At 37.9% G+C, this 288,358-nt stretch overlaps 2 protein-coding genes and 1 non-coding gene across 7 annotated transcripts; 2 read left to right on the top strand and 1 right to left on the bottom strand.

Annotated features, from left to right (window-relative positions):
* The first annotated feature begins 46,281 nt into the window (after positions 1 to 46,281).
* Positions 46,282 to 60,737, top strand: NUDT12 (nudix hydrolase 12). Of its 2 annotated transcripts, none has more exons than XM_019450538.2 (7): positions 46,282 to 46,395; positions 49,043 to 49,254; positions 49,817 to 50,403; positions 53,734 to 53,901; positions 54,953 to 55,066; positions 57,464 to 57,663; positions 58,643 to 60,737. In XM_019450538.2, the coding sequence occupies exons 2-7, from the start codon at positions 49,049 to 49,051 to the stop codon at positions 58,751 to 58,753; spliced, it is 1,386 nt and encodes a 461-aa protein (XP_019306083.1). In that variant the 5' UTR covers positions 46,282 to 46,395; positions 49,043 to 49,048; the 3' UTR covers positions 58,754 to 60,737. The 2 variants fall into 2 exon arrangements, with proteins under 2 accessions (XP_019306083.1, XP_019306084.1); XM_019450539.2 differs by having other exon boundaries at positions 49,047 to 49,254.
* A 5,194-nt stretch (positions 60,738 to 65,931) lies between these two features.
* On the top strand, positions 65,932 to 188,643 carry LOC109267632 (uncharacterized). Of its 4 annotated transcripts, none has more exons than XM_019450540.2 (13): positions 65,932 to 66,057; positions 79,135 to 79,226; positions 81,697 to 84,036; positions 91,091 to 91,282; positions 100,951 to 101,118; positions 107,107 to 107,208; positions 119,931 to 120,041; positions 128,844 to 129,022; positions 173,519 to 173,676; positions 175,502 to 175,544; positions 177,241 to 177,427; positions 186,131 to 186,266; positions 188,222 to 188,643. In XM_019450540.2, exons 1-13 carry the CDS (start codon positions 66,041 to 66,043, stop codon positions 188,319 to 188,321), a joined length of 3,825 nt encoding a protein of 1,274 aa, XP_019306085.1. In that variant the 5' UTR covers positions 65,932 to 66,040; the 3' UTR covers positions 188,322 to 188,643. The 4 variants fall into 4 exon arrangements, with proteins under 4 accessions (XP_019306085.1, XP_019306087.1, XP_053763135.1 ...); XM_019450542.2 differs by having other exon boundaries at positions 186,131 to 186,276; positions 188,222 to 188,334; XM_019450541.2 differs by having other exon boundaries at positions 65,946 to 66,057; positions 79,135 to 79,222.
* Positions 143,463 to 143,535, bottom strand: TRNAA-UGC (transfer RNA alanine (anticodon UGC)). The gene has a single exon. It is a non-coding gene; the product is annotated as a tRNA-Ala (tRNA).
* Positions 188,644 to 288,358: the final 99,715 nt, after the last annotated feature.

Here is a 288,358-nt window from a genome sequence, read left to right on the forward strand (position 1 = left end):
GACACTAAACTGGCTGATCCATCCAGGTGTCCCTATTTATTTTTCAGTTATTATTAATTAAATGGCTTTAATTACAAATAATACACTTTGAACTATAGAAAGCTTATGAAAGAAATTGAAGGAGACACAAAAAAATGGAGAAATATTCCATTCTCCTGGATAGGAAGAACAAATATTGTTAAAATGTCAATACTACCTGAAGCAATCTACATAGTCAATGAAATACCTATCAAAATAACAACAGGATTCTTCACAGAGCTAGAAAAACAATCCTAAAATTTGTATGGAACCAGAAAAGACCCTGAATAGCCAAAACAATCTTGAAGAAGAAAACCAAAGCAGGAGGCATCACAGTCCTGGACTTCAAGCTGTAGTACGAAGTTTTAATCATCAAGACAGTATGGTACCGGCACAAAAACAGACACTCAGATCAATGGAACAGAATAGAGAACTCAGAAACTGACCCACAAACATATAGCCAACTAATCTTTGATAAAGCAGGAAAGAATATCCAATGGAATAAAGACAAGTGGTGCTTCAGCAAGTGGTGCTGGGAAAGCTGGACAGCGACATGCAGAAGAATGAACCTGGACCACTTTCTTACACCATACACAAAAATAAACTCAAAATGGATGAAAGACTAAATATAAGACAGGAAGTGATCAAAATCCTTGAGAAGAAACCAGGAAAAAACCTCTTTGATCTTGGCTGCAGCAACATCTCATTCAACATGTCTCCAGAGGCAAGGGAATCAAAAGCAAAATGAGCTTTTGGGAACTCATCAAAATAAAAAGCTTCTGCACAGTGAAGGAAACAATCAGCAAAACTAAAAGGCAACCGACAGAATGGGAGAAGATATTTGCAAACAACATATCAGATAAAGGGTTAGTATCCAAAACCTATAAAGAATTTCTCAAACTCAACACCCAAAAAACAAATAATCCAGTGAAGAAATGGGCAAAAGACATGAATAGACACTTCTCCAAAGAAGACATCCAGATGGCCAGCCAACACATGAAAAAATGCTCAACATCACTCATCATCAGGGAAATACAAATCAAAACCACAATGAGATACCACCTTACACTTGTCAGAATAGCTAACATTAATAACTCAGGCAACAACAGATGTTGGCGAGGATGCGGAGAAAGAGATCTCTTTTGCACTGCTGGTGGCAATGCAAACTGGTGTGGCCACTCTGGAAAAGAGTATGAAGGTTCCTCAAAAAACTAAAAATAGAACTACCCTATGACCCAGCAATTGCACTACTAGGTATTTATCCAAAGGATACAAGTGTGCTGCTTCAAAGGGGCACGTGAACCCCAATGTTTATAGCCACACTATCAACAATAGCCAAATTACAGAAAGAACCCAAATGTCCATCAATGGATGAATGGATAAAGAAGATGTGGTATATTGTATATATAATATATATTATATATATATATAATATATATATAATATATATATATATATTATATATATATATATTATATATATAGATGCATGCAACGGAGTATTACTTGGCAATCAAAAAGAATGAAATCTTGCCATTTGCAACTACGTGGATGGAACTGGAGGGTATTATGCTAAGTGAAATTAGAGAGACAAAAATCATGACTTCACTCATATGAGGACTTTAAGAGACAAAACAGATGAACATAAGGGAAGGAAAACAAAAATAATATAAACACAGGGAGGGGGACAAAACAGAAGAGACTCATAAATATGTAGAACAAACTGAGGGTTACTGGAGGGGTTGTGGGAGGGGGGATGGGCTAAATGGGTAAGGGGCATTAAGGAATCTACTCCAGAAATCATTGTTGCACTATATGCTAACTTGGATATAAATTATAAATAAATAAATAAATACATACATACATACATACATACATACATAAATACATACATAAATACATAAATAAAATTTCCTTAAAAAAATAATACACATTGATCCTTGAATAACATGGATTTGAAGTGCACAGATCCACTTACATGAGGATTTTTTTATATTTTTTTAATGCTTTTATTTAATTTTGAGAGAGAGAGAGCACAAGTTGGGGAGGAGCAGAGAGAGAGGTAGCACAGAACCTGAAGCAGGCTCCAGGCTCTCAGCTGTCAGCGCAGAGCCCAACGCGGGGCTCGAACCCACAAACCAGGAGATCATGACCTGAGCCAAAGTAGGACGCTTAACTGACTGAGCCATCCAGGCACCCCTATTGGAAGGTTTTTAACCATGAAAGAACTCAGAGACAAACCGTGTAGCCTAGAAATATTTTTAAAATTAAGAAAAAGTTAGGTATATCATATATGCATAAGATACAATGTAGATACTATGCTATCATTTACTACCATAAAATATACACAAATTTATTACAAAAAGTTAAAATTTATCAAATTATGCACACAAACATTTACAGACCATATATGGTGCCATTCACAGTTGAGAGAAATGTAAACAAATATAAAGATGAATAATTAAATCAAGATGCATAAGATTAACTATAGTACATATAGTACATACTGTACTACTTAATAATTTCATAGTCACTTCCTGTTGCTATTGTAGGGAGCTCAAGTGTTGCCAGTATCTGCCTGAAATGCTGTGTGACACTAATCATCTCTGCATGAGGAGCTCATCTCTCCAGTAAACTGCACATGGCAGTAAAAAGTGCTCTCTCCTGGTTCTTGCTATTAACAGTTAAGTTTTGGGGTAGTCAAAGTTACACATGGATTTTCAACTGCACTGGAAATGGGGGGGGGGTTGGGATGGAAGCGAGGGTGTAGCACTCCTACACCCTGCATTGTTCAAGGATCAACTCTACATACTTTGTATCACAAGATGTCTTATACATATAGTTCACATCCAAAAACTTGCCCACATAAACTTAAGAGCAAGTTGACATTATGAAAATAAAATTCATGTTCAGGTTATTCCCAAGATATAACCAAATATATTTTAACACACTGAGCAACTTAAGATTGTTTTTAGTTAACCATCTTTTAAATATTTAAATTAAACCTTTCTGCCCATTCATTCCTTTGTTTTATTAAAGGCATTGTGAGGATATTTATTGGGTAGCAATGATGAAAATATCTCCTCTCTCTCCTTGCCTGTCATCACTCATACTTTCAGTATTTGGAACATTAAGTTTTCAATTATAAGTTCAGCTTTCTATCAGACGCAGGAACCAATTTTGTACCATAAACTCATAGCCCCAAGTTTATCATCAAGTCAGCCTATATATGGCTCTTCATAGTAGAACCTAGACTCTTCTCACCTGAACATCTACTTGGTTTCTTGAATTCCAAATATAATAACTGGTTCCTTACCTTTGGTTCAGATATATAAGGTACGGTCTTAATTCCCTTCCAGAAACCTTTTGCCCTGATCTGTCAACCTTACTAGTTAAGATTTTTGCTTTGTCTAAAACTCAGTTTCATGCCTTTATTTGTCTACTACTTCGTATGTTCAGAACTGTAGAGACTTCTCTTCTCCTGCCCCTACTTATCCTACGTGACATATCTGTTCCTAACTAAGCCTCTGTTATGATAAGTTGCAGGATACAGTTCAGATGTTAGCATAAGTCATGGATATGCAAAGTGCCATGGCTAAGGAAACAACACATGTATTAATATGGGGTTTGTTCAAACTTAGGCTGTCAGAAATAAATGCTAAAGTAAAATGCTTGCTTATGAACATCCATAATATTAAAATAATGAAAATGGCTTTGAATTTCCTCAAATTTTCAAGATACCAACTTTCACATAAACTAGCCCAAATTATAGTTAATATTTAATGATCCTGAATGCATGTGATCTTTATTTAATTCATCTAAGGAAACCAATGAAATTGGTGATGACACCAATAGAATATTATTTGTTGATATTCCCCTCCACTAATAGCTATTACCTATCCCACTCAGCTTCAAGTCCCATTTATGTTCCCAGAGTGATATTCAAAATGTTCTAAAATAGCATGGCCACTAAGCAACTAAAATGAAAGCTGACCATAACTTTGGGATACAATAAAATTTTTTCCCTCCTCATACCATTCTCCAATTGGGTGTTCTATGGATATCCTTCCTGTGATTCACAAAGTCACACTTCTCCTTGTAGTGGTTTCTCTTCTTCAACTGCTCTTAACACCCTGGCCTGGAGGTAATGCACATCACTCCACACATATTCCATAAGCAAAGATGAGTAATAGGCCCTACCAAAATGCGAGAGGCCTAAGAGGTACAGCCTAGAAGCATATTCAGTGAGTACAAACCAGTCTCCACCACACATATAATATATTAGAAAGTAAAAAGTGCCATGGGGAAAAAGTGAGTAAAAGTAAGAAATGTTTTGAGCATTGGGAACACGGTCACAAATTTAAACAACTTGCTCAGAGCAAGCTTCATTGAACCAGTTACAATAGAGCAAAGGCTTGAAGGAAAATATGGGCAGATCCACACATGTATCTGTGGAAAGGGCATTTGAAGAAAAGCAGTCTGTTCAAAGGCCATGATGTGGGATAGTACTGGGAGGTTCAAGGAAAAGTGAGAAGGCTGTAATGGTCACAGCAGAATATTGCAGGGGAGGCCTGAGAACTGGCAGGGTGGGGCGGTGGGGGCGGGCAACAAATTTTTATAAGCTGGTATAGGCTGAATGTTTAGTGTCCCTCCCCCCCCCCCCAAAAAAAAAATACTGAAGCCCAACTCCCAATGTGATGGTATTTAAAGATGGGGTCTTTGGGAGGTGACTAGGTTTAGATGAGATCATGAAGGTGGAGCTGCCATGATGGAATTAGTGCTCTTCTAGGAAAAGGAAGACACGTTTCTTCTCTCTGCCATGTGAGGATAACAAGAAGGTAGGATCTGTAAGCCAGGAAGAGCGCCCTCATTAAGATTTGAATCTGTTGGTACCTTAATCTTATACTTTCCAGATTCCAGAACTGTGAGAAATCAATGTCTCTTATTTAAGTTACTCAGTCTACAGTAGTTTGTTGTAATCAACCAAGCTGACTAATACATAATATACTGTAGGGCCTTTTGCTTTGACTCTGAAGAAAACAGAGGGACCTTGGTGGAATGTGAGTTGAAGAGTGATGTGATGTAGGTTACATTTAGCAAGACAGTTCAGAATGTCATTTGAGAATACACTGGAACGGGGCAAGTATGGAACATGGAGACAAGTTAGGAAACTATTACAACAATCCCAATGAGGGATGTTGGTAGGCGGACCCAGTTAGTAAAAAGGAGATTGTAAGCAGAGGCAAAATTCTGGATTTATTTTGAAGGTGGAGTCAATGTATATTCTAACAGATTGATATAAGCTGTCAGAACGGAACAATTAAAAAGTGGAGGTCATCATTAACTGATATGGGGGAGACTGTGAATGAAGCAAATTTTGGGGAGGACAAGAGTAGAAATCCTATTGTGGACATATTAATTTTGAAATATGTATTAGACGTCTAAATGGGACTATAAAATAGTCAGCTGGATATATGATTCTGGAATGAGAGTCTAGGTCAAAAGATATAAATCTGGCAATTGTAAACACATAGATGAAATTTAAGCCATGAGCCAGATGACATCACCAACATAGTAAGGAGAGACAGAGAAAAGGTCCAAGGTCTGAGGCCTGAGCCAAAGTAGCATAAAAGGTCAGAACAGATAAGACAAATCAGAAAAGAAGAGAGAAGATGCAGTAGTAATGTGGAAAGAAATCAGAGGAGTGTGGTATCCTGGGAACTAAGTGAAGGAAGAGTTTTCAGAAAAAAGGAATTCTTGACTGTGTAAAAATGCTGCTAATAGGTCAAATAAGATGAGGACTGAGAATTGGATTTAGCAGCCCGAGGCTCTCTGTTGACCTTGATCAGAGAAATTTTGGTGAGATGTGGTATAGCAACAGCCTGAGATGAGTATGTGTAGAGACATATAAAGGGAGGAATCAGGGACTGGACATGCAGATAACCATTTTGAGGACTTTTACTGCAAAGAAATCTGGCTAGAGAGGAAGTTTGGCTAAGAGAGATTTTTATCCTAACATGAACTAATACCACATTGTTCCCAATATGTATCAACAGTAAGCTGCTTGAGACTCAAATATAATCACAGACACACTCCAATTTACACATTTCTTTAGACAACAGTAATAGTGGCATGATTCTCAGTACTATTCTTGGTCAAAATATAATTATTTTGGTTTCCCTTCAGTGATTAATGTAAAAAACATGCTTATTCAATCCTGATAACAATTTATTACTTTTTGAAAAGATTCTATCAACTAATGCCTTCTCCCAGTTCAACTTAAAGTTAGCACAATTATCACCCTGGTAAGGTACGAAAGGTGTATTTATCCTTCAGTCCCTCCTGCCAAAATATGAAACACACTAGTGCCTTTTGCTTCAAAGCAAGAAAAGATAAATCTTCCAAAATTAGAAGAAATACACACAGCTTCAGGAGATGAATCTGAATCTGAAACCCCTGGCCACCCTTCACACATGACATCTCTCTCAAGATCAGCATCTCTACCTGCAGACTTAAGGCAACAGAGAACTAGTTGCTTTTTAGAAAATGCTCATAAATAAATAAACAAACAAACAAACAAATGAAACAAAACAAAGAGCTGCTCTACAGTCTTCCTTAAGAAGAGTTCATGTGGCAACACTGTGACACACTGTTGACAAGTTTCCATCAAATAGCACAGGGCTAAAGCTTTCTGAGACATCTGTTGGATCTAGTATAACAAAGAACTTTAGAGACTAGAAATATATGATACAATTTTAAAACAGCCCTCTAGGGGTGGCTGGGTGGCTCAGTCTCCTGAGCATCCAACTCTTAATTTTGGCTCAGGTCATGACCTCACGGCTGTGAGATGGAGCCCCATGTCAGGCTCCTCACTGGGCATAGAGCCTGCTTAAGATTCTCTCTCCCTCTGCCCCTCTCCCCTGCCCTCTCTCTCTCAAATAAAATAAAATATCCCTTTAAATAAACATTAAACACATAAACTGTTTTGGTAAGAATGGCACTTAGGTGCTACTTCATAATATTTTTTATTATTTCAGTAAGTGGTTGCAATTAAAGTTAACTAAAACAGAACAGAAGGTAATTCAATGCCTTTAATTGATCAAACATTTCATCAGAGCCTATAATATGCCATATTCTGTGCTAGGGATACCAGGATGAAAAAGGACATTTTTCATACTTTTGAAGAGCTCACATTCTAACAGAAGAGACAAAAACTTAAAACAATGCAAATATAAGGTAGAAAGTATTCTAATAAAATATTAGAGACAGGTACAAAAACATATAGAAGCCAAGAGTGATTAATTCTGCTAATGACAGTGGGGAAAACTAAAGAGAAGAGTTAATATGTGAAAGATAAAAATGTCTTTCTAGAGTTTGGAGAGGGTTGGGGGAGGCCAGAAACACAGGTCAAACAATCGAAGGCAGGGATGTCGTAGTTCATTCGAGCTGTTATAAAAAAAATAGAATAGACTGAGTGGCTCAAACAACAAACATTTATTTCTCACAGTTCTGGAGGCTGCGAAGTCCAAGACCAAGGTCCCTGCAGATTTGGCATCTGCTGAGAGCCTGCTCCCTGCTTCATTAGAGGGCTGTCTTCTTCTTGTGTCCTCAAATGGCAGAAGGGTCCAGGAAGTTGAGATCTCTTTTATAAGGGTACTAATTCCATTCATGATAGCTCCACCCTCATGACTCAATCACCCATAAAAGGCCTCATCTCCAAATACCATCACACTGCATGTTAGGATTTAACATTTAAATTTTGTGGGGACACAAATATTCAAGGGATAACAGCAAAAACAAAGGAAGTAAATACAATATGGTCTTTTCAAGATGGAAACATAGAGTCATCAAAATTCTAGTAGGCCTATTTCTCACAACAAGGCAGTCAGAGGAAAAGATAGGCTTTTCTTTCCAGAAAGTATCTCTCACAAGAGCACCTGGAAGGCGGTTTATTACTCAAGATGAGAGGGAGCAGACATGGATGTGGCAAAGAAGACCATCACCTTATGAGGAAACTGCTTGAAGAAAGAAAGAAGGAAATTTATCATCCTTGATTTTTCTCTTTTCCTTACTATCTTCCCTAGCGTTATCTCAATTATCAGCAAGTCTTACACCTTCAAAGTACATCTTAATTCTATCACTTCTCTCCATCTTCTTGGATAGCCTACCACTTCAAGCCACCATCATCTCTCTCTTGGATTACTACAATAGCTAACCAGTCTCCCTGACTCTTCTCTTGCCCCCTGACAATCTTATGTCCCCAAAATCCAGCATTACCATTTTAAGTCATTAATTAGATTATATTGTTCGCTGACTTATAATTCTCCATCGGAATACAACTGCAATTAGAATGAAAATCAGGGGCGCCTGGGTGGCTCAGTCAGTTAAGCGTCCGACTTTAGCTCAGGTCACGATCTCACGGTCCGTGAGTTCCTGCCCCGCGTCGGGCTCTGGGCTGACGGCTCAGAGCCTGGAGCCTGCTTCCAATTCTGTGTCTCCTTCTCTCTCTGTCCCTCCCCCATTCATGCTCTCTGTCTGTCTCAAAAATAAATAAACGTTAAAAAAAATGAATGAAAATCAAAGGGTTTTATCCACCATCATCACTTATTTAAATATTTTCTTTGCCTGGAATCCTTGTTCCTATGACTTTAGACCTTAATATAGCCAGCTCTGTCACTATTCAGTTTTCAGCTCTAATGCCTCCCATGCAGGCCTTTTCTGATCACACTATTTAAAATGGCTCCTACTTTCCAAGAGAGAGACAGAGCACACATAGGGGAGGGGACAGAAAGAGAATAAGACACAGAATCTGAAGTAGGCTCCAGGTTCTGAGCTGTCAGCATAGAACCCAATGCTGGCCTCGAACTCACAAACCGTGAGATCATGACCTGAGCCGAAATCAGAGCGTAACCGACTGAGCCAACCAGGCACCTCAGATTTAGCATAATTCTTAAGGGCCGGAGGATTTTCAAAATGGTAAAGGCACACTGGTTTCAACAGAGTTATCAGCTAAGAAGAGTCAGTCTATCCTTTGAAGCTTTGAAGCAGTTATGACTTTTCCTTACTAGTAATGAAAGTCCTAAATGGCATCTTCTTCCAACAGAAGGCTGTTTTCATCTGCATTGAAAACCTGTTGTTGAGAATAGCCATCTTCATTAATGATCTTAGCTAGATCTGGATAACTTGCTGCACTTCAACATCAGCACTTAACTGCTTCACCTTGCACTTTTATTTTATGGAGATGGCTTCTTTTCTTAAGCCTCATGAGTCAACCTCTGCTACTTTCAAACTTTTCTTTTGCAGCTTCCTCACCTCTCAGCCTTGATAGAAGTGAAGTGAGCTAGGGCCTTGCTCTGGATTAGGCTTTGTCTTATGGGAATGTTATGGCTGGTTTCATCTAGCCAGACCACTCAAAGAACTTTTCCTTTGCATTCACTGTTTGGCTAACTGTTTGGCACAGATGCCTAGCTTTCAGCCTGCCTCAGCTCTTGACATGTCGTCTTCACTAAGCTTAATAATTTCTGGCTTTTGATTTAAAGTGGCAGATGTGCAGCCCTTTCTTTCACTTGAACACTTAGAGGCCATTGCAGGGCTACTAACTGGCCTAACTTCAATATTGTTGTGTCTCAGGGAATAGGGAGGCCTGAGGAGAAGGAGAGATGCAAGGGAAGGGCCCTGGAGTAGTCAGAACACACACAACACTTACCAATTAACTTCATCTTCTTATATGGGCACCATTTGTGGTGCTCCAAAACAATTACAATAGTAACATCAAAGATCACTAATCACAGATCGCCATAATAAACATAATAATGAAAAGTCTGAGACATTCTAAGAACCAAAAATGCAACACAGAGACACAAAGTGAGCAAATGCTATTGAAAAAAATGGCACCATGTGGCCATCATCCAGATGGTCAACTGACACATGAAAAAATGCTCAACATCATTCATCATCAGGGAAATACAAATCAAAACCACAATGAGACACCACCTCACACCTGTCAGAATGGCTAACATTAACAACTCAGGCAACAACAGATGTTGGCGAGGATGCAGAGAAAGAGGATCTCTTTTGCACTGATAGTGGGAATGCAAGCTGGTGCAGACACTCTGGACAGCATGGAAATTCCTCAAAAAATTAAAAATAGAACTACCTTATGACCCAGAAATTGCACTACTAGGTATTTATCCAACGGTTACAGGTGTGCTGTTTTGAAGGGGCACATGCACCCCCATGTTTATAGCAGCACTATCAGCAATAGCCCAAGTATGGAAAGAGCCCATATATCCATCAACGGATGAATGGATAAAGAAGATGTGGTATGTGTATCTATATCTATATCTATATCTATATCTATATCTATATATCTATACATATCTATATCTATCTAGTGGAGTATTACTAGGCAATCAAAAAGAATGAAACCTTGCCATTTGCAACTATGTGGATGGAACTAGAGGGTATTATATGAAGCAAAATTAGTCAGAGAAAGACAAACATCATATGACTTCACTCATATGAGGACTTTAAGATACAAAACAGATGAACATAAGGGAAGGAAAGGGAAGCAAAAATAATATAAAAACAGGGAGGGGGACAAAACATAAGAGACTCTTAAATATGGAGGACAAACAGAGGGTTCCTAGAGGGGTTGTGGGAGAGGGGATGGGCTAAATGGGTATGGGGCATTAAGGAATCTACTCCTGAAATCAATTGTTGCACTATATGCTAACTAACTTGGATGTAAATTTAAAAAATAAATTAAAATTAAAAAAAAAGAAAAAAGAAAAAATGGTACCAATAGTCTTGCTCAACACAGGGTCATCACAAATTTTCCATATGTAAAAACACAGTATCTGTGAAACAGGATAAAACAAAGTACAATAAAAAGAGGTATGCTTATATGCTTTAAGACTTTTAGAGGTGGCTCAGTTGGTTGAACATCCAACTCTTGATTTCAGCTCAGGTCATGATCCCGGGGTTCTGCGATCGAGCTCCATGTCAGGCTCCCATGCTGAGCATGGAGCCTACTTAAGACTCTCTCTGTCTCTATCTCTGCTCCCCTCCCAATCCCACTCTCTCTATAATATGTATATGTATATTTTTAATTTTTTTAAAAGAATATAGGACCCATTTAAACTGGATACAAGCACAAACCCTGTTTGGAGATTTCCCCTCCCACAAATAGCTAATTCCAATGCTGAAAACATTTATATGTTCATCAGTCTTCACACATAAGTTTAGTTGAAACAAAGGCAATAAGAGTTACACGGACACTATTATTCACGGAAGTTCTAGTAAGAACCTTCTAAAAGAACTGGAAAGAAAGGGAAATTAAATTTTTGTTATGAAAAAGTTAAGATGTATAGTGATGCTGGAAATAGGGGGGTTTCAGAGGTAGAAGTGGCACTGTGATTCTGTCCAGCACATTCCATGGGAGAAGGTACCACTTCTAAGAGACACGAACAGTCACGAGAGAGGAATCCTCCACTGTGCAAGATTATGTAAGGCTTCACTGTGTGCTGAGTAAATTTTCTACTTCCCCTTATTTTCCCTCTAGGTTTCTCATGCAACCTTCTGTTTAAATTCCCTTTCCCTGGTACCCTGATGCTAGGAAAAGAGTGGAGCTAAATCAAGGCATTCTGGTCCCCCAAAAGAGTGGGCTTGTCCAAGGCCCTTGTTGACACATCATCACAGCCCAACTTCTGTCTCTGCCCAATTAGCCTCCTTCACTTCTCCTCCACAGGTGTTGATCCTAACACATTCCTATATACTAATGTCTAGTTCACAGTTTGCATGCCTGAGAACCCAATCTCCAACCTCTATCATTTTGGTTTTTATTTTATTTTTTTTTTAATCTTTATTTTTGAGAGAGAGAGAGAGAGAGAAAGAGAGAGAGTGAGGGAGAGGGATTGGGAGAGGGGCACAGAGAGAGGGAGACACAGAATCTGAAGAAGGCTCCAGGCTCTGAGCTGTCAGCACAGAGCTCGACGCAGGGCTCAAACTCACGAACCATGAGATCATGTCCTGAGCTGAAGTCGGATGCCCAACCGACTGTGCCACCCAGGAGCCCCTCTGCAACCTCTACCTTAATGCACACTAGGATCCAGGTGTTCAAAAGATGTCAGCAATCTGTCTGCTCTGCATTAAATTCATTTTTACCAAATCTCTCCTCTATGGTAGAGTTGATTTTAGGTCATTTTACAAAGTCTTTTTTCCCAAAATTAGTTCTGTTAAAATAAATTTGCTGAATGACTTTGTTGATGCTGCTTTCTTTGTTGAAATTTTGTAAACAGTTGCTAAAAATAAAAGTTAAGCTCATATGTCATCTGAAGAATTGATACAAGAAAGCTAAAAATGCCTAAAAGGAGGGGGAATAGGACATAAAAAAAATCATCCAAAAGAAATGAAGTTACTCTGGTTTCTCACAATACACATGTGGACATAGGAACTTGGAAATAATTTGTTAAGAGATTTGACTTTAAATGATAAAATTATTTAAAGCAGTGTTAGGAAAATTAGGATGAACAGAGGCAGGTGATTGCTATTATTACTGTAATGTACTATGTGATAACTATGTCATTATTTGGCATATAGGAAACAAACAAAAAAACCCAAAGATTTGGAGAATCAAAATAGAAATTGGCTAAAAATCCTAAAAATGATATGTTTAAAGTATAAAATTAACTGCAAAGCAATTAGAAAAAAAACATACCAAATATTAAATTTTATACCACTTCTTGGAAATAAGCTAAGATTTAAATGTCAAACGAAGACTGGCAGAAAAATCTTAACAATAACAAAAATTGACATTAAAAGGATATGAAGGGAGTACCTGGGTGGCTCAGTCAGTTAAGCATCTGACTCTTGATCTCAGCTCAGGTCATGATCTCACAGTTCATGAGTTCAAGTCCCACATTGGACTCCGCAATGACAGTGCAGAGCCTGCTTGGGATTCTCTCTCTCTCTCTCTCTGCCTCTCTATTTCTCTCAAAAATAAATAAACATTTTTTTAAAAAGGATATGAAGTAAACAGAAACTGAAAAAAATTCACATTAAGTGCCCTTGGTTATTGATGATGAAACACTGTTTTCTAAATATCAAATAATATATTTAGAAGAATAAACTACCCTATGGTCCTTAGAATTTACCAACTGTAAATTCCTTAAGATGCTTATATAAAAATAAAAACTAGTAATAAAAAATAAAAACTTAGTTTTTAAAAATCACTTACATCTTTTAAAAGCATTTCACTAGGCATAAATTATAGAAGTCTTTATAAGTAGTTAAAAGAAATAAGATTTGGGTAAATTGGTAGATTTGTCATATAAGTGAATTTTCATTTGGGAAATTTAATTTCAGAAAATTAGTTTTTGTAGAATTGATTTTCAGTGAGTTGGCTTGCTTCCAGCAAGTCAGCCCTAGCAGAGTCACGGTTTTATATTCTACCAAGCCAATCAACCCCAGCTAAAATGCACTTTGTTCCAAGAGTTCCAACTGAAGTCTTGGCATTAACATTGACCAAGACTGCTTGGGTCATGAGCTCATCTCTGTACCAGTGACTGTGGTCAGGGATATGGAATACGGTGACCATTCAAGCCTGATCCTCGTGACACCCTCTGGAAGTAGGAGAGCAGTCAGGCCCATCTGAATGACGTGGGCTGCAAATGGAAAAGGGAAGACTTGCAAAAGGAAAACCTAGGTCTACTATCAGAAAAGAGGAACAGTAGATATATGGTATATCTTTCACTCTGAGACTTCAAATAAACTTTTTTCTTGTTTAGCAGCATTGCTCTGACCATTCCTAATGGGGCCAAATTTCATCACAGCTCTCAAAAGAAGCTATCTTATCACGCTTTCACATTCTAACCCACTTGAACTCAGAAAGGGTACAAAAGGCATTTTTTTCCAACCAAAATTTGTTTGTTCCCCTATAACATGCTGTGAAGAAGAAATGGTATCTTTTTCCTCTACTGAATGATTTCTTTAACCACTCTGCTTTTTTGCTTCAATTCCAACATTCAAATTACTATTCTATACTTCAGAATGACAAAAGGAAAGATGTTCCCAAGTTGAAGTACATACAATTTGATATACGTTTGATATATTTTATTAGATGTTAGCTATTGCATACTTCTATTGAAAATAGATGCTAGTATATAAAACTTTTTTTGCTGTATATCAAAATTTTTCATATTTTAATTTTTAATATATAAACTAGTATTACTTTTTACTATGTTTAATCTCTAAATGAATTAACTCCACCATGGATAATTGAGGATTGGCACATTTTTAATAAAGCAAAATAAAACTACAAGTGTCTAAAGTGAATCTTCAAGAGCACCTGGGTGGCTCAGTTGGTTAAGCATCCAACTTCAGCTGGAGACATGATCTCATGGTTCGTGATCTGGAGCCCCACGTCGGGCTCTGTGCTGACAGCTGAGAGCCTGGATCCTGCTGAGGATTCTGTGTCTCCCTCTCTCTCTACCCCTCCCCCATTCACACTCTCTCTCTTAAAAATAAACATTAAAACAATTAAAAATTAAAGTGAATCTTCAGATGATACTGAATATGTTCTCATACTCTTTCTTTCAACAGTCATTCAACAAATACACATTGTGAGCCAATCACTGTTCCAGGCACTATGAATATAGCTAAAAGAAATGTCTTACCCTGTGGAACTTACATTTAGCAGAAAACAGAGCACATAAACAAACATATCCTATCAAGTACTGGTAATTATTATAAAGAAAAAGCAGGGCAAAGGATCAGAGAGTGAAAGGGATATTTTAGGTAGAACAGTCAGAGTTTACAGACATTCAATAAATAATACACTCAGGTTGCATGGGTGGCTCAGGCGGTTAAGTGTTTGACTTCAGCTCAGGTCATGATCTCGCAGTTTGTGAGTTTGAGCCCCGCGTCAGGCTCTGTGCTGACAGCTCAGAGCCTGGAGCCTGCTTCAGATTCTGTGTCTCCCCATCTCTCGGCCCCTCCCATCCTCATGCTCTGTCTCTCTCTGTCTCTCAATAATAAACATTAAAAAAAAATTTTAATAAATAAATAAATAATAAACTCAAGTTGTGTTTCAAATGAGAAAAAAGCAAATAGGAAATTAACATCTCCCTTTTATTTTGTAACACTAATCGTGGAAAATGTGTCTGATAGCTGTGGGCAAGCGGATGTTCTAATATTGAAGTTCACAATTAGATAGACCTGCCAACCCAGTAATCATCGGTGTTGGAAAAGTACAGTCCACATCACAGAGTTAGATCTCCCTCACAGCAACACTGCACAGAAGGGGAACTCTTGCAGGCAGACAGATGCCAAGGAGGATGAGGCAGATGTTCCCAATTCCACCTCTCAGTCTCTCAGGTAAATAAATTTACATCTCCTTCACTGCAGTGTAAGTAAGAAGCTAGAGACAGGATAGCTATGTTATTAAAGCCCCTCTACATGGAAGGCAAGAAGAGGAGAGGGATAAGAAAGATCTTCATGAAAAGATGTTTTTCTGCAGCCACCTTCTGCTGCTCAGGTCTAGGTCCAAAGTACGTAGACAGAGAGTTGGCTGTGTTTAACCAGGGATACACTATATCTGATGAGTGCTACAGAAGGCAGAGATGCAGAGGAGAATGGGAAAAGTGGTGTTGAGAGTGTCTAAAAGGGAATAAAAGACCATAAAATATAAATTGCACAAAGAGAAAAGTGAGTCCATTAAAACAGTAATAGTGAGTAAGCAGTATAGTAAATGAATTAGATCCAAATGTAATCAAATAATGTTGAAGACAGAGAATCAGTAAATGACCTGGAAATACAAGATAGTTGATTTGACAGAAGGAAATAAAGATCCACTGAAGATGTCCACATCCTTATCCCCTGAACCTGTAAATATGTTACCTTACATAGCAAAAGGGACTTTGTAGATGTGATTAAATTAAGTACTTTGAAATGGGGAGATTTCCTGGGGTCATTGAAATGGGCTAAACATAATTACAAGGGTCCTTATAAGACAAAGGCAGAAGAAAGAGACAGATAAAGGAGATGTGATGATAGAAATAGAGAGTCAAAGTCAGAGATTTGAAGATGCCATGGTTCTGGTTTTGAACAGGAAGGAAGAGGTCACAAACCAGGAAAGTAGGTGGCCTCTAGAAGCCAGAAGAGGCAAGGAAAAGGCAAGGAAACATTTTCTCCCCTTGAGTCTCAAGAAGGAATGCTGCTCTGTTGATATTTTGATTTTAGCTTTTAAGACCCATTTTGGACTTCTTATTTCCAGAAGTATAAGATAAAATAATTGTGTTGTTTAAGCCACTAAGATCATTATAGCATCAGTAGGAAACTAATACAGTTGGTTAAAGAGTGGGTGCTTGAATTCTGTATTTGAAGGTGGGGGTACCTATTGGTAATGACAAAGTCTAGGGTATGTCATGGACTATATTATAGTCAGAAAAAGTGAGGTCAAGAAGCACAGAGGGGTTGAGTGTGATCATCCGCAAGGCTACTGAAGCCATCAATAATGAAAACAATGATCCAGAGTTTTCAATCTTCGATGAATGAGTGGAGAGGGTTGGACATTACCAAGAAGGTATCTACTTCAGAGAATCTTATCTTTTGGAGAAAGGAGGATAATACAGTGGTCAGAAGGAACAATGAAACAGAAGGAGAACACCTATCTCATCTTCAGTCTCCATTATATGTGGAATGTGAGATTTAAAAACTGCCACCAGTAAAGAGAACTAGATAAGAAACATCTTCAAGAATGACAAGGTATCAGTCAAAGAAAAAGGGTAAAGGTAACAGGACAGAATAGTGGATATCAAGGATTTCAGATTTTCATGATAAACTGTAAAAGCACAGGGAAAGAATTTGAAGTATGGGGGAGAGGCAAATGATGTGGTCCTATCAGGATATTTGAGGCTTATGGAGCATAAGCCCAGGTGATGATCTATGAATTGAAATTTGGGGGCTTCTGAAGGTGACTTAGACAAACATGAGTGTAAAGTGTAATAGGGTTTGTCCTCATACTTTTTTTTAGAAGGGCAAGCAGTTCAAAATACAGCATTTTTTGACAATTATTATCTTGGGTACTTGTAGTGATAAGATGAATGAAGAGGGATTATATTACTGGCAAGAAGTGAGGCCTCTGGGCTTCCTTCCCTTAAGCTTGTCTTAGGGAGATAGACTCATCAAACACACAAAACTGGGAGGTCTTGCTGAAATCCTGTCTCAAGCCTCCTTTTCAAATTCCAGAGAGTGGACCATGGCTATGGGAGAGGCAACGAAGCTGTGGACCTCTCACCAATCTGCTGTGGAACCTGGTGGGGTCATGGTGCAGAGAGGAACAAGCCAAGGAAATTAATGTTATCATGTAAGGGTTTTCCTAGATCTAGAGTCCTATCATTTCTATGAATTCAAGTATCTTCAATAAATATTCTATCGAAAAACATAATACCATATTTGGAGAAGGAATAATTTAAAAGAAAAACTGAATCGGTTAAAACAGAGCAGTGAAAATGAAAAAGAGAAAACAGTGCAAATAAGAAACAGCACAGATCAAAATGGCTTTCACAAACACAGAATGAGAATGACTTTTTTACAACCTATGAGTATATACACAATCTTAAAAGTTCAAACCTCTGTAGAAAAAAATTCCCATTCGCAAGAGAAAAAAATACATTCATCAAATTTGTTCTAAAAGTGAATTCTGTGTCTATGGGGTTGTTTTTGTTTTTGTTTTTAGAAAGAAAAAGAGTGTGAGCGGGGGAGGGCCAGACATACAGGAGGAATGAGAGAATCCCAAGCAGGCTCTATGCTGTCAGTGCAGATCCTGATGCAGGGCTTGAGCTCACGAGATCATGACCTAAGCTGAAATCAAGAGTCAGACACTTGACCAGCTGAGCCACCCAGGTGCTCAGAAAACTGAATTCTGTTTCTTTACAATGAATAGAGCTATGCCAGGAGAACGGCATAAAATTTTAGTTTGCACATTAAATTTATATACTTAATTTTTCCAAAATGTTTATTTTTGAGAGAGAGAGAGAGCCGGAGTGGGGGAGAGGCAGAGAGAGAGAGGGAGACACAGAATACAAAGCAGGCTCTAGGCTCTGAGCTGTCAGCACAGGGCTGGAACTCATGAACGGGGGGGGGGGGGGGGGGGGGGGGGGGAATCATGACCTAAGCCAAAGTCAACGCTTAACCAACTGAGCCACCCAGGCGCCCTATATATTTTAGTTAATACTGAAAGAAATTGTGCGTACTTTATTCCATAGGGTAAAAAGAGCTGTACACAAATTGTTCCCTTTAGGACAAGGGTTCTTAAACATGGATTCAGAGTGCCCATGAAGCAAGTGACATTTTATGTGAAACTACATAATAGAGTGAATGTCAGTGAATATAGGACGAGGGTCCTTAGCTTCCTTTAAATCCTTAAAATGGATTGCTCTTAAAAAAAAAACAACATAAAAAACACAGTGCTCTAGGAGTGTGTAATGTGAAACAAAATAAATCTGATAATGTTAAAAGCATAAATGGATAAATTGTAAAACAATGTGTTAAAATATGAGATTTTCATTCTCAGATTAGTGAATGGAGAGGGGGGCGAGATCAGTGGTTACCAGAAGGTGGAAGAGGGCGGGATGAATCAGCATAGCACAGAGGATTTTTAAGACAGTGAAACTATTTCTGAATGATACTCTGGTGGTGGACACATACCTTTATGCATTCCTCAAAACCCATAGAATGTCTACTACAAACAGCAAACCCTAACACTACAAATCTTAGTTAATAATAATGTATCAATTATTGCTCACCAACTGTAACAACTGTAGCACAAAAATGCAAGATGTTAATAATAGGGGAAACTGTTGGGGTCAGGGAGATATATGGAAACTCTGTACATATCACTTAATTTTTCCGTAAACCTTCAAAAAATAAATCCATTAAAACAAAACCAAACAAGATGCTGACCACTCTGAATAAAGTGGATTGGAGGAGAGATGGAATGGAAGTAGGTCTCCAATCAGGAGACTTCTGCAATCATCAAGTCAAGAGATGATAATTTAGAATAGAGTAGATAAGAATAAAAAGATGAGAATCAAAAAATTGGGGGGACTGTTACAAAAACTGGTGTTAATTTGAATATGGATAAAGAGGAAGGGGGGATGTGCTGACAAATGACTTACACATTTTTGGCTGTGTAATGGAAAACAAGTAAAATTCCAAAGTACAGATTTTGAGAGATGGATACCTTCAGACACCACCAGGATGCGTCCGTGGCAGCGTGGGATTTATGAAAGGTAGCTAGAAAGTTCAACAGAACATTCATAAAAGAAGGTAATGGGGTAAATATTTTACATCTTAGAATCATGTTGATATTCCTACCCTGTCCTAGCCAGCTCAGGCTGCTATAACAAAATACTATAAACTGGGGGCTTAAACAAGATATCAATTTCTCAAAATTCTAGAGGCTGACAAATCCAAGATCAAGGTGCTAGCAGATGTTCTTCCTGGTGAGAGCCCACTTTTTGGCTTGCAGCAGGCAGCCTTCTCACTGAGTTTTCACAGGGCAGAGGTAGAGAAAGCAACTTACTCTTAGAGGGTATTAATCCCATCATGCCCCCCCATTACTTCCTCTAAATCTAATTACTTCCCAAAGGGCTTATCTCCAAATACTGTCTGTTAGAAGGTGGGGGAGGAACAGAAAGCTATCCCCCAAATTGAGGAGACTTTGAGACTGAAAAACACAGCCAGCAAAACTCCATGTAATTTACACAGGGTATCTTACTGATAGGGCGGATTGAGCAGATGATGACCCAGATGCAGCACAGCTATTTGCTGCAGAGTCTGGACCTCAGTCTACACAGTTTATACAGCAAGCGGACAGGTGGTGGGGCAAGGGGAGGAGCACTATAGTGAGATCAAAGAGTTCTCATGCATTTCAAAGGGTTGGCACACCTAATTGACAGCTAACCTTTAATTAGATTTTGTGGGCCATCTATGAGCCAGGAAGGGGCAAGACTATGTTATCTCTAATAGATTCATGGGAGGCTGAAGCAAGCCTCCCTCCATCCCAGCCTTAATATGTATTTCTAACATATGTACATTAATCTCCAAGAGGCCTGGAACATGTAACCCAACATGGTCAGCATGCCTACACCAACATATTCAGGGCTATGGCTTCAACACAGGAATTCTGAAGAGACACAAACATTCAGTCTATAACACACCTCTAGCCCTAAGCCGGAATTGCATTATTTTATAACATAAATTTAAATCCATACAATGTAACTATAAGATTATATATGCAAAACAATACTTGAGATTTTGAAAGCAGCCAGTTATTTAAACTAATTTAAATATTTAACATTTGAAATAAAACCTCCTCTCTCAAAGGAAGCCCAATGTTAACAGATGCTGTTTACAACATTTTTAGGTCCACCCTGTCTCTATCCCTCTCCACCCCCAAAAAAAGAGTTGATTGCCTAAGCAAGGACTCATGCATCCAAAACAAGGTTCATTCTCCAATATCCATCAATGTAATCTGAAGGCTAGCAGCAAAACTGCCCAGCACTCTAAATTTACAAGGTATCACATTAGGGGAGAATAAAGTAACCAAGACCCAGATAACTCGACAGTCTGTAGTCGACACCTCAAATCTCCTCTGGAATCAGAGCAGACCACAGAGCAGTGATGTACTAGCCAATGGAGACACTGTCACAGCCTGATTATGTAGTAATATGATGCATCCCTCACGCTGCTTTCATTAAAATACCATCACATCCACAAAACTTCTGAATAGACCATCTCTGAAGAGAGTAGTTCAAAATTATCATCTTATTAAAATACAACTCCTGCTTTCGTTGCATTTACTTGTTTCCTTTAAAGTTGCAAACTATGGTATATATGGCCAGGAGAACATAGATTATCCCTGAGACCTAACAGAGCAGGGCCTTAATGTACACAGAGGCCCAAGAGTCTATTTACTATGCTGCTTCCTCAAAATGTATTTCTTTCACCCACCAGCTGCCCATCCTATCCCCAGGGCATCAGCTTCTGAGTTAGAGGTGAGATGAACAGTCCACATTTTATGCCTGGCCCAGCCCCATTCACTTTAAGTCAGCTTTAATCGCCTCCTTTCTGTCACAGAGCCTGAGAGAGTTCTACACCTGAATGTCATGACTTGTCATGACCTAAGCTTGTGTTCACTGACAGGAAATTGGGAGAAAATGAACTGGGAGAAACGGATGGAACCTGTGGAAAGTCAGGAAAAAAAAAAAAAAAGTGGAGAAAAGGAGGATATTCAGGAGTTTTCCTCAACCTCTCATCTGCCCAAAATTACATACACTGTCTGAAAGCTGTTCTTGATGTCCTTTCATTAACATTCACAGATCGCAATGATTTTAGGCAGAACGCAGGGGAAAGTTACGGCTGTCAAAGGTCATTCATATTCTCCACACAGGAAGAGAAGGAAATGTGTAGTCGTCCCCTCATTCCCAGTGACCTGTTATAAATGATGATTTTTATGTCAAACTGAAATTTTCTTCATTCTTTCTTATATAAATGTATAAGGGCTATTCTACACTAAGATGGGTCACCAAGGTAGCTTATAGATTTTCCTTCCCTTGAGACCTTTAAAGAAGATAAATATCAAGCTGCCTTTGAAGGATGACATGGAATCCTTACCACAGGCTGAAGAATGAATTAAAAACCCTTGGTTGTCCCTAGTCCCTATGAGTAAGGAAAAACAAAATGAAACAAAACATTAGCTATCTTCACAATATAAAACAACACCTTTAAATACTTATTTCCAATGTAGCAATTTTTCTTTTTTAAATGTAACTCTCTGCCACCCTGACATTAAATGTCAAAGTAGCACCAACTCTGTCCAGTTGAGCTACAAAATTAATTGACTGCTATGAAAAATACCAATGGAGCATAATGAGCCACAGAAGACCCATATCAACACTAAATTAGAAGATATAACTGCCTTTTGGAACTCAGTGATACCAAGTCTGCAGTGTCCAGTAATTAATGCAGGGTGATTTGAATGTTTATTAAAAGTACTAGATATCTGACATTTTCTGAGTAGACATAGAATCTAAGGGAAAGGTAAGTTCATCTCTTTAGAATTCCAAGTACTAAGACCAGATGAGTCTTAAAATAGCAACAGGTTGATCAACATCTGGCATATAGTAACTAAATGTTGAATAAATGAACTATATTTGTTTCTTCTCTCCTCCGGTCTTTTTGAGATTACTGGTTACTGCCCCTCACAATATTCTCAGACCTCTCTCTCCTTCACGTATTAATATGTCTTTGCTTTCTCTTTTATTCAAAGTATAATTGCCTGGACAGCTACATGTTAAAGAATGAAACTGAACCACTATCTTATACCATATACAAAAATAAACTCAAAATGAATTAAAGACGTGAATGTATGGCCTGAAACCATAAAACTCTTAAAAGAAAATAAAGGTAATAAGCTCTTTAACATTGGTCTTAGGAATATTTTTTTTTGGACCAGTCACTTAGGCAAAGGCAACAAATGCTAAAATAAACCAATGGGATGACATCTAACTAAAAAGCTTTTGCACCGCAAAGGAAACAATCAACAAAACACAAATGCAACCTATTGAATGAGAAAAATATATTTGCAAACCATACATCTGGTAAGTGATTAATATCCAAAATCTATAAAAGTGTACATAATCTAATATCAAAAAAACAAACATTATTTAAAAATGGACAAAGGGCTTGAATAGACATTAAAAAAAAAAAAAAAAGACATACAGATGGCCAAAAGGCACATGAAGAAAATGCTCAATCAAAAAGACAAAAATAACAAGTGTTGGTGAGGATGTGGAGAAAAGGTAGCTCTCATACACTGTTGATGGGAATGTAAACTGATGCCGCAACTACGGAAAACAGTACAGAAGCTTCTTAAAAAATTAAAAATAGAACTATTATACAATCCAACGATGCCACTTATGGCTATTTATCTGAAGAAAATAAAAACACCAATTCAAAGAGATATATTCACCCCTATGTTCACTGCAGCTTTATTTTCAAGAGCCAAGACATGGAGCGCCTGGATGGCTCACTGTCCCAATCTTGGTTTCAGCTCGGGTCATGATCTCACAGTTCATGGGTTCAAGCCACACATTGGGCTCTGAGCAGGAAACACAGGGCCTGCTTGAGATTCTCTCTCTCCCCCCTCTCTCTGCCCCTCCCCTGCCCATGCTTTCTGTCTCTCTCTCCCCCTCTCTAAATAAATACACATTTTTTAAAAATTCAGCTCTTGTGAAGTATGGTCACTTAAAAGATAGGAAGATGGTGATTTTTTTTAGGGGCTTCCTGTGTTTCTAAGATCCTGATGGTGAAAAAATGAGGAATGTTGTGAGCTTTGGGGCTTCTCTTAGTAGATGACTTACTATTACGAAGAAACATCTCCACTGACTTAACATCTCTAAAATTTCACTTCAAACGTTGACTTTATTTTGAAAAGCTAACATGAAATCACCAAAGAGATTATTTCTAAAGTAGTTCCTACAGATATAATCTCAATACTGAATGCCCAACAATCATTTATTTTTATTTCCTCTCACTCATAACACAGAATATAATTCTCAATTTTTCCTAAGGTTATCACAAAACAAACAAAAGGTGTTATATTGGGAAAAAAAATTTGATCTCACCTAAATGTCTAATACCATGCAAACAGTCTCTGAAAGAGACACCTCATTTGTTCCTTTTGTCAATTAATCTATTGATATTTAAAGTTCACCTTAGGTTAGCTATTTTAAGTTGGATTTATTTCTTAAAAATTGCAAAGGATGAGGGGCATCTGGGTGGCTCAGTCTATTAAGCATCCAACTCTTGATTTTGGCTCAGGTCGTGATTCCAGGCCCATGGAATCAAGCCCCATCTCTGGCTCCTCCATGCTGAGCATGAAGCCTGCTTGAGAGTCTGTCTGTCTGTCTGTCTCTCTCTCTCTCTCTCTCTCCCTTCCTCCTACCCTCCCTCCCTCTCTCTCCTCTGCACCACCCCTCCTCTACTCACTCACGCACACTCTCTCTTTCTCTCTCTAAAATAAAATTTAAAAGCCCTAAAAAATTGCAAAGGATGAAATAGCCCATTAAAGTCAGCCTACAGATATGTTCCATAAAATTACATAATCTAAAACAGAAAATAATTTTAAGGCCCAAATTAACAAATAGAAACTTTGTATTTTGTCTTTAGAAGACATTTGATAGCATTTTTGTCTTTGATTCTCAAATGTTCCCAAGGCCTCCTATTCTAAGAATTCATTTCCTATCCCCCAAAGTTAAAAGTCCATCTTTACACATAAAGTATATAAAACAAGATCGAGATTATTTTAATATAGTATTTATGACTTTAAAAACCCTAGAATCAGTTTTTTCAATAGCAGCAACTATAATTACATCCCCTTTTAACACTGCTTTCCTGATTTGATCCTATTTAAGCTTTTTAAAAACCAACATAGTGACAACTTGTTCATTCAGAAGAAATCAAGAAAAGTAGGATTATACTCAGATGAGCATAAACTCATGTCATGTTCAACGAAATGCTCTGGAAGCTTTGAATGTTTTCTAAAATGTTAAATATTTCATGGTCACAAAGGTATATTTCTGTGTCATTCTAGGAATTGGGCTTGTTCATTTCTACAATGCCTTTGCACCCTCTTATGGTCATTTTAGGATTTGCTTTATTGGGAGATTCAATTTATTCAAGGCTATTCAAAGGTTTCATCTTGTAAATTTGAATTTTATTAGAATAATGACATTTACACACTTCACACCTTTAAATCTGTGATTTCATAATCCCAAATATTAATTGAAGCTCACATTTCTTCACAGTGTTGAGAAAACCAAAGTAGATAGAGTTGAGGTTACTAGGATAATAATTAGGAAACACTCCATACTTTCCAATTATGTCTGACATATTAACAAGCTAATAAGAATTTTAGATTCTGCCTCCTAGGCATAAAACAATTCAACAGTAAGGCCATCATTAGGTATCACAGTTCTTACTTCCCAATACTGATATGACAAAATCAACTTAGAATTTGTTTGGGCCTGTTTATAAAAAGCATGAAAATGACTTCTAACTCAGGACAATATCCTAAAAAACAACAACAGCAACAACAACAACAAAAAGCAGAAATGTGGCTGTTTTTCATTAAAAAGTAGCAACAGCAAGATTAAACACACACACACACACACACACACACACACACACACACACAAACACACTATATTTTAATTGACTCATATGTTGTCTCAGAAACATTAAATTCCTTTAAAGCTAAGATCTTAGGGCACCTGGGTGGCTCTGTCGGTTAAACATCTGAGTTTGGCTTAGGTCATGATCTGGAGGTTTGTGAGTTCAAGCCCCGCGTCGGGCTCTGTGTTGAAAGTTTGGAGCCTGGAACCTGCTTCAGATTCTGTGTCTCCCTTTTTCTCTGCCCCTCCTCTGCTCATGCTCTCTCTCTCCCAAAAATAAATAAACACTAAAAAAAAAAAAGCTACAAATCTTAAAAAAAAAAAGGTCAATTGTTACCTTTCTATTATTTTTAATTTGACCCCCATAAAAAAAAAAGAAAGACTGCTTCCTGACTAAAAATCTCCTTCTTTCTATTACTTAATGGTTTCATGTTCACAAAGCATTTGGAAAAATGTGAAAAGTTTTAATGGTAAGTTTTATTTCTGAGTTCATGCTGTTGCTAGTGATAAGGATATCTGCTTTGTGGTGAAGAGAAGTAATGTTGAAACTCTACAGACAAAGGGAGAACTACTGGTTAAAGTGTTTATGGGGACAACTGTTGTGTTTCCAGATACTTTCTTCTTAGCAGGGTGACTGTCTCACATTGTAAGATATTTTTAACTTGAAGAGAAGTGTAACTTGAACACTATATTATTTTAAATTACTAACTTATATTACACTCATATTTTTGCCAGAAAAGTAGTACCTCAGAACCAATACATATATCTATAAATTCATAACTTTGGTTTCAGAATGCAACTGCTATTACTAAGGGCACAAAAATACACTAACCAAGAGTGCAAGAGATCCCATAACTGAACAACATTTAAGGAGCTAGAAAACACAGTTTCACCACGCTAGTCAAGTATTGTATAGGATGATGTTCCAAATACATAAGCTTTTGTTAATTCTCAAAGTACAAATGAAATTTAAAGATAAAATTTTGGGTGGTTCAAATGAAAAATGGAATTATTTTTCACAGTAGATAACAGCACTTACAAAGATCGCCAATACCAGTAAGGTATCAATTCATAGGTTTCCTATATGTTATTCAGTCTGTCAGATGTGCTCACTTCAGAATATCAGTTCATTGCCAGTTCCAGAAATGTTCTTTACATTTCAAAAACTCCAAAATCCTACAAGTCATTTCTCCTACATGACAGCCACGTACATGGTCTAAAATATTTTGTTCATTGTTCATAAACACTGAAAAATCGGATACGAAGTTGCTGAGTGAGCACTACCAGTACCTCCTTGTGTATGCATTTTTTCACAGTTATAATCATTGACAACTGGAAACTACTCTGTAAATATGTGTATCTTTTTTAAAAAGTGACTATGTCTTGCTAATGAGCATTGCAAATACTGGTGTTCAAATGTATCCTGTTCTACAAAAGTCTGATGTGTCCTGGGGTGCCTGGGTGGCTCAGTCAGTTGAGCGTCTGACTTTGGCTCAGGTCATGATCTCACAGTTCGTGAGTTCAAGCCCCACGTCGAGCTCTGTGCTGACAGCTCAGAGTCTGGAGCCTGCTTCGGATTCTGTGTCTCCTCCTCTCTCTGCCCCTTCCCCACTCATGCTCTGTCTCTCTCTGTGTCTCAAAAATGAATAAATGTTAAAAAAAAATTTTTTTAAAGAAAAGAAAAAGTCTGATATGTCCTACAAAAGTCTGATAATTCAATTGTGCATACAAAGATACAAAACAGTTAAATCTACTGGCCCAAACAACCATTTAGGAAGACAGTAATGAGGGTTGTTTGAAAGCAGAGTATCCTAGGGGTCCTAAACTACATAGCATAAAATTCCAGGCCCTTAAAATCAGCCACAGGACACTACTTTTCATTTCTTCAGCACTATACCTTTTCACATCCCAATGATTACACATTTAACTCCCTCTATCTGAAATAATTCCCTCCCTTATTGTAGTATACCATTATATATTGGGACTTATCACATGGTAATGCAATTATTTGTTTGAATGTCTATCTCTCCCAGTAGACCACCATATATAATATCTTGAAGACAAGAACTGAACTGATTTATTTTTATATTTCCCAGTATCTGAAAACTACTAGTCCAAAACATCATTATGAAGACCCATGTTTTAATCCTAGGTGCACTTAATTTTCCATTTTCCTTGTATGTAAATGATTAGGTATTTTATTCCTTGCAGGATAGCTGGGAAACAGAAAGGTACCCATAAAGTGACTAACCCAGTGCCTGGCACATAGAAGGCAGTTACATGCACTCAATAAATGTTAGTTGAACTGATCCTTCCCTACAGCTCTTTGCATTTATATATTAACTCAAAATCTCTTCAGATTTTCCAAAATCTAAAGCACTATCTTGTTCCTTCTTATATTTTGTCATATACCATAATTTAAACATAATCATAGCTATAAAAATAAAGCATTTTACTGTGTATTAAGGCAATTTAGGCATTTGAAAGCAGTAAGTTCAATTTTTTCCACACATAAAATATCCCAAGAAATGGGACTAAAGTTCAGGGCATTCAGCTTTATTTTCTCTTCTATTTCTCAACAAAAGAGGGGAAAAAAATGCTTCAATATTTATAAGACTAAGAATAATGGATGTGCATAATTTTGCTTTAACATACATTTCTGCCTTTTAAACCCAGTTTAAACTCAGTGAAAGGCCAAGAACATGGACTTAATTATGCAGGAAAAAAAGATGCTTTAACTGCAGTGCACATTCAATAGACAAAATCCAAAGAAAGCAATCCTGCCTGAAACGTTTACAAATCAATTCATTATATTGATTTGGAATGAGTTGTGCTGTAATTTAAAGCATAGATTACTGCAGGCCAAACTTGATAAAGTTCTTTTTTTAAGGTACTTCACTTGACTATGGACTTGACCTGAGAATTTTCAAGAAACAGTGATTTGCCTAACTTAAAAAAAAAAAAAAGCTACCATGTACAAAAACTAGGTTTTAAAGGGTAATGATTAAGAATTGAATCATAACTAAATTTCAGAAGTACAAAAAATTGTGTCTAACAAATAAGTTCAATAAGACATGATATTTTGAGAAGAGGCAAAGTGTTTCTATTTCAAAACAATTTATTCCACATACGATGTATAGAATGTTTCCATCTCATTTCCTAGTTCCAGTGTAGTTCTGGAAGAAAAATTTAAGATTTGTTTCTGTTTTGTTTCTTCTTTATGGAAAAAGCTGTTCTTTGGCAAACAGTGATTAAGCCTAAGAGTCCTTTTGTCCCACTCAAATCTCCTGATGAGTCAGTGTTTTATCTTAATACAACTTAAATATTTTGCCATTTCTTTCCATATCATTCTTAAAAAGTGAGGATAATAATAGCTATCACTACACAGGGTAGTCCTCAAAAAGCACTGAAACTGGGGTTCAGAAAAGCTCATCTTATTTTAATTACACATCAAGCATGAAGTCAATGAGTTAATTAAGCGGCTAACTATGTGCTTCCTGGAGGAAAAAGAGTATTTGTTAAAATCATTTTTTTTCATAATAAAAAACAGGACCTAGAGAATGATACTGTACCCCCATTCCCCTGTCCCTGGGGTAGGGGGAAGTACACAGCAGGAAGTAAGTAAAATAATAATTTGCAGCTGAGTCACTCCAGAGACACAAGAATGAATGTGTAACTAGGTCTTTTCATAACATTAAATCTCCTTCAGTGATATTTCTCTTGGGCCTCAGTTTCTTCATCTAAGCAATGACCTTGATTTCCCAGTTCTCTTGTAGTTTTAAGTGTTGTGAGTTCTTCATAAATTAAATTAAGCTATACTAGTCTGCTGTGAGCTAATGTCTAGATGACACATGGATATACAAACATATGAATGTGTAAATATGCAATGTGTAAGTTATTCAAACACATGTATAGATCTATTAAAATCTAAGAAAAAATAAACAGTTTTTGATGCATCATCTTCAAAAGTCTAGGGGCACCTGGGTGGCTCAGTCGGTTAAGTGTCCGACTTCAGCTCAGGTCTTGAGCTGAAGACCATGGGTTCGAGCTCCATGTAGGGCTCTGTGCTGACATCTCAGAGCCTGGAACTTGCTTCAGATTCTGTGTCTCCCTCTCTCTCTGTCCCTCCCCTGCGCTCTCTCTCTCTTTCTCTCTCAAAAATTAAAAAAAAAAAAATTAAGACAATTTTTTAAAAAGTCTTCATCATTTGTAGTAAAATGACACAAAAATTGTGAAAAACCAAATAAAATACCTCTATGGAAACAAATTATTTTACTTTCCAGGTTTCTCTTCTTTAAAATGAAAGCAGACAAACACAGCAAAATTATAGTCTATGAAACAAATTAGAACTAAAGAAGAAATTTTCAATTATTTCCACAAATGCCCAGAGCAGTTTAAGCTTTCTAAAATTTGCTACCCTGTTGAATTAGAGTATTTTAGCTTTATAAAAGCTTTCCTGAAGCTTGCCACAAATTTTCAAAATAACTACCTTTTCATCCATAGAAATTAATGATTTTGCCATGACATTTTTCCTGCAAATTTTAACAGGATTTAAACTACCTAATCTTTCTAACTGTAAGTATTTAGTGTTTTGTTTTTTTGTTATAGAATAAGGAAAAAAATAAGCTGGTTTTTCTCAGTTATTTGATCCCAGAATTTAAACAAAATTCAGTCTCTAAAACAGTATTTTTTAATATGTTTATAATATTCAGTTGATTGGGAAAATAATTCTTGAAATAAAACTAATTACTGATAAATGTATGTATCTATTTAAAGATTCCTTACTAATTGTATTACTTCTGTAGAGTTGAAAGGTAACATTCCTTTCCAAGCTGATTATATACCAAAAGTCACAACCTTTGGTAGCACTGCCACCTGCTGTTGATTCTAGATCATTTTCCAGCATATATCAAAAATAAAACTAGAATAGCATGGGCAAATTGGTCTGGAAAACAAGCATCGACATAGATTTTAGGGACAATTTGTGTGAAAACCACTAATAAAGTTGTTTTTCTGACGACAGATAACGTTGTATCTATATTGTAATAAGCCTCTTACTATACAAAGGAACAAAATAGGTAACTGTAAAGGGCCCTAAGCCTTCTTGGTTATTAACATTTGTTTGAGATATAGTTTTACAAAAGCATTTTTTATTTGACAAAGAAAGAGAGGGATGTAGCACCCAGAAAAATGAAAGTAATAAAGCTCTTTCAGGAGGAATTATATGATTTCCTTTTAATTGAGTAAACCATGCCTAATAAATAAAGGAAGATACAAGCATACATGTAGGGAGATACAGGCAAATGTGGCAAAACTGGTGAATCCACCCAAAGGATATATGGGAAAACATTTTTTATCCTTTCAACTTTTCCTAAGTTTACTAACTTTCTAAATAAAAAGTTGGAGAAAAAATTATCACGCACTGATTTTTTAATTTGCTTTACCAATGCAGCTAAACATCACAGAATTTAAGGGAACGCTGATATTATAATTGACAAGTTTATATGTATTTTAAAGTCTGAGAAAGGTTGAAATACCATTTTTAAAACACTATCAAGGTTTTCTTTTCTTTCCCCCCAATTCTAGAGAAACATGATTTACAGCAGCAGCAGGCCTTATGGGAGATGGCTGGTCATGTAGCTGGAGCAGTGACCTAACACTGCCTCTTGGGGAAGGCAGGAACAAAGTGTATAAAAGAACATGAGTATACCCAATACTTTTTTCTCTTACAATTTAACAGCTTCAAGACTGAACTGTTAGTTGCCTTGAAAGCTTTACCAGTATGCTGCCTTCTCCCTGTCTATCAAACAGTAAAAAAACATAACTGAGAAGTTTCTTCAAAACACATTCATGAAGATTTTATTACTATTAAAAAGAAAAAAACTATATTTTAAAGCTGCTTTTTTTTTAACCAAGAAACCTAACATTTGCATAAAAGACAGCCTCTAGGTTGTCTGTACAACTCCCTTTCTGTGGATGTTTCCTCCCAACTCCCCTATCATAGATATTTAAATTCCATGACTCTAGCCAGTCATAACCTACCAGCCAGTGCTTCTCTCTTGTGGGAGTTCAGAATTGGAAATCAGAAAGGATATTTCAGTCTCTGATGTTTTTTGAAGTGGTGACAGGTAAACTCAAGAGTTATGGAATTGTCATCGAGTACAAAATACATGGGAAAGCAGAGAGAAATGTCCATTTGCACAGAAAAATAAGGAAAGACATGTAAAGAAAAAAAGAAAAGACACAGAGAGAAGGAGTAATGTCTTACAGCTTTCCAGTCCCACCTGAGCCCAGCCATACTTCCTGCCCATAGGCTCCATGACATTCCCTTGTATTCATATAAAGCCCTTCACCTCCTTTGTACTCACACAGGCTTGCAGTGGGATTCTGTTCCTTAAAGACAAAAGCCTTGATTCCAACAATTTATTGACACAAGAGACACGGGGAAATTTTTGATACACTAACAACAAAAAAAAAGTTAGAACCCCATCCAATAATAAAAACAACAACAACAAAAGATGTAGATATTGTCTGTGAAATACAATTTTAGAGATAAGCAACCTCCATAGAAAACTGTAATATTTATCCTAACAGAGTCCCTATCCAGGAATAACAGTGGTGACTGGCAGATTGCATTGTTTCTTCAAAATATTCATTCCTCCACCTTATAAAGTCCCTCTCTGGTAATTCTCCCTGTGAAAGAAATATATTTCCTACTGCCACAATCTCAGGTTTGGCTACATGATTTGCTTTGGCCAATCCAAAGTAAGCCCAAGTGACTGTACCAGTGCCAGGCAGGAATCTGAATGGCATCTTGCAGTTCCACAGAGGCATTCCTTTCTCTCTGACAACACAAGAAAAAACAACGGTGAGGCTGTGTTACAATAATGTGAGGATGTGTTACATGTCAACCTTCAATAGGCAATTAGCATGAACAAGAAATAAACCTCTATTGTTAGAAGTCATGGAAATTTTAGAGTTGATTGGTACCGTGGTATACCTGGCATAAGCAGACTGGCACAAGTCTCAAAGAGATGCTCATGACTAATAAAGCCAATGGGTAAGAAAGTAAATACTTCATATGGAAGTTCATTTAAATATTGCCAATAAGCTTATATTTTAAATAGCCCTTGTAGTTTTCAAGCTATCAGACTGTTGATGATTTTAAGGATCTTTAAAGATAATGCTTACCAAAGGATAAATTTACTACTTCTGCCATGTTTCTAAGAACTGTCCACAGATTTATGAAAAAGACATACTTCTTCTTAAAGGATATTTCAAAGATATTCTAATTTTAGTGTTTGTACTTTTCCAAAACCTGTGGGTATAATAAGGCTTTTCAAAACAATATATCAATTGAGAAAAAGTTCTGAATAAATTTTATATTTTCCTTCTACCTTATGAAAACAACCTGATGCCAAAGGTTCTGATTCTTCCAAATAGTAAAAACCAAAAAAATTGTTAATGCCATTCCAATTTTCTTGGTCATTTTATAACACCAATGGCCTTAAGTCCTCTATAATCCAGATAATAATTTTACTTTTAAGTATGTCTTTCCGAGGGGGAGCCTGGGTGGCTCAGTCAATTAAGTGTCTGACTCCTGATTTGAGCTCAGGTCATGATATCACAGTTCATGAGTTCGAGCCCTGCATCTAGGTCTGTGCTGCCAGCATGGAGCCTGCTTGAGATTCTCTCTCTCTCTGCTCCTCCCTGTGCCCGCCCTCTCCCTCTCTATCTCTCTCTCTTTAATAAAAAAAGAAAAGAAAAGAAAAGGAAAGAAAAGAAAAGAAAAGAAAAGAAAACGGGAGGGGGGAGTATCTCTTTCTGAAAACAATGTCATATTTAATAGAGTTTTGATAACTGGAAATAATTATCAAATAAACTAAGATAAAATATGAGGCTTATTCTATACATTGTGCCACTAAGATTAGCTGTGTGACTTTAGGGAAGTCATTCAACCTCTGTGAGCCAGTAGAGAAGCTTAGAAAAATGAGGATAATAATCTATACCTACTACATATTATAGGAACCAAATGCTATAACACCTTCACTAACCTAAAAAATAAAAAGCCACATTTTCACTATAGAAGCAGAATATATGCTTACATATAGTTTCCATAAACCTTAATACAAAACTAAATTGTTGAAGAATCAAGTAATGTTGGAAATTGCTTCTACTTTACACTAACCTCACTATTAAAACCACAATAAATTATATTAATAAGAGAATTGTCTCATGCAATTCTATTTTTCATTCTAGGTGGTCATTTGATAAACATCTCCATTTAAATACCAAAAACAACAACAACAACAACAACAACAACAACAACGTTAATGTCTTTAAGAAAAGAGATTAGGAAATAATCCCAACAGGTTTTAAATTGCATATGTTAATATTTTTCTAAGCTTTTTACTTATATTTACTGATTTAATCCTTCTAACAAGCCTATAAGGAAGTTACTACTAATTAGTCCATTATTCATATAAGAAAACTGAGGCACAGATTAAGTAACTGTCCAAAAGTCACAGCTCATAAGTAGCACAGTCAGATTTTGAAACCAGACAGGCAGTATTAAAATTCCATTTCAAACTAATATTATCATACCAGTACGAGCGAAGGAAAAAGATTTTGGGGAAAGATGCAATATAGTTGGGCCAATAATAAACTATTTCACAAGTACATATCAAGTCTGTCTTTTAAATAATCCCTTTCACTTAAATTATTGAAATTTTATATTGGTAGAAATCATGTAGATGCATCGACTAACATAAATGTTGTTCATCTAAATCCATTACTTCCCTTGCTACAATTCCTTTCTTTCATTGTTATTGATGAATCAGCTTTGAAAAATCCATTTTGCTTCACCAGTGGGGCTGAGAAATTTTAATCTCTGAGTTAGACTGTGTTCTTGGTAATGAAAAAGTTGAAAGATCATGAGCAAATAAATGTATAGTAACTGTAATACAACAAATAACAGCTAGAGCATCTAGAACAGATCTTTGATACAGCACAGTACTCCACAAGAATACACTCCAAATGGTGTATATAGCATGTATCTACCATATCTTTTAAAGAATGAATGAATACATACAGATGACAATGTAAAAAAAAAAAAATCCCATGGAATGACCTGTGTAAATATGTAACAACTCTCTACATATAGTGAAACACATTTTAGATTGAGATTTGAATACTAATGACAATTTCTTGTAAGCTATTACTTTTATAAAGAAGATCTGCCATTTAAACACTGAAATTTCAACTCTGAAATTTCAACTGTGATTTGAGAAATCATTAACTAGCCAAAAAAAATTTTTTCCAAGTTGGAATTATATTCAAAACCTTCAAGAAAGACTCACAAGACTCAGTTTAATTTAAATAACTTAAATTTGACATATTCAAATAACTCAGAGCTTTTAAATTTAAAGAAATGAAAAAGAAAATATCCAAGTCCCAATATGAGAGAAAGGTGACAAAAATCCATTACTTTTAGGAGAAAAGAGTCAAACATTTCCAAGGAGACTATTTGACTCCTTAGAAAAACTAATTTGCCTAAAATGAGCCAGGATTTTATTATTGGTCCATTATGAAAAAGTAGATCTTATGCATTTTATTCCAATTTTTCAAATGAGAAACTTCAGACAGATTAAATATAAAAGAAGGGTCCCTATATTTTACATCTAAATTTGCTCAAAGGCAAGTTATCAACAGAATAGAAATGTGGTTACATCAGTGTGTCACAGAATAATGATTACTATAGTGAGTCAAATGGATAAATATTGTTTCTGTAAATTCTCAAAACAACTTTCTTTAGTACTGTAAACTGCAAGGAACTAAAACAACAATTGTGAAATTACTATATTTCAGCTTTTAAGAAACTTGGTGAGGGATCTTTTTTTCCCCTAGAATGTATCTGTTGCTTTTCTAACAATATCAATAAGCCCAGGAGGGCATCTACACACATTTCCAAGTTTTAGTAATAGTCAACGTATTAAATAACTAATCCAGTATAATGCACCATTCCAAAGTAGAGTGTTTGGCCAATATACCTCTTCAGAGAGATACTGTAATTGCTTCACTCCACTTTCAATAAACGATCTATAATGAAAGTTGCTTTTTTAGGCTTAACCTAGAGCTGTACCCTGTGGGAAATGATGGGTCTTTGTAAAATGTGTTACAGTTTACTAATAAGGATGCAGAAGAAGCACAACTGATGAACCAGCAAATCTGCTCTGACTTATTTGGTCTTTGCTGCATGAATTTGAATATCATCAAAATACATTATCCTTATCCTTAACCTGCTTCCTATGATTCACTCTATCCTCACACTTATTTCAAAAGGAACTTTAAGCACTTGAATATTTTACATACCTGTGCTGGTCCTACGGCATTACATAAAACAGAATATTTTTTTTTCTAAAGGACAAAAATGAAGCTTTGAATAGAAAGCAGTAACCAGGTGAATATTCAGGACCTGGACAAAAGCAGAGAGCATTTACATAGCAATATCTATATTTGATACTGATATATAATCAGAATTTCTCACGTAAAAATAACACAAATTACCTTCCCTGAATATTTACCAACTGACTATCAGGGAACCATGAAGATGTGGATTATGAGTCTCTTTTCACCAATAACAGATTGTTTTATCTTGAACACACCTGTTAATTCTTCTCTCCCTGCCTCTGACTCCCTTCCTACCTTCTGTCCATCTTGCCTTCCTTTCTGATTCATTCATGAATTCATTTAACTTCTGTTGAGGGTATAACATGTGCTGGGCATTATGGCTGCCTCTACAGATACAAAGATAAACAAAACAGTTGTGCCCCAATGGAGTTCCTAATCCTTTGAGTGAGAGAAAAAAATAAATACCTATACTATAAAATACTATAAGAAAGGTTTATTCAGAGTGTTCTGAAAGCAGAGAAAGGGATATAATTCAGTTTCCCAGAGATGGTGACACAGGAACTGAGTTGTGAAAATCAAGTAGGCTGTATGGATGAGGAAGTGGGGTGGGACAGGTATTTCTAGCAGAAGAAATAGGAGAGGTGACATACCACAACCTCTGTAATTACTTAGCTATGGGTCTAGGGTCGGTCGCAAATAAGGAACGGATGGATTCTCCAAAGTTGGGTGCATACCCTAAGGGTGCCTAAGACAAAGAGAAGAGTACAGGAATAAAATATTAAAATTTCTTTTACAATTATTCTTACCACCTTTTTAAAAAAATTCTATTTTTGAACATACTATTTAATTAAAATAACTTTTTAGTATTCTAAACCTTGTACATGTGTATCATTTGTAAATAAATAAATATACACTGGGTATACACCCTCCAAAAATTTTAATTAGTGGTATTGCAATAAAAGAAAAAGAAAGAACCTCATAACCTATATTATCCTGAAAGTGATGCATAAGAACAATGGATTTTAAGCAAATGAGTAATGACAGGATTTTAAAAGATCATTCTGACTGTATTCTAGAGGGTAAATTCGAAGACGAGTCCTCAGACAAACAGTTATAAAGCCACTGTAGTAATCCTCATGAGAATATCTGAAACAATGATGGTGGCACAAGAGGAACACCAAGGAGGCTGCTTATAAGAAAAAAAGAGTATAAAACTATAAATCACACTAACTTACATCATTCGTTACACTTTGGCCCTACACAATTCCACAAAGATAATTCCTATACCCTTCCAAAAGCTGGCTTACAAATCAAGTCATAATGTACTATTATCCGATTTGAGATCATTAAAACTTAAAGATGAAATTATATTCTTATTTCATGATGAGGACCAATATTTGAAAATCAATATAATCACTGTTCCTACTAGATCACTCTAGTTTCTTTTCATGTAAGCTAATGTAAATCTTAATCAGAGAAGACGGGAAAGAGGGAAGGAAGGAGGGGGAGGCAAAAGTGAGGGGAACTGGAGGAGAGAAAGTGAAGATGCCGAGATCACTCCCTAATTAACCAATGCCATCATATTGGTGATAGAACAAAGATAGTATTGTTTCCAGTTTCCTTTTCTGTTTTACCAGGAAAGTTTCATAGGCCAGGGACTTTTAAATAAATCTGCTTCCAAATATATCACAGATTTCCTTTGCTAAGAGCCAGAAACCAAACAAAAGAGAACAAATAATAAGATATAACTTGGGTAAGTTATGCTTTATCCACAGAGTTTAAACAGTTGGATTTAACAAAATTAGATATACTTTCTGAATGAATAACTTATCTCCATTAAGTTTAAACTGTGGGAAAGGAAAAGATATGATAATAGAATTTGAATAAGTTGTACCTTCGAGTACTATTCTCCATCAACATTTAAGAATTCCTTACCTATTTCTGAATGAATAAATCAATTACTGTTCAAATTTTATTTCAGATCAAAGCACTTGGTCCTACATAAGAAGTATCATATTGGTGGCCCTGTTGCCAGAAAAGCCACATGTGATTAAACTGGAAATGTTACCACCATAGCAGATAACTTTTCAACTAGGACAAAATGGAATATTATATGAGATATCCCTAGTGGCATTTTGTAATGGTTCCTTATCCTGGCTTTCTAAAGGGTAAAGTGTTTTCTAAGAATTTCACATGGCCTTCAATGGCATAGCTCCTCTCTTAAATTACTCTGGTTTTCCCACAATTCTGCCAGTCAGACTTATATTGAAACTGGCTGAATGGTGTAGTGACAATAAATGGATTCTCAAGGATTATTCACAAGAACTCAAAATATATAAAGCATTTTGGGGCTGCCTAGCTGGCTCAGTTGGTAGAGCATGAGACACTTGATCTCAGGATTGTTAAATTCAAGCCCCTCAGCGGGCATACAGATTACTTGAAAAAAATAAAATACATAAAGCATTTTAACATTACTGTTAAAAATCATCATATAATGTTAAAAACGAGTTATCTTATGTATAGGGCGCCTGGGTGGCTCACTCAGTTGAGCATCTCACTCTTGATTTTGGCTCAGGTCATGACCTTCCTGGGATCAGCCCCGGCACGCCTGCATCAGGCTCCCAGCTGACAGTGCGGAGCCTGCTTGGGATTCTCCCTCTCCCTCTCTCTCTGCCTCTTCCTTTCCCTCTCATTCTCAGTAAATAAATAAACATTTTTTTTAAATGTATAGTTACTTTTTGTAATGAAAAGAGGGAGAGATGGTATATTCCTGTAATTTCTCACAGCTCTAGAAATTCACTGGATGCAGACTGACAGCTCAGAGAACAAAATGCCATCCTACAGATTCAAAAAGTGTTTATTAATCATTCTAAATTTCATTCCTCTTTTTAATGTATTCTGAGAATATCGTGGCAATCAGCATTACATTATTGTTGTAATGATAGCTTAGGAGGCAACAAAAATCCTCTCTGGGATACTGAAATCAGATAAGTTAGAGACAGCTGACAGAGCACTGTAGGGGCACTTTGTTTAGAAATAGCAGGTAAGGTGCCTTCTACAATAGTAAAGTCATCCCAGTTTTTCATTCCAAAACTCCACAGATTTACTTCTGAACTAACCCTACATGGGGCTCAAAAACAAAATATATTCACCACCAACAATAAATTAGCTGACATGTGAGCACATAACATGTGGCTTTAAATATAGCACTAAATTATTCGTCCTCCATAGAGATAGAATGGACTCTGATTCATAGAGCAGGTAACAAACCTAAGGCTCTCAATCACGGCTGAAGGAATTTACGTGCACTGCAGACATTCACTCTCTGTAGAAGGTCATCGCTTCACAGCCTGGGAAATAATCCCTGCCAGCGGACTTGCAAAGTGCCTGAGGCATAGCTCCTGAGAGGCATAACTCCTCTTCTTTCAAGGCTAGAGGTCGGAGCCATGATCACAGCTCAGTCAAATTTAAAGGAAAAATGTATCTAGGGTCAAAAATATCCTAAGGAAAAATAGAAGACTAAAACTAAAAAAATATACTGTGCTCCTCTGGGCTTTGGCATGGTGATAGAAAAACCTGTTGCAGAATATTAAATGTAGATGTTTTTTCATCTGATAGCTTCAAAATAACTAAACTAAAACTGAATACAGAATCGAATGCATGTCATGCTGCAATCCGGTTTGCGGACATTTTTAAACGCTACAAATCCTTTTAAATCCTCATCAGCCTAAACATTCTAGAAAAGAAAAAAAAATCAAGTTTAAGTGACTTAAACATGAAATGTGAGCAATGGCTCAATGATTAAATGACTGCATCAATTAACTTGAGTACACAGAAAGAATGTTGCTCTTTCAAAGCAGTGTTAATTCTGCCTCTGATCGGACAGACTCCTGCTCATATCAAGGTTGTTGCTTCATAAAACACAACTCATACAGCAAAAGAGGAGAAATGATTTATAAATAAGAATAAACTGTTGTTTGGGAATTCTTCATAAAATACATAAACTAAATTGATGTTTATGTGAAAAATACAGTCATTTCCATACACTTCCAAGAGTGAAAAACTCTGAAAATTGTTTTTGAAAATCATGAGACAGATGAAATTACCATAAACTCAACAAAAGTGGCTTGGTACCCATAAAAATCATAAATGAGTGTATTTAAAGATTAAATGCATTTCTGGATGTACGCATTGCAAAGGGGAAAGTGTTTTATTTTGGTCATCTCTGCCAACTGCTATTACATGCTGTCATTTTCAGTAAGGGGAAATGTATTTGCAAAAGCAGAGTGAGCACAACAGGCCTTAAATCAGACAAGTTGGGGACTGCTGACAAAGCGCTGTCTGCACTCTGCCTACCAGGGCCCTTGAATATCAGGATTTTACGGCGTGTTTTCCTGACATATCTGATACTTAGTAAACCCTACTGCCTGCTTAGAATCTGGAGTACTAACCTACTTGCTATTTCTAAGTTCGCTCTCACTCTTTCAAAGGACCAGGCTCTACCCTGGCAAGAAGGAAAGGAGTAATCCCTGATGAACTAACTGATTTTGCCCTTTCATTCTTCCTGGCTTTTCCAATCTCAGTTCACAGGTTACTTCCTCACGGTTTTCTGTGTTACTCAGAATGTTATGGTGAGGTAGTGAGTTAACTCTGAAATCTCTTCAGCTTACACCAAAGTTTTCTTTCTCACTCATACAAAGTCTGTTTCAAGTCTGGCAGCTCTCCACAGCAGCTTCCAACTGGTGAGTGCCAGTTCTATCTCTGTGACAGGGTTATCTTAACATGCCATACTCATATTGCCATGAAAAGTTAATAAATATCTGGAGAGCAAGGTACTATCTCATAACTGCTTTGGCCCAGAAGGGCACCACTTCTGTCCACAGGGCATTGGCTAAAATTAGTCACAAAGCCATGCCTAGCGGTAAAGAGCCTGGGCCATATACCCTTCCCAGTAGACCTGGAAAAAGAGAAGAATAACACATGGGTAAGTACTTTAAGTCTCCACTATACATTTTTCTAACCCTGTCCTATAAGTGTAGATTGAGTACCCACAATGCACTCTCCACTTTGTCTTCACTCCACCATAGAATATAAATTGTTTATTATCTATTTTACTTCATTAGTCAATAGCTCTTTGAAAGGAACAACCAGATGCTGTCTTCCTGACTAAATTCCATAAACACAGAAACAAACATAATCACAGAAAGTCTGATGCATGCATGTCTAACGTTATTTGAGAAGTTCTAATTACTAAGATATGGTAGCAACATCAAAAATATATTTAACTTTGGGGTGCCTGGGTGGCTCAATTTGTTGAGTGTCCGACTCTTGATTTCAGCTCAGGTCATGATCCAAGGGTCATGGGATTGAGCCCCGTGTCAGGCTCCATGCTTAGCATGGAGCCTGCTAAGATTCTCTCTTTCTCTCGCTCTGCCACTCTCCCCAATTTGCACTCTCTCTCTCTAAAATAAAAAAGCAAAATAAAAATAATTTTTTAACTTAATATGAAAACAACCGTTTATTCAACATCAACAAGTATTCACAGAATGTTTCCTGTATGCCAATCAAAATCTAGGTTCAGAGAGAACGGTTGTAATTGACATAAACAAAGACCTTTACATGTAGAAATTCACATTCTAATAAAGACATGCAATAAATAAACATCAGAAACAAATATCCAAAACAAGAATGCCAGAAATGAGAAAATACCAGTAGGAGAGCTACCTAAGCAGGCTGATCAGAGAAGCACTCTATATAGGTAACATCTGAGAGACACATGATAAGAAGCGAACAATTAAAAAATCTAAAGCAAGGGTATTTTAAAAGGAGAATACAGCTAGTCCAAAGTGTAAAGCAAACGTAGTATATTCAAGAATGTAGAATATATATACGATGCATATAAATTAGAAACACCCCTAACTATAGTTACATGTGAAATTATCTTGCAATAAGGACCTTATGTAAAGTTCAAGGTACTCTCACTTTTATGGAATTAACCTCTAAATTGTAGAGTTAAAGCACGCTTCCCAGCATATCTCATCACCATCAACCACCAATGTTATTAAGTGCCTTACATGTGAAAGAAAAGCAGCTATTATCATATTTAATTTTTTTTAAATCAGACTCTTCACTTAAAAAAATACAATCTTTTAGAAAATAAGGCAAAAATATATGAAGTGTGAGTTAATACCAAAATTTTAAAGCAATGTGTGACAAGAATAAGACATATCTTCAGAAAGTCTAAGGCTAATTACCAAATAAAATTATCTACATAAACTTTTATTTCTATATTATCCATAAACTCAAGTTTCAAGAATGGATGGACTAGATGGATTTTCACTAAATTTGCAGGATACAGTGGGCATATTTCTGCCTTAAGAAACAGTCTGTGTGTTACATACAATATTCATTTGCAGGGCACCCAAACAAGGTAGAGACTAACTTTCCAGAGCCGCTAAAACTAAAAAGTACAACAAAAGGACCATGAAATCTTAAAGGGGTGGTGATAATGAGAGATAGGCCATTTTAGCATTTAAAACAATGCTATGGATGGGCAGGGAGAAATTCGTGGTTTCAAACTTGAACTCCAAATTATTCAACTCAAAGGCAATCAATCCAAATTCCATGCACTGGTTTGCAATAACAGCAATTCTCATATATACAATAGGATATAGTGTGTACCAGAATGAGTGGTAATAGGGATTTATATATTTAATGATAGTTGGTGATTCTCCCAAACTATGCAGAGGAGGCTAACTACTATATAATAGAGATTATGAACTAAAAAGAGGAAAAAAAGTTTGTTGACATTTTTTGTTTATTTTATTTTTGAATGATAGAGAGAGACAGAGACAGAGCATGAGTAGGGGAGAGAGATGCAGAATTTGAAGCAGGCTCCAGGCTGAGCTGTCAGCACAGAGCCCAATGTGGGGCTCGAACCCATAAACTGTGAGATCATAACCTGAGAGCTGAAGTCAGACACTTAACCAACTGAGCCACCCAGGTAGCGCAAAAAAATGTTTGTTTTAGTTAACGTTTGCCCAGAAGCAAATCCTGAGACAAAGATTCATATGCAATTGGTTATATAGGAAAAAGCAATGGTAAGGTAAGACAGAAGTGAAACTTGGAAGGAAAGTCAAGCATAAAGGGTTGGTTATTAATCAAGTATCCACTGTGGATTAAAAAGAAATAAAAATAATAATAATAATTCCTCTGGGGACATCTGGCAACCAGTTTACAGCAGTGTAGCCAGTATGTGAAAGGGTGAAAAGGGTTTTATATAGTTTTATATAGTCATTCATGTCAGTCATTAACTGAGGGATAGTCCCAGGCAGTATTAATTATCTGGCATTGCTGGTCTACTGAGCAGGAAGGCAAAGTGGGCTCTGGTGACAAGAAAGAGTCCTCAGGCAAAGGAATACGATTGCTGTATATAACAGCCAGCATACACTGACATGGCAAGAGCAAGGGTATATTGGTGGTAAACTGATCAACATGTGGATGGAAATAATCTAGAAGACCCATCAGAAGTGTGATTTGAGCTGGACTCTGAGAAATGGGTTGGATTTGGTTAAGGGAAAGCATTTAAGTTAGGAAATGTGGCATGAGCAAAAGCATTGAGGTAAGAAAGCATCAGAGGCATCCTAGATCTGTTATAAGCCAGTTTGGCTAGATCATGGAAACAGTTTATATAGGATATTCTTGGGAAAATATGGCAAAAAAAAATATGTGTTGGGTCCATATTACAGAAGGCAGAAATGCTAGGCTAAAGAGTTTTAACTTTTTCCCCAAATATTGAGGAACATTAAGTGTCCAAGCAGGACAATTAATAAAATAAAAACATTATGGCATTAATATCCATGTTGGCACCATTCTTGTCCTTGGAATGTAAAATCCTATAGGATAGGAACTGAATCTGTTCAGTTTCGTTGGGGGAGGATTACATGCAGAAAGGATTCAGTAACCTATTAGCGATGAGCCCCTGAAATTCAAAGAACCATGGTATCTAAATACCAATGGTATCTAAATACCATTTTCTACTAAAAGGAACCAATATTCCTTGGAAAAAGGACTGATTCCAGATCTGTGCAGAATATTTACAGTAAGAGCTTAAAACATTTTGTCATGCCAGAAAGGAAGTAAACTGTCAAACACTACAGTAGCCTGGTCAAAAGAACCCAGGGACCCACTTAGGGTTCCCACTGACCAAACAAGTAATTTGAACATCAAAATAATAAATATTATAGAAATATTTTTAGATAATAATATCTTCAATAACTTGAAAAATATTAAAATTTTTAACATCCATGAGTTCCTAAGTATATTTAAAAACTTGAACGGGGCGCCTGGGTGGCTAAGTTGGTTAAGTGTCTGACTTTGGCTCAGGTTATGATCTTGTGGTTCGTGAGTTTGAGCCTCACATCTGACTCTGTATTGACAACTCAAAGCCTGGAGCCTGCTTCGGATTCTGTCTCTCTCTCTTTGTCTCTCTCTTTCAAGAATAAATAAACATTAAAAAAATTAAAAAACAAACTTGAAGGATATTAGGGAACTAACTCATTATTCTAAAAACTAGGAAATAAATGAGAAAATTTCACATTTATGCCATTTTTTTCTGTGTAAACTGTACTAAATGAGGTAAAGTTCTTCACTATAAAAGAGAATTTCTGTTAATAAATGTAGCATGATCAAATCAGAATATCATCATTTTGCGACTTGTAATGAAATAATGGACGTAAGCAATAATAATCGATGGCTGCTAAAACTATTAGCTGGCAAGTTGATGGGATAATTTATGTTTATCATAAACTTTATCAGCCTAACAATACCTAAACCCAATAACCAACTGTAACATGAAATAGACAATCAGTGTATGCCACTTAATGTAAAATAATAGGTAATAAATAACACCTATAAAGTCTCCTCATGGAAAAAAAATTTTTTTTAATCTGAAAAATCCTGTAGATTTAACTGCCGGTTTACAAGAAATATAGGCAATAAGATAATGTGAGAATACAATTTACAAAATTCAGAATATGGGAAACTCTACAGAGCAGATAATCATTATTCTCAAATAAATTGCAAGAAAAACTACAGGAGAATCTATAGATCAAAAAACATCAAATGTAATGTGGAGACTTTTTAATGTCCTGATTTGAGCAAATCAACTGTAAAATATATTAAAGAAAATGTGAGACAATAACATTTGATACTGAACATCTCTGCTATATTATGGAATTACTGTTAAAATTTTAGTTGTACTAATGACATAGTTATGTTCTTTTTAAGAGCCATTTTACATCTTACATATATATTCATAATTCCAAAAAGCTTCCCCTTAAATATTTATTAATAAAATAATATAGTGTCTGGTGTTTACTTCACAAGAATACTAAAGACTGGAATGACTATATATTTATAATTGTTTACACTATATGATTAATATGTGAGTGCTCCTTATACTAATCTATTTAATATAAGTTTGAATACAAGATTGGGTATTCCAAGTGAGTTAACTAAAACTTAGTATTTCTGAGGTCCTATGTGATCCTGGAAATCATTAAAGACTAAAGACAACTACTCACAAAAAAAAGCACAGTACACAGGTTTAAAAAGCAGTAAAGATGCGGTGCCTGATGGCTCAGTCAGAAGAGCACACAATTCTCGATCTTGGCATACTGATTTCAAGCTCCACAATGGGTGTAGAGGTTACTAAATTCATTCATTCATTCATTCATTCATTCACTTTAGAAAAAAAAAAAATACAAAAGCAAAAAAAAATAAAAAGAATAAAAACAGCAGTAATGAAAGCAAATGTCGACCGGTATACATAACTTCACTGTCATGAGAGAAAGCTTCCAATATCTCAAATTCAGGCAGGAAGCAGTGGTCAACCTTAACATAACAGACTCCTTAATATGCTGAATGCCAAGGATGCATTTCAGTAAAGAAAAAACCTCTGGTCCAGGAGACTACCAAAACCTAGCTTTGTAATCTCGAACTCACGCAACTTCTTTAGGCTTTAGGAAATGAAATAATTAACAGCACAAATAATGGTGTTGTGAGTACTAGCTAAACCCTCAACTTCCTAAGAGCTTTGAATGCATTATCCTCTTTTAACCTCATAACCCAAAGAGGTGTTATGGGAGCTTGATATACACCCTTCAAAGGACGATTAAATGAATGAAGAATCAATATATAGTACCATTTTGCACATGAGGAGTTGAGTTTCAGAGGCCCAGAACTTATTTAAGGTCATATACTGGAGTAAGTTGGTCCCGCCAATATACCAGGTTTATTCAACGCGCAAGTCGACTTTGAACACGCCACTGCATTAAAGCATACAGGAGAGGTTAGGTGACTGGTGTGAAATACTGACAAACTTAAAACCGTTTCCACACACCTACGGTTTTCCATCGTCCGCACCACACTTAACATGTCTCCGTATGACGGAAAAGGAAAACCAGCCCCTGACTCACCACCAAGAAGCTGGACCTTAACAGCAGTGACCTCCCCGCCCAGGCTCCCGAACGCGTTCACCCCCAAGCCCCTCCCCTTCACGGATCACGCACAACTTGTGATCCTCAAACTACATTTCCCATAAAACCTTGCGAGGACAGCGACCCTCCGCCGGAAGTCAGGAAGGCTCTTTCTGACGCCGGGAAGAGTGAGCGTGGGGTTTTCCCGGTCTTGCGGCAGTATCCTGCTTTCCTCTATTCTGGTTACCTTTGGTTAGTAACAGCAACGGCAAGTTAGTCGTCCCCGGTGCCCGCTCTGGGTTGGGTGGCCAGTTCTCAGTGCTTTTTGATCTCAGCGCTGTCGGCCTGCCCATGCTGGGTGGTTTGGCGCAGTTTCGGGGTGCGGTGCGGGTGCAGGCGCGGGAGCTTCCCGATGGGGGCCGGGGGCGCAGCCTCTCGGCTGCTGCTGGCTTTCCAGTCCAGTCTTTGAGGTGGGGAAAACAAAATGCTGCTTCAACTGTAGATTCACGTTAAAAGAAGGAATCTCACAGTAATAACAAGAAAAGAAACTATCTCAAGGCATTTAAGCGTTTGGAGAGAGATTGCGTACGTGTTGCTTGACTGGTTAAATGGCCACCTCGAATGCCCAAGGACGTGGAAATCGTTAAATAATGGGCAGTGACTTCACTGACAGAGCCGTATTTGAACTCTGCCCTGTTTCTTGAACCATGTGACATTGAGCGAGGCATGGGCCTCGGGTACACATCGGTAAAAATGGATGTGGTTTCGTTAAAATCTAAGGCCCTTTTAACCTTCGTTAAACGACCTCTCAGAATGGTCTGTTCTTTTTGGAAAGCAAGGGCGGCATTTAGCTAAATCACCTTATCCTACCTTCAAATCCTTACCTTGTGGAAAACCCGTCAATGAGAAACGAAAAAATAAATCCAGCAGCCGAGCTGGATTTCAGATTTTGTGTAATTTTCTGGAATGAGAAACGGTTCTGTTTCTAGATGGCTTTTCTGCCAAAAAAAAGCTTCCTTTCTCCTGAGAATATTGAATCCTTAAGAACTGTACTGGGGATAGTGAATAGTACTATATTTTTGGAGGGCAGTTTTGCACTCTGTCCTGTGGAGTGGCCTCTTGGGAAGGTGAAGAAATGAATGACCTCAGAACGTAAGACAGTAAAATATTGCTTAAAGAAAACCTAACTGAAGAACCTGTGTGATATTTTGTGGAAAATCAATTTACGGGAAAGGCAACTTGGAAGGGAGACCATACATGAGTCAGTATACAGCAATAATTCAAAATAAAGTCCTGGAAAGTTGTAGTTTTTCTTATTGATAATATTCGTAAAGCATTTAGAAATCTCAATATGAAGAGAACAGTGAGATAAATTCTATGGTAAATCAAAAGAAATAAAAAGTTGTTTTCTAATATAGAAATCACTCCTTCTAATTTAAGTTGTAAACATATTTTCACCATTCCTGTGAGTAGTTTTTTCTTAAGCTTTTTGTTTTAATTCCAGTATAGTTAACATACAGTGTTATGTTAGTTTCAAACGTACAATATTGTGATTCAGCAATTCTGTACACTATTAAGTGTTCGTCATAAGAGTGCTCTTTAATCCCCATCACCTGTTTACACACACACACACACACACACACACACACACCCCTCCCCTTTTGTGAGTAGTCAGATTTGACCTTTTTTATAAGTAGCAGAAAAATACAAACAGGAAAGGTGAACAGTTAATCTTTTTGGCCCATGTTTCCCCTAAATTTTGTTCATACTCCTATAAAATTGATCAGCCAAATTGCATTGTGAGAACACTAGACACAAAAGAAGTCAAAATGTATGGATTATAACCTTTCCTTTTTAGGCTAAATATCTTCTTGCTTAAAATGATAGAAGTGTAGTCAGAATCACAAATCAATTCTTAGTAGCATTTCACTAAACGAAAATTCATACCTTAAAAAGTACTTTGTTCTCAGAACATAACTCCTAGAGAATTTAAGCATGAACTGTTTCCACAAAGAATTGCTCAGTCTGTGCCCTACCACATTCAATCCACAATAAGACAATTTTTATAAAGAGGTAGGAAACATTTTCTATATATTTTGTTCTTACTGAAAAAATGGAGTAACAAAGCAGACAAAGTTAATGGTTTAAATAGTTTCTGTCATTCAAGTTTTGACAAAGTGACCACCAGCACAGTGTTCAATGAGAGATCCAAAATACATGGTCATTTGATTTATGACAAGGATGACAACTGCAGCACAATGGGACAAAGATGGTAATTTCAAGAATGGTGCCAAGTCAAATGGATTATCCATTGGATAAAAATGAATCTTGCTGCTACTTTACACCATGAACAAAAATAGTCCCACATGGATTGTAGAATTAATTGTACAAGGGAATGCAAAAAAGTATTTTCAAGTGAAACGTAACACAGGTTTCGAATAATTAGCTGTAGGATCATAATTTTCCTAAAGGCAGGCACCTATTTCTGACAACATTGCCTCTAAGAGAATACTAGTTATCATCTGCTAAAAACCCTCTGACTTGACTTCTGTCTGCTTTAACCCCTCTCATTCCCTTGATCTATATTGAAATCTCTCTGATCTGCCTCAGGTACCTTGACACCCCCTCTCAAGGATATGCCCCCCCCATTCTCTTTTATTGCCAAGGTTCTTTATACATTGTGTTATACATCCCCCATGGTGAATTATATTTAAAATTCTCAACTGATAACAATTTTGAAATGTATACTATGATGACAGTTGGCTATAAATGACCTCTTGAGTATATAGCTTTACAAACCATGCCTATTCTAATTATATCAGCATTCACATAATATTCTAGCATTGAACAAAAAGCAAATGAAAATGAAAGGTTTTTTTCTATTTTCCTTTTTTTTAAGGAAGAAATGTCTTCTATAAAAAGAAGCCCAAAGCAAGAAATAATTTCCCAGTTTCACTATTCAGCTGCAGAAGGAGATATTGCCAGGTTAACCGTAATCCTCAGTCATTCTCCATCTCTTCTCAACGAAACTTCTGAAAATGGCTGGACTGCTTTAATGTATGCCGCAAGGAATGGACACCCAGATGTTGTCCAATTTCTACTTGACAAAGGGTAAACATTTTAGGCACTACTACTTGAAGGGCTCTGTGGTTTCATTTCTGGGTTACATATTTCCTTTTAAATTTTTCATGTAGCCATATTTATACCAATAGACTTCTAAATAACTTGTTGACCAGTTTTATTATATAAAAACATAGAAAAATACCTAACTAAAAACTTTTCTTCTATTGAGAGAGGAACCCTTCATACTTAATAACGAAGCAAATTTATGAGTTAGTCTAATCTTTTTCTCCCAGGTAGAAAATGTAGATCTACCCACTATGGCTATCAAGAACCCCTTGTAAAATTGTAATTTCTTCCTATAGCACATCAAACTTACTGTTTTTTATTTTACAGTTCTCCAAAAATTTTAAATATCTTGCTATCTCTAACTTTGCATCATCTATGATTATGTCTTTTAACCTTCCCATTAGTACATCATGTACAAAAAAAAAAAAAAAAAAACTTACGTAATAATGATTAGAGGGCTATTATGTGCATCTGGAAATATTTTACTTTAATAAATATTAAAGAAAATTTTTATTTCCTATTTTATTTTTCTTTCCATTTGTAGGTGTGACAGATCCATTGTCAATAAATCAAGGCAGACTGCACTGGACATTGCTAAATTTTGGGGTTATAAGCATGTAGCTAACTTACTAGCTAATGCTAAAGGTGGGATGAAGCCTTGGTTCCTAACTAAGGAAGTGGAAGAATGTGAAAATTATTTTAGCAGAACACTATTAGACCGAAAAAGTGAAAAAAGAAATAATTCTGACTGGCTAGTAGCTAAAGAAAGCCATCCAGCCACAGTTTATATCCTTTTCTCAGATTTAAATCCCTTGGTTACTCTAGGTGGCAATAAAGAAAGTTTCCAACAGCCGGAAGTCAGGCTTTGTCAGCTGAGCTACACAGATATAAAAGATTATTTGGCTCAGCCTGAAAAGATCACCTTGATTTTCCTTGGAGTAGAACTTGAAGTGAAGAAAGAGTCATTTAATTATGCTGGAGAAGTCCCAAGAGAAGAAGATGGGTTGGTTGCCTGGTTTGCTCTAGGTATAGATCCTGTTGCTGCTGAAGAATTTAAGCAAAGGCATGAAAATTGTTATTTTCTTCATCCTCCAATGCCAGCTCTTCTGCAGTTGAAAGAAAAAGAAGCTGGTAAGAAGTGAATACGGTTTACTTGTATTGGTAATAATCTGGTTTTGGGAACTGGGTTGGAATTATATATATCTGCATTTTCTAGGAGGCACACTTTTTTCATCAAGCCATGAAGTTAGGCTGTCTTCATTAGAAATTTCCTGAAGTTCTCACTCTAGGGGACTACTCTCCTGAGCAGTTACAGCAGTTCTAATCAGCCAAGATTAGTTTCCCTAGAATTAATCCTACTGCATGCTGGTTTTATTTGATTCTTCACTGAATAATATTAAGCACCTGCTATACACTGAGCCTGATGGCAAAGACCTTGACTATTTTGTTTGCTGTTGCTGGGTATGCTAGTTCAGGTGGGATCTTATATGCCATGGTAAGAAATTAGGAGTTTTATTCTAAAGTTCATTTAAATGTTGTAATCTGACCTATGTTTTAAAAAGAAACAAAAAACAAAACCCCTCACTCTGCCTGCTTTGTAGATCATGAATTGTAGGTCATGAATTGTGAAGTCAGAAGTCTTATTAGAGGGGATTGAAGGTTACAGTAGCCTAGCTAAGAGATTACAGTGCATTGGGTTGATGGAGAGAAAGGGAGAGTTTAAGATGTTCTGGAGGTAAAATTGATAGGGCTTAATCAGTAGGTTGAGACTACTGAGAGAGAGGATAGTAACCTGGACTACAGCCTGAATGAAGGTGACAGAGATGGAGAAAAGGGGGCATGTTCAAGATATATTTTAGAGAGAAAATCTTCAGCACTTGTTGATGGATTGGGTTTGGGATATATAACGATGAAGAAAAAAGATCATGAATAATTGCTAGGTTTGAGACTTTAGTAATTTGGTAGATAGTGATATTTCTTGATAAAATAGCATAGGGTGACAAGTTGAGCAAAGGAAGCAAGACAGACTTGAAAGAAATAAGATTTTAGTTTTGGGCATATTTAGATTTAGAGAAGGATATTAGAATTTGGAACACAGAGGAGAGGTCTAAACTAGAAATACCCATATGGGAGTCATCAACATGAAGGTGATATTTAAATCTCAGGGAACTACTGAGATTACTTAGAGAATTGAGAGCAAGCAAGAAAAAGCCTTAGAATCACATGTAAATCCCCCTAAATTTTGAAGTCAGGTAGAAACAGAGGAGCCACCTAAGGTATTGTTGACAGTGTGGCTATAACCTAAGAGGAAAACAGGAGAATGCTCATGGAAACCAAGATGGCAGAGTATTTCAAGGGAGTGGTCAAATATACCGAATGCTGTTGAGAATTTGAATAAGATAGAAAAAGATTTTTTTAAAGGATCTTTGGTTTTAGAATATGAAGCTATTGATGAATTTAACAAGTGGAATATCAGTGGAGTGGAAGGAATATAAGCTAAATTGTGGTTGATTGAAAAGTTAATGGGAGGTAACGAAGAGGTCACTCTCAATGTCCACCTTTCCTTAGATGTGTGGTAGGCCCTTCCAGAGGCTGCTTAGATGCCTCCTCCCAATGTCTGAATTGATATGTTTTATTCTTCACATCTGTGGAGAACACGTAATTTTTTATAATAGCACATGCGCACACTCAGGGGAAGCAGAGTAGGAGGGAGAATCTTAAACAGGCTCCAAGCCCAGCATGAAGAGCAATGCAGGGCTTGATCTCACAACCGTGAGATCATGACCTGATCTGAAATCAAGAGTTGGACACTTAACCGACTGAGTCAACCAGGTGCCCCAAAGTTGCACTTTTTTTTAAGTTTACTTATTTGGGGGGGCGGGGGATGGGCAGAGAGACGGGGAGAGAGAGAGAATCCCCAGCTGTGCTCTGTCCTGTAAACACAGAACCCAATGCAGGGCTTGAACTCACCATGAGATATGACCTGAGCTGAAACCAAGAGGCAGACACCTAACCAACTGACCTACCCAACCCTGCACTTTTTAAAGAAAATTTCTTTGTAGCAATATAAGTTTAATATCAAAACAATCTCTCTCTCTTTTTTTAATAGTTAGGAAACTGAGGACCTTTCATTCATTTAGTGTGTAAACTTACATAGTTAATGTAACTTCTTCATGCTTCATTTTCCTCCTTCAGGAAAAGATAATAATAGTACCTATATCATTGCTCTAACCATTAAATAAGATGATGTAACCCATTGAGCTGCTTTTTATTTCACATAAAATATATTTGTATTATTTGTCATTCATACTATCCATCCATACCACACTATCCTCTGTTTCAGGTAGTCCAATAAAAATATACCTGTTTTCTTCATTCATTCATTCATAAATACATACATACATACATACATACATACATACATAAAATCATGTATACAAACATCTTTGCATGATGTTGGCATATAGCATGTACTCAATAAATATTAGCTTGTCTTATTGAAACAATATTGAAATAATGTAGATATTTAGCATAAATTACATACTACAAGGTAATGTAGTAGACAAATATTTAATGTTGCCTGTGGTTCATTGAATTTCAGTATTACATTTGTTTTTATGTATGGTTTATTAGTTTTTGTTTCCCAGTTTAAAATATTGTTATTTATGGTTATTTTGCTTATTTCAAAAATCCTTAGACCAAATAATGTATTTTAGGGAGAGCAAGTTTGTCAGGCAAATGCAAATGTAGCATTTCCAGTTTTATTGCTTCAGTTGTAATATTTCTGGTCGGGCCATATTCTTTTTTGAAATATCAGGGTATCTAGCCAAAGTATATATATACTAAGATTTTTTTCTTGTAGGCATTTTTTTTTCATGAACAAAGTTAACCATGAATGTTATAAATACAGTATTTTTTTAACATTCCATTAAGTTTCCAGTTGTAAACAGGATATGTTTCACAGTGACAAGGAACAGTAGTTTAATCACCCAGGAAAAGAGAAGTTCCTACAGTTTCCTACTAATATTTTTTTTTATATAGTCTAAGTCTAAATTAGGAACTGGCTTTGTAATGTATTTTTGTAAAAGTCTCTATTATAAAGTCAATTTTTATAAAATCACTATACACTAGAATCTTGTATATCCAAAATTTAAAAATCATCTATAGTAAAAGCCTGAGGTAATATAGTATATAAGATAGATGTTAGTACATCTGTGTTATATGAGAATTGTATTTATTAGTTCATATTAAAGTTAAATCTAATTTTCATATGTCATCTGTTGGATTAAATCTTTTACTTTAAAAGAAATATACACATCATAAAAATAGGAATACTAACATCCTTGATCACAGAGCTACTCAGAAAATATAGAGTATGCCTTTACTGACTTAACATTTTACTTGATATTAATTTGTTTACAGTCTATCACAGAATTAAAACTTTTTATGCTTCTCTTAAAGGGGTTGTAGCTCAAGCAAGATCTGTTCTTGCCTGGCACAGTCGATATAAGTTCTGCCCAACGTGTGGAAGTACAACTAAAATCGAAGAAGGTGGCTACAAAAGAGTATGCTTAAAAGAAGGCTGTCCTAGCCTCCATGGTGTTCACAATACATCCTATCCAAGAGTTGGTAAGCCTTTTCATCTACAGTGAAATCTCAGCCATCTGGAATCTTAGGGAATAAGACATTCTCTGAAGACAAGATTTTGAGTTGTTCAGGGGTTTACCTTTTTATTAAAAGTATGTTTAACTCTTAAGACTACAAGTATGTATACTTTCATGACTTTTAAGTAAGGGACATTGTATATAATTAACTCATAGTTTAGAAATGGCTAATCAATATGAATTTGATGTATTAAAATAGGTGGTTTCAAAAGTCCACCAATCTGGATCCATGTAGTGCAGAAACAAACAAACAAAAAAAGCCCCAACATTTCAGTGCCTGTTTGAGGCATCACCAAAGCAGTAAAACTAGCTTTTCATCACTGCTGGTGTCTGCCTCCTGCTCTCTTCCTTCTAATTGCTGCTTTGGAGTCTCCTGTAGGTTTGGAAATCTGAGAACCTAGTCCTTTAAAACTTGTGAAAAAAAAAATAGATAGTCTGAGCAATATCTGAGCAGGTGTCCTGGTAGTAAAGTGCATGACTTGGTGAACCCTGTTTTCACTGCTCAGGAGCATTTTACATTTGATTCCTGTTCTCAGTCATGACCTAGTGGATTAGTGACTTCTGGGAAATAAACTGTTACTTAATTTAAATTTTATTTTTTTAATGGCTTAAAATTTAATCATAGAGCCACATTAGCTTTTAAAAACATTTTGTTCAGGATTAGGATGGAAGGGAGAGGGAAATTCACATTTACATAGTAAAATTTGTATTTTCTTTATGCCATGTAATATCTTCTGTAACTTTTTTATAATTGAAAAATAACAATATGCCTAGCATACCATAAGTATATAATAATTGTTGCTATTTAGAAGACAGAAATGGTCTTCCTTTAGTTTATAATATTCTGTGCAATTTCCCTGAAATACTTTGTCATCAGGCAGAAAGAAATCATCACATAACTAGACAAGAGTCTTGTTCTAGGAGATACAACTTATTATAGTACTCGACAGTGATTTTACACAATGAGTCTAAATTATTTTTTTCTATCATTCATTCATCTTATTTTTAAAAAACAGATCCCGTGGTAATCATGCAAGTTATTCATCCAGATGGGACCAAATGCCTTTTAGGCAGGCAGAAAAGATTTCCCCCAGGCATGTTTACTTGCCTTGCTGGATTTATTGAACCTGGTAAGCCTTTTTCTTCATAACTTTAATTTTCCTTTAACTTATAATTCACAAATAAAAATTCTAGATAGCATTTGACAAATTCTCATGCTATGAAATTGGGATCTTTTTAAATTATTTTTCTGTGTATTTTAAGTGGTATAATTTTGTTTTTACTAGAATAATTTGGTTTTGATAATTCAACATTTCTTCTTTAATATATTGCTATTACACAAGGTATCTGTATCACTTACACCTCACTGGACTCAACTGTCCAGTCACCTTTTCAAAGAGGCCTTCTCAGGTAGCCCCAAATACATTAGTTAGCCTCGTACCCTACACTCACAATTCTGTCATCCTGCCTGACTTTTCCCTACAGCACTCATCACCACCTGACATGGTATGTATGTATGTATTATCTTATGTATGTTTGTATCTGTTTATCTATCTACTTATTTATTATCTACTCACACCAGAAAGTAAGTTCCATAAGGGCTAGGACCTTACTTCATTCATAGTTGTAGCCCAAACCCTTAGAACAGTGCCTTATATACAGTAAGAGTTCAATAAATAATTTGTGGAGTAAATGATAATTAATATACATGTTTAATCTTAACTTCCAGTATTAATCTGCACTAGTAATAATAGTAAACATACATTGTGCCACTCTGTTTCGAAGGCTTTCCATATATTGAATCATATGATCCTCATACAGCTTTATAAAATAGGTACTATTACAGCAGTTTTATAGATGGGGCACTAAGGTACAGGAGCTGGATAACTTGCCCAAGATCAAATAGCTAGTGAGTGGGTAGGGCAGAGATACAAACCTGGACATTTTGGCTGAGTCCATGCTGTTAACCACTCTGCTGTCTCTAATAACTCTAGACTATATTTTTAACTGCTGTGTACCATTTTATTTATAAATATTATTCAACTTACCCATTCTGCTCTTGGATGTTTAATTTATATCAGAGTTTCTGCTATTGTAAACACCCCCAAGAATATTCTTATGTTACTACTTGTGCACATTTGCAAGAGTCATGAAGGGTTTATACTTGAGAATAGAATTGCTAACTCATAGTATATGAGAATCCTAACCTTTTGTAGATGTTGCCAAGTTGTTTTCTGAAGTATCCCTACCAATTTACACTCTTTCTAACAGCATATGAAATGTTCTGTTATTCCACATCTTCACTAAATTAGGATTTTCATACTTTATAATTTGCCATTCTGATGGGTATGAAATAATGTCACTGTAGTTTTCATTACTGTGCTGATGGAGCATCTTTTTCAAATGTGTTTTAGCCATCCAATTTTCATTTTCTCTGAATTTTGCATGTTTATATTCTTTGTCTAATTTTGTTTTGGTTGTTTACCTTTTTTTTCTATTTTACGAGTTTTACAGTATGCTAATCTATAGCTATGGTCTTGCAAATATCTTAATGCTAGTCTATGACTTACCTTTCCACTATATTTTTTGGTGAACATAAGTTGTTAATTTTAATATAGGAAATATATATTCATCTATTTCAATTTTTTTAATGTTTTTTATTTTTATTTTTGAGAGACAGAGTGAGACAGAGCACACGCAGGGCAGGGGCAGAGAGACAGGGAGACACAGAATCTCAGGCAGGCTCCAGGCTCTGAGCTGTCAGCACAGAGCCCAATGTGGGGCTCCAGCACACAAACCATGAGAACATGGCCTGAGCCAAAGTCTGACACTTAACCAACTGCACCACCCAGATGCCCTTATATAAATCTATTTCAAATAAAAAGCTACATTTAAATAGCAAAATATTATTAAGCTTTCAGATAAACTTAACTTAGAAACCTTTATTCTACTTCTCAATTCCAACAAATCAGAAATATAAACTATATTTATAGGCATTATTTATCATAGCTGAGTCAACAGTCCTCTAGAAGAACAAAAACATTTAGAAAGAAAAAATACTTTCATTTTCTGTGGCTTTTAGAATTGTAGTTTTATGTGGTCTTCAGCTCTTTTTTGACAACATAAGAAAAAAAATTTCTTACATAAGAAATTTTAGCCTTTTATAAAAATCTTGTAATAATAATTTGTAACTATTTAGTGATAATAAATAAATGAGATAATATATAAAATGCTTGCATAATGTTTAGCCAGTATCAGCGCTGGATAATTGTAGATGTTACAATTGTTACAATGTAACTAAAAATTTGGACCCTTTAGAAAAGTATTATGGAATCTTGATTATTCATGTGGTCATATACTAAAAGAAATCATGTTTTCTTGAATTCCAGTCTAGTTTTAGGCTCTGCATTCTGATTCTTTGAATTGGGTTTCTGTCCAAAGTGATTTCCAAATGTTTGAACTATTCAGAGCACAAAATGTCTAGGAGATGTTCATCAGCTACTTGTTCTTTTGCCCTATTTGATTAGGGGAGACAATAGAAGATGCTGTTCGGAGAGAAGTAGAAGAGGAAAGTGGAGTCAAAGTTGGCCATGTTCAGTATGTCTCTTGTCAGCCATGGCCAATGCCCTCCTCCTTAATGATTGGTTGCTTAGCTGTGGCAGTGTCTACAGAAATTAAAGTTGACAAGAATGAAATAGAGGATGCCCGCTGGTTCACTAGAGAACAGGTAAAGTTCAATTTAATTTCCTTCTTCTATTGATTGTTCTCTGACTGTATCAGTTTGGGCATACAGCAAGGATATATGTTTTCAACAAGTTGAATGAATGGCTATGGCCCACTCATCATGCATGGATTACAATGTAATTGATGTGTCCTATGTTAACTCATTCTGTGGGAGTCTTCTAGTTGATGATTCTGTGCCTTTTTCTAATTTCAAATGCCAATCCTTCAGATTAATGATACCTTTCAATGGACTTAAAATAGATAAACATTATTTCAAAGATGAAAAATAGGAATATTATTCTTAACCTTTTTATATTTTAGTTTACAGCATTAAAACAAGTAGCTCTCAAAAAATATCAATACAAATGCTTAAAATTGTTGAAAAGTTCTTGTTCATTTTAAAATATGCTTAAGGACAAGAATAAAAAAACTATATAACAAAGATACACTCACAAGAACTTTTTAAAACATTATCCTCCAGTACTAGAAGGCAAGATAAACTACTTATCTGTGTTTTGCATGACCTAAAGTATTTGTGTAGAAAAAAAATGGATACACTATTAGTAGTGAAGACCTGAAATCTTTTCTGATTTTGCCTAAACAAAATTAATTTTATTTTATGCTCAACCTCAAAAAGTAGAAATCAGATTTTTTTTTTCAAAATTTTATAAAAGGGAACCCATTCCAAAAGTTGACTTCACTTTGAAAATAAATGTGGAGCATATACTTTTCTTTTTTGTGACCTTACTTTCATAAGAGAATATGTCTTTCTGGAATATTTTGTTAAATAAATTGTCAAATTTCATTGAATCTACTGAAATTACTGTACTAAATTTTGCATGTTGAACTTGGGTGTTGTCACTTTCTCCTGTTGTTATTCACTGTAAAAATCATCATGTTTAATTGGATTGTATAAGCATAAGAATAGTATTTAAGTGTGACAGTGTTGAAATCCTAATACATTTTATTATGGTATATTTTAGGTTGTGGATGTTCTGACCAAAGGGAAGCAGCAGGCATTCTTTGTGCCACCAAGCCGAGCTATTGCACATCAATTAATCAAACACTGGATTGGAATGAACCCCAATCTCTAAATCAAATAACTAGACTGTGAATATTAATTGACTTCTAATACCACTTATTCCTCAAGTGAGAATAGAAATATCTGGTGCTTTTTAGAATGTCACAACACAAAATACCATACTAGGATTCAGAAATATTTCCAACATGTACTTTCCATCTTAACCATAGAATTTGTATTTTTATAAAATACAACACTGCCTCAGATTTTTTTAAATCTGAGTTTGCCTTCTCCAAACATTTTTTTTTGATTGTGCTTCACAGTTCTGTCTCACTAAACCATATTTCTAATAAAAAAAAAAAATCATGTCGTAAAGATGTATGTTCTAAAAATGTAAACAAACCTGAATTCCAGTGCCTCTTTTAAGCATTAGACCAATCACTATATTTCTGTTTTTGAGAAATGAGACAAAATAATTTTAATGAATTTTAAGCTTCATTTTCAGTCTTTTCATTACTACAAAGATTCTTTCAGTTGTCAGTAGCTGATTTTTGCTCACTTCCCATTGTATTCCATTTTTTGTTCTGGCTCCTTTGTTCTAGCAGTGGTGCTATTATAGTGTTGCCACTAGTCTGCTTTGATCAGTGTTAAGAATTTTCTACGTTAACAACTGCAGTGATCAGAATATTGTGCCTTCATGGAAGGAGACCTTAAGTGAGAGCATACCACTGTGTATGCGACTTCCCCCTGAAACCTAAAATCAATTAATCTGTTATACTCAAAGTTGTTCTTAAGACAAATCAGAATTCTCTGCTTTTTCACTGAAATTAAATGTATTTGAAAGGAATTCACCTCAAAAATCAGATGCTAAATATTTCCCAGATAGATTTACGTATTCAATAAAAACACTGGCTTTATGTCATTTTGTGATAAGGGATATATCTGCATTAGCAAAAAATTATGTAATCATTACTAATATTAAACTCAAATGCAACATTTTGATTTTAGCCCTCTTTCAGCATATTCTAAGAAGACTTTATAAAATAAGTGTATTTTAGAACTGAATCAGAGGAAAATAGTAATTCACAATTTTGTAACATAGAGCTGTCATATTTTAAGGCTGTTTTGAAATTAAGTCTATAAATGTATAAACTTATATAATTTGTTTATTATGTTAGAACTGGAAGAGATCTTAAGAATGATATATGTAGTTCAGTGACATTCTTTTATAGATAAGGAAAAAGAAATCCTGAAAGATGAATTTAACTAATTTAATCAATTAAAGGTGAATCAACTAATTAATCAATGAAAGTTACACAATTACAACTTACTATTGTTAATACAATTAATTGTAATTACAGTTAAATAACTTAATTTTAACGGTCTGTACTGGATAGCCCACTGCAAGACTCTCCCTCTAATAGGAAGTAGAAACTACTACTAAAAATATAGGTAGAATAAATTATAATAAGGGATGATAAGAACAAATTTAATTTACCAAATATTGTTAATTACAATTTTAGATACTAAAATCATTTAACTTAAATGTGATTATTTTCTTAGATAAAACTTTCCTGATGAACAATGATTTTCTTAGTAATTGAAGAAAGCTGATTGGTATCAGGACTGTAGACAAAATTGACTTACATTAGACATTTAGATACATAATAAAATTTAAACTTCATAAGTAAGTAGAAAATTATGTGCCTTGATTATTATTAAGTATGATGACTTGGGGTTCAGGTTTACTCCAAATGTACTTAGAGAATCTAAGATTACATCGCAGAGTTCTAGGTTTCCATGTTCAGATAGTAAAATAAAATACAAAATATCAACAAAATGTAGTTATGAATTTAGTTTCAGATAATCCTATACCCAGGGAAAATCATTAAGTATAAATTATTATTAGTAATCATTCTTAACATTGCTTACCTCTAAGAGGTGAATAGTTATATGTAAATAAAAGGAATAGCAAAGAAATGGTAAAGGTTCAAGTACCATGAATGTATTCTAATGGAAATGAAGGTAACAATACATTAAAATATTTATCTATTTTCTGTTTTGTGTTACGTATTTTTTAATGTTTGGATAAATGTCTTCTGAAAACTGAAAAAAGCCCAATTTCAATCATCCTCTCTTGTTTAATGATGTGTAAACAACAAGTATAAAAGCCCTTTTAAAAGTAGCCATATTTGGCAGTGCCTGGTGGCTCAGTTAAGCATCCAGCTTTGGTCAGGTCATGATGTCATAGTCTGTGGTTCGGATCCGTGAGTTCGTGCCCCGTGTCAGGCTCTATGCTAACAGCTCAGAGCCTGAAGCCTGCTTCAGATTCGGTGTCCCCCTCTCTCTGCCCCTCCCCCACTCATGCACATACACGTGCTCGCTCTCTCTCTCAATAAATAAACATTAAAAAAATGTTTTTAAGTAGCCGTATTTGGAAGACAGTTTTTATTTTAGGTCATATGTATATGTATATACACATACATATATATAGTCAATTTTTTATCTTCAGATATGAAATTATTGGTCTAGTCTAATATCTATTATTACTCGTCTCATATTACTAGTCTTTGCATTTTGTATTTTTCACTGTTTACTGTTCTTGGAAGGGCTAGAAGAATTAGAAGCCTACATGTTTCATTTAGTTGGAAAAATGATTTAAGTAACTCTTTCAAAGAACAAGTTGGAGATTTGAATGAAGACAGAAAAGAATGGAACAACAGAGGGTAAGACCACAAGGTGTTTGTTGTTGGTTCTAGAACTGTGTTGCTAATCCGTATACTGCAAAATAGCAGGTGAAAATGTTCTATAAAACAAATCCATCAATTATTTAGAATAAAATCTCCCCAATGCAAATTTTATTAGGGATGAGAACCAACTATTAGATTCTGAACATGAATATATATATATGAACATACATATATGTACATATATATAAATATATATGTATTCATGTTCACATATTGCTGAATAGGTAGGAGTGATAGAAGTTGCACTTTAAAGGCCTATTTCTCTCTAGTAGAAAAATATCTAGGACAAAGTATTCCAAAGTGCAAAATTAGGTTTATCTGTCTACAAATGTAAAAGAGGTAGGTCTTGAGGCAAACCAGAAGTACTTGCAAATGGGTGGAAAAAGAGGGTGAGAGAATTTGACTTCAGTGCAGGTAGAGGCTGCTCCATAAGGGGTTCAAATGCTTGGGAGCTTTGACACCACAGGGGTGGATGAGAGGCAGAGAGGGTGTATTTCCCGGAGACAGGGATAACGTCGCCTAAAGCCTACATCTTCAAAAAGTCTCACCAGTCAAGAGAGAAATGAAAAGGAGTTCTTTTTGTGAAAATACACTCAATGCAGAAAAAAAATTTTTTTTTCCCTACACCACACCTTGTCCTTTTTCTTCCAGGACACTCAGGTAGAATTCAAAACAGTTTCTGTAAAAGCAAGTGCAGTTTGTTATCATCTACAATGGATTTTCAGATGATTCATTTTATTTGCCCGAAGTAGAATGGTCAAAAGGAAAGTTATTCAGGTAATAAAGATGGCATAGGAAAATGGGTAATCAGGAATATGAATTCTTTTATTGTTTGGAAAAATATTTTCTCAACTGTAAAATAAACATTTGAACATGTTAACTGGGCTAGCAGGCAAATTCCTCATTCTATTTTCACTTAAGGGTATCTACATATAATTGTACTTCTTGGTAGAAGTAGCACTTTTAACTTTATTCCTTCAAGAATACTATGTTTCCCTTTTCTGGCTAAGCATACAAGCCATAAATGGACATTTCTCCCTTCACAATTCCCATTATAATGATGTTGTACAGAATAGCGGGGGCAGGTGTGGAATTTTAAAACATTTTAAGTTAAAAAAGCAGACTTTCTGCTAATGGAGACTTTTTTTCATTCTAACTAGTCTGAGAAGAGACAGACAAAATCTAGCATGAGGAACAAAAAAAAGTTCTGGCTTTCCAATCCTTGGCTCGTGGAAACTATACCAGACCAACTCCCTGTCTCACCTCTGATGGATTAAGAACATTCTAAACACTTAACTTGTGAGGTGGTTTCATTTTTACTAAGGTAAATGTTCCACCCAGAAGTAGAAATTGAAAATAGTACTCATATCTATTTTAGAACAGCGTAAGTGGATAAATGATGTAGTCTGGTTTATTTTTTCCATTTTTTTTTTTTAATTTTTTATCCTGTCCACTTTACTCCAGTCTGAAATTGTAGTCTATTGGAGCAGTGTGATGTTTTGAACACCTCAGTAGAGTACTTTATAAATATTTATACAGCTTTCAGATGGCAGTGAGCTGAAGTCCTCTCTATCCGTGGAGCTAAAAACAATTTAAAATGCCATTTATCCAACGGCTTTGCTGCTAAGCGTTATTTTGCGCTTTTTTGCTGGGTTTTGTTGTGTTTATGAAACAAGTTCGAGTACTCTACTGCCAGTTGGGAGGATTTGGAACTCCAAATAAGATGCCCTAATGATGTACACAAGCTCAAACTTCAGGGGCTGCTTTGGTCTGACCATCATCTGTTCTGTTCTGTAGTGAGGTGTTCAATGTGAATGTAGCCATGAGTGGTAAGCAAGTAGGAATTCTGTGTGCTCTGGAAGACACTATTGAGGATGAAGAGAGAAAATGTGTATGTATCAGTGTGGACCTCAAAGTTTTCATGGCTGTAGAGGCAGAGAAGGTGTATTTCCAGGAGACAGGGATAACGTCGCCTAAAGCCTACATCTTCAAAAAGTCTCACCAGTCAAGAGAGAAGTGAAAAAGAGTTCTTTTTGTGAAAATAAACTCAATGCAGAAAAAAAAAAGATACTGATCTTTTTCTTTAGTCCCAGCCATTTTGTACATCCTCATGAATAATAAACCTTTTTTTATTTTAAGTCATAATAGTCTATATGATAAATCATAATATTCTATGATTATCATTATGATGGTTACATAAAATGCTATGTTTTGTTTTACACCATGAAGCCAGTATGTATATTCTCCTTGTTCAGTAAATCTAACATTAGCACTAATAAATTGTGACTTTAATTCAAATCCAGATTTCTGAACTTTGTAAAAATTATGTTGCCCGTTCTCTCCCATGTATTTCTCAGAATTACTTATGGACCTATTTACAACAAACTCCTAAGACAATGTAACTCTTTGTTAGCTTATTCTCATAATACTATTTACATAGGACTTTATAAAATGTTGACAGTTATTATTTCATTTTATCCTTAAAAAACCTTATGAAATGAATGTCACTATCATTATCCCCATTTTACAGATGGCTAAGAAACATTAACTTTCTCAGAGTCCCATTGTTAATAAATAGGAGAGCCAAAATTTGAACCCAAGTATTTCACTCCAAATCCTTTCATCTTTCCACTTAACAGACTATCTTACAGAATTTTCTTAATGCTTCATTGAGAAAAGAACTTCCAGTCTCAAATTTCTCATTCAATCCCTTAAGTTTTGGTAATTTTTCTGGTGGGGCCTTATATTCTTGTTACTCTGGACATTTCTGCAAGACTACTTACTTAATTCTCAGATTTCTATCTCTAAGTGTCTACTAGACATACCTGCTTGGACATCTCAGTGCCTCCCAAATAGTACATGTGTACAATTAAATTATCTTTTATCCCAAGTACATTCCTGCCTCTAGAAAGAGCAGAAGGAGCAGGGAAGGGGTAGAGAGAGAAGGAGAGAGAAAATCCCAAGCAGAGAGACTCCATGCTGTCAGCACAGAGCCCAATATGGGGCTTGACCCCAGGATCATTGACCTGAGCCAGAATCAAGAGTCAGCCACTTAACCAACTGAGCCAGTGAGGCTCCCCTCTATTTCCCTATTTTAATAATCTTGTAATTTCCAATATGGAACTTTGGGGTATTGTGCTTACTTTGTCTACTTTATTCCTACCCCACCCCACAGCCAGGCAATCTCCAAATCCTATCCCTTTTACTTCTTAATACTTCTTGAGTGTATCTTTGCTTCTACTTCTAAGTACTTACTGAATCTTAGTATTTCATGAATCAGTATGTCTGTCTGTCCGTTGCCACCAATCCAAATTCAGGCTACTTACCTGCTTTCTACATCAGGTTCTTAAATTAGTCTTCTTACTTCAGGTTTCACCCCCAATCCATTCTTCACATTGCAGCCGAAGCGATCTTGTTAAATTCCTCAAAAAGACTCCCATTTGGAGCACGTGGGTGGCTCAGTCGGTTAAATGTCCGACTTGGGGTCAGGTCATGATCTCACCACTGGTGAATTCAAGCCCCCTGTCAGGCTCTGTGCTGACAGCTCAGAACCTGGAGCCTGTTTGGGATTCTGTGTCTCCCTCTGTCTCTGCCCCATCCCCCTGCTCATGCTCTGTCTCTGTCTCTCTCAAAAATAAACATTAAAAAAACATTTTTTTTTTAAAGACTCCCATTTGGACAAATTTTCCAGTGCAATTTCTTTGGCATAGTAATTTACCCCTGGAGTTTCAACTCTGATCACTTCCCTTTCTTCCAACCTCTTATATATACCGTAATTTATGTGTTTGCAAAAAGCCAAGAAAAACCTTCTAAATTTTTATTAGGTGTTAATAACATAAGAATCACCTGAATAATTATAAGCAATACCATTTTACAACTATGTTAATAGAAATGTCTCATTTATTTAAAGATTGTAAACTACCTTAAACTATGTTTTCATTTACATATTTCATAGGGTTTCAAAATTCTAAATCAGGGCCTATATTATTTATCCCAGTTTTACAAATGAGCACATTGAATCTAAGACAAGTCAAACGATCCTCAAAGTCAACATAAGATATGGTAATGTGACTCAAATTTAAATCTTCCTAAGCAAAGTCTACAACCTCTGCCATACCATATACCCCACACCATACACCATACTGCTTCTGCCCCTGTATCTACCTCACAAAGGTAAATCAATTACCTTATAATTAACGCCACCAGCATAGAGTCAAACTAGATCAAGTTTTCGTTTGTGATGGGGGTGGGGGTTTTCTTCCACTCCATTTGCACCACATGAACATCATAGTTTTGTTTCATAGTACCCCTATCCAAACTACTAAGCCACAAAAGCACACAGTAGTACTTCATTGTTCACTTGAAGGTATACTTGAAAATAAACAGACTGTTGGGAATGGTTAAGACAGATAATAATAGACTGATTAAAGGATGGTAGATCATTCCTGACACTGCATAAGATTAAGTATGCTAATAAGATTTTGGATTTAGACAACCCAGATGAACCCCAAGTAGAACAAGAGGAAGTACTCAAATCTTTACTTCATTTTCTTGCTTTTCAAAATACGTATTTGCATTTTATCTATGTCTCCTTTAGAGCTGTGGAATTTATGAAGGCTTTACCCAGGTGAGTTGATTATATGTTCTTTTTAGTTTTTACTATTTTTTTTTCTTTTGCTGTTTTGAATGAAGTATCCTCTATTTTAATCCTTGCTGTCCTAGATTAGTTGCTTAGCAAAGGATGAGAGCAAAGGGAAAATTATGTGAATGTTATGTGTGAAGACAATTTAACAACATATTTCTTTCCCGTTACAAAAAAAAAAAAAAAAATCCAACAGCTGTTTGTAACTTGCTGTGTTACCGAATATGATGGATACAGAAAAAGGATGGATGGGAAAAAAAATTCTAAATAGTCAATGTGTTTAAGCCTCTTTTATTTATGCTAAGAAAGACATCATATGCACATTTGAATAGCTACCATCCATATCCTAATTTGGTTATTTGAAATAAATTGTGCATTTGGAAAGCAAGGAAAATGCAACTGACAAGCTAGGCTTCTAAGCATAATTGAAATTCATTCTGAATTCACGGAAGGTCAGTTTCATTTCAAAGCAATAGCCCTTGTTTTGAATTCCTATAATTCTGCTTTGTTTCCATTGCAACATTGAATTTGCTAATCACCAGAATGATTTTCTCATCTGATTTAGTTAGTAGCATTTTCTTCCTTAATTTTATAATTTCACCTATATAAATGTTTCTATTTAATTCTTTGAAATATATTGATCACCCAAAACATCATGATCTGACCTCATGAAAGAAGACATTAAGGAGTAATATTTTTTCTATGAACAACTGCAATTACTCTGAGATTTAGACCATTTCATAGGCAAAGTATAAAATGGCTGATGCCTTTTGTATAAGTAATCCCAAATCAAAGTTTGCAGAATCATGTATTTGCAATTTCACTGTCAGTTGATCTTTAACTACGTTCCAAGATTTTGATGGCAATATATATTTACAAAGAATTCTCTCACCATCAAGAGTTCAGCCAGTCCTTACCTTCTTCAGTCTCACTTAGAATTTAAACACTAAATGGTTTTCAACCTCTTTTTCTTATCCCAGCATTTAAACATTAGTTATTTTCTTCTAATGTCAGATTACCATAATGTTGAGTAAGTATCCTAAAAACCCTTTATTTGGAAAGTAAACTGAAAAATAAATATTGTCTACTTTTTGTTTGCCCACATATTCTTTCTGTGGCTAGAAATTAATTCACTTCTTAAAAAAATTCTGTGTGAAGTCATTTAACTTCTCAAAGAAATCTGTAGTAACCATGTGATGAAATTACAATTACTATGCTTATAAAATAGTACTGGTATCTTCAGGGCAAAAAAAAAAATCCAAAAGGTCTTTAAAATGACACACCAGGAATTTAACTATGATGAGCCAAATTCTCAACTCTCTGAGTTATGATGGCTTTTTCATAGATTGGTTCCTGATCATTTTTGCAAAAAGCAGGATGAAAATTCTGAATGTGCTGACTTGTGAAGATACGCGCTCATTACACAAAATGCACTGATCTGTTATTCTTATCTCATGAGACTGCCCAGAGCTCAGTGAACTTGAGATGGGAGGGAATGTTAGCACTGATTATCTGCCCAATGTAAACCTAATAATAAAGTGATTAAATTAACCTGGCAAATTAATTCTAAGCATAATTTCTTATTCCTTCCTCATTGGCCAGAGTGCAATTTACACACATTTTTAGGACAGTGGGCACACTAGAGCATAGTAGCTCAAGCTATATAAAAGAAAGGTCAACAGAAAATATCAAGCATAGAACATTTAAAATAAAGGCATTTTTGTTGCTTTAAAAAACATGCATTGGATTGGACTAAGCCACAGAAATTTACTTCAGTGAATTAGTGAAACGAGCATAGAAAATGTTTTAAAATCATGATTCTGAAATGACTGAAGATGATGTCTCCTCTAAATTTTTTTACTGAAGCCCCTTTGTAACCCTTATACCTGTTTACATTAATATTATCATAAAATTATTTTTTCAGATGTAACAGTAATTTTAAGGTAATTCAAGTTACCATGAATTATGAAATCTAACCAATAAGGAGGTTTAAAAATGCCCAAAGTACACTAATAAAAATAAAAAGTTGGCTCTTATAAATAGCTGATGATAACATTTCCATTGAAAGATTTGAAAGAATATATTCATTACTTCCTTCTGAATGACTGGAAGTAGAAATTAACCAATGGCCATTTTTTAGGCTACTATTAGCAAAACACAGGTTAGCTTGGGGGACAGGAAGAAGTATTTTCAGAGTTTAAATATTTATTTCAGCATTTTCTCAATCTTTAGAATTTAGCAGTGTGGTTACATACTGGTTTTTCTTGGTTCTGTGCTGAAAAGGAATGAAGATGTTACACATTTTCTGTTTAGAGCGATCAAAACCTCTGTTGTCAGCAGAACTGATGAGATCTGCCCCTGAGGGATAAGATATCTCATTGAAAAAAATCACAGGGATTTCATGTTTGGGGGAAACTACACACAGAGGTTTCTGTATGAAGATCAAGACACGGTATATTCAAACACTACTTCAAACTGAGGTTGAGGGTTGAATGCTTCAAAATTAAGAGGATGTTATTTAAACCCATCAAGAGTTGGATTTCAGCAATTATTAAGCCTTCAGAGAAGCATAGCTCTTCTGTAACATCATGAAGTAGTATGGCTTCACTTAAATAAGTGAAAAGAGGAGACAGCATTCACCCTTAGAAAACTCAAAGGCATTCTTCATTTAATTAATAGGTAGGGAAAGCCTTAAGCAGGAAAAAAGTAGTCTCTGAGATCCATTCAATTATCCTTTTGAGCCTATCCTTTGCTAACTTTTAACAAGGTATCTAATGATATATGTAAGTGTACGTATATGCTTTATTTTTCCTCTTTCTTCATCTAATAGAAATATACCTGTTTGGTAACCTTTTTATTATTTGAAATATGTAAATGTTGCAATAAAGTTGCCACCTCTTGTCTAGTTGCAGACAGTATAATTAGTGGAAGAGGAATAATGTGAACTGTCACTTAGGACTGAGAGAATGGAAATGGGATTCTCAAGAGAGATTCTGAAAGTCCCTGTGCTGGTCAAGGTCAAAGTAGAGGAAAACCATAATTACAGATTTCTCAGACCTAGCGATTAAAAAAATTTCGAGTAGATAGAGTTCTAACTATAGTTGAATAGGGTGATTCCTCTTCATACAGTGATATTTAATTCATGCATCATTCTGCACATGAGATTAGCAAAACTTATACTCTGATAATCATTCAAAAGCCAAAAAGGAAGTGAAGCAAAGCAAAATACAAAACTGATTTCTAATTTAGTAATGTCATGATAATAACACATAGAGTATGACTGTATCTTCTCAAATAAGAGACACATACCACTGCTGGTATACAAAATGGTTTGGGGTGGTACAACATTTTTTTTAGTGTTTTCGTTTTAATGTTTAGCTACAACCCAGAATTTCACATGAATTATTGTCTAACATGAAACTAAAGTAAAATTTTAATGAATCAAGAAACTACTAAGCAAATAGCATGGATATTTCATAGGAATAGTAAGAATCATGAAGGTAGTACACAAGTGACTGAAGTCTGGGAATAATGAGCAAGTTTCATTCACCCAAAAAATGTTATCAACTACTATGTTTTTCCACATATATGGAACAGGAATACATCAAAGTATAAAACAGCTAAGTTGTTTGCCCTTGTGGATCTTATATTTCAGCCCATATCTCTAATGGTTCTTCAGGAGACTAGGATAATCTAAAGCTATACATATTGGGCTGTTCTATCTACCTTTGCTGGTTCCAAAGTTAAATTTCCTCTAAATTTCTGTTGGCTCAAGTCAGGTTAACTGTGGAGCAGCCAGGGGGCTGATTCAGAGGAAGAAGATAGTCCCACTAGAGATGCTTCATAAAAAGCCATGCTCAACAAATACTGGAGTTCTATGGAAATGAGCTGATGTATACACCATAATAAATAGGAAGATCAAGGGCTGGGTACCTCATTCTCCCGGCCAACTACCTTCCTTCTGAAACTTCCATGACACTGTAATGCCCCATGTACTTGCCAACCATTTTAGTTCTAGAAGCAAAGTCAAACCCAAAATACAGAAACACTTCAACTCTTGAGAAGCCAAATGTGAACATGGCAAATAAGCAATCAAAAATACAATGTGACTGGGCGCCTGGGTGGCTCAGTTGGTTGGGTGTCTGACTTCGGGTCAGGTCATGATCTCACGGCTTATGGGTTTGAGCCCCACGTCGGGCTCTGGGCTGACAGCTCAGAGCCTGGAGCCTGCTTTGGATTCTGTGTCTCCCTCCCTCTCTGCTCCTCCCCCATTCATGCTCTGTCTCTCTCAAAAATAAACGTCAAAAAATATATATATATATATATATATATATATATATATATATATATATATATATAATGTGACATCTCCTCACACTAGTGGCCCTGGCCTGCTAATCTGACTTGCTAGATTTTTATCACTAACTATGGTTAGCACAGAGATGAAAGAAGGATATTGAAGAGTTACCCCCCTGAAGTCTGATTTAGGATACAATTTTGGTAGAGCCTCTTTACATGGGGCTGAGCAAAAAATAACAAGCAATCTCTCAAGGAGTTTTCTCCCTAGAAGCTTGCTGATATAGAAAGAAAAACAATCTTATGTGGATCCTAAGAAACTTGACAGAAGACCATGGGGGAAGGGAAGGAAAAAAAAAAAAAGTTAGAGAGGGAGAGAGCCAAACCATAAGAGACTCTTACAAACTGAGAACAAGCTGAGGGTTGATGGGGGGTGGGAGGCAGGGGGAATGGGTGATAGGTACTGAGGAGGGCACCTGTTGGGATGAGAACTAGGTGTTGTGGACAATAAATTGGACAATAAATTTTATATTAAAAAAAATAAAAATAAATTTAAAAAAGGAAGAACAATCTGTACTTAAAGCAAAACAATAAAAAATTTTAACCTTACTATGTACCAACTGGGAGAGGAGGAAAATGAGGTAGAATGAAGTGAAATGAGAATTCATTGCAAGTTTCCTCAGGACTGCTCTACTTTAAAATCTTAAGGCCATTAAAGATTTTCTGAATGAGGTTCCATTCCACCTATCCAGTTTTATCTGTTTCAACAGGGTTTATGCATCAGAATGACTTGTTGCAAGGGGCTGAAGAGTGGCTGCTTACTAAAAATGCATATTCCTGTGCCCTCACTCAGAATGTGAATCTCCAAAGCAAGGCCCCAAATCTACATTTTTAGCAAGTTATACAGTGATATTTTCAGCATTCTCAAGTTTGAGAATCCCTCTGCTACACTGTAAACTCCTTGAAGTTTATATTTGCATTATATTTGCATTTTCACATTAAGTCCAGCTCAGAAGCTTGAGCCAAATTATTTGGCACAGAGTGCCAAATTATTAACGCTACCTCCGTGGGAAGTACACTGGGCTTTCCCAATTATAATGTAACTCCTTTCATTTTATAAGAAAGCGAGCAGGGAAAGGGATAGTTCCTGAAGCATTTCAAAAAGAGCCTCTACATTTAACACAGTAAAGCAATAGGGGCGCCTGGGTGGCTCAGTCAGTTAAGCGGCCGACTTCGGCTCAGGTCATGATCTCACGGTCTGTGAGTTCGAGCCCCGCGTCGGGCTCTGTGCTGACAGCTCAGAGCCTGGAGCCTGTTTCAGATTCTGTGTCTCCCTCTCTCTCTGACCCTCCCCCGTTCATGCTCTGTCTCTCTCTGTCTCAAAAATAAATAAACGTTTAAAAAATTTAAAAAAAAACACAGTAAAGCAATAAACATCTTGCAAAAATCTTAAGTAAAAAAAAAAATTTCACTTTCAGCGTCTTTCCACAGTGGTAAAGGAAGAGAGGCAGCATCTCAGCACTATGTTTCCTTGGGCAATTTGCTACCTCTCTGTTTCCTCTGATGAGATATGAGGGCATTGGATAGATGATCTCCCAGCTATCTGTCTTGAAACAAAGGGCAGACACTTCTGGAACTGTAAGGGATCTTCATCTGTAGTTCATCTTTCCCTTCCTTTACTGGTATTACCTTATCTATCAAACTTTATTAAACACTGAGCTCAATTTCCTTTTGGTTCACTAATATAAATTTTTCCTTACCCATTTCTTAAAACATTAATGATAGTAATATTAACAATAACAAATTCCACACTGCACAATGCTCTTTTCTATCTGAATTTCATTTCTGCAGAGATTGTAATTTAACTTAACATAGCATGTGCTTCCTGCTCTCCAAGCATTACCCTCATCCTCTAAGTTATATTTGATCAATTATGGGCCAAATAAAGTGATGGCATTCCAACAAAGCTTATGTTTAAAGATAATTATTTTAGTAAAGAGGTTCTTTTATGTTTACTGGACTCAAAACCTTAGCAGATTATATCCAGTGATCACCAAGATCATGAATACTACCTGTGAACTTCCACAACTTACTTACTGTGCACTTGGGGAAAGGAAAAGTTATTTTCACTGGACGTGACTGACGTTTGGATGTTTCTATTTTAATATTTTAACCTAATGGATTCCAATATTGTATCTATAGGTATGGATACAAATATACATAAAAACAGATGTACTCTTCAATGTTTTCAACACAGGGGAAGAAGTAAGAGCGTGAACAATTTACAACAGTACTGAGACTACCTTAAATGATCATAACTAAAGTAGTTTAGTTTCAAGACGCTAGCAAACTATTCATTAACAATTACTACCTGGCAACCAGGTTTACAAAGGTTCATCCTTGCAGCTCTATGGAAGTTGAGTGTGAATTTGAAGTGCTATATGCTCAATACTGAAACAGCTGTTTTCCAACATAATTCTTCTTATGCCTTATGTAATTTTTAAAAATTAATGACAAAAGGGTATAGTTTAAAATTCATGCCATTCAAAATCAGGGATGACAGGGACACATGGTGGCTCATTTGGTTGAGCTTCAGACTCTTGATTTCAGCTCAAGTTGTGATCCCAAGGTGATGGGATCAAGCTCCACATTGGACTCTTCACTGAACAATGAGCGCGGAGCCTGCTTAGGATTCTCTCTCTCTGCCCCCTACCCTGCTCACTCTCACATGCGCTCTCTCTCTCTCTCTCTTGCTTAAAAAAAAAAAAGAAACCTTTTCAAAATCAAAATCAGGAATGACAGAAGACAGGTTTGTACACTTCCAAGAATAAATGGACATTTTAGAATTTTATTTTCTCTCAATATTGTCATATATTTTTTAATTTTTTTAATGTTTGTTTATTTAGAGAGAGAGAGAGAGAGAAAGTGAGCATACAAGCAGTGGGGGGGGGGGCAGAGAGATAGGAGAGAAAGGATCTTAAGTAGGCTCCCCACTGAGAGTGAGGAGCCTGACTCAGCTGTGAGATCATGATCTGAGCCAAAATCAAGAGTCCCATGTGCAACCCACTGAGACCACCCAGGTACCCCTCTCTGAATATTTTTAAACTTGAACTTTCCATAGTATGTTTTACATGTATAAATTTTCTTTAAACATTTAGTAAAGAAAACAGAATTTGTGTTAAAATCCAGGACGTAAAGTCATGAGAAATACACTAAGATTTCTTTCAAATTCTACAGAAAACTCAAGCGAATTGGTGTTAAAGACATTAAAGAGAGATAGTATGCTACCCTAGAAGTATTTAAACATCTGAATTTCTGTCTTTTTCCTTTCTTTTTTTTAATTGAAGTATCATTGACATATTTAGTCTCCTTCTAGAATTTTAATAGTGATCATTATCTACACTTTTATGACTCTTTCTCTTTTTCCTAGTGTTAGATGATTGCTTTTGAATGTTCCAAGGAAAACATTTCAGCTTATAGAGAATTTTTAAGTAATTTGTCAGAAAAGTGCCATCAGTAAATTTTCTAGCAATACCTTTAAAAGAAATCTTTACCATCTAATAGTTTCCTCAGAATAATGGTGTCACTATGTAATTTTGCAGTAGAAAGATATTGTTAGCATTTCCTGTTTATATTTTTCCTCCTTATTCTGTGAATTATAGTAATAAGTCAAAGCCCAGTTATAAAAAAGATCTATATAATCCAATATAAAGGTCTCAAATGTGATAGGATTCAGCTGATATATAACAGCAATCACAGTAACTTTTCTGAGCTTTAGTACCAATTTTGCACAGAACAAATAAACATTTATGAAAAATATAAATCCAAGAAGTCTATAGTGGAATGGATACCTAAACATACATCCCAAGGTCTAGGGTGGTATATTTTACTTGTGAATAAAATTGTACTTTGTGCATATGTGTAAAAAAAAAAAAAAAGACTAAAGTGCTTAGAATTTTTCCAAAGTAGAAGGAGAGGCCATTAGAGAATTTTAAACAGGGGATGACATGATTTAATTTATATACTTAAAAAAACTGCATGCTGTATGAATAATCAAAGGATATAAATATGGAAGAAAAGCAGTTATAAAGGTATTGCATTGGTCCAGATTTTAAATATATATATAATATGTACATACTTATGAATATAAACATATATTTTTAAAATATGGACTACATATATATATGTATATATACTCACACGTGTACACTTGCACACGTAGATATACCCATATAGAAAGAGAGAAAGAGGGAGGTCTTGACTTGGGTGGTAGCAAGAAGAAAATAAAATGACATACTAAGGATAAGATACTTAGAAATAGTGTGGGACAAACTGGCTGATGGTTTTGATGAGGAAAGTAAGTTAAAGGGTAGAGTCAAAGTTGATACCTAGGTATGTGATTCGAGCTAGATAGATGGTGAAGCTGTTGGCTGAGATTGGAAAGATTTGGGATTCAGGGGAATAATTGGAGAAGGCGAAGAACATCAAGAGGTCATTCTGAAACATGAAAAATTTGAGATTCCAACTAGGCACCTAAGTAGATATGCCAGTTTGGCAGTTGGATATTTAAGCTTGGACTTTGGGGAATAAGTTAGGGGTAGAACTATGAATTTTAGAATCATCTATATAGATAGTTTTAAAGCCATGAAATGGTTGAGATTTCCTAGGGAGAGAGGTCATGAAAAGGCACAAAGAACACTGAGGATGCCAAAGATTAGAGACTGAGCAAGGGAAGACCCAGCAAAAGTGTCTAAGAGAGAATGGTCAGTGGAACAAGACAAGGACCAGGAGAGTGTGGCACCATGGAATCTAAAGAAAGGAGTAAGAAGAATAGAATGATTGTGTCAAATTCTGCTAAAAGTGTGAATAACCTGACCACAGAGAAGTGACTACTGGCGTTGGCAATATGGATGTCACTGGTGACTGGGACAAGAGTGATCCCAACGGGGTGGGAATTTAAGAGACTGCTTGGAGTGGGTTTGGGAAATGATGTGAGGAGAGAAAGAAGAATCAGAACATATAGGCAACTCCTTCAAGATGTGTTGCTGTAAAGGTGAAGAGAGGCCTGTGACAGTAGATGGAGTGGTGAGGGAATGTCTGTACTCTGACACGAGAATGATGTAACAGAAGACAGAAATGGACACTGCAAGAGAGGAGGGGAATGACTGCAGGAAAATGGTCCTTAGGCCCATTTCATCTTCCACATAAGAGAGATTTGATAGTATCTGATGCAAATCAAAGAAGTTGGCAGTTTTAGTATTGGAAAGCAGAATTTCAGTTGGCTTCTATTTCCTCTGATCATGTGTCCAGATCTTCAAGGAGAGCATGGGAAGAAGAGAAGGGATTGGAGGTTAGAAAAACAAGTGTGATATACTTGTTTTAGAGATAGGAAATATGCAAATATTATTAAATCATTGTAGGAAAGCATTGGAATGATTGTGATGTCTCTATGTGAAATTAAAAATTCTACACCATGTGTAAGGAAATCCAACAATATTCTGATTTTCCCAGTGATAACTGCTCTGAAATTTTTGAAATATCAAATATCAAATTCTTTAATCTTTTAAAACTTTGGTGCCCCTGCTTTCTGGTGTCCTAAGCAAGCACCCTCCCTGTGAATAAATTTATTAGGAACACCTTCTCCCACTCTTCATTTTGTTCAAGGTCAGTTTAGACCATGTTGTTGTAGCTATACCCTGTTGAACCATCAAATGAGGGAACTATTTGCTGCCATTTAAGTAAAGTAGAATTTGTAGACCATCCCCCCCCCCGACTGCTTGTGGGACTTGTATCAATTATGTATCAATTATATCACTACCATTGACTTAGGTACCTCTTACGGAAGTACAGAGCAAGAGATAACTAGTGGGGAAAAAGATGAGCGGTGTATTTATTTTATTTTTTTTTTAGCATTTATTTATTTTTGAGACAGAGAGAGACAGAACATGAACAGGGGGAGGGTCAGAGAGAGAGGGAGACACAGAATCTGAAACAGTCTCCAGGCTGTCAGCACAGAGCCCCACGCGGGGCTCGAACTCACGGACCGCAAGATCAAGACCTGAGCCGAAGTCGGACGCTTAACTGACTGAGCCACCCAGGCGCCCCAGTGTGTTTATTTTAAAGTTGATCTTGGGGCACCTGGGTGGCTCAGTCAGTTAGGTGTCCAACTCTTGATTTCAGCTCAGGTCAGGGATTCAGAGTTTGTGGAATTGAGCCCTGTGTGGGGCTCTGCACTGGCAGTGCATGGAGCCTACTTGGGATTCTCTTACTCCCTCTCTCTGCCCCTCCCCCGCTTGTGTCCATGCAAGCTTGCACGTGCATGCTCTCTCTGTCTCTCAAAATCAATAAATAAACTTTAAAAAAAGGTCTTCTTAAAATAGACTTTTATTAATGATCAACAAATTAATACACAGTAAAAGGAAAGAATACATTCAGAAATATAAGAAGACATCATTAAAACACAATTTGATACAAACTGAGCTATCCATCTAATTCACTTGGTCATACATATTTATTAGGTGCCTATTGTGTCAGGCACTGTGCCTGAATATTCAATATTCAGCAGTACATTTAATTTCCTGGATCAAAGTTGTCATGCTCTGAGGTAAAGTGCAAACTAATTATAAAATTTGCTCTGTATGATCAGAAGCAATCTCAGGGCATCTATATACCTTGTATATCTGCTCAAAGACAGAGTTAGCCTAAGTCCCAACAGCCTGGGTTCTAATCTTCAATTGCCACTATTAGTGTGATACAGGAAACAAGGATTCTCTGAGTATCAGTTTCTCCCCTGCAAAATGAGAATTTTGAATGTGATGATCTTGAACATTTAGATATTCTGGCTCAAAAAGAGTTTATGGTTTGATCAGCTTTATCTAAGCATTCATTTGCAGCTCGGATGTGACAGATATTCTCCCAATGTCAGGTGCTCAATACAAATGGGTGTGTCTAACAGATATGTATATATTCTCCAATATAAAGTTAAGAATGATGAAGTTTGACTGGAACCATTTATCACACATTTCAGCTGTTTCTTCAAGACAATTCTGTAAGGTGAAATTTGCTACCATTTCCATCTCAGAGGCAAAGGAAACAGCCTCACAGAAATTGCATGACCTGCCCTGAGTAAACAGCAGAGCCAGACCACAACCAAGATCTTCTGAGTCAAAGCCCAGAGTACTCTCTACTAAACACAGTGCAGCTGCCTACATTTCGCTGTTCAAACTATATGGGACCAAAGAGAAATAATCAATAACCCAGTCAAGTGCTTTTGAAGCATTTTTTTTTTTTTTTAGATTAGAAAACCCTTTATGTATAAGACAGGGATAAAAAAAAAAAATAAAGATATTAATTACATGTTTGTAATCCTCTCCCCCACCCAACCCCCATGTTGGTCCTCTAAGAATAAAGGATTATTACTTGCTTAGTCAGCCATAGGAACTTAATTGTGCCTATTGGGGGAGAGAATAGAAAGGATAATTGGAACACGCCAAAAAGAGTGTCAATGGCTCTGTATAAAAAAGGTTGCCTCAGGAAAAAGAATTTTCAGAAAATTATGAGATTTTGAGAGTTTCTAGAGGAAAAGTGATTTGAAATCATCACATACAATGATATAGGGGATTTTGAGGAGAGAGATGAGTTAAGAAGAATTTAAATAAATTTTGCCAAAACTGGTCACAAAACAGCCCCCTCCTTTTTTTTTTTTTTTGAGTTACCTGTAAAACAGATAAAGTTGAGCTGTTCTGCTGAGGTGTCCAAAGGCACAGTCTACCTAATACACGCAAAACAAACTGCTTTAGAGTGAAGCTATTTCTCTTCACATCTCTGCAGACAGTTTAATCCTCTAAAAGGAAAGCAACTGAATCAGGCTTAGCTCTAAGCACAGGCAGATAACTACTGAGGTAATAGTGGGGAAGTTATAGGCTGTGTCTCTCCCAAGTATCTTCCCTAATACTTTTTATTAAGACATCAGCAACAGGGAAAATACCACTTGTTCCACAAGAAAGGTACAGAATTAATTTTATCTTCTACAAATAATTCATTCTTCTACAGAGACTATAGAATGTGTATCTAATCTTTTATTTAAATATAGGGTATATGGAGATAATGTAATGGTGGCAAACAATCTCCCTACCCTACTTAATTTAGCAGGGCTACAAATATGATGATAATAAATTTAGGTCAACTTCACAAAAAATAGATATTTCTATTAGGCTAAGAAAAGTTGGAGTATAAAAATAATTAAGCAGAATATAATTTTATAACTTACATCCTAAATATCTACACATATGAAGAAATATATGTTTGGGGCGCGTGGGTGGCTCAGTCGGTTGGAGAGACCGACTTTGGCTCAGGTCACGATCTCGCAGTTCTTGAGTTCGAGCCCCGCGTCAGGCTCTGGGCTGACGGCTCAGAGCCTGGAGCCTGCTTCCGATTCTGTGTCTCCCTCTCTCTCTGCCCCTCCCCCATTCATGCTCTGTCTCTCTCTGTCTCAAAAATAAATAAACATTAAAAAAATATATATGTTTGAATATTCACATGGTATATAATAATGGACTCTAAATAGTTGGCATAGATGAAAATTCGTTAAGTAGAATTAAACAGGATAGAAAATACAATTATAGTAATAAAATATATTTGAAGGAGAACACTATTGGATACCCGAAAATGATATTATGTTTCAAGCTGGCAAATGAGTTGTTAGTCAGGAATTTTACTAAACCTAATTCTGAGTAGAAAATAACTTTGCATTTTATGCTTTTAAAGGACAGTGAAAGCTGAAGATGCTCAGCTCCCCAAAATGAAGAGGAAAAGAAGAAAAGCCTATAAAAAATGGAAAATCCTGAATCCCACAGTATGTAAGTCTAATTCATTGGTTTTATAAGTATATATAAAATGAACCCAGCTACGTATTTTGTGTATCACAAAATGTCTATAAAAGTAGGAAGACAAATGCATAGAAGTGTAATAAAATGATTTAGAAGTTTGATCGGTTGTTATGTATAAACATCTGCATTCATTATTAATGGCATATATTATGAATAAAAATTTAAGTAAAAATATTCAGACAAAGAATATGAAGAATGCTATTCTTAGAATCTGTTATCAGTGGATTATTATATAACTATCTCAGTTCTGTCTTGCTACTCATCGAAATTGAACTACAGTCAGTTGAAAGAGGCTATAAACTGTAAAATTATAAAATTGAAAAGGGCTATAAACTGAACTGTTCTTGGCGTGAGGGTGTTATTTTAAGAATAAATTGTAATCTATAGTTTTGGAAGGCAGTCCACTAGTATATAAATTGCTATAGTATACATGGTGTATTATAAATAGGCTTTAGAGAGACATGTTTCCACGTCTTTTCTTCCATGATTTCTGCATTACAGCTCTCAGATTGTAAGCAGACCACTGGGAACTGTTTCAGTACGTGCCTTGAGAAAAGTCATTCCCTCAGACTAGAAGAGAGGCAAATGGTAACTCAGTGGAACCCCAGCGTGTTTAAGAACCTAAAGTTGGAAAGTTGTGATTCCTAAACCTACGAATCTTTATTTGATTCTGAAACAGCAATTCTATTTCTGCACCCCAAACTTCTATGCCCCCTCTAGCCAAACTTTGGTAGGATGTTACTCTTTTTCTCATTAATGGTAATTTTTTACTCTTTATGTAAATATTTTTATAAATATCTTTACTAAAATATGTAGGTAGATATAAAATCATAGCTTCATAGCCAAATTGAGAAAGCATTTTAAATCATTAGAGGGCCGCCTGGGTGGCTCAGTCAGTTAAATGTCTGACATCAGCTCAGGTCATGATCTCACAGTTAGTGAGTTCGAACCCTGTGTCAGCAAAGAACCTGGAGCCTGCTTCAGATTCTCCATCTCCCTCTCTCTCTCTACCCTTCCCCAGCTCATGTTCTGCCTCTCTCTCTCAAAAATGAATAAACATTAAAAAAATAATAATTATAATCTTTTCCAATTTTTAGCTTAATCACCTTATTAAAATTATCTCTGTGGAGACCTGGTTCATAGATTTCCATGACATCACTATCTATTTGTTGCCCATTCTTTCTTTTCCTTTCCCAATACTCTCTTTCAGATGTAGTTTAAAAGATATGAGATCTTTGCGTTTTGTTCACTGTTTAAGAGTTAAAAAGTATACATTTTTTTTTATTTTTTTAATATGAAATTTATTGTCAAATTGGTTTCCATACAACACCCAGTGCTCATCCCAACAGGTGCCCTCCTCAATACCCATCACCCACCCTCCCCTCCCTCCCACACCCATGTTCACTGTTTTTTACCTAAGATCTGCTACCTCAAGCTCAGGTTCACAAATTTTTTAAGCAAAACATCCTAAAATTATAAAGTAGAGAGTAAAGGTTGCCAGCTGGCAGTTCTAGGGCCAAAGCTGGTACCTAAATATATTAGCCTCCATCTATAGAGGGTTTTTTAAAATGTGAGACCATCCTTAGAAATTAGGAGATTTCACAATATAATAACTCCAGACTCTAGTTCTTCTCCTGGAAAATGATAGTATCTGACAATACTAGGATACCTTCTCTGTCCTATTAAAAAAAACAAAAATCCTACCCTGGGCAAAGGTAACTATCAGACCTGTTTAAAAGGCTGTTTATAACCCATACTTGGATCTCTTTATTTGTTGTACCTTCTCAAATTAGATCAAGCTTGATTTAGCCTGTAGCATTATAATGCCATGTTCAAATACTTGAACATGGTAACTTACTCTTTATCAAGAAGTCTCAAAATTTATTTGCGTAAGTTTGCTCTGAAATTTTCATTTCACCCATTTTGGAAGTCTCTGTTTTAATTTTTTTTTTTAATGTTTGTTTATTTCTGGGAGAAAGACAAAGGATGAGTGGGGGAGGGGCAGAGAGAGAGGGAGACACAGAATCCAAAACAGGCTCCAGGCTCTGAGTTGTCAGCACAGAGCCTAAACCAGAGCTCGAACTCATGAACTGAACCGTGAGATCACGAGCTGAGCTGAAGTCTGTTTTCCAACTGACTGAGCCACCCAGGCACCCCGGAAGTCTCTGTTTTAGAATAAACTTTAATTACATTCTTATTTCCTAGAACTACCTAGCAATATTCTGTATTCTAAGATAATTGATTTAAAAGGAGATATTTATTAGAAATGAATTTTTGTGGAAAATATCTTTGCATACTAGAAATGAATGAAAAATGTTACTCAAATTACAAAGAATATGCATGGAATTGTACCCAAGAATTTGCATCCCATCTGCTCTTCAAAAGGACACAGAAAATATTTTTCTTCTTTCTTTATTCCTTTTTTTTTCTTCTTGTTTAGGTGAACCTCAACCTGCTAATCAGGTATACCAAAAAAATATAAAAGATCTTGAAAAGGAAGTCAAAGGAGACACCCCAGAAGCCATGTTTCATCAGATTAGGGCGTTAGGGAAATCTAAGGAAAATGGAGATGAGCATACATCTGCTTCTGTGAATGGAAAACAGAATTCACTTTTCCTCCCTAAAGATAATAAACAACTTTCATCTGACAGCAAAATAAGTAGGGAGAAGGAGAATGATGATCCTCCATCATCAATTTCTCATCAACGAGACAAAGTGTTGTCAGTGGCCATGTTTAAAGACTGTCAAGAATCATTATCAGAAAAAATCATACTGCAGGATTTCCCAAACACAGTAGAAGACTTTAAACCAGCAAAAGGCAAAATTATTACAGAAGTGAAATGTGGGGCTTTCAGTGTGCAAGTAGAAATAAAGAATAGATTTTTCTGTAAAACAGGAATGCAGTTCCCAACAAAAAGGAGATGTCCAAAATGTCATCAGCATTACTTTTCCAGACACAGTCAGAGATACTATACTTCTAGAAGCTGCTCTTCTATATACAGGAATATGTTAGTAGAAGAACTAAAACCTGAGGTGCCATCTGAATCTGCAGGAGAAGTTGCCAGAAAAGGGAGACCTTCACTAAAAGTAAGCATTGTAGGAAAAGAAGTTAAAGTTAAATACATGAGTAAGAAACAGAATATATTAATTAATATAGCTTATCCTAAAAGAAGGGGAAAAAGAGCTAAATACAGAAACATTTCCTCCGATCACACTACTGAAGAATGTTCCAGGTCTTCTCTACAGTCTGATATCAGGTGCCCTGAAAAGTGGAAGCTTGAGAACAAGCATCAGAGTTCAGACTGTTTTCATGTCTCTCCTCCTATTGTGTGTGCCGTCCAGAAGGAGAAGAATGTTGATAGAGAGGTGGAGTTTCTGTGCTCAACCCCTGAGAGGGAGAAGACTAACCCTGACTCACTATCATCAGTTTTAGATGACTGTGAGGTAGAATCTGTCATGTCTCAGCAGAAGGACTTTAAAATTGGTCAGAACATCCTCAACAAGAAAAATTTCTCTAAGGCTGAGACTCTTCTCAAAAACATTCCTCCTATTTCACAAGGTACCCTAAAGACCACAAGTTTAAGTCATACAGACTTAAGTAGCATGCCTTTTGAGGATCTGAAGGATGTGGATAGAGATAGAAAACTCATCTTCGATATACCAGAAAATATCACATCAGACTCATGTACACGGCAAAGCCCAGAAGGAATAAATTACTTGCCAAGTGCCATTACTGACATCTTCCCAGTTCAAGATGGCAAAGATTCTGACCCCTGTTCTTCATCTTCTCTGAGCAGGCAAGTGGTAAGAGAAAAAGCAGCCAGCACTTACTGCAAAGGCAGCAAAATTCCAACTGCAGATTGTTGTGAGGAATCAAGTTCTTTATCTTTGCCTTCCAGTCAAAATGTTCTGAAGCCTTCCACCTCATTCAGCCCATCCCACTGGGCCACCAGACAATCAGAAGTGAAAGAAGTCCCTGGGGATACATTTTCTTTTAATCGTTGTGCTGAACTTTTGAAAACCTGTGAGGAAGAGCATATTGATATGACTGACAGAGACTTTAACAAGGCCGCTTTACATAGTGACTCTCGTACAAACGCACAGCAACTACTGGAAATGAGGAGTACACGATGTCCAACTCTCAGTCCTGAATCCTCCAGCAGCCTCTCTGCCAGCAGCCCACTCAACAGGAACGGCCATAACACTGTGGAATGGAGTCAAACAAAATCCCAGACAGGTCATCCAGAGATAGCAGTGCCCAGCAAAACAACAGAGCTAGTCATGACCTTAATAACTGATGAATTAGAGCAAAGATTAATTATTCATAATGATAAAGGAGGCACGGTTTATTCTAATTGTCCCATGGGAATAAAAAATCCTAAAGACTCACCCAGCTCTCTGGGAAATGGTGAAAAAGACAAATTCGAAATAATGCCAGTGGTAAAGAATGCATGCCATAGAGATTTTGAAGACCTATCAGATGAGAACCACAATGAAGTCTGTTTCCAAATGGATTTGCCGAACACCACTGAGTTTAACTGCACAGAATGTGCTGCAGATAATCTGTTTATTGAGAAGACACTGACCAATGATGCAGACCAATATGGCAACCAAGATGACAAAGGCCTCGGACTAACCAGTTTTAAAGAGGAGCCAGCAGAGTACCAAAGGATTGCATCAACAAAGCCAGATTCTGAAGGAGATAAAAATGACCCAAAGGAAACTTACTATCACCAAATAGACATATTGCTGTCGCCTCAGAAGCAGAAAGCCTTGACAGGTACAGTGGCTATATAGAATCTTTAACTTTCATTGTTTTTCCATGTTTGAGCTTTGGAAAGTCTTAACATGAGGGCTTTTTTTTATTGCTTGGGATTTTTGCTTTATTGCTAAAGATATATTGAGTATCTTAGAATTAGATGAATATGGGCAAGCATATATCACCCTGCTTCCTTACATTATCACCTACCCCACCCATAAATAGTGCATAACAAAATCACCCAGGCTTCGGTTTAATATAAAGTTTTTAAAAAATCAATTTCTCTTTAAAAGGTTGATGTATTGCCAAATCAATTTTGTAGGAAACGTTAGCCTTTTGCCAGTCTTAAATAATCTACCATTTCTTTCCTTCTTGCAAACTAAGCATATTTATAATAGAAAGAATATGTTTTTGATGAAATGTGTTCTTAAACCTTGCTGTGGCGTTGCAGAAGGATGGTATACATATTTCAGGAGGCCATGTGGAATAGTAATCAAAGCAAAGGACAAAAACCAGAAACGGCCATGGCTAATCCTGATTGAGCTATCTATGGGGTGTCAGATCTCAAGCAGACCTCTGTCCTCCCTTGTGCATTGGTTGACCCTGCTCAAAACATTGATAGAACCCAGCAGTTCTCCAGACCTCAAGAGGGCTAAGATAGAAGCTCTTTTCTAAGTACATAATACTGCCCTGTCTGCTTTCAATCTTGGGTCGACATTCTATCATTTTGGTCACTTCACAGAAGGCCCTTGTTGTTTTTCCTCAATAGGCCAAAAATATTTTATATTCTATGTTAGCATTATTCCACATTATATATTAAAATACATCTTGAACAAGCAAAAACTTCCTTCCAAACTTCCAGTAACATGCCTGATATGTCCAGAAATGAGACTTGGAATGATGAAACTATCTCTTCTTTGTTGTTCCATCCCTAATTTTTAAATAGAATTAATACAATTTAGAAGTAGAAATAAAATACAGAAAGCACAGTTATGTAAGCATTGGTATAAAACATGAATTTACTGTATAGAGGATAAATGTCCTAAAACAACACAAATGCTATACAGTCACCTGCTTAATATGAACACCCTAAAGCAAAGATCCATCAGTCACAGAGACTGCTTCCCAGCGCCGATATACCCCCAGATAACAGGATCAATGGCATTAACCCCAATGTTTTCTTCAGTCCATAATTATTTGAGTCAGCAAGAGGCAGACCTGAAATAAGAGCCCCTGTGTCTCCCAGAACAGATGTGTTGCTCACGTGAATAAATCTCCCTCCCAGGCTGGAGGGTCCTCTCCTTCCCCCATGGTCATTCTCCTCCCTGGACTGCCTCCCCCAACAAGGCCTATTTCCTTGTAAGTTAATAATTCAAGCTGTAATTCCCCCAGAGCTGATGCTGTACTTCAATGAGACTTTGTCTCATTTGGTGAACAATTGCAGCTACCAGTTCCCTGTTACTGTGGTTCATCAAAAGGTGCTCCTACAACTCTCCCTTTTGCCCCTTTACTCCTCTTCCCCTGGATCATTCTGTTGCAGCCACATTGACTTCCTTGAGTTGCTAGAACCTGCCAGGCAAGATCCTACAATACATCCTTTGCTTGGACTGCTCCCACTACCTAGACCACTCTTCCCCCATTTGCCTACATTGTTCATTCTCATCCCTTGAAGTTTTTGACATGGTACCTTCTTAGTTCTCAGTGAGGCCTTCTCACACCACTCAACTTAAGACTGCAATTGGAGGGGCGCCTGAGGGGTCCAGTCGGTTAAGCATCAGACTTTGGCTCAGGTTATGATCTCGCGATTCATCAGTTCAAGCCCCATGTTGGGCTGTGCTGACAGCTCAGAGCCTGGAGCCTGCTTCGGATTCTGTGTCTCCCTCTCTGTCTGTCCCTCCCCTGCTTGGTCTCTCTCTCTCTCTCTCTCTGTCTGTCTCAAAAATAAGTAAAAAAAAATTTTTAATGTGCAAAAACTAAAAAAGAAAGAAAACTGCAATTGGAGCATTGTCCATTCCAGCCCAGGTGTAATCTATCCCTCTTCTGTTTTACTTTATACACACTACTTTCACCTTCTTTTTTTTAATGTTTATTTACTTTGAGAGAGAGCACAGGGAAGGGGCAGAGAGACAGAGAGAGATCTAAAGCAGGCTCTGCACTACCAGCAGAGAGCCAGATGCAGGATTGGAACCCATGAACCCCAAGATCATGACCTGAGCTAAAGTTGATGCTTAACCGACTGAGCCACCTAGGTAACCCCACCTTTTAATATACCATGTATTTTACTAGTTTATTTGTTCTGTCTTCTCCCACAAGAATGTAGTCATGAGGGCATGGATTTTTTTTTTCTGTTCTGATCATTGCTGTATCCACAACACCAGAACAGTGCCTGTCCTGTAGAGTAGGCACTCCATGTATATTTGCTGAACGAAAGAATTCAAGGAACTCACATCACGTTTCCTTGTGCAAAACTCTATTTTCACATACAAAAACAAACAAAAAATAGGGAAATGCTTCAGAAATTTAAATGTTTGTATTAAAGGACAGTTAAATCTATAAATTTTTGCACGGACTTGACTCTCCTAGAGCGTTATTTTTATTCAATATTGTTGTTATTATACTATTGATACTTCAGGCCAGGATTTTATAATGTTTTCAGGGTGTGGATTGCTTTGAGGAACCAGAACATGTTTATACTGTTTCACTAGAAAATTATAAATTTGACATAGGCATAAACTGATGCCTAACTTTTCAGAAGGGTCCTCGAACTCCTCAGATTCTATCCACATACCTCAGATTAAGAATGCCTACCATGAGTGCTGACTATAATACAGACAGTCCCTGACTCACAGTAGTTCAATGTAAAATTTTCAATTTAAGGATGGTACAGAAGGTATATATGTTTAGTAGAAACTGTACTTCAAATTTTGAATTTGATCTTTTCCCAACTAGTACTTTGTGGCACCACACTCTCTCTTGACGCTGGGCAGTGGCAGCCACAGCTCCCAGCAGACACATGGTCACAAGGTTAAAGCCATTCTGAACCCATACAGCCATTCTATTATTTTCAGTATGGTATTCAATAAATTATGTGAGATATTCAAACAAGAAGGCAAGAGGTAATCTTGTTCATTAGTTATAAAAGAGGTTTTGTGTGAGGGGACTTTGCCCAACTGTAGGCTAAGTGAGTATTCTGAGCACACCTACAGTAAATTGGGCTAACCTGTGATATTCAGTAGGTTGGGTGCATTAAATGCAGTTCGGACTTACGACATTTTCAGTTTACAATGAATTTATCAGGGCAGAACCCTATCATAAGTCGAAGAAGATCTGTATTATGTAGTTCCTTCCTCCCATCTGTGTGTGTGCTTGCGAATTACCTAGATTAGCTGTCACAATCTGGACTGCTTACAGGAGCCAGGAAGATCATGTAAATGAGTAAAGCAGGCCATGTGAGAAATAATGGAGTGTTGGTGACCTAGAGGGAGCTCTATCCTGAGGGAATGAGAATACAGGTCCAGTACAGCCAGGTCTTTTGGGTTTTCAAGAGAGCTGGAGATCTGAACTTTTTTATTTATAATAAATATATTTATAATATTTTATAAATATTTAGTTAGTTTTGAATTTATATATATGTATATTCATATATATACATATGTATGTATATATATGAATCTCTATACCATAAGACTTTTTAAGACAAAGTATAGACTAAACAGTCTATTATCTCTGAACTAGACAGAAGAGAGCAGGTGGGGATGGGTAGATGGTGGAAGGTATAAAAAAAAACAAAAACAAAAACAAAAAAAAACAGTGATATAAAGGAAAGCGTACCAGTCTGAAACTCTTAAAACTAAATTCTGGGTTCTTCCTCTGCCAAGTCAAGTCTATACATTCTTGGGTAAAGAAGTTTCTCAGGACCTCATTTCTTCAGTGGTAAATGGACTGAAATGTATCTTTAAGAACTCTGCCAAAGAACCAAAATTCTATATCATAATATATTTTAATGAAGAAACAAAAATTAGGGTACTCTGAGAGAATAACAAGGAGAGAATGAGAAGGATCAAATCACATTTTACATGGCATAGAAATATTTACAATTAAATAGCCCTTTACATATGACATAAAACTTACATGTATGTTTAAGATAGTTTAACTTGCTGTGTTGCAAGGAAAGAGTGATCCTAGAAGCTAACACCAAGGCAAATGGTATAGAGTATGGAGCTCTGAGAAAGTTTGTGGTTCCAAGGTCCATGCCAAGCTCTAGAGATAAAAAGATTAATAAAGAAAATACTCCTTTTCTTGTAGCAGAATGCAACCTTTGGGATAATTTCCAACAAGCTAACTTTTAGTGAAACTGGGAACTTACCACACTGGCACCCATTTCAGCATTTCTCAGTAGATGAGCAAATCCAGGGCCCAAGATCCAGGGTCCAGCCTCAATGCCTGTGCCTTCTTCCAGCAGGGCTTCTCCCAGCTGACCATCTTCCTCTCCTTGGTCTCTATCTCAGTTGGTAGACCACCCTTTGGCTTCCAAAGTAACAGCTTTCTATTTTTAAACTCATGTTTGATAAAACATTAGTGTGTCTTTTAATGGGTTAACATATTGTTCCTACAGAGTGATGGTGTGTATTTTAATAGAGTCCTTCAAGATACTTGAGTGTCTTCGTTCCAGCCCCAAGCACACTGACTTATTCCTAGAAAGGCTCAGTAAACAAGTGATACTCATGGAACGAGGAAGAAGCTTATATGTGAATGAAGGTCACAGAGATATAGATTCAATTCACCAAGTAAAACTTTCTATCTGCTTGAAATATTTAAGGATTATGCTGATTCAGGGAGTAAACAGGTAATAAATTTGAGTATGGGAAGTGTTCAGGCTTAGAATGAATAACTACTTGGTAGAAATCTCATAGAAGTGTTTTAAGCATCTAGAGGATGATTAGACCAAATTACCTTCTAATAGTTTTGCAAACCTGAGATTCTACAGACACCAAGCAGGACAACGGGAGTGATGCTTTGCACTCAGCGGGCATTACAGTGGTTCTCAAATGACACTTCAAAACATACTGTAGGGCACAGACTTTCTTTTCATTTAGGTACCTAAGAAAATGTTAGAGGAAAACTTTCCCCATGATATCACAGGGCCATACTTCTATTACACACAGTTTCCTAGGCTCATAGAACTTCTTTTTTTTTTCTCCAGCAATTTCAGAAAAGAATTGCTTTCAAATATAGAAAATTCCCCTCCTCATCTCATGATGCCTTCAGAGTCGACCTGGACTCTAAATCTCAACAAATGGAACTAGAGCAACCATTGGAGACAATAGCCAGAGCATCTTTAAAAGTCCACCACTGTGTAAAATTCAGAAGGCAAAAAGTAATCTTGTGCATAGCTGTAGCTCCAGTAAGGGTGGAAATTAATATATAGAAAATCAATAGTAAATATAAAATGAATGTAATTTTTCTGTCCCCTCTAACTTCTTAGGGAAGTTCCCCTTCTCGTCTTTAGGGAAGAGATAGGGGTCAACAGCAGAGTTATAGAAAATTAGAGGTATTAGATAATGGCTCTTCCTACTTCCCACTTCTCCCAGACAAGTGAAATTTAAATTGTTATGGATCAAATGGATCATTAATAACTATATATAAAATAAAGAAAATTGGGGCACCTAGGCAGCTCAATCAGTTAAGCATCTGACTTTGGCTCAAGTCATGATCTCATGGTTTGTGAGTTTGAGCCCCACATCAGGCTCTGTGCTAACACCTCAGAGCCTGGAGCCTGCTTGGGATTCTGTGTCTCCCTCTCTCTGCCCCTCCCCTGCTCACTCTCTGTCTGTCTTTCTTTCTCTCTCTCTCTCTCTCTCTCTCTCTCTCTCTCAAAACTAAATAAACATGAATGAATGAATAAAAGAAAATCACTTATTCATGGATATATCCCATTTATTAAATAGTTCTAAGTACAAATTTTGATACTGATAAATCAGATTTTAATTTACAAAGACCGAATTTTAAAACTCATTTGCTCCTTAGAATAGAATAAAAATAGGAGCATCTGGGTGACTCAGCCAGTTAAGCTTCCTACTCTTGATTTTGGCTCAGGTCACCATCTCAAAGTTCATGAGAGTGGGCCCTGTGTTGGGCTCTACACTGACAGCGTGGAGTCTGCTTGGGATTCTCCCTCCCCTTTACTCTCTGCTTCCCTTCCACTCATGCTCACTCTCTCTCTCTGTCTCAAAATAAATATTTTTTTTAAAAAAGGATAGAATAAAAATATAGGTTGATATTTGGCCTCTTTTTAAATTGATGTTGCTTGCCTTTCACATAGTATCAAAAAATAAAAATAAGTAAAATCTTAACCAATTCCAGCCTATGGAATTACTTAGTACGTGTTATATGCTTTGCTATTTTTGGTTTCATTTTATTTTACTTTGTTACTTGTTTACTTACAGTCTGATTTTACTGCAATTAATTTATTTGTAATTTTCTTGCTTCTAATCAATACACAGCTTATGATGACAGAAGGCAGCAGTTTGGAATTATGTAAAGTATTTCAAGTTATTTATTCAAATATAAAATGATCAAAGCCTCATTCATTTTTTTCCCCTGTTCCTTATTTTAAACCAACATATGCAGCAAGAAAAGTATCATGAAATTTGCATTCTTGTGACTAATAGAAGTTAAACCATAAACGATTTGAGTACAATAGTAGACTTATTATCATATTTTGTAATTTAACTAATTCAGGTAATATCTTCTTTTTGAGAATTCTGGGGGCATAATTATCAGTTTATGTGAACTTTGCTCTTCCAGAATAACTAATATAATATCAGGAATATTGCTGGTACCCGAGGATTATCAATTGAATTGAACCCAACTGAGGTAATGCATGGTGATCCTCTGCCTTCAATCTGTATGGTTTTTTGGTTTTGTTTTTAAGTAATACAAGTTTAAAAAGTGAATCATGAAAGAGTTAAATGAATTATTCTAGTTCTAGTCTACAGTGATTCTGTTACACAGACTGGGATATTTGAAAATCTGTCTTGAAATATTGTCTCATACTTCATGTGGTTTAATTTAGATTGGAATCTGGAAATAAATAGCCTCCGCAAGTTATCCCAGGAATTGGCTCCAAGAGGTACAAGGGCCAGTGATGGTTCCCAAGAAGAAGCAATAGACCAGTGGGCCAGAAGGAGGCAGCAATTCAAAGATGGCAAAAGATGCAGCTCAGCAGGGGAAAGTTCATTTACCAGCAACATCACCGAAGGGTCCAGTGAGTAGAAAATCATCTTCTTTTCCAAAGCCAGAGCAAAGCAATAGGTGAAGCCCAGAGTCCCCTCCCTCTTATCGCCAGGATATAAACCCTATTGTTTGAACATGGCAATGTGGTGATTATGTGCCTTTATGTAAAAGATATTTTTAGAATAAATCAACTCTTCATTATGCACTAAAGAATCCCAACTTGGTAATTTATCTCCTCCAAAACACACACAACTGCCTACTAAGGCTACTCTTCTCTTCAGAGACTGAAATAACTAACTATAGGATTCTTTACAGAATTAATTTTGTCCCCTACTTCAAAGAATTTGCGTTGCCTTACAAAAATATGTAAAAAGCTAAGGGTGGTATATTTGATTAAAAGAAACAGTTTTCTTCTTGATTTAACATTTATAAAATGAGGAATTGTCTTTAAATTGATATGTATTTTAGTGAGATGGTGTTTCTCTTGGTATTTAAAGAGTGTTATTAAATCAGCATTATACACCAGTCTCACAATCAATGGTAACTGAGAATGGAAGGTAGGTCATCAATGAGGTAATACAACTGAAGGGAAAATATGAGTTAAGGAAAATAGAGGGAAGCATTAGTTCATTTAGTACATACTACCCCTAATCTGGCTTTAAAATTCTAGCAGCTAGCTGTTAGAAGATAGTTATGTAAGTAATAGACATTTGTCATTTGAAGGTTATTTACAAAACATACCAATTGTTTATGAAAAACACTTATAGGAAAACCTGAGCAAACATCATTAAGAAAGAGAAAGACACAGAAAGAAAGGGAGAGGGACGGAAGGAAGGAAAGACAGGAGGAAGAAAGAAAGGAATGAAGGAAGTGTGGGAGGGAGGGAGGGCAGAGAGAGAGGGAGGAAGGAAGGAACAGGAAGGGGTGGGGGGGGAGAGAGAGAGAGAGAGAGAGAGAAAGAAAGAAAGAAAGAAAGAAAGAAACAAAGAAAGAAAGAAAGAGGAAGAAAGGGAGAAAGAGTTGATGCAATACTGTAATTTATAAGAAATATAAAAATATATATTTGGTCATTCACGTTCATCCTTATATAAAGTTGGTCTTGGTACACGGATTTCCTGGCTCACAGCTCCTAAAATCCTTAGGATTTCCTATAAGAGAGCAATAAAGGTGTCTTTTGTTATGTTAATGAGGTGACTGTTGGAAAGCCCTAGGTAACCTAGATGGGACTGACAACCAGAGGAAGCAACTGCAGTGATTAGAGTGTCGGAATGTTCAGCCAGGTGTCCAGGGAATTCCTTGTTGGTGTGGGGACGTGTGTGTGCATGAACACACACACACATTACAACTGGGTCCAGGAACCCAAAAGAGTTGTGATGCAGAGAATGGTGCCTTTATGATAGAGACAGTAGTGAGTATTCGAGGCTATTCCTATAGATAAGCTGACAGAATGACACAAGCAGAATTCCTGAAGGCAGCAGTGTAATTTATCCAGAGTGAGTTAGATGCTGGCACAGATTAGGAATTGAAAGGAGCTATAAATATGTGGGCAAAATCATGATAATATTTATATAAAACACCACCGTACTGTGTTACCCCACCACAGTGTTCCTACATTCATGTGAACGGTGAATATAATCTAAGTGTTCCATTTTGGTCTGAGAGTGTTTCATTTTTGTCCCTTGGTCAATGTCTACTTCCTCCAGTAAAACAGTAAAATATTCCCACTGCTTCACATTTTGTTGTAATGTTTACTTTCTTCCACTTCTAGTCCCCTTCCCCCTCATCAATTTCTATATTGATATGTTGAATTTGGTTCAAAATTTTTTAAAAATATTTTAATGATCAATACTTAATATTTCATTAGTTTTCCTCATCATTGCCTTATGTACCAATTACTTCCAACAGAGTTTGTTTTCTTTTTCTTCTTACTATAATCCTCTAATAATTTAAGAGAGATTTTGGGGAGATAAACTGAGTCCTGACAAATCTGAAAATGTATTTACTTGCCTTTTAATTCTGAATGACAGTTTGCCATAGTTTGGTACAGAATACTAGGTTCAAACTATTGAAGAAGCTGGTTCATTGTCTTCCTGTAGCCAGTGGTACTGATGAAAAGTCTAACTCCAATCTCATTCTCAAAACTTTTGTCATTAATCGAAATTTCATCTCTATTAGTTCTTAGGGTTTTCTTTTTATCCTTGGTATTCTAAAATTTTTCTAGTGTGTATTTCAGTGTGTGTGTTTTAAATATATTTTAATGTTTGGCATGCTGATGACTCTTAACTTTCTTCAACTCTCATAAATTCTCAGATACAATTTCTTCAAATACTATTTTCCTTCCTCCTCTCATAGTCTCCTGCTTCAGGTTGCAATAAATGACTTATTGCACAGGACATTCCATATCCCATCTGGGTGTCCTCTGCTCTCAGTCCTCAACTTTTTCACACAGTCATTGCTCATGGCTAGAGGCAGGTGCAGTCACTGCCGCTGCTTGACCCCTCGTGGAATTCAGAGTGAGTAATGTGTGGACATCAGAATCCCTGCTGTTTCTGCCATGGTGGTCCAATTGATTACCCTGTTGCTTGCAACTGGGGCCTCTCTAGGTTTCGCTCTTGGTGGTGTTCCCACCGTTCTGCATCAAAACTTTCTGACAGAAATGGTGGTCACCAAGAATTGGGGAATAGGGCAATAGAATAGATGTTGTTTAAAGGTACAAACATGGGGCACCTGGGTGGATCAGTCGGTTAAGCATCGAACTTTGGCTCAGGCAATGATCTCAAGCTTCATGAGTTCGAGCCCCGTATCAGTCTCTCTGCTGTCAGCACAGAGCCTGCTTTGTATCCTCTGTCCCCTTCTCTCTCTTTCTGCCTCTCTCTCTCTCTGTCTCTCTCTCCCACCCTCCCTCCCTCTCTCAAAAATAAATAAGCATTAAAAAAAATAATAAAGGTACAAACTTGCAAGAAGTAATTACAGTACAGTGAATATAGACAACAGTATTTTATTATGATGAAGTTTGCTAAAGACTAGAACTTAATTATTCAATACTACTAAAAAGATTACGCAGTGTGATAGAGGTTCTAATAATAATTAGCATTAGCTAAATAATGTAGCAATAGCTACAATGGCAATCATATTACAGTGTATAAATGTATCAAGTTACCATGGTATACACCTGAAATTTATACAGTATTCTATGTCAGATATATTTCAATAGGAAAATTTTTTCTTAAGTATATTGTCTGCTATGATTTCACTTCATGGCTTATAGGTTGATCCTGGATTTCAGGTATTTCCCAGCTACTGGTGTACTAATACCCTTCCTTCTTTCAAACACTTCCACAAGTCTTAAAACACATACTGTGCTACACCCACACGCCTTCCCTCTATCTCCTTCCTGTTTTTCCTCTGAACTTAGAAATGCTTTTATTATGCAGAAAAATTCAGTTGCAAACCTTGCTTCTACATACGTATAATTGAATTTATCACACTTTTCATAAAATAGCCTGCAAGAATTAGGACCTATCCATGTATGTTTTCTAACATGCTTCTCAGAATGGGAGACTGTGTTTTTTCTTGCTCCTCTATCTTGAGCCCACATCTACAAATAGCTTCCATTTGCCCTTCTAGCTTCCTTTTCTACTGTTCTCCACCTTACACCCTGCCGTAGGTGTCTCACCTCTATATGGACTATATCAAAGGGTTAATTTGCCCTTTGGCTTTTTGTGGGGTTTGACCAATTGGGAAGATCAGCAGGAGCCTGAAGGGAATGAGCAGAGTGAGGTCCTGCCATTATTGCCCCAGATTTCTCCCTGGGGTATGCCAAGGACTGGTTGTTTCCCTAAAGCCATAGGTGGTAACCCTATAAAGTAGCCCTCTCTCCACTGCCTTCTATGGCTCTAGGTTTTGGTAACTGGTACCTGATTCCTCCCTCTTTTATTTTAGTCTTAGATGGACTGGTCTTAATCCCACTCTATCACCCCCAATTTCCTTAAGTCCTGTCCAGTTTGTAAATAGGGTTAAACTCTCCTCAAATTACTCATTTGAGTGTACAATCTCTTTCATACCATAACCTTATGACGCACCAGTGCTCTTCTCATATTAGAGCAATGATAACATATCACCAACACTACATATTGATAACTGTTTATTGCTCATAGATATAAAGAAGGACACCCCCCTAGAAAGAGCTTTGGTGCTAATTTAGAGGGGGGAAAAACAAAGTCTGATTTTACTGACAATTACAAATTTAGTTTACATTAGGTCTTTCAGTTTAAGAGCTTGATTAGGACAGGGTAAGGATCATGAGTTAACAGGTTAGAACTTAAGGAAATGGCAATCTGAGGATTTTGAAAGTTCTGAAGAGAGTGAGGAAGAAAACTATCTGTTGGTGCTTTCTACTCAAGAGTTGATGGTTTGTGGAGAAGTTCCGATGAGGAACAGTGAAAGTATCTGCCTGGTCAAGTGTCTAAGGGGAAAAAAAAACTGTTAGTAAATACTATGGACTAAGGTCATGTTAATTTAGACAATTAGGTGTGCAGGATTCGGTGGCTTTGGTCTTCAGTGTTCAAGCTGTAAAAGAGGAAAGAGGTTTTGTTCTCCATGTCCTAGAGTCATCCCTAGTCTTGAGAGGAATAAATAGCCGGAATTTCACTAAAATTTTACTGGATTTCCTAGATAGCAATATTCTTGGACTGTTATTCTTGTTTTTCTTTGCCTCTTGTTTGATAAATTTGCAGTCTTTGAAAATTTTATTTCTTTTCACCTAAGAATAAAAATCTTGGCTTATGCAGATACAACTGCCCCTAGCTCCACTCATCCAGGTGACCCCAAAGAATATACTCACATTAAGCGAAAGTGAGGAAGAGAACCTTCTGAAGACATCAAAGGGGATGCAGAGGGGAGGTCTTATATTACATACTCCCTAGAAAACAACTTGAAATCTCCTGTAGATACCATTCTACTTCGAAGACCCCTGTGCTACCTCATAGTCATCCACGGAGCCCCTTTTATAGCACAGCTTCCCTCATAGAATACCCGTAGTGACTGTGTTCTGTTTCCATCATTCTGGATTTTCCCTTGGACCTTGGGAACTCCTCTATTTTATACTGCAGAAAATTCAACTGCAGCTTTTACCTCTATAACCATGCAACCAAAATTATCAAGATATTCAACAGTCCACTAACACTATGATAATCTGAATCTATCCATCCTAAAAGCTAAGAAAGAAGAACCTGAGAGAAGAACAGTTTAGTTATAAATGAGGAAAAAAATAAAATGTTACATGTAGTAATAAAAATTTATTACTTATCACAGTAGCTTCCACCATTACCTGGAACAATCTAGATTGATCTCAACTAAAAAAATTAGACTGAATGGAAACTCTGTTTGATTAATCACAGATGATCTTTATGTGCCATAGAGAAAGGGACCATTTTCTCTAGTTTTCAGTTCCTTTTCATATAGAAAGACCAGTTCCTTCTTGTTTCCTGTGTCCTTCAGCTCCCTGGACCCTTTCAGTCCAAGTCTGTTTCATCCTTTGTTTTATGGACAAATTGTCCACTACTAGTGGACTAGTGCTATTAGACATTCATATCTGCTCTGCATTTCTTGGGAAAAAGAAACCACCATAGGTGTGCTGGAATCAGCTCACAGTGGTTCATGATAGCCAACCGTGCACATTTTTTCCTAACATTGCAATTCAGTAACGTCAGGCTAGTAACTTGAAATTGGTCAGAGTGAGTATTTATGCAATGGAAACTGACAAACAGTACAAATCAGGGCATTTTTTTCTTTTGGAGAGCTGCTTGTTAAACATTTACCAGTACCCACATGACACAACACAGGAATCAGCCGTATCATTTATACACAAATGCAGGCCAAAGTAGCACAATCATTTAAATTAAAACAATGATTACGTTTTCTTTGAGGTGAATTCTGTTTTGAATGAAAAAGTACACTAACAATTTGTTTCACATTAGACATGAGGGAATGGAAGTGTCTGCCATTTTATTTCTCAGTTTATCCAAGCCATACCCACTCATGTTGTATTTCTTCAGAAACTTTTCAAAAGAGACTGCAATTCACTCAGAGTTGCTGGAGCTAACATTGTTTAATGTGTGGTTTAAATTCTATCTCATTTATAGAGTCAGGATATGCTACTAATCCATGACTTAAAAACTGACAGCTTTATTGAGCATCATTACAGCTGGTGTTTCTCAGTCTGTTAATCTCACTCATCTCTGACTTCCTACATAATAACTGGAAAAGACATTAGGAATGACATATTTATGTATGTGGACACAGTTGATCAATGCATCTAGGCTGTGGGGAATGCTGACTAAGGCACACCAGGTAAATAACTTGAAGGCCGTAAACTAAAGTCAGAAGGGCCTGCAAAATGGAGCTCTGATTTTTATAATCTCAAATGGCTCCTGTATGACAAACAGATGTGGCAAGTATTTGGGTCTGTGTGAGGATACTTGATAGCATTTCCCTTATTTCATCCAGCTACAAAAATTATCATGAAAATGTATTTTCCAAACATTAGTTTCCATGGAAATAAGAAAGGAAGGAGGGGGTGAACAGTAAGAGAGAAAGAGAGACCTCTGATTTCTGGTAATAAGAGCTAACAATTACATTGTGCTTTCTATGTCAGCCTGTACAAAATATTCATCTATTAATTATTCCAACAACACTATAAGTTAAGAACTATATTTTCATCTTCATTTTACCAAATGAGCAATCTGAGTCATGCAGAGGATAAGTGACTTGTGCAGTGTCACTCAGCTACAATGATCAGTGGGGCTAATGCCTTAAACACAGCCCACTACCTCTAGTTGGACCATGCAGATCTGATCCGGGTTCATCTCTGGGAAAGTCCAAACAGGGTTTCATTCTTGTGATACAGCTTTTCTGTTATCCTCAAATAAAACAGTGGAATGAAAGAGATATGAGAACGTCTAAAGACATCTGGAACTGAGTCGAGTATTTTATCTCTTTGCTTCTCAAGTGAAAAAAGAAGTGTTTTAGTTTTTCAGGAGCAAAGGAGTACAAATCCCATTTCAGTACTATGAAGCATATTTAAGAGCTCATTCTCTTTTAAAGTTTCTTTTATTAAAAGGCTCATCTCCACAAGCCAAATTTTGGAGATAAAGTTTTAGTGACAAAGGTACATTTGGATTTTTTTTCTCCTTGGCTCAAAGTTCCACAGGGGCAATTGTTGAGAAATCTAGAAGCTCGAAGCTGCCGCAGGTGTGGCCTGCTGCTTCATTGGATTTTATCATGAATTTTAGTTCTGAGTTTATGTAAGTGTATGTTGATTAGCTCTGTCTTCGTAGTTGAATGAATAGAAAACTGCTCATTCACATAATCGAGTCTATTTGTAAATAAATGAGCTGTTTTAACAGTCTCTTGCATGCTGATAAAAACAAAAGTCACTATAATTTAAAGACCTACCAAAAAAAAACAAAGACCTACCTACACTTTGGGTAATGATAATAATGATAAAGAGGAACCCATGGTCCCAGGAATCTGTGTATGTTATACTCATAACTATTAAAATATAACTGAATATTTAAGACCAATGATATAAGATACAAATCGAATGAGGAAAGATGCTTTAATACTTTAAAATCCGTTAGGGCTCCTATAACTTTATCAAGTACTATGTAGGAAGCAGCCTTGAATTAGGCTTGAAGTTTGGAAAGATAAATTGTTATAATTTCTTCGGTTTACTTGTCCTACCCTTTTAAGTCAAATGTCATACTCAGACTTATTTTAAAAAATGAAGGCAAAAAAACACAATTTTGAAATATGATGCATGAAAGATGGCATCCCATATACAGAGTAAAAGTATTCTAAAGTTTTCATCATTTTTATTTCAATAAACAAGATGTCTGATAACGTTCTCATAAAATTTACTTTCCTACTTTATCATTTTACAGTACTCTAATTTATCATCCCCTTTATTATTACACACTAAAACTGTATTTTTCAATGTGGTCTCTTTTCATTCCCTACTTCCTCACTGCACTCCACTTGTCCTTATCATCTTTATTTACCAATCCACAATCCCATCTTCTTAGAGAAATTTTGCCCAGTCCTTGAGATCTTCTTCAATCCTACCCTTCTCTGCATCCAAAATTGCTCTCTCCTTCCTCTGAACTCTCTTACTTCACCATGAGTTCCATCTCTTATCTTTCTATCCCCATTGCACCTAAAACTGCACCTTGCTCGTGACAGAACAATTATTTTAATTCAACTTAATAAATGAATAAAAAACAAATCTACGTGAAGACACTTAAACCGCGGATAAGTGTCTAATGATATCTCATTTGCTGTACAAAATAAAAACTACAAGAACAAGCATTAAAGATATTGGGGTTCAACTTATGTGACATTGTACATCAACTATACTTAAATAATAAAAATTTTTAAAGATATTAGAGTTTGTTCTTGACTGTCTGCCAGAGACCATGCTGTTGCATGCTTTGTCAACATACCACCTGTGACCATTTCTACACAATTTAAACAAATGTAGGAGCTATCGGTGACTTGGTCTGTGTACCAGGACAATAACTAACGTTTACAGTCTTCGGTACTGGGAGAGCAGATGGAAAATGTAGGGCCAAGGACAAGAACTATTAGGAATGATTGTTCAGAGTAAGTCAGTGAGAGCAGAAGAGCCCTTCTTCTTGGGAACTTTATATAACTGACCTTCAGCAGAAATCCAGCTGGTCACCGCTAGACAGGGTGAGGAGAGGAAGGAAGTGGTTTTACCTCTAATTTTTGAGAGAAATGAATAGGAACAGCTGTGTGGGGTATATGAGAAGAAATTGGAAGAGAGGTGTTCTGTTGCAATTTAAGAAGCATGCTGTGATCTTTAAATCCCCCATCTTCATGACAGTTGAGAAAATCAAGTAATGGATTTAGGCTGTTCTTGAAATTATATTTCGGTTCTGAAATGGTACTTATTTCTGCACACTTGAAAGACTGAAAGACTTGGGGCATGACTGAATTCGGGTCTGGACTATCTAAATGAGGCCACAAAGAAACACTTGGAAGTTAATACAAAAAAAAAAAAAAAAATCAATGTTATTGTCTTAATTAGCACAGCATTCTACACTAGCCAAAGGACTTCCAAATACATAGAAACCCTAAATTGCTATGAATGAAACTGTCAAATGAAACTTTACCTGCCTCCCCATATGCTTTATTCTACACGTAAGACCATAGTGAGTTTTTTTAGGAATGTTTTTGCAGTGTCTTCTTTGAAGTACAGAAAGACAATATCAATTTTTCCCCCTTGTGCTTGGAATTTTGAAACCGATTCTCATTCTCAGTCTTATGTAGCTTCCTCTTGACCCCCAAATATTAATATGTAAGTCTCAAAACCAGTTATATTCTCTACATTTTTCCTCAACAAAAAGATTCACAGTGCTATCTCTGGTGTGCTGACCTCCATGGTATAGGCCCTCGAGCAATGTCTATTTTATCTGGGATGTTTTAAGTCGATCTAAGTTCCTCCTAAGAGAATAGTCTAATGAAGTTAGCTCCTCGCTTTCAAGGATGATACTCTGCCTTTAATAAAGACTCTGCCCCTACATGTGTTCGACTGCTTTCCCACCTTGGCCATCAACGTGTGCACATCTCCTTTCCTGCCAGAGGGTAATTCACGTTATCGCCCTTTCTGCTCCTCAGTCACCTCGGAAGATGGCTGTTCTGTGGATCTTGGCTTTCGAGTTGACCTTGAAGAGAAAGGATTCTACACAGAGAATTTCCATTCAGCAGCATGGGTTTTCCGAGGGGATGATGGGAATCCTGAGGACAGTCCCAGATGTCTTAGTAAAAAACCCCGACCAGTAGCTGGTAAGGACTCTATAGTTATGGTATAAAATAAACACCTTAGAGAACATGTAATCAAGTTCCAGGCAAGCCTTGGAAGTTGGCAAAATGGAGGGAAGCACACTCTATCTCTTAATATTGTGAAAAAATCTGAAGTTGTTAAAATAAAAACTGTCTTAAGAGCTCATTCAAACTAAAAGTTGTAATTCCAAACTTGGCGTAAAGATGAATGTAGAAGAGTCGAGTATTTTCCGTTCTAGGGGTAAAAATACTATTTTAAAAAAATGTATTCTAGAGTATGAACAAGTAACAAGTAACAAGTAACATCTATTTTTCCACACCAAAATATAAGCAATTTATTGATCCTGCATTTTTAAATTCTTACTTATTTGTTATACATAGGTCTAGTTTTGTTTTTAAACATACATTAAATATACATTTGATATTAGCATGTATATAGTGTGATACATAAAATCTTATAGCCTGCTTTTTATGTTTACTGCAGTTATTTAGTAATTCTATCTTCCTTTAATAATATAAATGTGTTTTTGTGGATTTTACTAATATTCTAATAATTTAATGATTTTTATGGGATTATTTTTAGTTAACTGAAACTATGTATATTTCCCTAATGCAATAATAGCTTAATAATTTAAAAAACCCCTATACCTGAATTACAAGTTTCAGCATGTGATATTACTATTTTTCCCAGTCTTTGCTGTAAAATTTTAGGTGTAGAGCTTTTGTAAACTTGTGTCTTATTGGTATAAATAAATGACTTTGATGAATAGTCAACAACTTAACTCAAGCAAGCAAAGGTTCAAGTTGAAAATAATGTTTTAAATTAATTACGCAATCACGCATTTAACAAATATTGTGCCCACTATGGCCTAGGCACTGGTGGAAGTTTCTAAAGATACACAGAGAGAAGTGACAGATTTTACAAAGATGTACTTGTTTTCAGTACAAGCATCAAAATGTGCTTATTTTTATCTGAATCCCATTTATACAGACAAGATTGTTATATGTAAGATCGTCATTTATTTTATCTGTGGAGAGAAATAGAGACTTTCTTAATTTTTTCTCATAAGCATGAAATTCAACATTGGATGCTATTAATGAGGATAAGTTGTAAATCTAAATGAGTTCCTATGTACATGCATAAAATAATACAAGTTTTATATTTTGTGCATTTAGAATATTTATTTATACTCATATAGTAATAAGCTTAGCCATTCATTGGAAACGAAGTTTGAGACTCTAAATCCCAAAATTAAAAGAATTCAGAATGGAATCTTTGAAAATAAAAGTAGATGATGAGGATCTAGGAATAAACTTTTTAAAAAATTTCTGTATTTAACTTTTATTTGAGTAATAGAATAGTACAGAGAAAGGACACCAGGCTGAAAGTAAAATTTGGGAGGTTAAGATTTCTGTCTCTTTGTCCATCGATGTAGTCCAAGAACTTAGGACAGCGTGTGCCTCATCATAGGAAGCCAATATGTATTTGTTGAATGAATGAATAAAAAGTCCTGGATTTCAGTACTATTCAGAAATTTACCAGCTATGTGTCCTTAGAATAGTTACTTATTTATTGTTAGTATCTCTCTGCCTATCTTACAGTGTTATAAAAAATGAAATGAAGTTATATATGCAGAAATTATAACTGGCTATTTCTACACATCTTGACTATTTCTATCTCTCACCCTTGTTTTTCTTAATTTTTGTGAGAATTTTGGATGAATATTACATATTCACATATAAGTATATATATATACACATATATATTTTATATAAATTCTAAACAAATACTATTAAGATACTTATTAAAATTACAAATATTTATTGTCTATTTATTTATGGCAGGCAGGTATGAAAACTTACAGTGAATAAAATACAACTAGTCCCTCACAATACCTTGGCTAATACCTGATATATGGTATCTGTAAAAAAGTACAATTATCACCATTTCTACAAAATGCTTATGGTCATCAAACAACAAGCATTTGATTGATTCACTATTATTTGCTTTGGTTAAAAAAATTTGTTCAGTTTTGCCAACAACGTTCACAGACACACGTGCATACATAGGCTTATATATATGTGCATATCTATATGCACATACATATTTGTTCAATTTTGTCAAAAACTGTGTATATATGTGTGCATGTGCATTTATATGTATGCCTATATAATATATACATATCACATAAGGAAAACAAAATGTTTAAATGTTGTGAGTTTCATGGTACCATTAGTTGGACTGAATTTCAGTTCACGAATGTGGCAATTGTTCCTTCTTATTGTGACTAAGACTTGATATGTTATCAGATGCTTACATTTTCAACTATATGATATTTAGAGATCTATATAAGACAATGGAGATTCGAAGGAAAAGTGAGCTGAATGCAAATGAATAATTTTTAACTGAAAAATACCTTTATTAACCTAATGGCATTTTAAGATACTGCAATACTAATTTATATCTACCAGCATGTATTTTTGGGAATAAATTTTACACTTAAAAAAAAAATCCATCTTTATCCCCTAAAAAAAGCTCTTCTGTAAGTTGGAGATACAGATAAAGGTTTGCATCACTATCAAGTATATTGAGAGAACAACAAAAAAATTTTAGAGTATTTTTTAATATATGAGGGGTGTTATGTTTATGGAAATATTTACCCTTCATTTGAAGTTTGACATCTAACAAGATGATTCCAAGGAAGTGTGTGATTTGAAGGGATAACATACTTGAAGATGTGCCCACAAAGTCTCTGAAAAGACAATGACATTCATTTGTGGCTTTTCAGCAACTATGTAGCACTCAGATTATCCACCAGACAGTGGCAGGGGAAACCCAGACTGTAAATCTTAAAATGTGAGAAAATTATCTTCAGAATGGGAGGGGAACATACTGCAAAACATTTTGATTGTCTCAAGTCTCCCACAGGAGAATGCAACAGTTGAGTTCACCATTTAAAAACTTCATTGAATTGTTTATACTTTCACATACATTATTGACATTCAATTTGCTTGACTGAAGAAAAAAAAAAGCCCTATCACCACAGCCTTGAAAGCTGTACCCATCTTAACAGTCTCATGTAATACAAAAACAAAACAACAAGTGTGATTTGATTTGAACCAACACAATAAAAATATTCCATTAAGCAAATATCTGTTGGATAATCAATCTGTCAAAAGCAGAAGACAGTATCAAAAGGGTAACCTAGAGGGAGCAAGATGATTCAACAAGAGGGGATGTTAGAAATGATTTCTACAGAGGTCAGAAATAGTATTTCTGATTTTCTTTCTGCCCTGATTGGCTACCAGCCTGTTGCAGATTGTGAAAATATTCATCTCTGTGTCCTTGAATTTCTCATTTCTGTCCCTTAAATTATACTGAGATCCTGTAAATGGCAAATAGAAACAGTGATATGCAATGACTGCCAAAAGGAAATTAACCAAGTGATGGAGAGCCTCCCAGGAGCATAGACTAGAGCAGAGGATAGTTTTAGGGCTGGGATACACTAGTACTTTCCCAGCAATTTTGGCATGCTTTTCCTAATACTGTTCTCAACAGCAGAAGAACAGTGTATTTTCTTCAGACATTTTGGAAAAATAAACATTCCTTCAGGAATTCATACAAAGAGACTTTATCCTTCCTCTCTTTAAATGTTTGCCAATTTTGGCAGCCAGTGTCTAGCATGGAAAGTCTAGGAAAAAAAGTCTCTTGTCTGTCTTTAACATTACATTCCTAACACAAAGGAAAACACCTGGACAAATAATAGATATTCAGTAAATGTTTGTGAATGAATAACTTCTACTACTGGGCTACAATGGATCATTAAAGACAGAGATGTTTGTTTCCTTGTTTTTAGCAGATATTTTTGTTCCCTACCTGACCTAGGAGAAGGTCACATGCAAAAGCATCTGGACAGAATGCTAACTTTTTACTGTATTCGTCAAATTCTCATAGGAAATTTGAAAAAAAAAAACAACCCAATGATTTACCTCATAATATGAGAGAAAATTTAATACAGTAATGGCAGATCTGTTACAGACCCTGTAATCAGAAATCTTTAAACTGTAATGTAAGTTTATAATAATAGTATCTCCAAAGATCAGGGACTCACGTACCCCAATTGTCTGTCAGATGGTGAGGAAGAGATTCCTCACCAAGTGGAAAGCTGGAGTAAGGTCTTTTCCCACTCAAAATATAATTGTTAAATCAGTCATTTGAAATTCTTAAGCATTCCTTTGACCTCTCTATTGCTTATAATTCTATCCATAAATTGCCATTTAGGCATTCTGTAATAGCCTTTGAATATGTATCTAAAAAGGATGCAACTCTGCAGAGAAATGTCCTTGATCTCCAATCCAGACGAAGATCTAAAACTACCTGAGACATGAGAAGTGAAATACAAAAATACCAAATGAAGGATTGGAAAGAAGCAGCAAAATGTATTACCCATAAATTCTAATGTATTCCTATTTTTTTAATAAAAAGGGATTCTATCAAATTATAGCTTTAAGGTATGAATTTGCCTTCCTTATTAATAGATGAGTATTTTTATTTTATAATTAATTACCTGACTTCTTCTCCAGAGACTTAACAATGGGCCTATTATTAATAACTTACTTATGGAGCTCAGAGAGGTTATCATTATACTTTATTAGGATTTGCTCTTTATCATTTTTAGATATTAACATGTATAGAAAAAAATTCATCCAATAAAGTATACCACAAGTATAATTTCTGGGGACATATTAATAATCCCAGTATTATGTTACTAGTTCTTTCTGGTAAACCTGACCATAAATAAAACCACTCAATATTCTGAAGGCTTTTGTTTATCATTCTTCTTTGGTAAATTTGTCAGCACTTAAAAAATGGACCTTCTGAAATCACTTATGTCCTTCAGATGTTTTCAGTTTTGTATTCGAGCATGATTCAGGGGTATTTTTTTTCTAAATAAAAACAAGATGTAAATATACCATAAAAGACAAAATTCTGTGTGTCCACATCTCCCATTATGTAGATTGACCTTCCACAAAAGGGACAGTCCCACAGAGACATTTTCTGCCTGATAATCCTGCCCTTTGTCACCTCTGAAGAGTAACAGCCCGAAGAGTTATGAGCAGAGATATTTTCAACCTGTGAGATTCTCACTTTCAGGAATTTGAACTGGGAAGATGCCCTTACTATACTAAGCACAGAAGTTAAAATGTCTTGAGGTAGAGAGAAGTCAAGAGGGCCCATGAGTGAGCTGAAGATATGAATAAGCCAAACTCATTAGTACACAGAAGCTATGAAACACACACACACACACACACACACACACACGAGCATGTACACACAGATCTCTATACAGAAAAGACACTGTGAAGGTAGCAGGAAGAAAAGAGAGAAGATACATGGAAAAGAAGACTGAGAAGTAACAGGGCCACATTAATAAATGATCATTAGACTCATGTAAAAGTCCATGAACTCTTACTGTGAAGTCTCTGGAACTTTCCACCATCAATACAGCACAACCTTACAGTTACAATATCTGCAAAGCCCACCCAGCTGTTCCCATTTTTTTCTGAGAAACTCAATTGTTCAGGCTTTCCTGGGCTCCTGTAAGACTTAAATGTACATCTAAGGATTCAGTTTTCCTATTTTCATGTATAACCTTGTAACAAATGTCTTATTGTTTATGGATCTGAGTGACTCAGACCTGTAAGGCTCAGCTGCCTTTTGGGAGTCATGCTGCCTTGGGGTGGTGAGCATTGCCCCTCACTCACCATGTGACTCAGATAAGTTGTTTAACTTCTCTGTACCTCAGTTTCCTCCTCTATATAAAAAAACCTGATATAAATATTAAATTAGATAATACTAATAAGTGCTTAGAACATTTTTATTTGGCCTGATATATAATAAACAAGCAATAAATCCTAGCTACTTTCGTAATCATATTTGTGGTATCTAAAGAGTAACTCAAAAGAATGCCTTCTTTGTTTCCTCTTTAGTTCGAGAGCGAACCGTGAGGCTGTTCAAAGGGACTGGTGATTATCCCTGGGGATTCCGAATTCAATTCTCCAAACCAATCGTGGTAACTGAAGTGGATGCTAGTAAGTTGTCTCACTATAGCAGCTTTAATTCAGATCAGAACAACTATCTCAGACCTCACACAATAAATAGCCTTCGATATCATAGTCCCATAAAGCACACACATGCAATAGAAGCAATTTCTAAGTCTCAGTCTATCAAAAACTCATGATTGAAAGTGCTCACATCATGATCAAATACCTTTTAAAAGACCATGCTTTCCTGATGGAACATGCTCCTCTGGTAGACATATGGCATCGGTCTCCCCACAAAGAAAAGCCCTATCCGTACCTGTGGAAATAGGGTTTAGGCTCTGGAGACAAGGATCTTATGAGTAGTCATCCCGTATTTAATAGTTTCTAGGAGGAGTTCCATTCCCCCTACATTATTTCCGTTACAACTTCTCAGCTTTCCTTATTTCCTAACAAGCAAATTAGAAATTTGTAGATGCCTGATGAAAGTTAGATCCTTTGCTCCCTGATCTATGTAACATGAGAATAATCTGAGATCAATGCTTTGAAAAAATTAGAGCCAGAAGACTAAGATTGGCAGGAACAGAAGATAAAGATATCTACACCCAGCTTGTTGTATTAGGGGAGGCATAATAAAGTTCTCACAGAGGGAGGTCCAGGGCCACTAGAGGGTTTCTGAATTACATTACAGTCCCCATCTGGTCTATGAATTCACCAAGGTCAGAAACTATTTTTTCCATCATTTTATTCTCATTACTTTGTGCAGAGTGTCTTAAAGGTAACAGAGTAGATGCTCCAAAAATGTTTATCGATTGACTCCAAGAACCTTAGGGATAAAGGCTGGGGCAGCATGGGGCAGAGAAGAAGGGAGGAGAACCATCCAGCAGGACTATAACCCTTCCTGCTTTGCCCTGGTGCCATAATCCCTTCTGTGATGCCTTTATCACCCAAGGTCACATTTTGTTTTCCTTTTCTTGTCAACATTCAGGTGTTCCTTCATTGTATACTCTGATTCCCCTAGGAATGTGCTCTCCTATCTGCAAAGAAGTGGATGACTACTCAGCTCTGGTAAAGGCCAGAGGAGTGACATCTGAGAGGATGAAATAGTTGCCTCTTAGCCCAGCATTCCACAGTCCTGGGCAACACCAGTGGGTAGGAAACAGTGTGCCCAGACAGCCATATATTTTTCATATGAACAAGATTTTCCAATCAGTTCTCAAGAAATATTGAGTATCTATGTATAATGTGAGATAATTCCTAGTGCAAAAACAAGGAAGTTTTATAGTTTTAAACCCTTACCAAAGAAATTTCTTTGTATGAGTTACCACTTATGCCAGGTGATCAATGGCATAGATTTTGTACAATGCAGAGGATTAGTATGCTTTAAGCAAGAAGGGACCAACTTAGTAGTAAGCAACTTGGATATCTATTACACATTCACTGATGTTTTTAAAGAAGTAAATTTACTTGCTTATTTACAATATCAAGGTAGAAACAAAATTTACTTTAAATATAAAAGCCATCATATTCATTGGATTCCTATTATGAGCAGGGTATTTTATATATGTCCTCCCATGCAATCTATACAACAGAAGTTGAAACTTGATATGATCACTTGCATTTAGCACATGAATATATTAAGGCTCAAACTGGTTAAGCAACTTACCTAAAGGTACACGTCTGTATCATGACAACTCCAGGATTCAGATCTCAGAATTTCTACCCCTGGAAACAAAGTTCTTCCCCTATGACAGATATCTGTTCAGACCCTCTGTTGCAACTAATAAAGAAATCTGACTGCAAATGGTTTAAGCAATGAAGGGGTTGATTGACTCACAAAAGTTGAAAGTTCTGAGATAGCGTGGGTATTTGATTTGTTTCCGTAGCTCAATTTCATCAAAGGTATGAATTCTTTGACCCCAATTTCCTTGGTGTTACAAGCTTCCCATTTGGATTCAAAATGATCTCAGCGGTTCTAACTTTTTCATGGCACATCAGAATCATAAAGATAGAGGGGATGCGCTTCAACCCTAAATGTCCTCAGTTTTCTGTGTACGCTAGGGAATGCTATGAGCTGTTTCACTTAAGCCAAAGGCAAGGCAATTGGCTTTGCCTGACTGAGTTGCTAGGAAACCAGGGCCCACCCTGGACTTGAGAGTGGAATAATGCTTCCTTACCTACCCCAAGCCACCCATAATGGAGAAGATGTTAGAGGACCTCAATGAAGTCTACAACCACTCGGCCTCAAGTCCTACTGACACAGTGACAGTCTGCCCCCAGTGAGTGATAAACAAGTCACACAAACCAAGGAAACCTTAACTACTGCACACAAAGCTGATGTTTTGTCTCTTCTTGATGTATTATTTCTTTCTAATCACATTCTTTAAAAACCCTGTTATTCTTATCAAAGAATATTTCATGACTTGATTTGACCTACTTCATTCCCAACTGTTGAAAAAGGTATTCAATACCTTAAAAATCACATCAACTCTTCTTAGCGACACTGACATTATCTCCAACACCTGTTTATGGCTGAGTAGGATTCATTCAGTGTATTACATAAAATAACTTTTTCTCAATATTCTCCACTAAGCTTACCTTATAGACCCATTCTTCGCTGCTCTGGGTGAGTTCTGGGATTGATCTTAATTTTTTATAGTCTTAGACAATAAAAGCACTGTTGTTTTGTCATTCTAAGTCCATATAATAATCATAGAACTACAGGTTAGTCTAGTAATCAAAATTCTTGCATTTTTTACCAATTTAGAATAAATTGCCTGAGCCTGCCTCAGGCTTACAAGCATAGATGATCTTCTTCACTATTTCTCATCTCTGTTTTCTATTCATCAGAAATATCACCTTTACACTTCCAAATGTACTCAAATCTTTTACCTATTCCTCCTGTCCTTCTTTTCCACCTTAAGGTCAATTTTTCCACCTTTTCATGGCTTTCAAAAACATTAGCAAATTGGGAGTTGATGCAAATTTCTTTAAGGTAATAAAAGGAGTTCCTTTTTCTCAGATCCTATAATCTGAGAAATAGACACCAGTACCAAAATACAGGTGCAAAAGACTGGAGGAAATCACTATGATAGACAAAAGAAAGAGAGCATAAGTAAGCAGAAAAGACTTCTTAAGGCTCCACAATGGTGGTCTGGCACCTGAGAGAGGACACGGAGAAGGAATCAGGATTATGTAGTTAGATCCTCCAATGGCAGTGCAGCTCTGAGAAATTCTGAGGCAGTCTGATAAGAAGACCCAGAGCAAAGAGTGTTCATTGGAGAAGTCAGGAGGTGGCCAGAAGCAGCCTGGCTCTAGTACCCACTCCAAATTCAGTCACTGGCTGTAATCAGGGACTTTCTGCTGAGAATGTAACCTCTGTGCGAGGCGAGGCTATCAGAAAGTGTGGCAAGTGAAGGGTTTCAATTACAATCCTCACCGCAGGTTCTCTTAAAGGTATGTATATGTGGGCAGTGTAGACCTAAGACCTCCATACAGGGTAGGGAGTAAAAAGCCCATAGAAAGAAAAAAAGGCAAATTGATAGGAATAATTCTAATAAAGGTATAATGAGTACTATTTTCAAAAATAATATAGAAAGAAATTAAAGAACACCTAAATTAGTGGCAGGAAAAACATATGTATCATTTGTAAGTCTTGATATTTAAAGAGGTCAATTCTTCCTTAAATTGATCTAGAGACGGAATCCGAAGTAAATTCTAGTAGAGTACCTGCTTTTGTTTTATTGGTAAAAATTTTTTCAATGAGATTCTAAAATATTTATAGAAAAGCAAAGGGCCAAGTTATTAGCTGAACATTCTTTCATCCAGGGAAAAGCCTTTTTATTCTGTAATTAGATATTAAAATGCAAATGCATGGATATATTTTTACTTTTCTACTTTGATGTGAATGAATTTCCATTGGAGTTTACTTATTTTTCAATTAAAGTTCAATCAGTTAATCAAATATATAAATTATTATTTAGCAAATAATTCCCTAATGATTGGGGAGAGAAGGGGTTTTACCCAAATGTTGGTGGAATTTGGGGACAGAAGGGTAGACCCCAAACAAGTGGGGAAAAAGCAGACGAGAATGGAGTCAATAGAACCCAGGTGGCCAAAGATAAAAACTGCAAATGTTGCCAGGTCAACCTCGCTTGGCCCCTTAGAGCCCTTCAAAGTGACAAGAACAAAAAACGATTGTGGGCTTAATAATTTCTGTACAGACACAAAGACACACAACTTTTTACCATCAAGTGGCTTCTGAGTTTTTACTATATTTTTAAAAGACATCTGGCTTAGAGGAAATAAATGTTTATTCATAGGGAATGTATTCAAGAATGTTTCACATTTTCCCTCTCTCCTTCTTTCTCTCCATCTTCTCTTTCCCCTTCCCTCATCTCCTCTTTCTACCTCTGACTTCACAAGGTTAGTGTTACAGAAGTAAAATTCATAAGGAAAATAAAAATGACTACCCTTTAAAAATCAAACAGGTCCAACTTGGTAAGTTTAGTTAGATTTTTGCCAAATACCCAAAACTCTTCATGCCTGTGTTTCTAGATAAAATAACTAAATGCAGTTTAACAAAATGTTATGATTTCTTTACTTACTGATACCTTTGTAACTGTTAAAGTGATACATAGTTAAGTGTATCTCATCCATTCAAATGTGAAACAAATCAAAATGTTTGCATTGCGTGTGACTTTGTATTTAGGAGGTCCTGAGGTTTTATAATAGGAAAAGCTGAAGGATCTCTACTGTAGCAAAAATGGTACAATACATAGTTAACCTAGGATTTTATTCAACATCACAAAGTGCTGCCCTGGCAGGGATTCATGTAGCTGCTGAGTCTACTTCTCTTTTTTTAAAATCTATTCCTCAATGCTGAAGAGCAACCTCTGAAATCCATTGTCTAGTCAAATCTGCTAAATGAGGGGTTGAAGGACTTTAAAATTACACGTATTTTCAGCACTTCTGAAAATCTCATTCACACCACAAAACATTGTTCTGGATGCACTAGAGAGGCTTAATTACACACTGAAGATAAAAAGATAAAGCAGGGAGACCTGTAGGTGGGATGGAAATGATTATCCATAACTATACAGAGAGGGAGTTTGCTGGTAGCTTACATAACTAATTGCCAACACCCGGCTGGCATTTGCATGAACATTTTCTATGAAAGCTTAAATGCTTATGAGATCTGTTGGCATAAACAAAAGAAACAGATGTTCCAACTTTGATACCAAGCAAACTTGAAAAGAAAACTATACATTTAGGGATGGGAAAACCATAGAGGAAATTATGGATAGGCCCATCTTTCTGGAAGTTCTAGAATTTAAAATGCTACTGTTATAGTGCAATTTTTTTTTAATTAAAGGACAAGCCCCCTTTTAATTATAAGTTTTTCAGATTCTGCATTATATGTAAATATGCATCTAAGGATGGAGTAGCTCAGCATTTAACTCTTTCCAACAAACACAAAACCATGCAGTCAAGTATATGGTTAAGGAAAAATACGTAGAAAATCATGGTCTTGCTTTCCTACCACCTCAATCCTTCCTGTACAAGGTAGGATATATATACTTCCATCTGCTCCAAAGAAAAGCCTGAGGTAGAGTTACCTACTTTGACATATCTTCCTCCTCCAAGAAGTCCCACAGCCTCAACCTCTCACCATATTAATAATGGGAAAATTTGCAGGCTGCACTGCAAAATACAGGATCATAGTTAATGCAATGTGTAACTGAAGCTCAAAGCATTCAAATGAGCCGTCAGTAGAATAACACTGCAGAAATAATTTTCTACCAACAAGGATCATTTTTATTCCCAAAACTAAATAATACAAAGATAAATAACACAAGGTACAAAGGATTTCAGTAGAGATTCTCTAAAGAGGATAGTCAATAAGCACACTCACAAAAAAATGTTCAGTATCAGTAGTCATCAGTGAAATGAAAAGGAAAACCATAGTGAAATACCACTCCATACCTACTAAGATGGCTATAGAAAAAATTCAAAAATACCAAGTATTGGCAAAAATGTGGAGAAATCCATAGCACTCATACAATGCTGATGGGAATGTAAAATGATATAGATACTTTGGAAAACAGTCTGTCCATTCCTCAAAAGGTTAAACACAGAGTTACCATTTGACCCAGCAATTCCACTCCTAGGTATATATGTGAGACAAATGAAAACATGTGTCCACAAAAAAAAAACAAAAAAAACAAGAAACAAAAACTCGTGCACAAATTTTCATGGCAGCATTATTTATCCAGAAAGTGAAAACACAAATTCCCATCCACTGATGAATGGGTAAACAAAAGGTACTGTGCCCTTACAATAAAATGTTTATTCATTGATTCAAAGAAATATAGTACATGGTACATGGATGGATCTTGAAAATAAGTGATTGCCATGTGAATGATGCCAAACACAAAAGAATATTGTATAGTTTCATTTATATGAAATGTCCACAACAGGCAAGACTATAGAGACACAAAATCGATTAATGGTTGCCTGGAGCTGAGAGGTTGGGGGAAACAGAGTAACAGCTATGGTAATGGGAGTTTCTAAGGTAACAAATGATCTAAAATTAGATTGTGGTGATGGGTGCACAACTCCATGAATACACTAAAAACCATTTAATTTTACACTTTAAATGGGTGAAATATAAGGTCTGTGAATTATAACTTAATAAAGTTGTCAGAAAATGAATCGTTGGGATGCCAGGGTGGCTCAGTCAGTTAAGCGTCCGACTTCAGCTCAGGTCATGATCTCATGGGGTTTGTGGGTTAGAGCCCCGCATCGGGCTCTGTGCTGACAGCTCAGAGCATGGAACCTGCTTCGGATTCTGTGTCTCCCTCTCTCTCTGCCCCTCCCCCGCTCGCACTCTGTCTCTGTGTTTCTATCAAAAATAAATATTATAAAACCGATTAAAAACATGATTTGTTTCCACCCTGATGGACAATTTAAATTTAAAAAAAAAATGTTTACTTGGGATAGAAGACTCGTTACCAAACACACCTGTGATTATCTATCAGTTAGCATGCACTGATCAGCACCAACAGCTCAAACATGTATCTTCCACTTCTATCACATTCCTTAAAATTCTCTAATTATCACTTAACATTCCCATATTCAGATTCAATCACTTTTCCTCTATCCTTGTTCTTGGCTTCTCAGACAGCCTAGAATTTACAGTGCTATCATGGCGGTTATTTCTGTGCTGTCACTATGAATGACCATTCTCTCCATCTTGAAATTCTTCTCCTGCTCCTACTTACCTTACACTCTTGCTTCTATGCTCCTAGGATCCACCTGCACCTTCTTTGTATTCCTCTCTGGCTCTTCTTTATTCTTCAAGATTTTATCCTCAATGTTCTTTATTCTTCTCCTTACATGTGTCCCTTTGGTTATAAATTCTAAATCAATTTCTCAGGCCTTTCTCATATCCTAGGTATCAAAGATATTTTCCTACCAGCTCAATGAACATTTTCAATTTTTTCTTCCATGACTATCTCAGTACATCTAAAAGCAAACACATACATTCAGCCAACTTTTTTAAAGCCCCTGCCATGTGCCAGAGATTATTAGGTATGGAAAGTACCTAATTAATTTTAATTTTTTAATGTTTATTTATTTTTGAGAGAGAGAGAGAGATAGCACGAGCAGGGGAGGGGCAGAGAGAGAGAGAGAGAGAGAGAGAGAGACAGACAGACAGACAGACAGACAGACAGACACAGAATCTGAAGCAGGCTCCAGGCTCTGAGCTGTCAGCACAGAGCCCGACTGGGGCTGGAACCCATCAACTGTGAGATCATGACCCGAGCCAAAGATTGACACCCAACTGACTCAGCCACCCAGGCACCCCAGGAGGTACCTATCTGAATATGAATATATATATATATATATATATATATATATATATATATATATGAACAAAGAAACAAACAAACAATTTCACTTGTCTCTGAGGTGCTTATACTCCATTAGGGGTAGAAAGGCAGATATGCAAATAAGTGCAATAAAGAGTTTTAGGTCCCACAACAGCATGTTACACCTTCCATTCATTTCCAGTTCCTGTGTCCAGAGTCACATTGCAGACCTGTATCAATTCTGATAATATCCTTGCTGATATGCTTATCTTAATCCTTTCCCATTCTAAATCAATCTTCTAAAAACCACTGCATACATATTTTCTGCTCACAGACTTTTGATGGATCTCTATTGTTGAAATATCAAGTACAAATTGATCTTCACATCCAAGACCCTTTACAAACTGGCCATCTTTCCAATCTTCCACACTCACCCTACCCACCCACACTTCTGCTCTAGTTGCTCCGAGTCATTAACTTCTTGGCATGTCATAAAACCTTCTCACGCACCTTTGCTCAGAAAACTTTGCCTTCATGGAGTGTCAACTGTTTGAGGTTATGCTAGTTTTAGCAACAAAAAAATATTAATGGCTTAAGATAATAAAGGCTCATTAGTCACTCACTAATGTGGACTAATGTCCAATGTGGATGTTCTTGGTTGGAGGGCGACTTTGTCCCCTGTAATGTTTTCATATACAAGCTTATTTGTTCTTGATTGTAGCCTAACCTAGGGCACTGAGGCATCTGCATCTCACAGAAAGATAGGAAAAGAATATGAAAGGTGGTCCATGGGACGTTTTTATGAGCCAGGCTCCTAAGTGGCACCCACCACTTCTATTCACATTTTAGTGGCTAAAACCCCATCATTTTCCCCACCCAGCTACAAGAGATCCTGAGAAAAGTTGTCCAACTGTGATCCCAGATAGAAGAGGAATTAGGTTTGTGAATACCCAGCAGCCTTTGCCACCATGTTCTCTTTATTATTCCCCCTTAAGGATAACCTATTTATTCATTAAGGTCAAGACAAAATTCCACTTCCTTTGGAAAGCATCTCTTAACCAGTCTGATGGAAGTGAGAATTCCCTTTTCTGAAATTTCCCAATACCTATTATCTTTGTTACTTATTTTACACTTGCCACTTACTGTATTGCAAAGTTACTTTTCTTTTTGATTATGCATGTCTTAACTTCTGCAATGTAATTCTAACTTTCTCAAAGATACAAGTTTTAGGTCATCCACTCATTCATTCACTATGTATTTATCAGAAGATATATAGGTATATAGGAGACATCATATATGGTTACCACAGGGAGTACAAAAATTGGCAAGAAGATATTTCTGAACATATATTGTCCTTTTGGAATTCAGTTCAGAAGGCATTGCCATAAACAAGTCCTTTGAGTCCTTTAAGACTATGGAGGAAATTTAATTCAAATGGTCAACCATACCATGAGACTTTATTATAAGGATGATATTATGTAAATTAAGGATATATCGATTATTACTTTTGACTTAACTTTCCTACATTGATTGACTATTGCTTATCCAAGCACAGAATACCTCCCCCCACTATCATAAATAGACTTAGACAAGCTATAGTCATTGCTCAAAATATTCAAAGTCATGTTACCTCACCAATTGAGTCATGCTTTAAGATTAAAAGTCTTCAAGGAGGTTTATGACAGCCTAAAATTGCTGCATGATGTTCTGCAAGTCTATGAGCTTGCACCCAGCACTCAGATCAAAGAGAGGGGAAGGGAAAATGTTGCTATGGCTACTGTCAGAGAAACTGCTACCTATGTTTTCTTCTAGGATTTTTATGATTTCAGGTCTCACATTTAGGTCCTTATTCCATTTTGATTTTATTTTTGTGTGTAGTCTAAGAAAGTGGTGCAGTTTTACTCTTTTGCACATAGCTGTCCAGTTGGTGTCCAGCTGTCCAGTTCCCTACACCAGTTGGTGAAGAGACTTTTTCCCATTGCATATTCTTTCCTCCTCTATTGAAATCAATTGCACATATAATTGTGGGTTTCTAATTTCTGGGTCTTCTGTTCTTTTGATCTATGTGTCTACCTCTGTGCCAGTACCACACTATTTTGACAAGTATAGTTTTGTAATATAATTTGAAGTCTGGAATTATGATACCTCCAGCTTTTCTTTTCCTTTTTAAGATTGCTTTGGCTATTTGTGGTCCTATTTGGTTCCATACAGTTTAGGATTGTTTGTTCTAACTCTGTGAAGAAATGCTGTTGGTATTTTGATATGGGTTTCATTAAATATATAGATTCCTTTGGGTAGTATAGACATTTCAACAATATTTGTTCTTCCAATCCATGAACATGGAATGCCTTTCCATTACTTTGTGTCCTCTTCAGTATCTTTAATCAGTTTTTTTATAGTTTTCAGAATATGGATCTTTTACCCTTTGGTTAGGTTTATTCCTAGGTATTTTACTATTTTTGGTGCAATTGTAAATGGGATTGCTTTCTTAATTTCACTTTCTGCTGCATCATTATTAGTGTATAGAAATGCAACAGATTTCTGTACAATGATTTTGTATCCCACTACTTTACTAAATTCATTTATCAGTTCTAGTAGTTTTTTTGTGGAGTCTTTAGGATTTTCTATATGAAGTATTATGTCATCTACAAATAGTGAAAGTTTTACTTCTTATGAATTTGGATGCCTTTTATTCCTTTTTCTTGTGGCAAAATGATACAATGGGAAAAAGATAATCTCGTCAACAAATGGTGTTGGAAAACTAGACAGCTACATGCAGAAGAGTAAAACTGGACCACTTTCTCACACCATACACAAAAATAAACTCAAAATGGATTAAGGACCTAAATGTGAGACCTGAAACCAAAAAAATCCTAGAAGCAAGCATAGTCAGTAATTTCTCTAACATCAGCCAGAGCAACATTTTCTAGATATCTCTCCTGTGGCAAGGGAAATAAAAGCAAAAATAAACTATTTTCTGCACAGCAAAGGTAACAATCAACAAAGCTAAAAGTTAACCTACTTATGGAAGAAGTTATTTGCAAATGACATATCCGATAAAAGGTTAGTATCTAAAATCTATAGAGAACGGATTCAACTCAACACCAAAAAAACAAATAATCTAGTTAAAAATAGGCAGAAGACATGAACAGACATTTCTCCAAACAAGATATACAAATGGCCAGACACATGAAAAGATGTTCAACATAATTCATCATCAGAGAAATGCAAATCAAAACCATGATGAGATACCACCTCACACCTGTCAGAATGGCTAACGTCAAAAACGCAAGAAACAACAAGTGTTGGCAAAGATGTGGAGAAAAAAGAACCTTCTTGTACTGTTGGTGGGAATGCAAACTGGTGCAGCCACTGTGGAAAACAGTATGCAGGTCCTTCAAAAAAGTTAAAAATAGAATACCCTATTATCCAGCAATTGCACTATTGGGTATTTACCCCCAAAATACAAAAACTCTAATTCAAAGAGATAGAAGCACCCCTATGTTTACTGCAGTATTATTTACAATAGCAAGATATGGAAGCAGCCCAAGTGTCCATTAACATATGAATGGAGAAAGAAGAGTAGTATATATATACAATGGCCTATTATTCAACCACAAAAAAAGAATGAAATCTTGACATTTGCAACAACATGAATGCAGCTGAGGAGTATAATGTTAAATGGAATAAGGTAGCCAAAGAGAGACAAATACAGTATGATTTAATTCATGTGTGGAATTAAGAAACAAAACAAATGAGCAAAGGAAAGAGAAAAACTAAGAAACAGATGTTTAACTACAAAGAACTGATGGTTACCAGCAGGGAGGTGAGTGGGGAAATAGGGGAATAGGTGATGGGGATTAAGGAGGCCACTTGCAATGAACACCGGGGGATGTATGGAAGTGTTTGCTCATTTTAATTGGTACACCTGAAACTAATATAACACTGTATATTAGCAATATTGGTATTAAAATACCAACTTTAAATATTGAATGTTTAGTATGTCGCATATTCAATATATTGAAATATATAGAATCTTAAATATTAAAAATATTAAGACAAACTTAAATTGTAAATAAGAGTCATTAAAAACTATTTTAAAAAAGAGGAAATGGGCTTCAGCTGATGTAAAAAAGAAAAAAGTTCAAACTGCTACACAAAGAATCTTGGTCCAATATATGGGAGACCTTATTAAAAATGAATTAACCTTGAAATGGCTTATTATGCCCCTTTTTGTTTTTACCCCTAGAGAATATTAGGTATATAACAGTAAATGCAGATGCTAAAAAACCAGGAGATAAAATAAATAGCCTCTAGAGAGGTCCTCCCCACCTCCAAAGCCTAAATCCTAAGGCTTAGACTATTTTTGGCTTCCTTTCTGAGAAAGCTCAAAAAGGAGCCTCTACAAAGTAAAAGCAGCTCTTTTTTTTTTTTCTGACCACTCCAAGATCTGTTTTTGCCACAACTTCATAAGTATTTCAATTATGTTCCTTCAACAATCCTGCAGAGAAACACTGCCCCCACCCCCCTTTTTATGGATGAAGATATTGAGGTTAAGTGATTTTCTCAGGGTTACAAAGAGACCTAGCAGCAATGAAGGAATGAGAACTAGCAGTTCAACCTTCTGGTGGATGAATAGATTGAGTCTCTGAGCAGCCTTGCTATTATATTGCAAAGAGGCCATGCGGACGCCTGGCTGAATGCGCAAAGAAACCGCGTCCAGGAAATGAAAGGGAGGCTGGGAGGATAGCATTTTCCTTCTTATTAATGACATAGGCAATTGTCTAAAGTTGGAAAGAAAGGCCTTTTAGAGAGAGGCTTTTAAAAAGAGGACAAACAGCAGGGCACTCAATTTGGGACCCCTCCTCCATGAGACCCTTGTTGTCTGTCTACTTGCAGACAGCGCCGCTGAGGAAGCCGGGCTCCAGATTGGAGATGTGGTGCTGGCTGTCAACGGCACGGAGGTCACCAGTGTGGAGCATGCAGAAGCCGTGCACCTGGCAAGGAAAGGTAGGTGGGCCAGCTACAGAGTTCAGCGTCATTCTGAAGAAGCAGAGGGCTTCGGCGCACCAGGGAGTTCAAACACGATGAGGACACTACACAACAGGTGTAACCGCACTTCTCCCGCCAAGCTCCTTTAATACCTTGGCATCAACATGGTGCTTCATAGCAATTAAATCATTTTTCAGCACCACGTTCCTTCTGTATTGTAAAGTGAAACCAGAAAATGGCAGCAGAATGTACTCTATTTATTACGAAAATATTTCCTGAAACTCTTTGCCACGAAAAATGTCATCGTAATAATACTCTCATTTACAATTTCTCTTCCCTTCCTCCTGTCCTCTCTCCCTCCCTTGCCTCTGTGTTCCTTCCTTCCTCTCTCTCTCTCTCTCTCTCTCTCTCTCTCTCTCTCTCTCTTTTCCTTTCTTTCCATCAGTTTTTAGTGGTAAGAACCTCAGGGTTTTCATGCTTTAAAAAGAGAGAGGAAGAAATAAAGAAATCACAAATCTAAAGCTTTCACAGATTCTCCTAGGGCCACTTAAGGAGGGCCTTTAAACCAATTCTGACACAGATGGAACCACGGAGAGAATAATAATAATAATACACGCCCCTGCCTACCCTGTATCCACGCACATTTTGTGGAAAGGTTAATACCATCTTCCACTCTGCAAAACAAGTTACTTTCTTGACACCATGTTACAAATCCTTATCTCCCCATAGACCTAAAAATATATAACTGGTAAATGCTGTGTTCCATCAAGGGATTATTTGGTGAAGTGTCCTATTCCTGGCCTCCCAAAGGCTGCATACATATCTCTGTGCTCCTGAAATATATCCTCAGGCACTGAGCTATAAAAATTTGTACATTTTGTTTAGGCCACATGTGCCGTAAGTATAACTTGCTAGACAATAAATATTGTTTGTCCTTTCTCATGATGCTATCATGCTTGAGGGTTAGCAAGAGAGAGAGAGACTTAGTGTAGACCAGGATGAGAAAATCACTAACAAATTTTGTATCCTGAGTAGCTATTGTAGACTTTTTTGGTGCAGAATTTAGCTGAATATGTGGCTTTTGTGTAGAACTTGTCATGTACTGGGTGCACCAGAAATCCAAGGACACTGTCAGTTAACATGTACACTACCTACTTGTAAGTCCTACCTAAATATTTATCCTATGTGCAGCAGAGATAAGAAATGAAGGTAATATGGTAACAATTATACTAATGAATTGGTGGTATTCCCCCATAAGAATGGGATTTAGCTGTTCCTAGGTTCTTTCTCAAAAATAATTACTTTTCCAATTTTTTAGTTACAGAAAACCTGATGTTAGTAATATTTCCACTCTTAGGACTTTTTATTTTTCCCCGAGGAGCTTAACATTCTTGGTAACACTGAACCATTCAGCCTCACTCTATCAGTTAATGGAAGGCAGAAAACATCTCTAAAACTTAAATAGAGGATTTTCTCTTCTGTTTCCGAAAGATGATGAATTAACATTGATACTGGAAAAGAGCTACACTCAACACCCTAGTTTGTGCTGCTCCTGGCAGTTATTTGTAGCATGCCTTTATCTGCTGTTACAATTTGGGTTCTACCCGCTTGGCCTCCCTACCCCAAGAAGACCTTGACCCTCAGAAGCTCCTTGTATCTTTGCTAAACCTTCTCAAACACAACAGTGGAGATACCTCATAAGCAGGAAAGTGAGTTATAGATCTGAGACGCTACAGTAAGGACAGTAAGAGACTTACAGGGAAACAAGTCCATTGCATACCTGTGTATGTTCTGGGAGATGGGAAGTGTGGCCAATAGTAGAAGAGAGCCAAGTGTCTCACGCAGAAGAATGCTGAGGGACATATTCTTAGAGCTTTTCTCCCCAGCTTGGTGCTCAGCAGCCAAAACCCAACTTAACCACCCTCCAGAGAGCCAGACAAACGGTAGCACCTGTTCCTCATGGTCGGTGGGAAACATGTAGGTGGTCCTTGAGCCCAGCTGTATTACGGAGTTGATTGCTTCTTCCTCAGGCTGAATCTCTAAGACTAATTGATTATAACACAGCTCTTAATTGGGAAATAATAAAAAAAGATACAAATAAACAAAATAGAGAATAAAAAAAAGAGAAAGGTAAAACTTCTAAATAATTAAATACTACTTTGAACAACTATATAACAATGTGAAAACTAGATAAATAAGAACATTTTCCAAAAGTATTTAAAGTGCCAAAATCAGTAAAAGAATAAATAGAAAACTTGTCTAGACTCTAATAAAGGTATTTGTAGAGTAAAGAAAGAGACCATCTCACTTCTCCCCCATTTCCACCCCCAATTCATCCCCCATTTATAAGCACAAGATACCAGTCACTTTTATAGATGAAATTTATCCAATTTCAAAGAACAAATGATTCCTATTCTATAGAGTTTTCCAGAAACTAGGAAAGAGTGAAGGCTTCTCAGTTCATCTTATTAGGCTACTCTAACCTTGATTCCAGAACAGGGTAAGTGTAGTATGAAAAATGAAAGAATATGTCCATTTTACTTATGAGTATATAGATGCACAAATCCTAAGAAAAAATAATAGATACCTGAATAAAAGTGTTTATTAAAATTGCATATAATACATCATAACAAAGTAGGGTTTATCCCTAAATAAGGATGGCTTTATAATATTTTAGTACAATTCGTCCCATTAATGGACCAAAGAAAAAAATTGCATGACTATCTCAACAGAACAAAAAATCATGTAATAAAGTTCAACAAATGTATATATATTTTAAATTCCCTGCATAGTAGGAAGAGAAGTTTCTTTTTACAACTTGATAAAGATTATCTACCAAAAACCTAATCGTGAAAAGAGAAAAGTATAAAAGTATATATAAAGCAACACAACACTTAATAGAGAAACTTTAAACATATTTCTTTTGAGATTGAGAAGAATAATGCCAATTTTAACAGCCTCTGTTCACCATGATATCTAAGGTTCTGGCTTGTTCAATAACACAAGGAGAAATAAAGGTATATGGCCTGGAAGGAAAGAGATAACACTATTATTATTTACAGATTATATGATTATAACAAAATCAATAGACCAATGCTTAGAACTAATTAGAGAAAGATTGACCAAACCAAGGTCTCCTTATAAAAATCAGTAGTGTTCTTCTACACCACTAATAACTGAAAAGAAAAGAAAAGGAATATAATATATGTTTAATAACAGCAGCAACACTACAAGGTAGGAAAGAATTAATCCAACAAAGAACATGCAAGAGCTTCATGAAAAAATATTTACAACTCAACCAAAGTACATAAAAGGAGACTTAAATAACCGGAGATATATAGTATCCTCATGGATGGAAAAACTTTGTAAAGATCTTAATTCTCCCAAAATTAATCTAAATATTCAATAAATTTTCAATAAAATTTTATTAAAAATGTTTGAGTAGCTTTTCAAACTTATCCTTAAATATATGTAGAAAAATAAAAGTCTACAAATAGCTAGATCATTTATGAATAGGGCTAGCAAGGACAAAGGAACCTTTCATACCAAATATTAAGGTATATTGCAAAACCATAATAATAAGTAATAAAAAGGGTGGCATTCACAGAAATATACCAGTGGAATGGAATGGATTAGAAAGCTCAGAAACACACTCAAATACTTATTAAAACTTGATATATGATAAAAGTAGCAGCACAATGAGGAGAGGATAAAATTTTTACTACATCATTTTTACAGAGAACCATAAATTGGATGGATTCATACCTTCATATATTATGCTTTATATTTTATACCATATATAAAGGTGGACTTCAGATGTATTAAAGACCTTGATTTTTAAGTTATAAGCATAATGTCAATAAAAGAAACTAGGATAATAACTTTATTTGTGATCAGAGAAATGCAAATTAACAGCAAGGTGACACTTTACATCCACCAGATTAGGGGAATAAATAGAAATCAGATTATAGCCAGCTTTGGTAAGGAAATGAGGAAATGAGAATCTTCGTGTACTCTTGCTGAGCTACTGGCATCTCAGAGAGCAGTCTGGCAACATCTAGTGAAGTGCCTATAAATCCTTTGTCCTAGCAATTGCACTTCTGTGGCTATAAGCCCAAAGAAACTGCTGAGAGGACATATACAAGGACGTTCATTGCAGCGTTCTGTGTGATAGAGAACAGTTAGAGGCAGTCTGGGTGACCATCACTAGGGCAATGGATAAAGAAACCAACAACAGATGCATACTCTGCACCTCTGTGCCTCACTTTGAAACAATATACAAGATGTGCATTTGGCCAGCAACATTGGTAGATGCTAAAAAACGTGGTTTAGAGTGGGGGGAAAAAAGAGAGAAATAGAATGAGATCTTAGCATAACACCGTTTGTGTGAAATAAAAAGACACACACAAAGGAGTGTATCCACAGTCCTATATCAAACATGTTCTGTGAGTACCTATTGTGAGGAGCAGAATGTGTGAGAAGAATTGGGAATGGAGGCAGAAAATAAAGTGAAACAAAACAAAAGGGGTCTGCACTCCAAAGACTATTGTGTGCAACAACCTGAGTGCTATGATGGGCTCAGCAGTCTGCACCCAAGTTCGTGAGCAACAGATGAAGGCCTCCTAAATGGCACGCACCCACACACACTTTTAGTTCCATCCATGTTCTAAAATTTATAGGTGGTAATGATGAGGGAAGGCAAAAACAAAAAACAAAACAGGATTACAGAGAGGCAGTGGGGCTATGAGAAGAATATACATGACCATGAAACTAAAAAAAAAGGGAAGAGAAAAGGAAAGAAATAATGGGAATAATTTAATTTTTATGTAGTGCTTTACACATTCAATTTTAGCGAGGCTGTTAATTGGGCAGGGTGTTTCTGGAATGTATAGAATTTAAAGCAAGCTCTTAGGGGGTTCTCTTTAGGACAGAAAAGTCACCAACTTGTTGAAGAAAGCAATAATCATGAAATAACAAATGGACCTTTTGTTAAATTTATATAATATATAGAGGTCTTGAAAAGTATATTTACATAGTGTCCAACAAAATAACAAACAAACATGAGGTTGTTTAAAAATCTAAATGTTTCCTCTTGCCTCTTGTACCTGTTTGCATAAACTTCTTAAAAGTCTGATATCTTTTTTTTACCTCTCTATATTTCTGTACAGTTTCATTCCTATGTATTTTAAACTTTTGTAAAATCTTATTTTATTACAGGTTGCTACTTTGTCGATTTAGATTATCTAAACATCAAATCACTTTCCTCAAAACCTTAAATCTGAAATCTAACTGTATGTCAGACTCACGCAAGAACCTCTTTTAAAAACAGAATTCCTGGTGGTGGCCTGCATGTTTGTAATTTTAATCAGCTCTCCCTGATGATTCCCTCACAGCAAGCCCAGCATAGCACAGAGCTCAGCATCTTGGAGGCATGGCCGGCCAAAAGTTTGCAACCATAAGATTAAAAATCTATTTTGTTACCTTCCAGTACAGGCTTTATCATGTCTCCCCAGACTAGCATAGAAAAGGGATCTACCATATGTAACAAGATCAAGTTTTCAACAATTCTACTGAAATAATAGTCCCATTCAATAATACTAAATAATATATTAGTATATATTACATTGTATAATATAGAATTATATAATATAAAATTAAAATTATCAAAAATAATCCTATTCAGAAATACTAAACACACACACCTGTACAAATTACCTTAATTTTGCCAATGGGAAGACTAAAGCAGATTTTTAAAAAATGTTTGGGATCCCAATGGGAATAACAATAGCTCCAGGTGAATGTTTATTTCATTAGGTCCCCCATCCTTCTGGTTGGGGCTTTTGTAGGGCTAAGTGCTTGCAGACTAACATGGGAGATTTAATCATCAAGGAAAAACACGGAAAAGAAAGAGGAGAGGAAAATAATGAAGCTTTAATCAACCTGGAAGTCCTTTGGGGCCGTTCCGTTCCTTTGTCTCACCAAGAACAGCTTTGCTAAAAATAAGTACAGAAGTGCATTGGGATGTGGAACCTGGGCAGATGAACACAGTGCCAGCCCACCACGCAGCCCCGGGGACAGCGCACGTCTTGCACATTTCTCTTCGGCACCTGCAAGGGTGGTGGAGTTTGTCTGACAGCCGAGGTGCGACTCCGACACAGCTGAAGATTGGTGGCATAATAAGAAGACAGTGATCCAAAGAGAAAGTGTGAATTAGAAAAAGAAATCATTTTTCTCTCTCCTGTAGCTGTAAATAACCTCACCCACAACACCTTACTTCCCAAACTCTAGGCCCAAGTGCTAGGGAAGAAGAGTTTTGCCAGAGAGCTTCTCTTTGAAAGGGCGTCATCACCAAAGAGCTGTATTTGCTAAAGACATGGATTTTCAACCTCGTTCATCTGCACTTGACTCTTTCACTTCAGGCCATTTGTCTTCCCATGTCCCCCAAACAAGCAAGATTTCTGGGCTGTCCAGTAGAGGAAGGCAATGGCTGTGTGATTCCTTTCTCTAGGGTGGGGAGACACTTAGAGAAAGACATAAGCAAGGGGAAAAACTAACAATTTTGTTGTTGCAAAATATTGGGATTGAAAATGAAAGTATACAAGGGAACTAAATCGTAGTCAAGGAAAGGAAGAAGCATAGTGGGTGGCGACAAAGACTGCTCCTGAGCAGGACCTCTCAGCAACAGAGAGTTGCCTGGCTACTTGCTACTGAAATTGTGGTCTGACATCAGCTGAGAACTTGTTACAAACACAGGATCTCAGGCCTCATCCCAGACCTAGTGAAGGAAGACGGCAATTTAACAAACCCACCTGGTGATTTGCATCTGCATGTACGTTGAGAAGCACTAAACTAGGGCATCTCCATATTTTTAGCTCCCAGTAAATTAACAGATAAATAATAACAAAACCAGGAGGGTGTCACTGTTAGTACTTCACAATTAATTCCTTTAGCACACATTCATGCACACACACACACACGCACGCACACACACACACACACACACTGCCAATGACTATATAAATAATCTATTTGGAGATAACATAAAAAATCTAAAGTCTCTCTGAGCATCAGACCCCCTGGCCCCTGATAGGACCTGCAAAGACTGTAAAACCACCATCACACAACAGCTGTTTGGAACTCAGCAACTCCCTGTGTGTCAGGATCATGTCCTCACTCCGAATGTAAAAAACTTTCCTTTAGTATGATGACACCACGTGGCAGCAGGACCATCTGTGTCCCTGCCCCAGAGAGAATTTTTTGGTGAACCAAGTTATGTTTATGGCCAGCTGAAGCTCAAGCTCAGCCTGCTCAGTGTCAGAGAACCCCATACGCAGTGTGTGTAAGCAAGAGGAAAATGACCTCAAGGGGCAGGCGACTGCAGCACCACATAAATAGATTGGCAGACGTGTCAGCCATGCATATTAGTCCAGAGTGCAGTCCTTCGGGGACTAAAGTCCAAAGACAAAGACATTTGTGGGTTGCCGGTCAATCTGGAGCATTGCTTCTAATTTTTCTGGATGTGTTTTTGACAGGAGCTTAAGGGCAGTTCAATAAATTAAAATGCATTTACATGGCAATGAAGAATTAGCTTGACACACAGAGTTATTTAATTACCAAGGTGCTTTGCGTGCTGCTAAAGTTAAGACCATGTCAGCCTTTCTGGGACAAATCTTTATTTTCAGGGCCATGTGGCTCAGCCAGGAATGATCCCCTGGGTTGGAGCTTGTCATTTATATAAGAGGAGTCTCCTCACTGACCCCCATTTCCATAGACAGCTCTAAACAGATCGGTAATCTCAATGTCAGACATCACGATGAAGTCAGCGCTGCTAAGGCCAAATGTCCCCCTTCAGGGATGTGGCCTCCCTCTCTGAGGAATTGTAAATGAAGTCATACCCCATTTGCAGTCTTCAAAGCGTGTCAGGGTTGCTGTCTGTTGGAGTGACATTCAGAGAATTTCTTGAGGCATCAAGAGGTAGGCATATGATGAAAGTCTGTTTCCATGCTGGCAACATCAAAGCACAATTGGTAAATGGTGACCTTATATTATTAGGTACAGGGACAAATTCCCCCAAGCTATGCACTGTACTGATCATATAGGAAAGGGGGCACCACTGAGGTACAGGCCCCAAGGAGGTCACCCTGAGAAAGACGTACACGGAAGCTCAGAGTCAAACCCTCAGCACTAAGTTGGACAGAAAGAAAAAGGGATAAAAGCATGTGTGCCTCAGCTTTCCTAGAATTTCTGTCTACTTCCAAGTTCAAAGGCTTATCATTGATTTTGATCAGGAATAGGTGACAGATGTATTAGCGGTTTAGATCCTCCCTTTAGCTAACCCAGGTCAAGGAACCTAGTTATCTTGAATAAAAGTAAGATAGAAAAGCCAAACATCACCTATATTCCTTTTTCAGATATAAATCAAAATATGTTAAAGATTTAGCTTGACATTATTATAGACAGTGAGAATGAACAGACTTGAGTCATCCATGATGAGACCTGACAAGACCACATGGTTGAATACAAAGTGCTCTGTACTAAGAGCTGGCAATTCCGGGTCCCACATCTGACTGAACCCCTTATGACCCAGTTATGGCCCTCAAAGAAGTCACTTTACCTCCCCTGGTTTCATTTTCGTCCTCGCCATGAGGGACTGAATCACTAAGGAACTCTCTCATCCATTCCAATCGTAGGATTCTATTTCATTTATCCTATGTATGCAAACTGTAACCCCCTTTTCATCCATTCCTTCTGAAAAGTGACAGTCTTTTCTGTTGGTTTAACATTTTCAGCCACTGCACTATCCCAAATTCGTTTCTCTAGGTCCAGACATCTTGACTCTGGTGGTGGGATCTGACATCAGTCGCTGTCCCAATACGCCTTGGCCCACCTGTCGTGGCTACTTACATAAAAGGACTCACTCCGGTTTTGTGAAGGGTTGGAGGAAGAGGTGGTTTGTGCTGAAGCATGATGGCTGCCTCCACTATTACAGACATAAGAAGGTAAATTTGCGGGGAGAGGTAAGGTTGGAGTGGGTAGGAACAAGAAACCCTGGGAAGTGCAGTCAGTCCATTACCAAAGTAGTGTCTTGTAAGGTACCACGTTGTAGGATTCTGGAAACAGTGTTCTCTCCTGTGGCTTTTAGAGTTTTCCTTCCTCAGAGGTACAGAGAATTGTAATTTATTTTCTCTGCTGCTGCATAAATCAAGGCTGGCATAAATTTCTATCTCGTTTATTCCTATTTTCACATCCTCTGTGAAAATTTCCTTATCAAAGCCCAGAAAATAAGAACGAAACTGCATACCTAGTACCCTAGAGAAATCAAAGTGGACTAAGGCAAAGTGCAGTAACATCTCGCTGGACCACAGAGCCTGCACACTGTTCCCTAGGTTACAGGGATTGACGTTAGCAAGGCTTCTGAAGCCTCCGAGAAGCTGCCTGGAATACCTTGTTTGATTTCCCAGATTTCAATAGACCTGCGATTTCTGACTGTAAGTGGAGGTTGGATTCTTTGGGGGAATGTTCTCCAAATAGGCAGATGCAGTCCTTCTCCCAGACTTTTCTCATTCTGCAGGTGTGGGATGGGGCCTGTGCCCGGGGATCTGGGGAAGGCACTTCACGTGAACTACCAATCTGCAGGCCATGTCCTGTCAGCGCAAGTGTTTTCTTAGCCCCTATGCAATATGGTGTTTAATTTGTTTATTTTTTACTTATTTTTGAGAGAGAGAGAGAGAGAGAGAGAGAATGAGTGGGGGAGGGGCAGAGAGAGAGGGAGACACAGAATTCAAAGCAGGCTTCAAGCTCTGAGCTGTAGCACAGAGCCCAATGCGGGGCTCAATCCCACAAACCACAAGATCATGACCTGAGCTGAAGTCAGACACTTAACTGACTGAGCCACCAAGGCGCCTCTAATTTGTTTAATCAGATGCAAACATCATAAAATTCAGAGATTTCTCACAGAAATCCTGATTTCCAACTTCTCTTGAAAAATTCCCTAGCGCACTTGTACCCCAATGTTTATAGCAGCTCTCTCAACAACAGCCAAAGTATGGAAAGAGCCTAAATGTCCATCAACTGATGAATGGATAAAGAAATTGTGGTTTATATACACAATGGAGTACTACGTGGCAATGAGAAAGAATGAAATATGGCCCTTTGTAGCAATGTGGATGGAACTGGAGAGTGTTATGCTAAGTGAAATAAGCCATACAGAGAAAGACAGACACACATGTTTTCACTCTTATGTGGATCCTGAGAAACTTAACAGGAACCCATGGGGGAGGGGAAGGAAAAAAAAAGAGAGGTTAGAGTGGAAGAGAGCCAAAGCATAAGAGACTGTTAAAAACTGAGAACAAACTGAGGGTTGATGGGGGGTGGGAGGGATGGGAGGGTGGGTGATGGGTATTGAGGAGGGCACCTTTTGGGATGAGCACTGGGTGTCGTATGGAAACCAGTTTGACAATAAATTTCATAAAAGAAAAAAATTCCCTAGCAACAGTTGGTGGGAGCTGACTAGCAGCTGCCTCTTCTAGGAGCACATGGGCTGTCCAGTTCAAAGACGAGCTCACTGTGTCCTACTGACTTCTACCCTGTTGGCTTCATTCAGAACCACATGTGTGAGCTACCTCTAATAAGTGTGAAAAACAGGAGTTTGGGTTGTTTCCCTTGTATGTGACACAATCTTACTTTCTGAAACAAGGAAAGAAATATATATCAATTAAGAAATCAATACCCTTTGTAAAATGAGGAATGATTTTGCACATTGAATCATCGTGAAGAATCCCTTTTCCTAGCTTGTGAGTCACTTATTCATGACATACACAAAGAGGTGTCTGACTTTTGCAGGAATGTGAGCCATTGCCACTTTGAAAAAACTTTGTCTCCCTCCAGTGCAGGAAAATAGGATTCTCTGTAATCAAGATGAGAAATGATGAGCCAGCCTTGTTCTCTATATATTCTGATTATTAAAGTGAAATAGGCCAGAGGTTTCCAATGTGGGTATGCTTCAGAAGGCCCTGCAGAGTTTTCCAAAGTACATGCCAAAACCATCTCCTTCCTCCAAACCTCTTAAATGGGATCCTGATAACCGTATGTTCTTTTCTAAGCTCTTTCAAGGTAATTCTCATAGAACTGATTTGTAACCTGGGTAAGTCCCAAGGCAAAGTGCATTCCCATCTACAGTCAGAAGACAAAAACAAAAACAATAATGCAAGTTTACCAGTTTTTCTTTAATGGGATAGAGAGTTCTTTATCTTGAGATTGTATCCTTTCTACCCTTTGCTGATAATTTTTGTTTCCTTGTCACTATGTGACATAGTGACAAGACAACCTTAACTTTTCTTTAATGGCCTTCCTTAGCAAAACAAATACATAAAGCAACCTATGTCAAGTACCCTGGTCCCTGAACATTCTCATTATACAGCACTGAGCCCAACCATTCTTAACCACCTGATCCAATATTTTCCTTTGACCAGCATGCATAATGGCATTTATAGTAAAAAAATTTTTAGGTTCCCCATTCTTGAAATTCAGAATGGTTCATGGGATCCAGTGTTTTAGGGCTGGATTTGCCAGGTGGCAATCTCGGGACTGCTGCTGCCTGCAGATGTTATGTTTGGCTTGCACGATGTTTTTATAAATTTTTTAATTAAATGCATTCAGGTGAAGCATGTGCTGTCCAATTTGCCATAATCCCTAGTACTCCTCATTTCCTTACACTGAGTCCAGTCATTTAAATTACCCAGTAGGCCCTCTAAGATTTTGAGTGTATGAATCCTGGGGTAGAATTTATGTGGAAAAATTAAAAGTGTGGTGGCATTGTGGTTAAAATTAAAATAGTTTTTTTTTAAACTGTTTCTAGTCCTCTTTGGAAAAGAAATGTGGATCTTATAGTCAGTTTGGATACAGAACATCATTGGCACAATAGGTTTTAATGTGGAGATAGAATATAAAAATAAGGCTTTATTATTATTATTATTTTTTTTGATGAAGGACCAAAATCAGATCCCCTATGGAGCTACAAATTCCAGAATACATTATGTATGATCTTTAGAATAGACAGCAAGGACTGAGAAGAACTAAGGGGGCATAATAAGAACATGCCAGGATAAATTAGCAGAAAATGAACTCAGCCATACAGTATTCACTCAAGCAATAAATATTTATCAACTGCTTTTATGAGCCAGGCATTATGCTAAACTGTGGAAACATATATGAAAAAGAGCTGGTACCTGCCCTATTTGTGCTAATGGTTACATAGAGGAGACTGATATTAAGGAATACATTCATGGGGCACTTGGGTGACTCAGTCAATTAAGCATCTGACTTCAACTCAGGTCATGATCTCGCGGTTTGTGGGTTCGAGCCCTGAGTCAGGCTGTGTACTGACAGCTCAGAGCCTGGAGCCTGCTCCAGATTCTGGGTCTGCTTCTTTCTCTGCCCCTCCTCTGCTCACACTCTGTCTCTCTCTGCCTCTCAAAAATGAATAAACATTAAAAATTTTTTAAAAAAATAATACATTCACAAAAAAATTGCAATTCTGAATAGTGCTATAAGTAAAATTACAAGGTGAGAGAAGAGAAAGTAGCAGTCTGGATCCAACCAAGAGATATAATCACACAGTGATTTAAATAAGTGAAGTTTAATACAAAGTTACTAAACTATGATAAAATAATAACTATAGCCTATAAGAAAACTATATGGTATGGGGTGGGGGAGGGGGTCCCCAAGCAAGGACAAACTTAGAAGTAGTTAGAAGTAGGACCCCTCTCCAAGGCTGGGGGGATTCAGATCTCCTTGGGAAATGTAGTTGAATCCATGGAATCTCAGGGAAGCTCACTGATTTGCTGGGCCATCCAGGGGCCTGCAGATTAAGTGTGCAGTCACAGGGCAAACAGGAAGCAACACTTTGGATCACAGATGGGGCAGATGTACAGAAACAGGTAGCCTGTGCATGGCTAGGTAACAAGAGTGGGGATGCCAGTGTGGCAGGAGGCCTGGAGCACAAGGTGTCCTTGTAGGAAAGACTATTTCTAGAGGGTGGTGGTATGGGGAAAACTGCAGGAGACAAATGTAGGGAAGAGGAGAAGTGAGCACATGGAATCAGGGTGCCAGCATGGCCAGGAGACCTGCAGCATAAGATGTCCATATGGAGAGGGTCACAGGAAGGTGACCACTAGGCCACACTGGAGCTGCAAGGTCTACAGGGACAGCATGTTGGGACAGAACACCCCCAGGTGTCCACATACCCACACTGCAGGACCCATCCTGAGCCACTGGCAAAGGCAGGAGCGCCCATGCTTCCTCCAGCAATGTGCCTCCAGCGCCCTCTACTGAAAAAGCTTAACACCACACTTACTGTAAGAGAACTGTAGAAAGGCATTCCATCCATTATTGCGGAGCCTATACTGAGAAGTAAATTCGGAGCTGAGAATCAATAAGTTCACAACTGGCACGAAAGTAAAATGGAGGGTCTAGGATAAATTAAGAAAAGGGGGAATAGGTAATAAATTCCTTCTTGAGGATATAACATTTTAGCTGAGGCCTGAAAGTTGAATACAAGTTAGCCAGACAGGAAGTTGGAATGAGCATTCTCCAGGCAGAAGAAACAACACGTGGGAAGTCCCTGAGCTGTAAAAAAGCTTGCCAAGTTTAGATATCTCCAAGAAAGCCCAGTGTGGTTAAAACAGAGTGCACAGAGGAGGGTGGGGAAGGTGGGGGGTCAGGTTAAAGAGTTAGGTAGGAGGTTGGTGATATGAGAGGTCTGAGTCAATGACAAGGATCTTTGGATGTTCTCCTAACTACAATGGAAAGCCACCAATATATGTTAGGCAAAGGAATTCTCTAAAGTTTATTCTGACTGTTACATGGAGAATAAATTGGAAGAGGATAAGAGTGGAATGAAAATACCAGTTAGTTAGCTAGTCCCATAGTCTAAGCAAGAAGAGATAGTGGCCTTGACCAGGGTGGGAATAATAAAACTAAGTGGACAGATCTCCACACATATTTAAAAGCTAAAATCAACAGGATTTGGCAATGAATTAAATGTGTCAGAGAAAGGGGATATAAGGGACAATCAAGGATGACTTCAAAGTTTTGGCAAAAGTAACTGGCTGGATAAGGAACCATTTACTGAAGAGGGAATAGGTTACAAGAGTACAGGTCAAAATGAGATTAGTAGTTCGACTTGAACTACTATGGTATATATAAAGAGAGAATTTATAACATTGTATACACTGCATATGTTATAGTATAGCATATATATAGTACTTAAAGCCACATAAATTGATGAGATTGCCAAAGGAGACAATATAAAGTGAGATGAAAAGAGAGCCCTCAGCTTAAATCCCAAGGGTGGACAGAGTAGCAGAAAATAGGAATAGAGCATCTGGGTGGCTCAGTCAGTTAAGCATCCAACTCTTGGTCTCAGCTCAGGTCATCATCCCACAGTTCGTGGAACGGAGCCTTGTGTCGGAGTCTCTGTGCTTGGGATTCTCTCCCTCTCTCTCTCTCTCTGCCCTACTCCTCCCACCTCCTCTCTCTCTCTCTCTCTCTCTCTCTCTCTCTCTCTCTCTCTCTCTCTCTCAAAATAAGTGAACTTAAAAAGGAGAGGGAAATATGGAGGGGGGTTGAGAGGGGTAGCCAGAGAGATATAAACAAAAAGTGTGTCATGAAACCACGATTTTTTAAAAAGTTTCAAAAAGGAGGGTTACCAGTGTCTCCCAGTGCTGCTGAAAGGCCATGCCATGATGCGTATTTAGGAAGTATCATTGAATTTGGCATCATGCAAGTACTTGGAAGTTTTAGTAAGAGAAATCTAGCTTACACAGTGTGAAATAATTAATGTGCATTGAAAAAATGTAAACAGCATTTGTAGACCAGTCTTTTGAAAAGCTTGCCTATAACAGAGACTAGAGAAGTAGTGTGATAACTGAAAAGTATTTAGTTCATTTAGCGTGAATTTAATTACTTATATAATTGGGTTTACATCTACTTTTGTTATTTTTACTTTCCATTTGTCTCTCTATTCTGTTTCTTTTCCTTACCTTTCTTGCCTCCTTTCAATTAATTAGTTGTAAAATTCCACTTAACTTGGTAGTTATTAAGTCTTTTATTACTCTTTTGTGATTATCAAAAATATTACAACATGTGTTTAAACTTATTAGAATTGAATATAAATTTGTACACATACTATTTTATGGGCACAAATAATATGTTTGTGTTACCATGTATTTTAATTCTATACAGATTGCAAATCCTCTAAGATATTATTCTTTTAAACAACCAATATTCAAATATATATACATATATATGTGTATATACATATATGTATATATATATAGAGAGAGAGAGAGAATGAGAGAGAGGAAGCATGAGGAGGGAAGGGGAGAGAGAGAGAGGGAGGGAGGGAGGGAGGGAGAGAGAGAGAGAGAGAGAGAGAGAGAATGAGAGAGAATCCTAAGCAGGCTCCATGCTCAGCGAGAACCCCAACACAGGGCTTGATCCCACAACCCTGGGATCATGACCTGAACTGAAATCAAGAGTTGGACACTGAACTGACTGAGCCACCCAGGTGACCCAATATTTTTTTATATTTACCCACATATGTATCTTGTTCTATTGGTATTCATCTGTTTCTGCATCTTCAAGCATTTAACCTGGCAACATTTTCCTGAACTTGTCAAGAGAAAGCCAAAAGAACACTCTCCTTGTCTCATTGTGCTTTATTCTGTATATATTCTTTGGACATACTTGCAACTGTATAATTTAATAGCAAATTAACCCCCAAAGATCTTAATTTTAATAATTATATTGTCAGTACTAGTTCCCATTTGATTTGTTTTCTGTAGTTTCCTGCATATGCTGAAATGCTTCAACTTGTTCTTTATTTTTGAACGTATTTAAAAAACTTTTTTGTTGTTTTTATTTATTTTTGAGACAGAGAGAGAAAGAGACAGAGGGTGAGCGGGGGAGGGGCAGAGAGAAAAGGAGACAGAATCTGAAGCAGGCTCCAGGCTCTCAACTGTCAGCACAGAGCCTGACACAGGGCTCAAACTCAAGAACTGTGAGATCATGACCTGAGCCGAAGACGGATGTTCCACCGACTAAGCCACCCAGGTGCCCTTATTTTTTAACATATTAATCATAGTCATTCTAATGTCCACCCTTTATTAGGATCCCTTATAGGTCTGTTTCTGTCATCTGCTTAGAATGATAAGGCACTAGTTTCCGTTAGAATGATAAAGGTACTAACTAGTCCCAGATCATCTTAATCTAATCAGTGCTAAAATAATTGTAAGACAGCTTTCAGTCCTTGTGAGGGTTGGCCTTTTTGCCATTCACCCTGACTCCCTGGGCCATTGTTTGGGGTACTAACTCAGAGCCTGATTTATCTGGACCACCTCCCTGATGGGGTCTGAACTCTATTAAGGCTATTGAAAATTCTTAGCTTCTCGGCCTTTTCCGATGAAGTGACCCCAATGTTGGGCTCATCTCCTGCTGGATTTTAACCCCATTATTCTTTGCTGTCTTACAAGCTCTCTGAAGTATTTGAAGAGGCATTTATAAATATACCTTGAATTTTCTATTTTTCTCAGTAATAGAGTTGGTATTAATTAATTAGCCTGCCATTACCAAAACAATTCTAATGACAGCAGAAAAGGAAGTATGAGGGAAAAGTTGTCTTGTTTCTGTTTTTAAGGTACAAGGTACCAGTTTAAGTGTGAATGTTGCTGAGGGTAAAGTCAAACAGAAAGAAAAAAGTTGAAGATATAGGTAAAAAGAAATAACTGATGGATATGTTTACCTTATAAGCCATCTATCTTAAAATTTGGGTGTATCTAGCTCAGAGGTACCAGAAGAGAAATTGAACTTTATGAAGGTTAAGACTGAATGTTCAGCCAGATTAAAAACAAAAGGAAGCATTTTCTGCCCATTATAGAAAACAAGCCAGCTTTTGTCTGTTCTGTAAATCTGTGCATGCAAGAACCCAAATGTGGGTGTGGGGTGTGGGGGCTAGTGGGGACTGGAGACACTTCTCACACTGGGCTGTACAGTGTTATGCTTTAAATATTTGTCTCTATTTCGGGAGTTCTGATCGTCACAGCATATTTACTTTGCTATGTTGGAGGAGGAGCCCAAGGGACTGAATAACACACAATAGTGTGAGAGACTTCATTTTGAACAAAAAGTAAAATTTGGAGCATGAAATAAGATTAATTATTTTGTTATATGTTTTGAATCTCTTTTGTAAGTGAAACTTGCTAATCTTCGATTTCCTTTTATGAAAGGAAAGTGAATGATATTCCCTTCCAATGTTGCCAAAATGCTAACAATTCACTTGCAAAAGCTGTAAAGCTCTAAAAGTAAATGGAGACAGGGCGACATAGGATAGAGTGCAGGATTTGAAGGTGAATCTAGCTCTATAGCCCCCAATCTTAGAATAGTTTTTTATTATGACTTTTAGTAAACTAAGGGTTACCAGGAAATGGTTAAGTCTTGGTATTTGCCCCAGAACTGATCCAAGTAGCAGAGGAAACCAGGCTCACTCAAACCAGAATTGGTTTGATTGAACAGTAGAAGGAAGCAATAGAGATGATTTCCGATGGCACCTTATGGTTTTGCTTGTTACCAGAATGTTTCCATACTTTTAGATGCCCAGGTAACCATATGAGGAAACAGGATATTGGAGGTCTGGGGAGAAATCTGGTGAGGGATTCAGTTGTGTTAGTCATTTGAATATAGAATTGGCACCATATGCCGTGAGATAACCTAGGAAGAATGGAGATTACAACAGAAGGAGCTTAGGTCAAAGCTATTGGGATGAGGACAGAGCCAGTCAGAAGTCTGGCTCAGGAATGAAGATCCAGTATTAGAGGTTGAACAGGAACAGACAATGATACAAGAGAAGTCTTATGATCCCAAATGCCAGAGGCAAATGTGTTTCTAAAAGGTAGGAGCAGTCAATGGAGTCAAATGCTGCTATGAAGTAATTTCTTTCTGGATACATACCTCTTAGTGGGAGAATGGACCTCCCTTGCTATGGCTGGCCATGTCTGCCTACATCTTTGATCTTACTTTTTCCTGATCTAAGGTAATTTGTCTCTGTCATCCTGAGGGGAAACTCCCTTAAATGCATATTTCTTGTAATATTCTCTCTTCTTCCCCTTTTAAGGCAAACTCTCAGAGTGATCTATTAACATCTTTTACTTTTTTTCTTAACCCACTGCAATCAGGTATCTGTTTCTGCTCTCATGTGATTGTTGAAATTATAATAACGTCTAGATTATCCAGGAAAAGAGTGTAGGATGGGAAAAGCAATGGGCCACTGACATTTCATGGGGCATGATGTCTACCTGATAAGGCTCTTATGTAGATTAAATTAAGTAAACTAATAATTACAGGGTCTTACACATAGTTTCAAATACTAGATTCCATCTCCTTGATCCATTGTATCCTCTTCTAACTACCTGTGGTCACATAGTTCGTAAGTGATTGCAGATTCAAACTGAGGTCTGCTTGGCTGAAAAGGCTGCCTGCCTGCAAACTACCTGCTCCTGGAAACCACAGTCCCTGTCCCAGTTCCCAGGTTCACACCTCCACACTGGACCTCACCCTGCTAATCTGCTTCTACCCCAGATATCAGCCTTCATTGGCTGCCACCCCACTTGTCCCGACACCCTGACTGTGTCAGCCCCCAGAGAAAGTTGCAGGATAAAAGGGAGGTTAAGGTAAGAACTATTAAGTAAGATGTGTGAGCATTATTTGCCAAGTTCACAGGAATGAAGCAAATAAATACCCAATGAATGGAAGAATGCTTGTGGCATTCAGAAATCAGGGAATGAGTCAATATATGCATGTGATCAATATAATAGGGGCTCTGCAAATTTGCAGTAAGATTTCCAATAAGTTCATTTCTTAAGTTTCAATACCTTATGCAAACCTTAATTTGTAATTTAAGAGATGCCCAGTAGGTGGTGTGGCTTACTCACAGATGGTTTTTCAAAGCCAACCACGGATAGTATAGTTTGAATCATAAAATTCTTATTAATGCAGGAAGAGTTTGGAAAAATAATTTAGACCATCTTCCCCCTTTTCCAAAATAGGAAAATGGGGATTAAAAAGTATATAATTTACAACAGAAGATCCAGCACTTAAACCAGGTGGCTGATAGTAACCTGAAACTCTCCTATTTATACTAGATGCTAGCCTCCAACTTCGGGTAACTTCCCCTAGGAAAACCATGCAATCACTAAGCAGCTAAGACTGGGTTAGGAGTGTGTAAGTATACACAAGAAAAGTTTTCTGCCGTGGGATGACCACATTCTTAGGATGGAACTGTATTGGAGCTATTTATACAGTATAAGAAGTCTCAATAAAAAGGGACATTTAAAATGCGAAGAAATGCACTCCTTCACCTTTCTGACTTTCTCCCACCACCTTCTGCTTTTTCCCCTACAACAAAATCCCACCTTCTAAGTGTTCCCCATTCAGGCTGTAAATTAGAAGAAAGCCAGTTTCCAAAAATGGCTTACTTCCCAGCCTACCTCAGAACCCAGAATTCCCAGAGATAAAGGCAAGGTCATCATGTCATGTCCACTTCTAAAAGACATTCCTGGGAGAAGTTCACATCCATTCCATTACTGGAAAAATGATTATTGAAAACTTATTATATGCCAGGGATAGAACTGTAAAAATAGTAGTCAACACCAACTATTGTCATGAAATTTTATCTTACTGTAGGAAGAGACAGAAAAGAAACAAGATAATTTCAGACACTGTTAAGTATTTGGATTTGAGAGTGGCTACAGGGAGGGATGGGATTAGGAGGGTATTTCTGAGGAATAGTCAAGAAAGTTTGTCCAAGAAGATGATATTTCAGATATAACAAAGATTCGGAGGAATGATTTCAGCAGAAGAAACAATTAGTGCAAAGACCTGAAGAGGGAGTATTAAGCTGTTTTCAATCATTATATCCTTAAAAAGCATTAGGTAGTTCATCAGATTGCATCTTCAAACCTGTCACCTGATGAAAAGAAAGATATTGAAGGAACTAAAGTTTAAATCAGAGAAAGGGGAAGCTGGAACGAGTCAGGTGTGTCCCTTTGCCTTAAAGCGTAGACGTTGGGGAGAAGGGAGGCCAGCAGTGGACACTGGGCTGGGGCGGGGGGTTCCAGAGAGGAGACATCACAAGAAAGCAGAAAAGATTTACCAAAGGGACAAACTAAGTTCACCAAATACAAACTGTATTTGGTACTTAAGAGGTACTTAAAAGTAGCTCTTAAAAGAGCTTTTAAAATAGCCTGCTTATTTCCATCTCAGTGGTTCTTAAAATGTAGTCTAAAAGTCACAAATTAGAGGGGTCCTAAGTGGCTCAGGAGGAGCCTCCGACTTTGGCTCAGGTCTTGATCTCACAGCTTGTGAATTCAAGCCTCACATTGGGCTCTGTGCTGGCAGCTCAGAGCCTGGAGCCTGCTTTGGATCCTGTGTCACCCTCTCTCTCTGCCTCTCCCCCCTCCCCCCCCCCCCCCCCGTGCTCTGTCTCTCTCTCACAAATAAATAGAACACTAAAAATTTAAAAAAAAAAACCACGGGGCGCCTAGGTGGCTCAGTTGGTTAAGCATCCGACTTCAGCTCAGGTCATGATCTCCCGGTTTGTGAGTTCGACCCTGAGTCAGGCTCTATGCTGACAGCTCAGAGCCTGGAGACTGCCTGGATTCCCTCTCTCTCTCTCTCTCTCTCTCTCTCTCTCTTTGCCCCTCTCTCACTCAAGCTCTGTCTCTCTCTCTCAAAAATAAATAAGACATTAAAATTTTTTTTAAAAAGCTACAAATTTGAATCACCCAGGCATTTGTCAGAGACCTCTGGGTATCATATCAGGTTTTTCAAATCTCAATTTATGGGATGGGAATTATAATAAATAATAGGTTTATTATAATCAGAAATTATAATAAACTATAGATTTATTATAAGTAGAATATGTATTACAATAAATAGACACAGACACACTGTGAATGTCACACACACTAAAGTTGAGAACTGATGCTCTGTAAAATTTGCATTTTACCAGAGATGCAGCTCCTCAAAGAGTATGGCCTTCTATTTCTGCTAGCACAGGCTCTGTTGTTCAAAGTAGGAAAAGGCTAAAACACCTCTGAGGAAAAAAGGGAAGATTACTGCATGATAAAAAAACAAAACCTGCAAAACATTAGGAACTTTCTTTAATAGTTCTCTTTATAAAAAACACATAGGTCTTTGGTAATGTGTGGGGTTTTTTATCTATAATATATAAAGGAGCCCTTTTCTTTCTAGATTTGAATAAACAAAGGACCTTAGGCTTTCCTCGAGGGTACAGTATTATTTTTCCTATGGATATTGTAATTTTGTGGGCAACATGTTCTCTCCCTACATCTCAAGAGCACTGAGTTCTCACCTCATCCAGCTCTTGGGGATGCATAAAAGAGAAAGTTCCATACATGAAATTGTGGGTTGGGAGGTTGTGACTTCAACTCCCACAGTAGACAACCATGACAACATGGCAAATGCTTTTGGAATGGTGAAGAAAATTAGTATGTTCCTCAATCCACTGGTATCTTTGTATTTGATTTAGAAAACTATCACCAAAAAAGCAAGAGTAAATTTGGACTTCTTACCCACCCACCTCCCATCTGTAATTAGGTACTGAGGTGTTTTGTTTTTTTGTTTTGTTTTTTTACTAACACTTCCACTTACCCAACCCCAATAAACAAACAAAAAGAATAGGATTATATCTGATTGCCTGATACAGCCTGATACATTTAATGCTTGATTTCTTTCTTACTTTTTAGCATCAAAAATTTGAAGAGAAAGCATAGAACTTCTTTCTCCCATAGATTTTTCTGGTAGGCCATAGTGCCTCGCAGTAGCCACGGTTGTAGCAGTGGGGCTTTGGAAAGATGTTTCAAAAGCCTACAACCTTTGCTTAAAGACTCTTCAACCACTGTTCACATTCCAAATGCTTTAAGCAAAATGTCAGAGGCTTCATCAGGATGAAAATTATTTTATGGTTTCATAACACACTAATTTCCCTGGAATTGCCTTATCTCCTTACCTCAGTAAAATATCTGCTAAACCAGCAAAAGGAGAATCAGTCAATTAAAGTTTGTGTATTTGTTCTTCACAAAGAATTCTTAGGATACAAGTTTAAGAATGGACAATTAAGGCAAATTATTCATGAGGTATATATGCCATTTGCATTTTTCCCTTTGGGATACATTTGTCATCGTCATTTACATGGAAGGTATTTGCTTGCAGATCTGCCCTTTTGCCTCAGAACTAGGATAATGTTTCCATTTCAACTGAGTCATCCTTGTCCTAAATATTGCATAGTGGCACAGACTGACATCTGCTGTTTCCTTGGGCCAAACACAATGATGAGGCAAACAAGGCTACGGTCCCCAAATCTCTTGTTGTGTGCCATTTTGTGTGGTGGTCAGATGTGTTTGTATATTGCAAGGAATTATAATATTGAATTAGTTGCATAAAATCCTACCCAAGAAAATTTTTTTTCCTGCCCAAGACATTTTAAAATAAAAGGCTTGCAAATGGAGTACCTGCTCTAGCTATGAAAAATGTGTTCTGAAAGCACAGAGGGAACATTTGCAACTTGAAACTTTTCATCAGAAATTGAGAGAACTCAAGGTCAGTTTAATATTAATTCCCACCCAGCTCTTTCATCTAACAGATATCAAGTTGCATTTGAATCTGGTAAAGAGATATAAATTTAGGTCAGTTTAGCCTTCATAGGACAAATTCCTTGAGAAATATTCTGTATCTGTCTATTCAGTCTTGAGTATCATTAGGTTATTTTAAGGTGAAAATGACCAAAACTTACCTTTTTCATAGAAAGGGAAATTCATTTCTGGCAAGTTGAAATTGCCTTTGAATAATTTATAGGGAACAGAGAATTCATCAGATCTCATATCATCAGCAGCCATGAGATTGCCTTGTTCTGTAATGGGTGCTATGGGAACTGGGAAGCTGGAGTTGGTTAGCATAATTTCTAACCAGAATCTCATACAGGTTAAAGGGAGGCAACATTTAAGAAATGGAAAGTCTGAGTCAAAACTATGTAAAAAGGAACCTTAAAAAAAAAACAAAACAGCCTCAGTATAAAGGATATTCTCTAGACCTCCTACCCCAATGCTGATATTCACTGTACCATAGTTCTCAGACAATATGCAGGGCCTTGTCTCATAATATCACCACCCTCTTCTCCTTTTCATTAGGTGGGGAGGTGATAATAATAGAAACAACAAGATAAAGTAATATAGCCAAATAAAATGAAAACAGTTTAACCTGAACAAAGCGAGAAAAGACCTCCAATTCATTGCTGATTAGCTGCTTATTCTTCTATTCAAATATTAGAATTCTCTCTCCCACTCTTTTCTTTTTAAGTAAACTCTATGCCCAAGGTGGGGCTTGAACCCATGACCCCGAGATTGCAAGTCACATGCTCTACCAACTGAGCCAGCCAGGTTTCCCTCTCCTACTCTTTCAAACCTGCTGCTGAAGCAACTACCTTGAATCCTTTTTAAAATTTAGAAATTTATCATCTTGGGACTTCCTCTAGATCCCATGTATAATCGTCTTGTTCATTAGTTTAAAATGCTTATTGACCACCTTTTGTGTGCAAGGGACACAGCTGATCATTAGTCTAAAAACCAAGTTGAATAGTACCAAGCTCCTACTCTCATAATGGGTGGTAACTGAACTTAAACTTGTACCTTGGGTCGTATTTCTGCACACATAATGGGGGAATAAATTCCAGATGGAAGTAATAGCCTGGGGAAAGGCTTGATAAGAATGTAGTTGGACCCAACCAAGGAACTCTAAGTGGACCAATTTGATTGCATCGTGAGGTATATAGGGAAGACTAATAGAGACAGATTGTAAAGATAGACCAAAGCCAAATACTAACAAACCTTAAATTCACAATAGAGAGCTCTACCTTGTGTGGGTGGCAATGAAGAATCACTGAGTAGTTTTGAACCCCCAAAGCATAAATGAAAGATAAATTAAGTTATTCTTTAGATTGTGGGGCAGTGCTGGGAGGTTGGGTTGTAGGGTGAATTAGAAAGCCTTGCATTAATTCAGGCAAGAGATAAGGGGCTAAATTTGGGTGATGGCACCAATCAAGGAGAGAATCAAGGAGAGAAAATCGATCTCAGAAATATCTTAGTTATGTATCTGCTATTCCAAACTTTTTCTTGCTATCCTACCTTGCTTTCCACCACTCTTATATACTCTATCCCACTATAGACACCCACTTTACAGTGCAGTGACCAACTTCTCCAGCCCATAGATAAGGAAGTCCTTAACCTGGAGTCCAAAGACCCCTGAGAGTATAATATTAAAAGCTCCTTGGACCTGGATGGGGGAAAAATTACATCTTTATATTCAGTCACCTCTAACTGAAACTTAAGATTTTCCTCCATTATAAAATAGGAAACAAATCACTATAAAATTAGCTGTTCTGTCAGCTTTTTAGTAACAGAAATTATAGATATGTCATATTACAGTTATTGTCCATATATTAATATATAGTTTGTATTCATCACTATTTTAAAAGTAAGACAGCAGTTAGGCCCATTACCACATCCTATTGTCTAATGTGTGACTAAAGAGGCAAATGCTACCGTATCTCAAATTTGTCTTTAATATTTTGATAATGGTATTTCAGTATAATTGATTTCCTTTGTAATCCTATGTGATTTTGGTGAACACATTTTAAAATGTTAGTCTTAAAAAAGATACCCAAGCTTCTCCAGACTGCCAAATATCAAGAAGCCTTGTAGAGATCTGGATCATCATTTGAGGTCATGTCCTGACACAATTTCATCACCATCTTCAAGGTCTAGCTCTCTATGCTTGAGAGAAAATATTCCATCTGTCCCTCCTAAAGGCAGCTTTGTTTTTGTCCATCACCTGTAGACCAGGGAGGGAAAAATATCCCCTCATTTGCCACTTTATTGCTAGTTTCACCTCTTCCTTCCTACCCTCACCTCTATTAAAACTTCTTGTATTTTATGAACTTTCTTTCGTATACACTCAGAATGTCAATGCTTCTGTAACCAAGCATAATCTCCATCTCCATTTTGTCCTTTTTTTTTTTCCTGGAGAATTCTTTCTATGTGAGATAAATACCATACTATTCCTGGATCTAGTCAGTTTGTCCTTGCTGCATACCGGAAGCCAACAACGTTTAAAGGTGAACGCCAGTCTGTATTAATTCACTTCCTTGTAAGTGGGAGCAGGAGGTGAGAGAGGAATTTCCTGCTGGGAAATTAATGCTGCAGGAGGCACCTTGACAGGACTGTTGACTATCCAGTAATGTGGGGAGAAAAGGCAGGAAGGATATTATTGACTGAACAATGGATAAAAGGTATTTTTAGGGGACAAGATGTGCACCAAACTTAAATTTCATCTAGGACTGACCCTGACGTCTCCCACTGAATTCTTGCGCACTGCGAATCTTGGCACATGTGCATAAATTGATAACCTCTGTTACATAACTTTTGAAAGGGCACAGGCTTAGGCCACACACTGAAAATGAAAGCACAAGGAATATTTTCTTTGTTGACATTGTGATGAAACTAGAATAATGTTTAACAGCAGATTTTGTTTTCATGAAAGTGCCTTCCAATTTACCTCATTTTCTATAACCAAGAGATGGCAATGGCGATGGGAAAGAAGAGAATATGCATACTATAGAACTTTGTGGGGATTCCACTGTGCTTTTGTGTTGTTAGGTCTTTTTTTCTTTTAACATATACATTCAATGACTAATGAAAAAAAATAATTAGCTGGCAAATTGTACAAGACATTTTCATCAATATTCTCTCCCATATTGCAAGTAAATAATGAGGTTTCAGGGGTTGTTTCTGAAAACCTGTAACTTGACACTTTCAGCAATAATCAAGAAAATAGGAATGTGAAGTTTGATCTTTGAGATTGGAGCTGTGGATGCAAAGATTTCTAGTGTCACAAAAGGTAGGCTTAGAATTCAAATGACTTTCATAATTTGAAGGAATTAATGGGTGGGGACGGATATATACTAAGGGAAGGGGAGTCAAATGCATATTTGTGTGAGACCAAAACTGTGAAGGGGTTAGTGTGGGCCATAAGCATCCAGAAAGCAAAACCTACCTTGAAAATGCAAAAATGTTCACTCTCTGGCTACTGTGAAGCCACTGTTTCTCTAGGACCAGGAGTGCTTTTTCTGACTGCAATGTCTGTGGAGACAAGAAGGAGGAGGGCAACTGTCACAGGAGAGGTCAACATCCATAGGGTACTAAGAAAGGAATTACTAGGGGTGCCTGGGTGGCTCAGTCGGTTCAGCATCTGACTTTGGCTCAGGTCATGATCTCATGGTCTAGTCGTTAGTGGGTTGGAGCCCCTCGTCAGGCTCTGTGTTGACAGCGTGGAGCCTGGAGCCCACTTCAAGTTCTGTTTCTCCCTCTCTCTCTGCCCCCAAAATAATTTAAAAAAAGAAAGAAAGTAATTACTAAAAAAAAAAAAACCCCAAAAGTGCAAGGATATGACATTTGAAAAAAAAGAAGGTCGTGGGAATTAAGATGAACAGGCCAGTATTGCTCCATAGTGGTATTCAAAGAGGCCACAGGACAATGTGCTGAGTTGTTCATACGTAAATTATTTTCAGTTTAAGGGTTTATCCTTTCCTCTGCGATTATGTCCTTCCTAATTTTCTGGTGTTAAATTGCCTTTTCTTTTTAAATTACAAATGATAGTAGCTTTTCCTTAAACCCTCCTTTTGGGGAAATTTTTTTTTTTAAAGAAAATTGAGAAGTACATCCAATCTCCCCAACTCCTTTTCATTCTCTACTCTTAGCATGGCTAGTCCGGACTAGTGAATACCTGAACTTGTTCATTACATAAGCCTTTCAGAAAAATTTAAGCACATATTCTCAGTATATGGGACTTTACTTATAAATTATATTCATATATTGCCCTGATAATATATACTGATATTATTAAACTTACACACATAAAAATATAAATTTAAAAGGATGAAATGAAAAGTAAACATTAAAACTTTTTAGTTATTAAAGATTCTAGGTCACCTGGGTGGCTTATTAGGTTTCAGCGTCTGACTTCAGCTCAGGTCATGATCTAACAGTTTGTGAGTTTGAGCCCCACGTGGAGCTCTGTGCTGACAGCTCAGAGCCTGGGGCCTGCTTCAGATTCTGTGTCTCCTTCTCTCTCTGCCCCTCCCCCGCTCGTGCTGTCTCTCTGAAAAATAAACATTAAAGAAAATTTTTTTATTTAAAAAAAAGATTCTAAAGAACCCGTATGTTCTCTCTCATCTTAAAAGTATTGTTGGGACCAACTTATTTAATATACCTTATTAAAAAAAAAATCTTGGCACTTTATGAGACCCGAATTCAAAGGCCTAGCTAAGAATTCAGTTTATTTTCATACATAGTTTTAGTGGCTGTCATAACTAATATACACACTTTACAAAGATAGGGATCCAAACAGAAGAAGTGCCTTATTGGCTACACTTCTTAAATCATGGTACTCATTTTCAATCCCATTCACCAATTGTGCAAAGGTTTTTCATTTACATTTGGCTAGTAAATTTCCTTCTTCCCTGATGTCAGTCACTCATCCATGCAAACTATCTATTTTTAACAAATGGATTTAGAACATCTTACTTGGAAGATTTTTAAATTCTAAGTCCCTAAAATGTAGAAATATGAGTTTTTATAGATGAAACCCACTCTGTATGGCAACTAAAACATTAATGAGAGAAATATCCCCCAAATACTTTCTTCATAACATGAGTTTCTTTCAAAAGCAGCTCCTTTCTCATCCATTATTAAAATGTGACCTTTACCTTGAAGGGGCAAATCAAGTCTGCTTATTTTTTCAAATATCTGCTAGGTAACACACTACTGATAGCTACTTGTCATCACAAAAGGTCAACAAAGCTGCAAGTGAGGGTTTTTTTTTTTTTTTTTGGTTGGTTGGTTTGTCTGTTTGTTTGTTTAGTAAAGAATACAATATATGATGAATCTTAAATTTGACATGTTATCTTCCCGTAACATAACCAGGAAACCTCTGTATTGTGCAAAATTTTCAAGATCACTGCCCCATATCATAAATTATTATAAAGTGTTTTTAAATATAACGTAATCTAATTTCTTAATTCCCTTACCCACATCCTAATTTAACATTGCAATATGCTGAGAGTGAACACACAGCCGTGGGTATGCAGTTAATGCCTCCCAGTATGGAACGCACACGCTGCCCTTGGGAGGTGGAAACGTGGGTGCATGTTCCTAGCTAGTAACTGCCTGAACTACAGGCTACATGACAATATATAGCAGGGAGAAGCTATATATTAAATATTAATAAAGCTCAATTAAAATTATATTTGTAGATAAAGTTCTAAAAATAGAAATTCTATTATTTTCTTCTTGCATCTCAGTCACTGAGGTGTACATACCATGGATAGCAAGGTCTTAATCAATTTGGATAATGTGCTTTTCAAATTTTTTAATTGACTGCCAAAGGCCAATTTGTTTAAATGGCAAAGTTTATTAATTAACATTTTCAATTCTCTTTATGAACACATTGGGCTATTGTATAGAGCATAGTGTCCACAATTCTTTAATTTGTCTAAGAACAAACTAAAGAACTTAAAGAACTTTGTTCTTAGACAAATTAAAGAATTTAAAGCCTAGAAAATAACTATAGATAAATTAAAATAATGAATTTCTCTTAAGGAACATTGTTGAAACAAAAACAAATTTCTGAAAACGATCTTTCTCTATGGATCTTTTCTAAAATATTAAACTGCCTGAGACGAAAGAAATCTATATTACAACGTGGTATTGGAGCCAGACTCTCCTGCTGATCTATGAGCACATAACCCTTGGGCTTCTGTGTCTGAGTTTTCACAAGAAGAATCTAGACACAGCCTTTCCTGCTGGTTCACTAAGAATGACATTCTCACTATTAAAAGATGTATTTGGTTTCTATTAATACCACTATTATCAGGATTTTGTGATTGTTACTCAAAAAGCTCAACCATTGAAGTTAAATACAAACAGAAATTTAATTGAAGGTTACTAAGACATAAATAGCCTGAAACAAACATCCAAGCAGTAAAATAATGAAAACACTAGCCTTTATATATTGTTTTAATTGATTTTTCATGAAATTGATAGTATAAAATTAGGAGACTATAACAAAGAGCTATAAAAGCATAAGCTAATGAAATTAGTATAATTGTGCCATATAAAATAGCCAAGAAATAACAAGTTGCCAGAAATTTTAAATAATATTTTTATATTTGCAAAGGTACATATTCTTGCGTTTATTGATTACTGTACTCATTGTTAAAAGGATGAATTTCAAAAATACAGTCAACTCTCATTATTCTCGGGAGTTATGTTCTGTGACAACTGCAAACATTGAATTAGTGAATACTGAACCATTCTTCCTAAGGGAAACAAGGTTAGGTTCCCACATGCCTCTGGTCACAACACTTTTCTTGAACCTATCAATATACAACCTTGTTTTATGTGTGTTTCTGTTTAAATATACTTTAATATCTACTGTTAATTTGTTAACATTGAATTTGCAGTCTTACAGCACTGTAACTTAGGCTTGAATGAAGCTAATCTAATGCAGATGACAAGCTCTGACAAGCTCTCCATGAGGCACGTCATAGCCTTCTTGCACTTAGGAACTCTTGCCAACAATTCAACGAGAACAAAATTACCCACACACAAAGTAACAAAAACAAAAATGAAAAAATGTAAAAACACAAAATACATGGCCTAAATATACCAGGAAAAGGACACTAGTTTACAAAATAAGACCTGAAACGAGAAGACAGAGAGCATTACTTTGTTCAGCCTCAGCTGGGCACACAAGACAACTCAATATTTTGCAACTTTACACATGACCGTGAATGACCATGAAAGTGCTATGAGTATTAATTTGGGGGTTACAAGTAAATTGTAGTAAGTATGCACATTCACAAATATGGAATTCGTGAATAATGAGAACCAACTGTTCTGTTCCTTATAAAACCCAAATTAACAGAAAAATAGGGAAGTGAAATACGAAAGATGATTGTTTTTTCATTGTCAAGTTTTACTAAAAAACGGAAGGCAGGTATTAAAGTAAAAATCGCAAATATTTATTAAGGGTTTCTTATGAGCAAATAGGACTCTGTTAAGCTCTTAACAAAGTTTTAATTTCAATAACTCACTTATATAGTTGACATTATTAGTCACATTTACAGATGAGAAAACTGAGGCTTAGGAGGGAAAACATATTCCCCACATTCATGCAGCTAATAATTGGTTTAGCTAGAACTCAGTGTAGATTCAAAGGTCAGAGTGCTCCTGCATTTCCATGAAATACGACTTTCCTAAATGTAATTGTAGGCTCTTATTTTGAAATTGACTGATAAATTTACTACAATGGCCCTTTTCATCCATAACCCAGTGGCAGTTTTTAAAACATTTTTTCCTTTGTTCAGGTTCTTATAAACTTTGCATCTAAATATTGTTCATCTTAACCATGCATAAATATTCTGTTGACATTCTTGTAAATTCTGTGGAAGATAAAAAAGTAAATGTAGACTTTCAGATAGCATAATTCTTTTTTTCTTGTATTTTGTTCAGGAACACACTCTTTTGAACTTATACTTGATCAGAGAGAAATTAGGAAACGTGTTCTTTCAGAAACCCCTAAAGTAAATCACTCCTTGCATCTGAAACATGCAGCTAACTCTTCTCTATATTTTGTTACGAGTAATTGGAGATTGTGTCACTTCTCTGTTCAAAGTTCCAGTCATTCTTTACTATTCATAAACAAAGTCAAACTCGTCAGCCTGGCATTTAGAGTCTCCGTAACATGAGTCCAACTTCCAGACTTAACCCATGTAGCTTTCCTTAGTGCTTAACTCTGCTCCATCTAGCCTCTTCTAGTTGCTGCTACCCCAGAATACTCTTTCGCTGCAATTCTGTGCCATTTCTCACATCGTTCCTTGGCTCTCTTACCCTCCAACATCTATAGATGCCAAAATATGGCCTCCTTCATAAGACCGTGTCAGTATCTGCAGATTATAATTAACTTATTCCACCTCCATACTTCTGTGTCTGTGTCTTTAAGAAAGTGCCTACACATCGTAGGTGTTCAACAAATGTTAGTTAAATTGAAATGAAAGAAAAGAGTCATGAATATCTGAAACTTAAGCATTATCTCTTAGGACACCTTCTACACAAGAAAGCAGAGATATAATTTCTGACTCTTGTTGAAAATTTTCCGTGAGGACAGACTAGCTATTTGGTTATCAATCAATAAGTCGACACTTTATTTTATTTTTAACTTTTTTAATGTTTATTTTTGAGAGAGAAAGAGACAGAACATGAGCAGGGGAGGGGCAGAGAGAGAGGGAGACACAAAATCAGAAGCAGGCTCCGGGCTCTGAGCTGTCAGCACAGAGCCTGACATGAGGCTTGAAGTCTTGAATGGCAAGATCATGACCTGAGCTGAAGTTCGACACTTAACCAACTGAGCCACCTAGGTGCCCCAATGAATTGACACTTTGTACAAGTTTTAAAGCTTTTTGTTTTTGCTGGCATTTTCTATACCATCTTAACTGCCTATAAAGGTATTTACTACCCACGGATTTCGTGAATCCAAATCTTGGTCTGGTGAGATCTTAGACCACGTTAGGAACTCTCTTCTGATCTGTAGAAGATGTGGGGATAAATTTCATTCATGGTGCTCTTGTGAACATAAACATGTCTACATCCTTGCAGTTAATTCCCAGTGTGAGAATGAAGAGCAACTAACAGCACCTTGTTTATGAAGTGGAGGGTGTGTTGAGGAAGTAGTGATGGAATGGGGAAGAGTGCCAAGAAATAGAGCGCTGAAAAGTAGATCAGAATGAGATGATAGAGAGCCTTGTTAAACAATGAATGGTGTTTGGGCTTTATTCTATAAGTTATGAGGGCTCATTGGAGGCTTTAAGCAAGGATATGACATATTCAGAGTAACATTCTTTTTTTTTTTACAGATCTGTCTTTTAAGCATGGCAGCATAAAGCATTAGCTAGAAAGGAAATTGTTAGCAGGGGAGTTTAGGATAAATGCTTTATTTACCCTCCTGGTGGGATAGGAAAAATGTAGCTTTCTGGAAATCACTAGGGAGACAATCTCATGAGGAAACAAGAGTTGCTGGGTCTCAAGACGTCTTCTCTCACCCACTTGGAAGATTTCTCAATCCTCAGCTTCTCGTGTCCCAAAAGAACATAATTTCAGCACTGATAAATTGACTCTTTCCTGTAGATTTTGAGTGACTTACAAAATGTTCATTACTGATGGGGGAACCCGCTTCAGTGAGTTTCAGCTTGAGAACATTTGTGACAGGAAGAAGTAATGATAAAAATATGGGATACTAGGGGTGTCTAGGTGGCTCAGTCGGTTGAGTGTGCGACTTCGGCTCAGGTCATGATCTCACAGCTCGTGAGTTCAAACCCCATGTCGGGCTCTGTGCTGACAGCTCAGAGCCTGGAGTCTGCTTCGGATTCTGTGTCTCCCTCTTTCTCTGTGCCCCTCCCTCATTCATGTTCTGTCTCTCTCTCAAGAATAAATAAAACATTTAAAAACATTTAAGAAAAAAATATGGGACACTATTAACCAGGGGCATTTCTTTCAAGTTTTCTCACTCAAGCTTCTTTTATTTTTAAAATTTTAATTCCAGTATGATTAACATACAGTGGTATATTAGTTTCAGGTGTACAATACAGTGATTCAACAATTCTATACATTAGTCAGTGTTCATCATAATGAGTGTACTCTATTTTTTTCTTCTAAGATTTCATTTAATTTTTTTAACATTTTATTTATTTTTAAGAGACAGAGAGAGACAGAGTACCAGCAAGAGAGGGACAGAGAGAAAAGGAGACACAGAATCTAAAGCAGGCTCCAGGCTCTGAGCTGTTAGCACAGAGCCAGACATGGGGATTAAACCCACGAACTGTGAGATCATGACCTGAGCCAAACTAGAATGTTTAACCACTTAAATCACTAAGCCACCCAGGCACCCCTGTAAAATTTTATTTAAATTCAAGTTACTTAACATATAGTGTAGCACTGGTTTCAGGAGTAGAATTTAGTGTTTCATCACTTACATATAATACCCAGAGCTCATCACAACAAGTGCCCTTTTTAATGCCCACCACCCATTTAACCCATCCCCCACCCACCTCCCTTCCAGCAACCTTCAATTTGTTCTCTAGAGTTAAGTCTCTTACAGTTTGCTTCCCTCTCTGTTTTTATCTTATTTTATTTTTCCTTCCCTTCCCCTATGTTCATCTGTTTTGTTTCTTAAATTCCACATGAGTGAAATCATATGGTATTTGTTTTTCTCTATCTTATTTTGCTCAGCATAATATACTCTAGTGCCATCCACATCATTACAAATGGCAGTATTTCATTTTTTGATGGTAGGGTAATATTCCATTATATATTCATATATACACACACACACACACACACACATACCACATCTTCTTTACCCATTCATCAGTCAATGGACTTTTGGGCTCCTTCCATAATCTGGCTCTGAAAATGCTGCTATAGACATTGGGGTGCATATGCCCCTTTGAGTCAGTATTTTCATATCTTTTAGATAAATACCTAGTAGTATAATTGCTGGGTCTTAGGGTAGCTCTATCTTTAACTTTCTGAGGAAACTTCACACTGTTTTCCACAGTGGCTGCACCAGTTTGCATTCCCAACAAGAGTGTAAGAGGGTTCCCCTTTCTCCACATCTTCGCCAACATCTGTTGTTTCCTTAGTTGTTAATTTTAGCCATTCTGATAGGTCTGAGGTGGTATCTCAGTGTGGTTATGATTTGTATTTCCCTGAGGATAAGTGATGTTATGCATCTTTTCGTATTTCTGTTAGCCATCTGGGTGTCTTCTTTGGAAAAATGTCTATTCATGTCTTCTGCCCACTTCTTAACTGGATTATTTATTTTTTGGGTGTTTAGTTTGATAAGTTCTGTATAGATTTTGGCAACTAGCCCTTTATCTGATATGTCAGTTGCAAATATTTCCTCCAATTCTGTAGGCTGCCTTTTAGTTTGTTGATTGTTTCCTTTGCTCTGCAAAGTTTTATATCTTGATGAAGTCCCAAGAGTTCATTTTTGCCTTTGTTTCCCTTGCCTCCAGCAACATGTCTAGTAAGAAGGTGCTATGGCCAAGGTCAAAGAGATTGCTGCCTGTGTTCTCCTCTAGGATTTTTTGATAGTTTCTTGTTTCACATTCATGTCTTTCATCCATTTTGAATTTATTTTTGTGTACAGTGTAAGAAAGTGGTCCAGTTTCATTCTTCTGTATGTTGCTGTCCAGTTTTCCCAACACCATTTGTTGAAGAAACTGTCTTTTTTCCATTGGATATTCTTTCCTGCTTTGTTGAAGACGAGTTGACCATATAGTTATGGGTCCATTTCTGGATCCTCTATTCTGTTCCATTGATTTATGTCTCTGTTTTTGTGCCAGTACTATACTGTCTTGATGACTACAGTTTTGTAATACAGTTTGAAGTCCAGAATTGTGATGTCTCCAGCTTTGTTTTGCTTTCTCAACATTACTTTGGCTGTTCAAGGTCTTTTCTGGTTCCATACAAATTTTAGAATTGTTTGTTGTAGGTGTGTGAAAAATACTGGTGTTATTTTGATGGGGGTTGCATTGAATGTGTAGATTGCTTTGGGTAGTATAGACATTTTAACAATATTTGTTCTTCCAGTCCATGAGTATGGAATGTTTTTCCATTTCTTTGCATCCTCTTCAATTTCCTTCGTAAGTGTTCTATAGTTTCATAGCATAAGTGTACTCTTAATCTCCTTCACCTATTTCACCCACTTCCCCTCTGGTAACGATTAGTGTGTTCTTTATATTTAAAAGTCTATTTATTTGTCTCTTTTTTCTTTGTTCATTTTTTTAAATTCCACATACAAGTGAAATCACATGGTAATTTTCTCTGACTGCTTATTTCCCTTAGCATCGTACATTCTAGATCCTTCCATGTTGTTGCAAATGGCAAGATTTCATTTTTTATGGCTGAGTAATATTCCAGTAAATATGTGTATGTATGTATGTGTGTTATATGTTTGCATATATGTATATATATTATATACCACCCTTCTTTATCCATTCATCTATGGATGGACATTTGGGCTGCTTCCATAATTTGGCTATTTAAATAGTGCTGCAATAAACATAGGGGTGCATATATATTTTTGAATTAGTGTTTTTATATTCTTTGGGTAAATGCCCAGTAGTAGAATTACTGGATCATATGGCAATTCTATTTTTAATTTTTTGAGAAACCTTCATACTGTTTCCCACAGTGGCTGCACCAGTTTGCATTCCCACCAACAGTGCAGGAGAATTCCTTTTTTTTTCCACCTCCTTGCCAACACTTGTTGTTTTTGTGTTGTTGGTTTTAGCCATTCTGACAGGTCTGAGGTGATAGATATCTCACTGTAGTTTTGATTTGCATTTCCCTGAGGATGACTGATGTTGAGCATCTTTCCATGTGTCTGTTAGCCATCTGAATGTCTTCTTTGGAGAAATGTCTGTTCATGTCTTTTGCCCATTTTTAAATTAGATTATTTATTTTTTCACTCAAGTTTCTTTTAAAGTAGAGGGAAGCAAAAAAGCAAAAAATGCCTCTTCTTGAGTAGCAAGTTTCTATTAATAATATTTTACACCTATTATTTGCTAGCATTTACTTTACTACCAGGCATTGTGCTACATACTTGGGATATCTCATTTCATTTACTCTTCCTAACAAAGATATGAGATGTGGAAACTGAATTTCACCAAGACTAGGCACTTACTTAGAGTCACACGATTACTAAGTGGTGTTGTCAGAATTTAAGTATAAGTTCACAGCCCAGGCTTTCTCCTGTTGGTTACACTATCTGTAATATACAGGTATGTACAATAGTAATTGTACTGGATTTGGTGTCAGACAGGCTGTATTCAGATTCCACTCTAATACTCACTAGCCTTGTAAATTAGGTAATTTACTTAAGCCTCAGTCATTTCTTCTGTCAAGTTGGACCCAGAATGCTTGACAAATGGGGCACTTGAGGATTAAGCTATAAAAGGTTCTAGTCACACAATTAATGTTATATTCCTTCCTTACAATAAAGTGGATTCCATAATTGGAAACACTTCTGCTATATTCTTGCCTTCAGAGAATGTGACATTTGGCCAAAGACTCAAAGTCAGAGAACAAACAGCTATGTGTCCAGTCAGAGAATAACAACCACTAGGATCCACAAAAGGAGAGGGTCTGGGGTTTTAAGAAGAGCAGGCATAAGCCATGTGACAGGAGCAGAGAGCCAGGGAAAGGCTGGCTAAGAAATGGCTTGAGAGGTGGGCAGGGTCTTGTAAGTCAGGTGTTGGGAGTGTGGATTTTATTTTACACTCAATGGGAAGTCATGGATCTTTACCAGGTGGATGGTATGATGCCTGGGTAAGCAGAAGAATGTATCCCGTTCCCCACACCCTGCTCCCAACCCAAAGATGCCCACATCTGAATCCCTGGAACCTGTGACTATAGTACTTTACTTGGCAAAAGGAACACTGTGGTGTGATTAAGTCAAGGGTCTTGAGATGGGGAGATTATCCAGGATTTTCTGGGTGGGCCCAGTGTCATCACAAGGATCGCCATCACTGGGAGATGGGAAAGTCAGACTCAATGACAAAGGAAGCAGAGGTTTAAGTGAGGCAGGGCGATGAGCCTAAGAATGCAAGCAGCCTCTAAAGCTGGAAAAGGTAAGAAAAGGATTCTCCTCTAGAGCTTCTAGAAGAGACACAGCCCTGCCAACACCCTAATGTTAGCCCAGTGAAGATGATTTCAGATTTCTGACTTCCAGAACCATTAGAAAATAAACGTATCATGTGTTAAGCTGTTAAATTTGCTACAGCAGCAGCAGCAAACTAATCCAATGCCTATGGCTTCTGAGTGGAGAATGGCATGAAGATGGGATGGAGGGTAGAACTGGGAGGCTAGCTGAGATGCTATTACAGTGATCCAGACAAAGTAGGTCTGTCCAAGCGTAATGGTGGCTGCACAGAGCTGCAATAACAGGACACACTGGAGATATATTTTGGAGGTAGGGCTGATAGGACTTGCCAAATTCCCCTAGCTCCTAAACCATTCTTTGTTTTGGCAGGACCTGGAACCCCTGGGTACTATTTGGCACACTAGAGTCATCAGTCCTAGGAAGCAAGTGCTTCTTTACTAGGTAACTGATTTGACAAATAAATAATTTACTCACCAACCGGAAACATCTAGCCAATGGGAAAAAGCAACAGAACAACAACAACTCAGAGCCCAGACTGAAAAAGTCAAAAGGCAAACTCTTTGGTTTTATACTGTCATAAAGAATGAAAAAAGCAAGGCCCAAGACAGCAGCTGGCACAAAAGTGAATGCCTTTGAGGGTGAAAATGTGCTTGTGGTCTAGTTCCAGGCTCTGCAGAATTTCCTTCTTAGAAGGAGTAACAAGAATGATTTTCTCTGTAGCAGAAAAGAGAAGGAAAGTAATAACCTTTTTAACCGAGCAGCATTTGTCAGACCTTTCCAAGCACCATCCTGCACCCCTTCAGGCCACCCGAAGGCCAGGCCTCCACTTGCTATTCCAATGAGACATTCCTATAGGCAAGATTTCATACCATGGCCTCTGCTCACCATCCTTGCACCAAAGCCCAGAGCTGTCTAGAATGCCAGCTTGAGGACTGAAGACCCAAGGTGGGGGGAAATCCCATGGGAGACCAGCCATCCTGCCCTGTCACAATATAGGCATTTCCTTCCCAGGGAAAAGACTAAAATAAGCCTTCACTCCACCAAAGCTTCCAGGACCTTATTGGATTTCCCTAAAATCACCTCCCCAACACTAGCTCCAGCACCCCAGCTCATCGCACCTTTCTCCAACAGCACCCACAGTCAATCTCAGCCTCCTAAGACTGATTCCCAGCTGCCCCACATTTTGCCTCATTGTGTTTTTCTGTGTGTGCCACACACTGCCCCTCCCCTCCAAGAAACCCTCTTTGAATCCTTAACTCTCCCTAGTAATTGAATCCACACCCAGTAGTTGAGGGAGGAGGCGAGACTTCCTCGCTTACACCATAGGCAGTGTGGAGTGCTCATGGGGAACCCAGGGGTTCAGCATCTTAGGGTGAGAAGCCCTTCTGTGGGGGTAAGGGAAGAGGGGAGTGTGCAAATGAGTTTCAGAACAGTGCATATCCCCTCTCTGGCCTCTAAATCCCTGGCTTGCAGGCTTGCATGTCATTGCTCTGTTCTCCCTTGCCTGGGGGTCTTCTATTGCTCCAGACTTTTGTCATAGAGTTTAGGAAGCCTCACCTCAACCCGGCCGGCAGGCCTCATTTTCCCCTTGCCCAAGAGAGCCAGAACAGATCGCTTTTCTGTTTTTTTATGTACACCACTTTGATTTAATGGTCCCATTTATGCCCCAAACTTGTCACTCTCGACTAATGCCACACCTTACCTTCTTCACACTCCCTAGATCCCCAGACTGATTTGTGGGTTAGTATCTCCATTTTTATCAATAATAAAAAAAAACCAAACTACTTTGCTATAAGAATAACACAGATGCCCGATGCTCATAAAGAAGGCGCCCTCTAGCTCTGATCCCTCCCATCAGAACTAGACTTCATCCCGGGTCTCTATTTTGGGAAGCTTTTCATCCCACAGGCCACAAAGGCAACCAATTGCCTGAAGAGAATAGCATTGTAATGAGCACAGAGGTCATTCTGGATACCATGTGCTGTTAGTTGATTACACACTTTTCCAAGGCTGCCCTTGGTACAGATGCAATGAATGCTAAATGGCATGTGCTGCTCGTTCCAGCAATTAGTTTTGATCTCTCTGGCTTAATGCTGTGTCCAGTTGTTCTGAAAGAGGAAAGAAATGCTCTGCCTCTGCACCATTTATTTTTATATATGCATTCAGTGAAGACTTACTGAAGCCTAGGCCCTCCTAGGCATTGTGCAGGATAAGAATAAAGCATTCTTCCCCTCCCTGGAGAAGCTAATAGCATAAAAAGAGGAGGAAAACATGTAAGGAAAATATGACATGCAGTATGCTACAATATTAGGAGGACGGAAAGAGCCCTTTATTCAACAAGTACATGCCAGGCATGGTTTAAGGCCTGTGGAAGTAAAGAAGGCAAAAGAGGCCCTTACTCTTCTGGGAGAAATGATCATTGCACTATAAAAAAATTAAATATCCAAAATTAATTTAAAAAGTGATAACTACAACTAATGGAACAGGAATGGGATGAAATGGAGGTTAGCTTAGAGCAGGTCTTAAGATAGACCTCTCTGGAAAGATGGCCTTCTGAGTGACACAATGGATCTAGCTGTAGAAGATCTAGAAAAGGAGCCACATGAGTAGGGGAAAGAAGTGCAAAGGCACTGAGGCAGGCACAGGCTGGGAGCTTTAGGAGAGAAGTGACAGTTTGGCCTCTAAGAATGGGTAAAATGACATTTCAGGAAAATAAAATGGCTTGAGCAAGGGCACACAACTAGGAAAGTATGAACTGCATTTGGTCAGAAACAAGCACAGATTCGAACCAAGGCCTAGCAAAACATGAAGTTCAGAAGATAAGATGAGGATAGACTATTTACAGAGAGCCCAGGGCCAGGCTGTGGCTATGGAGGATATTCTACGAGCAGGCAATGCTGCAGGTTTTAGGTCAGTCTCTGACTTGATAAGAATGTGCTTTAGCAAGATTGCTCTGGTGTTAGTGGAGACCTTTTTTTTTTTGCCTTGGACAAATATTCCCTGTGCTTCCTATTCACTGATAAAAATTCATCTTCATGCCTAGATTTCTTGTAGGCATGGGCTACAAAATAGGCTGGGCTATAAAATAGTTTTAAGTAGGGATGGCAATCTAATTTGTGGGGTCCAGTGCAAAATGAAAATGTATGGCCCTTTGTTCAAAATGCAGTTTAGAAGCTTTTTCTTTCTTCAGCCATCTCTGTCTTGACTTGCCATGATGTTTTGTATTATTTAATATAAAATGACTCTCTCAAACATGAGGATCCAGGCAAGTGCAGACCCTCACAGGCACCAGATACCTTCCATTCGACCCAACACTCTGGCATCCACACCCAGCACCCGCAGCAAGGGAAGGCAGCAGTGGTGTCTGGGCAGGATCAGGAGGCCAACACTCTGTCTCACAGAAGCAGGGGGGTAGAACCACATGTGTGCAGAGGCTCCAAGCCCCTGGCACATACCCCATTGTTCATCTTATTTCACTTACAAACGTAAATCCAAAGATAAAATATTTAAGAGTTTCAAGATGCTGATTGCATCCTTCTGCGTGTGGGGCTTTGTGAGATGGCATGGGTGGCAAGCCTATGATGCCCATCCCAGACTGAGTCCTGAGGAGAGGGTAACTGCATCTCAATGTAGACTTCTTCCTCAGAACTTAACCCCAGTGAGCTACCGCCCCTCAGAAACACCTGTACTACTTTCGTTCTATGAGATGCTTAGCATGTGTGTGTGTGTATGTGTGTGTGCGTGCACGCCAGGAGGAATGAGTGAAGGGTACACATTTCCTTGATTTCCCGTGGATATACAATTGTTTGAGAATAAAAAGTTGTGTACAGAAAGCCTTCACACATGTGCTGTTTTTCTGAAGGAGAGGAGGGAGGAAGGAGTCTAAGAGCAAGATCGACAAGATAAACCTAAAGCCACTTAGTGGTGCTTGGCTGGACATCAAAGGTTACCAGGCTTCCTCAGCCAGAAATGTAAACCTTGTCCTTGAGCTAGGAAAGGATGAAAAGAGAGTGGTCGGGCTCACATTCCAAAGGTAAAGGACTAACTAGCTTGTTTCTGACCACATTCATCCTGTTTAAATCCACTAAATGATCATTTACTAATTGCTCACCATGTGCAAGGAATGAACTGCACTGCTCTTTGCTCTCTGGCATTACAATTCAAGACAACTGCATTTTATGTAAGGAATGTTTTCCCAAGAGTGGACAGAATCCAAGACTAATCTTGACAGAGAATGGTGAATTCTAATTACCAGCTAAAGGAACACTACCTCAAGACAAGAGAGTTCTCTTGGTCCAAAAGTTTTGAAATTCCTGTCAATTTTTAAGTTTGGGAGTATTCACTTATTTCTGATTTTGTGTTTGATGTTTACATAATACTACTCAAAATTTGCATAATTCAAATTGGCATAAAGGATCTATACATAACACCATACAATATCATACAGGGATATTGTTGTAAAATAACATATATAAAAAAGTATCTAGCACAATCTTTGGAACAAATGGGAAGAAATTAAAGAGACCTATTCTTTTTGCTGTTATATTCAATAATATTTCCAATAAGTCACAGTCTCCAATCCCAAGAATAGTATTGCTAAGCTATAAAAATGGGGCACATTTCATCTTTTTTATATGCAGGAGAATAAAAGTGCAGCTTAGAGAGATAAAACATTTTAATATACCTTTTTTTAAGCTTATTTATTTGAGAGAGAGAGTGTGAGCAGAGTAGGGGCAGAGAGGGGGAAGAGAGAATCCCAAGCAGGCTCCATGGTGTGAGTGCAGAGCCTAAAACATTTTATAAGAAAATTCCATTTAGCATTGAGGTTTTAATGTTTTTCCACTGAAGAGAAAATTAATACCTAGTCAATTCTACTTCTGTGCAAATGTGTAACACGTTAAACCAACATATCATCCCAAAGCTGTGGTCTAGTCAGCAGTTAGAATACCTCTTCCATTATGTTGTTTTTCTTTGCCCACACCATGGGGAAAGGACTAATGATCAATGAAATCTCTTAATCAAAGGCTAGCAGTGGCAAAAGCCCTGTGCATGATCATTTGAATTGAGATACATAGCCCATAGTGTCCTTCAACTCTTGGGTAACAGCTAGTGAGTGAGGGACCCCATAAGCAGCAGAGCCACGACCAGGGCACTAGGGTTCAGATTGCTCAGCACCACCTTCATGCATATGACCATCTTCATGGCCACCCTTTGGCTCTAGCCATTGTCTGTGCTGTGTAGCATGTCCTCCAGGACCAATCTTATAACTTGGTGGAGTCTCAAGAATTGAAAAAGGCCAAAGCCATCAGACAAGTGGTGGCTTGTCTTCACACAATTCCATGAAGGGGGAAAGTTTTCTGAAAACAGAACTAGGGAAACTTGTCTCTGGAGAAGTATGTCATAGCTGTGAAGAAACACAGCAAAACACACTTATCCTAAAAGAAACTGGTGCTGGATACCAGGACTATGGGCTCCTTAACAGTTGTCTGCTTTGATCATGGTGTGTGTAACTGAGCGCTTCCTCTGGATCCAGCCCTGTCTTAGCTACTTTTGGGGGAAAACATATAATCTGCTCAAATGGAGCCTGTATTTACCTGGGTCCATAAGACCCACATGAAATAGTTTTTTGAACAAGAGATTAAGAGTACCAGCCCTGGGTCTCACAGACCGGGATCCAGCCTCAGTCCTGCTAACTTGCTACCTGGGTGGACCCAGGTAATTCACTGAGTTTTTCCAAGCCTTTCTCCTGAACTATGAGGATAACAAAAGCCCTGACCTCCCCAGGTGAATGTGAGCATGGAACATAGTAAATCTGACCTTTATGAAATAAATCTCATTTCATGGAGACAGTCTCATGCTGTGCTTCAGTAAGTTTTGATTCACCTCCTAGATTTACCATCTATTAGCTGCATTTCCTTGGTCAAATTACTTAACCTCACTTGTCGCCATTTCGTGGTTTGTAGAATGTGGATAATGCAGCCCTCACAGTGAGATTGTTTTATAACCTTGCCACAATCAACAAGGAGTATTAAGACAATCCTTTTAAATGTGAAGAATCAGGGCCAGTCTGCTGACATTTTATTCTTCACTCAAGACAAGGTCAAACAGCATTCAGAGATCTTCTGTATTATTTTTAACAGTATGTTGGTGAAATTTATTTTCCATTTTCCAAAGATCTGAGCCATTCAGATTACTTCACCTGGACAGAAAGGGGTTTGCTAGAAACTCCCAGTCAACTCTGCAGACATGACACAGCAACTAATGCAAAATGGGGGAGGTGTTCTGACCCTTTCTGTCACCTCCCTGGGATTTCAGAGTGGAGCCCAGGATGGGCTATCTCAACCGAGGCAGGTTCATTGAGAAGGGTTCTCTCTATTATTGATTAGAAATGCTAAACCAGCAGGCAACTATAATTTTCAGATGCACAGAGAGATTTCTCACAGGAGTTTGACAAATATCACGTTCTTTCCCCTCACTCATATATACCTGTTGCTTTTCTTCTGAAAAGGGGGTACCCTAGTCTTATGGCATCTTACTTAAAAATAAGAGACCATAGTTCTGATTTGTTAATCTCATTTGGTTCTTCAAAAAAAGAAGAAAAATTTTAATTGTTTACTGAGTGTGAGAGGAATAAATAGGCCCATACAAAGAGCATATGACTAAAAAACTCCTAGATGAGATGATTAAATGATTAAAAGTATATAGCTCAGTGCCTGGTTCATAATAAGAACTCAACATCAATAAATATTAGTGAGTGCACACATATACACATATATATGCATCTACGCACATACACACACGTACGTACACACATACACACACACTCATCCACATCCACACAAACTAAATGAAGCAATATAATTTAGCTCTCAATGATAGGGCACAGGCATTCTTTGTAGGCAGAGAGAGAATGGTGATGGCTCCAAGAGGTAAAAAGACTTCATGAAGGGAGAGGAATTAGAGCCAACCTTGAAGCTTGGCTAGAATATGAACAGGAAGAGGAGAGACAGGAGGACATGAATGGTGAGGGAAATGGAGGACAGGCAGGGAAGGAATGAGTGCTGTGTTCCTGGGACGGACGCTGAGGACAATTAATGAAACTGATAGAAATGATGGGTTCAGGTAATGGAGGGTATTGGGAATCAGCAGGAAAGACTTGACTACTTATTTTTTATTTGTTCATAAGTCTATGTATCTGAGGAGACAGAAATAGCACAGTGTATTATTCAGGGAAACAGAACCAACAGGAAATGTGTGTATATGTTTATGTATATATACACACATACACACACACACACACACAGAAGGGGATTTTAAGGAATTGGCTCATTGTAAGGGCTGGCAAGTCTGAATTCTATAGGGCAGTCCTGCTGGACACCCAGGGAAGAGTTGATGTTGCAACTGGAGTCTGAAGGCAGAAATCTTTCTTTTGGAAGACCTCAATCTCTTCAGAAATCTTTCTTCTGGAAGACCTCAATCTTTTTATCTTGAGGCCTTCAACTGACTGGATGAAGCCCACTAACTACACGGAGGGTCATCTGCTTTACTCCAAGTCTACTGATTTAAATGTTAATCACATCTAAAAAATACATCGCAGCAATATCTAGATTAGTGTTTGACCACAGGTCTAGGCACCATACATAGCCTAGCCACTTTGCCATAGAAAATTAGCCATCACACACAGTAATTTAAACAGAAGAAGTTTAACATGAAGAACAATTAACCAATGATAGGAAAGTAATTAAAAAGACAAAAAAAGAGAACTCTAAAAGGAATCTTAAGGTAGAAAGAGAAAGTACTCAAGGAAGCATTAACTTGGAAATAGGGGTACAAGCCTCATCAGAGAAGGTTGGTTGCAGTCACTGGTTGATGGAAGATTTTGCTGGTCTGGCATGGCCAGAGTTGGTACCTAGCCTCTGGGCTAGCAGAAACAACCCCTGGGGCTCAGGTGAGCCAAGGCTGCTGGCCAGGTGTACAGTGAGTCCGAAGTACTGAGTGTGTCAAGCACTGCTGCTGGTGTGAGGCCCAGAGAGCTTGGTGTCTGCATTAGAACAGCCACAGAAACAAACGTCCAGGGCACTGGTGAGGTGAGGTTGACACTTGGCCATGCGGAGTGAGTTAGGTACATAGAAGATGCTGGAGTGCCACTGTGGGTGCTGCTGACACTGGGAGTTGCAGAGGAAGTCTCCCTCTATAATAACCTAGTGTACTTTTAGGTACCTCTGAGGCCCGGGGGCCATTTCCTACACGGCCAGCTCCACAGGGCTGAGGAAAGGACTAGAACACAGGCCTTGGTGTCTGGGGCTCCCCAGTATGCCACCAGTGCCCAAATTGAGAGCTGTGGAACCCTGGAGAAGCTATATCCTATAAGCACTTAGCACTAAAAGAAATCTCAAAGGCTGAGAAATAGAGAAAAAATGTAGTCCAATCTACAGGAACTAGGAAGAACAACCCTTCTTCCTGCAGTGTCCCTCCAGAAGTATGTGGTAGCAAGGTTTAATTTCATGCCAGCTGGCAAAGGAAAAATATTATAATTTTATGTTTAATATTAATATTAAAATATGAAGGTCACAGGTCTGTTTTCACAAATCAGGCAATGAAGGATAAATCTGGAGCTCAGAGGCAATAAACTGGCAAGTAGTATCATGGGAAGTGCCATGGAAGCAGACCTTGGGTGAGCGATGTCAGGCCATTCAAATTACATTGTCAAGATTGTGCTGGCATCGAGAAGCTCAGCCAGGGGGCTGCTGTAGTGACATAGGCATGAGAGGCCAAGACCTTGGATCAAAGTGCTATCACTAGGAATGAAGTACAAGTTTGGAGTGAGATATTTCAAAGGAAAAACAGAATTCTTGCTTTAGGTTATCATCCTGCCTTAGTCTATTCAGGCTGCTATAACAAAAATACCATAGATTGGGTGGCTGAAACAACAAACATTCATTTCTCACAGTTTTGGAGACTGGGAAGTATAAGATCAAGGCGCTGGCAGATTTTGGGTCTAGTGCAGATCTTCTTCCTGATTCATAGATAGTGTCCTTTTTATGTGTCCTCACATAGCAGAAGGGGCAATGGAGCTCTCTGGACTGTCTAATATCATTAATGAGGGTTCCATCCTCATGACTTAATCACTTCCCAAAGGCCCCACCTCTTAGCACCATCACATTGGGGTTTAGGATTTCAGCATATGGATTTTGGACTTGGACACAAACACTCAGTGCATAACATACCCCAAATTACAAAAGCTTGGGGAGATCTGCAAAGAGATTAGAGAAAGAGAAACACTTTCCCTCAACTCCGAAGTGCTAAGTATGCTATCGTGTGTGTGTGTGGATAAACATCTGAATCCACTGAGGATCAGAACACTCCCTCTCAGAAGAACTGGGTCACTCCTTTCCTAATGAGGGTCAAAATAGGGCAGAATGAGGTAGGCAAAAGACCATGAGTAATAATGAGCACATTAGGTTTGGGAATCCCAGAGCCTAAGAACATGACCAGAAAAGGGGCTAAGGAATTCATTGTCCAGAATGAGACTGGCTGAAGACTAGCAAATCAGTCTAAGGCTAAAACCCATGGTGGGTCTTAGTACTTAGCATGAAGTCTGGCAGAAGGTACAGACACACTCAGTAGGTGTTGGAGAAAGGAAAGGAGCAAGAGAGCAGTAAGGAGAGAGAAATTCATTAAAGCCAGGATGTTAATCCAGGCATGACTGGACCAAAAAGCAGCCTCTCAGGACAGAGGAAGGGAGAGCCATTAGTAAGCATCTGGCTCTTCCAACAGGCAGCTTCTATCTATGGACTGTGGGAGACTCTAAGCATAAGTATAACCAGAGGCAAATACTGACTCCTCTGAATCCCTGAGTGAGGGGCAGGTTAACAGGAACCCAGGCACAGAAGTCAACCACTGAAATCATCACAACTCCCTTCCAAAATAAAACAGTGAAATTGCCCAGACTACCTCCCTTTTTCTACCTTCTCCCTCTGTTCCGGCCCCATCCCCACCCATGTCCCAGCCCAGCCCAGCCCTCCTCTCAGTAATAACCACTGCTGGTTCTGGAACAGAACTTTCCTCATACAGCATCCTGAGTCATAGCGATAGTGTAAGGACACTTCATTTGCACTTAAACTGATACAGGACCCCAGATACAGGAAAGAAAAATCCTCATTGTTATGTGCACTTTACACAGATGATCTCTTCTCATCCTCAAAAGGAGGGTGCTTTTACCCCTATTTTACAAATGAGGACACTGAGATTCCCAGAGTTTAAGCCCTTCCCCTTGTTCATGTAACCTGTAATTCTTGGAGAGAAAAAAAAGAGACAGCTATAAGAACTTACTTTAAATAAAGTTACTTTGACATCCATATTAAAGATGCTCAGTTAACAAATATACTAGGTTCTTACTCTTCATTTTCATCAAATTTCTATGTAAGAATGAAAGTTAACATTTATATATCACTTATGAAGTGCCAGGCAGTGTTCTGAAAACTTTACATATGTATTAACTAAATTCTCTGTCATAAGGAAACAGAGACACAGAGAGTTGAAGTAACTTGCCCAAGGCCACAAACATAAGGATTCAAACCCAGCCTGTCTGGCTTCAGAATCCACCTACAAACTGAGAATATGCTGAGTTCAGAGAGAAAGCTTGTAGGACAAACATTCAATTGCAGAGCTTAAGATGCAGAATATCTTGATTTTACAGTTAACCTGGTAACTTTTTGACAACTTTGGAAAGGTCATGACTATGACTCAGATTAACTGCTCCACAGTCTTTCTGTTCTCACTGGTTGGTAGTTGTTCCACTCTAAGGGATAGTTGAGGAGCCACGGAAAATGGTGACAAATGAGACATGTGACTGAGGCCAGAAGTGTCTCTTCAAAGCTGTAAAGCATGGGCAGCTCAGACTCCAACTTCATTATCATCCCTCCACTTAGCTGACTTTCTAGCAGGAAGCCTGTCTGTCTGGGAGCAGCATAATGCATTGGTCTGTGTGCACATGAACTCCTCCAGCCCCAAAAGCCACTTGTGTTTCCTGGAGCCTGGAGTCTCCCCGGTGCCAGGAAACAACATGATGCTGCCAGCCTGTATTTATCATTCCTAAAACATGGCTCCCTACTCCAAGCAAACTGAAAAGAAAAGCACAAAATTCTGAGTTTGCAGCCAGTTACCTCTGCTGGTGTTGGTGGCGGCCAGGCGTTATAAAAGTAGGGAAAGAGCAGGAAACGCACTTCTATTCAGACAAGAGTTCTTGCAACTGTGGGGAATAAAATCGTCATCATCTCCATTTCTTGAAAAACGCAAAAAGAGAAACGTTAAATTCACAAAGCTCTGTCAGAGAACCCAGTACCAGCCACAAACAAGAGTCTGACGTGCATGCTCTTTATTCTCTGTCCTCTTTTCTTCATCTATGCTTTCTTGCCTACTTGGAGGGAAAAGAGGACATCATAAATAAATAAACAAATGCATACATACATGTATGTAATAATCTTGAGTGGGTCATGAGGGGAGTGCAGTCCCTAGGGTCAAAACTTCCATTTAATCAAGAACAGAGATAGGTAACACAGGCTACTCCAGCGAAAGCATCCTGTATCTCTCCTTACCTTTGCAGGCTTTGCCGCCCTCCTGATCCAGTCAGCTATGACATGGACAGAGGCCACCGCCTCCTAGCTATCAGAGTGATGGTTTTCAGACACCAGGGAGGAGGGAAGCCTCCAAACTGCTGCCTACAGATAAAAGGCTCTGATCATCATTAATAAGGCTCCAAGAGGCACTCACCCCTCAATTTTGCTTCAACCTGCTAGCTTTAAATATAGCAGTCTAGATGTGTGTTTTATGTACCTTTCATATGCTGTTTTGCTTTAGGACATGCTTTCTTTCCCTCTAAATTTATTTTGGCTCTGTTTTCCCCACTGAGAATTATCAGTTCCTTTTTCTGGCTAAAGATGCCTTTTTCCTCCTTCTTAGTTTATGGATTTTCATGGCTATGCCTTTAGATAAAGTGAAACATGTCGGTATAGTGTCCTAACCTTTTCTCTTTCCTTAGACAAAGAGACGCAACCACAAAATATTTCTGCCAAGTGTAAACCAAAATTTTGACCAAAGCAAATAACTAAAAAAACCTCTGTAGGTAATTTTATTTTACCAGAAAGCCCAGGTTGCAGACAGATACAGATGTCCTTGTCTGTATTTTTCTTTATAGAAATAATTTAATTTATAAGTGGATTCACTCTGGGTTGGGTTTTTGTCCTTATTATTTACTATTTCCCTTTTCTGAGCAGTCTGACCTTTGGAATCATTTCTGTAGAAATCTTATTTCCATGACAGACACTGTCAACATTATCCAAGGCCACCTGGCATAAACAGCCTAAATTCCTCTATCTCAGTTGATAGCTTCTGGACCTCACTAAACAATTCCTTGGTATTATTCTATTCAGCATCATTTCTATTTTACTCAATCTCGTATCCATGAAGCAACTGGATCTCTCATTTGGCTCAGGAATAAAAAAATGAAGCTAGAGTCTTTCCATTCCTTGGAAAGGAGAATATAAAGTTGTAGGGAAACCAGTCTTTTTTTTTTTTTAATGTTTTTATTTATTTTTGAGAGAGAGAGGGACAGAGCACAGGCAGGGGAGGGGCAGAGAGAGAAGGAGACATAGAATCCAAAGCAGGCTCCAGGTTCTGAGCTGTCAGCACAGAGCCCGAGGCGGGTCCAACCCGTGAACCACAAGATCATGACCTGGCTGAAGTTGGGCTCAACCGACTGAGCCACCCAGGTGCCCCTAGGGAAACCAGTCTTTAAAAATTCTTTGCTGTTTTCAATACCTACATAAGTCAGACTTTTGGCAGAGCCAGAGGGAAAGACTCAAGCAGAACCCATTTAAGAATTAAACTGAGGGACTGAGTTTTGCTTAAGGGAAGGGTTAAAGACCCCAAGGGCATGGCAGTAAGACACATTGGGGTTCTCATTGTTGTTTATCTCTAGAAAACATTTGATTGGAGAATACAGACCCACAGACCAAGCAGCATTTGGATTCAACTAAAAGAGAACCTTTTCTGAACCCCCTATCTCCACAAGAGTGGAGTTTAAAGGTGCTTGGACTGGTGAAACCGAGAGAAAAGAGTAAGATGAATGAGCACGGCTGCAAGAGTACCACACCCGCTACGTGGGCTCTGTGTGCCTGGTCTTATTGCAGCTGCTCCCAGGGCCACAGCAGGCTCATAATCATGGACAATGAGGAGCAGCTGAGAGTAGCCAAAATGGAATCCAGGCCGTGTTAGAGGCCATGTAAGAGACGGTAGCATTCAGTTTTTAATCTAATCCATTCATCAATCATTCATTCTTCTGACATAGCTGCTATGTGAGCAGAGGAAAAAGAGCCTCGTAAGTGACTTAAGGCACTATTCTGGGTTGTGTCACATGCCATATGAATGTAGTCCTTTGCATTCTCTTACAGCAAAGGATGTGGAGAACATGGTAGCTCTAGAGTAACCTAATGGTGCTAATGCTGAGAGACTGACATATCATCTTATCTATAAAATGGGCCCAAAGGAAAGCAAACCAAGTGAGTGTTTGCTCTTAGTAAATGAGCACATCTGTTACTTCTCATGAGAATAAAATTTCCAGGCTTCATTTGTTTTCCCATATCTTTTTATCGTTTGCAATGCTCCTGTGAAAATGATATAAGTAGCCATTATGGGCATGTAAAGCCTTTATCCTTATTAAAGCAAATGAAAATATATTCTTCTGATTTTTAATATCATAGTATTGACCATGTCCAATGATTACAACATGTGCTACTTTCTTTATATTTACTAAAACAGACTGAAATTCTGCATCTCTGTCTCTATTCCAGGAAAGTTAGTGGCTTCGGGACATACTGTGTCTCCTAAAATGTTCAATATTATAGCCTTCAAATGCTGAATCTAAGATCCAGCAGTCTCCCAAATTTCCATGGCCTAAGAAGCCAGACACATGGCAGAAGTAGTGTCGAGGACAGAGACAGAAGACCAGTGTCCAAATTCTATTTCTATGTAACATTGGGGCATCTCATTGAAACTCAGTTTCTTCCTCTAGAAAATGGGGATAAGAGTGGCTTCCTATTTTTTTTTTAATTTTTTTTTAACGTTTATTTATTTTTGAGATAGAGAGAGAGACAGAGCATGAAGGGGGGAGGAGCAGAGAGAGAGGGAGACACAGAATCGGAAGCAGGCTCCAGGCTCTGAGCCATCAGCCCAGAGCCCGACGCGGGGCTCGAACTCACCGACCTCGAGATCGCGAGATCGTGACCTGAGCTGAAGTCGGACGCTCAACCGACTGAGCCACCCAGGTGCCCCAAGAGTGGCTTCCTATTTTATAGAGTAGTTATAAAACATGAAAAGGCAGAGCCCAGGGAAATGTTTTATAAACTAAAGTGCCATACAACTATGAGATATTACTTTTGGTCAAAGAATATTTTTGTTTCCATCCACCCATGAGTAGCAAGAAAATTTCTGCATATGCATGTACACACATGTGTGTTTATATGTACCCATACATGTGTATACATGTAACATGTCTCACACACATGTATTTACATGCACACATGTGTGTATATGTGCACATATAAATGTATTAGGGGAGGGGTGAGAGGGTTTTCATCTGCATCTCAAAGGAAGTCGTTACCTAAAACTGGTTAAGAGCCTCTGGTATGGACTATGCTCCACAACATCAGCCATTAGAAATATGCAAATTAAAATCACCAGGAGATTCTACTACATGCCCAGTAGGACGGCAGCTATTATAAAAAAAGACAAGCACTAGAGACTATTGGTGAGGGTGTTGGGAATCTGGAACACTCATAGACTACTGGTGGGAATGTAAAATGGTATAGCCGCTTTGGAAAATAGTTTGGCAGTTTCTTGTAAAATTAAACCTACGATGTGACCCAACACTTTCACTCTTAGTAATGTACCAAAGAGAATGAAAACATATGTCCACACAAAGACCTGTACACAAATGTTTATAGCAGCATTATTCAAAATAGACCAAAACTTGAAAGAAAAATTGCCATTATCTTGTGAATGGACAAACTAAATGATGTATACCTGTATAATAGAATAATAGCTCAGAAATAAAAAGGAATGAAGAACAAATAAATGCTACACTGCGGATGAAACTTGAAAACATTACACTAAGTAAAAGAAGCCAATCACAAAGAACATAGTACATGATACTACTTATATGAAATGTCCAGAAATGGAAAATTCATAGGAATAGAAAACAGATGTGTGATTACCTATGATTGGAGGAGCAAGGGTGGCAATTGACTGCAAATGGGCTGAAAGAAAATTTGGAGGTTGATGGAAAGTTCTAAAACTAGATTGTGGCAACGGTTTCACAACTCTGTACCTTGCCTTAAAAAAAACCACTGAGTTGTACGCATATAGTTAGTGACTTTATGGTACATAAATTAAACGACAATATAGTCATTTTTAGAGAGGACATGAATAGTGGACAGGATGTTTTGAGATATAATTGTAAAATAAATATAACAAAATATTTACTTGTAAAATTATTTTACTCTTGCATACATAGGTGGTATTTTAAAATACTGTCATTTAAAGAAAAGTGTTCTTGATTCTCTCTGCGTTGCAATTTCCTGATCTGTAAAATAGAGATGATAAAAGCAACTACCTTGCAAGCATTTGTGAAGCAAAACCAATTAAGAGATGTGAAGAATTTAGAAGAGGGCCATACTCAGTAAGCATGGAATACATGTTAATTGTAGAAACTAACTAGAGATCTCATGTCACTACCAACCACATATATTTTGTAATGTGAACTTCTTTTATTTTTTTAAGAAGCTTTATTTTGTGATGGAGTGCACACATGTGCATGTGTGCACGCACAACTGGGGGAGAGACAGAGGGAGCAGGAGAGAGTGAATCCCAAGTAGGCCCCACGCTGTCAGTGCAGAGCCCAATGCAGGGGTCAAACTCATGATCCGCGAGATCATGACCTGAGCTGAAGATGGACACTTAACCACTGAGCCACCCAGATGCCCCTATAATGTGAATTTAATTTTTTTAATGTTTTATTTATTTTTGAGAGAGAGAGAGTATGAGTTGGAGGGGCAGAGAGAGAGGGAGAGACAGAATCCGAAGAAGACTCCAGGCTCGGAAATGTCAGCAGAGGGCTGGCATAGGGCTTGAACCCATGGATTGGGAGATCATGATCTGAGCCAAAGTCGAATGCTTAACCAAATGAGCCATCCAGGCATTCCAATGTGATTTTCTTTTAATGTTTTTTCTCATAGGAAAAATGGGCATTAATAATTAACTATACTTTCCCAAGTTGGCATAAATAAAATGCATATTAATAGAGGGTATTCAAAAGGGATGTGGAAAAATATAATAGCTGGAGATCTGAAGTTCCATGGAATATATCATGGGGAGCATAATCAACAAAAACTCATTTGGGTTATAATTTCATTTCAGATCATACAGTCAATTATAAAAAAAATAACTTCAGTCCTCCTTTCTTCACTCATGTTCGCTCTTATCTGCTTAGTTGCAGTGCCCATGCTGAACCTCTTCCTTATCAATTACAGGATGAAGGAAAATGTTCGCCTCTAGAAGTAATAAAATTAGAAGGTGCAGAAGTTGGCATTGATAGCAGTTTGGGAAAACCATTTGTGTTTAACTGTGTGCCTCAGTCTGGAAATAGAACGTTTTGCCTCTGTGCAACCTCAAACCAAGAAATGAAAAGGTAATTCATTAATCTGTGATCTTACCAGTCTCACTTTGGGTTGAGGAATGCTTCTTCAATAGCAGTCTTATTGATTTGGGGGTTGGAAGTAGAGAAGGGAACAGCAAGTTTATAGTGTGAGTCAATCAACTGTCTTTTTACTAGGTATGTAAAGTTGCGTTCTTCATTATTCCCCCAGTTTTTTTTTTTCTATCAGAATTGCTAAAGAACTGAAACATCTTCTCCTAACTCATTTACTTTAGATCTACACATTTTCTAAAAAAGCTTAATAGTGTCACGGTCACGTCTAGCTTCCCTAAGTTACCAGGTTTATATATTTTAAGCCCATCAGATTGATAGTCCTAGCTATAAAAATAATGTAGTAGGGTTGCAATTTAGCACACTACAGGGAGATGAGCAAAATAAATAGTAATAATGTAGCTTTGTGGGGAATGAATCCAGTTGACATTTTTAAGCATACAACCCAACTGGAGGGGTAGAGGTATGCAGGCTTTCTAAGAGGGTAGCCTACAAATTCTAAGCATTTAGTGGCTTATGATCATTACTTCGCTGTATCACCCTAAGGGAATGGAGATCACTGGTCAATCCAGTGAGTCAACTGAAAAGTGCAGTGTAAGTGCTGCTAATTTAGGGTGAAGGTAGGAAGGAGTAGAAGTAAGGGAGACTGACAAAAAGGTAAGAGGTCAACGGTGTTGAGTGTTTCTTTAAAAGGAATTGGACTCAAAAAAAAAAAAAAAAAGGAATTGGACTCAGTTCCAATCTTAAAGAGAAGCCTAGGTCTGAAACCTCTGAGACAAACAATATACTGTTCCTACTTGTAGAACATTATTGATTCAAATGCATGTTGCTTTAAAGGACAAAGAGGGAAATATGATGATGGTAACCTGACTGTATTTCAATTCAGGAACACAATATTTGTTGGTTAGCTAATGTGCCCAAGACAGTGTTTTAAGTTCTCCACAGACTATTAGTATGATTAAATGCCAATTCTTGCCTTCAAAAAAGCTCAGAACTAAGAAGATAGGGCATTTGGTTGCATATTTGTAATGCCAAAGAAACATTAAGAAGTGCTACAGGAGAAGACAAAGTGGCACCGGAACTGAGTGTAGGGAGTGAGGATCTCCCAAGGCGGGGATGAGGGAAGAGTTTACAAAGGGTGTGGCACAGGATCAGACAAGCGTGCAAAAGAAGAAATGGAACAGAAAAAGGCAGAGGGAATAAATCAAACTTTGGGGAGAAGAGCAAGCAGTATGGTTTGATTGAAAGTTACAGGGTTTAAAAGAAAATTTAAAAGATTGGCAAATGGGGTGGATAGGCTGGTAGCTGGCTAAGTAGACAAGACTAAGAAAATATAGACCTCAAGTAGGAGCACTAATGGTGCACTAAATGTGTCTACTCTGTCCAAGGAACACTTGGGAAGGGAGCTAAGGACAGTGACTGCCAGTCTTTCCATATTGTAATAGCCCGTGCCTTATAGTTATTAACACCAAATCGTTACTAGCCCTGCTGGTGGTAATTAATTCACATGCCTTGGTAAAATAAAGAGTGAAGAAATTTTATCTTAGTCACTAATTAAACAGTGGTAAAGGAGAAGGATAATAATTTATTTTAAATATGCCTGGCGGAGGTGGGATTTTGCCATCCAGTAATACCAATTTTGTAAGAATGTGTTGCCTTTCGACCATCACCTTCCAGCCGTGAAATATATCTGAGTCTCAGGAGTATTCTGTCTGGAAGATGGGTTTCCAGGGAGACGAGCAAGCCCCTCCGAATGATACTTACCCAGTCCCCAAAGGAGAGTTCCTCTCATTTTACTGTCTTTCAGGTGGCTGGAGGCAATGGACAAAGCAATCCATCCTGTCCGCCAGGTAAGGTATCCTTGATATTCATCTCTGCCTTCATCCTGCTCTTCTCCTCAGAGGGGGAAAGGATCAAGTCAAATGTCATGCAGTTCACCCTGGGACTTCTCAGATCTGCTCTAAAAGCTGGGAAAGAGGATTTTAAGTTAACAGGGATTTCTATTCAGATTCCATGAGGGAACTTGCCTTCCTGCTGTTCTTTTTATTTTCAGGGGTTTGTGTGACATTTCTCTCAGTGAACTCGCTAGGTAGTCACAAATTGGGGTGGGATTTCCATTTTACAGGGAGCAGTCCAGGAGGTTAAACCACTGCTTCTGTTTTCTTTTCAATCCCCAAGTACAAGATCTCAGGAATGTCCTAGGATAGAGCCATAGGCTGAGCAGCATGTTAGAAACTGCATGTTGCATGTTCAGAAATGCACTGCTTAATGGCCATACCCTTGTTTTGGACACATACTAGCCCAACTTTCACTGTTCCTACCTGTTCAAAACTCCCAGTCTTGAAGCAATATACTTTCTAATTTGGGCTTGACCTTTAACTTCCTAACATCAACAGGTGAGTCATTCCTTTAGCCCCTAAGACATTTGATACCCCACTTTCTGAGCTAGTGCTATCACCTGGCTGGTGGGGAGGGGATTGCTTTAGTGCCCAACTGTTTCCTTTGTATGCTATGTGTAAGATTTCTAATAAGGTCATACACTTCCTTTAAATATGCTCATTTCCTCACCACATGTCATACAAGCAAAAGGTATTTACTATCCATTATCTTCTCTACATGTTTCGGCTCTTACACATTCAGGGAAATTTGGATTGTTTGAGTTTAAATGTACTGCCCTGTGTCCTGTAAGTGGACTTTCTGAACAATCACTGGCATCATCATATGAGAAACAGCAAGACTTGTGTTTCATTTTACCTGGAACACAATGCTCAATACACTCATCCATCTCTCCAATGTGTCATCCTAAGTAGGCTGATATTTGTAAGAGGGCTCTAGTCGGCTGATGCATTCAGAGTGTCTGTAGCAGAATGAAAAAGGAACACCCAAGTTCCCCACAGGCTCCCTCTTCACAGCAAAGAATACAGCCGGCTCTGCATTCTGAAATCTTCTGCACTGCCCTTTTAAAACTAAAGAGCAAAATGGAAACTAAATATGGAAGAGAAACTGGCCGGCACCTGGTAGGGCATTGTGATAACGAGATGAAGCATTGCATCTACTGCCTCAGGTCAGGTTACAGAGAAAGCCTGCCTCTCAGGCCTATGGACCAAGGACTGCCCTCCAGGGTAGAAGATCTGGATTTATCATGACCTGGCACATCACTGACCATGTGAGCTTAAGGCCAGATCTGGCCTGGGGCCTTTAACTTGGTCCTTTGCACAAATGGGAGTTCTAAAGTGAAGCATGAACCAACGGCTGCTATTAGACACAGTAGGCATGCCAGGAACAGGGCTAAGAGGACAATCCCAGTGGTCAGTGAAATAATCTTTTGATTTCCTGACACTAGAACAGAAACCAAAGAGAAGGGACGTGAATTCAGGTTTTCTGGCTAGTTGCTCAAGTATTAGATTGCCTTGGCAATAGAATCACTGAGGGCACTGCCTTTTCTGAAGACAAACAGCCTTAGTGCTGATGTCATTGGCTCCTGGGAGTCAATGACCACTGGCACAGGATGAGCACTCAGAAGATCCCTTTGTGCTACACTTGCAGAACCATGTCTGGGAAGACGTTACCCTGCACAACAGTAACCTCCCACCCCTGGCTATCAAGAACCCAGAGTGCCTAGGCCTTTTGCACCAACTGGACAGAAATACAGACATGTGGGTCCAGCACTACTGCATTCTGAAGGATGGCTGCTTGTACTTCTATGCTAGCATTCGCTCCACCCAGGCCTCAGGTATGGACTCAACTTTCAGTTGAAATGATAGTAATTACAATAGTAATAGGAGTGACATCCTACCTTTATGGACCTCTTACCAAGCCTTATACTGTGTGCCTTACCTAAATTAGTTCATTTATCCTCCAGTGAAGAGATACTGTTATTATCCTCCTTTTACAAAGAAGAAAACTGGCTGGAAAGCCTACTTAACTTACCAGATCACACATAGTAAGCAACGAAGCTGAGTTCTAAACACAGCCAAGCGAACTCCAGATCCTATAGATGTAAACCCAAGCCTTTTTTGCCTAGAAAAGCAAAAGTGAGCTCCTTCATTCTTTTGGTTACTGATGGCATTCAGAGTTAATGTCAATAACTTTCTGCTAGGAACTCCCTTTTGTCAGAACATTCCTAATGTTGGACAAATGAATAACAAAAGGAACATTAACTGTCACTTTTCCTTGGGCAAGTTACTTCACTTCCTAAAACTTACCTTCCTCATTGGTAAAATGCAAATAGCTATTTCGAAGGACTGTTATGAAATCACACAAGGTAATTGTTATCAGGGTGACTTAAGCTCTACATGTAAAGCTCTCTCTATAAAAAGCTCTCACTCTATAAAATGTACACATTTACATACTTATTAAACTATATATATTAAAAGCTATATATGCAAAATGGGCATATAAACAATATGATTTAATAATTTGGTTTTTTTATTTTAAGTTTATTTACTTATTTTGAGAGAGGCAGAGAGAGCAAGCAGGGGAGGGCAGAGAGAAAGAGAGAGAGAGAATCCCAAGAGGGTTCCACACTGTCAGCACAGAGCCCGATGTGGGACTTGAACTCATGAACTGCAAGATCATGACCTGAGCCGAAACCAAGAGTCAGACACTTAACCGACTGAGCCACCCAGGTGCCTCTTTGATAATCTAATAATAAAATAGTTGTGTCTGATTTTGACAAGAAATATTTTGCCTTCTTGTAGTCTTTTTTAAAGATTTTATTTTCAAGTATCTCTACACCCAGTGTGGGGACTGAACTCATGACCCTGAGATCAAGAGTCACACGCTCCACTGAGTGAGCCAGCCAGTCACCCCTAGACTTTTGCAGTTTTTGACAAAAGCGATTATTGCTATTTTATTTGCACTTGGATTTTTTTCCCCAAATGAATAACCTTAAATAGTTAGCAGTAGTAAACATCCTGGAATCCCAGTCATTTTTTTAGCATTAATGCTTATGTTTATTTAAGCTAGACAGCCATGCCAAATGGGAAGGAAGTATCTGGTGACCATTTCAGCCTTCTTGGAAAGTACAAAAGAAGTACGAGGTGAATATCACACTGTGGTCCATTTCTTGTCACTCAGGATGAATGATATAATGATTCTCTTTCACTTATTGAACTTTCCATTTGAGAATATTATAACATGACCCAAAATATTTTCAACTATTAAGAGATAGCCAGCATCTCTAAGCACTTACACAACAGGCTGTTGCTATTTAACTCCAAATCCATAGTTTTTTTTTTTTAAGTTTATTTATTTATTTTGAGAGAGAAAGTGAGAGTGGGGGAAGGGCAGAGAGAGAGAGAAGGAGTGAGAGAACCTCAAGCAGGCACCATGCCGTCAGCACAGAGCCCACCACAGAGCTCGAACTCACAAACCGTGAAATCATGACCTGAGCCGAAAACAAGAATCCGAGGCTTAACCAGCTGAGCCACCCAGGCACTCCCCAAGTCCATAGTTTTAAGCACCTGATACCAGGATGGGAATGAAGGTAAATAAAACAAAACTCCAAAGTAGTCATGGATTGGGATTTTTATTATAAAATATCACCACAAAAGTCTGAATCATTTTAATTTCCAAATCAATGAAGCTCATTTTTAAGAGACTGTTTCCATAGATTCAAAGGGAATGTTTAGGATTGATGCTTAGATTATTCCAAACTGAAATATTAACAAAGTGCTTCCAAACCCCTGGGGCCCAGAGACTGCTACTGACTCCAAGTTTAAAACAGTAATAACAGCCACTAGGTGGCTTCCCTTATTCTGAAAAGTCAGAAGGAGGTCCTACTTAGAAAAGTTCTACTTGGAGAACTGGAAAATGGCTACTAATAAATGGCCTAAAAATAATAACAAAAGTAGAGTTGCCATTTAGTAAGTCCTCCTTTTGTATTGGTCACTCTGTTAAGTATTTTTATTTACCATTTTATTTAATTTCAACAACACTATCAGAAAATAGGCTATTATGCCACCTACCAGTTTGCAAACTAATGCTTAACAAGGTTAAATCATTTGCTTGTGGTCCCCTGGATAGTAAATGGTGAAGAAAGTATTTGAACCCAGGTAGCCTAAGTTACACCAAAAAAAGAAAAAAAATAGACAAAAATTGACATCTTCTTTATATTCAGCTCTTATCATTTCACACATCTTTCCAGAACCTTCCATGGTTCTTTGTTGACTCCATAGATAGTACTCTAGAGTTTTATACTTTGTCTCAAAACCCTTCTCTCTGGTTTTCTTTTCCACTCCTTGTGTTAAAGCACCTTGCACTCTAATCAAACATGGTCATGTTCTATTTCCATAACTCACCACACGTCTTAAACCTTTTTCTGGCACCATGTCTTTGCTTTTTCTAGTTCCTTCCCCTGAACCGGTGTATATCTACTGATTCCTCAACACAAGTTGTTCAGATTCCACCTGCCCTTCAAATTTTTATTCAGTCACCAGCCATCTTTCCTGTCAAGCAATCCCAAATGGTCTTAGACAAAGTGTCTCCCCTCTCTGAACTTCCACATTTACCCATCTTGTGACACTTACCACTCTCTACCTTGTATGTTACCTCCAGAGAGCCATATTATCTCTTCTAAGGGACTATATGCTCCAAAGATGACCCTATACTATGTATTTTTAATGAATGAATCAATGAATCAATGAATCAATGATTAAATGACCCCAAGTGGCCATTACTCTCATGAAGTATGAGTAGTTTGTCATCCCCTCATGTAATAGTAGAGAATGGTTAGAAGATTGGAAAATCAATTCAAAGGCAAAACCAGAACTCAGGCCACCAGATGCCTAGTCTTTCTGATACATCATACTCTTTCTAGCCCTAGGAAGTTACCTAATTTCTATCTATTTTTAATTCCTCTCTTAAAAAAGATCATTCTGTGACTAATAAAAATATGTAATCCAAGCCCATTCATTCTTAACCAGCCATACATCTTAAATATTCCTATGTCCACGGGCCCTCCATTTCTAGCTTAAATTATCTCAAATATGGATTAAAAGAACATTTTTCTTACTGAAATTCCAAAGGAAAATGCTATGTCTAGGCCATGTTCTAAAATCGAGGCCTGTGATTTAGGGTTTTACATGACTCTACTCTTTCGTGAATAAAAAGTGCCATTTGCCTAAGCATGCACCTTGTGCCAGAAAATACACTTTACTTCCACCTCCTCCCCACTCTCACCCTGACAGCTGCTGGGTCCGGATGGAAGCTCTCCCAAGGTTAATCAGCAGCTCACTCTTCATTAGCATTAAGGTGGCTGTGCAGGAGCTCTTCTGGGGTGCTTTACCCTTCCCAAGATTGGAATTTTGCAGTGAGGTTTACATTCTTTTCCTAAGAGCCCTTCTCAATCTTATACATCTTAACTTGCATCGTGACCTGAGGTCCGTAGCCAATGATCTGGCACAGTGAGACCCAAGCTGAGACAGAGGCATATCGAAATCTCCTGTGGAAAATCCCCAAAAGAGAAATGCTTCTCTCTACTGTCCACTAAGAATCACTGCCCTGGGGAGCCGCATTTTTTTGAGAGGCCTGGATCATTCTGCTCAGGTGTATTGGTGGCAGAAAGTATGTCTCATTGAATGCTTCCTGTGTGTCCAGCACTTAAATAAGTACTTTATGCTCATCATCTAAAACTAATATTTGCAAAACATCCACGGTTATTGCCCCAGTATAAGTCAGAAACTAAGGCTTAGAGAAATTAACTAACATGCTGATGTGGTCACCTAGCTGTTAGGGGACAAAATTTGAGCAAATACTATCCAAATCTTTATGCCCCAACTCTTAGCCATAATGCTATATATAGCACTCCCTGCCAGAAATTAGTCTTCTTAAAGTAGTACTCAGTATTTGGCATCTAGTCTCTGGAAATCAGCACATTGGCTGCCATAGCCATGATCCGCACAGTCCAACTATTTATCACAACAACTGGGAATTGTAAGGACAGTGAAGAAATTTATTGAGTTAGGGCTGAACCTATGCTGTGCCATGAACACCACAGGCACTAAAATGAATCAGTTAAAAATAAAATAAAGTACTCAGTTGAATGTAATCATTTTTATATGCATGGAATGCGAATCGTTATATTTATAAAGATTGTACAGAGTTCTAATACTTATACTCAGTTCTTCCAGGTTATGCTAAGTGAATGACCTTTGTGCTGGTCTGATCTATAGTTCCTCCTTCACTTGTATTGTCCAAGCTCTGCTTGGCTCTTGCATATCCTACCCTTGCTTGGTTCCTTATTCTCCAGCCCAGTGAAACAGGCCCTGGTTACTATTTATAGCATTATTCGCCAAACCACAGGTTTTTACCCCCTTACTGAGCCATGCAGTCAATGTAGTAGGTTGTGGCAAGTATTTAAAAGTACAACAGAATAAGGGCTCCTGGCTGGCTCGGTTGGTTAAACGTCCAACTTTGGCTCAGGTCATGATCTCACAGTTTGTGGGTTCGAGCCCCATGTCGGGCTCTGTGCTGACAGCTTGGAGCCTAGAGCCTGCTTCGGATTCTGTGTCTTCCTCTCTCTCTGCCCCTCCCCCGCTCAGGTTTTATCATTCTCTCTCTTTCTCTCAAAAATAACTAAACATTAAAAAAAAAAAAAGTACAACAGAATAGAATTTAATTGAATAGAAAATATCATGGTACATCACAATGTTCCACAAAACTTTTGGTCTAACTGTATGAAAACCCATAGAGCTCTGTATTTATCACATCTTTGGATCACAGGCAAAAAGCCTGGAAAAATACTCATGTACAAAAACATTGTCTCTGCATTCCTGGTCAGTTTTGTGTTCAGAATCTTAGGTTCTTTCCTTTCAATTATCTTTGTCATCCACCTAGGATATTAGTTGCTTTGTTATTAAGACTCAACTTTCTGTGGTCACCACTTCATAGAGACATGGTCCCCTGACCACAGCATCTCAGAGGCTTTACTGCTTTATTTTCATTTGATTTTATATTAATTTTATCCCATTGATTTATCTTCTTTCTAAGAGATCCCGAACACCTCACATGATATTTCTTCTAAAGGTATGTGTAGTATTTGGGACCTGACTTATTTACTGTAACAGTCACCTGAGGGACTGAGACAATCCCGGGGACAGCAAAGAGAAGGCAGGGAAACGATAACAGTGAAAGGGGAAAGTACGCAACGTGAGAAGCCACATGGCCCTAATTTCCTGGAAAAAACAGGGTAGATGCGAATCTCACATTGTACTTTCAGCTAGATAAACATGCCTCTAATGTGTATTGTAAGAGTTGTAGAAATAGCACTGGTCAGCTCCCTGAAGTCTGTGCTTACTGTCAAGGAAAGTGCTCATACTTTAACAATATGCATCACGGCCTCTCCTATGCTGGCTAATATTAAAAAGCCACTGTACAAGTATTTCCAAAAGCCCTTTGGTCAAATGCCTCTTCATAGGCCCTCAGGCTCCTTGTCATTCACCATATACTTGATTTTTTTCCCTCTTATCTCTCTCCAGCAAAAGCTGAAAGTAACAAATTGTGACTTAACTATTGTTCTTGAATAAATCACATCAAGGTCTATGTGCACTTCTCAGATATATTTTACATTATTGCAACAAATGGAACACTTAATGCTTGCATAGTTCTTCTGAGAAATCTCTGTCCAAATGTTGCGCCAGCTTGCTATTTATTGCTGCTACTTAATAACAGATAGAGACTGGACCAATGAGGTCATCTCAAATGAGGTAATAGGGTTATAGTCAGACGTCTTTACTGCCAATCATTTCTACCCTGCAACTGGTTAGAAAAGGGGTCAGAAACTGTCCTGTTTGTAGCAGACATATTTTTGGACAAAACTTTCTATCCATTCTCAAAAAGTGTAGGGACAGAAGAGGGTATTCATATCTGCTTAGACATATGAGAAAGGGAAATCTCACAAGTAAGAAGACGTCAGAAACCAGTACAGTAATATAAATGCATTGTGCTATTGTTGGGAGCAGAGAATTAAGACAGCAAAATAACCCTTGGATATGTCTTTGGGTAGCCTATAGTCCTGACACATCTAGCACATTGCTTATTCTAATTCTAGGATATACCCCAAAATATATATCTATGCAAAAATTTGTATATAAGTATTTATAATTTTAATCATTATAGTCATGAAAATGAAGAAAACTCAAATGTCCATCCATGAACTAATGAATAGATAAATAAAATGTGGTATACCCATACAATGGAATATCATTTATCCATAAAAAGGAATGAAGTACTGATACACGACACAACATGGATGAACCTTGAAAACATCATACAGGATAAAAGAAGCCAGTCACAAAAGACTGCATATTGTATGATTCCATTTATATTAAGTGTCCCAGGAAAAGCAAATCCATAGAGATAGAAAGTAGGTTAGAGTCACCTAGTGTTAGGTTGGGGCAGCAAATGGGGAATGACTGCTACTGGGTATGGAGTTTCTTTTTGAGGTGATGAAAATGTTCTAAAATTAGATTATGGTGATGGTCACACCACTCCATAAATAAACTAAAAATCATTGCCCACTTCAAATGTGTGAATTTCATGTTGTGTAGTGTAGATTAGCACAAAGACACAAGTCACTCTCTGATTTTTATAAATACCATTTTACTGGGACCTACTAAAGGGGAAAAAAAATCTAACCATTTCTGAAATGAATGCATTTCTAGAAGTTAGCTTTGAAACTCACTCTTTTTAAATAAAAAAAAATTTAATTTAGTGTTGCATCTAAACCCCCCCTATAAGATCATGACCTGAGCCATAGTCAGATGCTTAACCAACTGAGCCATTCAGGTGCCCACAATAGCCAAATTATGGAAAGAGCCTAAATTTCCATCAACTGATGAATGGATAAAAAAAATTGTGGTTTATATACACAATGGAATACTATGTGGCAATGAGAAAGAATGAAATATGGCCCTTTGTAGCAACATGGATGGAACTGGAGAGTGTTATGCTAAGTGAAATAAGCCATACTGAGAAAGACAGATACCATATGGTTTCACTCTTATGTGGATCCTGAGAAACTTAACAGAAACCCATGGGCAAGGGGAAGGAAAAAAAAAAAAAAAAAAAAGAGGTTAGAGTGGAAGAGAGCCAAAGCATAAGAGACTCTTAAAAACTGAGAACAAACTGAGGGTTGATGGGGGGTGGGAGGGAGGGGAGGGGGGGTGATGGTTATTGAGGAGGGCACCTTTTGGGATGAGCACTGGGTGTTGTATGGAAACCAATTTGAAAAAAAAAAAAAAAAGAAACCAATTTGACAATAAACTTCATAAAAATAAATAAATAAATAAACAAACAAACAAACAAACAAACAAATTTTAAGGAAAAAAAAAAAAAGTAAACCCCCCCCTATAAAACAGACAAATTTTAAAGTCCAAAAGCCACTCTTTCGGTTTAAAAAGAAAAAAATGTCTGACTTCCGGACAGTATACATCAGTACCAAATATAACCAAAAGGAAAACAAAGGTCAGCCATAGTCAAAGGGATGAAATTTTTCCTTCATGGTTTCGTTTTGGTATAGAATAACTACCAGATAGAGCAAACATCCAAGTTGTATTTTTGTATTTTGTTAGTACAATGCACTAAAGTGGCTCCTGGGAGGAAGTGGGAGATTAGAACAAGAGTTAGCAAGAGCAAGAAACAGGTTTAAACATCTAATCACTGATATTAATGACGTTACCTAGATTGTGTACATGAGATTCAGGTTACCGCAGAGCATCAACACACTATAAAACACATAAAGGTTTTGAGTTTTTAGCCTCTTCCCCCAGACCAATATCCTTTCTCTACCCCCAGATAATGGAAACAAAATTCAGGCCAAGAAATATATAACCACTAACTTGGACTCAAAGGACCATGGGGAAAAAAATTATCTTCCAAAACCAGTCATTTATTCTCATTTTAATTCAAGTTGGCTCCCTCATATCACCCTGTGGGTTCATATTTTAAATGTGCTTTGCATATTCACAAAGAAGGTGAGAATCTACATTGGTTTTAGAAACTGCTGGCAATCTCCATTATTATTCAGGAAAGCTGTTTTAATGGTTCTGCCTAAGCAAATAGTATTTAATTTTCCTCTAATGTGATATTGCAGGTGTCACTTTTTGATACCAAAAAGTTTATTTCAAAATGTGTCCTCCAGGTAAAGTACCTGGTTTAGACCCACAGTAACCCAAGCTAAATACTGAACACGTAATGAGAAGACCACAAAAATGAAAACTGGGAAATGCACCTGTATTACCAGTCTTGCCATTAATCGTTAGTGGAGGACCTTAAATTACATATTCTTCCAAGTCTCAGTGTCTTCATCTATAAAATTAGACACCTAGAATTAGATTCCTTCAGATACAAAGTTTTCTTGATGCTTTTTCAGATTCCCTTTTTTCCCATCTTACTCTTTCCCTATTCTCATTTTTTTTTCTTTCACCCTCTGTAGGTGGTCTATATCTGCAAGGATACAGGGTGAACGAGCAGATCCTTAGCTTCAAGCAGTCAGTAATTGAACTCAAACCTCCATCTGAAGAGTTCAAGACTTTCTATTTCTGTGCAGAAAATAATACAGAAAACCAACGGTAAGTCAAGGTCTGCATATTTCTTCTTCATCTGCTTTGATAAGTCTTCTTAGCAAAACCCTTACCCTTACTCTCCAACTTCAGTTCCCATCTTCAGTTAACTCTCTCCCTTTCTTGCATAGTCTTCATAGCTAATACTCCCCAGGATTGTTTTTTCTTGCAATGCATAGAAGATGATTCCTCCAGAAGTACTTTTTTAAGTGGAAAAGGAGTCCACAATTCTCCCCAAGGCAATGGGCTCAGACTTAAACATAAAAAAAAAAAATCTACTAACACAGTTTTCCATGAATACTATGTTATTAATTCAGATTTGCTGTCTCACCTCCTTTCATATAACTCTTATTGATATGTTCATCCGAATTTGGTCAGTTGTTTGGCTTTGTTATAAGCCATTGAAGGATATAGAACTTACCTATCTAATTCAATATGTTCAGTATCCACTTTGACATGCACACATGGGCACTTGGGTTCATGATGATTTGGGGGAAAAAATAGCAGTAGAGTCAAAAGAGACAAAACCATGAGGCAAAGAAGGATTCTCTGGTACCTAGAGGATCATCCTCCATCTAATTTCAGTACTCAAGACGTCCTGCGCCCTCCATCTCTCATTCCTACTATCAACTACTTGATGACCATCCCTCACCTCATCCAGATGCTTTCTCCCAACTGTCTGGGTTAAAAAGATCTAATAAAGAAATTCACAGTAATTTATTAAAACAGAGGACATGGTAAAATTTCCATGGGTATTTACAAGAACCAAATGCACTGCTTTAACTCAAAGAAATAAACTCAAAGAAAGAAAGTAGAATTTCAGGATTTCTAGCCAGTAACCTTTAGGGAAGAGAGGAGTCTCCCTACCTTCTCCCATTATGTAAACCTTGTCTGCACCACTCATTCCTAAGGATAGGCTAGAGTGGGAGGTTAATGAATATAGAATTGCTAGATATTTTGCCAAGATCTTTTTCCTTGGGCTTATGCTATACAATCTGGGTGGCAAACTAAGATGGTTCCCTTGAAGGTAAGACTCCAGCTGGCATATTAGAAAAAGGGTCAGTAAAATAAAATTAACCCTTATCTGTTAAAATCCACTGTCTTCTCTAAGAGTGGAGGTTGAACTGTTAGATTTCACTGCCAAATCCATGAGTCAATATTATCGATAGGAAGCAATAGTGAGTCACTAGAGAAATACTTCAAAGCATACGAGTAGAGTTTTGCAAAGTGTGGTTCATGGAATTCTGGCTCCACAAGATGCCCTACTCCCGCAAAATAGTCTTTAGGAAATGATCCATATCATATTTCCATCTTAGAGAATCACAAAACATATTAACTTATCAATGTTCCTGACACACCCTGCTAGAAAGAATCCTGGTTACCTCTTCATAACTCCCACTACCCAAGCTTATCTGACCCAACCTTTCTTTTAAAAACATGACACGTGCTAATTACCCTTAGAATAAATTCTATATGGGTACACTTTATAAACCATCACCAAATAAAATGAAAAGAAGGAAATAGAAAAGAGAGGGGAGCTAACCTAGAGAGTTTGCTGTGGTTAATAGAATGTAATAAAGGAATATCTTGCTCTAATGGCAATATTTGATAACTCTATATGTGATCAACTGAATTTGAAATTTCTATAGGAACAGTAAAGTACTATTAATAATTGCAAAAGCCCTATAGCTCCATTAATCACTGTCTACAAACATTGAACATTCTTCTCATCCTAGTATTTATATGAACATAGTTTTACTTCTTTGCTAAACATTACATACTCTGCATTTGGTGTTTTACCTTTCATTCAATCCAAACCTAAGGATGAGGGTTTACTATATTGATTTCAAACTAAATAACCGAGAGAAATTATTAGAAAATAAATTTAAATGATTTTTTAACATTTCATCTTCCTACAGTCCAATTTTTTTTAAATGAACTGGCCTGTACTGTTATTTCTACAGCTGGATTACAGCACTGAAAGCATCTATCAAAAAGTGGCTTCCTTTGCATCAGGCTATTCAGGACTTCATGAATCGACCTCTAGAGGAGACCAGAATGTAAAAGAAACCCTAATCTTAAGAGAAAGGACCCACAAAATCACTACCAGCCTGTTGTGAGAAGAAACAAAAACATTTTTTATTACATAGCATTCAACTGAATGTTCCTCCAAAACATTAAAATTTTGTGATAATATTATCACTTTGTTTTTGAACCAAAGCACCAACATCTAATGTGACATTCAGAAAATAGAATATCTATCAACATCATTAATATCTCACGTTTCTGCCCCTCAGGCTGCTCGTGTTAGCATCAAAAAATAGTATGTTCCATACCCATGTCTTTTGAAAGCATAAATTCAATAAAAGTTAATTTCTTTTTTGTATTCTTTGCTAAATCTTCCATTCTTTCCTTTGACTGTAGGCTTCCCAGAATGCCTATAGGCCATGATATGGGAAGCTGATATTTGGAAAAATTAAGATCATGGAAATGAAGTGGCTTAAATGGTGAATAAATAATACAGCTAAACAAGGTCCTCTCTGTCAGGTCATCCTACAATCAACTAACCCAACTACCTCCCAGGACTTCCCAGATGAAAGAAAATAATAACAATTATTGCTATAAAAATAAGGAAGGAAGTAGGCTGAATTTAGGGGAGCAAACTCAAAAAATGCATCGTATGATTACCTGAATTATTACCTGAATATCTGTCACACTGCAAAGGGAAAACACAAAATAAGTCAAGAATGTCCTGCCCTGGAAGTAACATTCAGAGAAATTCAAAAGTAAATTCTAAGTAGTGACCTCATTTCTTAGTGGAACAATCCCAGTGTGGAGCCATGATGTTGTGATGCACTTGGAAGTCCCATGCCCTTACTAATGGAACAAGGAAAACAAGTTTCAGGGAGTTCAACTGTCAGATTTAAGTGCTCTGGAACAATTGAAAACAGTAATAAAAACTCACGGTCTTGTTTGTTCACAAAATAATAGTATTTCAGAGCTCACAAAGACCTTACAGCTCAACCCCTGTTTATGGCGAAATCTCAGGGAGGGAGTTGCCTGTTGAAGATCACCAAGGTTGTTAATGAAAGACCAGGAACTGAATCCGGGTCTTCATCCCTCCATCCAGTGTTGTTTCCACTCATCCTACAGCTCTTCATTGTTATAAAGAATGTGTGGTTTCACAGAGATAATGTAATCACCCACTTTCCGAAGTTGTCCAATGCCTCTAGTCTTTGCCTGAGATTGGAAACACATCGATTCCAGCAATAAATCATGTTTATATCTCTACAATCTCATGAAGAACTTCGTGTTGATTCAAATTATATCATTTTACAGAGAATCTTAAATGTGAAAAAGATATCAAAATTCATGCCATTTTTCATACACTCCTCACCTCTGCCCTCTCCCCCAAAGACTGCGAACTCTTCAAATAGATGGCAACAGTTTGCAGCTGTCATTCACCACAACTCAGATAAAGGATGCGTGAGTGTGTGAGCATGTGCTACTTAGTTCCTGTATTAAGAGAAGCTGCACAAATGAATCCATGCCCCCCAAAAGACATGCCGTAATACCCTAACCAACCTAATACCATAATCAAAAATATTCAATTAACAATAACAGATAGTCCTCTGTTCTGACAATGGTCTCTTTGTTCTCCCAGTATTTGCCATGACAATAATGAGGTCTTTCAGCAGGGGCATCATCAGTAATGTTCATGTCAGAAACCTGGAGCTCATACATCCGCTCCCCAGTGGAGCACTCGGCCTCTTTGGAGCTCCGCCATGGAATGCACAAACTGTGCCGTTACCAGGCAGCCAGCTAGTGACCACAGCCAACTGTAACACTGGCACAGAGCTTTCTCCTGAAGGGGAAAAACAAAAGCAACCACCTCAATAAAATGTGAATACAATTTTCCCTGAATTAAGCAGTTGTATAACTCACTTGAAAGTAAAAGGTATCAATGTTCAAAGTTACTCCTCAAAAACTACTGTTGCTATTCCTGGAAGATTCTAGAGCTCTAAACAGTACCATACATTATGCCAAAAAAATTTGTGTGAGCATTTTTATGTGGAGACAATTTTAAGCTTTTATATGATTTTCAAGGGATATGTGACTCAAAAAGAACTTTTTAGGTCTAAGATTAAGAACATTTCTCAAGATCCACAAGGTTTCCATCTTTAATAGATACTATATGGAGGGGAAAGGGCAGGGCCAGTCTTCTACATATGCACTATCTGACCACACATTTTAGGATTAGCCCACCTTTTGGCAAATCAAAGAGAGCTTGCCATGAGTCCAGTGGTCAGTTAGTCAATTATTTATTCATTGAGCACCTACTGTGGACCAAGAACTGACTGCCACCAGCCTACTACCATTAGGAGAGGCGAAAAAATTATTAAAGTCTGTTCTCTGTAGCCAGAAGGCCCAAGTTCAAATTTTAGCTCTGTCACTTCCTGGCTGTGACTTTACACAGGTAAACTTTAACCCTCCCTGCTTTAGCTTCCTCATCTATAAATGGGGATAATAGTATCTGTCACATGTGTTTGTGAGAATTATATGAATAGTGTACAAAAAGCACTGGAACAGTGAGTGTCCCTGATGAACTCTCAATACGATTATCAATATCATTAGCAAGGATTGTCAGCCAATAGTCACATCTCTGTGGACTCTTCCTGAGGGAATACATCTTGTCTCCATTTCACTGCCCACAGGTAGAGAGGATAAAGGAACATTCCATCAGGGTTTCCATCTTAAGTGGGCTTAATAGAGAGAGCCAAATATAGTTTCAGGTTTTGTGGGTCATCTGCTGCATAGTATTGCCTATTTAGAACCCAAAGACTGGCCTATAGTTGTCTAAACTCTGCTAGCCCCACTCCTTGATAAACTTGGAAGATTTTCCATCAGTATTCCTAGAAGCCCTAAACTAAGCCCACATTGTTCTCAGGAGGTCCCTGATGGGCCTAAGTAGTGCTGATCTCGCTCCAATTCTTGTTCTGCCTCATCTGTTGACTTAATGTGCACACTATAAAAGAAAACCCCTGGACTGTTCTGTACTTGGGAATTACATTTAGTGAAGATAAATTAAGAAATATCAAAGAGCACAATGAATTAGAAGGGAACTACAGGCAATCAGTCTATTTCCTTATTTGCCTCACCCACTTAGCCTGAGAAAATGATCTCAATGATCCCTTGCCTCCCAATCCCTCTCAAGCTTCTTCCTGGGCTTGGAACAATTTCTCCATACCCACCCTGACTTCTGAGAAAAAATACTTTCTCCAGAGTACAATTCTGTTTTCCATTCCAACCCATGTAACAACCATATAAAACCATTTCAAAGATGTGTACATAGTGGGATGTAAAAGCTAATGAACCTATAAAGCATATTTTTTAAAAAAGTAACCACTCTATACTAACAATTCCTCACAGCTTACATATACAATATTTATGCATGTATCTTTTTGGTTTAAAAATATCCCTCATATGTTTCCAAACCTGTCTTTTTAGAATGGAACCCATTCTTAAGCAGAGATTTTCATTTCAGTGACTCTTCACAGGCTATGAATACCCAGGATGCATAAACAAAGTTCTAAATTATGCTAGTGGATTATTTGATCAATCTTTTGAAGCAGAGTGAGGAGGTTCTCATGTTTTTAATTCCAGGTGTGATGACTTCAGGGAGGTAGGAATATGTCTGTCTTAATTGTATTCCCTGAAACTAGCACGCTGTCTAGCATACATTAAGTATTCAATATTCATGTGGAAAAGCATAAATAAATGAATTCCAGCTACTGACCTGATCACAGATGAAAATTAAATCTTCTAATTATGAATTTAGATTCTAAGTTGCATTAGGACTTTAAGGGTTGACAGTTACCGAAAGGTTTTGGAGTAGACATAAGTATAAAGGTATTCTAATTATGAAGAAATGGTGGCATCTATGGAAATGAAGGCAAGAATGCACCTCAGAGGTAGCTTCAATGGTGATCAAAGCATTAAGAAGAAACCTGAGGTTTCATCTCTCTCTGTGCTACCGCTTTTGTGCATCCACTTCTTCTTTCTCCCTGTGGTTGACTTTAGTCGTTATAGAGAATGAATGCATGAATTGTGGTCAAAATTCCAATGACAGTCATGGCCTCTTGTAGACAGTATCTACATGTGAAGATTGCCTAGCCTCCTCATTCATAAAGTCAACAGCCTGAGCATAAGGTAGAACAGCCTATGTAGCAATCATATCTAGGGTCAACATGGTAGGGTGAGCTACTCTGCATATCACCAATGAAGTGTTATGTAAGCAAGGGCCTACACAGAAACACTTATAAGAGAACCAAAGTCAAAACAGAGCTCCCCCTGACCAAAGATAAGATACAGGAGACTTCCCATTTCAGAGGCACTTGCTCCCACAAAGAGGAAAATGCTGTCTTGCCACTCTTTCCAAGTGCTTGAAAGTTGTGTCTTACTTTGGATGGTGGAACCCTGGGAGATATCTAGGTAGCTGCTGTTCAAGTCCAGCTTCTATCATTTGCCATCAGAGTCATGAGTGATTAGGGTGACCATATAATTTAGCTTCCAAATCAGGCCATTTTGAGAGAAGACACTACGAATAATTATACTGAGACAACGGATATAAGCAGGGAATGTCTCAGGCAAAGTAAGACATATGTCATCTTATGAATAATGTACAAAATGGTATTCTCTGCTTTGTCATCCACTTGGAAGAACATGATTTTAGCTCACAGCTTCCAGTACATATGCTCTCAGGTCCAGTTCCCCATGAAAGAATAATTTTGTTTTTTCAATACCAATTCTAACGAATTCAAAGAGACCAGTTACTCATGACCAAGACAATGGGTTTACATTACAAGAAAACAGATTCTGAGAGCTCAGCAGCCCTAACTCTGTGTTTGTTTGGAGTGGAGCAGGAGGAAGAAGGGTTTTATTTTCAGAAAAATGGAGTCTTTGGGAAGTCACTGGTTGAGATTTTATGCTGCTTAAACAAGTTTAATGATATAGAGGAGCCCTAGAATCCAAAGAATTCCCATTAAAATGACTATACAATTTAGTGTGTTTGCCTGTCATGGTTCCATGGATGCTTACAGAAGTCCATGAGATCCCTGTGTCTGAGACAAGACTTTATTACTTACAGCCGAAGCAGCCACTGACCACCACTTGTAAGCTGCAGCCTGTGACACAAGTTCTAGCTCTGTCACCAACTACCTGTACTGCCTGTAAAAAGTCATTCGGCTTTTCAAATATTTAGTTACCTCAACTTTATTGTTGTACTATGCAGACTCAGCCCTAAAACAGATTTCAAAACAGTTTACTTAAGTAACAGTTCTTGAGAAATTGTTGTTTTTCCTGAGCTCATAAGAGTGTAATCAACTACCCCACACTTTAAAAAGTTTACCACGTAACACAATAAATTACAATATAACTTAAGATTATGAGGAAAGTATAGTAATATGTAATTAAAATTGTAAATATAAAACAGGAGACCCCTTTTTTTGGACACTATTTAAAAGGTACTGGATTCGAGCTTGACCTTCTATAGAGCTCCCCTACTGTGTTGATTTAGCAGGAAAGCAATGAAGTGTTATGTTATGAATGTAAGTTTGAAACAGGAACTCTCTTGGGTGAATGCCATTGAACCACATCAAATCTTTTATTTTGCTAAAATCCCCCTCTCAGACAACTTTCCAACTGATTATACATATTTGTCCTTTATGCTTCATCAGTTTCTCAACTTGTAGATAAAAATAAAATGTTTTGCTCAGTGAATCTGTTCAATTGTAGTCACTGTAATTATGACTTTATTTTTAAATGATCCATGCTGTATTTTTCTATGCTGTAAAATAAACTGAATTGTGTTTTGGGGAATCTTTTCTCTACTCTTTGCAACAACATAAGGTAATGTGATCCAATAGTTTTGCTCTACTTTTGTATGGACTTTTCACTCTAGCTTCTCTCACTTTCCTCTGGAGTGTTAATTACATGTGAAATCTGATACTAATTGGACCAATGGAGTTATATATAGCCCTAGTTGGTTCAGCATTATTATATTTACTGTGAATTAGTTAATTATGGGACTTCCATAAAAATATACTGATGATGATGTTTTGTTTTGTTTTTTTCATGAGAACACCTTCCTGATCTTTTGAAAGGAATTTGTGTGTGTGTGTATGTACATGCGTTCATCATCTTTCTTTAAAATCTTACTTAAGAATTCCTAAGCCCTGAAGTAATACAGACATTTTAAGTTCCATGACAGGGTTTTAACTGAACAAAATGTAGTGGCTATAACAGAGCTACCCCTTCCACTACAGTCCTGAAAAGAAATAGGACGTTTCTGGGGCATCCAGGTGGCTCAGCTGGTTAAGCGTCCAACTTTAGCTCAGGTCATGCTCTCACCGTGTGTGAGTTCCAGCCCCACGTTGGGCTCTGTGCTGACAGCTCAGGGCCTGGAGCCTGCTTCATATTCTGTGTCTCCCTCTCTCTCTGCCCTTCCCCTGAGCATGCTCTGTCTCTGTCTCTCAAAAATAAATAAATGTGAAAAATTTTTTAAGAAAAATAGGAGGTTCCTCTGTCCTCATATGGCATTCATTTTCGGTCCTAAACTGTGATGTTTTTACCCCAGGACCTGTTTATACCTGGCTTGAAATGTAGTAGCAGCTTAGAATTGTGTACACATCGGTTCAGCTAAAGCAGTTGTAGGTGCTATTCTGTGCATTCCTAGAGAGGTAAAATTTCCAACTTTTTACTGAGAATAAACAAACATGCTATGTCACATAGGATCACTACCCTATCATGTCCTGCTGCGAAGTCTAAATGCTTCAGAAACCAAGTAAAATAAATGTGGCCACCTGACAAACCTATACAGAATGTATTTATTTAGCAGCAATAGGCCATTATCTAATGACAAATCCTCAACTTATTAGGTAAAACTGGTGACCACAGCATCCACATACTTAGTCAAAAAATAGAATTCGTTTTAAAAATATTTTCAAACATTTAGCTCTATAGTCATTCATTCACTCATTCATTCTCAATATGCTTCAGGCCCTAGAAAAGAGTTGCCTGGTAAACGGGGTCTCTGTCCTCACTGACAGACTGACCTTCTAGGGGAGGAGTCTCACTGTCAACTGGCAATAAGATAAATCAATGGATGAAATAAGTACAAAACATGATGAGCACAAGGAGGAAAATAACTAGCTTACACAAAGAGAGAATGAAAATGAGACCCAGACAGGGAGAAGAAGCTCCTTTGGGAAGAGATGGATTTCTGCTGGAACAAGGGAAACAAATGAATAATCGGACAAGAGTTTATAGATTCAAGTGTGCTGACCACGGACCAGGAGCTTTGGCAGTACAAGGAGCCAGGAGATTGCATCATACTGGCAAATACACAGAGCCCAGAATGGAGATGAGGTAATAACGGATCGCTGGGGGGCTTGGCCTTCATAGCATAACTGAGAGCAACTGGGAAGGGGTATGACTGAATGAATTATAATTAACTCTTAATTAAAAGTAAGCATTGCTCTAGTGTTGAAGTCTCAAATATTTTGCTCTGTGGGGTGGCATCCGAAACCAACTAACTAGCTGTTAAAGCACCATTACTCAAATTATGATGACATAAATTTTGTATCATTATTTCCAGCAAATTATAAACATTTAAAAATGAAATGTGCTAAATTTGCATGACATATTCTTGATATCACCTAACTCCTATACCTCTTGTTAGGCTGAATAATCAATGAAAGTAGAACTGGGTGCTGTTTTCCTACCACTCCTGGAACTTTTACCACTGATAAACACACCGTCATAGGAGAGTTTCAGGATAACAAAGTGTTGTGTGCTAAGTAATCTTTTCCTTACTCTGCACCTATTTGGCTCAGTTGATTATTGCCAATGGTAATGACTCTTTTAACACATTAAACACATTCACCAGGTAGCTTTGTTCTCTTCCAAGGCCTCAAGTTGTACCTCTAAAAGTGCCAGTTTTCTCCAAAGACCATTTTGTTTTCTTTTGTTTTCTAAATAAAAAAATAACTCAATGCACAAGGCCTAAAACCACAGGTCAATTGTGTCATAGGTAAAGGATATTCAGTACATTCTTTTGTCATATGGTAAAATACTTGCTTTGTACCAAAGCAGAGACATAAAAAAGGTAAGTGAGATCATAAAGAAAAACTATGATGAGAAGGGAACTGAATACCTAGCCCTGACAGTAAAGAATAAGGAGACTCCAAATTATCTTAAACATAAACCCTACTATATGATCATTAACATGAGCCAGAAAGAACTTCCTGGCTGTCTACAGGTGAACGTGTTGAAACAGAGGGAGAGAGTCACAAGTAACCAATTCATTAGACATTTTCATCCCCTTTAAAAAAAAAAAGAGGGAAAAGAATGAGTTTTTAACTCCTCATTTTCAAGATAAAGAAACTGAAGTCTGCTGGAACCTGTAAAATCTAGCTGTCTGGAGGTTACCTGAGAATAATGGAATTGGAGACACCAACTCCTGTGTAACATAGAAGTAGTGGTCTGAGAGGTAGAGATTTATTTACAGAACCCAATGGTATAGCTAGAAACTCTAGTAAATAATGTAGAAAAGGTAGAGACAGGTGGAAACATGTTGACCTTCAGAGAAATACATTAGGTTTCTTTTAATTTTCTCCTAAAGAACTAAAATCTGTTCACTGACACAGCACCATAGGATGAACCTTGGCAAATTGGGAGGTCAGTCATAAGATGGTGAGTTCTTGATATTCCTTCTAAAGGAGATATATCCCAAAGGCATAATGACTTGGTCACCAAAAACAGGAGTTCTGCTATAAGAATTACTGTGTTACTTCATACGAAAAGGAATTCAAATATTAACTTTTCCAAAAATCCCACAGCCACTGACCTTGCACTGAGAGACTTCCATAATGACAATGAGACGTGAAAGCAAGAAAACTCTCTGAACTTAGGGTAGAATAGATTTTACTGGCCTCAATGACAAGCTTGTTGTACTTGGCACAGGACATGAGTGACAGGAGCTATTACAAGTTCAGGCAGCACAGCTGAGAAATGTGATAAGTAGTAAATGTCTAGTTCTAGAGAATACTGACTTTCTGTTCCATGAAGGAGCAAAATACTGTGAATTACTATTTTGGCGAAGGTCCAGTGCATCAAAAGGATCTAAAAGTTCACCATTTCACTCTACGAGAGTAATGAGAAAGAAGTACTTTCCATGTTATAGTTTATGCATCGAAAATCCAATCCAATTAAGGATATCATTAAAAGAAATAAGGTTCCCAGGGTGGTGGGTACTAAAAAGTCTAGACTAAACCATAGCAGTCACAAAGTTGTCTTCAGCTACAACGTTTGGGCCATCCATAGTTAAAGAGGTTAAAAATACGTAGGTGAGAGCAGAGCAGAATGAATGTGGTGCCACCAGCCTCCTGCTACATGTCCACATCACAAGTAATTTAACAGATTAATTAAATCACAAGTGATTTAACAGATTAATTCCCCTTCCATGGACCTCTGAGTTACAGTAATACAAAACAGTAAGTTCCTGAAGACACTACACTGTCACATTCCAAGCCAAGTAAAAAAGCAAAGCAGTTTTCTTTAGCTATAGCAGCACTATCCAGTAGGTAGCCTCTAGCCACGCATAGATTTTCCACTTGAAACGTGGCTAGTGATGTGTTGTTAGTGTAAAATATATACTAAATATGGAAGACTTAATATCAAGATATGTAAAACATTTCATTAATATTTCTTCATATTTGCAACATGTTAAAATGAGAATCTATCAGAAATAGTGGGTTAAATAAAATATATTATTAAAATAATTTTACCTATTACTTTTTAGTTTTTTTATGTAGCTACTAGAAAATTTTAAATTATGTATGTGGCTCACAATATGTTTCTATTGGTCAGTGCAGAGATACACCTTTCATATGCTACTGGTAAGAAAACAGCGGGGTGCCTGGGTGGCTCAGTTGGTTAAGTGACCAACTTCAGCTCGGGTCATGATCTCGCAGTTTGTGAGTTTGAGCCCCGCGTTGGGCTCTGTGCTGACAGCTCAGAGCCTGGAACCTACTTCAGATTCTGTGTTTCCCCCTCTCTCTACCTCTCCCCTGCTCACGCTCTCTGTCTCTCTGTCTCTCAATAATAAATAAACATTAAAAAATAAAAAAAGAAAAAAAAGAAAACAAAACAGGGGCACCTGGGTGGCTCAGTAGGTTAAGCGCCCAACTTCGGTTCGTGAGTTCGAGCCCTGTGTTGGGCTCTGTGTTGATAGCTCAGAGCCTGGAGCCTGCTTCAGATTCTGTGTCTCCCTCTCTCTCCGCTCCTCCTCTCTGCTCATTCTCTCTCTCTCTCTCTCTCTCTCTCTCTCTCTCTCTCTCTCTCTCTCTCTCAAATAAATAAACATTTAAAACATTTTTTTAAAAAAAGAAAACAAACAGTAATGGAGACATGAGTTTCTTCTTCCAAAAAGTCTTGGCTGGATACTATACTGAGCTCGGCCACACAGTCTTTGTATCCCTAAGAAGCAGAGACACAGAAAGCTATACTTTTCTAGGTGACTGAGAAACTAGCAAATCTGTGATTCTACAAAAATTAAATAAAAGAACTATGAAATAAACTATCCATGTTGGAAATCACTAGAGCTTTTAAAAGAACAAGAGAAAAGGGGCTTAAAGAATCATGGGAATCGACCTCATTCAGATGGATGTATTAAAGATAATCAATATGAGGATTTTGTGAATTCAGAGGTAGAAACTAAAGTGAGACATACTCCACAATGCATTTGTAATCTTGCTGTAGGCATTGATAAACCAATCCCAACAGTGAGGTTCTGCTGTAACAAGATGGAGATTAGTTTGGTCTACATCTATTGCAATGCCCTTCTTGTATTCTTTCCTGTACTACAGAGCAGAAAGGTAAAGAGTACATGTCCCAGACTCTGTAACAGCGTAGGTTCCAGATGGGAGTTCTGGCTCTATCAATCAGATACACAAATATGAGACTTGAATTTGGAACTGAGTATGCAGGGAAAGAGTGGAGCAGAGCAGTCGTGTTGCGAGCTTGGTTCTCAAGCTGAGAGCTGGAGGAGCAGAGCTTCAGTTGGACAGGCAACTTTCCCATGGTGGCCAAGGCAGCAACTCCGCAGCCCAGTTTTGACATGAAGATTTGGGAGTGGTTCCTAGAAGCTCAGTCTAATATCTGTCTCTTCAAGTATAAAACATATACAAAAAGGGTACTTATAAGCTTGTTGGAATGAACTGATGCATAAAAAGGATTAGCACAGTGATTGGTACCTAAAAAGCAATTAATAACTGTTAACTATTATTAGAATTTTAATATTAGTTATCAGAATTTGAATTCAGGGTTGATCATGGGGGAATTCTGCATAGCAAGTCAGATTTTGGCCAGAAGTAAAAGTGATGAAGTTTTCCACTCGTGACAGACCAAGAAAATCCCTTTATCTGGAGTCACGTATTGAAGAAAAGTTAGAGAAACATCTTCCATCAATTCTTAAAAGATGATAACTCTCTCATGTAGGTAAGTGTAAGAAAGCTAGACTAGAGGAACTTGCCACATAACATTATATTCCAGGGAGCTAAGTACCTGGGACTGTTCAGGAAGATGTATGAATCTGGAGAGTCCATAAATAGAAATACCTCATTCAAAAGAATGATGCAGAAACCAAAATAAACAAAAAATTCTTTGCTGCTTAGTTCTTAAACTAATGGAGGATGTTAAATAACGGTTGAACTAATTTTCTAAGACTTCATTGCTGGCTTCATTTCTAGAGGGTGTCATTAGTTAATCCTTTAAATGGCTATTGAACAGGGTGCCTAGGTGGCTCAGTGGGTTAAGTACCCAACTCTTAATTCTGGCTTAGGTCATCATTTCACGGTTCTGTGGGATTGAGCCCCGTGTCCCACTCTGCACTAACAGTGCCAAGCCAGCTTGGGATTCTCTCTCTCCCACTCCCGCACATGTGCGCTCTCTCTCAAAATAAATAAGCGTTAAATATAAGTAAATAAATAAACAAAGAAACAAATAAATAGCTATTGAGCCTTCCATGTGCCAGGCACTGGCACTAGGCTAGGCAATGGGGATAAAACGTCAGGAAACAAATCAGTGGCCCATAGTTGCAGTGTGAGGGTTGATAGGAGCTGAAATGAGAAAGGAATCGAGTTTCACTGGAACTTAATCTGTCTTAGGAGACAGTTCCCAGGATGAGGGGGAGTCAGTAGCATGATATTCCCCATAAATTTTCATTCCTTCACTTTGCACTTGACATCAACCTTCTTCCACATTACCCTTTGCCCAAGAGAGGACCAACAACCAATCTAGAAGAAATGCTATGACTGTATGGCAAAAGCTGAGGGAGCAACTTTAATTGTTTTAAACCATCTCAAATTTGCAAAAAAGTTACAAATATCACACAAAAAAATTGATTCCTGAATCATATGAGAATAAGTCACTGACATGATGTGCCATCATACTCCAAGAAGTTAATGTCCATTTCCTACAAACAAGGACATTCTGTTTCACAACCACTACGGAGCCATCAATATTAAGAAATTAGCACTGATACATTACCACCAGCTAATCCTCAGACCCCACTTGAATGCCACCAGTTGTTCTAGTAATATCCTTTACCAGGATCCACTTCAGAAGTATGTGTTGCCCTTAGTTGTCACATCGTTTTAGTCTCCTTCCACCTGGAACATTTCCTTGACTTTAAGAACCAGGTACTTTCAGTTATTTTGTAGTAATTTTGATTACTCTGATATTTTCTTGTGAATAGACTAAAAATATCACAAATGTGAGGTTGTTTTCTTCCCCTTGCATCCTATCAAGTGGTAAACAATCTCTATTTTTACCATTGCTACTAATGTTCACTTTGATCACTTGATTAAGGTGCTCTCTGTCAAATTTCTCTACCACAACCTTAGTTTCTATCTCCCTGTAATACGTAGCCTGTGGAGAGTCACTTTTAAAATACATGAATATCCCTTCTCTCATAAATTTTTTAAAGTATCCACTTATTTATTTATGTCAGTATGAATTCATGGTTCCTGATTCTATCTGTTATTCTCATTACTCACTTGGATGTTCAAACTGTCTCAGGTTTGGTCAGTGGGAGTTCCTGCCAACTGGCTCTGCGTCTAGTTGATGTTGTTCATTCCTTGAGCATTTTTTTTTTTTTTTTTTACTTTCTGGCACAAAAAGATGTTCTAGGTTTATATTGTACTTTCCATGCTCAGCCTGGAGTCAGCCATTTCTCCAAGAAGCCTTGGATGTCTTATGGTTGAAAGTAAGAGCATCGTCAGCTGTCAGCCACTTCAGAGAGTACCATAACTGCAGAAGCCCCCTTGCCCAAGGTCACACCCCTGGGCAGACCAACTGAGGCAGGTGTCAAAGTCTGTGTTAGAGTGTACCTCCTAGAAAACCCAAACTGCAGCTGAAGCCAAGTGTAGTCACTAGTTGTATTCATTGATATTGGGGTGTTACTGCTCCCAGACCCTCAGTGGGCAGAGGATTTTGTGTCTGTGTGCACAAGTATATTTACAAGTATATTCTTCTATATATCTGTGGTAACTTAAATATAGCCTCCCAAGTGTTATCCACATCCTAATCCTGGAACCTTGAATGCTACCTTATTCTGTTAAAAAAATAAAAATAAAAACAAAAAAAAGAGGAGAGCCTTTATCAAGTTAAAAATTGTGAGATGGGGACCGTATCCTGGATTAACAAGGTGGACTCAGTGTAATCACAATAGTACTTACACAAGAAAGACAGAGGCATCAGAATGAGAGAAGGAGACACAATGATAGAAGCAGAGGCCAAGATGATACAGAGCCACAAGCCAAGGAATACTGGCAGCTTTTAGAAGCTGGAAAAATAAAGAAAGTAGATTCTCCCCTAGCTTCCAGGAGGACTGGGGCCCTGCCCACACCTTGAGTTCAGCCCAGTGTAACTGATTTTGGACTTGTGGCCTCTAGAACCTTTGAGAAAATAAATTTCTGTTGTTTTAAGCCACCAAGTTTTGGGTGATTTGCTACAGCAGCCTTAGGAAACTAATCCAATTTCTATCATGACACAGAAGCCTTCCTCACACAGCTCAGACTCTGATACCACTCTCCTCACCCTGGTGACTTCCAAAATCATCTAGTAAAAAGCCCCTTGAGAGAATGACCTTCTCATCTTGCTCAGACTCAGAGAACTCATGCCAGGCCACACCCTATATAAATGGTTTCCTTACCCCACTGAGGTTCCCATTCATAGCATCTCACACCAGGCTGCCTTTCTCTATACCTGTTCTCTTTCCCTTCTTGCACCCCCACAACTATTCCAATCCACTTCTCCCTGGATACACCTTTCCCCCACATTTGCAACCAATAACCACTTTCTCTCTTCTCATCATAGAAGGCCTGACATTTATTTTCTGAGAAAGTGAACCAGTCCCCAGATTTGAGCATATCAGGCACCTGGAGGATTAAGGAGAAGTCTTCATATTGAAGATGGGTGTCTCCTCCTCTGCCTTTCTCCAAAAAGGCTGACAGTCAGGCTTGCACTCAACTGGGGAAGAGATAAGAGGAATCTTCTATGGAGAAAGTGAATAGCCTCAAAGAAGAGATCTACACAGGGGTGCCTGGGTTGCTCAGTCGGTTGAGCGACCAACTTCAGCTCAGGTCATGATCTCATGGTTTGTGAGTTCGAGCCCTGGGTCAGGCTCTGTGCTGACAGCTCAGAGCCTGGAGCCTGCTTCGGTTTCTGTGTCTCCCTCTCTCTCTGCTCCTCCCCCACTCATGCTCTGTCTCCCTCTGTCTCAGAAATAAATAAACATTAAAAAAATTTTTTGAAGAAGAGATCTACACACACTGATATTTGGAGGCACTCTCCCAACAAAAAGGCTATTTCACTGCTTGTAAGTCAGTAAGTACTACCCAGGCACACTAGCCCTGATTGGAGTCTTCATCAGTAAAACTTGATGGAATGGAAGCAAAATATCACCAAATTATTCAGGAAAATTCCAGAATGAAAGATTTTATTAAAAAGCAAGAATACAATGGGGTGTCTGGGTGGCTCAGTTGGTTAAGGCTCCAACTTTGGCTCAGGTCATGATCTCCTGATTCATGAGTTTGAGCCCCATATCAGGATCTGTGCTGATAGCTCAGAGCCTGGAGCCTGCTTCAAATTTTGTGTCTCCTCTCTCTCTGTCCCTCCCCTACTCATGCTCTGTCTCTCTCTCTCACAAAAAATAAATAAACACTAAAAATTTTTTTAAAAACACACTAAAAAAAGAAGACAAAAGAACCCAGAAAAAAAATAGACAATTTAGGGAACAGCAAAACAAATTTTAAAATATACATTATATTCTCAGAAAGATAAAAGAAAAATGGGATTCTGTAACAGACAACAAGAAAGAGCTCTTAGGGATTAAAATAAAACTGATTAAATTTTAAAATTCAAGGAAAAATAGTAACTATACAAAATTAAGGATGTGTTAATTAACCCGATTATAATCATTTCACAAAGTATACATATATCAAATCAACATGTTGCATACTTTTTTTTTTTTTAACGTTTATTTATTTTTGAGACAGAGAGAGACAGAGCATGAATAGGGGAGGGGCAGAGATAGAGGGAGACACAGAATTGGAAGCAGGCTCCAGGCTCTGAGCCATCAGCCCAGAGCCCGATGCGGGGCTCGAACTCACAGACCATGAGATAGTGACCTGAGCTGAAGTCGGACGCTTAACCGACTGAGCCACCCAGGCGCCCCTACATGTTGCATACTTTAAATTTATGTAGTTTTATTTGTCAATTATACCTCAAAGTTGGAGGGAAAATAAAGAAAAAAAATATTTTTGTTTCTTTTGTTAACGTTTATTTATTTATTTTGAGAGAGAGGGAGAGGCAAAGAGAGGGAGGGAGAGAATCCAAAGCAGGCTACACATTGTGAGTGCAAAGCCCGACGTGGGGCTTGAACTCACAAACCATGAGATCATGACCTGAGCCAAAATCCAGAATCAGACACTTAACTGTCTGAGCCACCCAGGTGCCCCAAGAAAAAAATTTTATATAAACAGATATTCAGTAGAGGAGTTCAAAGTTAAAATTGAGGCTTCTTTCCACAAAGTAGAACAAAAAATAATAATAATAAAGGAAATATAAAATTAGAGAGAAAATATGAGGAAAAAGAGAATCAGTCTAGACTATATAGTTTTGAGCTAATAGAAATTACAGAAATAAAAATAGGACAAATTATCAAAAGTACAATACAAAGTTTATCATAAATGAATAGCATAAATCTCAAGGTTGACTCTCAATAGGTAAAAGCAGAACAAAAGAAAACAACAACAACAACAACAAAATCCCAACTCACATCAAGCAAGATTCGTCATGGTAAAATTTTGAAACACCAGGGATAAAAAGAAGACTAAAATCTTCCAGAGAAAAAAGCTAGTTGCATACAAAGGAATAGGAATTAAAATAGAATCAAACTTCTCTATAATCTAGAATTCTATATCCAGTCACGTTATTAATTAAAGGTGAGGGTGGAATAACAATATTTTCAGATTGGAATGGCTCAGAAATCTGTTTCCCATGAACCCTTTTGTATTAGTCAGGAGAGGCCAGAATGCCAGCAATGCCAAAAATCTCAAATGCTTAATAAACCAAAGGTTTCTCTCCTGGCATACTTGGAATTTGTGTGAGTACAAGAAATTTCCCAGGTCGACCATCTTCCATGGCAATTTATCAACCAGTCTTATTTTTGGTTTTATGACTTTCTCTATACAAGGACTGGTATCTCCCTCCATGGAGCAAGATAGTGTTTTTGTCCAAACTGGCGCTTATCATTCCTACTCCTAGCCCATTGCCCGGAGCTAGTTAATGACCTACATGGCTACAAAGAGGCAGTGGAGTGTCACCCTCCTATCTATCCAGGAAGGAAAGAAAGATTATGGAGAGGTACTAGACATGTCTACCATATTTATTTTAGGAAGCCACTGTGAGATGTGCTCAAGCAAAACAAAGGAGTATCCAAGAAAAGAGAAAACATGAGATCCAGAAAATAGGCATTCCACATCATCAGGCCTGGAAAGCATTCAGTCCAGACTAAAGCAGGAAGACTCAGGGCTCTGGAAAAGAGGTCATGAAGGGAGAAAAACAAAATGGAATTAATAGCCTATGTGTGGAGATTTGGAAAAAAAAAATACCATTGTCAGCAATGAAAAATATTCAATCAAGTTCTTAGAAAACAATGTAAATAAAAACATGTAGGAGGGTTCCTGGCTGGCTAAGTCAGTAGAGTATGAGACTCTTGATCTCAGAGTCAGTTAAGTATATGACTCTTAACTTCAGCTCAGGTTGTGGCTTCATGGTTGTGAGACAGAGCCCTGTGTCAGGCTCCACCCTGAGCATGGAGCCTGCTTGGGACTCTCTCTCTCCTTCTCTCTCTGCCCCTCCCCGACTCATGCTCATGCCCTCTCTCTCTCTCCCTTTCTGTCTCTCTCAAAATGAAGAAATAAACATCAAAAAAAGAATAAAAAAACATGATAATTGGAGGAAATAAAAGTTATATAAGACAAATTATATAAGAAAGAAAATTTAATTATATTCACTACTTGGTTTAGCAGTAACATAATTTATCTGGTCATGATAATGTAAATATTGACTATTACTAGATACAAAAAAATATTACATAACTTTATTGGAGTAGGAATGAAAAGAAAAGGGGTGTAAGAGAGTTACATACTCATCAGCTCATACCAAGACATCAGTATTTCATGTCTGAAGGTAGTAAATCAAGGAATAAACACAGTATGTGTGTTATTCAACCACTCACATTGACTCTTACACTCTTTCTGAAGATGCTGTCTGCCTCCTGGACTGAGCCACCACTCCCATCTCCACCACTTTAGCCAAGGTCCCCAAATGGCCACAGTTAATGTAAAATCCAGTGCCTAATGGCCCATAAACTACACTTGTTGAGGGCCTGCCCATGCCAAGTCACTCCTCCACTCCCGAACTTCAATGGACCCTTGTACCACAGGGTGTGGAATAAGGCTTCTGGAGGGGCCACCAAGGGGCCAAATGGCATGACACTCCCCATGGAGTAAACTCTGACGAAAGAGACAAAGGAGACAAGAGAAAGCCATACAGATAAATCTCCCTTCCTTTTCCTATCCGCACAAGATTGAGGGTGGGGTGACTCATCACAGCCCATGTGGAGAAGTCATATGCTGAGGTGACATGCTTGCTGAGTATCCACCATGTAATGCATTACATGGCAATCTTTGTAACTTTCCTTGCTTCCCTTCTCTGTTGCTTCACCTTCACCTCTCTGGACTTGTACTCCCCAAATAAAGTGTCAAGATATTAATTCCTGAGTTAACCTGTTTTTAGAAAATCTAGGTTAAGATGGCATACTATTTTAGTTTATTATATTTATTTATTTATTTATTTATTTATTTATTTCAAAGTTCATTTATTTATTTTGAGAGAGAGAGAGATAGCAAGAGTGGGGAAGGGGGAGAGAGAGAGGGGGAGACAGAGAATCCCAAGTAGGCTCTGTGCTGCCAGCTCAAACTCACAATACTGGGAAGTCATAACCTGAGCCAAAACCAGGAGTCGGACGCTTAACAGACTGAGCCACCCAGGTGCCCCAAGACAGCATATTATCTTTATTTTATTTCATTTTATTTTTTTTAGCATATTATCTTTTTTTAAAAATTTTTTTTAACGTTTATTTATTTTTGAGACAGAGAGAGACAGAGCATGAATGGGGGAGGGCCACAGAGAGAGGGAGACACAGAATCTGAAACGGGCTCCAGGCTCTGAGTGGTCAGCACAGAGCCCGATGCGGGGCCCGAACTCACGGACCGCAAGATCATGACCTGAGCCGAAGTCGGACGCTTAACCGGCTGAGTCACCCAGGCACCCAAGCATATTATCTTTAAATGCAGCAATAAATACTTGAAGAAATGTTTTCCTCTGGGAAGTGAGACTACAGTTTAGGGAAAGTGAGACAGAAGATTATTTATAAGCCTTCTGATACTACTTATTTTTAAAACTTTGTGTTTTATTTTCATTAAGAAAAATTAATGTTAAAAGAAAATACGTGATGACTACCATTATATGGATTTGAAATTGCTCACATACCTTTCATAAGTTTTCCTCATAAATCAGAGAAACAAGCTAAAAATTATTTTAGTAGTATTATAATAACGTTGTGACTTAAGCCTCTGCATTCATACACATCTTATAGATTTGTCTAAAAAATCCTTTTATGAAGAGTGAAGAAAGATGTCACCTTAAGATCAATACCTCCTTGTATCCTGCTTAAAGTGCTATATTCTTGAAATGACAGCAAGTGCTTTATGGCAGAATAGCAATAAGTCAATCTATAGACTCATCTTAATAAATTATAGAGGAAAGAGAAGCAGCTAAAAAAAGAAACCGTTTTATTTTTACATTGACTGTCTTTTGAAAAATGGAACTGAGGGTGGAATTAATGATTTAATTAAACCGCTTAATGTTTTATTAAAGTCAATATGGCCTAGCGTTCCTGTGCAACCATCAGCTTATCAATAAAACCTTTTATTTGTTTTTGCCATAGAATTCTTATTTTTCATTAGAGGTGCCTGTGTTACAGAGCCTCTAATTGTTTTCAGGAAACCATATATACGCTTATATTCTAAATTCTACTGAAAAAAAAAATCAGGTCAGGTTCTGAAGGCCTGGTTTATTCAGCTTGGTGCTACTCACTATGAGAAGCTCGATTTCTGCTCTATTCAGCAGAATATCTGTTCAGCTTTTACAGCAAAGGAGGGACTCAAGGTCACCAGTGCAAAACCCTCTTGAGATTGATGTCTTCAGCAGGAAGCACTGAAGGACCAAAGATAATTTTCTCACTAAAACCTGTTAGTTTCTCCCCTTTCTTTGCAGTGTATTTTCTCATCCCAAACTCCCCCATTCCATATCCAGCATAAATTACCAAAGGTAAAAGCCAGTTAAAGGAAGAAGAAGTGGATAGGAGAGGCCTCCAAGATAATTTACAAACATGAACCTGTCTATTTTCATCTGAAGCATTGAGACTAGATGGGAACAGTCCTGGCAGAGAAAGGAAGAGCGTGGAGATACAAATCCAAAGAGTAAAGTGTGAGCCAAGGTGTGTGTGCTCCCTGCCATCCCTGGATGTGAGTTCACTTACACAGCCTTCACTTAGAACATCTAGGACAATGGGAGACTACAGACCAGTAGTAATCAGTTACAGAGGCATGTTTTCATGACCACACTAGTCCTACTATTAGTTCTGCTTGGGTCTATGTATTGCTACAGGGAAACTTTCCAAACAAAAACTGCCTTTTAACCAGAAAGGAGGATCTGTCCTTGCAATGCTGAAGTTTATGCTCACAGGTCAAAGCGTCTGTGGGCAGGTCATGTTCTCACACTCTCTTCAAAGAAGTATCTTCTCTAGAGCCTCATTGCACAGAAAACAAAGACACACAGAAGAATGTTTTAATCAAATTATGACACACATACTTCAGGTCGACCTGATGCTACAGACTCATTTTCTCCACATTTAAGCCTAATGGATTTTATGACACTTATTTAAAAATTTTTAATTCACAGGTTTCACATGATTTGGCTTACAAGAGACTGACCAACTGGCTTGACTGGTTTTTAATGTAATTAACTTGCTTCATAATGTAGACATGCTTTTGACTGTCCCAGGTTACTCTCTTTGCTTATATTCCCCCCCCCTTTTTTCTTCTATACCATTTGTCCCTTATGTGTTTTTTTTTCTCACTTTTAATCCTCTGTCCTAAGTGTTTCCATCTCTTTATTTTTACCTTGATCGTGGAATATGGAATATGAATTGGATTCCTTTTTCTCATTCTTTTCTTCACCTTTTTGTTTCTAAGGAGTATGTGGTAAGGAAACAGGAAATTAAAGTTAACAATGGTGTTTTAAAAATAATGAACAATTATAGAGAAACATAGATACAGATATAGATACATACCTATATATCTTCAGTAAATGATCTTTTGTTCCTAAAACACAGAACAACAACAACAACAACAACAACAATACATATATTCCTACTATCAACCCCCAGAATTAATAACTTTTAATATTGAATTAATTGCTCCCATATTTTCCCAGTATGGATAATTTAAGATAAAACTGCACAGGCAATTTGTGCTTGCATTCTTTTAAGGAAAGAAGGGAGAGAGGCAGGGAAGGGAGGAACTAAAGTTCCCTTTCACAACCATCAACCTCATTTTTCATTTCTCTTTATTCTCTGCCCTACAGGCAACTCCCCCACACCAGGCAACCAGTAGCAAAATATACATAATTTTTTCAAAATTTTCATACTTATCCAGAAATAACACACTATACATATCCTTCTGCCACTTGCTTTTTAACTCAACATTAAATTTTTGAGCTAGATCCCTGATGATTTATATAGATCTAGGGCACTGTCATTCATATCTTTGTCAAAAGTCCCCTCACTACTTGCTAAGCACTATTTGCTAAGTATATAGGGACAAGCTTATCTCCTTTATCCACATGAAATCCCCTCTTAACTATATTCACATCACTGAAAAATGGAGGTTACTTTGGCAAATTCACAGTAGAACAACTTTACAATAAAGTCCAGATTTAAAACAAAAATGAAAAGCTTTCCTTTGAAAAGTTTAAATAATTTTATACTTGAAAAAAAAAAAAAAAACATATCACCAGCTGGCTAAATTAAGGCACTACAAAAGTTCAGTCCAAGAATACTCCTTGGCTTTGAATCTGTTGCCTTTTCTTGTAGTTGGAAATCGGATACATTTTTTCCCAAAAGCTCTTGCCAATGTATACTTTCTTCTAAAAGAGTTAAATAAATGTCAATAGGCAAGCCAGCTCCCTTAATAATATTTCCTTCACTCAGATGATCTATTTTGGTTGAAGTTTGGCATACAGAGATGCTCTCATTCTTCCTGACACATTTCCAGAATATATGTAAATAAGGCTCATATCCTTCTAAAGCCTTTTGCTCCAACGATGTTCAGTATAAAACATTTCTTCTCCCCACTGCCCTGAAGCCTCGCTGTCTCTTTATTTTGATATTCTGAGAAAAAGGAAGATGTTTTTTAAAATTTCCTCCTTGTCATCCCATGGCCTTGTCCTACTAGTGATTGCTTTAGGAATTACTTCAGAAAGTATTTATCTAGTTTTACATTTATTCTGCTTCTTTAATCTCTCTCCTGGACCTCACTGGTCCTTGACCTTTAGAATTTTAATGAAAGCTCTCAGGAAAGGCACACATGTGCACAATGACTACAACATTATACGTAGGTGTATCAGAAGGATGGTGGATCTCTCGATATCCACCCGGACCCCAGGTTCAGGTCCATGAATTACACCCAGCCTGTGCCAATCAATACCCCCCCTGCTGCTGTTTTTGACCCCTCAACTAGAACACCAGCAACCCCCCCCCTTCTCTCTTGCTTCCCACTTTCCCAAACACTTGCATCTCAGGCACAAAACAAGCTAATTCTGCCCCAAATTTTAAAGTTGTGGGGTGGTATCATTTTAGGAACCATAAAACCTGTCCTGTACCGCCTGATGGGGATAATGCTGCCTAATCTGTTGATATGACAAAAATTATCATTTGCTAATGAAAAAAGAAGCAAAGTGAATGAAACCGAGCAAATCCACCCAATATTGAAAAGCATGCCGTTTCTGTACAGTTAAACAACTTGGTTGATCTATTCTCTCCCCTGCAAATGTTTCCTGCCCTTTTGCTATCCATTCTTTACTTCAAAATACTTCTCTCTATCCTTTCCACAACATGAACTTGAGAGACCTGAAGGTTAAGGCCTGCAGGTGTTAAAAGAATTGCTGGTCATGCAAGCTGCCAAAAAGCAACTCACTCCAGATATTCTGGAGAATTCAGTGCTGAAAACAAGGAAACATGACCTTTCTGTTTTAGGATACCATTTGTTTTATGTTTTTTTCCCCAGTCCTACCAGGAATTCAATGGTGAAAGCAGGTGACAACTAAAGTAATACCTGTGTAGACTCACCTTAAGCCCTTCAATGACTCATCTTTGTTTGTATCATATGTATTAGAAGAATAAAAAACACAGTGATTTCTTAATTGTTTCTATGCATCTTATTTTCCTGAAAAATTAGTATTTAAGATGATTTCCCTTCAACATGCTTCCAAAGGAAATTCCTCAGTCACCAGTTGACTCATTGAGAGAATACAAACTTATTTTAACATCAGCCTAAGTAAAACACACTACAGAAGACAGTTATGTTGCCTAAAATCACAGAATGTGTTCTTGAGTCAAAGGTATGTCATTTAGGACTTAGACATTTATTCTGGATGATCTGCACAAGTGTTACTCTCTATCTTGATAGATGACTGGAATCTTCAGAGTTTCTAGAATGACTGCTGTTAGTGACAAAATGAAAAGACATGTGTGTATATACGGTCTGCTCCATGTAATCCTGTCACTGTGTCACAGAGTAAGTTGTGGTAAGTCTTTCATGGTCTGGATTAGGCAGCCTCACTCTAGGGTGATAATACTGAATCCAACCTGCTCAACCAAACTCATGTCCTTTCAAACGTAGTATCTCATGCAACCTACTACCCTCTCCCACCCCCCATATCTGCCAGCAAATCTAGCTAGATATTCCTAAAGACTTTAATTGAAGCCCATGTCTTTCTTATTCTTACTGTCATTGCCCTCATCCACACTGCCATGCTTTCATTTTCTATTTAGCACCCTCTTATGGTCTCCCTAGCCAAATCCATTGTCTACCTGGCTGCTAAGAAATCTTCCCAAAATGCCACTTTTGTTATGTGAGGAACTTCTGACATCTCTGCTCCCCAGCAGTGGTAGGCAGCATAATGTCTCCCAAAGGTGTCCACACCAGACATCTGTGACATGTCATATTATGTGACAAAAATAACATCCTTTACATATGTAATTAAGGCTACATATCTGAAAATAGGAACTTTATCCTGGACTGTCCTGGTAGGCTCAATCCAATTACATGAGATCTTAAAAACAGAGGACTTTCTCAGGCTGGAAAGAGAAGAAATGCAGAAGAAAAAGCCAGAGAGATTCAAAACATGAGAAGGACCTGACTCATCATTATGGGCTCAGAGAGACAGGCAAGATGACAAGGAATGTAAGTGGCCTAAAGGAGCTCAGAGAGGCCACCAGCTGACAGCCAGCAAGGAAATAGACCTCAGTCTTATGTCCATAAGAAAATGAGTTCTGCCAACAATGTGAATGAGTTTGGGAACAGATTCTCGCCCAAAGCCTCCACCAAGAGCCCAGCCCAGCAAACACCTTGATTTTACTCTTATGAGACCCAGGGCAGAGGAATCAGACATCTGAACTAAAGCACCATAAGATAATAAGTTTGTGCTGTTTAAAGCAACTAAGTGTGTGATCATTTGTTATGGCAGTAATAGAAGACTATTACACTAGCTAATCAATCCAAACTCTCTTCCTACTCTGCAAGACATATCAAAGTCTGAACTACTTCACTAATCCCAACTAATTTCCCTCAGCTCACAAACACTGGCTTTTAATTTCTGCCAGGCCAAGCTCAGCTTGGTACTCAGAGCTTACGTTCTTTGGTGAAGAAAATAAATATCAATATACAAGTGACTAAATAGTATAAATTCAGAGAGTGTGTGATATACACAGAGTTGTGCCATCCTGATCCTCTGCATAAAGGACTGTCCAGCCATGGAGAAAGGCAGTCAGCAGGCAGCTCCAGCTGTCAACTCTTTCAGGACCCACTAGAGCTGCAGAGAGCCACTTTTCTCAAAACCATACCCTTTCCAAGGAAGTCTGTATCAAGTAACTAAGTGGGGAAGGCGAGCAGCATTTTGGTTCAACACAGGCCACTCTCACAAGCAGTATTCACTCCAGAGTTCCCCACAGGGCTGGCTGAAGCTTTATAAGGCCCACATTGCAGTTCACATTCTTCCTGTGTCCAATCCTGCTCCCTGTTTCCTTTCATTGATTAATTTTTAATAAACAACTTGGACTGCAAACTCTACTTTAGCAGCTGTTTCTGGAGAATTCACGCTGTGATAGAGTAATAAGTACTAACAAGAAAATTAAGGCAAGTTAAAGATACAGTGTCTGGGATAGCAACTCAGAGAAATGGGATATCATAAAAATGTCATGCTACAAAGATTCAGAAAGGTGATATAAAAAAACTATTTTAAAAATTATGGCTAAGTTTATATGAAAGTAATACATAATCCAAAATGCAAGAAACAAAGGTGAAACTGAAAATCAAAACAGTAAGAATGTAAGCTGACATGGATGAGGTATGGGAGGTAGTTGGATCTGGAATTAGGACTTGATGGCCAAGGGCTTTGATTTTAATGCGCACACAGGGGCAGGAGAAAAGGACTTAGGCCCACGTGAATCAGAAATTGGAGCTGAGACCTTGCATAAACCTGGGAAACTAAAGAACTGCACCCTCAGTAGAAGAGGGACTGGAAATACTAAACCCATCTGTCATTGAAAACTACAAAGAAGCCTGCTCTGATGTTGTTCTGTAAGTAGGAGAAAGAAATATACCACTAGAAGCCACATGCCCAACGTTGTACTACACATGCTTTTGGAGTTCCACTTAGGTAGTATAAGAATTTCCAAAATGATAATTCAGATAAATATGTCATAAGCCAAAATATCTCTGAAGAATCAAGCAGCAGCAAACCAGTCTGCCCTAGATTCCCTCAAGAAAGAACAATACCAACTGAAGATGAGATCACAGTTATGACACAGTATCCAGGATGAGTGCAAGGCAGACAGAATAGATTATAAACTAAGTATAATTAAAATCAGGCAAGAGATTCTTAAAAAGGCATAAAAACTATAAGAAAATACTAAAATACTGAAAAAAAAGGAAACCTGACAGATTTGAAGAAAAAACACAAATAGAACCCCTAAAAATGAAAATTTTAATCATTGACAGTAAAATTCAATGACTAGGTTAACCAGCAGATCAAACAGAACTGAAGAGACAATTAGCAAAGTAGAAAATGGAACATTGAACAAATGTTCCCAGATCCCATGAAAGTGTGCCACTCAGATTGCCCTTCAAGATACTCTGTTGAGGAGAGCATAGTTGCTCAATAGCCCCTCAATAGTTACTCTCTGGTTGTACCACTTAGTTCACTTTGAGGTCTATTCTCCAGGGTACAAGAGCCAGTCCATTCCTACTCAATATGAAATTCTTCTAATGGGCAACTTCTGTTCAGCAACTCCCCCATCAAAACCTCTCCAGAACTACTTTCAAGTCCAAGTTGTTAGAATCCTCCTTTCCTTCTCTCCTTTCACATTTGTCAGCTGTGCATGATGATCTGATGGCTTTCCCTGTCTATTTTTGCTCTTCATCTTCCATTTTGCGCTTCATCTTCCATTACCTCTAATTAATCTCTTGCATATCTAATCCTGCCTTGACTTTTGTTTCTTCGAAAAGCAAAACTCACACGAAAATAGAATTAAAATAACCAAGCAACATTAGCATTGAATAGAGGAGGAAGTAATCAACATTAGGACATTTAATAGCTCTTTTATTGTATAAAGATGAAGAGTTTGGTTAGACTTTTATTGTGTTAAGAATGCATGTTGAAAATGTAGAGACAAACTCTTAGATTACAAATGGAGTGCATTTTTTCAAATGCAGAAGAGAGGAGTATCATTAATAGAAGTATAAAAGAAGAAAAAGCAAAGCAAGAGAAGAGCGAGGTAACTAAAAAGCAAAATTTATGATGGTGGAAAAACCCAAGCAAAGTAATCACAATAAAATTCATTGAAACTGAAACTATTATATGAGCTTATTAAGAATAAAGCTACATATGATATATATGATAAAATTATATATCATATATATGATAAAATTAAAAATGCATGAGCTTATTAAAAATCAAGCTATATATGATAACAAGAGAAATACCTAACTTTAAGTTCCCCTCAAATAGAAACTAAAGTTGTGTAGAAAGATTTTCTAAGAATAGATTTCATAAAAGTGAGGTCACACTTTTAAGATCAGAAAAAGAGTTTTAAGGTTTTTTCAAAGAAGTGTTACAGGGAAAAGGAGAAGCATTTCATAATGATAAATGAAATTTACTGGAAATATAATAATGTTGAACCTCTAAGCACCTAACAACACAGCTTGAAAATTCATAAACAAAAATATGAGAAAAAATTTCCAAAATAAATTAAGAAATACATAATTATAATGAGATAATTTGCTATACCTCCCTTAGAAACTTAGAAATCAAGTGAATAAAAGTTATTTAGAATATAGAATATTTGAATATCACAATTAACAAGAGTAATCTAAAATATATATATATATATATATATATATATACACTATATATATATATATATACACTATATATATATATATAATCTAGCAATGTTAGGGAAAATATATTCTTTTAACTATGCATGGAACATTTACAAAAATTAATCAAACTTAATATCATTGAGCAAAACTCAACACCAAAGCACTGACATAAATCACAGACCTCATTCCCCAATCATACAAAACTAGACATCAACAACAAAATCACCCCCAAATCCTGTACATTTGAAAATATTTTTTAAAAAGTTACAGAATTTAACACGTTAAATAATCTGTGGTTCAAAAATTGAATTGTAATGGAATTTTGAAAATAATTTAGAATTGAACAGCAATTTCTAAAAAAGCACTGTATTTCAGAACTAGTGGGATACAGCTGATGTCATTTGAGAGGAATTCACAACCAACCTTAAATTCAAATATTAAAAGAAAATTGAAAATTAATGAGTTAAGTATCAAATTCAAAAAGTCAGTGTAAAATTTAAAAGGCAAACCCTGAAAAAATAAAAGCAAAAAAAAATAATGAAGAAAAGAGAATGAATGGGTAGGATGGAGGTGGGTTTTTTACTTTAGACAGGATGATAAGAAGGGCCAAAGGAGTGGCCATTTGAAAAGAAATATGCAAAAAGGAATATTTTAAGATATTAACAAAGTATTTTTTAATAACAACATGCACATTTTGCATCCTGCCCTACCATGGAAAGAGACAGAAACTTGGCTTACCAGTTTCCCGTTCCTAGCAGGTATATATATAGAATGGAAAAGTCATGCATGTCTTGGCTCATGAATCCTCCCTCAGGGATAAAGCCATAGATGCAGCAGGTGCTCTGAGAATAGATCCCTTGAGGAGATGATGATGACAGACTGTGTAAAGGGAGTTCATACGCCTGAAATTAGAGAGCCTCTCAGTTCTGTTGCCCTGTTTCCCCATGAGAGCCAGCATCTACACCTTGTGTCCCAGCCTACACAATAATGTACCCTTTGTGGGAAGAAAATTCACCCTGGCCTCCTCTAACAGCAAGCAGGACTGCCTCTCCTACTTGCAGTTGCACAGGACTTTGGTGCCACTCAGAGGCATGTGTTCCCAATTCTAAAGCAACTTTTGCTTGTCCCTTTTGCTCTTCAGACCCTGTTGAAAACTCCATCCAGAGTAAGCTAATTACTCAACTTTCTCCTATCACATTGTCCTATCATTGTCACCAATGCAGGCCATCCATTGTCACCCAGACTTTCACCCACAATTGTTCTATAGCTCCACTAATTGGATCCAACCTTCCACACCTGCCAACCTTCAGAAAACCCACTAAGGAACTCCCTATTACATCACCCTACACTATTTCTCTCAATAGTGCCTATCTGGTCATTTTCTTGCTTCTTTATTTTATTGTTTCTTTCATGTCTACCCCCATAAGAATGTAATCTCCATGAAAGCAGGGACCTTTCTTGTCTTGTTCACTACCATACCCGCTAAAAAGATAAATGAATTTCTCCCATATATCCAGGGAATCTTCTCTCCATATGAAGACGGGAGGGAAGATCACTAGCATGAATGTCCATTCTTTAGTATAATCCTGCCATTTGAGAGTTTGTGAGACAGAGATAATGTTGTACAGCCCCCTCATGCCCATCTTTCTCTGCCGCATGAGGATTATGCTCCTGCTATGCTGGCCCCATGCCCAGATTCAAAGGACTATACTGCATTGATTTTAGCTGGGGCAAGATGCCAGCCAAGGACCATTTGGGAAGAATTTCCCACAGTAGGCAGAAAGTGACACCTCAGATGCAAGTTTAAACTGCTCTCAGCAGCAAGCGATGCTAAACAGGCTCCATTTGAGACTGCACTGTAGGAGAGCACACCTGAGCATTCTGGAACATGACATCAGCAGCCAAAATTGTTTCTTGTGCAAACCCCAACCCAGGAAAACCTAGGAAATCCACTCACACAGCAAGAAACCTATTGAACCTTGTTAATCGCAAACAGCTTGCAGCCCCTAATTAATCCCTGCCTCCTTGAAGGGTTTTTTCTTTGGCATTTACTTATTTCACAGTTGCCTAAAACTTCAACAATAGGCAATACTCAAGTAATCTTACATTGTTTTTGGTTTTTCAGCAAAGGTGTGTGTAGAGCCACAAAATAAAATGGCAGTTGAGAAAAGATGGCCAAAGAATGGAAAATGTTATCTTAATCAACCAATAATTTTTCTGCCAAATATTCATACTGTGGCAGAAGACTACTTCTAACATGTACTAAGTAATTTGGTAGAAATTGCTGAAGACTAAATTTTAACAGGTAAAACTGTTATAATCCTGACCAATTCAGCTAACTTTTATTGAGCACCACAAAGCCAGTCAGAATGAACTCTAATTGGCTACTCCCTAGGATTTCTGAACCACCTTCAATTTTGCATCTTATAGCAAGAAGTATCTTCCAAGACTAAGTGTCCATGCTTGTCATTTTTATAGAATCTTTTATTGACTCCTGCTAATTTTTATAACTCTTATTTCCTCAATAAAATATAAGCTCCCTAAGCATAAGGATGGTGCCTTGTGTTCCTATTATGTACCTAGGGCTTAGCCCATGGGCTGGGATAGAATGGGTGCTACATAAGTGCATTCAGTTAAAGAGATGTATGGATATCGCTTTGAAGATGGCTAGATGGACGAAAGAGTGATGAATGAACCAGAGAAAGCATTATAGCTTACTCCTTAGGTACCCTGCATCACAGTCCCCTCTGATTTTAGGACAGCTGCAGTGGACAGTATGTGAAAACCTCAGACTAAACCCTCTCACTGCATTCCACATCCAACATCATCTGCATGTCTTTCTGCTGTCTGCTCAGGGCCTTCTCTGACATGGCAGGTGCCCATCTAGCCCAAGCATAGGCACATTCCAGTCCGAAGTGCAGGGGAGTTAATACCCTGGGGATGTCCTCAACCAATGAGGTATGAGAACCAGTGGATGAATGCCCCAGCCTCCCACCCTCAGGGAGACAAGTCTCAGAGGCATTCTGCACAAGTCTCATCAAGTCTCAGCAGAATCAAGCCCCCGTTGCCTATGGCAATGCTTTCAGTCTTTATGTCGGCTTTCTCCCCCTCACTCCTTCACTGTCTGTTTCCTGAGATGACCTCCCAAATAAACTACCTGCACCCAAGTCCTTGACTTGGGCTTTGCTTTCATGGAAACCCAAAGAAAGTGTCATAATGAATCTAATGTCTGACTCTCAACCTGAGAAAGATCTACAAGGACATAAATGATCTAAGATGTGACAGCCTCAGAGAACATGGGGGAGAACATATATCACAAATGCTCCACCATTAACGAAATAATGAAAGACAAAGCACTAAACACAGTCCCTAGGCCACAGCAAATGCCTGGTAAACTGCTCTTCTCTTTCCTAGTTACTTCCCATTCTCTGTGCCTTGCTTCCTCTGTAAGTTGTGGGGGAACCCCATCAACTTCAGCCTCTAAACTACTCCCACCTCCTTCGGTGTAAAGGTCTCAGAAGGTTTCTTACCCTAAAAACTAAGGCTCTTAGTGAATAACTATATTTACACAGAGATCAAGAGATCAAGAGAAGTAGTGATCAACAAAAGTTTAACAGCTGATTTTTAGGGTAAAAATACAAGTTATACTCAAGTGTTGGTATTTAGATCTTCCACTTTTACAGACAATATTGCTTGATTCATATTATTGGATGACTAAATAAATAAAATTGAGAGCCATATTACAAGTACCAGAGGATAATCTGTGCTGTAGGCCATTCCTATCTATACAAAGCTTGGTTGTTTGATCCATAAAGTTAAAAGTAGATGTAGTTCCCAAGATAAGCACATATAGACAAGACTTATAAAGCTGAATTTGCAAAAATTAATGTAGACATTGTAACATCTCTGGATTACATTTTCATTTTTGTGATTTTACCCAAAGATGTGAAATATCTTAGGGTTTCAAGCACTGTGAGTAACCAGGTTAAGAGGTTTTGGGGACAGAGTGACCTCAAATCAAATCACATAGCTTTTTCATCTAAAGGCAAGGCTTAACCTTATTCCCTGATGAACATTATTGCCCTTTTGAAATGCCAACACTACATTTCATAAAATATGGAAAATACTATAATTGGACTGTCTCTTCACCACAGAGTTAGAAAATCCTTATTTAAGCATCCAAGCTTAAAGTGAGCAAACATCACAGATCCTGAAAACACATCGTGTCTTAGGAAAGAAATCACAGCACGTGCACAACTCTGATAACACATTTGCAATTCTCAAGTACTTTTTCAAACACCTTGTTTCTGCAAAGAGAAAAATCATTCCAAGTCTAGGAATTAGTGGTGAGTGAAATTGGCAACATTGGAATTCTTCACATGTCTAATCTTAACACTATGTTTGAAACAAATTAAACTTAAAACAGAAGCCCTAAATATATCTTGGGCAGAATTTATCTACACTGGTGGCAAAAAGGAATTGCAGACCCACTACTGCCTCTATCAATACACTCAAAGCTCCCAATAGGCATACCAGTAGTTAATGACATTGGCTTGCTATGCAAATACAGCTTTAAGGGAAGCCACATATCTTCATCATAATCAAAGTCATCCCTGATAAGCATGGGTTAAAACCACTGGGCTTCCCATGCAAATGTAACTTCAAAAACCAACTCTAGCCCTTTCTTCCAATCAGATTATTACCTTAAGTCTGCTTTTACAGACACTGTTGGCCCACTATCATTTCTCACTTTGTTTTCTAAATAACGTAAGTGAGCTGAAAAGTATACTAATCCTACTCAGCCAATGATATATTTTGTGATATTGTATTCAGTACTTTATTTTCTATTATTATTACAAGAAATTCTTCAAGAAGTTCTTTCAACCTTTTCAGAACATGTTTTAATTAAAATATAGAAAGAATTCTATTGTCAAAATTAACAACTTAATGGCATCAGATTTGATGTAGGATTAAAAACAATTTTGTCAAGTGAACTTTCCCATCAGTCAAAAATATGCTCTAATCAATTCCAGGATGCATATTTTTGAAACTTCAGCACTGATTTTCCTATTCAGCAAGGACATAAAAGAGAATAAAATAAACTGAAGATTTTCCACTGTGTTGGGTACCCTCCCAGTGCAACACCCAGGGAGAATTAAACTTTGTTTCTGTCCCCTCATTTACAAATGAGTAGCCCAGGGTTCAGAGCTGTTTCATAGCTTGCTCAAGATCACATTGACAAAGGCAAGAGAGGTTGGAAATCACTTGCTAATACTTGCTGCTGCTGATACAGAAGAGAATTAATTGGATCTCTCTCTCTCTCTCTCTCTCTCTCTCTCCTCTCCCTCTCCCCCACCTCCCATTAATTGGATCTCTCTCTCTCTCTCTCTCTCTCTCTCTCTCTCCCTCTCCCCCACCTCCCTCTCGCTTGGGAATTCTAGGAGGAGGATGTTGGGATGCTGTGACTAGTATGTACTACATCTTGTCAGAAGATGCTCAAGGAGTTTACCAGAAAACTTCCCTGGAAACCAGGAGCTAGAGGTTATTCAAACTAATAAGAAATAAGATCATTGCTCAAACGAGGAATAGCAAGATCTAGGAGTGACACAAAGAATTTATATAACCTTTGGCAGAAAATGAGCGTTCAGCTAAGAACAGGAACAGAGGGTCTGTGTGCGGACACCAGTAGAGTGGGAGTTAGAAGCCACATCTTGCCAGATGCTTGTTTAGTTCAAGCCTGTCAGTGAGTTTCAAACAATCAATTAGGGAAGAAGAGAAGTGAAACAACTTTTCTCTAAATTCTTCAGTAATCAACACTTAGCACAAATCATAATGCAGAGGCTAAAGTGAAATCTGGGTTTGAAAAATAAAAATAAGCTTCGTTACCCTGACGGTTGCCAGCTGACTTTGCCACAAAGTCATGAAGGTATGTAGCCTGAGAAGACTTCTGACTCTTGCTCACAGCTGCTCCAAGCATCAAATTTTCAGGGTACCTGGGTGGCTCAGTCAGTTGGGCATCCGGCTTTGGCTCAGGTCATGATCTCACAGTTCATGGGTTTGAGCCCCACGTTGGGCTCTGCCCTGACAGCCCAGAGCCTGGAGCCTGCTTCAGATTCTGTGTCTCCCTGTCTCCCTGCTCCTCCCCTGCTCGCTCACTCCCTTCCTCTCTCTCTCAAAAATAAAACATTAAAAAAAAAAGAATCAAATTTTCATTAACAATCAATGGCAACAATCACAGCCAGGGGTCACCTCTCTTGAAGGCCACAAGGAATGTGATGGGTGCTGTGAGCAAGAGTCAGAAGTCTTCTCAGGCTACATACCTTCGTGGCTTCGTGGCAAAGTCAGAGCCAACTAAGGGCAAAGGAATGGTACCAGGAAAGGAATGTTTCTGTCCTGTTTCTGCATGCTTTGGGAGTCTCCCCACTTGAGAGAAATTAATTAAGTGGTTTGAGGACAAGATTAAATGAAACAAAGGTTTCTTCCTGGGGTCAGTGGGTACAGGGAGTGCATAAACTGCAAAACCCTCATTCCTCAAGGCTAAAATACTAACAAAAAGGAATAAAACATGGCACACATCCATTGTAAAGAAGGGCACAGCGAGCCGAGGTTTGCTGTAAACACGCTGCCTCTTAGAGGTCGATATTCCTCAGCCTCTTCGGCCTTGCCAGTCGTTTCACCCAGGAGTTTAATTTTAGCTCTGTATTAATTATACATTACAATTACACATAGACATGGGCACGCACACACTCCATAATGATTATGCCACTATCGTGGACTCACTCTGGAACTTATTCAGGTCACCTCAGCTCCTGTGGGATCCGAGGTTGTTTACCTTCTAGTACCTCACACTCAGTTTTCTCTGGAGTTGCCTGCCCAGAAACAAGCTTCTTCTTCCAAAATGGAAACTGCCAATGCTTTCCAGTGGGAAAGGATTACAGATCTCTATGTCAGATGCCATGCAGGGACAAAAAAAAAAAAAGTGTATATGGCGATAAAATCAAAATGTTCTGACAATCCCTCTTAGGCAAGTGTGGCTTGATGTGCTTGGGAGACCATACATGTGGTCATGCCTCACAAAGGCAATCCGATTCAGAAATGTGGTTTTTAGGTTGCACAGGAAATGGATATTGAAGGCTTTTCCTGTCGTCGCTGCAGTTTTGGTGATTGCAGTTTGGGCTGGGGAACAAAGGCTCAGCAGAAATATCTCTGCACTTCCCCCAAGCCCAGCTGCTTGCCCTTGACATCTTGAAACTGGCACTTCAGTGAGCTCGTAGCCTCTGAGAGCAGTGCATGAAATGTAAGACCAGAAGCGTCTATTTATGAAGCTTGGTCACTAAATTAATCTTTCCCTATGGCCAGCTATGGAGTGGAGTTAATGAGGATGAAGCAGAAGCTGAGCTGGGACCTATTTAGCCACGGGCTGTACCTCAAGGCCTCCTTCTCTGGCGAAAGAATCAGGACAGCTCCCTCCTGACATCAAAAGGGCATGAAGCAGACCCACAGGCAGAGAACTCAGGCACCTTTTACTCCCCAAACCCTCTCTTTATCTATTATTGAAAGCCTGGCCGTGTGGTGGCTCCCACACAATGCATGCCTCCCAGGACTACAACCTTCCCACAAAAGTTGGACTTCTTCATTCGTAAATCGGTCAGATATTCATTGCGCCCCTCCCATGTCTGAGCACTGTGCCATGTGCTGAAGACACAGCAGTGAACAAGGCAAAGTCCCTTCCCTTAGAGACCTCACAGTGCAGTGGGAGTAACTGTCAAGGACCCAAAGAAATTCACACACGCTTTCAGGTCATGCTAATACCTTCATGGCGGCTATGGCATGGATGAATAGCAACCCCAGGAAGGGTGGTAAGGGAAAGCTTCTTTCAGGAAGTGTCATTTCAGCTGAGCCCTGCCCAGCCCCTCCCTCTAAAGAACACGGAGGAGGAAAAGGGACCAGAGTTACATAATCTCTGCTTTGGTAAATGCTCTTGCATTTTTTCTCCCTTGTAACCTAAGGTGGGATATCTATTAGTGGGGGCCATGGCTGTGGACTGGATTCAACTTGTTTAGCCACTCAAACCCCAGGGAGGCCACAGTTTATACAGAGAGACAGATGCAGGTCCAAATTCCCATCACCCAATGTCTGTGTAACACTAAGCATGTTACTGAACTTCTATGAGCCTCCGTTTTCTCATGGGAAGAGTGGGTTGATAAAGGGAGGAATTAAATTATAGAGCAGGCAAAACACTTCTGGCATAGTTCCTGGCTCACAGTAGGTGCTCAAGGAGTCTTCATTGGAGGTGATAATTTCATACCTAATTATGATAATTAGGTATCAAATTAAGCCCTTTGTCAACTTAAAAAAATGTATTCTCACAATAAAACGGATATTATTGTTATCACCATTTTAAAGACGAGGAAACAGAAGCCAAGAGGGCTTAAGTAAATTGCTCTATTTGTAAAGCTGGTCAGTGGCAGAGCCAGTGCTCACCCCTGGTCTGGCTCCAGAACCAACAATTAACTCACTTCCCTAGCACAGCGTAGGCATGAAGAGAGTTCTAACCCCAAACCATGTCCTACTTCCTCCAGGTGGAATTAGAGGCCATCCACCTTAATATCCCATGGTCATCTCAGCTTCTTTTGAGAGGATCCCAGAGGAAAAGGGGTTCTATTCCATTCTGACCTCTTCTTTCTGGTTTCTTCTCAACTAACATGGCACAAAACTGAACGATCTTTTGGTTAATGGTATTTATTAAGAAAAGAGGCTGGAGTGAGCACGGCTAGGTCAGTCTGTACAGTGAGTGGTTTATCACGCACAAACACACTGTGACAGATTGGGTCCGGTGGAAGAAACAGCCTGTGAGCAGCGTACTACTTTACCACTTATCTCCAAAAGAAAGCTGTCTCTGTAAGGATGATGAAAACTTTGCCTGACAAACCAACAAAGTGCAAAGCAGCAAAAGTTCGATGAGACCAGCCATGAAAAAAAATCCTTCCATCATTCTGTATCCCACTGAGAATTTACAATGAATTAGACAGCTGGCTACATACAAACAAAAGGGGAAACAGACTAAGAATTAGTTATTTTAATAATAACAATAACTACGGGATCGGTATTCTAGGAGAGTTGTAGGAACACCAAGAAAGATATATGAAAAAATATTTTAAAAATTATAAGATTTTTCATTTGATCCACAAGTGCATTATCATATTCCCAGCACTATTATAAACACTGGGAAACAAAACAAATAAAAATACGTACCATCAAAACAGTAATAATAATAACCACTAATATCTACCATAGTAAAACTTACCTTATTTGTATAATTGTTAAATATTATGGAAATACTAATAATTTTTATTTCCTTAACTTTGAGGTTAACTCCTGTTCAAATGCAAATATCTGACAGTGTGTACCTTTATTTGGTTACCTGTCAAGTAAACCTTCCCCATTCACCAATTTCCTGAGAGTTTATTTTGTTAAGAGAAGGGGGGAACTAAAAAGGACCATGTAATTTGAAGGCAGTGGGAGTCTGTGCCAGGTGAGTTTGTGGGGTGGGGGCAGGAAGGAGGAGAATGGTGCCTCTCACAATTTTGCCTACCAAAAACACTGGCAACACAAAAGTAATTTAACTATTATTCTAAGTAAACCACCTGCTACTGCTTTCAAAAACGAAAAAAAATCACATAACACATTTCAAAGTCAGAAACACTGTGTATGGTCTGAATTACTATTCCTTCCATTAGCATGGATAATCAAGAGTTTACTGTGTGTGTTCAATCAAAGCTAGCCCCAAGCGAGTCCTAAAATATAGCAATTATATGGTTTCCTCCCACTCCTGCCCCGCATAATGGATCCTGAAGGAGAAAGGGTGTTCAAATAGGCTGAAGCATAATTCTTAGTGCGTGGGTAAATCTGAAAGAGTGCAGCATTTTAAAATAGGTAAGAGAAAGGAGCATGGGTGTGTCCTTCCCTGAAACACCATGAGTATATTCCCTTTTGGAGGAAAGAAGATGAGGCCAGAGGGATAAAATGGGATCTGATTGGTTGGTTACTCTTTACTTCCAAAAGAAGATTCCAGGGATTGAGACCATAGGCCAATCCAAAACAGCAATTAGCCAAAAGAAGAGAAGACAAGGCGGTTGGGGGGTGGGGGGCACGGAGAGGCAGCCAGTCTCCGGGGATTGTCAGATCTCTGTGATAAGGAATGGCACCATAATGCTTGCATTTTCAGAAGTGGCCCTCCTCTTATCCTAGTTTCAAAAGAAGCCCCCTCTATTCACCTTCTCATTAAAACAGGCTCTCCAGAAAAAATGCTGAGACCACACAAAGCAGGACATTCATCACTAGGGCAACCCGTGTACTCAATGAAAGCTGGCAAGCACAAAGGGCTCACTTAAGGCTTTGCAGGGAATCTGGTTCTCTTTGCCTCAGACCATATTTCAGATTTAACACTGGACTCTGGAAGCAAATTCTATTTTTTGTTTTTTTTGTACTAAGGGTACTTATGAAGAATGAAATCATTCTTTAAATTTTATTTTATTATTTAAAGTAGGCAACCTCTTGGGTAGTATTCAGCACCAATTTTTTATTTACCAAGGCACTACCACCATCTACATTCCAACCCATTTATACCATATAAATACAATGTGGTTAATTGTCTCCCAGGATGCCCTGGATACTAAATTTGCAAGGGCCATTCAGATATCCTTCCCAGCTTTGCCCCTACCTGCTCCCCCCTCCATACTCCCCCAACTGCCTTTCACCCATCTTCCCTGTCAAAGACCACACACACACACACACACACACACACACACACACACACCCCTCCTCAGGGCCCGCAAAAGCCTACCCAGCTATAGCTCAAGTGTAATGTGTAAATTGATGCCAGAATCTGGCTACAGCACTATTCACATATATAATAGAATTTACTGCAAGTCATTTTTCTCTTAGATATTATTCTTAAGGACTTTGAGATATTAAAGTTACAAACAAAAACCCTCCATTCTGTGGAGGCAGGGGGTAGCCTGTCTTACAGCAAAACCATTACAAACTAACTTTCAGTTAGGGTACTTACCTGATCAACCTTGCTTTATTCCTGGGGATCCTTTTATCTCTTTCTTTACCTGGAGATGGAATAAAACCACTACATGTGGCCAGAATAACAATATTGTATCTCAGCTTTATTTTAATTTGCTGTTGACAAAGCTTTTTCTCAGTCACTTTTCAGAAAAATAACATCTCCTGAGAAATCATCTTTAGCATATTAGAATCTCAAGCAGAAGTTCCATTGTGGACACCTGGGGCAATTTTCTCAGATATAGGACAGAATTCAGCTGGAGTGTGAAATTGGATCTGTTTGGATTTTTTTTTTTTTGGTCTTTTTCATGTATTCTGAAGAGTGGGATGAATTGGTTTTACACTCCTGTTTCATAAACTATTCTTTCATTTTGTTTTAAATCTACACAAAACACCTAAGAAAGAAACTTAAAAAGAAACTCAGAAAAAATACTCTTTCACATTTGCTAAGAAAGAATTTGAGAGATCAGAAAAATAAGCAGATAGAGTTAATAATAATCAAAAAGTATCAAGTTCTGAATCAGGTACCAGGGATTCCAAGATTAGTAAAAACACAAAATTCTACTCTATGTTCACTCTAGGTAAAAATAAAGAGGACAGAGTATTTATCCATCTGGAAAGGGAAGTTAAGCATCTCAGAATAGGTAATACCTTGTGGCTACCCACCTAAACAAGAGCTATTTGAGGTCCTCGTGAATTTTCAAGAGTCTAAAAGAAGTCCTGAGATCAAAACGTTTGAAATCTGCTATTCTAGCAGACTGAGTAGGAAGTGAAGAAACAGAGACAGAGAGTAAAAACAATGCTTTCAGGAAGTTTGGCTATGAAAAAGAAAGAGATAGTATGTTATTTAATTTAGAAGGGAAATTTGGGCTCTAAAGGGGTGTGTGTGTGTGTGTGTGTGTGTGTGTGTGTGTGTGTGTGTGTATGCTCATGCATCCACGCATAGTTTAAGATAAATGGGATTGAAACTTGAGCATGTCTAAATACTAAGATTAAGGGTCCATTAAAGAGAGAGATTTATAGATGGGCAATGGGGTAGAAAGAATAAAATCCCTTAGAAGAAACAGAGGAATTAGTCTTTGGAGAAGGGACAGCTCAGTTCTTTTAAAAGGAGAAAATTAAGAAAGGATTGATTCTGATGTTGAGAAAATTTTAGAGTTTGTGGCAGTAACTTGAGGAAGAGCTCATCTTATGGCTGTTGCATGCTGTACGAATTAGGAGGTAAGGTTATGTGCTGAGGAGGAATAAAAGGTTTGGGAGGCAGAAGAGTAGGACATTGTAGAATATTTGAAAGTATTCCTATGGTGAATGCTAGGGACGTGACTGTGGAAACCAGATAGGATTGCCAGGAAGAACTGAAAATCCTGCTGACTAAAGTTGATGACCATAAACTAAAAGAAGACCAAATCACTAAATTAATTTTTCATTTTATTGTGGAATAAAATATATATACAGAAAAGTATATAAAATATTTACTTATAGTTAAATAAATATTTCTGAAGTTGGTCAATACTTTTACCCTCCTACCAGATAGCAAAAGACCATAGAATGCTTTCACTGAATGTACTCATTCTGCTTATGTCATTACTAACATGTATTTTCATCACTGTGTTTTAACTTCATAATACATTATTGTTATTTTATGTAATAAGTGTTCTTTTATATTTACCCAAGTATTTACCACTTTCTTTACTCTCCATTCCTTCTTCCATTTTAGGCCTTTCATTCGAGCTCATCCTCCTTTAAAATTTCCTTCAGTGATAGTACACTGGTACAAACACTCCCTGTTTTTCTTGTCTGAAAATGTGATCTTATTGTACGTATATTTTTAAAGGTTTTTCTAAGGGTTTATAACTCTAACTTGGCAGGTATTTTCTTTCAGCAATTAGGAGATACATTCCACTGACTTTTGGCTTTCATAGATAGTACTGAGAAGTCAGCAATCAGCCTAACTGCTGCTCCTTTCAAAGTATTCAGACATTTATCTCTGACTGCTTTGAAAAAAAATTTTTTTGTCCTCTGGTGTTCTGAAGTTTTAATGTAAAGTATCTAAGCATGCAGTTCATATTTATACCACTTAATATTTGATTTTCCTTTGTTTTTTTAAATTCAGGTAAAGGTGGTAAATAACATAAGTTTCAGGCACACAAAATTATAATTCAACATTTGTTGAACATACGCTACCACAAAAAGTCTAGTTATCATCCATTACCATACAACTGAACCCCCTCATGCATTTTTCCCACCACCTTTGATTGGTTTTTGAATTTTTGGATTGGTATATTTCATCAGTTCTGTAAAATTCACAGTCATCATTTCTTTAAATTGCCTCTGTCCTCATTTTCTCTCTCAAATGTACATTATACCTTCCCCTGTGACCTTGAATATCTCCTTTCTATATTTTTCTCTTCATGATTTATTCTGTATATTTTCTTCTCATATATATTTCCATTCATCTTCCCATTAATTCTGTGAATAATTTGCTGTTAAATCCAGATGCTGAGTTTAATTTAGGCTATCTTTTGTTTTTCATTTCTAGAAGTTTTACTCTTTTTCACTCTGTTATATCAAGTTTTAGAGTTTCTTGTGTTTACCATTATTTTGTTAAAGAGAATAAGGATAAGTATTTATGATTTGTGTCCACTGATTCCAATTTGTAGAGTTTTTGTAGACTGTTCTTCTGTTGTTCCTAATGTTTCCTCCTTATAATATTCTGTTGCCTTGTATATTTGATTTTATTTATGACTATAAGCTTTTCACTTTGAAAAATATTTACAGGGATTCTTTGAAGCTTAATACCAAGCTACCTACCACCAAAGAGGATCTGAATTTACTTCTGCCTGGAAACCAAGGACACTGCAAGTCTAAAGCCACCTTAAAACAAATTTTTGTCTTGAGGTTTCCCTAAACCCCTCAGAATATGTGGTTAGCCTGCAAATCTATACAAAGTGTGGTCTATGGCCATAACTTTACAAAAATTGTTTTCCTTTCCTTTTTTAATTGTTTTATTGTTTTTTTTTTTAATGTTTATTTATTTTTGAGAGAGAGCATGAGCATGGGAGGGGCAAAGAGAGGCGGGGACAGACCCATAGTGGGCTCTGCACTGACAGTAAAGAGCTGGATGCGGGGCTGGAACTCCCAAACCATGAGATCATGACCTGAGCTGAAGTCGGACAGTTAACTGACTGAGCCACCCAAGCACTCCTCCTTTTTTCTCTTCTATGTGTGGTTTCAAGGCAACCTTTCAAGCAGTTTCTTTCTGATTCATCCTTTCTAGCCTTTTGTGATTATGGCTTAATGTGAAGAGTCTCTTATTAGATTCCCCATTTGCATTGGCCTTGGGCCTTCAATAATAATCTCTTAGTTATGAGGCCACCAAAAACAAAGTGCTATTTTCCCAACATTACAATGCCTCCTGGGCCAAGTGACTTCAGTGTTCAGCTTACCTCTTTGAATTTCCAGTTTTCCTTAAGTTTTGGTCTGGTAATTGCTTAATATCTTTTAAAATTCTGCAGTGTTTTGAAAGAGATGTTTTTAATATTATACCTGGCATTTTTAGTCATTTTCAACAGGAGAAATTTGTCCAAGCAATCTAGTCAATCATTACCAAAGTGGAAGTCATGATATTTCTTCAAGAACACTCATCAACCCAAGTATGCAGGTAGAGAAAATGGACATTTTGTTTCATCCAGGACTGGGGTCTTACCAAGTAAGAATAGAAAGAGGATGCGGTGGGGCACCTGGATGGCTCAGTCGGTTAAGCATCCAACTTTGGCTCAGGTCATAATCTCACAGTTTGTGAGACCCACATCAGGCTCTGTACTGACAGCTCTGGGCCTGGAGCCTACTTTGGGTTCTGTGTCGTCCTCTTTCTCTGCCCCTCCCCCATCATGCTCTCACGTGCTCACTCGCTCTCTCTCTCTCAAAAATAAATAAACATAAAAAAAAAAAGAAAGAAGATGTGCTAAGTCAGCTTAGGGAATTAGTCAAGAATGCTTAAAGATTTTAATTATAAAATATGAGCTGGATGAGGAGAGAAGGAGAGAATTAAAAATAGAGGAAATGTTTGAAACACTAAAAGCAGATGACAAGGAGAATAGAAATCTCAGTGAGGTCGAAGAATTAATACATTAGGAACAACTTAGTGGGTGACCCAAACAGGAAATTATAAAAAGAGGAATGTCTAGGTATATGATTTCCAGGATGGAGAAGTTTATTACGACTATGGCAGTAGGCTGTGAAGTACAGTGGTTGAGAAAGTTATTTTCAACATGAAGAAGTAAAAAACTCTCAGAAGATTTTGAAGTCAGCCCAGATGAGGTCAGAACTAGAAATGGAACAAAAGACCATGAGACCCAGAGTCTTCAGTGAGTGAATGGAAATGATTATTACAAGGGTAGATTCAGGAACAAGGGGTAAGAGAAGGTGGGATGCCAGATTTCATTTGTCTCATGACATCAGGGGAAATTTCATGAAGAGAAAGGAGTAATCACCTGAAATAGCTTAAAAAATAAAGTGATACAAATTTATATTCACTTCTGAGGAATGTCAGAAGACAATTTTAACAAAGCAGATTTGAGAAACAACCAAACAGAACTTTTAGCTAGCAAATGGTTCTCAGCTTTATCATATCAGTATGGATCCCAGTGAGATCATAAGATTCACTTTCCTCATGGGGCAAATACAATAGAAGGCACTGGGTTATGTGTGTCTGATCCTGGGTTCTTGTCTCCCCCAATCACTGTCCCCCTCTAGTTATCATATCTGTCTGGGCTAGGTAGGACTTCACAAATAGCTGATTGGGTGATTGCTAGGTGGCTTGGTTTGTGTAAATATAATGTGTTGGTCTTCTCTATGTTGTATGTGGGGGCTATTGTTCACAAGCTTCTTTTTCTATTGAAAAAAAAAAAAGCCAAAGCATCTTTGACAAAAGGTCCTGCACCAGGAAAAGAATCTGGAACATAGAACAGTGACCCCTCTTGAAGTGTGAGGGTCTTGAACCATCCTTTGTTTTGTGTTTTCCTTCCCATATTTCCTATTTTGGGCTAGATCTTCTGTCTTAAAAACTTGACTCCTACCCTATTCCTTCTTCTATCATCCCTCCCCAAAAAAGCCCCCACACATACACATTTAATGCTGAAGAAGCTGAGACTGTAGATGCTGGTGAGGATGTGGAGAAAGAGGAACCCTCTTGCACTGTTGGTGGGAATGCAAACTGGTGTAGCTGCTCTGGAAAACAGTATGGAGGTTCCTCAAAAAATTAAAAATAGAACTACCCTATGACCCAGTAATAGCACTGCTAGGAATTTACCCAAGGGATACAGGAGTGCTGATGTATAGGGGCACACAGGCTCCAATGTTTATAGCAGCACTTTCAACAATAGCCAAATTATGGAAAGAGCCTAAATTCCATCTACTGATGAATGGATAAAGAAGATGTGGTTTAGGGGCGCCTGGGTGGCTCAGTCGGTTAAGCATCCGACTTCGGCTCAGGTCACGATCTCGCGGTCCTTGAGTTCGAGCCCCGCGTCAGGCTCTGGGCTGATGGCTCACAGCCTGGAGCCTGCTTCTGATTCTGTGTCTCCCTCTCTCTCTGCCCCTTCCCCGTTCATGCTCTGTCTCTCTCTGTCTCAAAAATAAATAAAACGTTAAAAAAAAAAATTAAAAAAAAAAAAAAAAAGAAGACGTGGTTTATATATACAATGGACTACTACTTGGCAATGAGAAAGAATTAAATCTGGCTATTTGCAGCAACGTGAATGGAACTGGAGGGTATTATGCTAAGTGAAATAAGTCAGGCAGAGAAAGACAAATACCATATGTTTTCACTCATATGTGGATCTTGAGGAACTTAACAGAAGACCATGGGGGAGGGGAAGGGGAAAAAAAGACAGAGAGGGAAGGAGGCAAACCATAAGAGACTCTTGGATACTGAGAACAAACTGAGGGTTGATGGGGGATGGGGGAGAGGGGAAAGTGGGTGATGGGCACTGAGGAGGGCACCTGTTGGGATGAGCACTGGGTGTTACATGGAAACCAATCTGATAATAAATAATATTAAAAAATAAAAAATAAATAAATCCTTAAGAAGTTAAGAACATTCCTTCTCTTGTTCCCAATCTCCTGTGTCAAGACCATTCCTTGAGGTGATTCATACTAATACATTGTACTTGGATGGATCAAACCTACTTTAATCCTTAATCTTATGGTAAGGAGAAGCAGAGCAATGAGGGGGCCCTTCCACATAGAAAGTAGGGTCAGGAGACTAGGAAAAGGAAGATGAAGTCTTCTGGGGAAGTCTTCTTAGAAGACTAGGAAAGGGAAGATGAAGATTCCCAAATCACTCAGGAACTTTTATGCAGGTGCAAGAAACATGTCAAAGTGGCCACAAGATTATTTAATAGGAGACAGGCAAAGGTAACTCCATGTTTCCTGCTAAAAACCAAAACTTTGTGTGAAATCTTGAATTTATGGGGAGGGGGAGGCGAGGAAAGCTTGTACCTATCTGTTCTTTCCCTGATCCCTTCCCCTCATTTCTGAACTGCAGGAGACTGAGCTCCTTTGGGCCTTAGTGACTCCATCTCTGGAGAGTGTCCATTTGATCGTTGATTATGCTGCTCCGAGTACTTCCTTTCCTACTTGCTATCATTTTGTAACACATATGCTGACCCTTTTCTCTTCTCTCTTTACCCTGGGGAAATACAATGAATAAATAAAAACTTATTGGTACTGAAAAAAAAAAAAGATTCACTTTCTTCTCTTCAAGAATTAAATCAAAAGCAAGAAGAGATTCTAGGAAATGGTAGGCAGTTTACATAAAAGGATTAGCTTTATTAATGGGTCAGGCACATTCTCAATAATCTCTAACACTTGGAGATCTCTAATATAGCTGCTGTGGATAACATGGTTTAGGACAACCTTCCCCAACCCGCCATATGGTAGGCTATGTACTCTGAACCACAAATTAAAATGCTCAAAGAATTTCCATAAAAAAGATGCAAACCCTGAGCTCACCATTAGAAACAATGGCAAAACTCACAAGTAACTAAGCATCTTGAGAGCTACTGAGGAGAAAACAACCAAAACGGATCTACAATAGCTTCAAACACTAGAATTAGTAGTACAGAATTTAAGGTAAGTATGCTTAATATGTGTTTAAAGAAATAAAACAGGTTTGAAATACGAATAAGATGTCCAAAAAAAAAAAAAAAAAAAAAAAGATGTCCAGCCATATTTGAAAAAGAACCTTCCAAATATGAAAAGGAAAATACTGAAGTTAAAATTTCAATGATGGGTTTTAACATGCAATTCAACACAACTGAAGAAACAGTGATTCAGAGATCTGGAGGACTACCCAGGATGCAGCATGGAGATCCTGAGAGATGGAAAATAAGAGACAGAGTTAAGATAAATGGAGAAAAGAATGAAAGATTAACACATAAATCTAACCACAGTTTCAAGAGCAGAGAAGAGATGGGGAAGAGCCATTATTTAAAGAGTTTACGGCACAGAATCAGTGAAAGAACAACAAATCCGGAGCAGGAAAACCTTTTGAAAAAACTTACACCTAAACCCAGTTTAGCAACACTTCAGAACACCAAAGAGCACATTACCTGCAAAGAACTACAGAAGAATTAAATAAAGTTTGTTTGTTTGTTTGTTTGTTTGTTTGTATAGGACCAAATAATGACAGTTTTAGACTCTGCAGGTCCAACAGTCTCTGTTGCAAATATTCAACTTTGTGCTTTCAGTATAAAGGCATCCATAGATGACATAGAAATAGACTGTGTTCCAATAAACCTTTATTTATAACAACAGGCAACAGAACAGATTTTGCTTGAGTCACAGTGTGCCAACCCCTGAACTACAGAATGACCCAATTTCTCTACAGCAACAATGGCATCCAAAGAAAAAGGCCTAGACTGAGGTCAAGTAGGAGACTCCTATTCTCTCCCCCAGGCCTTCACTGCCCATCCAACCTAAATAATACAGTTCAGCTTAAGATATTGGAACTAAGAGAGGTCCTTCTTAGTCTCTTAGTCTCTCTCTCACTGAACCTGAAGCCTGTCACGAAATGTGGCCCAATGGGTATCAGGTCCTGCCAATCAGAAAACTGCAACCTACTTCTCCAGCAATATCCCCCACTGAAAGCCACCCGATATTACTAACGTAAACAAAGCTTTAACCTTACATGCCACCCCATCCCCAGGATGGCAAATCCCATGGCCACATAGGCACTGACCAGTCATTTCCACAGTGGTTACCAGTATTACATTCAAGAAGCTGAAAAACAGACCAGTTCACGGAAGAGGAATTATGACCACCACAAATTCTGTAAATACTTCAAAACAGTAATGCCAGACAGGTGAATATACCTCTAGAAATGCAACTGTGGATACCCTGTGAGATGACCCAGTGGGGAAAAGAGGGTTTCTAAGAATATCTTTTTGAGTCAGTGCTCAAAAAAAGCAGGGGGTGGGGAGGGGGGGTGCAATAGAGAAGAATAAGAACCTCAACCAAAACTACATCAGGCTTTTAGAGGGAAAACAAGGAACAATGTTGCAAACACCAACACACAGGGCACAGCCCTGCTGAGGCAGGTTCCCAGAAGTTTAGGTTAGCATTAATCACTGCTCCTAATTGCTGTCAGTTAACTCTCTGCAGCCCCTCCAGGCCAAGCCATCATCCCATGAAACATGCTGTCTTCCCTTATAATGCATTTTCTGTCTTGCCAGTAACAGAATCTGTGGCTTTGGTGTTCTTTACAGAAACACTGATCGAATTACCCTAAGACCTTTTTGTGTGTTCTGGGTTACTGGGCAGAATTCCAGAAACAAATGCTTACATTATCCTCAAACAGAATACCTAACTTTCCAAGACTGCTTAGAAGTAAATGTTTCTCAGTCATTTCAGGGTTGGCCACTGATTAAGGCACACAGTGCACTTGACATCCTGCTTTCTGGCCAGTATGTTACTCAGGCCACATGCAATATTGTAACTTCTGAAACAGTTCTAGTAACGGCCCTTTATTGCCACAGCATCCTGTGTTCTCCACTGGAAATGCAAATAGGGCAAATTTCTCTTGTCCCTCCACACTACAGGCTGGTTTCCCAACCTGGTAAGTCTCATTGTGATTTCCATTCCACTTGGTCTATTCACTTAATAAACTGCTGCCTATTCTATTATTTAAGTGCTCAGAGAAAACACACACACACACACACACACACACACACACACACACGTACATGCTTTTCCCCCTAGTATGTTTCCAGTATTTTGCAACATTTTGGAAATTCTTTTGTTTTTCTCTCTAGTTTTTTTAAATGTTTATTTATTTCTGAGAGAGAGAAAGAGAGCACAAGTGGGGAGGGGCAGAGAGAGAGAGGGAGAGAATCCTAAGCAGGCTCTGCGCTATGGGCACAGAGCCAGATGCAGGGTTCGAACTCACAAACTGAGATCATGACCTGAGCTCAAATCAAAATTCAGATGCTTAACTGACTGAGCCAGCCAGGTGCCCCTGGGAATTCTTTCTTTTTTCTTTTTTAATGTTTATTTATTTTTGAGAGAGATGGAGAGACAGTGTGAATGGGAGAGGGGCAGACAGAGAGGGAGACACAGAATCTCAGGCAGGCTCCAGGCTCTGAAATGTCAGCATAGAGCCGGATGTGGGCTCGAACTCACAAACCATGAGATCATGAACTGAGCCACAGTTGGATGCTCAACCGACTGAGCCACCCAGGCACCCCTCATAATTCTTTCTAATGGCATCCAGAAAACCTATCATTTGGGGAAACTGAGATCTATAGTTTGCATGATTTATGTGAGAATCAACTGTGATATTCATTCTAGTGGTTTTCCTACCATATCCTTCATATCTTAAAATAAGCTTTTTTATTGCCCTACAATTCCAAGATTCCTAACTTTTCCTACAAACATTGCTGATTACATGCTTTGCCTGCATCTTTACAGAAAAAAAAATGTATCTTTTTAAAAAATGTATAGGACTGACAGAAGCTTCACAATTGAATATTCATGTCGATTTGACTTTCATTTGACCTTGAATTGTCACTGTTACGTAATGTGAAGTTCTCAAGATGATAGCCCAGCAGATGCTGCCAAATGAAAATTTTGCTGCAATGAGCTTTTTATGAAATATTGAGGCTAAGCAGAGAACCAGTTCCTCTGACAAAAATACTCTCAGTCACTCCCCTCACTAAATCAGTGTGGAGGCTGCAGGCACTCCAGGCTTTCCACTGCCAGCAATGACATCCTGAATGTGCTTAGCTGGGCAAGAGCCAAGATCAAGGGATGACCTTTTTATTGCAGATTGTGAGATCATCTTCATTCCCACAGGTTTACATTCAAAATGAAAGTTTGCCTTTGGTGGGGTTTTTTAATTACATGGTATTCAAGAACCTCATCTGTAGGAAGATAAAAAATATGTCACACTGAGCAGGAGATGAAATGGTGGACGTTCTGTCTGCATCTGCAGGAGGGACAGTCACATCTCGGGAGCACACGGCATTCTCTCTCCTCCATTGCAGTCCCATTTGGCTCCCAGCCTCCCCTCAGGTGGAATATCCAACATCATGAACTTGTATGGAAACACAGCTTATTATTCTGTTGACACCTTTGACCTACCACTCTGTGAGGTGAACCTCAGTTTGGAGGAAGGAAAGGAAATCATCACTAAGCAATGCGGTAAGTCAGATGCCCCAGGTGTGCTTTGCATCAGGAATGTGATGGTAAAAACCACCTGAGGTGCTCTCAGCTCTTGTTGTGTCACCTGGCTGGCGCTCTCTGTATCAGATGACATTTTCTGAGCACCCAGGAGGGGCTGAGAGCACATCCACTGTGCGGCTGAGAGACTCAAGGGTAAGCAGCTTTCCGGAGGGACTGGTTTAGGAGATAAAGAATATGCTGCATTCCTCTAGGGATAAGAAACCAAAGGCTTCTGTATGCAGTGGCGTGGAGCAGTGGCTGGGGTGGAATGAGGTAATACAGTGCAGCTACTGTCTGAGAACTCTCCCGATGACACCATGGTAACCTTTAGTTTCACTGACCGCCACGGCCCCACTATTCTATTCCTGGCATGACGCTCAGTGCTGGCCAGGATTCATTTCTCCCTATTCAGCTCAAGTTGTAGTCACATAATAAAATGCACAGTGACAAGATTTCCTAAGGCTTTCAGGTGCATTCATCCTGGCAGGCTGCAGGTTGCTACATTGCTAGGTCCAACGGTTAAATGAAGGCACCTATTGCTTCCAGACTCCAGTCAGAATCCAAACAGATGCTGTCTAGAATTAGTTATTCAGGAGGCAGTTAAGGATCCTTTGAGTCATTTATGTAACAAAGTATTTTTAGAGTGTCAACTATGTCCCAGGCATTATGCTCCACCCTGGTTGATACAAATATAAATAAGACATGGCCAGGAAGAGCTCACAGATAAGTGAGAGAGAGAAGTACACACATAATACAATATGGTGAGTGAAAGATTAGTGCTAAGTGCAGTCTCCTCAGAAGAACAACATCTAACGTAGTCTGAAATGGATGAGAAGTTTTCCTAAGAGAGTCTAGCAAAAAAAAAAAAAAAAAAAAAGAAAAAAAAAGGAGGGGAGGAGAGGGGGATTAAAAAGTAGGTATTCCAAGCAAAAAGAAAAATACAAGCAAAGGGAAAGGTGCATGAAGTAGGGGGCCATGTGCACATACTTTGCCTTTGCCCGAACATTAAATGTGTGAGCATGAAAGGGATGGCCCCCGGCTAGTAGTCAGGAAGCCAGGTAGAAGCCAGGTCAAGGAGAAAATTATTTCCTCTGTAAGGAGCTTTATTCTACAGGCACTGAGCTTTGAGTAGGGAAGAACATAGGCAATTTGCACTCCTGAAAGATTATTCTGGTGATAATGTGGAGGAGAGGGCTCAGCAATGAGACTAAAGGGAGGGAGAACACTTAGGAGCTTATTTCGAAAGCTGAGATAAGTAATGAGGGGGGGCCTGTCTCTTACCCCCTCAGAAAGCTGACCACCAGGTCTGGAAACCACAGGAATCTCTAACTGTGTACATTGTACAATCAACTTTGAGCCTGCTGTAACAAATCGACTGTGTGAAGTGTGCCTGACTTAACCTTAGATGTCCTCTTAAAGCACGCGGAAGTCAGGGGAGAAGAGGTTGAGAAATGCCATCCACAGCCCTACTCCCTGCCCTTCTCTTCCCTAGATGCCGAGGTGTGCTCGTGACCCTATTTCATGAACTCCCAGACGGACCCGCATTCTCCCTGCCTCTGTTAACTTGTGAGGACTTGCTTCTCATCTGCTTTATGATGATTGGGATTTCTCCCCCCTTTCTAAATAAAGCTGCAGAGTTGACCCCTCCTCACCAGCTCCATGCTGTGGCTGCTCAAATTTAATGCCATATAATGCTTGCTGGGGTAAAGAGTAAATCCTAGGTCCATTACAGAGGGAAGTATACTGTTTCCTTCCTTCCAGTAAGATAACATCAGGCATTTCAGCCCTGCGAGGAGAGTGTCTTCCTGTTGTGATGCCAGTTCAGTCTCCTTCCAATCCTTCCAAGGCAGGGAATCACCCTCTCTTCACAACACAAAGGGTTGTGGCATTCAAACTTCTCAAACAGCAAGCCCTTCTCAGACTTCAGTCACCCCCATCCTGCCAGGTGGAGCCTGTGCAAAGGTTCTTACCTCCTCACCTGGACACTGCCAAGGAGAACATCGTTCTGGACTACAGACTCCCTTGCGAGGTGACTGTCACACTGCCAGCACCTCAGCGTGCCCTGGTGATGACAGAAACCTTTTGTCTCCTTTTCTGCCTTTATTTAAAAATCATAAAGAAGGCAAGCAGACCTGGACACATTCTTATATACTTTCACTTCTCTTCTCACCTTTAAAGAGAGCCGAGAAGACAAGCATCTATACACCACCTCCCTCCCATCCCCTACAAAAGATCCTTGGCATTACCTTCTGGATGCCAGGTTCAGGGAACAGAGGCTGGAACAGACAACCTGTGCTCTCCCTCTTCTGTCACAATGTCTATGACCTTAAAATTGCAACCTTATTTTTGTTTACTCCCCTAGACTGTAGACTCCTTGAAGAAACTGTGGCCATTTCTCCATTGTCCTCAGTCCTAGCAGAGTGTCTGGGGCTCTGTAGGTGTCCACTTTATGTTGGCTGAATAAATGCACAGTGGCAACCTCCAATTTCATGAGCAAATGACTATTCCCTTAGGCCTATGACACGAGCCAAGGCGTTCTGAAGGCTGTACCTCTGAGATGCTCATGACCCACATCTTTCTACAAGAGCTGCAATCCTAGGCTGGTATGTCCAAATAGCAGTTTTTAAAAAACTAACCAAAAGAACAGAAAATTGTTCGTAGCTACTGGAAAGTAAGAACAGGAAAAAAAGTGCACCCTCTCATAAGAAGTCAGCACACACACAGGAGAGGTGGCATCCGTGGTGACTTTAGATGACAAGGTTTGGGCCGATGCTGGACAAAACTGCAAAAGGCAGTGGCTTTCATGCTCCTTCTTCTTTCTCCTGGCACCATTTCCTGTCACAGCTCCTGCCATGGGGCTCATGACATTGGAAAACATTCCCAGCAATATGGAACTCGTGGGGAGGTCAGAACTATCAGGTCATGTCAGGCCTGGCATGAGGCCAAGCATCTGGCCCTGGAAATCAGGGGACTATCCCGGCTGTACCCAGACAGACTCCGTGGGGTCCAGAGTGCACAATTAACTGTAGGCATGATTTAGAAAACAACTGGCATCAATTCAAATCTAGCATAGGGAGACTGACTTCTGGCACAGCCGAGTGAGGAGTCTGCTGACCCACACACCAGTGAAACTGGTGAAAATTATTTTTAAAAAAAATCATTTAAAGCTTCTGGAAATGGTCCTAAGAGCAAATAGAAAATAAAATGTCTATTTAAGAGAATCTGAAAATTTGGTAGAAAGGTGAGACTCTGTGGAACTGGACCAAGATCCCTCTCTCCCTCCCTCCCACTCTCGACTCAGTGAGGCAAAGACTGGGTTCCACATGGCCACAGCCTATATATAGCACAGGGCTCCCTCTTCTCCCAGCTCCCAGTCAGAGGACTTCCTTCCCTGGAAAAACAGGACTTCAGCATTTCTCATCCTGCCCCATCTACCTGATGCTGAGACTAAGTATCAGGTGGGTACCATCAGGAGGTGGAGTCTCCTTTCTTCCACCTAACCATTGGGAGTGCTCTCGGGAGTAGAGGCTCCATCTTGGGTACAGTAGGCCAAGAGCAAGGCAGTCCTGGTTGCCCCTGCCTCCGGTCATGAGGCAGTGCTCCACAACACAAGAGGCAAGCCAAGAATACCACAGAACACCGTCTCTATGTTCTAGAGTCCTGCTTTATAGATTTTTGTCTGGAAAGAGAAGCACTGTAAAACAGCTTATCTCTTTCCAAAGGAATTGACTTCATCTGCAATGGAGCATGGAAAATTCAAATCTAAAGCTCTCTCAAGAACAATGGAAGTTGCAGTTTAAGGCAATTGAGGCAATTTGTAGATTAAATGAAGCTACAGCCTAGACTGTAGGCCAGCTAGTTTATAGGACAGAACCAGGGAATAACAGAGCAGGGAGGAGCCCTCTGGAGTCAAAACAAATACCAAGCCAAGACTTCAGGAACTATTTCATCAAAGGAGCCACAATTTGATTGGATTACTTTGTAGAGCAATTAAGACCTGAGGTTCTTGTTGAAAACAGTAGAACAATCATCAGGCAATTAGTGGAGTTCAACAGCTAGGTTAGGGAAAGACTCTCCCTATCTAGAAATCCTTACCAATACCACTGTCATCTCGGGGTCACTGTGGGCACACCCAAAGCTGCACCTCCCAAACAAGCAACATCAGAGGCTTAACAATTGTGGGGAGGAAAATCACTTTACTACAATAATAGTAGCCAGTCACTAAAAAATAAACAAGTAAGAATAACAAGCCTTCAGGTGGGAGCTGTACCCAGATTTCTACAACATATTATCTAAAATTTCTGGCATCCTCCCACTTATGAGACAGGCAAAGAAAAAGGAAAGTGTGACCATACACAGGGGAAAGGCAGGCAACATGAACCACCTATAAGAGCAACTAGATGATGGATTTAATAGAAAAAGATGTCAAAATAGCCATGATCAATATATTCACAGAACTAAAGGGAAATATGGTTAGAGAATTAAAGGAAATTTGTATCAGTAGATAATATCAATAAAGATAGTATTATAAAAAACCAAATGGAAATTCTAGAATTAGGAAATATAATAAATTAAATGAATGGGGCACCTTGATGGCTCAGTCGGTTAAGTGTCCAGTTAAGTGTCTGACTTGGGCTCAGGTAATGACCTCACAGTTCTTGAGCTCGAGCCCCACATTGGGATCTCTGCTGTCAGCGCAGAGCCTCCTTCAGATCCTCTGTCCCCCTCTCTTTCTCTGCCCCTCCCCTGCTCACATGCTTGCATGCATGCTCTCTGTCTCTCTCTCAAAAATAAATAAGTAAAAACATTAAAAAAACAATAATTGAAATGAAAAATTCATTAGAGGGAGTCAAAAATGGATATGAACTTAAAGAAAAAAGAATTAGTGCACTCAAGATAGATCAATAAAGGGTATGGAAGTCAAAGAAAAGAAAGAAAAAAGAATGGATAAAAATGAACAGACCCTCAGAGAAATGCGGCACATCATCAAAAGCACAAATATATGCACTATGGGAATACTAGAAGGAGAAAGGAACAGAAAAAATAGTAAAAAAAAAATAGTTTAAAATTTCCCAAATTTACTCCCACTTTGGAAGTAGGAGTACTTTAAGTACTTCAAGTAGGATAAATGCAATGACATCCATAAACAGACACGTGGTAGTAAAAATGCTGAAAGTTAAAGACAAAGAAAAAAATTGGAAATAGCAAAAAGGAAAACCACTGTCCTTTATAAGGGAAAGCCAATTATGGTTAACAGCTGACTTCAGAAGAAACAATGTAAGCCAGAAAATAGTGTGACAATATATTTAAGGGGCTTAAATTGAATATAAAAAAAATAGCTGTCAATCAAGAACCCTATATCCAGCAAAGCTGTTTTTCAAAACTGAAGACAAAATACTTTCCTAGGAGAACAAAAACTGAAAGATTTTGTTGCTAGCAGACCCACCTTATAAGAAATACCAAAGGAAGTTCTTCAGGTTGAAAGTTAGTGACCTAGATCAGTAATTCAAATACATGCACACATGGGGCACCTGGGTGGCTCAGTGAGTTAAGTGTCCAACTTCAGCTCAGGTCATGATCTCACTGTTCATGAGTTTGACCCCACATCAGGCTCTGTGCTAAGCCTGGAGCCTGCTTCAGATTCTGTGTCTCCCTCTCTCTCTGCCCCTCCCCTGCTCCCACTCTTGTCTCTTTCTCTCTCTCTCAAAAATAAACAAACATTAAAAACATTTTAAAAAAAATCTACACACACAAAAGACAAAGACCACCATTAAAGGTAATTCCATAATTATTAAATATATATATTAAGTATATATAAATATGTACTTATGTGTATTTTTCTCATTTCTAATAAATTATTTTATTTATGCAATTGCATAAATAATATGTAGACAATGTAGAGCCTATACATATAAAAATGTAATATATGTGTAATATATTTGCCAGGAACAGCAGACATGAGGTGGATAGGACCAAAGCTGTATTGGGCTTAGGAAAGTAGTATAGATGGTGAAGTATCACCGGTTCTGTAATAACAGATATAATATACTTAATACAACAAAAGAAGAGGAAATGGAATGGAGCAAATAGGAGAAATATTTCTCTATGTCACTGGAATTAAGCTAGTATAGATCTTTTTTTTTTTTTAATTTTTTTTTTTTAATGTTTATTTATTTTTGAGACAGAGAGAGACAGAGCATGAACGGGGGAGGGGCAGAGAGAGAGGGAGACACAGAATCGGAAGCAAGCTCCAGGCTCTGAGCCATCAGCCCAGAGCCCCACGCGGGGCTCGAACTCACGGACCGTGAGATCGTGACCTGAGCTGAAGTCGGACGCTTAAGCGACTGAGCCACCCAGGCGCCCCAAGCTAGTATAGATCTAAAGTTGATCTGATAAGACACATATGGTAAACTCTAGAACAACCATTAAAAAAAAGAGAAAGCTTCAGGAGCGCCTAGGTGACTCAGTCAGTTAAACGTAACTTCAGCTCAGGTCATGATCTCTCATGGTTCGTGGGTTTGAGCCCTGCGTCAGGCTCTGTGCAGACAGCTCGGAGCCTGGAAACTGCTTCAGGTTCTGTGTCTCCCTCTCTCTCTGCTCCTCCTCTGCTCATGCTCTGTCTCGAGATATTTTTAATTTAAAAATTAAAAAAAAATTTTTTTTTAAAGAAAACTTCAAAAAATACAGTATAGTGAAAAAATCATTAAGGAAATTAAAATACTACAAATCTAGTGTAGCGTCATAGAGATAGAGTTATTCTCACAATCTATCAAGCTACTGGCCATCATCACTAAGGAATCTTGCCAAAAATATCACCACCAGGTCCAATGGTCTGGGGAAATGAACAGAAATGCAGACCTGGGGCAGTAAGGAAACTGGACATACACATGCACATACTCACTAGGCTTGCTTGTTAGAAGATGAATAGTTGCTGGTCATGCCTTACCTCTTATCATTTGACCAGAACAGTCCTAAAACAGAATATAACATAGCAGAACTCAGAGGTACAGATCCAAGCTGAAGTTCTCACACTTGAGCAAAAATCGGAAGCCCGTGGAGGGCTTGCTCAACCACAGATTGCTGGTCCCACTCCCAGAGTTTCTGATTCCATAGATCTGGAGTGGGGCCCAAGACTCTGCATCTGTAACAAGTTCCCAGGCGATACTGATGGTGGTAGTCCAGGCACTACAATTTGTGAACTACTAGTTGCCCTAATGTGTGAAGCCTATGATGCATAAATAAAACTAAAGCAGGTGGAAAATGTAGGTCATAGCCTAAAATAGAAGAACCTACTTCCAGATAAATGAGGGTGGTGATACAGCAGGCCAATAAGCAGCAGGTATAGAGAACATCTAGTTGTTTCGCCACTCTGAATCACTTCACTTTCCTTCTGGTAACTATACCCTGCTTTTCCTCTGGGAAACACTTCTCCCTCGCTTTCAGTCCCCATGCTTTGGAAGGACTTGATGACCTACCTTTGCCTCAAAAACAGGGATGTGACAGGGCTTCACATTTTTCCCCCAGCTCCAGTGATTCTTTCAGAAATGGATAATCAGAGCTAGTAAGAGTTGTGGAGAATTTTTCTGAGGCACCTTAGAGAAGAGAGGAAGAAGGATGGAGAAGGAGAGAAGGAGATGGAAAGTGAGAGAGGAGGGGGAGAGGGAGAGAGAGATGTTTAGATCAGGAGCTGCCAGTTTGCCACCATGTGGAGCCTAAAACTGAAGCCATTTTGAGGTAAGCTGAGTTGAGGAACAAGCAGATCCTGGTGTGGTCATTTGAGCCCTGCATCAAACACACCTGAAACTTGCATTGCCCTGTGAGCCAATTAAATTCCCTTTTCATTTGAGGGAGTTGTATTGGGCTTTGTAATTTGCGATTAAAAATCTTTTTTAATTTTGGGGCACCTGGGTGGGTCAGTTGTTAAGCATCTGACTCTTGATTTCAGCTCAGGGCATGATCTCATGGTTCATGGGATCAAGTCCTGCATCAGGCTCTGTGCTAACAGCGTGGAGCCTGCTTGGGATTCTCTTTCTCCCTCTCTCTCTACCCCTCCCCTGTGTGCACTCTTGCTCTCTCTCTCTCTCTCTCTCTCAAAATAAATAAACATTTTTCTTAAATTAAAAAAAAAATGTAACATTTGTTATTTTGGGGAGAGAAACAGACAGCAAGCAAATGGGGGAAGGACAGAGAGAGAGGGAGACACAGAATCTGCAGCAGGCTTTAGGCTCCGAGCTGTCAGCACAGAGCTCTACATGGGGCTCAAACTCACAAACTGTGAGATCATGACCTGAGCCAAAGTCGGACGCTTAACTGAATGACCCCACCCAGGCATGCCTAAAAATTAAAAATGTGTTTAAAAGGAGGGAAAGCTACTATGACAATTTAGTAACCAAATGATTAAGCAAAGTGTAACAAGCTACAGGTCATGAGGGACAATGGGCATTTCTGGAACCTAAGCCCATACAGAGTCATGAAGGGAGACATTCTACATACTAACAGGGCACAGGCTCCTCAAAGGCACCAGACCAAGACTGTCAGGACCTAAATAGACAGTGTGACCACATAAGTACAAAGACAGAAGCACAAGTATGAAGATTCAGCCAAATCTGGTGTTCAGATCAGTGTGGGAGGCAAATAAGAGGGCAGGGACTTGGAACCAACAAGGGACCAAGGGCTAGCCAAGGAGGAGCCTGAGGCAAGATCTGAGTGCCATCAAAAGGAATCACAAATCAACTTACACATCTCTCCTCCCCATCTTCCCCTATTGCCAACTCGCTCACCTCTCATCCTACCATTCTCTCTTGCCAACACCACTCCAGACATAGTAGCTTCATCACTGGTCTCCAAATATGTCAAACATGCTCCCACCTTGGAACACCTGCACTTATTTCCTGGGCCTGGTAGATTCTTGCATCAAATACTTACATGGTAGTTTCCCCATTTCCTTCAGACCTCTTCTCAAAAGTCAACATCTTAGATAGGTCTTTCTGAATCAGTGTCTGTGAAATAGCAAGACTCTACCACCAACCTGGCCCATCCTAACTCCTCCTGTTCTGTCTCCACAGTGGTTGTTGCTGACATGTAAGTACTTATTTCTAAATTGTGTCTCATTAATGTAATGTAAGGTCTATAAGGGCACAGACTTGGGGGTTTTGCTGCTATATTCTGGTACTTAGAATAGTCTAGACCATAGTATGTGCTCAATAAAATACTATTGAGTAAGTGAATGAATGAAGTAACAAACCAGCATTTAGCAGCCACAACTTGACCACTGAATCCTAAGTCTGTGTATCTTTTATGACCACTTATTAAATCTTCCTTTGTGTTCTTTATTACATGCTTTATAATAAACCAGTAAGTGTAAGTAAGGGTTTCTCTGAGTTATACGAGCTGTTATAGCACATGAATGAACCTGGGGTGGGGGTATGGGAACCCTGAAGTACAGTAAGTTGGTCAGAAATACAGGTGAAAAGTCCCACAAGTACAGGTGGGACCTACACCTAGGGTCTGAAGTGGGCACAACCAGGTGAGCCAGATCCCTAAACATAGCTGGTCTGTGCCAACTCCGGATAGTTTGTGTCGGGATAAATTAAATTGTAGATGACAGGACATCCACGCGATGTCCACAGAAAACTGGAGAATTTCTTGATGTGGAAAACCCACACATTTGGTGTCAGAAGTGTTGTAAGTAGTAGAAACAGAATCTTCCTTTATTTAACCTGGCTTTACACAAAAACTTCTGAGAGAACTTAAAATACACATTTATGAGTCCACACAGAAATTCATAAAAAATGTACATCCACATAGCAAAGAGTGTAAATAGTTTGAAGTGGCATATTTTCTCCCCTGACTAGGACTAAATTAAGTGATAGATTAGTAAATTTGCATATTTTAATAATCCTTTCCATTTAGATTTGTAAAGACTCTTTTCTGTGATAAATTGTAGTAACTACAAAAAATCAGTAGATAGTATATGATTTGCATACAATTCACATTTTTATATTCCTACAGTTGATGTATGTGCTACCCATGCAGAGGCATAATAATCACAGTGCAGGTCAATATGCAAATCAAGAACTGTGCACTCTGAGGTCTGCTTCCTGATGGACCCACACCAGTTGAGCAACCTGTAAACAAAGTTACTCTATATACTTTGGGAGACTCTCTAAGAAACAAGACTATATAGCAATTAGCCCTTCCTTACTACCTATACTGCTTGTCTGGGCTCAAAGACTTATTGGCCAGAAATTCTGTCAGTTCAAACAACTATTTAATAATAATTATCAATTGACTGGTAGATTCAGTTCTGCAGGTTAACTGGCTTAAGTGTGCATACCCAGCATGAATTCTCTTAAGGGAAGTTTCCAGTTGAATTTTCCAAAAATTAGAAGGCATTTTCCTAGAAAGTGCCATGTGTTTGGAATTTATTTCCTCCACCATTTTGACAAAGCCTGTGTCTGCTAGACTTCTGGGCACCAAGAACACAATGTCTTTCCAGGCTTTTTGTGTCTCTCCAATGTATTGCAGAGATGAACTTGGCTCTGGAATATCTCTTCATCTGTGTCTCTATGATGACAACCAGCTGAAAAGGGAGAAATTAAGTCAATCAGCTGATTGCTTTCTTTGCACAACTCCAACACTTTTGGCAGATTTTCTTCCTCCTTGTCTTGGCTGATTGTTTGGAGACTGTGTCAATAAAGACATTGCTAAATGTGAGATTGAGGATTATAGAAGCAAGTAGCTTTAACAGGATTGTGAAAGTCTAGCTAAAATTAAACTAAATACTACAGTGTATAAATAAAAAATAATACCAAAATGATTACTACAGACATGGTAATGAGGAAGAGAAAGGCCAAAAGATTGAAGAGACAATTTTGCTTTCGGCCTTCTGTGCAACATCCCTTTAAAGGAACTGTCTGCTTGTTCATGGTGGCTGTTGGACTATTGACATGGTGGTCTAGTAAGACAGCTACCAACTTGATCTGTTCTCTTTGAGCACCAAAATCTTGCCTTTACTCATAGGTGTCAAATTATTTGAGTATCTATTGCTAATCTGGGAGGAATTTTTATTTTAATTATTATTTTTTTAATTTTAAGTAAGCTCCAGACTCAATGTGGGGCTTGAACTCATCACCCTGAGATCAAGGGTCACATGATCTATTGACTGAGCCAGCAGGGTGCTCCTGAGAGGAATTTTTAATGTGAGTCTTTAAAAAGAAAAAACAAATGGTTGAGAAAAAATGAATTTCACCAAAGAACAAGAAAACTTAATATAGACTATATAATAATAATAATAATAATAATAATGGCTGTGATGGTTAATTTTATGTGTAAACTTTACAGGGTCATAGGCTGCCCAGCTTTTGGTCAAACATTATTCTGGGTTTGTGTGTGTGTTTTTGGTTAAGATTAACATTTAAATCAATCATCTGGATAAAGCAAATTAACCTCCCCAATGTGGGTGGGCCACACCCAATCAGTTGAAGGCCTGAACAAAATAAATGACCGCTCTCTTAGTAAGAGAGAATTCTCCTGCCTGATGGCATTCCAATTAGAACATCATCTCTTCATGGTTCTGCAGTAGCTTCTGGACCTTGAACTCAAATTGCAGATTTGGACTTACTGGCCTCCATAATTATGTGGACCAATTCCTTATCTTAAATCAATCTCTCTCTCTATGTTGATATATAACCTATATTGATCCTCTTTTTTGGGGAGAACCTGGACTAATACAATGACTATAATATGTTGGGAATTTGTTTTACATCCACCAGTATGGTGTGGTTATTACCTCTATTATCTCACTTAATCCTCTCAACAACCCTATGAGTTGTGTTTCACTCATTGTGCCCATTTTATGCATGATCAAACTGATTTAAAGTAAGTGAATTACATTATCAGGATCATTGAACCAATTTGTAGTAGAGCCAGGGCTAGAATAAAACACATTGCTTCCCACGTTTTATTTTTATGTATTTATTATCCTATTCTTTATTATGGGAAAAATTATTAGTGCTCACCATAAGTCCATTTACTCCTCTACATTTCCCAGTCTTCCTTTCAGTTAACTGGGGCTGTGTGAATAGTGCTGTCCAATGAAATATGTATGGATGTAACATGTGACCTTTAGGACCAAGACATTAAGAGCTGATGTGCCTCCTTCATTTCTCTTCCCCTGCCTACTGAACCCTGGAGGATGCCTGTTCCAGCTGGCATAGTTACAAGATGAAAGCAGCCCAGGCCGCTGAGTCATCTTTTGGAGGAGAGCCAAAGAGGAAAGTCATCTAAGCCACACCAAACTTTGAGTAGGAAATAAACTTTCATTGGGTCAAGCCACTGATATTTTAGTGTTGTTATCATGGCATATGGTATACCTATTAAACTCCATTTTACGCCAATACGATATAATATCACAAGTGATAAGCATTTGAAACATAATGATAAATGGAGGAGTATAATGTGGCATGATGAGGCTTTGGAACCAGGCTACCTAATTCAAATCCCAATTCCACTAGGACTAGATCTTAGTCAAGTAACTGATCTTGGTTGTTACTTAACCACTCTGTGATTCTTATGTGTAAAAAGGAGGTTTTTATAATAAGGTGGTTATGATGATCAAATGAATATACCTAAACATACCAATTTATGTTGGCATATATTAAGAGTATAAAAATGAGCTATGTATAAAACAATAATTTATATTTGACAATGTAAAAAAAGTTTTTACTCTCATTCACTCAAGTTTATTACACAAACAACAAACATGTTTAAATGGAACCATATGGTCAATACAAAACTACGTTCTATGGATACAAAGATGAATGAAACATGGCTGTATTCACAGAGTTCACAACTTATCAGGGGAGACAGCCATATTAATGTTATTAATGTTAAAATTCAGTAAGTACCATAAAGAACCACGTCCTTGTTTCATAACTAGATCTTATTCCAAAATTTTTTTCCTTTCCAGTGCCTTCTAGAATGCAACTTGGGAACTTTGGTGTAAGTCACCCCCCCCCACACACACACACACAATGCTAATGAGGTAAAGACAGCACAGGTCTCCCAATTCACTCCCAGTTTTTCCTCTCTCCAAACCATTCTCTAGGCTATTTCCTAGAACACAGATTTCATTAAGTCATTTTATTACTTAAAAATCTTTGATATATCTCCAATGATTATAGAATAAAGTATTGTAGAGTAGCAAGACTCACCTGCAGCCCCAAACTATCTGCAGCTAACATCCTCTCTGTAGTGTAGAGAACTGGACAAGAATCCCTGAATGCAGACCTAAGTTCTGCCTCTTAATGTCTTTGAACCTTGGGTGAGAAATTTACTTCTCTAGATCAAGTTTCCCCATGTATAAAAACGAGATGTTAACTGTTCTTTATATCTAACAAGAATTCTCTGAGAGTCAGATGACATCCTAAGTGTGGAAGTGATTTACGATTTATAAGTATAAAGCACTCTACATAATATAGGTGTAGATATAAATGGTACAAATACAGGTATGGTGAGGCAATGCTTCTCAAACTTTAGTATATGGGGAAAAAAATTCTTCTTGATTCCATAAGTTCAGTATAGAGACAGGTTACTGATTTTTTTTGCCAAATACTCTAAGTGATTCTGATGCAGGTGGTCTGTGGACCATGCTTTGAAAAATGCTAAGTGTTATGAATTCCACAAGGGAAGAGTCCTCTAACAAACACACAATTTTCTTGACCCAACAAAGATAGATCTTGGTCAGTATCTACTTTTCTATTTTCATCATCATTCTAAAAATGGTCATTGTTGTCACACTACTAGCAAACTAAAAAAGGTCTATTTATTGAGAGACTCAGAATGTTTCATAGTTTTTTATCTCATTTTAGTCCTTGGAAAAAAATAGAAGTATATAGCTTTATTCCTAATTTAGTGGCAAGGAGACTGAGGGTTAGATTCCTAGAAACAAATTTCAAATTTCTCATGCCATATGGAATGGAATTTGAGAACTTTTAGAGCCTGAGTGTAAACCCATAGACTTTTCATTTCTCATGGCTGCCTTCTCAATAGAGCCAGAATTGGCCAGAAGCCAGACTTTGTGGAAGCTCTTGAAGTGTAAAGGTGGCTATTATCAGTCCTGATGAGCCTCAACTCACAAATCAATATTTTCCCATTACCAGCTCTGCCTCCAGACATTTTTGTATCTGAAACATCGAAAACATTACCTCTATTACAGTCCTTCCCCGGCGCTACATTGACCACGTGACCCAAAGCAGCTCACGGGTGGTGGAATGACAGTTGCAGCTGTCACTAAGAGAGCTGCACGGATCAGAGATTAAGAAAAGACTGATGGTGATATTACTCAAAGTCACTTCCTTCAGTAGAAATTCCAAATAAAGCTCCATTCTCTCTCGATAGTGACAAATGTAAATAAGGAGCTGAATTTACACACACACACACACACACACACACACACACACACACACACAATTGTTTAAAAGCCTTTACTAAAAGCCCTTTGGCAAAGACAAAAATTAAGCAAAAGGTCTTCTACTTTGGCCACCCAATTAGCTTATTCTTTGTTTTTGCTTTTTTTTTTTTTAATGTTTTATTGATTGTTTTAGAGAGAGGGGTAGAAGAGAGAGAGAGAGAGAGAGTCCCAAGCAGGCTCTGTTTGGGATTCAACATGGGGCTCAACCCCACAAACCACAAGATCATAATCTGAGCTGAAATTAAGCTCAGCGCTTGACCAAATGAGTCACCCAGGTGCCCCTGTTTGGTTTTTGCTCTTAACTAACTGATACAATAAGTGAGGAAAGGATCATATAATTTTCTGACCAAAGCAAACAGCAGTCTCAGGGTAAAGTGAGAACTTTCTTCTCAAACATAGTTTATCTTAATATTGCAATTAATAGCTATAATAAAGCACTCTAAAGTTCAGAAGTGCATGATGATATAGAAAACTCACTTTATTTATGAAAATAATGAAGCTAAGCTATTTTTAAGTCCAAAGAAATCTTTATTTTCCTTGAGGGAAGCATTCCTATTTTTATTTACTCCTCAGTGTCTGCTTGAAGCTAAGCAGTTATAATGCCTTAACAGAAAAACTTTCAGGAAATGAGGCAAACTCATAAAAAAGCAAATACAGAAAAATATTTTAAATATAGGAAAAAGTCCTGTACACCATCCTATAGCCTACTATCCACAGATTTAAAAAAATTATAACAGATGTGCAGCAGAAACTGAGAGAAATTTTTACTTGCACTAATCTGAGCTAACAGCTGTCATTAGGGCTGACTCTGTAATACTTCTGTCATCACTTCTAAAAACTAGCTTTTCAAATGTGGAAAGGGACATTTGCAAATATGAGAAGGAAAATTTAAGGATATAAATTTGGCTGTTATCAGTCTTGAAGTTCATCACCTTTTAAACTCACAATCAATATTTTTCCATTATCAGCTCTGCCTCCAGACATTTTTATATGGAGGCATTGGAAATATCACTTCTATTGTGGTTATTCCTCTTCACTATATTGGCTACATTTTTGAAGAAACTCATAAGGAATTTTGAGATTTCTGTGCCTCAGGTAAACTTTGAATGAATATATTTCAACATGTAAATGTCCGAGCAACTCAACCAAAAGGCACTGTAACATAGTGACAAGGAAGTAGCACAACCTTTATAGTTAGATGGTCCAGACTTAAATATCAGCCTTACCACTGTGTGACCCTGTACAAATTATTTAAACTCTTTGAGCCTCTATTTCTTCTGAAAAATGGGGATAATAGCATCTACCAATTCAAGGATCTGTTTTGAAGATTAAATATTATATATATGTATCTATGGACACATGTATATTTGAATGAATGGTGTTTGTGTGTGTGTGTGTGTATGCAGCTTAGAACCATGCCTAGCTTATCATACACATTAAGTTCTAGATGCTATTGTTGCTATTATTTATTATCAGTGTCATTGCAAAACTACCATACAATTTAGCTGACATATCAGACTGGGGCACTGATTAATTTACAATCTGTGACTCTGTAGTTGGGATGAGCACTGGGTGTTGTACGTAAGCGATGAGTCATGGGAGTCTACCCCCAAAAGCAAGAGCACACTGTATACACTGTATGTTATCCAACTTGACAATAAATTATAAAAAAATAAAATAAAATTTTTTTCAAAATCTGTGTCTCTGAAAACTTAACTCATGAGTAAAATCCCACAAAACATGTCTGTTTGTTTTTTCCCCTAAGAATTGTTTTGAGAAGTTGTATTTACTGAATAGACTGACTGGTGTTATAAATACACATGGAAAATATGACCATGACTCATATCAGAGCTGTTTTATCAAATTCAGTTTTTGGTCATGAATCAGAGGACATCAAAGATTTCTACAATTTCACATTGAATTTGTAGCAAGCAGGGGGATTTGTTTGGGTTAGTTACTTTCATGACATGTTTCACCTTGTGCTTTTCCAACGTTTACGTGTGTAAGATAGGATTCTTTGCTACATTCTTTGGTGAAGGTTCTGCTGGAGCTGGGACCAAATTTAAGTCTTTGAATGCCTTGATGGTTATCGTGGAGGAGTGAGGTGTGGTTTTCCAAGAAAGATAAAGAGATTGTGTTTTAAACCACTTTTTCTAGAAAAAAAAGAGCCATATTCTTTTTACTGTTGGTAATGTAATTTCATTTTTCTCTTTGTTAAAAATATATATACTGTATATAGGATGTTAATATAATTACAGGATAATTATTTCTCCTTTTGCTATTACAAAAAATCTGTACTCTTCCTTTTCTGACTCTCTCCTCCAAATGGCTCTTCTAACTCTGTCCTTTTACATTTGCCAGACATTGATTTTTTTTTTTCAGCATTTAATGGAATGAAAATTAAGAGGACCACACTGAGTTTTGTTTGTTTTTTTTTTTTTAACCTTCACCTCTCAGCTCCTTATTTTGATAAAATATGTTTTCAGACACCAACATATCCAAGTATGTCAGCTGTAGCTTGGGAAGAAATATGGTTTTTCATTACATCCTTCTAAGTCCACAGGGGGAAGGACTAAGTGTAAGCTTTTTCAGAGACCACTAAATATGTGAAATCTTGTATGGCTTTTTACACTTCTCAGAAACTCAGTGGTAAATTTTTCCAACTAAATATTTTGATGTGGGAAGGCAATATCTTTAAATTGAACATGGTCTTGAGGCTAAAACTATGGCTCTGTATTTATATTGTCATTTTAGATATCTCAACAATGCATTAGTTTTAGCTGATGAACAAAAAGCCACTGAAATGCACAGGATAATAGAATAATAAGGCACTGATAGCATTCTTCCTGCCAAATAAACATGCTTCACAGAAGGCTTAACTGTCACATACCTACAGTTTCAGCTGTTTGAGAGAGTTTTGATAATAGCCCAAAATGTCAAAATTCAGCTGCCAACACTAAGCTGTCAGCTCTCAAAATGCTCTATGGAGTGCTTGTCCCTTAGGGCATTAATTCCAAGGAGCAAGTGAGCTGCCCTATAACTTGACAGCTTATCCTAGTTTTGGGAGAGCCTTGCATCTGTGCAAATCTAGGAAATGTAACTGCAGCTCTAAGATGAGGAACTGTGATTGGAGCACCATCTCTCAGAAAATAGCACAGAGGCCATTTGGGTGCTAGATATTCAAAGGGCTTTTGAGGTCTCTGGAAATGAAGCTAACTTCGGCTACACTAGCTGTCTCACAGCTGGGCAGAAAGCACTTAGGTACTGCTTTGGCAAAGATTCTCAAGGTGGAAAATGATACCCTGGGACTGCTTCTTCCTCTGCTGGTGACCCTGCTAAGTAGAAGCAATTTCCCCGATTACAACTGCAATTTCTCATCAAGCATTACATAACCCATATCATTTCACCTTCCTAAAATAAATTATTCATGTCGTTTGAGAATTCATCTGGGAGCTGCAGGTCAAATGCCCCATTTGCTGCTAAATTACTTTTAACATTTTTTTCCCTTTTTTTCCTGATTTATTAGCTGTTTACACAGAATATTGCTTGAATATAATACATTTCCCTCAGTGCAGTATTTCTGTGAAGAAGCAAATCTGTGTTTCCTTTTGAACCCCCAATGTCGAGTTAAGGCTTATCAGTTGCCCTGAAAAAAGTAGAGTACCATCCCCTCAAAATTCACATCACATACAAAAAATTTCTCAACTGATACTATCCCATCAAAGTTTTGAACACATATAATATCTATTCTATGAAGACAGTGTGGTGTGATGGGAAGTAGTCTGTAGAAAATATTTCTACAAGTAATAACTTTCAATGTGGGGTTGACCAAGGTCACTTTGTGGCATTCAGTTGGCAGATGAAAGATCCCAAATGGGTTCCCTTACATATCCGATGCCTGGCAAGGATGGCTAAAAGAGGACTGCTGACCAGATCACCTACACATCACCTCGCCCGTATGGCAGTCTCAGGGTAGTGGACTCCTTACATGATAGCTCAGGGTTCCTCTACGTTCCTCCAATACACCAAGACACATGAATGAAAGCTGCCGGCATCTTAAGGCTGAAGCCCAGAACAGCATAACTTCTGCTGTATTATATTGATCAAAGGAGACATAGAGCCCTCCCAGATTCAAAAGAAAGGACATTAATATGAGACACCCCCCCCCATACATACTCTCAATGAGAAGGATGTCAACGAATTTGTAGCTGTCCTTAACCTCTCATGCAATCACTCCATGATTTACATAACAACTATAGAGCATCCACTAGTGAATCAGTGAAATATGCTTCTTTCACCATACATAGTTATGTACTTTATTAATAATCAAAAATATGCCTGTGATAAAATTTATATATATATTGAAACTTAAAAATTTTAAAACATGGTTATGTAAGAAACTTCCTTTTTTGTCAATAAATAGAATTAAAATAATTAAAATTCTTAAGCAGATTGAGTTTGTGATTGTTACGGGCTTAATTGTGCCTGCCAAAACTTGTATGTTGAAGTCATAATTCTCAATACCTCAAAATGTGACTGTCTTTGGAGTTCAGGTCTTTCAAGAGGTAATGAAATTAAAGTGAGGTCACTAGGGTTGACCCCAGTTCAGTATGAATGGTGTATAAGAAAAGGAGATTAGGACACAGTCTTGTGCAGAAGGAAGACCATGTGAAGATAATAAGGAGAAAATGGCCAACTACAAGTCAAGGAAAGAGGCTAGAAGGAACCAACCCTGCTAAATCTTGACCACAGTCTTCTGGCCTCCAGAGTTGTGAGAAAATAAATTTCTATTGTTTAAGTCATCCAGTCTGTGCTACTTTGTTATGGCAGCCCTAGCAAACTAATACAGCTGATGTTTGGCTTTAGTAAATGCGTCAGTAAATTTTACAACTGCTCTTTTTTTCAGCTCCTGAGGCAGATATGCTGGATAGCACTAAAGCTAAAATGTGTTGACCCCTAGGGTACTTTAAATAGTCTTCACTCATTTTCATTTCAGATGCAGCAATAGGGAGTGCCCAAACCAAGATTAATAAGCAATTTACTTCAAAAACATTTGAACTCGTATCCTAATATTTACCTCAAAAAAATATTGAATAATATTTAAATATTTACCTCAAAAAATATTGAATAAATTTGCAGATGGTTTACTCGTTTGCTTCATTTTTACTTATTAAATAAAACTAATTGTTTAGCTATTTTTTTCAGAGGTCACTTACGAATTTCTTTGGCATTTGCTATGCTTTTCTTCACAATGGATTTTTCATCTATTTTAATTAATTGGGTGGAATAAAAAATCTAAATAAATCTGCACCATGAGATCTTAGGTCTAGCATGAGTAAATCTAGCTTAGGTCTAATTGGAAATTTCTCTCCCTTTCTCTCAATTATTTCTTCCCTTTGCTTCCACATTTCACCCTCTCAGTTTTCTTCTTACTTTTCTAGTTGTTTGTTTTCACAAAAGTGTTTTACTTACTTCTCTTCAAATGATCATCCTTGAAAAGTCAGTGTGCCTCACAAATGTGTAATTGGACTCTTCTCTTTTCCTTTCACAAACAATTCAATTTACAAGTGATCTCATTAATCCTCCACGTTTTAGCTGTTTCTGTGTGCTGAAGAATTCCAAAATATGTGTTTCCAGCCCAGCTATTTCCATGTTGTCCAGACCCACATATCAGAATGCTAATTGGAATCTCTACTTGAGTGTTCCACTGGCTCCTCCAAGTCAACAAATCCAAAGATTCATTCATCATCAGTTTCCTTAGGCCCGTTCCCTCCATCTTGTTCATTAATATTATGAATGATCCAGTCACATAACCAATTACCCAAGCAAAAAATGGAAATCATCCTTTACTCCCTTTTTTTACCCCACATATACAATCAGTCCTCAAAGCATAAATCCTCTTCTTCCTAGTATCTTTTGAATGTATCTATACATCTGTATATTCCTACTTCTAGTGCCTGAGTTATGGCTCCTATAATTTATTACCTAAGTTATTTTAACTGACTACTAATACATATCCCTTCCCCTGGCTTTGATCTGCTCTTAATTCATCCTCCACACTGTCACCAAAGTGCTCATTCCTAAGGGAAATCAGATCAAGCTCCTCTCTTACTAAGAACCTTTAATAATGCCACATAAAACCACTCCCAGTTCTGAGTGGTCCAAATTTCCTAACACGGCATTCAAGAAGCATCAGTGTTCGGCCCCTGTTTCTTCTCTTTAATAATTCCAACTCCTTACTTCAAAACACACAGTGTTCACACAGAACACTTGCTGATCCTCTTCCTAGTTTGACTTCCCAACTCCCAATTTTTGTCCTTTGTTTCCCCATGCCTACCTCCACCCCAGTATTTTCACATCCTCTTATAATCATGCACATAGCCATCTCCTATCCAAGAGGCTCCTACCCCAGAGAGCAGCTATTGGATCTTATTTGTTATCTTGAACATATACTATCAATCATCACAAACTATCTAAATTAATAAACGAATGAATACAGTTGTCACACTGATAAAATTTCCATTGGAACTCTCAACTAAGGTTTAATATTGAACAACAGTGTATCTTAATGCTTCCAAATAAACCCTGGAACCACAGAAAGCACTTCCCAGTGCAAACTTTGTCCATACAAAGTAGATCCACTCATTTGGAGTGCAGTCCTTGAAGGTCCTGCTTGTTTGCTGACTCTTGAAGAAAACCTGTCTGGAAGATGACTGAACAGTGGTAATTTAAAGAGCCATTACCTGTGCACAGCACTGGAAATATTTCTGGCTGGTGGGAAGGAGAAACATAAGGATGCTCTTAAAACAAAGACACTGAGCTGGCAGCGAATGACTGAACACATGTGAGGGCAATTAACTCCCACAATCATGACTCTAATATTCAGTGCAATAGTTGAGTGGAGAATCACAGGATGTATTTTATAAACTTTACAGTGTTAGAGGGCAAAAACAACAACAATGAAAACAATAATATCTTGAAAACACAAGGTAACTGTACTTATTGGAATATATTTTTTTCCTCTTGAAAATATGTATATTCTTTGAAATATAATGACCATGAATATTAGTCCACAATTCTAGCTATGTAAAAACAAACACACAAACAAACAACAACAAAAATAACCTCTCTATTTTCTATTAGTAATTGTTGACTCCAAGTACTATTTCACTGAGATTGTGGAAAACTTAATATTAGTACTTTTTGGGTTCTCTTCTCCTTTTATTAGAGTTCTGTCAAAGTTCTAATATCTTCTACCAAGCCAAGGCATTGGGAAGAAGGTGGACACTAGCCTGTCCTCACACAGCTTTCACACAGGTTGCCTATGAGGTATATGATGTCCTTTTCCATAGGTCTATAGGTCTGTCTGCTTCTGTAAGGGAGCTATCTATGGTTCTCTCTGCCCAGACTTAGCGGGCAGCTTTTTGTCTCAGGAAACACCAAAATAAAACACAGGTCCTCTTTCACTCCCAGTAACCAGTGACTCTCTTCTCTTGTCAGGCTGGGAGCATCTCTTTATCAGCTGTGAAGCACTCCCTAAAGGTATTTTATCGAAACCTATGGATCCTCTGCCTGAACTGGGGCCTTTTTAGTAGTGGAAATGATTTAAAAAGGACACTTCGTGGGGTATCTGGGTGACTAAGCCAGTTAAGTGTCTGACTTCAGCTCAGGTCATGATCTCATGGTTCATGGGTCTGAGCCCTGGGTTGGGCTCTGTGCTGACAGCCCAGAGCCTGGAGCCTGCTTCAGATTCTGTCTCCCTCTCTCTCTGCCCCTCCCCCACTCACATTCTGTCTGTCTCTCTCTCAAAAATAACCAAACATTTTTTTTTTTTTAAAGGGACATTCGTGTGTAGATCACTTTTTCTAATCATTTTCCACTTTTGGAAAATCAAGGCATTTTTTTTTCGGTGTTGTTTAAACAGTCAATTAAGTCCAGATTACCAGGACACTTGCCCCTTCAAAATGAGTCTAAAAAGCCTGGCACATGCTACAGCCAGAAGAGTAATAAGGTGAAACAGTAAGTTCTGCTGGCTGAAGAATATGGGATCTGTCTATGGTGGGTGCCATCCCTCACCCTAGAGCTGTGGCCAGATCATCCGATCTTCAAGAGATGTTGAAAATATGGATTTTTGTGCAAAAGGTCTTGTATTTTTATAATGAAGCACAATTGTTACAACACACCATGTTTCTACATAGTGTAGGCTAAACAAAATACACTAGAAGGTACATAAATTTGGCCCATGCACATTACCGATTTGTATAATCTAAACACAAGTGTATCACTTGGTCAAAGAACCAGATTTCTAACTTCTTCTAATCAGTGATCTTGGGAGAATCCATTAGCTCTCTTTTTCCATTTTTAACCAAACTAAAATTTCTGCTTCTACAAATTATCAAGGCAGGATGTGAGATTTCCTCTCCATCATTAGAAAATGTGGCATCTCTGGCTTTTTATACATCACAGAGCCAAGCAAAGCCAGAAAGATAAGGAATCTATTTTCTTGGGTCTCTCCTCCTCTTTCCTATCATTGCCAGTTTCTTTTTAATTAAAAAACATTTTTTAATCTTTTTAATGCTCATTTATTTTTGAGAAAGAGAGAGACACAGAATGTGAGTGGAGGAGAGGCAGAGAGAGAGAGGGAGACACAGAATCTGAAGCAGGCTCCAGGCTCTGAGCTGTCAGCACAGAGCCCAACATGGGGCCTAAAACCACGCACCGTGAGATCATGACCCAGCTGAAGTCGGACACTTAACTGACTGAGCCACCCAGACGCTCCTGTCATTGTCAGTTTCTGAACCTCTTCAGAACACTACTGGCACCCTCAGTCCCTACTCAGCCAAAAGAGCTCCATTCCTTTAGGCCCTTTTAGTAAATGCTAGTTAATGCTATGATGCACAGAATCAGACCAGATTTAGAATCAGACCAGAGTACAAAATTGCACCGTCTATACAAACAAGTCCTGACAGTCACTAAACTGATGATATTCTTTTCCCAGAAGCAAAGAATCCATACATATAAATTGCTCTTTGTAGTTAGAGAGACTACTTAAAAGTACTATTTACCCTTTTGTTTAACTGAGGTATAATTTTCATAAGCTTACTTTCTGGCACAGAAAAGTGACTCCTCATTTGTGATTTCTTCATTGGTTAAATATGGAAAAGGAATTCTCTAAAACTCACCAGGAGACCCTGTTAGTATTTGCAAACTTACACCTCATTTAATTTAGCCATTTATTTATTTGAGGCATGAAAAGTGCTTCCAAAGACTTAGGATTTGGGCCATGTTCTATTAGTTACCTGTTTTACCATATAACAAACCATCTAAAACTTAGTGTCTTTAAACAACAATTGCTTAGTTTTTCTCACGATTCTGTGGCTTGGTTGGGCAGTCTGATCTGGTTTTGCCTGGACTCATTCATGTAATTTACTCATGGGGTGGCCAGGCTGGAGGATCCATAATGGGCCTACTCACATGTCTAGGAATGGGTGCTGGCCATCAGCTAGGATGTGGTTCTTCTCTTCCACATGGCCTCTCATCCACCAGTAGGCTAGACTGGCTTTCTACACTGGTGGTCTCAGTGGAGAGGGTAAAGGCAGAAGCTACAAAATGTCTTGATAGTTAGGTCCCAGAATTTGCCCAATTTCACTTCCACTTAATTCTTTTGGTCAATGGGAGTCACAGGCTAGCTCCAATAGTGTAATTCCTCCTGAATTAGAGACCCAGAAACTAAGGAAAAAGTTGACTGCCAGTCTAGATACAGAAGAGTGGAGAAATAGACTCCAACTGTGAATGGAGGGAAGATACATTCTATGATGAGAAGACTGCATGAAAATGCAGCCACATTTTCCAATCCACCCCACATGATGATGACTCACTCGTAAAATTTTTACAGATGTTATTCTTTATGGATAGAAAAACATAGAGTCTAAACTCGTCTGTAAAAAACTTTTCTGAAGAAACCCCTAACCTAGGCTATCAGTTACCTCCTGCATGACACGGTAAGTCCTCTAACTTTTACTTTTCTGTTCCAGCTGCAGATCAGCCAACTGCTTCACAGTGGCAGGGCTCCCCCTAAGGTATATGGAATCCTGGGCAAATATTTTTAACAGAGCCAGTGACCATATAAACAATGTGAGCCACTTAAAATCAGCATGTCGGCACCATTTTGGAGGCCCAGTTTCACACTATCCCACAAAAGAAATACTACTCTGACCATCTACCCCAAGGCTTCCCTGTTCTCGGAGGCATCTAATAACCCACGGCACAGTTCTTCGGCCCACCTCTGCAGTGGGCACTTGTACACAAGCTCAGGTTCACGCTGACTTCTCAAATACTTGCTTTTCAAACTAGAAGGCTTCTCCAAAATCCCAGACGTCTTTTCAGTCTACATGTAAGCATTGCCCAGAAAGGGAAGAAAGTTACTAGCCCCCAAGGCAGCTCTCAGTAGATGATAAGGGATGGGAGAGAGTGGATAAATGCCCCAGCCTCCCATTCTATATATGAACAACTCTGAGAAATGTACATACTGCCTCTCAGATTTCTTGGTGGAATAGAGCCTCTACTGCTTACAGCAGGGACCTCAATAAAGCATCTTCATATTGTCTTTTTCTCCTTCCCTCCTTCTCCCAACTCCCCCACTCTTGCATTCTGGGCTCACCTTCCAAACAACTTACCTGAACCCCAAACCTTTATTCAGGTTCTTCTTTCAAGGGAACCCAAATTAATACACCATGGAATTGATATTTTGCCAACACATAGACAATCTAAAAAGTGCAGGTAAAAGAGTTAAACCATGGAGTAAAACTGCAACGAATGGGAGACTGAATCAGCAGATAAAGTCTTACTATCACCCCACCCCATACATTTTTTCTGAAAAGTAATCATTTATATGGCCTTTTCAAAGATCTCTTGAAGTTTAACAGTCAATGAGGCTCAATACCAGGCAGTGGCCAGTTTGAAAACACATCTCATATTCATTGTCCTTTTTTTCCTTATTTCACGACTTGCCCTACCCCTTGTTCCCTGGGATTGAACTCTGTAATAAAATAAGAACACATGAGACTTTAGCTCAGACTCTGTTTCTTAGATAACCCAGGCTAAGACACCACACACAGAATTCGAGTTTACCAGTAGTTAATGGGGAAACATGGGGCATAATGATTTTTTTTTATTTTTTTAATGTTTTTATTTATTTTTGAGACAGAGAGAGACAGAGCATGAGCAGGGGAGGGGCAGAGAGAGAGGGAGACATGGAATCTGAAGCAGGCTCCAGGCTCCGAGCTATCAGCACAGAGCCCAATGTGGGGCTCGAACTCACAGACTGCGAGATCATGACCTGAGCCGAAGTCGGACCCTCAACCGACTGAGCCACCCAGGTGCCCCGGGGCGTAATGATTATTAAGAGTTCAGGCAGACTTCTGTTTTCTGGTCCAGGATATAAGAAAGTTAGAGTCACCACTTCATCCTAACAAATAAAAATCTGAGGAAATTGAAAAATCAACAATTCTTCCTAGATCCATCAGCACCATGAGGTCACAGGACAAACAGTTGCTCCAAAATTGGAAAGACAACCAGGTTGACACAACAAATTACAACTTACCAGAGCAGAAACGTCTGAGAGAACCAGTGCAAGGATATGAAACCTAGACTTTACTTGACAGACTGATGAAGACTCAGTGTAGACAACTGAAAGTTTAAAAACTTCAGGGTTTTTAGAGGGGTGGCCACCTACCTTTGTGGGTTTTACCTCCAGAAGCTTTACTAGATTCACACACACACACACACACACACACACACACACACACATATATATATATCTCAGAGAATTCCATCATAGAAGAAAAGGAACCATCTTGAAATACATCAGAACATTCTGTTACTATTAAAAAAAAAAAAGATTTGCTTTCAGGAGAAATTATTTCACCACAGCCTAGCCTGCTCAGATTTTATTAGAAACTAACCTACCTGGGGTAAGAGAAATACCAATTCCAGCCTTCTCTAGCCAACCTGTCACACCTAAGCAGTGAAGGACTAAAAAGTACTGGTAAAGTTCAAAGCTCACGGGTAGAAACTCACCAAAAGATTGAGATCTAATCAGAGGACTATAATGTTCATTCCCTCCCCATAAACCTGACCACTACATTGCTAAAGTTCTTTTTACTGCAGTACCTTTCACCCAGCGCATCATGTCCACCTTTCAACAAAAAAATTATAAGGCATGGTAAAAGGCAAACATGTTTGAAGAGACTGAGCAAACATCAGAACCAGAGTCAGATAAGGCAGGAGTTAACAGACGAGGGATTTTTTGTAACTGTGACTAATATGCAAAGGATTTAATAGAAAAAGTAGACAACATGCAAGAACAGATGGATAATTTAAGCAGAAAGATGAATAGTCCAAGAATCAAAAAGAAATGTTACAGATCAAAACATTGTAACAAATGAAAAAATGCTTATGATGGGCTTATTAGTATTCTAAACACAGCTGAGAAGAGAATATCTGAGCTTGGTGATATGACAATAGAACTTCCAATACAGAAAGGCAAAGGCAAAAAAAAAAAAAAGACTAGAAAAAAAACCAGAACACAATATTTAAGAACTGTGGGACAGTTACACAACATACATATAATGGGAATACCTGAAAGAGAAGAAATAGAGAAAGGAACAGAAGCAATGTCTGAAGCAAATGACTAAGAATTTTCCCCAAATTAATGCCAGACACCAAACTATAGACCCAAGAAGTTTAGAAACATGAAGCAGGATGAATATTAAAGAAACAAATACAAAAATAAACAAAAAATTATTCAAATTTCATAAAATCAAAGATATTTTAAAATCTTGAAAGAAGCCAGAGGGGGAGAAAATTATCTAATAAGGAGAAAAAAATTATATCCATCTTCTCAAAAACCACATAAGCAAGAATAGAGTGTTGAGAGGAAAAAAAGCCATCAACATACTGGAATTCTGTACCCTGTGAAATTAACCTTCAAAAGTAAAAGATAAATAAAAACTTTTTCAGATACACAAAAATTGAGGGAAATTGTTGTCAGTAGATCTGCTAAAAAAATTTAAAGGAAGTTGTTTAGAAAGAAGAAAAACAATATAGGTCACTGGAAACTGAATAAGGATAAAATAAAGACTTTTACTTTCCTTATTCTTAATTGATCTAACAAATAACAATTTGTTCAAAATAGTCATAGTAACAATGTATTCTGTTATATACAATCATGTAATATATATAATAGAATGTATATGTATATGTATATGTATATATAATGAAAGGATTAGGGAGGTTTTGTCATTATAAAGTATTCATACTACCCATGAAGTAGTACAGTGTTATTTGAAGGTGGACTTGGATTAGTTGTAAATCTATATTATATATTCTAGGGCAATTGCTAAAAAAATTAAAAAGAAGTATAATTGATATGCTAAGAAAGGAGAGAAAATTGAATCACATATCATGTTCACTTAAAACTGCAAAAGGCAGAAAAAATGTGGGAAACAAAAACAAGAACAAAGAACAAAAGAAAAAATAGAGAACAATAACAATAGATATTAATCCAACTACATCCATAATCACTTTAAATGTCAATGGTCTAAATACACCACATAAAAGACAAAGATTATCAGAGTGGATCAGAAAACAAGACCCTAACTATATGTTATCTAAAAGAAACCCAATTTAAATATAAAGACACATGTAGATTAAAAGTAAATGGATGAAGGAAGATTTAACATCATAATACTAATTAAAATAAAATATAAAGAACAATCACAATTTCAGACAGAGACTTCAGAGAAAATAAAGTTGTCAGAAATAAAGAGGAGCATTACATAATTGTAAGGGGTCAGTACTCCAAGAAAACATAATAATCCTTAACGTGTGTGCCTAAAAACAGAGCATCAAAATACATGAGGCAAAAACTGATAAAACCACATGGAGAAATAGATGAATCCACTATTATAGTTGGAGACATCAATACCTTTCTATCAGAAAATAGATCCAGAAGCTAGAAAATCAATAAGAACATAGTTAAACTCAACAACACCATCAATCAATTGGATGTAATTGACATCTATAAACTACTTCACCAAACAACAGAATACACATGCTTCTGAAGGCCACATGAAACATTCACCAAGATAGACTACATTCTGAGTCATAAAATACACCTTATTAAATTTAAAATAATAGAGTATATGATGTAATGTATACTCTCAGACCGCAACGGAATTAAACTAGAAATCAGTAACAGGAAGATAGTTGTAAAATCTCCCAAATACTTGAAGATTAAACAATACACTTCTAAATAATACGTGGGTCAAAGGAGAAATCTCAAGAGAAATTGAAAACTATTTTGAACTAAATGAAAACATCTTGTTAAAATGTGTGAGATATAATGGAAGTATTGCTTACAGGGACATTTATAGCATTGAATACATATATTAGAAGAGAAGAAATATCTAAAACCAATCATCTTAGTTTCTACTTTGATAAACTAGAAAAGAGTAAATCAAATCCAAAGTAAAAGTAATAAAAATCAAAGCAAGCAGAAATCAATTGCAATAAAAATAGGAAATCATTAAAGAAAATTAACAAAATGCAAAGCTGATTCTTTCAAAAGATAAATATAATCAATAAGCCTCTAGACAGGCTAACTTAGAAAAAAAGAGAGAAAACACACCAATTACTAATACAAGTAATGAGATAGGGGACATCACTATCCCATGGACTTTTAAAAGGGTAATAAAGAAATATCGTGAGTAACTCTGTGCCCACAAACCTGATAACCCAGATGAAAGGGACAAATTCCTTGAAAGACACAATCTACCAAAACTCAAACAAGAATAGACAGCTTGAATAGTCCCATATCTACTTCAAAAAATTAAAAAAATAATAACCTTCCACACAGAAAGTATCAAGCCCCGATGATTTCACTGATGAAATTTACCAAATATTTAAGAAAGAAATTATAGCAATTCTCTACAATCTCTTCTGGAAGATAGAAGAGAGAATACTTCCTAACTAATTCTGTAAGTAGTATCCTAACATCAAAATCAAACAAAGACATTAAAAAAACAGTACAAACCAATACCTCTCATGAATATAGATGCAAAAATCAACAAAATATTAGCAAATTGAACCTAATAATGTATAAAAGGAATTACGCAGTACAACCAAGTGGAATTTATCCCAGGTAATACAAAGCAGTTTCAACATTCAAAAATCACTTAATGTAATCCAGCACATCAAGAGGCTAAAGAAGAAAAATTACATGATCATATTAATAGTTGCAAAAAAGTTTTGACAAAATTCAACACCCATTCATGATAAAAACTCTCAAGAAACTGAAACTAGAGAGAAATTTCCTTAGCTTAATAAAGAACATCTACAAAACAAAAAAACAAAAAACAAAAAACAAAAAACAAAATACACACACACACAAACCTAGAACCAGCCTCATACTTAATAATGAGAAACTTGAGGGGCACTTGGGTAGCTCAGTCAGTTGAGCTTCTGACTTCAGCTCAGGTCATGATCTCATGGTCCATGGTCTTGAGCTTCATGTCAGGCTCTGTGCTGACAGCTCACAGCCTGGAGCCTGCTTCGGATTCTGTGTCCCCCCCCCCCCACCCCCCCACCCCCCCACCCCCGCCCTCTCTGCCCCTCCCCTGCTCGTGCTCTCTCTCTCTCAAAAAAAAATCAACATTTAAAAAAAATTTAATTAGGGGCACCTGGGTGGCTTAGTCGGTTAAGCAGCCGACTTCAGCTCAGGTCATGATCTCGCGGTCCAGAGTTCGAGCCCCGCGTCCGGCTCTGTGCTGACAGAGCCTGAAGCCTGTTTCAGATTCTGCATCTCCCTCTCTCTCTGACCCTCCCCCGTTCATGCTCTGTCTCTCTCTGTCTCAAAAATAAATAAACGTTAAAAAAAAATTTTTTTTTAATTTAATTAAAAAAAAATAATGGGAAACTTGAATCTTTCCAGCTAAGATTAGAAACAAGGCAAGAAACTCCTTTCTCACCATGCATTTTCAGATCATACCAGAAGTTCTAACTAATGCAATAAGACCATAAAAGGAAATAAAAGGTATACAAATTTGGAAGAAAGAAATTAAACTATTTTTTTTCACAAATGACACAATCATCTATGTATAAGATCTCAAAAAATCAACAACAAAAACGTCTGACACTAATAAGTGAGTACAACAAGGTTGCAGAATACAATAAAAGGCAATCACTTGTCTATACATCAACAATTGACAAGTGGAATTTGACATTGAAAACACAGTATCACTTATATTAGCACCCTAAAAGAGGAAATATTTAGGTATCAATCCAACAAAATGTATCTAAGATCAAAAGAGAAAAACTATTAAACTCTGATGAAAGATATCAAAGAAGAACTTATGAATAAATGGAAAAAAACTTCATAGATAGGAAGACTCAATATGGTCAAGACATCAGTCATTCCAATTTGGCCTATAGATTCAACATAGTTCCAATTAAAATTCCAGAAAATTACCTGTGGGTGTCAAAAAATTGCTTCTGAAGGGTATATGGAGAGCCAAAAATCTCAGGATAGCCAATCCAATGTTGAAGAACAAAATTGTAAAATCAACATTACCCAACTTTAAGACTTACTGAAAAGCCACGATAATCACAACAGTGTAGTATTTTTAAACAATAGACAAATAGATAAATGAATAAAGAATGAAGAGCTCACAAATAAACCCACATAAATACAGCAAATTGATCTTTTGTTGTTTTTCCTTCAAGTTTTTATTTAAATTCTAGTTGGCTAACATATAGTGTAATAGTGGTTTCAGAAGTAGAATTTAGTGTTTCATTCCTTATAACACCCAGTGCTCATCACAATTAGTGCCGTTCTTAATGTCCATCACCCATTTAGCCCATCCCCCATCCACCTCTTCTCCAGCAACCCTCAGTTTGCTCTCTGTAGTTATGGGTCTCCTGGGGCACCTCGGTGGCCCAGTCGCTTGAGCGTAGGACTTTGGTTCAGGTCATGATCTCATGGTTCTCACTGCTGTCAGTGCAGAACCTGCTTCAGATCCTCTGTCCCCTTCTCTCTCTGCCCCTCCTCCACTCACACTCTCTCTCAAAAAACGTTAAAAGAAAAAAAGAGTCTCTTATGATTTGCCTCTCTCTCCCCCACCCTTCCCCTATGTTCATCCATTTTGTTTCTTAAATTCCACATATGAGTGAAATTAAATGATATTTGTCTTTCCCTGACTTTTTGGCTTACACTCTAGCTCCACCCATGTTGTTACAAATGGCAAAATTTCATTCTCTCTGTTGGCTAAGAAATATTCCATTGTATGTATATGGATGGATGGATGGATAAAGAGAGACAGAGAGATACCACATCTTCTTTATCCATTCATCAGTCAGTGGACATTTGGGTTCTTTCTATAATTTGTCTATTGTTGATGACGCTGTTATAAACATTAGGATGCATGTGACCCTTCAAATCAGTATTTTCTTATCCTTTGGGTAAATACCTAGTTGTGCAATGGTTGAGTTGTAGAATAGTTCTATTTTTAACTTTTTGAGGAACCTCCATACTGTTTCCCAGAGTGGCTGCACCAGTTTGCATTCCCACCAACAATGTAGGAGGGTTCTCCTTTCTCTGCATCCTCACCAACATCTGTTTTTCCCTAATTTGTTAAGTTTAGCCATTCTGACATGTGTGAAGTGATATCTCATTGTAGTTTCGATTTGTATTTCCCTGATGATGAGTGATGCTGAATATCTTTATGTATCTGTTAGCTATTGGTATGTCTTCTTTAGAAACATGTCTATTCATGTCTTCTGTCCATTTCTTTACTGGATTATTTGTTTTCTGGGTGTTGAGTTTGACAAATTCTTTATAGATTTTGGATACTAAATCTTTATCATTTGCAAATATCTTCTCCCATTCCGTAGGCTACGTTTTAGTTTTGTTGATTGGTCCCTTTGCTGTGCAGAAGATGAAGTCCCAATAGTTCATTTCTGCTTTTGTTTCCCTTGCCTCCAGAGACATGCCCAGTAAGAAGTTGCTTCAGCCAAGGTTGCTGCCTATTTTCTCCTCTAGGAGTTTGATAGTTTCCTGTCTCACATGTAGGTCTTTCATCCATTTTGAATTTGTTTTTGTGTATGGAATAAGAAAGTGGTCCAGTTTCATACTTCTGCATGACAGTAAACTGATCTTTGACAAAGGAGCAAAGGCAATATAGTGGAGAAAGAGAGTCTCTCCAATGAATGGTGCTGGAATAATTGAATATTCACATGCAAAACAATGAATCTAGACACACACTCTTTACAAAAATTAACTCAGAATGAATCATAGATTTAAGTGTAAAACACAAAATTATAAAACTATAAAATTCTTAGAAGATAACACAGGAAAAAACTTAGATGACCTTGGGTAAAGCTATGACTTTTTAGATATAATTCATCAGAGAAATAATTGAAAAGCTGAGCTTCATTAAGAGTATAAACTTCTGCTCTTCAAAAGGCAGTGTCAAGATAATGAAAAGGGAAGCCACAGACTGGGAGAAAATACTTGGAAAAAAATAAATTTCATACATCACTGTTACCTGAAATATACCAAAAATCTTAAACTTTAAATAATATGAGGGGCACCTGGGTGACTCAGCTGGGTAAGTGTCCGACTTCAGCTCAGGTCATGATCTCGGGGCTCATGAGTTTGAGTCCCGCATTGGGCTCTGTGCTGACACCTCAGAGCCTGGAGCCTGCTTTTGGTTCTGTGTCTCCCTTTCTCTTTGCCCCTCCCACTGTCTCACTCTGTCTCTCTGTCTCTGTCTCAAAACTAAATAAACATTAAAAAAAAAAACAAAAAAAAAACCTCCATAATATGAAAGGAAACAACCAGATTAAAAAATTGGCCAAACGGGTGCCTGGGTGGCTCAGTCGGTTAAGCGTCCGACTTCGGCTCAGGTTGTGATCTGATGGTTTGTGAGTTCAAACCCCACATCGGGCTCTGTGCTGACAGCTCAGAGCCTGGAGCCTGCTTCAGATTCTGTGTCTCCTTCTCTCTCTGCCCCTCCCCCACCTGTGCTCGGTCTCTCTCTGTCTCAAAAATAAATAAACGTAAAATAATTTTTTTTTTTTAAATTGGCCAAAGATCCGGACACCTCAGCAAAGACGATATACAGATGGTTAATAAGCCTATGAAAAAATGTTAAGTATCATGTCAGCAAATTTCAAATTAAAACACTGAGCTATCACAATATACATACTAGAATGGTCCAAATCCAGAACACTGACAACAGCAACTGCTGATGAGGGTGTGGAGCAACAGGAACGCTCATTGTGTATGGAAATGCAAAATGATATAGCCAATGAGGAAGACAGTTTTGCGGTTTCTTACAGAAGTAAACATAATCTTACTATACAATCGAGGAATTGGGCTCCTTGGTAGTTAGCCAAAGAATTTTAAAATTTTTATCCACAAAAAAACCTGCACACAAATGTTTTTAGCAGCTTTATTCCTAATTGTCAAAACTTAGGAGCAGCCAAGATGTCTGTCAGCAGGTGAATGGATAAATAAACTGTAGTATATACAGACAATGCAATATTATTCTGGGCTAAAAGAGCTATCAAGCCATGAAAAGATATGGATGAACCTTAAATGCATATTATTAAGTGAAAGATGTCAATTTGAAAAGGCTACATACTGTATGATTCCAACTTTAGGACATTCTGGAAGAGTTCAGGCACAGAGATCAATTCTGGTTCTATCATTTAACTAGCTATTTGCCTCTAGTCAAGTGACTTATCTCTCATTGCCTGAAGTTACTCATCCATGAAATGGGACCAGTAAGTACCTCCCTCATGGGCTTGTTGTGAGAATTAAAGAAAATAATTCATCTAAATTAATTAGCACAGTGCTGGGCAGAAAACAACACTCTCATGCATGAGAATCATCCTGTAGTATACTGTAAAAAATATTAATAAAACAAAGCATAATGGATGCTCTCCAAGAGTTCATAATCAAGAACAATCTACTGAAATATAGTGACATTAGTTTATAATAAATTCTGCCATAATGAGAAATGTGATTTAATCAGGAGTTAAGGGCTTTACAAGGAAATTCCTCTTCAATCTGCTGTAAAAATAGAAACCTTCAGGCACCATGACAAGTTTGAAGACTGTCTCAGATATTTTATGACCATATAGTCCTCTGCAGAGCTCAAATCCTGGTATTAGTCAGCTTTATAGCTCTGATGAACATCACAAACAGGAAGCCACTAAATGCTTCATCAGTGCTATATTTGGTGCTGGTTTAGCCCTTACTTAGAGAACCCTATTCCGTATTGATCCTCTTACCTCAGAAATGATATAACTATCCTTGGGGAAGTAAAAATATACAGAGCTGTGCGAGCTAAGCTTAGCTCCAGGATTTATGTCTGCAAGATATGAAATGCTAAATAGGCAAGGAAGCTCAAGAACATATTTTCATCACAAAGGCATAGAGACTTGTAGTCCCTGCTATACAAATAACTCCCTAGCAACCATACTGGAAATATGACCACAAAAAAAAAAAAAAAAGGCAATGTATTAGAGTTGGTGATATAATTTAAACTATAGCCGCACTTGACCCAAAGTCCACTGAAACCTCCTACAAGCTTCACTGGACAGAAGAGAATTTAGTACAGGTAGATTATTAAGGTTATGACCACCCCTTCATCCCAAATCAACTATCATAATTACACTTTAACAATAACAGGGTTTTTTTGGTGTGACTCTAAGGATGATTTAAAATTATTTGGAATAATTTTAAGCTTCACATGGCAGAAGCATATTAAAGGTAGAATTTTACTGAATTTAATGAGTGAAGCAGTTGTCAGAGAGTCACTGTCAAGACTTCTAAAGCAATACAATTTAATGCAGTGTCTGATCGTACCTTTTGAACCAAACCAGAAATTCCAATTTTATAAATATTAACAGTTTAAGAAATATTTAAATGATATTCATGACACTCTTTCTTGCATTTTATTTATGCTAAGTCATTTTTAAAAGCAAAGCAGAGAGAATAATGGTATATTTACTTCCCATCATCCTTCAAAAATGTAATTTTTAATCCAAAATTGCCTAAGGAGAAATTTTCAATTTCTGCTTTTGCAGAAAATCCATTTGAACACAGTATCTGGGCCCCCAAAACACTCTTTAAAAATGAAAGATTAAACATTTTTTCAACGCTTCAACATTTGGACTCAAGAACTGTACACACTGGAAGACACATTTGTGGTTGCAGAAAGGACGGTAAATGTTAACCTTAACAATGTAACAACAGAAGTTTAGCTGATTGGTGGAGGATGTCGGAAATAGGAAAGAAAAAGTAAGAAAAGAGAAGGAGTCCTACTACTTCCATGCACTCATTTTACAAAGCTAGGAATAAAACAATCCTGCCCCTAAAATGAGTTTTATGATATGATTTTGAAATTACAAAGGCTTCGAAAAGCCAAAACTAATATGAATATCAAACTTTAGGAGGGCAGATGCAGACGGGGTAATGGAAGTTATTACCTCAACTTTCTTAATAGAAAGTCTATGGATGTGGTTTATTGATTTAAGGAAGAGAACAGGAACAAGCACATTCTCTAAAGTTATCAAAATAAAATCAAAAGAAATTTAAAAGGTAAAGGCTAAAAGATTTTGCCTCCATAATTAGGAAGGGAGAAATATGGGTGAGAAACTATTACTTTTTGTCATAAACCCATCTACATTATTTAATTAGTTACCATATGCATGTGTTATTTTGTTTTTGTTTTTAATTTTTTTTTTTAATTTACATCCAAGTTAGTTAGCATATAGTGCAACAATGATTTTAAGAGTAGATTCCTTAATGCCCCTTACCCATTTAGCCCATCCTCCCTCCCACAACCCCTCCAATAACCCTCCGTTTGTTCTCCATATTTAAGAGTCTCTTATGTTTTGTCCCCCTCCCTGTTTTTATATTATTTTTGTTTCCCTTCCCTTATGTTCATGTTTTGTCTCTTAACGTCCTCATATGAGTGAAATCATATGATATTTGTCTTCTTCAACTAATTTCACTTGACATAACACCCTCCAGTTCCATCCACGGAGTTGCAAATGGCAAGATTTCATTCTTTTGGATTGCCAAGTAATACTCCATTGTGTGTGTGTGTATATGTATATATATGTGTGTATATATATATATATATATATATATATGTATATATGTATATGTATATATATGTGTATATATATATACACATATATATATGTGTATATATGTGTGTGTATATATATACACATATATATATGTGTATATATGTGTGTGTGTGTATATATATATATATATCACCTCTTCCTTATCCGTTCATCCATCGATGGACATCTGAGCTCTTTCCCTACTTTAGCTAATGTGGATAGTGCTGCTATAAACATTGGGGTGCATATGTCCCTTCGAAACAGCACACCTGTATCCCGTGGAGAAATGCCTAGTAGTGCAATTGCTGGGTCATAGGGTAGTTCTATTTTTAATTTTTTGAGGAACCTCCATACTGTTTTCCAGAATGGCTTCACCAGCTTGCATTCCCACCAACAGTGCAAAAGAGATCCTCTTTCTCTGCATCCTTGCCAACATCTGTTGTTGCCTGAGTTGTTAATGTTAGCCATTATGACAGGTGTGAGGTGGGATCTCATTGTGGTTTTGATTTGGATTTCCCTGATGATAAGTGATGTTGAGCATTTTTTCATGTGTCAGTTGGCCATCTGGATGTCTTCTTTGGAGAAGTGTCTCTTCATGTCTTTTGCCCATTTCTTCACTGGATTATTTGATTTTGGGGCATTAAGTTTGACAAGTTCTTTATAGATTTTGGATATTAACCCTTTATCTAATATGTCATTTGCAAAAATCTTCTCCCATTCTGTCGGTTGCCTTTTAGTTTTGCTGATTGTTTCCTTCGCTGTGCAGAAGCTTTTTATTTTGATGAAGCCCCAGTAGTTCATTTTTGCTTTTGTTTCCCTTGCCTCTGGAGACGCGTTGAGTAAGAAGTTGCTGCGGCCAAAGTCAAAGAGGTTTTTGGCTGCTTTCTCCTCGAGGATTTTGATGGCTTCCTGTCTTACATTGAGGTCTTTCATCCATTTGGAGCTTATTTTTGTGTATGGTGTAAGAAAGTGGTCCAGGTTCATTCTTCTGCATGTCGCTGTCCAGTTTTCCCAGCACCATTTGATGAAGAGAGTATCTTTATTCCATTGCATATTCTTTCCTGCTTTGTCAAAGATTAGTTGGCCATACATTTGTGGGTCCATTTCTGGGTTCTCTATTCTGTTCCATTGATCTGAGTGTCTGTTCGTGTGCCAATACCATACTGTCTTGATGATTACAGCTTTGTAGTATAGCTTGAAGTCTGGGATTGTGATGCCTCCTGCTTTGGTTTTCTTTTTCAAGGTTGCTTTGGCTATTTGGGGTCTTTTCTGGTTCCATACAAATTTTAGGATTATTTGTTCTAGCTCTGTGGAGAATGCTGGTGTTATTTTGACAGGGATTGCATTGAATATGTAGATTGCTTTAGGTAATATTGACATTTTAACAATATTTGTTCTTTCTACGCAGGAGCATGGAATCTCTTTCCATTTTTTTGTGTCTTCTTCAATTTCTTTCATAAGCTTTATATAGTTTTCAGTGTTTTGGGTTTTTTTTTAAGTTTATTTATTTATTTTGAGAAAGAGAGAAAGCACAAGCAGGGAGGGGAAGAGAGGAGAGACAGAATGCCAAGGAGGCTCCATGCCATCAGTGCAGAGCCCAATACAGGGCTTGAACTCTTGAACCATGAGATCATGACCTAAGCCAAGATCAAGAGTCAGACCCTCAGCCAACTGTGCCACCTGGGTGCTCCTGCATGTGTTATTTTGAAAAAAAAAAACAAAAACAAAAAAAAAAAACTTTTAATAAAATGTTGTTATACCCACATATTGGCATTGCTTATTAATAGAGAAAACGCTTAAATGCAATAGGTAACTTCAAAACATTCATAAGATACTTTTATCGTTAAGTCACCACAATACAATAAAAAATTCCTTATTCTGAAAATCTTGGTATTTTCTAACTCACTGCATTTCCCCAATGAAATAGTTCCATGATAGAAAACATTATTCCCGTTTAACAGCTGGCATCCCACTAAAGCAGCATAACAGAAGGAGGAACAACGAAGAGACTACATGTCTGGGCACTGGCAGAAGTATCAGTGTGACACTGGGAAAGGTTCCACTTAATCTACTGGGGCCTTAGTTTCCTCTTCCACTCAATGGGAGAGTTAGGCAAAAAAGGCCTTTAAGTTTGCCTCCAGCTCAATGTTATATGATATTCAACCAAGCAGTGAATTTTATTTAAAAAAAAATTTTAAGCTTATTTATTTTGAGGGAGACACTGAGCAGACAAGGGGCAGAGAGGGAGAGAGAGAGAACCCAAGCAGGCTGTATGCTGCCAATGCATAGCCAGATGTGGGGCTCGAACTCATGAAACTGGTATCATGACCTCAGCTGAAACCAGGAGTCCGACGCTTAACTGACTGAGCCACCCAAGCCCCTGCAAAGCAGTGCATTTTATGTAATTAGAATCAAAGATTTAAAAGATTAAAAAATATCTTCGGAGTCAGCCAGTCTCACTCCTTCATGCTGTAGACAGGAAAGTGAGGTCTCCTGAAACTTCTAGAACCACAAGAGCGAAGGGTGGTATAATCAGAATGAGAACCCAGATACAGACCCCCATGCTGCCAAGTGTATCTTCTGTACTAATCTCCTTGGGTTGCCATAATAATATGGCATTGACTGTGTATCTTCAACAATAGAAATGTATATTCTTACAGTTCTGGAACCTAGAAGTATGACATCAGGGTATCAGCGTGGTCACGTTCTAGTGACGCCACACTTCCTAGCTGCAGCAGCCTTCTCACTGTGTGCTCAGACAGCCTTTCCTAGATGGGTATCTGTTTCTCTTTCTCTCCCTCTTCTTATACAACCACCAATCCTACCAGATTAGGATACCACCTTTGGGACCTCATTTAACCTTAATTACCTCCTAAGAGCCCTTTTTCCAAATCCAGTCTCGCAGGGGGTGGGTCAGGGCTTCAACATTTCCATTTTAGGGGAACACAGTTTAGTCCAGAGCGTCTTCTTTCATAAAATGGATGACACGTCTCTTTGACATCTTTCCTTCCTCTGCCAAAGTGACACAAATTTTGTCTATTTCAACCTTTCAATGGGAGAGAAATAATACTTGGATATAAAAAAGGTTTGACATTGTTTCTCATTTCTCAGCGGTAACTTGAGAGACTAAGCGCATAAAGATTTGCCTGTGGTACATCTCACACTTCCTCCACAAAGTGTAAATTCAGACATACATGGAAAGGTGCTAAGTTATCCTGTGATAACTTTCCATAGTACTTACCACCAGTTACTCTAACACAGTCCGCTTGTGTGGTCCTCTCCCGGCAAAATTCCCAAGGGTAAAAAGTACAGACATTGATCCATTAAAGCTAATGGACTTTTAGAAAGAAAATGTTTTGGTTTTGGCTGAACATTTTTTCTTTGCAGGCCAGCATCACAAATTGATACAAACAAACAATGCATTCATAGTCTGGGTGAGGTAAGGATTATACCTTCAGTTCAGAGTTAAGGAAAAGAGCTTGTTTGTTAAACACAAAAGGCATATGAAATAACTGAAATTGAGAAATAAGGAGGTGTAGATGGGAAATTCAGCTTTGGAGGAAACTGCTACTTAAATTACACGTCTAGAAAGGGCAGAGACACACAAAACCCGTGAAGCCACAGAGAGTGTAATATGTTCCATAAAAACATAAAAACATATGTAAGAGAAAAGGGTGCACACTATACATCAAGTAGGAAATCCTTTAGGAGAGGTTTTTTTTTTTTAATGTTTATTTGAGACAGAGTGTGAGTGGGGGAGGGGCAGAGAGAGAGGGAGACACAGAATCTGAAGCAGGCTTTAGGTAGGGTTGTGTAGACAAAGGGCCAAGGTCAAGGGGATTTGTAGGACTTCATCTTTACACATCACGAGATGTGAATATAGACATAACAACAAAACCTCCTTTCCTCAGCCTCCCCACCCTATAACCACTTCTATCAGCTGAGCCAGTCAGCCACTGGGAGCACTCAGAGCACTCAGGGAAGACACCTTTTCTATAACCCCTCCTACCTTGTCTTGCAGTGCTTTTCCAAGTGTGCCTCCCACACCATCTGCATTAGATTCACCTCCATCATTCCCCAGCCTACCCACCTCTACATGCTTATTAGAAATGCAGATTCTCTGGAAGCTCTCTGGAATACATCTAAGGATGGGCTAGTAATCTGCATTTTTTTCTAATCAGTGATGATTCTGTACACTATCTTTTTTTAAGTATATTTATTTATTTTTGAGAGAGAGAGAGAGAGAGTGTACATGAGGGCCAGAGAGACAGGATCCCAAGCAGGCTCCTCACCAACAGCACGGAGCCCAACACAGGGCTCAAACTCAGAAACTGTGAGATCATGACCGGAGTTGAACCTGAAAGACACTCAAACAACTGAGCCACCCAGGCCTCCATGTACACTATCTTTTAAGAATCGCCACTATATGTTAACTATTAGCTTGTCTCTTACCAAACTATAAGTGCCTTTGATGACTGGTACTGTGGTTTATTGGTCTCTTTATTGCCTTTATATGTTGACTGGGACCCTGAGGAACACCTCTTAGTAAGCAGAGGCGGGGAAGTGGAACACACCAAATGGCTGCCCTATGTAAAGAATCGCATTAAACCTTCAAAACTGAAATGAAATAAGCAAGAAATTGTGTTGCGTTCTGATTCAGAGTTGACTCAATATATCACAAACTGTTTCTGAAACGTTTACTGAACTTGGTCTGTGAGAAACCAAGTGACAGTTGAGACTCAAACAAGTTTTGTCACTTGAGTGCAGTGATTCAGGTAAGCCTCAGTGGTGGTCCTTTCTGGATGCCAGTGAGGAGTAGTGGAGTGATGGTCACTGGAGAAGCCAAGAGGATCCTCACTTCCAGGGACTGCTGGCAGAGAAACTGAGAAGGACTTGCCGCTGAAACTGAGACTGAGATGAAAACCACATGAGAAGCAAGGTGTCAAAATGAAGCATCTAGGACTCACACAGGAAGCCACAGGCCAGAGGTTGACCCTGCCTTTGAGTGGATTCCTACTTTGCGACCATATCTGAGAAAGTACAGATGAGGACTGGAGGTTATTTGTCCAGAAACAACATTGGGGATGACAGTTAGTCAGTGGGAAAGTAAAAGGTGAATAATAAGATCTTGATTTAAAGCTGGGAAATCTTGACTCCCACCCAAATATGTAGGGTTAGTCTTGGAAACTTGTCTTGCCATAAAACAACATTTGGGCTTGTAAAACCAAAATATGCTACCTGTCCAAGGAGACAAGATGTAAAATATAAACTACTAGGTCATATCTAGCTTCCATAGTCATGTCCATCTGTGGGTCTATCTAATTATAATACCAATATCAAAAAGGAGTATACTTCGGGGTACCTGGGTGGCTGCATTGGTTGAGCGTCCAACACTTGATTTCAGCTCAGGTCATGATCCCAGGCTTGTGAGATCAAGCCTCTCGTCAGGCTCTGTGCTGAACATGGAACCTGCTTAGGATTCTCTCTTTCCCCCCTCTCCCTCCCCCCCCCCCCATGCACACACACCCTCTCTCCCTAAAATAAACAAATTTAGGGGTGCCTGCTTGGCTCAGTCAATTAAGTATCCAACTCCTGATTTCGACTCAGGTCATGATCTCACAGTTTCATGAGTTTGAGCCCTGCATCAGGCTCTGCACTGAATGTGGAACCTACTTGGGATTCTCTCGCTCCCTCTCTCTCTCTGCCCCTCCCCTGTGCATGCTCGCTCTCTCTCTCAAAATAAATAAACTTTAATAAAATAAAATAATTTTTAAAAAGGAATATATTTCAAATTAAGTTTCTAAGGAAAACATGTTTAAACTAGTTTTTTCATTGTTTGTTGTGAGTTGTACAGGTGGAAAATATTTAGTCCTTCACAAAAGGAAAGGGATCAGCCTCAGGCACCTTCTATATATAATGATGAGGCTTAAACCCATAGCAGAAGGCATCCGAGAGCTGATGAGCAGTTCAGAGTGGAAATGGCTAGAGAGAACTCTCTTACATCTAAGTAGCTAAGAGCTCTTGAAGAAAACTCTACGACGTTGCCTTCTGATGACCTGGCATTCCTTCCCATGTCTCTATTCTGATCCTGCTCACAATTCCTTAATAGTTCTTTCAAATCAACTTCACAAGCCCTGCCCCCATCACTCTCCCTATCACTTTTATCTGGTGGCCTCCTATGGTACTTCACAGAAAAAATAAGATGCCAGTAATTAGAACTTCTTCAACTTCCTGTTTGCCCTCTACTCCCACCCAGGAAAGGAAATTATCCATACTCAATCTCACCTCTTTGTCCCCATTTCAGCGGGAGGACAAGGAGGTCTCCCTACCCCCAACCGGGCCTACACTCTTCACCTGATTTCTGGGTTCCTTGCCCTCACAGCTACTCAGGCACTTGACCTCAATTATTACCATCTTCTCTTCTGTTTAATCTGTTTCCAAGGATATTCCCCCTCAGACATATTTGAGTCCTGATCTTATAAAAAATATTTTACCTCCATCTATCCTAGTCATACTTTTTTAAAGAATAATCTATATTTGCTGTATCCAAGTTCTAACCTGTTTGCTCCTTAACTCCTTGTTACACTATATCCCAGCCTCTGAATCCACCTTTTCACTGAAGGTGCTCTCACCAAGGTTTCTGATCATTTAGAACCACCAAACCTAGTAGTTACTCAACCTTGACCTCAGAGAGGCACTTGGCATGGCTAGCCACTCCTCCCTTCTCACTATTCCCTCTAGGTCAGTGATGTCTCTGTCTCTTCCTCATGTGCATGCATTTTCCTCTTGCCCATCTGGATGTGCCTTCCCAGTCTCCTCAGAAGGCTTGGCTTCTGTATCTCTTCAAATGTTCCCCAGAGCCCTAATCTTGGTCATCTTTTCTTACACTCTACCTCCCTCCCAGAGTCTCATCCATGTGACCACATGGCTATATTCCAGTGACTCCCCATCTCCATCACAGAAACTTCCTCTGAGTTCCCAAACCATTTATCTGTGATGCCTCAGACTCAGTGTGTCCAAACCTAAAATAATCCTCTCTGCCTATGCCCCTTTACCCCAAATCGATTCTATTGCCCAGATTATCTACCTTGTTTAAATGCACAATCATTGCCCTGGTTCCCATAACAAATCAGGAAGATCTTTGTCTGCTTGTTCTCAAAAATGCTTAAAAGTTCCATCTCACACACAATACCCAAAGTCCATTACACTAGTTTCTAACTGGAATAACATTCTGCAGTAAGCGATATTTTATATATGTTACCTATTACTGTCTAGAGCAATCCATGTTTTTTTTTCTGGTCATTTGCCAACTAGCTATTTTGAAGGAAAAAAATACATGGCTTAAAAAAAGCAAACAGATTAAAGTAAAATACCCATTATTTTATTAATATGGCAATAGTGTGGAAATGCTATTTATTATGGAAACAGTACATGTGATGGGGTTTTCAAGTTATTGGGTATGGTCTTGGTAAGTTGAATTTTTTTTTTAATTTTTTAACATAAAAAAAACCTATTATAACTTCTTCACACTGCATAAAAACTTCTCCACATTAGGATCAACATTCTCCTTCCCATATTTTATTCTGAAATTACCAATCTTATAGAAAAATTGAAATAATTGAATTGTGAATACCCATATACCTAGATTCTACTCCATCACTTGTGCTTTATTTGCTTTATCACACATCAGTCCATCTAGACTTCTATCAATCCATCTTATTTCAAGGTAGGCTGTAGACTTCACCGTTACAATGCTAGAGCATTCTTATTTTTAGCTACAGTTATTTTTAGAAGAGGATTTCCATATTTTGCATGCACAAATCTTCAGTGGTACTCAAAGAGCTACTCATTCTTGACTCTTTCTTCTTCCTCTTTACTCCTCTCATATCTAATCACCTTCCATATTTCTCAACTCCCTCTCCTCTCCCCAGTCCTACAGCTTTAGTTCACACATTTGTCATTTCTCATCTGAATTACTGAAAAGTCATCCAGTATCTTTCATTTTAATTCATTCCTGGAGCACCATCAAGGTGATTTTTCCTAACCAAACATCTGGTGTCATTTCCTGTTTAAATTCCCTCAATTGTTCTACCCCCAAATATTAGGGAAAGCTTTACGATAAAATGTAATCTCATGAGCACGGTATACCAAGGTCTGACCTTGTCTATTTCTCTGGTTTCATTTCTTGCCCAGCTCCTTCTCGCACAAATCCTTGTTGACAAAAGAAAGTATTTTGTATTATTTAATGCATCCTCATGGTTTGCACCTTCTTCAATGGTTTTCCTTCTGTTTGCAATGCCCTGCTCTCCTTTCTTCATCCAGCTACTTCCTACTCAGTCTTCCTGACTCAGCCTAGGCTTCAGCTCCTTGAGCCCTGCACATCTACCCCCACCACAGACTTAGCTGATGCCCTTATAGGATTTCCTCAACATCATGTAGACACATCTGAGAACTTTTGCCCCACTGTTTGCTTCTTAGTCACCCCAACCAGTCTGCAGCCTCTTAAGAGCAGGAGGCAAATCCTGCTTCTGGAACCCTCTGGTTCCAGATCTCAATGAATGTTCACAGAAGCAAAACAGACAGGAGGAAGGCAGGGGTATTTATGAGATGGCTGAGAATATTTAACATTCAAGGCGAATGGAGGGATAGTATTAATTCAAGAAAACAGTTAATATAAATTTAAAACCAAACAGACCACCTGCCTATATAAGCACTTGCCTATGACCTCATAAGATCATGAACCACTTGTTAATTTTAAAAAAATTTAATTGTAGCAAATACATGTAACATTAAATTTGTTATCTAAGTCACTTTTTGCAGTTCAGTGGTGTTAAGTGTGTTCACATGGTTGTGCACAGGCCACTTTTAATTATATAAACGCAAAATTCTATCTTCCTTTGTAAAAAGGACAAATAAAAGCATTGAGCTCTGACTCAAGGAGGCTGGATTCTTGCCTGAAGAACATGTGGCAGCTATGCAGGAGCTACCCTAAGGATGCATCACTAATCACCGGGAGCCCCTTCTAGAGCTGAAGGCAAAACTAGCAAATGACAGTAACTGGAGGGTGTTTTCTTCCAAAGGACAAGTGTTTCAGACAGCACTTCTAGTGTTAAGAATCCCATGGGCTTCACACATGACAGTGATAGCCAGTTTACTTGAAGCCTGACCCTGATTATCCAACTGACTATACCCTACATGATGTTGGAGACACAATAGACACCATTAGTCCAACAGTGTATTATCCCACATTTTATCCAAGAAAACGAATCTTCATCTAGCCCTCAGTTTCTCTGGACTGGACTAGATGGCAATCGTCGATAGCAGAAGAGTAAGAAAAGAGATAAGGAATTTGAAATACACTGACAGTATCTGAATTCAGACAGTTGATAGATTCATCACACCAGTTCTAACATAGTCATTTCACAGCACAGAGCAAGTCAATACCTACCAAGAAGGCAGACAGAGTATGTTATTATTCAACAATACAAAGTTTTGTGCCATGTGAGGGACTTAGAAAAGAAGGTAACATGAATCAGTTCACAGTTATTTATTTAGGCTCTAATATGGACCAGCAGTTTGTTAAATACTTTAGCATTAAAATTAGCATAAATAGATCCCATATTTCAGAAATAAAACTTTCAAACTATAGAACATCTGATTATAAGTAATATAAACCAGCAAATAACAATTAGCATATTCGTTTCTTCGAAACTTGGAGGGAGTATAAACCCAGAGTACAATTGCCTATGGAGGTAATCTCCTAGAAAGGAAGAAACTAAAAGATTTGGGGTAGTTATTCAGAATTGGATGATAATGTAACTGATGACTTTTTTTTGGTCTAGGATATATTTTGATTGGAAGAAACAGACACTTTCAACCTCCCTTAAGCAAACAGTGGTATTTACTAAGAAGATACATGGATCTTTCACTGAGCCCAAATGGCAGAAAATCTACCTAGATCACACCAGGGAAGGAAAGAAACAAGACCATGGGAGTTTCCTAGAAGATAAGATGCCCCCATCTCCACGTATCTTGCTCTGTCTCCTTTATTCTTCTCCTTCTCTGCAGATAGGCCTTCTCTACCTTGGGATGCACATGGCCCAAATATGACACACATACCCAACACCCTGTTTCTCTATCCCCTCATATCCAACAGGGATGAACTAAAACCTCTGAACCTAATTCCAAATTCTTAAGCGGAGAGACTGATGAGATTACCTTAGGCCAAGTGTCCACTCCCTGATGTTGGTTACCTGTGACTTTTTCAGAAGACTCTACTTCCTGGGACTCCAGATGTGATGCTTCCTGAGACTCCAGATGTGATGCCATGTCATGAGGTCTACTCATAGGATTGCAGAAATACTTCAGCACCTACAACCGCATTTTGATTCATCCAGTAACCAAGTGAAGTTATAAAAACATGAAAAGAGACTATTCGGTTCCAAATTCTTAAATTATCAGATCAATATTTTTGGTTTTCATCTCACTCAACAAAAAGCACAGGCACTTTTTTTAAGTGAAGAGTTTCAAGCATATTCTTATGATCTTCAATTTCTACTATGCATTTTCCCCCCACAAAAGATAAACTCATCTTTACTTACTGGAAAAAGTAGTCTGTATAGTTGTTCCCATCATCGGTGTGGGAGCCTCTATCTGGAAGGCTAAGCATTTATTGACTTCGAAGACTGTGGCAACACACAGACAGAGCATATAAACCACCATTTCTCACCACAGATGCTTTGTGCGAGAGGATAGGAGATGTGCTTGTAACAAATGCCAGAAGGCACCAAAGTACCAATTACTAACTATTTAAGGATGATGCCATCTCCAGAATGGAAAAAGGTTCACAATTATGAAAAAGTGGATTCTGTTGCAATAGTTAGGTATTTTCACACTCTCTCTAGCAAGCCTTTATAATCTGCATTAATCACAAGCTTCTTTGGGGATTCTTGTCTAGGGATAAGCTTAAACCGTTAATTAAGTCACTGCATGTGTGATGCTGGAACTGTTTTCTCCATGTTTATAATACATACTTGTCTACTGGTCTGAATAAGGAAAATGGGATGCAGATGCCAAAGCTGCCTGCCTCTGAAAAATGCAGACTGCGGGGTGCTGCCCTGTTATGGGCTGGAATTGTGTCTCCCCAACTTCAAATTCATATATTGAAATCCTAGCCCCCAGTACCTCAGCGTGTGGCTATCTTTGGAGATACAGTCCTTAAAGAGGTAATTGAGTTAAAATGAGACCACCAGGGTGGGACCTGATCCAATCACAATGATGTCTTTAGAAGAGGAAATATGGGCACACAAAGAGAAGTCTGAGCTCCAGGGATGCTAGAGCAGAGAAAAGACCATGTGAGGACACAGTGAGGGGACCGTCTACAAGCCAAGGAGAGAGGTCTCAAAGAAACCAAACTTGCCAACACCTGGATATTGGACGTATAGCCTCCAAAGCTGTGAGAAAGTAAGTTTCTGCTGGTGAAAACACGCGGCCTGTGAGATTTTGTTATAGCAGCCTCCCTGAGAGACTTTAGTACCAACCTCCCTGAGAGATTTTAGTACCAGCCTCCCTGAGAGATTGTAGTACCAGCCTCCCTGAGAGATTGTAGTACCAGCCTCCCTGAGAGATTCTCTAACCCTCTTTTTTTTTTTTCAGGATGACCCATTCACAAGCTTAACTATATGTAACCCCAACTTAGTCTGTTTCTTATACTAGATATGCAAAGAAACCTTAAGAGATGTTCCCACAACACAGGGTTCTGGTTCTCTCGGGGCACTGACTGGGACAAATAGCAGCTACCTCCTTTTGGTGAGAGACATTTTCCAATTTCACACAGTCCCCGCATTGCTAACTGTCATACATCTAATTGTTCCACACATTTATACTATCTATCTGACCTCTGTAAGAATTTGAGCCCCTGGTGTTAGCCAATTTGACAATAAATTAAAAAAAAAAAAAAAAAAAAAAAAAAAAAAAGAATCTGAGCCCCTGGGATGGTTTGCTCAGAAACAGGCTGCAGAAGTCACAGTGCCTCTATCAATGTGCAGAGACACTGATCAGGCATCCCAGGGAGACTAGGGCAACAACACGTCCATTAAAACATTTCCTCTAAAGCCAGTGGACATTGATTTCTTTTGGATACACCTAGGAGGACCTAACAGTCACACAATCAAAAAAGCAATAGTTCTCTGGCTGTTGCAGTTACTGAAGCAGCGTCACCTTGGATGCATCCCGGCTAACAACAAGTGAGGCTGTCCTTCCCTTTTCTACTCGCTTATTTAAAAAGTTATCATCTAAGGAAAAGAGGTTATGATGTGTCCAAAAGGAGTTTTGTGGTTAAGTATGAACCATGGATTTGAGTTCCTGCAGGACTTTTCAGTTAAGAGTTGAAAACATTGATTTTATCCCTGATAAGTTTGGTCGAAAAGTTGTTCTTTGCCAGTTTGTGATGCCATCCAGTAACACTTCAGCTACTCCTCGCTTCATTTACAGATGGTGCAAAAAATCACAAGGGCCTCCAGAGACATGCTGTTAGCTATGGAACCCAGACTCCTCTCATGATCAAGGAGAACCCCATAGGAAAAAGCCAAAACTCTGCTAGGGATGTCATTCTGTTTCTCCCTAGCCCTCTCCTCCTCCTCCTAACTTTCCTTCCCCCTGACTCTGCTTGCATTCATTTCTTCTCTCCTCCTAAAGCAGATTGAAAAGATATTCGGGGCGGGAGGTGGGGATATCCCCAACAATCAGAATTTGAGTTCTGAGCCCTCCATTGGGCTCTGTACTGACAGTGCAGAGTCTGCTTGGGATTCTCTCTCTCAAAATAAATTGGAAGGAAGGAAGGAAGGAAGGAAGGAAGGAAGGAAGGAAGGAAGGAAGGAAGGAAGGAAGGAAGGAAGGAAGGAAAAAGAAGAGAAGAAAGAATCTCCATCTCTGATTTACACTAACCCAGATTTTAATAACTGACTTTTGAAGGGAACGGTCTAGTACATTTGCTAGTAACCATTTCTTCCCTTTTCCCTGTGTTTTGGCCTGATAATTCCTGAATCTAAATCTGTTCAGGCAGGAATGTCTGTTGTAGTATTCTTTGTTCAGTGTGTACCAAGAAACAAAGGCACAGCTGTACTTTGTAACTAAGTAGCAGACCACATCCTCTCATCATGTCTGCCCTCTTGCCCAAGAGCAATGAAAGCTTCTTTACTAATGGAACAATTCAGTGGAAGGTAATCAAGCCACTTTGGAAGGGCATGTATTATGTGCATTATGAGGAGTGAGGGGGGTGTTTATAGTGTTTTCAGAAATAAAAATTAGACACATTGCCCTCATCTAATTTGGAAAGAGATTATCCAAAAGCAGTCAGTTTATGATTATGCTAAATGTAACATGCTAGCAGATTATTTAAGCCCCCTTTTCCCCCTCGACTGCCTACTTATTCTGTTTCACTGCTTATTACCTTCTTCATCAATATATAGAGAGAAAGGTCATGATGTTATAGAAGTCAGCCCTTTTGTTTTATCTTTGTAGCTCTGCAAAAAATTTGGAAGAGGAATAAGCTGAAACACTTATGAGACTTAAGGATCACCTGAGGATTTTTACTAACTCTGTGATCTTTGCTCCCCAATCTGTACAGTTAATTTAGTTGGTTGTATAAACCTTTGCATATGATAAATGTGTCGTTATTTCTCCATCATTGGCTCAGTATAAGAAATGTTTCAACAAGCAACTTGGCAAATGAAAGTAATCAGTAAAAACCACTACAAAGGTCTTGTTCACCGAAACTATGATCTGTTCCATATTCTTCTATCATGTTCTAAGTCATTCACACCAACGTTCTCAAAGCACAATGTCTCTGGGAGGATTTGACATAAAAGAGAACTGCATTTGAATGGATGTATGACTCTATAATGCTGTAATTGCATAGAAAACTGCTGTATCTGTGGCCCCTGATAAACAATCTGACATAAAGAAAGCTACCTGAGTTTTATGAACTTCAGAAATGCATCTATAATAGATTCTCAAACTGTTCAAGGAGAATTTTAACATTCTATTGTTTGGGAGTAGCTAATGATCAATTAATGACTAATACAAGCAGTACAATTAACTAATGATTCATACAAATAGTACTATATTACACACTGTATAAATTATAAATAGCCTGAAAGGATATTAATGTTAATTGAAGATATTTTGCACTTATATATGTAGACATTTCATTGTTA

This window comes from Panthera pardus, unplaced genomic scaffold (assembly GCF_024362965.1).
Source record: "Panthera pardus isolate Hobbes unplaced genomic scaffold, ASM2436296v1 HiC_scaffold_2, whole genome shotgun sequence".
Classification (NCBI taxonomy): Eukaryota; Metazoa; Chordata; class Mammalia; order Carnivora; family Felidae; genus Panthera; species Panthera pardus.

Coding starts and splice junctions, on each gene's coding strand:
- LOC109267632 (XM_019450540.2), top strand. Junction 79,227..81,696: donor AATCCTGAATCCCACAGTAT/GTAAGTCTAATT, acceptor CTTCTTGTTTAG/GTGAACCTCAACCTGCTAAT. Junction 173,677..175,501: donor TCAAACCAAGAAATGAAAAG/GTAATTCATTAA, acceptor ACTGTCTTTCAG/GTGGCTGGAGGCAATGGACA.
- NUDT12 (XM_019450538.2), top strand. CDS start 49,049: ATGTCTTCTATAAAAAGAAGCCCAAAGCAAGAAATAATTTCCCAGTTT. Junction 49,255..49,816: donor CAATTTCTACTTGACAAAGG/GTAAACATTTTA, acceptor TTCCATTTGTAG/GTGTGACAGATCCATTGTCA. Junction 55,067..57,463: donor TGCTGGATTTATTGAACCTG/GTAAGCCTTTTT, acceptor CTATTTGATTAG/GGGAGACAATAGAAGATGCT.